This window comes from Notolabrus celidotus, chromosome 13 (assembly GCF_009762535.1).
Source record: "Notolabrus celidotus isolate fNotCel1 chromosome 13, fNotCel1.pri, whole genome shotgun sequence".
Classification (NCBI taxonomy): Eukaryota; Metazoa; Chordata; class Actinopteri; order Labriformes; family Labridae; genus Notolabrus; species Notolabrus celidotus.
In genome coordinates, this window is record NC_048284.1 from 15,055,980 (window position 1) to 15,308,340 (window position 252,361).

At 39.8% G+C, this 252,361-nt stretch overlaps 12 protein-coding genes and 1 non-coding gene across 32 annotated transcripts; 6 read left to right on the forward strand and 7 right to left on the reverse strand.

Annotated features, from left to right (window-relative positions):
- Positions 1 to 14,012: 14,012 nt before the first annotated feature.
- trnae-cuc lies at positions 14,013 to 14,084 on the reverse strand. The gene has a single exon. It is a non-coding gene; the product is annotated as a tRNA-Glu (tRNA).
- Positions 14,085 to 14,182: 98 nt separating this feature from the next.
- On the forward strand, positions 14,183 to 35,650 carry LOC117824171 (nuclear receptor coactivator 7). Of its 5 annotated transcripts, none has more exons than XM_034699576.1 (17): positions 14,183 to 14,379; positions 15,344 to 15,537; positions 20,827 to 20,984; positions 23,399 to 23,469; positions 23,598 to 23,705; positions 23,791 to 23,892; positions 26,010 to 26,129; positions 26,460 to 26,644; positions 28,377 to 28,531; positions 28,773 to 29,366; positions 29,464 to 29,635; positions 31,315 to 31,462; positions 31,600 to 31,725; positions 31,841 to 31,993; positions 33,535 to 33,630; positions 33,717 to 33,790; positions 33,901 to 35,650. In XM_034699576.1, the coding sequence occupies exons 2-17, from the start codon at positions 15,500 to 15,502 to the stop codon at positions 34,034 to 34,036; spliced, it is 2,436 nt and encodes an 811-aa protein (XP_034555467.1). In that variant the 5' UTR covers positions 14,183 to 14,379; positions 15,344 to 15,499; the 3' UTR covers positions 34,037 to 35,650. The 5 variants fall into 5 exon arrangements, with proteins under 5 accessions (XP_034555467.1, XP_034555468.1, XP_034555469.1 ...); XM_034699577.1 differs by having other exon boundaries at positions 14,351 to 14,607; XM_034699578.1 differs by lacking the exon at positions 14,183 to 14,379 and adding an exon at positions 14,529 to 14,549.
- A 1,424-nt stretch (positions 35,651 to 37,074) lies between these two features.
- On the forward strand, positions 37,075 to 39,415 carry LOC117824257 (histidine triad nucleotide-binding protein 3-like). The gene is made up of 5 exons (XM_034699704.1): positions 37,075 to 37,247; positions 38,250 to 38,367; positions 38,531 to 38,600; positions 38,757 to 38,883; positions 38,974 to 39,415. Exons 1-5 carry the CDS (start codon positions 37,155 to 37,157, stop codon positions 39,094 to 39,096), a joined length of 531 nt encoding a protein of 176 aa, XP_034555595.1. The 5' UTR covers positions 37,075 to 37,154; the 3' UTR covers positions 39,097 to 39,415.
- A 2,223-nt stretch (positions 39,416 to 41,638) lies between these two features.
- On the forward strand, positions 41,639 to 46,117 carry LOC117823689 (histidine triad nucleotide-binding protein 3-like). The gene is made up of 5 exons (XM_034698917.1): positions 41,639 to 41,854; positions 41,933 to 42,050; positions 45,213 to 45,282; positions 45,369 to 45,495; positions 45,666 to 46,117. The coding sequence occupies exons 1-5, from the start codon at positions 41,768 to 41,770 to the stop codon at positions 45,711 to 45,713; spliced, it is 450 nt and encodes a 149-aa protein (XP_034554808.1). The 5' UTR covers positions 41,639 to 41,767; the 3' UTR covers positions 45,714 to 46,117.
- Positions 46,118 to 49,001: 2,884 nt separating this feature from the next.
- Positions 49,002 to 90,601, reverse strand: ppp1r13bb (protein phosphatase 1, regulatory subunit 13Bb). Of its 4 annotated transcripts, none has more exons than XM_034698828.1 (18): positions 90,203 to 90,601; positions 89,799 to 89,970; positions 76,747 to 76,894; positions 73,616 to 73,735; positions 72,389 to 72,459; positions 63,855 to 63,956; positions 62,670 to 62,844; positions 62,285 to 62,484; positions 62,007 to 62,171; positions 61,571 to 61,763; positions 56,598 to 56,722; positions 55,979 to 56,432; positions 54,998 to 55,779; positions 54,773 to 54,910; positions 54,546 to 54,679; positions 53,805 to 53,971; positions 53,492 to 53,691; positions 49,002 to 51,754 (listed from the first exon to the last, which is right to left on the reverse strand). In XM_034698828.1, the coding sequence occupies exons 2-18, from the start codon at positions 89,805 to 89,807 to the stop codon at positions 51,713 to 51,715; spliced, it is 3,225 nt and encodes a 1,074-aa protein (XP_034554719.1). In that variant the 5' UTR covers positions 89,808 to 89,970; positions 90,203 to 90,601; the 3' UTR covers positions 49,002 to 51,712. The 4 variants fall into 4 exon arrangements, with proteins under 4 accessions (XP_034554719.1, XP_034554721.1, XP_034554720.1 ...); XM_034698830.1 differs by having other exon boundaries at positions 62,031 to 62,171; positions 90,203 to 90,579; XM_034698829.1 differs by having other exon boundaries at positions 62,031 to 62,171; positions 62,670 to 62,847; positions 90,203 to 90,579.
- A 4,809-nt stretch (positions 90,602 to 95,410) lies between these two features.
- On the forward strand, positions 95,411 to 156,479 carry LOC117823602 (disheveled-associated activator of morphogenesis 1-like). Of its 5 annotated transcripts, none has more exons than XM_034698831.1 (26): positions 95,411 to 95,565; positions 130,640 to 130,932; positions 135,440 to 135,529; positions 142,140 to 142,211; positions 142,832 to 142,926; positions 143,340 to 143,673; positions 143,793 to 143,903; positions 144,020 to 144,123; positions 144,343 to 144,409; positions 144,510 to 144,627; positions 145,618 to 145,756; positions 145,956 to 146,014; positions 146,120 to 146,307; positions 147,490 to 147,801; positions 147,885 to 147,992; positions 148,706 to 148,735; positions 148,997 to 149,094; positions 149,180 to 149,264; positions 150,657 to 150,763; positions 151,469 to 151,557; positions 151,757 to 151,925; positions 152,061 to 152,168; positions 152,991 to 153,051; positions 153,182 to 153,313; positions 154,446 to 154,616; positions 155,073 to 156,479. In XM_034698831.1, exons 2-26 carry the CDS (start codon positions 130,744 to 130,746, stop codon positions 155,283 to 155,285), a joined length of 3,249 nt encoding a protein of 1,082 aa, XP_034554722.1. In that variant the 5' UTR covers positions 95,411 to 95,565; positions 130,640 to 130,743; the 3' UTR covers positions 155,286 to 156,479. The 5 variants fall into 5 exon arrangements, with proteins under 5 accessions (XP_034554722.1, XP_034554725.1, XP_034554723.1 ...); XM_034698832.1 differs by lacking the exon at positions 95,411 to 95,565 and adding an exon at positions 116,691 to 117,085; XM_034698833.1 differs by lacking the exon at positions 95,411 to 95,565 and adding an exon at positions 124,324 to 124,421.
- Positions 156,480 to 158,564: 2,085 nt separating this feature from the next.
- LOC117824180 (trans-L-3-hydroxyproline dehydratase) lies at positions 158,565 to 162,657 on the reverse strand. Of its 2 annotated transcripts, none has more exons than XM_034699594.1 (6): positions 162,549 to 162,657; positions 160,419 to 160,901; positions 160,179 to 160,348; positions 159,751 to 159,873; positions 159,409 to 159,546; positions 158,565 to 158,904 (listed from the first exon to the last, which is right to left on the reverse strand). In XM_034699594.1, exons 2-6 carry the CDS (start codon positions 160,894 to 160,896, stop codon positions 158,779 to 158,781), a joined length of 1,035 nt encoding a protein of 344 aa, XP_034555485.1. In that variant the 5' UTR covers positions 160,897 to 160,901; positions 162,549 to 162,657; the 3' UTR covers positions 158,565 to 158,778. The 2 variants fall into 2 exon arrangements, with proteins under 2 accessions (XP_034555485.1, XP_034555484.1); XM_034699593.1 differs by lacking the exon at positions 162,549 to 162,657 and adding an exon at positions 162,192 to 162,504.
- Positions 162,658 to 163,959: 1,302 nt separating this feature from the next.
- Positions 163,960 to 183,388, reverse strand: LOC117823720 (potassium voltage-gated channel subfamily H member 5-like). 3 transcript variants are annotated; one of them, XR_004633482.1, is made up of 13 exons: positions 183,223 to 183,335; positions 181,564 to 181,687; positions 181,270 to 181,376; positions 180,233 to 180,361; positions 179,420 to 179,538; positions 178,813 to 179,205; positions 178,606 to 178,698; positions 177,675 to 178,104; positions 172,880 to 173,079; positions 172,100 to 172,352; positions 170,370 to 170,566; positions 165,098 to 166,268; positions 163,960 to 164,782 (listed from the first exon to the last, which is right to left on the reverse strand). XR_004633482.1 is itself a non-coding variant. In XM_034698949.1 (12 exons), exons 1-12 carry the CDS (start codon positions 183,293 to 183,295, stop codon positions 165,213 to 165,215), a joined length of 3,174 nt encoding a protein of 1,057 aa, XP_034554840.1. In that variant the 5' UTR covers positions 183,296 to 183,388; the 3' UTR covers positions 163,960 to 165,212. The 3 variants fall into 3 exon arrangements, 2 of the variants coding, with proteins under 2 accessions (XP_034554840.1, XP_034554841.1); XM_034698949.1 differs by having other exon boundaries at positions 163,960 to 166,268; positions 183,223 to 183,388; XM_034698950.1 differs by having other exon boundaries at positions 163,960 to 166,268; positions 179,420 to 179,535; positions 183,223 to 183,378.
- A 3,319-nt stretch (positions 183,389 to 186,707) lies between these two features.
- On the forward strand, positions 186,708 to 195,898 carry LOC117824236 (sphingosine-1-phosphate phosphatase 1-like). Of its 2 annotated transcripts, XM_034699680.1 has the most exons (4): positions 186,708 to 186,883; positions 186,965 to 187,775; positions 192,890 to 192,979; positions 194,574 to 195,898. In XM_034699680.1, exons 2-4 carry the CDS (start codon positions 187,092 to 187,094, stop codon positions 195,123 to 195,125), a joined length of 1,326 nt encoding a protein of 441 aa, XP_034555571.1. In that variant the 5' UTR covers positions 186,708 to 186,883; positions 186,965 to 187,091; the 3' UTR covers positions 195,126 to 195,898. The 2 variants fall into 2 exon arrangements, with proteins under 2 accessions (XP_034555571.1, XP_034555570.1); XM_034699679.1 differs by having other exon boundaries at positions 186,708 to 187,775.
- A 3,634-nt stretch (positions 195,899 to 199,532) lies between these two features.
- Positions 199,533 to 212,282, forward strand: abcd4 (ATP-binding cassette, sub-family D (ALD), member 4). 3 transcript variants are annotated; one of them, XM_034699325.1, is made up of 20 exons: positions 199,533 to 199,620; positions 199,754 to 199,931; positions 201,326 to 201,444; positions 202,237 to 202,364; positions 203,901 to 204,040; positions 204,197 to 204,313; positions 206,076 to 206,201; positions 206,587 to 206,637; positions 206,810 to 206,904; positions 207,002 to 207,123; positions 208,604 to 208,695; positions 208,800 to 208,889; positions 209,065 to 209,270; positions 209,689 to 209,780; positions 209,924 to 209,960; positions 210,960 to 211,009; positions 211,142 to 211,194; positions 211,286 to 211,362; positions 211,496 to 211,611; positions 211,907 to 212,282. In XM_034699325.1, the coding sequence occupies exons 2-20, from the start codon at positions 199,891 to 199,893 to the stop codon at positions 212,000 to 212,002; spliced, it is 1,848 nt and encodes a 615-aa protein (XP_034555216.1). In that variant the 5' UTR covers positions 199,533 to 199,620; positions 199,754 to 199,890; the 3' UTR covers positions 212,003 to 212,282. The 3 variants fall into 3 exon arrangements, with proteins under 3 accessions (XP_034555216.1, XP_034555217.1, XP_034555215.1); XM_034699326.1 differs by having other exon boundaries at positions 199,535 to 199,620; positions 199,757 to 199,931; XM_034699324.1 differs by having other exon boundaries at positions 199,557 to 199,931.
- Positions 212,254 to 226,438, reverse strand: LOC117824001 (acetyl-coenzyme A synthetase 2-like, mitochondrial). Of its 3 annotated transcripts, none has more exons than XM_034699322.1 (15): positions 226,323 to 226,438; positions 225,921 to 226,183; positions 223,905 to 224,001; positions 223,628 to 223,827; positions 221,677 to 221,852; positions 221,061 to 221,213; positions 220,805 to 220,952; positions 219,744 to 219,881; positions 218,916 to 219,008; positions 214,977 to 215,089; positions 214,346 to 214,472; positions 214,088 to 214,215; positions 213,141 to 213,204; positions 212,903 to 213,024; positions 212,254 to 212,802 (listed from the first exon to the last, which is right to left on the reverse strand). In XM_034699322.1, exons 2-15 carry the CDS (start codon positions 226,117 to 226,119, stop codon positions 212,629 to 212,631), a joined length of 1,932 nt encoding a protein of 643 aa, XP_034555213.1. In that variant the 5' UTR covers positions 226,120 to 226,183; positions 226,323 to 226,438; the 3' UTR covers positions 212,254 to 212,628. The 3 variants fall into 3 exon arrangements, with proteins under 3 accessions (XP_034555213.1, XP_034555214.1, XP_034555212.1); XM_034699323.1 differs by having other exon boundaries at positions 226,338 to 226,354; XM_034699321.1 differs by having other exon boundaries at positions 225,921 to 226,390.
- A 905-nt stretch (positions 226,439 to 227,343) lies between these two features.
- Positions 227,344 to 233,106, reverse strand: LOC117824004 (visual system homeobox 2-like). Its single transcript, XM_034699327.1, has 5 exons — positions 232,602 to 233,106; positions 231,884 to 231,974; positions 231,145 to 231,268; positions 229,085 to 229,265; positions 227,344 to 228,227 (listed from the first exon to the last, which is right to left on the reverse strand). Exons 1-5 carry the CDS (start codon positions 233,029 to 233,031, stop codon positions 227,866 to 227,868), a joined length of 1,188 nt encoding a protein of 395 aa, XP_034555218.1. The 5' UTR covers positions 233,032 to 233,106; the 3' UTR covers positions 227,344 to 227,865.
- A 3,493-nt stretch (positions 233,107 to 236,599) lies between these two features.
- On the reverse strand, positions 236,600 to 239,921 carry LOC117824239. Its single transcript, XM_034699683.1, has 7 exons — positions 239,430 to 239,921; positions 238,424 to 238,871; positions 237,823 to 238,288; positions 237,613 to 237,718; positions 237,191 to 237,432; positions 236,924 to 237,082; positions 236,600 to 236,810 (listed from the first exon to the last, which is right to left on the reverse strand). Exons 1-7 carry the CDS (start codon positions 239,472 to 239,474, stop codon positions 236,681 to 236,683), a joined length of 1,596 nt encoding a protein of 531 aa, XP_034555574.1. The 5' UTR covers positions 239,475 to 239,921; the 3' UTR covers positions 236,600 to 236,680.
- Between the last annotated feature and the right edge of the window lie 12,440 nt (positions 239,922 to 252,361).

Genomic DNA, 252,361 nt, shown 5'->3' on the forward strand with positions numbered 1-252,361 from the left:
CTTCTCCGTTTGGAAAGCTACTCCACACAAATATTACTTTGACGCTTGTATGATAATATTTTAATTTCCCCTCCTGATTGTGGCTAGCTCTAATGCTAGCTCTAAGACTGAGAAATATCCAAAGTAAGTTCTATGGCTGAGGATCTATAGTCAGGTGAGTGCTGGGCAGGCGCTCTTAGATGCTAAATCCTCCACTGTGTGTGTGTGTGTGTGTGTGTGTGTGTGTGTGTGTGTATGTGTGTGTGTGTGTGTGTGTGTGTGTGTGTGTGTGTGTGTGTGTGTGCAGGTTGGTACGTGTGTGAGCTAAAGCAAGTGCATTTTAGCAGTGATCACTCAGGGATCCCAGGACCTCTCCCTGTGATAAGCTGTGGCCAAAGTCCACAGGCCAGTGAAGGCCTGAAGAGCAAATAGGGAATACGCACACTCTGTTTAATACGCTGATGTATGAGGTGAAGGCGCTGTGATGTGGCAGCCAGAGGGAAAGCTGTTTGTTTGTTTGTGGAGGGGCAAGTCAGGGGTAAGACTCAGGTTAAGTAAAGGTGAGGTGACATCATGAAAACAATAGATTTCTGGTGTCTCTAAAGGGTTCATCCAGAGTTCATGCAATAAAGGTTAAAGAGATGCCAGTGCAAGTGAACTGGTGGAAGAAGATGTCAAGTGTGAGGGAGAGGGGAAAAGAGTTTGGGGTTTTTTTTGCACTTGATTTTTCCAAATAACACCAATGTGACATATAGCAAGGTAATCCACTCATAAAATAACAAATACAAAGCATGTCTGCAGTGGGAATTTGTACATTAGCTACCTTAAAACAACAGCTAATTCTAGCATTCAAACAGTAACTTCTGACAAGAAATTAGTTATAGTTATCCATGTAACAACATGTTTGATAACCCATTAACTGTTATCAAAAAACAATTACTGTAAGCATTCAACTACTTCCTAGCTAAAATTACTGTTTGCTTGGAAATAGCCAAATCCAAAAACTACCTGATGACATTAAACAATGAGATAGAAAAGGTAGAAACGTATACATTTGAGAACTCGCTAGCAATCAGTGGTCGACAGTAACTAAGTAAATTTACTTGAGTACTGTACTTTACTTGAGTATTATTTTTGGGGGGGAACTTATTACTTTTACTCCACTATACATTGAAAGACAATTATTGAACTTTTAACTCCACTATATTTCTATCAATACTCTAGTTACTCACTACTTTGCTTTAAAGTCAGCTCATGAATATTCCTCTCTTTTCTGAAATCTGATCCCTAAGACAGTAAAATGTGTTTGTGTAGTTCTGTTTGTCTCAGTGGTTTAGTCATACCTGTATACCGTGCGTCTCCACGGTTGAACATGGAGCAAACACAGAGCAAATTTCACTCAGATCAGGCAGTTCATTTAGAGGTGGTAATGATGGCTATAATTCTCCACATGAGCACCCACGGTCATATCTTCAGCCCGTGTTAGAGATTTTTGAAATGAAGAATGATACGTATCGTTTGAAATGTTCTCCCTGTTTCCCACTCTGCCCAAACATACAAAAATTCACTGTCCAACCTGAGAAAGTGTGTTGAGCTACGTAACATTTGTTTAATTCCAGATGAACATTTCAAACTAAGTTGTCTGTGCTTGGAGAAACTTAGTTTCTGTTTTTATTCCATGGTATAGTTTTTAGAGATTTCAAATAATGGTTTCTAAATAAACATGATGTAACTGAATGTACTCCTATGTATTCTTTACTGCATTTATGTATTGTGAAAATACAACATTTTGAGATATTTAAAAAAAAGTACTTTGAATACTTAAGTATTTTTAAAAGCAAGTACTTCCGTACTTTAACTCAAGTAATATTGTATTGTATTGGAGTAATATTTGACCAGGAGGATCTATACTTTGACTTAAGTAATGAAGCTGTTTACTTTGTCCACCACTGCTGATTGTATCTAATAGGTTTTCAGATATGTTGATTTAACTTGAAATACTGTCCAATGTCCTTTCAGCTTTTTTTAATGTTAATTCAGGAAATGATGAAATGACAGCAGATAACCTAAGTTTACACAACTTTCAACCTCACATACATCACTATGTCACAAAAACAGCATTCAAGTTTCTCGCACTGAGCTAAGAGTCGGAGGAAAATGTCAGCTAAGTGAATATGGTGCATGTCAAAAACTCTCTGCTGCCAGTCAAAGGGAGGCTACTCTCTCTCTCAACACTGTGAGAGAAAACAAAAACACAATGAGGAAGCCAGAGGAGAAAAGGTGCCTCAATCCAGGGATGGTGACAGCGCTCATGTCTGATAACAGCTGGAATATGTCTGTTTGGACAAAGTAAGGAAGGGCAGAGGAGGAGAAAAGTTTCACAAATTCGGTTAAGTCAGTAAAACCTGAAAAACAGAGGGAATGTTGGAGAGGAGGAGAAGAGAGGAGATGCCACCAGACAGGAGGAGCAGTGGAAAACAAAAGAGGCTCCACACTCTGCTCTGTCTTATCTGTCTGAGGGTCTTATCCACCGCTGGCTCTGTTAGTGTAACCCCATTCCCTCCCTGCCTGCCGCTCTCCTTCCACCTCATCCCTCCATCTCCAGTCCCCCCCCCTCCTCCTCCTTCCTCCCTCCCCTCCCCACCATCCTCCACTGCTTGCTGCGGATCCCCTTTATCTGTCCAAGGCTGACGTCAGGGGGGCCCGGTGGTGCTGGGGGGCCGGAGACGGAGGCTGATAGTGCGGCAGAGGCTGCCTCCACACAGGCTGTGGGAACCAGGGACCCAGCCCACCTCGACCCAGTGGCCCCACACGTCCACCACGAAAACACACACGTGCATAGGAATGCGATTAATTCATGGTGGTACAAAACTTTTTGTGAATTTAAGGAAGTTGGCTACCTGTGTAGAGTGTCTACAATCAAAATCTAGCAGATTTGCATTGACAACAGTATTTGTTTAACTCAAAATAATTTAATTTGGCTCCTTTTTAGGCAAATTCAATTGAATAACTATTAAATACATCAGTTTGCTCAGTGTTTTTGCCTTGCTATAGGGTGACTCATAACCAGAGTATTTCTAAAGTCTTGGCCCTGACAATGACAAACTTTGCACATCTATAAAAAGTAGAGCAAATGCACATCTAAATGTGGAGAAAAGTATGTGCCTTTGTGCTCACATGTCACTTCCTCTAAAATAAACAGAAGAGCCTTGACACAGAAGAAATAAATTGTCCAGTTAATGATCTGCTTCTTATCAGAATTCCCAACTGCTGGACATCTCATCTTCTCAACCACTTCTAAAACACAACTTCTGGAATCAAATGTGTCCCCAGGCAGCAACATAACTATAAGTTATTCCCTCCCTAATTTCTGTCTCAAAGTTTAAGGAGTGACGAACTGCAAAAAGTGCATTTTCAGCTCTTACTCTTAAGCCATCTTCTCTGTGAGCAGGCTGCATTTCATCCTGATAAATCTAAATGTGCCAGATTTTATGTGGAGAAAGAAACTGTCGCCCAGGTAGAAGATAAAACTGAGGTGGAATGACACTCATGAGTCCATGTATCTCCACAGAAGACAGAGCGGATGCAGTGTAGGTGACAGATTATGATGTCAGAGTTTGTTTAAGCAGTGAGATGTGAATTCAGCAGAGAAAATCAGGGAATAAATTCTGTGAGAACAGGTTAAGGAGGCACTTAGCCCTGAGTGGGAGAATGGCTATTGTCATGCCAAAATAGCTTTGAAAGATGTATGTGTAAATGTCTGAACGTGTGAGTGTGTATGAGTGTGTGTGTGTGTGTGTGTGTGTGTGTGAGTGTGTGTGTGTGTGTGTGTGTGTGTGTGTGTGTGTGTGTGTGTGTGTGTGTGTGTGTGTGTGAGTGTTTTTCAGGTCAACAGGTGCAAGTTTGACCAGAGGGAGTAAGCAGAGCGTGGAAGGCTGCAGATGAAGTTGGCAAGTTTCACACCATTAGTTGCAGGTGCTGCACTCCCATAATGTGCAAACACACACACACAGATCTCATGTCATCTAAACCTCATTAATTAACATCCCTCAGTATCAGCACATCAGCTTAAACCTCCAAACTCATCTCTGCTCTGCTGTTAAACTCTGGTTTGACTCATTTACAGTAACAGGAGTGTATTGAAGCATCAATCTGCCAGTTGTACACACATTTATTTCCACATCTTCCTACGTGTGTCTCAGATGTTTTTTCGGAGATGGATCTGTCGGATGGGAGTGGAGACACACTTATCAGTGTGTTGTCCTGGATAAGCCCGAGAAGATTTGTAACTGTTGCACACTGTGTGTGTATACGTGTCTCTCTCTCTTTTACTCTGACCTCCTCTCGGTCGAGCGAGTAGGAGGAAGAAAAGAGTGGCCTTGACTGAGCGAGAGGAGGGGTGAGATGTGAACTAGGAATCGGTGAAAGAAGGAGGCCGTTGTTTCTGGATTGCTTTATTCGTCTCCTCCACCTCTCGCTGTCATTTTCTTTCACTCTTTGTCAGACACACACTCCCTAAATTTCAGCAGTGGCTGTGGTGTCCTTGGGTGTAAAGAGCTTTAAAATTTGTGAGAGATTTGGAGGAGAGGTGAGTGGGTGAGCACGAGGGAAGAGGTGAACTTCAGGTGCATTGTAAAAAAGTTTGAATGCATGGGAAAATAATGAGGTGCTGCAAATATGACGCTTAACGGAGATTCCTTGCTACTAATATAGATGTGGCAGCATATTATAGCTTGGACTGTGTTCACACTGCTCTCATAGAGCAGCTCTGTCGAGGCCATTTTTTTTGGATCCATTTGATTCGGTGGGGTTTCTTTTGCAATTCATATGCAATCAAATGTGTATGATTGCATATGAAGCAACTTTTAAAAAGATATTTGGATAATGAATCAAATTTCTCAACTGCAGGTGAAATTAATGGGTGATAACATCCAAATGCTCTGCCTGTTGTTGAGCTGAATTTTGTGAGCGTTATCAACATTAAATAAGTCTGTGTCGGTCAGTCATGATCACAGTCATACTTTGGCAACCTCTATCAGAACAGCCAAGACATTTTGGATTGACATTTAAAAAAATGTGGATTAACAAGAAAACCCAACTTTGAAAACGTTTTAAATGTAAGATATAGTATTATATTAATGCATGGTTTTGATAACCAATAAAGAGATTACAAGTTTTAGTTACTGTTTGGCAGTTTTGCTCCAAAACTCAGTCAGAATAATCAGTATTGTTCTTGAATCTATTGTGTGTTGTTGGATATTGACACAGTAGAAATATTCATTTTACAGCCTAACTTCTGGTGTCAATGGCTTATTACTTTTAATCATGCTCACTTAAAAGGGAGATGCAATTCTGAAGAACTCTAGGGCTGTGGTGAGTTCACTGACAGATTGTAACTGTTTGTCAGGAGGCTACAGGCCCAGTTAACAAGACTGGTCAAAAGGTTTTGTCAGCATTTGTCAAAAAACCTCCACTTTGACCAAAACCAGCACTGTACTGTACTGTAGTATCTGTGCCAGCACCATTGCCCTCAGTCAATACATTCTGGTCTTATTGACAAGTGACCACTTAGCTCCTCTTGTATAATACTTCAGTGCATGAATCAAGTATAAGTAGCATTTCTAGTGCAGCTTCAATATAGTTATATTAGCTGACATGCATGTGCTAAACCAGGGGTTCCCAAAGTGTGGGTCGGGACCCCCTAGGGGCTCGCGAGACACAAATGGGGGGTCGTGAGATGTCTTCCAGAATATATATTTTCTAAAGTTATCTAAAAATATGTATTATTATTATTATTATTATTATTATTATTATTATTATTATTATTATTATTATTATTATTATTTATTTTAGTTTATTTACCTTGTTTTCTTATGTTTATCTTCCTTTTTGTTTGTACTTTTAATTATGATTATTCATTTATTATCATTATTGTTTGTATTTTTTTTCTTTTTTTCTTCTCTTTGTTGGTTTTGTATTACTTATATATAATTTGTTAACTTGTGGTGAACAAAGAAATACTGAAAAAATGCAATAAAAAAGTTTAATTTATCTAAAAATAGTAAATTTTACCCATTATTGTAAAAAATATTGTCAAAAATAGTAGCTAAGCTTGAAATAAAACCTTGAAAATAGAAATGTAATGAGTTTTCTGCCTTTCTTTTTGCCAGATGACTCCTAAGTTTAGGGTTAGTGAACCGTTAATCATCAAAAGCATCAGGACCAGTAGGTTAATTCATAACGGCACAGGAAACACAGCCACATGTTCATATAGGTAGGGTAATTTTCTGCAGACCAGCTAAATAAAGCCACATTAAATCACTTCAAGGGGCAGGGGGGTCACAAGTCTTTGGCACCTATATTTTGGGGGTCACGGGCCGAAAAGTTTGGGAACCCCTGTGCTAAACCACGCCTGCAGTCAATAACTAGTGAGTTCATTCTCAGTTTGAAGTAAAAAGCAACATGGGTGGCCACAACAGCCTTAATTGAAGCTAACTTATACACACTATTTGTCCAGAAGTAACTCAAAATATAAATACTGATCAGAATATTTAAATAACATAAGAATCAGGTTGATTGTCAAGGGATTTGTCTTGGTGTTTTGGTGCAAAATAATGCTAAGAACACACATAAAGAATGCACGCTCAGGAAAATATGACAAACTGACTTATCTCTGACTAATTTGGGACTCAGCCATTGTGCCTTCTCTTTTCTTGTCTTCGTCCAAGGCTAGGTTCATCCACACTCCACACACCATATTTGGATTGTCAGTCCAAGAAGTTGCAAGATAACAAAAAATAGAAAAACACTGGGGAGTCCTCATGTTTGGTCTTTTAACAATACTCAAGCTACAAAGGCTTCTGTAACTCTTATTTATGGTTAAAAAGACCAACCTTTAGACACTGTCTGTCAATGAGTCACACAATGTAAGAGTTATTTTGATTACGTTGCATTTTATAATCATTTAATAGTTTTCCCACCGACAGAGTATCATCTCCACTCTCTTGGTAGTCCGACTTGCTGTCTGTCTGGGTTCCCCCCTCTCTGCCCTGTGGGTGACATGATAAGCACAGGCCTCATTAGTCTTTTTAATTGGTCCAGAACAGTTGCAGTGAGCCAGTTTGAGGTCTGGCCACATGCCAGGCTAAAGTAAACCAGCTCAAAAGAAGCTCTGCTTAGGCCAAGCAACAGATCCCAGAGTGAAGAGCGACGAGCCTGAAGAAAAAGGTTCAAGCTGAGACTGACACAATACAGGAAATTCATTTGTGTTTGATAAAAAAGTGGGAGGCTAAAGTATGGTCACTTAAATGCTGCAATAAAAATTAAACCTTTGTCATTGTTCAATTTAAATAATTACACAAGGACTCCATTTCTTGACACATCTACTCCCTCAGCTTTATATCTTTTTGGACGTTTCTGATGCCAAATTGTTAAACGTTTTCATCGCAGTAATGAAAGATATTTTCATTTGCATCCATGTGTATAAAACAGATCATCTTCTAAACATGACCTTTGACCTTTCATTGGATATGTTTCTTTCTACATATTTGTTTAATTTGTTCAAGATAAATTCTGAGTTGAAATTTCAAATTAGCCTTTTATGCTTCTATTAGGAATTTATTTATCTACTTTTTGCTTATTTTTGATTTCCTGGTACCGTGCATAGATGATAGTGTGTGCACAAGCATGCATGTGTGTGTGTGTGTGCACCCCGGCGTCTATAGCTTGCAGAGAATCCATCAAAGCTTATCATTATAAGTAAACATGACAGAGTGGACAAAATGTATTGTGCGCCGCCAGACCTGCTATCTAACCGCAAGCCATATCTGTGATGATGGACTGATGTGGCGCTGGCTTGGACTTACCAGAGTCTGAGTGTGAGAGTGGGAGTGTGTGTGTGTATGAGCGTAGACATACTCACATACACAAGAACGCACACATCAAACGGTGTACACATGTGGACACTCAGACACAGTAAGAGCACACACTCAAGTTACCTTTAACACAGCTCTTATATCTTCTGCCTCTCAAAGGAATACACCGTTTACAGTACATGAAAAGTTCACTTATCGCACAGTCATAAATGAGAAGGCATGGTCTTAATTCATATAGGTATTTATAGCTGTGATTTATTGGCTGGTGTTTGCAGGGGTTCATAGTTTTACCTATGAGTGGAGGGGAAACTCCTCTGAAAGTGATGGTTACTGCTCAGGACAAGCCTCTTTTTTATGGCAGATGAGATCAGAGGAGAGTTAAGGAGTTGCTGAGGGAGATTTATTAGCGATGTTAGCTAATAGTTCATAATCTGTACTTGTTATCATGCTTTCCTTAAGTGTCAGAAAAGTGACCTCTGTGTGTGTAGGTGAACTCTGCTGTGTCAAGTAAGTCAGAATCTAACTTGGAAATGAATACAGACTCCAACGCTATAAAGCTTTTTGTGAGTTTTCTTGCAGTGTGTGCGTGTGTGTTTGTGTGCGTTGAGGTCAGCCTGTGTTCCTCTACTTGTTACAACACCACTGATAAGCAGAGTAAACAACAGCGCACTGTTTGCTCCCCTACCATGGTCATGTGATCAAAAACACTAATGACAGAGGTTGATTTAGTGCTTATGTCCATCTTTTTCCTACACTGTCTTCTCAATCCTTGAAGTGTGGCTCCTGCACTGTCTGGACATTCTAGACATTTAGCTTTAAGAATGAAACCCTGACTTAGATAACCTTTCTCCCTGCGGTGCAGTTCCTGGGTCAAAGGTCATGGCTGCAGTGCTTCAGCTGACTTGGCAGATTGACAGTGGGTGTAGTGGCACTGGACGGTATACAGTATAGGGCTGCCGTGTCTCCATCACTTTCATTCCCCTTTCTCTGTTTGATTAATGGTGGAGTGAGGGACCTCATGGTAACCCAGAAGGTGGTCTTTAAGTCACTCTGAACACACCCCCCTCCAGACCACCAAGGAAGAGGTAATGAGTCACCATCAAATCTTGACTATTATAGCTTGTAACTCATCTGACAGTCTAAAAGCTTACTTTAGTTTCTAAAAGTTAAACCCACTCCTATAACAAACCACAAAGCACAGATATGTAAAGTTTTTATACAACGTCCTCCTGATTTAATGGTAACTCCTGCTTTGTTTAGTTCAAGTAATAAACTATGTTAGGTTTCACCATTTGATAGGAATATTCTGGCGTTTTTGGACCTAAGGTTATCTGCCTTTTTGTAAATAGTTAGATGAAGATTAGCACCTGCAGGAGCTGAGATCAAACCTCCAGCATTTTTTTCCAATTTTCTTTTAATTATTTATTTGGTCAAGTTGCAAAAAAAGGTACCAGTGCTTTGGGTTTCAGTTTTGCTTGCTGCTTCTCTCAGTGCGATAACAAGCTGGATACTGGTAATTAGCCTACAATATTTATTGAGATTGTAATCCTAATGATGTTAAAAACTGTAAATTTACCATTCAAAAACATTACAGTAAAAAATGTCTTGGCTCGAAGACTTCATTTTTCAAGCTGACTGTCAGGGAAAATCTTGGTTTGCCACTCTGAGCTACACTTTTTAGCTAACATAAGTATTAGCTAGCTTAAGTATGATTAGTAAATTATGTTTTGTTCAGTGTAATTTAACTTCCCGGTTCACATCAGTAGTGAACATTTTAATTAAGTGTTATTGCAAAAATAACATACATCCAGAGAGCCAAAGAACATGTTTTTGAAAAAATGGTGGAAACCCTTCATTGATTATGTTAAAAAACAATCCAACACTGCAGTCCCAAAATCCATGTAGAAATGCAGATTCTCCCATTTTGTCTTAATATATGCCAACTGACCTTGATTTTATTTATTTCAAATTGAAGCTTTGTTCATTCTATTTTTTTTTATTTTTCTTTCATTTTTGTTCAGTTCTTATTGTCTTGTTTGTCCATTTGTTAGACCTTGAGATATAGCCATACAGCTGTGAACGTGGAAAAAGATTAATAATAAAGCTGTATTTTTGTGGTTATAAACTTGAATAAAAACACTCTGGCAAAAAAAAAAAGAAAAAGAAAAAAGTTTTATTCCAGATGTATTTACTATATCCCATGAGGGGATGAGGTTGCTAATGCTAATGTAGTGACTCCTGGCAGCTAGCCTACTAGTCTGTATAAATACTAGAATTGTACCCTATAAAAATATAACACCAACAAACCATTCCTTAACCCCAAAATAATTCATATTATTGAGAAAAGTAGGGTAAGAGAGTGATAGTCGAGGTTTGTATTATATTGTAATTTACTAAGTACAGTTTTTAGTTCCTGTGATTCTTTTAAGGCTCAACAGCTGCCAACTAATATTGGAAGTTAGGTTAGAGCAGGGGTTCCAAAACTTTTCAGTCCGCGACCCCCAAAATATAGGTGCCAAAGTCTTGTGACCCCCACTGTCCCTCAAAGTGATTTAATGTGGCTTCATTTAGCTGGTCTGCAGAAAATTAGCCTACCTATATGAGCATGTGGCTGTGTTTCCTGTGCCTTTATGAATTAACCTACTGCTACTGATGCTTTTGATAATTAACTGTTCACTAACCTTAAACTTAGGAGTCATCTATCAAATAGAAAGGCAGAAATATCATTACATTTTCTATTTTCAAGGTTTTATTTCAAGTTTAGCTACTATTTTTGTCAATATTTTTTACTATAATGGGTAAAATTTACTACTTTTAGATAACTTAAACTATATATATTTCAGTATTTCTTTGTTCACCACAAGTTAAAAAATTATATATAAGTAATACAAGAGAAGAACAAATTAATAAATACAAAAAAATACAAACATAAAAATGATAATAAAGGAATAATCATAATTAAAAGTACAAACAAAAAGGAAGATAAACAAAATGTCAGATCAATAATCTCATCATAAAATGTGTTGTTAGATAAGAATGCGAAAAAACGAATTCTAAATTGATGAATTAATTGAACAATAAAATGTAGAGTAAGCCAAACACAAGTTTTAACAAAATGTCAAACATTGTTTTCTTTAGCCATGCTATCATTTCATGTTTGTGACTTTTTATGTAAAAGTATAATATCTTTATTTCAACCTCAATGCTAAAGCTTGTGAGCCTGTTAACAATATTGGCTGTTGAGGTTTGTAAGTGAGAGTGTCTATCCTGATTTATTGTTACGACATATTGCTGTGAAGTATTTCTTGTCTTAATTGGTTTATTGCCCAACTATCAGTCAGGGTCTAACATCTTCACATAAACACACCGATAATACCACAAGACTCTCTGAAATACAGCTGCATTTTTTCCACAGGTTTTCTTCATTATAATGAATTATGACTCCAACACCTCCTATCAGTTATCATTTGTGTGACATATCCTTTGTCAGTGTTTAGGTTTTGAAGCTTCTTGCTGCCATGGTGTACTTGAAGTTATCAGTGGTTGTAGTCTAAGCTTGGAGTGTATGACGTCCGAGCAAAATGATTTTAAATCTCTCCAAGGCCTTTGCTGGGTCAGACCTTTGTGACTGCTCAATCTTAACATATATATGTGAGATTTTATCTTTAGTTTTTACTGACTTTAAAAAACAAGGATCTGAATAAAATGGGAGATTTGAGTTGCTGTTATTTTCAATGTGATTATATCAACGACCTACTTGGAAACCAGTCACAACTGAAAAGCGGATATATAACAGAAACAAAAGTTGTATACCTTGTTTTGCAAATGAAGATACACAGTGTCCTGTACATATTTCCTCCTCATCTTTTCCCCTCATCCTGGCAACATAGATTACTCTTTGTGTGAGTGTGTGTTAGTGTTCTAAAGAAACCAAATACCTTTGTCTAGCTTACTGACACAACAAAGGCACTGTAATGCTAGCAGATGTCTGTGTGCTAAGGCTGGACAGTGCCATAAAAGTTCTAATATCAGGCCCAAAATGAGACGATGTATACTGCATGCTGTACATTATAGGAAGACAATATGTTTGAAGGGCTTGAAGGCTATTATTAGAGCCCTGTCTGAGAGTCACATCTTGAAAACATTACTCAGTGAAGAGCCAAAGTTTACTGTTGCTTGTCCTTTGGTGCTTCCAATTCTGCTAAATGCCTCCTCTGTCTGCCTTTATATGATTTCCTTTTCTGTCTTTGTTATTTCCAAAACCAGTTCTAGGATTCCAGGAAGGCAGAAAATCAAGTCTGACTTTATACTAGACTTTGAGAAACATTAGAAATTAAGGGAGCAAAGAGCTGAGACAGTTTAGAGGCAAGTTGAGTCTGTCACATTACTTGGTCACATGAAAGTTTTGAAGGTACTGAAGTGAGACGATGATACCCAGATCCATTGGTCCCTGCCAACACAAACCCTGCTCCCAACCAAACAGTCCCCCACAATCCTTTGCTCTACGCAGGGTAGGGAGATGAGGAGGAGGAGGAGGGGTTGGAAAGGGGTTGAAGAGAGTCTGAACAGGACGGAGGAGGGACACACCGGCGCCATGGCGATCCCTAAGACAACTTATCTCCTCTCTCACAATGATAGCGCCTGTCAAAATAGCTGCCAAGATACATAGCCGGCCAGGAACTGGTTAACTCCTACCTTGTCCAATCAGAAGGCCGCAGCCGGGGTCTCAGTCTTTCCCCACCTAGGAGGGCTTTGTGGGACACAAGTTCCACAAACACACATTATCTCTGTCTCCTTGCTTTCTGTCTCAAACAGGCTCAGTTTAAATATTCCTAAGATGTAATGGTATAGGTTCTTTAAAAACACACTGCCTGTACATCTAACTTATATTTGATTAATTAAGGAAATATTTGGTACTTTCTTATTTTTAATTTATATGTTTGATCTACAGATTATACAAAAAATGCTGCAGACACATATTTGAACCTCCATTTCCCTGGTTTTCTCAGGTAAAATGTTAGAAGTATGACTCTACTCCTCCAATAGGGGCTTCTCTTAATGTTAATACTCTTTCTATTTTTACTATTAAGCTCAAATAAATCATATGCTTTTTCATATATTGGATTATAAAAGATTATACTTTTTAAGTACAACATCCTGAAAGTATGATCTTTGTTATATCAAAGAAAGCATGACCTCTTGTAGATTCTCCAGACCTCCTGTTTTTCATGCCATTTGTTGTCAACTGTCGCCACCTAGTGGCACAGTTAAAATGCAACTCAAGCATTTGTCTGGAGATTGAAGAAAGACTGAAAGACAGAAAGAAAGAAAGAAAGAAAGAAAGAAAGAAAGAAAGAAAGAAAGAAAGAAAGAAAGAAAGAAAGAAAGAAAGGGGCTGATGAGTGGCTTACATGATGGTAAAAAGGCCAAATGTTATTATTATACACTGTTTTTTCCATTCAAAATTAGCTATTATCAAATGAAAGGCATGGAGCTCAAAAGTAGATTTTTCAGTCAACAATGTTAAACTCCACAAACCTCTGTGCAATATCTGTCCCATCACTGTGCAATACACTGGGCAATATCCTTACCACTTCAATGTCCTTGTGTTACTTTCATTCTAAGCTAGATAGCCTATTCTAAATTATTCTGTGCTTCTGTACTTACTTTATTGCTATTTTCATTTTATTAGTTTTTACATCTGATTTTATTCTATAAATATTCTGATATTCTTACTTATAAGATCTGATTCGACTGAATCCCTGGTAATCTTGATTTGTCTGCCTGTGTTCTGTTAGTCTTGAGATTGTCTGCCTGTGTTCTGTTAGTCTTAATAGTCTTGATTTTGTCTGCCTGTGTTTTGTTAGTCTTAATAGTCTTGATTTTGTCTGCCTGTGTTTTGTTAGTCTTGATTTTGTCTGCCTGTGTTTTGTTTTGTAATTGTCTACATATGATTTGTAGCTGTGAGGTTTTTACGTCTTACTGTGTCTGTGTTGTGCAGGTATCTGCCTTGTGACTAGGGATGAAATTTAGCATCTGTGCCAAGTCCGGTGCATCTACATTGATGCGCAATGCAATAATGTTGATTAATGTGCATTGTCCCAACTCAATAAACAAATAAATGAAAAATGAATAAACTAACTCCAGAAAAAAGCGTAGTTCCCTGACCGGGAATCGAACCCGGGCCGCGGCGGTGAGAGCGCCGAATCCTAACCACTAGACCACCAGGGAGCCGTGCAAATTGAGTGAGTGTATATGAATTTGTATTATAATAATTAACTGGAATAATGAATTAGTAGTTACCTGGACAGTAGGTTTAAATCTTAACCATTAGTCAAATAGTTTAGCTTGCTAACCTAGCTATTTGAAGCTAGAGTTGTAGCTACCGTGAGTAAGCAAAATTTATAGTAATGGGAACAGATACTGAGCTGGTGCATGTTTATACAGCGAACATGACACCAGAGGGCGTAGCTCAGGGAGGCTTCATTTTGATTTTCACATTTAGCTGCTTGAGGATGCACGGGAGGTATGTGTGCTATTCCAGCTACCTGTTTTTGGATCATGCGTTTAAATGCGTATCTGCACCTTCTCTGTATTTGGTGTAAGCATTACGTTGAACTGTATGGACACGCATAGGTCATTTCCAGACAACGTGCTCTCGCCTTGACCAGATGATAGTCTTCACTTCTCCACCAGGTTGCTATTGTCCTGTAAACAAAGTGGCTAGCGCGGTTAGCATCAGCTGTTGAGCCAAGTGAGAGCCTGGACCTTGTTCGCTGTGTGTGTGTTTGTGTGTGTTTGCTTAACCCTGCTTGAGCACTGACGGATTTACATAAGCTTAAGTGGATATCTGCATTATGTTGTTTTTGTGTTGTTGTTAGTGCTGTACCCCCCAAAAGGGTCTCGTCACTGATCCGGTTCATAGAGGAATTCACTCTGAGCAAGCTGCTACAGACGGAAGAATGTAGCTAGGTGGGGTAAAGATACTTGGGGTAAATTAGCCTTTCTGCTGAGGTTAATCTTTTGCCTGTTATACAACACATCCAGGTAACACGTGGGTACGTCTAGGTAGCATTATGTTACTTATTTATGTTGTGTGACGTTTGCAATTGTTAATTTCGTTTCCTCATAATCCTGTAATGTTATAGCTAGAGATTGGTGCAGCCATGGTGGTCTGATTTTTTTACAAGAATTTGATTTCCAAACTGATTCTGCTAATAATAGACATTCTGTTGAGATGAAGCATAATTATGTAATATAAATGTTTACTGTAGCTACACAGCTGGGGTCCATCCACTTAGGCAGAGTGCTGCATTTTTTCCATCCTGTTGGTCAGCCATTGTGAGCTGAGTGGCCTGGCATGCTTATGGGATGCTTTCATCGCAATCCACTTAGGCTTCTCCATCAGTTATTGGGATTTTTTGAAGTGAGTGTTGTTGAGTGAGGAGGCATCCTGCTAATCCATCCTCGCGTCTTTATTTCCTCTGCAGGACAAGAGAGAGGTGTGAGAGCACAGTGTGAGAGGAGGTCTTCCCCCCCAAAGAAGTGTCTGCTGGATTGGACACACTGAGTGGGTGGGTGTGTAAAAAGGGTGGATGTTTTGTATGGATGCACTTGACTGCATGCAGAATTAGCAGCCAGGCCTGATGGAAAAGAGGGACAGAAAGCCAGGATATTTTGCAAGGTAAGAGACTGTTTTTCTTTTCAATTTGTGTGCATTGTATTTAGGATGTTGTCTCGCAGTAGACCAGATACTGAGCTGCAATATAATCATGATTTTATCTGCAGAAGGCTGTGCAACAAGAGACACAATTCAATTCAATTTCAATTCAATTTGCTTTATTGGCATGAACAAAGACATGTTATTGCCAAAGCACATAAATTCATACACATACATTACATATATATCCCACAGCTCACCACATATGCACTCTATCCTTTGGAGAAAAGGAAATTAAGCTTACTAAAGAAAATGCAAAAAAAGGGGAAGAACCCTCAAAAACCAGAGGACAGATTCCTTTTCTTAAATAGGAGGTCATATAAAGTGCAGAGTGTGCAAAATGCACAAAAAGGCATCAATAATAAATTTCAAATGTAAAGACACACCGCAAAGAAACAACATGTTTAAGAATGCGCACAGAATTTGCATCAGAGAACATGATGAGCTACTTCTAGTTGCTGTGCAATCAGAAAATATATTTGCTTAGTAATTCTGCATGTTGTTGAGATAAAGAGATTGTTTTACTACTTTTGTTTGAATCAGTCTATTTCACTCGGGAAAGCCGGAGGCTGAAGTCCAAATATGATTAAATAGGCTCTACTCAGAGCGCTAATTGTACGCATTGGCACAGCAGCTTTTCCATTGCGTTGAACAGTCATTTGTAGATTGACGTGCTGCCGTCAAGGTGCACCAGGTTATTATTTATTCCTGCACGGATCAGCACCTTTAAGTCACCCATGTCTTAAGCTGCACCCAGCTGATACTGCCCCACATAATCCCCCTCATGCGTCAGAGTTCTTGCAATAATTGACCCTCAGGAATCACGTCGATTTAAAAATTGGATTTGCAGCATTGGGAAACATGATAACAGGAAGTGTGTGGAAAGAAGTTTGTCACAGCTACCGCGCTTCGACTGCAGGTCCCGAACAGAGATCAGCTCTGCTTGTTTGACATGTGCTGCACTGTGACATGAATCAGACAAATATTCAAACACGATGAAGAGGTGTAGAGCTGTGTTATGAGGCTTGAAAGTGTCTGAAAAGTACTGACCTTTTTCCACCCCCAGACTTGGTGTAACATAAGCATGATGTTTTAGCATGAAAAACAGTAACATAGTGTGTTTGCAATGTGTAAAGCCTTAGAATAAGTAAACATTACCTAATAAATCTCATAACACCTTATGTCCTGCAGTAGAATTTGTAACCTGAAAAACTGGAGTTGTTTAGCAAGGCTTTGTGATAAATGTCTTGAGGTAATGCAGTGCAGCCTAATGGGCTTTATTGTTTCTTATTATGTCTCAGGTTACTTGTTCAGGCTCTCCTTGCAGCCTGGTACAAACTAGCAATTTGTCTTGTTTCAATAATTGAATTGGCCGATGTTGGAAATGTCAAATTACAGAGAAAAATTATTACCTTGGCAGTACGTGAAATGTTAAAAGGATTCATGCTTTGGCTTTCAGTCGAGGTGGAGAAGTGTTTGCCTGAAAAACTGTGGGAGACAGTGAGAGGCCAAAAGACAAAAAAAAACACAATGAAAAAGGTGCGAGATGACAACTCATCAAATCTCTTCAACTGCAGAGACCAAGAGCTATATTGTGTCCAGGAAGGAAAACCAGCCTTATCTTCCAACACAGCTACTGCTATAACATGTAGCCCTCCTGCTAGATCCACCATATGCTGCACACTTCCTGACAAATAGAGCAAAGGCCACTGTGGACAATCACAAGTGCAGCACAGTGACAATAACAAGTATTAATCCATTATGGAACTTTTCATGTTGTATTCTGTTACGACAGTGAAACCAGGACATGTACGTATAACCCTTTAAAGCTCAGAAACAAGAAAAGATACTTTCTCTGTTGTCATTTAAACATGTACAATCAAAAGTAAGCGTAAGTATCCAATCTCACAACATGCCTAAACACAATATGTTGCTATAAATGCTGAGTACATGAAGGCTAGGAGAGTGCTTTTAAGATGAATATCTGGTTAAACCAAGCGGCAACCTCCGGTCTAAAAATATGATTCGATGCGGAAGTGCTAAAAACTGCAGTTCATCGAGGATCCGCTTGAGGCTGGCTCTGGAAGAACCGGAAACCACATACACACCAATTCAAAAAAGACGATCTTTACAACAGAAATAAACATGTTTACAGCCTGGTACAAAAGACGAGCGTAGTCTGGATAGCTCATTTCTCGATCGGCACACACTGTAGGGGGGGTGAATTTTTTTCTAACGCGGCAATTTTGAATATATTTAGATTACGAGTCTTCCAATGAGAGGCACAGCTGACTTGATTGACAGGCGGGAACACTGTAGCCGTTGGCTAGGAGGCTCAAAGCCCGTCTCTTTACGTCACACTGGCTCCACAGCAGCACTATGGCCGCCGCCGCCAATTGGCCTCAAAACAGCGCTTCAGAAACAGATGGGTGACATCACGGATCCTACGTCCATATTTTATAAAGTCTATGGTTTCAACCAATGGCCAGTCAGTTTCAAATTCAAAGGCACTGAATGCACAGTTACTACAGATTCGGCTTAAACATTGAAATAATTTAACCTCAACCAAGAGACTCAACGCAACTCTGAATGAGAGCACAGAGACACTAAGTAACTGATGCCACAGTGATTTTAGCAGCAGTCATAGCCTCAAATGGTTCTTGTCAAAACTGACACATCGTCCTGGCTGATGTTTGATTCACGGTCTCCCACAGGGTTTCTGACAAAGTGGGAGAAGGTTTGACGGTCAGATAAAACTTTTTTCGTCTGTGCGTGCCCTTTGATGAAAGCTCAACAATTTCTAAACAAACAGGTCTCATAATAGACATCATGGCACCTGGTGGTGGTAGCATCATGCAATGGTTGATGTCTGTGTGCTTAAAAATGATCGTTACAATATAATACACTTGGCACATCACATACAATAACAATATAACACCAACGCATATGTAAACAAACATAATAAAAAGGCTGAATCAGTTTAGAGATAACAAAAACACGTTTTAGGTCAGAGTTTGGATGTCGATCCAATATGGAATTTGTGACATGACCTGTAAAAGGTTTGTCTGCTTTACTTTGCTCAAGAGAAAGGAGATCCATAAAGAGGGAAGGGTTATCCAAGAGAAGTTTTTGCAACACTGGGAAGAGAATAGAAAAGACTTTATTGATATTCATTAGCTCAATTGATGTTCTGTGTTGAGCCGGTTTGAGTTGAAACCTAAGTGTTTTATTATCTGTAGAGTGTGAACACTTTATACAGAGCAGAAAGACGTGCTACTTAGATGTGCAAAAGCAGAACTGTTGAAACCATTGATTGTTAATGAAGACAGAAAACACCTCAGTGTTCCAGAAACCAGTTCATACAAAATTACCCATTTTCTCTTGTATATTTGAACCGTTTGGAACGCATTTGTAGAAAAAAAAAAGATTATGTAAGTATTTCAATTAAGAATATTTTGACTGCAATTGGTTCCACACCCCTGATCAACCTCTTCCAACAATGGCTCACCAGTTACATTTTTCCCAAGCTGAATCTGTTGTTAGCTTTGTGAAAGCTGAACTTAGCCAAGTCTTTTAAGTGGAAAAACATGTTAGCATGCAGAACGTCTCTAAAGCGCTGCCCTCTCGGTTATTTCACTTGGAATGAATGGATGCACTGGTTATGAACTGAAGGTTAGAGAGAGAGAAGAAGGCCTCAGATAGTCAGAAGGATAGAGAGTGAAACAAACAGTGCTGCTTCTGAAAATTCCTGAGTTCACTACCAGATGTGTGCGGCACCACTTGAAGAGGGCAGGGCCTGAACCCTGTCTGTCTGCAGCTTTATCGACCCGCTCTAACCCTTCCATTAAGACACTTGAACACGCCGAACACTTCTCTCCTTCCTTTTCTTTCTTCTTACTCAGCGCAGGGCTGAGCCGGCCAACTCTCCCTCGATCGCTCACAGCTCATGATAAATCACTTTGCTCTTATCTTTTCTTAACATACTTGTACCCACACTTTGGATTTCAGCGGGGCTCACGGAGCGAGCATTATCCTTAAGTGCACTACTAACCCGTGGTTCCGCTGCACTGCAGTGTCCCCCCCTTAATGAACCCCAACAGGGCCTGGAGACGCCGTTACATCACTCCCTCTCCTATCAATGATTAAAGAGGGGGAGAGGACGGGCTGAGCGGAAAACAGAGCTGACGCAGCACAGAGAGAGAGAGAGAAAAGTTTAGACTCAACTTTACAGCAGCTGGACAAAAGACCTGAGCTCACTACTGCAGCTCGGCTGCCTGGGCTTACTTATCATTTTAATACATCAAAGAACTTCATCACATCTCTGTTCAGACTCCTAAAGCATTAAGTTTTTAGCTGAGGATATAGATTGATGTTTAAGTGGCTAACATCAAGTCCTTAGAAGGAGTTTGAGTATAGACCTGTGGCCCTGACCTGGAGCAAAAACAGATCTTCAGGATTGAGTTGATTGGCCTGTGTAGGAACCCTAGACTGTATAAATAATGGACGTAGTATCCGTGACGTCACCCATCTGTTCCTGAGCGCTGTTTTTAAACGAATCGACGGCGGCAGCCATATTGGAAATGCGGAACTCAACCAGGCAGAGTGTGGCGTAAAGAGGCAGAGTTTGAGCCTCCTAGCCAATAGCCATGTGTCAAGCCAGTCATGTCCTTATTTGGGCAAAAACTCATAATCTTAATATCTTCTGAACCGCTGCGTCAGAAAAAAATTCACCCCTGTACAGTGTGTGCCGATAGAGAAATTAGCTTCGTAGGGCCAAGCTGTTTTTTGAACCAGGCTGTAAACATGTTTATTAATGCTGCAAAGATCGTCTTTTTTGGATTGGTGTCTATGTGGTTTCCGGTGTTTCTGCAGCCAGCCTCAAGAGGATTCTCGATGAATTGTAGTTTGTAACACTTGCACATGGGCTTCATAGTTTGAGACCGGAGGTTGCCGCCTTGTAGGATCTCCTGCTGTCTTCTTTAAAGCACCTGTAAGGATTTTTAACTGGTTATACAAACGGGCTAGAATGAATAGTAATGCCTCTTTATAGTATACTAAAGCAAACCAGATCAGAATAAGGAAGATTGATTATTTCTACACAGCAGAATACAACGTCCAAATAGTTGAGCTCTGTACATAACAAAGATTGATCCTAATGTGGAGGAGTTGACTCTTTCTTGAAAGAATACATGCATGTTGTGTCACTGCATCAGTCAGAGGTGACCATGTCCATCTCCTCTGCTCTCCGTACAGGCTGAAGAGGCGGAGACAGCTCAAGCAGAACCAATCAGAGAAGAATGTGAATGAGCAGAGCCCCGTGATCATCTCCTGTCCAGACAGCCCGAATGACAGTGACCCCAACAGGAAGTTGGACCCACAGAAAATAACAGCAAAGCCTCCTGCTGGCTCAGGTGAGACATGCATTAACCCTTACAGAACATTAGCAACATGTGTTTTTAGAGCTCTTGGTGAGTTATGGGGATGTTCCTGTTCAGGTGACTAAACAAATAATCGTCCCATGCTTGTACGCGCTAGAATTACGCGTAGGTTAAAACATTTATTTATTTTTTGTTAATGTAGGCTTGAAATGCCTGGTCTGTGTTGTGTCTGAGCTGTAGCGCAGCCACCTGCCACTAGCCAGGGCTGTAGCTCTGGTTAATGGCGACTACCACAATGCTACAAAGCTCTGCAGTCAGGATGTAAACAAGCACAGTGGCAACACGTAGCGAAGTTAAGTTTGGCAGCATTTTTACACAGAATTGAGATAAAGTTATATGTAGGCTGAGTAACTCAACCAGCGCAATTTGCAACCAGCAAAGCATGTGGACGTTGATTTGCAGGGAGGACTGGAGAATGGTCACCCTAGATCTGCTAACGTTAGCCACCCTCAGTCAACCAGTTCAACACAGACTGTATAAATAATGGACGTAGTATCTGTGATGTCACCCATCTGTTCCTGAGTGCTGTTTTGAAGCCAATCGACGGAGGCAGCCATATTGAAAATGTGAAACTCAACCAGGCATAGTGTGACGTAAAGAGGCGTAGTTTGAGCCTCCTAGTCAACAGCTATGTGTTCCCGCCTGTCAGTCAAATCAGTCATGTCCTTATTTGGGCAAAAACTCCTACTCGTAATATCTTCCGAACCGTCGCGTTAGAAAAAAATTCACCCCCTGTACAGTGTGTGCTGATAGAGAAATTAGCTACGTAGACTGAAGCCGTTTTTTGAACCAGGCTGTAAACATGTTTATTAATGCTGCAAAGATCATCTTTTTTTAATTGGTGTCTCTGTGGTTTCCGGTATTTCTGCAGCCAGCCTCAAGCGGATTCTCGATGAATTGCAGTTTATAACACTTCTGCATGAGCTTCATAGTTTGAGACCGGAGGTTGCCGCTTGGTTCAACACCATCTTTCTGCAGACTTTGTGATCATGTGTTTAGCGTTGTTAAATGAATTGCACTCAGACTGTTTTATGAGTTCAGCCTGTGCCAACTTGAGGGATTGTTGCTTTATCATTAATTTAAAAGTGTGTTTTGGTTAGCAGAGGAGTTGGGATGTCAGTACTGCACAGATGCTTTACTTTCTTGCTGGATGTGTTTTTTTGTCTTCACTTTTGTGCAAGGGCAGGATGTGGAAACACATTGACCATCATTATATACAGTCTGTTTAAAAAATAACAACATATCTTTATCTGAAAGCAGAACTCTACAGCAGGTACTTCAGTTGAAACCTCCCTTGTCCTAAGGCTACCACAGAGGTGTTCAGACTTGTGTTGTTCTCTTTTTGTCCATGTTTAGGCGATCAATATGTCGACTATGTGTAACTGGTGTCTGTCATTGTGTAGTTCAGTCCCTTCCCCCTGTATCTCTGTTGGACTTGCAACATAAATGTCCTTCGTATTGGGAGCAGCCTCAGCAGTTTTACAGGAAGTTGCATAACCTTCATCCTGACTTATTGTACAGTTGATGGGGACATTTAAGTCGTTGTACTCACAAAGTTGGGCGGTAGTAAGAGTACTTTCTTGTGCATTTTTATTGAATTTTGCATGCATCTTATCTTACCTGAAATTATTACTGCACCCTGGAGGGATGTGCAGTTAGACACAGTTTTCTTCTGCCTTGTGTGTATGTTTATTTTTTTGTTGTTCATGTGAAGAGTGATACCTGACTTTTGTCATGTGTGCAGTACGTCAGCCAGCTGTGTAAACTCTGTAACTCTGCTACAGCCCTGCAGGCCTCCACATGATGTATGACGCTCTGCAGCTTAATGCACTTTGGCTTGAAGGCTCTGGAAAGCCATAGCCTGTAGTTGGTCATAGCATGTCACCAGACCCAGCTCAGTATAAATTCTGCATTGTAAAAAGTGACAGTGTTGTGTCTTTGATGCGGCCGGAGTCTGCTTGTCTAATGCTTAGTCATGCCCTCCGTTTCCACGGAGGAGTCCAGCGTAATTACGCAGCTGGGGAATGGTAGGCTAATGGCTCCTGTGTTCTTGGCAAGAAGAAAGTGCTGACTGTGGACCTTGTGCACGACAAGGGTCAGATTGTTTGTGTGCTTTATGATGACTGCTTCAGCATGTGTAGAACAGTGTTTAAGGCTTGATAATGACAGGGGAATAAACTAGCTCTGGTACTGACTCTAAAGGGAATTACATGCAGGATATTTAGAGAGTCTTTAGAGGGCTTTTATTTTTAGTTTACTGATTATTGTAGTGTCATAGCTGCAGTTGAATATTAGAAATATATCTTAAAGTGATGTAAAAGCTTGAGATAAGCAGCCAGAGAGTCGTTGTGAGATGAAGTTGCCTCATTCTTCTCATTTTCTTGTAGATGATGGCTGTAAAAGTAACAATCAGGCAAAGAGGGAGAAGAAGAGGCCACCAGGGACCGTGGAGTTCACCGTGAGTAAACTACAGCTTTAATACATTTAAACAGCCTTACAGACTTATTAGCAGACGTTTTGTAGTTTGCATTTTGTTGAAATACTTTAGCGACACTTTTCACAGAGTAGTTTCTTTATCTATAACAGGTGGGACCTGATGATTCCCTCAACAGCATCGCACTCAAGTTCAACATCACCCCAAACAAACTGGTCCAGCTCAACAAGCTTTTCTCTCGCAGTGTTTACACCGGTCAGGTGAGGCGCTCAACACGAACACAAACATCTGCCTCAGTGTTCATGTGCCTGACTCATCACTGCTTGTTTTTCTTTATTGAAACAGAAACTGTTTGTTCCTGACGCCAGCCAGTCAGAAACTGACCTGAAACCTCAGAGTTCAGCTGATACTTCTCTCACGAATGGTTTGTCAGAGAAAGCATCACATGTAAGTATGAAAGGGTTCCTTGTGTTGCTTGGGCTTCATGGTATTTCAAAGGAGTTGACAGGAAGCCATGTAGGGACAAATTTCACTAAAGTGTCACGAACACAAACGTGACTAATATTACTGAAAACACAAATATCACTACAAACACAAAAATGTTAATCAGCCTAGTGTCTCAGGTTTTATTATAAGGGCTGGTTTTTTTCTTCCTTGCTTTATGTATTAACTGTGAGGCAAAACTGTATAAGTTAAAAGTTTGTGTTATTCCTTCCAAATTTAAATTCTGCTTCCTCTCTCGATGGATTACAAATAAAGTTCACTGCAGGAGTGGGTAGTTTTGACTGTTGGCAGAAATGTTGCCATTCAAAGTACATTTTTATCTACCAGACTCTAGAAGTCAGGTGAAACAGTCACTGACCTAAAATCAAAATGAGAACTGAAGCTTTAAGCTGTTAAGTCAGGACCCCTCTAGTCAAAATGCTCAGATATTTGCATGCAATAAGTTATATTTGGCGGTATAGCTTTGTTCTGGGAGCTCCCTGCCTTTCCACCTGCTTACTTGGAATGCAAAAGCCTGAGGCGGGGAGAGCACATCTCACTCTCTTTTATGTGCACTCATGTTTTTAACTTGGACCTGAGAAACAACATGTTCCACCTCATCTGACAGTACGTGTTGGCATGACGATAAACAACCTTGAATCATTTTCACAATTCAAATCAAATCCCGATTTTTGGTTCATGAACTTTTTCAAGAAAACTGGATTGAACTCAAAATTTAAATAACCATAATTTTATTTCAATTCTCAGATATGGACAGTTGCTATATATTTTTTTTCTCTTATATTTATTTGTAAACAAAGTAATCCTTTTTCATTTTTAAGGTGTGTTGTAACTCAAATAAAACCACTGCACACTTTTTAAGTACCTTTCAAAAATACTAAAAATGACCGCACAAAAATACCTTGTTGGAAAATTTAGGAACAATTATAGAGAAATGGAAAACTGAACGATTCCCAAATGAAAGTATTAAATATTAAAACAAATAAGGTAAATCTCTTTAAATTAGGGATGTAAATTTCAAGTATTCTCCTTGATTGATCTTTGGAAATGTTAACGATCAATTATCGATTAATCATTAAAAAAACGTAAAAGTCTTTCATGTCAAAAATAATGACAAATGCGTTTTTTTCCCTTGATCAAATTTTCCTTCACGACACAGTGTATATAACTGACAGTATTAAACAGCTAAGGATCATATTGAGGTGTTCAAAATGTTAAACATGCTGAATATCAACATGTGGAGCAGGCTCATAATCTCCGTGGACGCACGTTATAGAGTGAAGACTGTGGATATACTGCAACAGGACAACTGAACAGGATCATATTTTGGACTCAGTGTTCTGTCTACTCGTTCTGTATTGAGAAAAAGAAGCATGTGAACGCGGTCAGGTGTCAGCCGGGAGGGAAACCGGGTCAGAATCAGTCTGGCGGCGGAGAAAAAAAAGCGCTTGTGGAGACCTGTCACTCAGCCGCAGTCCCCAGCTGAGCGTCTCCGCTGTGTGCAGTCAGCTGATTCACATCAAAACAGACTTTAAACTTAAAACACCTCCACTCAACGAGTGACGAGAGAGCAGCGCAAGAGACTTAATGATGTTGGACAAGCGGAGTATAATGCAGACAGCTCCTTCTACTGTTTAAAAATAATATCCCACTACAAATGATGTTGAATCGATTTTAATCCACCCTTATTTGTATCGATTTTTTACCGATTTGCGATATATCGTTACATCCCTGTTGAAAAGCCAAGGCAGGGAGATCATCAGCAAAGACCATCAGTGACACTGGTGAATCAGACACAGCATAAAAGGAAGAGTTGAGGTGGAGGTGGGTTTAAGAGTGGTTTCCAAGGGGGGCAGCGAGTGAAAGCAGGCTGAAGCAGTTTAAATAGAATTGGTGGATAGATGTTGATAGGGGGCTGGTGTTAAGATCAGCTGGAGTTCAGTGGGCCGAGATTGAGTTCATGGCCTCCCCCAGAGAACTAGCACTGTGCTCAATTTGATACTGTTCAAAATAAGATTTCTAAACACAGGCACCACTCTGAATTCTCCTTTCTTTTTCAGGATGGCATGTCAAACGGCACGTCAGCCATCCGGCGTGAGCTCTCTCCCAACTCTGAGGACGAGAGCCCGGCAACGGTTAAATTCATCAAGATGAGCTGCAAATATTTCACTGATGGCATGGTGAGACGCCTGGAAAATATGATGTTACAACTATTTTGGTTTTCAGTTTATTGCATTTAATTGTATTGAGTAGAAATACAAAATGTCGTGCGTATAGATTATGAGCAGGGTGAGCAGGACCTGAAGCAAAGTGAAGAGGTCATGTCTCACTCTGAAGTTATTCCAATTTGCATAACCACTTGCTCACCATATATTATCTTTTACCTAGATCTTGGACCATCCTTATTCTACCCATCCATTAACAATCCACCTTGTTATATTGGTAATAGGTGTACTTTGCTCATTCACACTACATGTCTGCATCTCACCATGTTTGTTTTTATGTCACAGGGCGTGGTTGGAGGCGTTCTGATCGTCACACCGAACAACATCATGTTCGACCCCCACAAGTCCGACCCCTTAGTCATCGAGCACGGTTGCGAGGAGTACGGCTTGATCTGCCCCATGGAGGAGGTGGTGTCTGTGGCGCTGTACGACGACGTGTCACGCATGAAGCTCAAAGATGCTCTGCCGTCGTAAGAGAACAAGACCGTCTTTTTTTAGCTTTCTTCCTTTCTCTCTTTTTCCAACTGTTCCTCTTACAGCTCTGATTCCCTCATTCCTCTTCCACCAGTTTCTAATGTTTTTTTCTTGTCATGAAGAAAACAGTTTGTAGGGGAGAACGGGGTTGGTTGTCACACTTTTTACTGTTTTGATGATTGCTCATCATCAAAACATCTTTCAATAGTCATTCCTACATTAAATTGAAGCTTACAGTGTTGGCTTGAAATGTGTATCCCTCTCATTTTCCAACTCATTGTAACAAAGAGGCAATTAACTATCAAAGACACATTGTGACAACCAACCCCATCATGGGGATGGTTGTCACACACTATGGGGTTGGTTGTCACAATGGTATTTCAATGGGAAAAATATTTTATGAAGCCAAGAAGGCAGAACTAAATTTGAAAGTTTAGTCTTGTCAGTTGCACTGACAAGTGATAGGTCTACATAACTTAATGCATTTTAACATAAAATGAGCAAGGAACATGAACAGGAAACACATCTTTAGGCCAGCCTATATGTAGGGGCCATAATGTTGATTTTCTATCTTATTCGTTAACCATGATTATTTCCTTTTTTTTATTGCTTACTTCATTTCCGGTTTGGGGTTCATGGGTGTGGTTTACCGTTTATCTACCTGTTCAGTTGGGGGTGGGGCACACACATAGAGGGTGAGTGGGGTTGAGTATTTTTTGTTGACCGCCACCGTCATCGTCATCGTCATTTTCATTGTTTGTTTCGAACCTTTTTTGATATTGATTTATTTTGAGTGTTTGATAATAAATAGTAAACATACTTTGAACTTTGATTTTGATTTAATGGCAAGACGCGTCGCAAGCACAACCCCATTTAGTCTCTGCGGCACCTTACAAGCTGAGCCGCTTCACTATATAACAACATAAAGAACAAAACAAATAGGCCTAACAATAACGGCCTACTCAACTAGACTACATGCAGTCACTGTCTGAGTTACAGTGATGGCAAATGTAGGGTCTGCGCACTCCAACTAATTTCACCATGCCTGATTTTGCCAACATAGGGGTTGGTTGTTACATGTGACAACCAACCCCAAAGAGAATGTGACGACCAACCCCAACTGGAAATTTTTGCTAGCATCAAGGCTAACAACCATCTAACAACTAGTTAGCTAGCTAATACAAATCTAAACTATAGCTTACCCCTCACACTTTGTAAGGGTAACACTTGTTTTGTTATAAACCCATCGTTTAAAGGCCTAGAAGAAAAATACTGAGGAGCTGAATATTTACAATTTGACATGAAAAACACAAAAAGTCCTTAAGTTCCGCTGTCTTACTCCAGAGAAGACTATGTAGGTGAGCTCTGATCCTAATTCTGGAAATGTCCATACCCCAATTTGAGAGACAATGCCCTCTGGTGGCGAGATATAATGAGTGTGCCAACCAACCCGTGTGACAACCAACCCCATTCTCCCCTATTGCTGATGTCTCAGACCTCTGCTACATCTACTTGTTCTAGTTTTGTCTTTTTCTTTAAACCTTTATAATTTGTTCTTTGTTAATTCTTATAATTTGATTCATTCATCATCATAAATGTTAAGTTTTTATACATTTTTGTGGTCATTTATAATTTCTGTTGGTCCTTTTCTTTGTTTTTGTTTTTCCTTTTCCATTTTCATCCTGGTTTGTGGTGCCGTATGTGTGGGGCCCCCCTGTGACCCCACAGAGATCTACCCCAGGATTTGTGTCCTGTGTACAGGCCCGGCGAGTGGGAGCAACTGCCGTCAGAGCGAGATCTGAACCCCTTCAGCCGCTATGAAGCTCTTGATAAGAAGCGGCTGATCGTTTTGGACGACATCGAATCGACCCTTTCAGACACTGGTAACATCCTTCAATCCAGTGTTGACTCGTGCAGCGCATAATCTTCATCTTTGCAATTGTTTAGGTCTCTTTTTGTTGTATTTATCTATCTTTGGGTGTTTTCTTTTACCACATACATATTTTTTTTATGTCTGAGGCCTCTCACACATCTCACTATTCTCTCCAGTTTTGAAGACCAAAAAAGTATGATTTCCTTGATTACTTTTTAATAAGAATATGTTGTTTTATCTCCCTTTTTCAGGGAGCACAGAGGGGGAGCAGACAGAGAAATCTCCATCAGATGAAGGATTCACAGACTTGGAGCCCACTGTGAACGGCAGCACTATGGACTCAGACGGGACGTTCCCAAAAACCTCCCACACTGTCAACAGAGACCCACAGGAACTGGGACCGAGCGGCTCAGACCAGGCAGACTTTCGTGAGAAGCCAATGCTATGTCAAACTAAAGGGAAGCTGGATGAAGAAGAGGACGAGGGCTTAGCTCAAAACAGCTCTGTGGAGGAAGGAGAGTTGATACAATCCTCTTTAGAGACTGAAGAACAGGGCGACTCAAATGATAAACCCAAAATCCAAGCGGGAGCTGAAACCAAAGATGTAAAACCTAAAGGGACAGAAGAGCTGCTAAATGATGCACATGATGATCTAATCAACACACCAGTGGACCAAAACAGGAAGTCCAGTCTGGGAGAGCCACGTGGGAACTCCAGCCTGAAGAGACAAAGCCCAGAGAGACAAGCAGGAGGCGCTGCACTCAGCGATGAGGAGAGACGGAAGAAGAACTACGAGGCAGAAGTGAAATCATGGCTGCTTGAGAGGATGCAGGCACCAATAGAAGGCATGACTTATATAGTAGACCTTAAACCTGACTGTTCTGATACAACACACTTTATTATTGTGACTGCATACTGACTAAACTCTCTCTTCCTCTTCAGACATGCTCCTCTCATCTGAAGAGAAGAGTAAAAATCCACCGATGTTCCTCTGCTTCAAAGTGGGAAAGCCAATGAGGAAGTCCTTTGCCTCTGGGATGACCTCTAGTCCTGCCCACTCATTTGGGGGGCGGGGCAAACAGCCAGAGTACTGGTTTGCTGTGCCACAGGAAAGGTAGGAGAATGACTTGCAATTCCACCAATAAACACCTGAGTAGTTTTTATCATTATGACAAAGACATAAATCTAGAAAGGGTTTATTCTTGCATGCATCAAAGTTAACTTTTTAAGACACTGAAATGATTTGACATGCTTTTATATCAACTCTGTTAGACTACTGTAACAGCCTTTTTACCTGTCTTAATCAAATATCCCTCGACAGACTGCAGATAGTACAGAACTCAGCTGCCAGGCTTTTATCTAGAACCAGGAAATACAACCACATCACGCCTGTTTGAGCTTCTCTACATTGGCTGCCAGTACGTTTTAGAGTTGTTTTTAAGATTTTATTGGTTACTTTTAAAGCTCTGCACGGTCTCGGCCCTGGTTTGGTTTTATCTCTGACCTTTTAACACCATACACTCCAGTGTGCAATCTGCAATCCTCGAGCAAAGAGCTATTGTCAGTCCCAAAAACTTGTCTTAAAACAAGGGGGGATAGGGCTTTTTCAGTCCGGACCCTACAGCTGTGGAACGAACTGCCGGAGGAAATTAGGTTGGCGGACTCTGTGCTCTCGTTTAAATCATTGCTCAAAACATACTTTTATCTGAGAGCATTTCCTGATTTTATTTGATCAAGGTGTCTTGCACAGGGTCCTGCTTTTATTTTGCTTTTATTTTGCTTTTATTTGGTTTTCACTTTGTTTTTATGATTTCATGTTCTTTTAATAGTGATGACATTTGCACTGACTGTATGGCTTTCTAAAATGCTCTTTATTTTGCACATGTCCTTGTGGCATTGTAAAGCACTTTGTAACATAGTTTTTGAAAAGTGCTCTATAAATAAAGATTATTATTATTATATTATTAACAATGTGCCTTTAAAGCTGCTGTGAGGAACTTTTGTTTTGTATCGATTCTGGCGCCCCCTTGTGGACAAAGTGATACCTCTTATCTCTTGTCCTATACATGCAAAAGTAGTGTTTTCAACAAAAACCTCATCCTGTTGTTTTTTAACAGTCAACTTTTTTCAGGCAATGTGATTATTTTCCATGAAAACAGTCGAATAAAGGCTGTTTCTGAAGCGAGATGTCAATCAGCTGGTCTGACACCTACCCCCTCAGGGCGGTTTCAGGCATTAAAAATGACAACAGAGAAGGTGTCAGTGTTGTTGCTGATGATGCTGCTATTGAAGGTCATAAAGAGGCATCAGTATCATTTTCAGTCTGTTTCTCAGCCAGTTCAAAACTCCTCACAGGGCCTTTAACTAGTTGAATTTGCAATATTTTTGATGTGGATTATGGCTGTTCTAGTAGAATGCAAGAGCACAAAGGCGTTGTAACGGTGTTGTTGCAGACTTGCAATATGAAAAGGGCCTATTTCTGCTGCAGTTATTTACCCGTTATCACACGAAACAGAGTAAATTCAGTAAATGGATGCATGTCTGTCAAGAGCTTCCTCATTTTAGGACTTTTATAGCTGATTTAAGATTCAGAAAAAAAGAAGAAAAATCATTGTTGCTCACATTTTCACATCAAAATGTACTTATTAGGAAAAAAAAACTGTCAACAAATACAATCTACTGACCAGGGTTCTCTGCAGGCTGAGTTTCGAGCAGCAGTTTTTACTGAACCTCAATTCTGTTTCTACAAGGAAGTAATACAACACGTTCGGTGTGTTTCTGTATGTGTTCCAGGGTGGACAATCTATATGGATTTTTCGTCCAGTGGTCTCCGGATGTTTACGGGAAGGAGGCTCGAGAGCAGGGCTTCGTTGTTGTGGAGAAAGATGAGCTGGACATGATTGACAACTTCTTCAGTGACCCTGCTTCTTGTAGCTGGGAGGTGAGCTTAACCATGAATAATAATGTATGTTTCTTGACTTCACCTTGAGACCTTTAACACTAAAGCAACCTTTTTTTTTAAAGAGGATAGCCTGTGGGCATGAGCAGTGAAGCTTTGTGTCTTTGATTTCTCTTCAGATTATAACCATTGATGAGGCAAAGCGCAGGCAGAGCTTCGGCAGCTATGATGCAGACTTGTCTGTAGAGGCTCTGCCCATACTCAGCGACACCAGTGATCTGCTGCAGGACACACACATTGAAAAGGTAACTTTGAACTTAATCATGTGACTTACTAACAGGAAAATAGCTCTCAGAATAGTCAAAGAAAAATTGTCCAAAAAATATATTTTGACAACCATATCCTGTTTTTGCCCTCCAGCTTGCCTGTCGCCTGCCAGCCCGTGTGCAGGGCTACCCCTGGAGGCTGGCCTACAGCACTGTGAGACACGGGACTAGCATAAAGACTCTGTACAGGAGTTTGGCAGACGTGGACAGTCCTGTGCTGCTGGTCATCAAAGACATGGATAACCAGGTAGACACCATATGGGAGGTCTTATAGTCAGGCATAAATCCTCAACCAGGGAAGTTCCTGAGCAACTTATTTCCCCATGCTTGAACTGAAATGTAACTCTCTACTAACCAATGAGGTAAACGTAAGAAAACAATTAGAAAATAGTCACAGTTTAGCATTTTAATCAACACGGCTAAACGGGATCACAGTCAACGGATAGCAGAGCTAGCACCTCAAGCCTTCAGTTCTCCTCCACAGTGTATTGTCCACATCCCTGTACTGGTTACACAATGCTCCCTTCAAGTGGTTCTAAACCAGTTTATTCAGACCTACATACAACTTTATCTCCACTGTTTTGATCTTGACAGTGGAGATAAATAATATGTAATTCGTCATCTGTTGTTGTTAACATTCAGGTAGTAGAGCATCGTAGCATTATGGCAGTAGCCATTGACCAAGCTCCAGCGGTTATTGGCTTTGCTAAAAAAAAATATGGACGTAGTATCCATGACGTCCCCCATCTGTTCCTGAGCTCTGTTTTGAAGGCAATCAACGGCGGCAGCCATATTGGAAATGTGGAACTCAACCAGAGAGAGTGTGACGTAAAGAGGTGGAGTTTGAGCCTCCTAGCCAACAGCTATGTGTTCCCATCTGGGAGTCAAGTCAGTTATGTCCTTATTTTGGCAAAAACTCGTAATCTTAATATCTTCTGAACCGTCGCGTTAGAAAAAAATTCACCCCCCGTACAGTGTGTGCGGATAGAGAAATTAGCTACATAGAGCCAAGCCGTTTTTTGAACCAGGCTGTAAACATGTTTATTAATGCTGAAAAGATTATCTTTTTTGAATTGGTGTGTATGTGGTTTCTGGTGTTCCTACAGCCAGCCTCAAGTGGATTCTCGATGAACTGCAGTTTATAACACTTCTGCATTGGCTTCATAGTTTGAGACCGGAGGTTGCCGCTTGGTTTGAACGACAAGTCATCTGGCAACACTGTTTAATCATTTAGTGGACTAAACGTGCACGCCCAAATCCATGACCAACTGAAAATGGCTCCACAACAAAGCTTTTTATTGACCTGATGAATTCATGTTGCTTAGCTGACATCACACAGAGCTGGTTGTAGACGAGAATCACAGCCAAGCAGACTTTGACCTGCAGTGAAAGAAGTGGTTGTTCATAACAATGTGAAAGAGCCTTGTCTACACTTTGCACAATTCATAAAGAAGGTTTCTTCAAGTTGCTTGATCGATTGCAACATCAGAGATCACCCTTTAACATCTTTATTCTCATAACTCCTAAATCAGCTGGCTCTGTTTTCTCCTGGACAGCTCACCTTGGTCTTAAAGGCCTTAATCCGTATTTTATCACTCGGACAGCATAATCCAGGCACACTTAAGTCCCTCCCAGAGCTAAACCATGTTTTTTTAAGTCTTAGGTAACAACTTTAAAAAATTCACATGGGTTTTTTTCAGTAGGGGCATGAATGTTTTGAACCTGCTTTTAATCTGTTCCTGGTTAACGACCTCACTGTTGGGAGATTAAATTTGTCTCTGCCTGCAGATCTTTGGAGCCTTCTCAACTCATCCATTCAGAGTGAGCGAACACTGTTACGGGACAGGAGAGACATTCCTCTACAGCTTCTGTCCTGAGATTAAGGTTTGTTGTGTTTTATTATTATAAGAGCTCAGGAGGAGTTTGTAGCTTTATTACTGACCTCTTCACTCTCTCTTTTTTTTTTCCAGGTGTACCGCTGGACGGGGGAGAATTCTTACTTTGTGAAAGGAAACATTGACTCTCTTCAGCTGGGAGGAGGAGGGTTAGTAGATTTGCCAGCTAAACTGCAAGTAAGAAGCTTGTTATGTGTTTTGTGCACCTTTTTTCTAATTTTGCCCCCCTCCCTCCCTCCCTTCCTCCTCTCTCATGCAGCGGTCAGCTTGGTCTGTGGCTGGACGCTGAGCTGTACCGAGGCACCACCACCAAATGCGCCACCTTCAACAACCAGCCGCTCTCAACCCAGCAGGACTTCAACATCCACAGCTTGGAGGTCTGGACCTTCGAGTAGCTTCATCTGCTCCAGCTACTTCTGCATTCACCCTCCACTCCAAACCCTCAGACAACCACTCACACTGAGTCTATTACGCACCACATGGAGGCTAACCTAACTAACCCACAATGGCACTAAAAGTTCTGCGAGATGAGACAGAAACGTTGACTGAAAAACAAAGTGGAGAGTCCTTCGTGGCCTGTTTTTGGAGGTGGGTTTATCCTGCAGGTAGGTTTACCAGTTTGTCACTGGTTTATCCCTCCTGTGTGAAGAAATGATGTAGCTCTCAGTTCATTGGCTGCCTTAGACATCCGACAACACCTCCAGCTTTCCCAGCATGCAGACTGCCTTACCACCAAAAAGCTTATGAGGGGAGAAAGAGGAAAAAGGCTGCTAATTATACCCCCCAAGAGGAGCTAATTTTGAGTGTGTGTGAAAGAAGAAGCTGTAGGGGATTAGGTGCAGTAATAATGGCTGATGTAATGAGTATGTTTGGGAATGTACAAGACTGTGTACCGGAGAAGTCTGGAGTGGTATTTTTAATTATGAGGAATTTTTTTAACTCGAAGAAGGTGGAATTTGTAAGGGAGATTTTTTGGATCCTCCACCGTCAGATGAAGTGCAGGAAATGTTTCAAATTGTTTACAACGAGGGCATCACACCTCTCGCGAAGGCTGTCTTGTTCTCTTATGTTGATTTTTTTTTTATGAGAAATTTCATTGCATTCCCTCACATTAAACAATCACATTCCCCTCGTACAATCCAAAATAAGTTTTAAAGCCAGGAAACATTTGCAATGACCAAATATGTTTTAAAATCGTATTTGTTGTGAGTTTGTCATATTTTATAGAATATTTTAGATGTTTTATTTTTGCATTTATTTTTTACATTGTTTTTACAGAGAATGCTCAGTTTGTTCTGTTTTTAAATGGTTTTACTTTTATTGAAATGTGTTGAACATTTCTTTTCTTATCAGACCCAACAAGCACTAGAATTAACCGCCGTCAGTATTGAATTCAGATGTCGGTCGCTAAATTTACCGCTTTAGATTTCTTTTGTGTTTGTAGTTCAGAGTGAGAGCCGGTAGAAGTCTGACATGAAGTCATTTTGCACTACAGGATCAATTGATGATAAAAGCTGTGCAGCGACCCTGTGTATTGAAGCATTTCTTCAATGTAAAAATTGTTACTGAATGTTTAATCACCACTACAGGAGGTCAAAGGTCGGCCTCTGTTTCACTTAAACACAGGGAATAAAGGGATTGTCTGTTTTTGCATTCATGCCACTAACTAAAATTCCACATCGACTAACATGAAAAGAAATGTTAATTTATGTCCTTCTTGAATGTGACACAGGCTTGTAGTGCATGAATGTGCAACACTGCAAATGTATCACACCACTGTTATAAAACCGGCCATACAATCTCTTCACTAACGCCAGTTATCGCTTCATGTGAAAATGAGCTGTGTCGTGTCTGTAGCTGTTCAGTGTTGTAACTGTGAATGCTTCCTGAGTATTATTTCATGTGAATCCAAACTGCTGGTCTGTGACATCACTAAATATCTATTTATTGTGTTGTTATTGCAACCACATGTAAACCTAAATAAATGTTATATATACACATACACATTATAATGGCTCATCTTTATATGTCTCTTTACATTTATGACAAGATCACATTAAAGCCCCAGTAAGGAATTTTCTGTCTGTGTGGATTTGGGTGCCCCTATGTGGATAAAGTGATACCTCTTATCTCTTGGTATATTTGGTCCTGCATATGAGTAAGAAGTGTTTTCTGCCCCCCCAAAAATCCTCCTACTTCTTTCTAACAGTTACATATGTAACGGTAAAGCTCGGGACGGACAACCGTAGTTTACTTATTGTATGTTTTATTTTGAAATTCCACAGTGGAGGTCTGTGTCGTAGTAAAGCTTTTGGGTTTACCTACCTACCTGCTACTCGGTTTCACAAATTGAATTAACAATACTCTACATAGCAATACAACAACAAATTTTACACATAGACTGTATAAATAATGGACGTAGTATCTGCGATGTCACCCATCCGCATCACTCACCAAGAAGGCACGTCAGTGCCTCTACTTTCTTCGCAAGCTGAGGAAAGCTAGAGCCCCTGCCCCCATCATGCACACCTTCTACAGAGGCACCATCCAGAGCATTCTCACCAGCAGCATCACTGTGTGGTACGGGGCCTGCACTGCGTCCTGCTGAATGACCCTCCAGCACACCGTGAGAACAGCTGAGAAGATTGTTGGTGCCTCTCTCCCCTCCCTCCATGACATTTACTCTTCCCGCCTCACCCGAAAAGCCCTGCGCATAGCAGGCGACCCCTCCCACCCGTCTCACAGCCTCTTCAGCCTGTTGCCATCAGGAAGGAGATTACGCAGTCTCTGGGCCAGAACCAGCAGACTGAGGGACAGTTTTATCCACCTTTACCTTTTTCATTATTATAATCGATCTGTTCTTTTGCTGTAAACATTACACACTCTGTGTCAGGTGAAAGGGTAACCTGTGTGTTTGGTGTGTTTGCAGCAGGTTTCAGTCCTTAAAGAATATAATCTTCAGACCCACTATGAGACTCCTCATGGCAAAAAATACAACAGCTGTTTTTGTAGAAAGATAGTTCATTAAATGCGAACATTTTCAGAATGTACTTGTACTTTTTTGCACTAAAACAAAGGGAAACATTTGGATTTTTCATTATTTATAGGTTATTATGTTATGATTTTGATGCTCCGGCCCACATCAGATCAACTTGGGCTGTTTATGGCCCCTTAACTGAAATGAGTTTGACGCCCCTGGTGTAGATGTTGTGCTGCATTTATTGAACAGTTCAAATGACGAACAAGCTGATACCTGTTAAGCAACTTCCAGCCAAATCCTTTAAATGTAATGGCATGTGTTCAAAATGTTAAAAAAAAGCATTACCCCTTAATTACAGTAGGTGGTTACTGTAGAGCGTGCATTTATAATGGCATGGAGTGATCAGTCTTCACGTATATAGACGATCTTTGGGACATTTACCGGCAGTGACTTCACTTCTTGGAAACAACATAGATTGTATAAAATAGGGAAACAGTGGGAAGACACACAGGTTGTTGAAAACTTTAAAACACATGGCGAGGAACAAGCCAGAGGAAATAGTTGAAACTTGTATTTTCTGCCTGATCGCCCACGGTAAAGATGAAGAAGCTGAAGTCATGAAGAAGGTAACACCCTTTAAACTAAACTGTGGCTTTAACAGGGATCAGGAAGGAGAATACATCTGTTTACTTCTGGTTTTGTGATACTTCCTTAGTTGGATAAACTAAAGGAGTCTACTTATACTTATCACTTAAGAAAAAAATACTTTAAAAAAAAAATGCTTTCATTTTATCTATCCTGATTATTTGAAATATTATTTAATACCTTTAACTTCAAGTTACTCATGAAGAAGTTCAGATTGTTTTCTTTTGACAGTACCATGTGCAGCCAAGGCAGTTGGTAAAAAAGCTTTTATGTTTCAGGAGCCTTCCGACTGGAATAATTAACCTTTAAATATTCGTTCTATATTTTCTTTTCCCTTATTTAAAAATTATTTGTTTTCTCATCTCTAAACAAACTGTTTATGTTTCCAGTGAAGCCCTCACTGTTCCTCTTCCTCCTTTACTTATTTATTCATTTATTTTTTATGATTGTTATGATTATTATTATTATTATTATTATTATTATTATTATTATTATTATTATTATTATGTGCGTGTTTAATCAATGCTCCTTTAGTTTATTTAATTTTGTTTTATTTTTCTCTTGTCGATTTTACCTTGTTTAAGGTTGTACCAACCCCTGTTTTGTTGTTGTTGTTGTTGTTGTCTAACTGTGTTTTTTGTTCGTTTGTTTGTTTTTGTTTTGAAGGATTCATGTTTCTTGTATATTTTGTAGTGTACTGTTTTCTATTTGTCATTGTCTGTCTGGGACCCCCTCTAAAACGAGATGGCACATCTCAAGGTGTTTATCCCAATAGATACATTTCTTCAAATAAATAAATCACTTATAATCTGGATGTTTTTCAAAGTAGACCTACTGTACATTAAAAATGTGTACACTTAGCATGGCATTAAACATAACAAGACACCATTGTGACATATTTATTACACATCAGTTCAAATACATGCTGACTTCACTGTCCTAAAATGTGTGTGTTAATTTGGACTCTCTTTCCCCTCCATCAGAACAAAGAGCTGGTGTGTTTCAGAGACATTGACCCTGCAGCTCCTCACCATTACCTGGTTATACCCAAACAGCACATAAACAGCTGTCACTCTCTTCACAAGGGACACATTGGCCTCGGTCAGTTAAAGTGGATCAGTACAAATTGATATTAGTATGTGTGTTGTAAATACGGTTTAATAACGTCATATTTAGGCCCCCTCGTGATGCCTGGATGTGGAAGGATTTTTAAAGTTATCCTCTCAGGTGTACACAGAGGAATAATGCTTCATGTCTCCCACAGTTAAACGTATGGCTGAGATGGGGAAAGAGGTCCTACAAGATCAAGGGTTCACTGATGCAAAGGACATAAGGTAGGAAAACACTTGTTAGAAAATAATATCGTACCGGTATCGGATGGTTTACTTGATAGAAACAGTGGGTACAAAATATTGATGGACGTCCCTTGGATGCACTGTGTTTTGTTTATCAATGTGCATAATATAGCATTTCTGTGTTTTCCTCCACAGAATGGGGTTCCACCAACCTCCATACACGTCAGTGAATCACCTCCACCTCCATGTGCTCGCACCCGCTAACCAAATCTCAATGTACTATGAGTATAAATTCATTCCAGAGACCGACAATTTTCTCACTGTAAGTTATGAAAATAAAAAATGTCCTTTTATGTGATACATCTACAAACTTTCTATCTTTTAGTCTAAATTACTTTTCTTGTCTCTGCAGGACGAGTATCTCACTAAGTTTCTAAAAAACTGTAGTTCCACCAGTCAGTCGTCTGGGATGCTGTGTTGTCTTTTTGGGCTAGAAACTCAAGACAAAAAGCAGGAGAGAAACAAACCTACCTGAGGAGACTGAACTGGGAGGAGCCATGTGTAGAGGAAGCTGTGTGTAAGAGTGGAATGTACGAAGCAGGAACTGACGACTATTAACTGTGATGTGAAAAAATGATTCGGCACATATGTAAACTGTGGATGAATTGAGCGTTTGTGTTCATTAATGTATAGACAGTTTAAGAATTGATTTATATTGTTATGGAAACTGATGGTTCCTTATACAAACTGACATTGACTGACACATGAATGGTGATCTTGTAACAAGGTGACAATTTGTCTGATACCAGGCTAATTAAAATATATTTATGAAGATTAAATTATCTTTCCCAGAATGAGTCGTGTGTTTTTATCTTCATTATTACAGCCTGTCCTGGACAAGAGGAAGACAGGTATCATTCTGATTTCTGTCCATTAGATATAAAGCTGGAGCCAGCAGGCAGTTAGCTAGGCTCATCACTGAGACAAGCACCTGCTATCACATTTTAATGTCAATGCTTATATCCTTAACTCTGTTTAAATACCTTGGTACACAAACAGTAAGTATTTTGAAGCTTAATAAACGTCTCATTGGTTTTTGAGAGAAGTCACGTTGACCACAATCCTTGAACTAGGCTTTAAACTTTCTTTTAAGGCAGACACCCTCTCTACCTTTAAGAGTAGGCTTCAAACATTCCTTTTTTGATGAAGCTTATAGTTAGGTCTGGCTCAGGCTTGGAGCAGCTCTTAGTTATGCTGCTATAGGCTTAGACTGCCAGTGGGATCCTGTCTTTCCCTCAGTCTCTCCTCTGTCTGCCTGTCACTTACTTTAACTCTTCCTGTCCTACTAAAGTTACTAACCATAGACCTTTCTGGAGTCCCTGAGCTCCCTTGTCCCGTAGGTTCCTCTGAGTTGCTGTCATAGACGGCCTGCTGCTGTGGATGTGCCAGACTCAATCTGTTACAACTACTACTATCTGTCTCACCACTATCATCTCTCTCTCTCTCTTCACCTCTCTCTATCTCTCTTTCAAACCTTAACAATGTCTCAGCAGATGTCTGTCTAACATGAGTCTGGTTCTGCTCGAGGTTTCTGCCTGTTAAAGCTGCTGTTGGTAGTCGTGACATAAACATCAGTTTGGAGAGAGATTCTGAATGTCAACATTTCCCCTGCCCACCAGATTTCCCCCTACTTCTCGTGCTTATTCTATGCCGGCTTCCCAGTCAATCAGGACAACCTAGTAGGGGCTGCCACTCGACAAATCAGGACAGAGGGTCGAAGAGTAGCTCTGATTGGTTTGTGGTAACAGGAACGAAGGGGAATAATAACATTGCTTGATACAAAGGCATTGATAAAAACAGAGATTTGGCCAAAATCTCAAATTACTTTAATTACTGATGAGTACTGATTAGTATTATGACTTTTTTTCCAAACCCAGCAGAAAAAAAGAGGGTTTTTTAGCCCCATTCCTACCAGTTGCATCTTTAAAGGGAGTTTGTCCTTGCTGCTGTTTGTTAATAATATAACATTACCAGGAACTTTAGACATTTACGCCCCCTGTTGGCAAAGCGGTGAGTCATCTTTCTCTGTTATCTTATCCTGTACAAAGGTAGTATTTTCCATTTTCTTTGCAAGAAAAGAAATAAATATTTTGGGGCTTTTTTAATATATATGTTATTCCATGTAACAACAACAAGATATAAAGAGATAGGCTCACACCCAGACCATATACTAATCTGGTTTGTTTTTAATCACGCAGTTCCAGTAGAGATGTGATGTTTGTGGACGAGTCGGTCTTTTGAACAGCTCTTTTAAGTGAACCGATTCGCAGTTGCGAGCCATTCAGTTTGGAGCCGTTTTTATATGCAGATTGCCCACGCTGCCTTCATGTGTCTCCTGCGTGCCCCATGAGTTTTTTGTTCACACTTATTGTCTACACTTTGTTATTGTTTACATTGTTTTGATGTGGATTTGAGTCAAGGAGCTGAGCTCCTGTTTGTAAAGTAGTTCAGGTGTAGAAACACCAGGTGGGATAGTAACAATGTTGCATTCACATTTTTATGATGTCCTCATTTTTATTCTAGTTGTATTTATATATTTATATACATATATATTTATTCTTATTTATTATTTTGTATTTTTTCTTTATTGTTAAAATGTTCTTGTGTGTAAATTTTACAGTAAAGTTGTTTTGCATGGAAGTTATCTGTAGCCTGCGTAGTTTTTATAGTACCACAAAGTTTTTTAGGTGAGGGAAAATTCAAAATAGTGATCTCACTGTCGAAGCATGGGGATATGGCACCATCTTGAGGAATGTTTACAATGCCAAATGAAATTATAATCAATATTTCAGAATAATTCCCACCAATAGAGTATATATATTGGTGGGATGTGTAAGTTTGAATTATTATGATCCAAATCTTATCTTATAACTTCTACCAGTGATTGTTTCCTTGATAAAAACGAGTTACCCCTGGTTGACTTCTAGAAAATAAATAAATATAACAATGAGCCAAAGAGCCAGACTATTGAACGGCTATTTGAAAGGAACGGCTCCTCAACATCCGGTTCCCTTCAAAGAGCCACAAATCCCATCTCGAAGTTCCAGTAAATGACTCCCCTCCACGAACACGCCCAGACATGTTAGATGTCCGGCTCCACCTCACAGTGACGACCTCATACTGGACCCACAAGGTTCAAAACACAGATGGAGACTCAGGACTCCTCTGGGAGCGAGGACTGTCCTTTCTGCGAAATAGTGAACGCCACTGTTGACACGGAAGTCCTGCTCAGCGTAAGTACCGATTGTTAAAGCGACATCACCTGGGTGATAAATCGAGCTTGTTCCTTTCATTTGTCTGTGACATTACAGGATGAGAAGCTGCTCTGTTTCCGTGACACTACACCTGGAGCCACACATCATTACCTCGTTATTCCCAGGACACATATCGACTACTGCAAAGCTCTCAAAGCGGACGACATTCCTCTAGGTGAGGGACTTTAACCACGACATGTGTTCTGTTTCTAAGTTTTACAGGAAGAAATCACTTCTGTTTTAATTCATTGAGTCAGCTGTCCTTGATTGATTATTGGAAAAAGTCACGTTGTGGGAGGACACAACCAAGTCAATAACCTATGCTGGAATAAACTGAACACTATTTGACATCAGTACAGAAAAAAACACTGCTCCATTTATAACACATTAAAGCTCCTGTGAGGTGTTTTAGCTGTTTATGAAACATACTGAAATTCATATTGATGCCTCTTTATTAGCTATAAAAGAAAATAAGACCATCATGATAAAGATCAGACATTTCAGTGTAATTGTTTTTAACACCTGAAACTGTTGCCACAGGGTAGGTGTTTACAGAAACAGCTTTTTTATTAATTTTCCAATTCAAATATTATTCATAATTAATACATTTGACTGTTTAAGATGAGGCTTAATAGTCTGCTGTTTTAATTATTTTTAACTCTTCAATTTGTATTATCTAACTCCTAATTTGTATTTATATTTTTAGTTATTTTATTTATCTTAGACTTTTATCTTTACCTTTTTTATGACTAACTAGTTATCAAATCAAATCAAGCCTTATTGTCATTTTGTTCATACCACTTTAAAAACAAAACGAAAGAGTGTTTCCAGGAGATCATTTTGTAAAATATAGTAATAAAGATATATGGCAATATAAATAAAGTATAAAAATATATATTAAAACATATGTTAAAACACAGCATTCATCCACACTCATTCATCAAAAAGTTTAAGTGCAGTGGGCAGTGTAATAAATAAGTATACAGCAGTGTATTAATGGTCATTTATGTTTTATTCACTTATTTCTTAACTATTTCCCTTTGTTGTTCAATTACATACATTTTATTGCAATCGGTGTGCATTATTCTCCACTTCTAAATCCTTTTCTATTTTATGTTTAGTCATTATAAACTAGATTTTTTTTTTCAATCGCTGTAAAGCACTGAATTGCATTTGATTTGAATGAAAGGTGCTCTATAAATAAAGCTTATTTGATTCAGACTTAATAACAATAATAATAATAACACATTTTATTTAAAAGAGCCTTTCTCAACGCTCAAGGTCACTTTACTGAAAGATTAAAACACAATAAATAAAACAACACAATAAAATAAATAAAAAACACAACTAGAGTAAACGACAAGCAGAGTAACACCAAGTTCAAATGAAGCAGAGAAATTAGACAGAGAATGCGGATTTGAACAGATGGGTTTTGAGTTTTGATTTGAAAAGGGGTAGTGAGTCAGAGTTTTCGAATGTCTGGTGGGAGTAAGTTCCAGGGTTTGGGAGCAGAGCGACTGAAAGCTCTTCTCCCCATGGTGCTGAGACAGGCAGAGGGCACAGAGAAGTGGAGGGAGGAGGACGACCTGAGGGAGCAAGAGGGGGAACAATATTCTCCACACACATACAGAAGTACATCAACAAAGAGAAAAGAGGTACCACTTTGTCCACAAGGGGGCACCAAAACAGACAACAAAAGTTTCTTACAGGAGCTTTAATATTTTTTATGATAAAATGTACATTTTTCAAAATCAATAAATTATTCAGTTTTGATTGGTACAGTGCCATATCAAAATACAGGTTTTCAGACGACAAGGAGGAGGATTAGACCAGGGGTTCTCAAACTTTTTAGTCCACAACCCCTAAACAGTCCCAAAGACTTGTGACCCCCATTGTACTGAGGTGGTTAAGTGTTGCCCACAGCTGCGAACAAGAACTAGCAGGCCAATCCAAAAACCTTCATATTTCCATGTTTTTTAATAAAGGCTGGAAGCAGAAAAATCCTCTGGTCATGGGGCAACAAATTAAAGAAGAAAATGTATGAGGTTTTCTATTTGCAAGGTTTTATCTCAAATTCAGTGAGATTTTTTTTGCAGATATTTTTACAACAGTGCAATTTTTTTTAAATAGACCCCACATTAATTCACCAATATGTAAGTGTTTGGCATCAGCGGTGAAGAAAACTTTGTCTTATCAGGGAGAAAATACAGATCAGAACCAGACTCATTGATGAGTAGCCATTAGTGATGTGTCGGTCGCGAACGATCCAGCTCTAAGAGCCGGCTCATTGAAGTGAACGACGGGAGCCGGCTCCGAACTGGGAGCCGTTTTTCAAAAAATTCTCGTCTTTTTCTGTTAAAGCCTCATGTGATTGGTCAAGACATATGGTGGCATCTTGACCAATCACGTGTCTACATTGAGCAGAATGGGGAGGGGAGGGGTGACAGACACACAGCACAGTGAGCACACCAACAGGAGGGAGACGAGAGGGAGAACGCGCACGACAGAGAGAGAACGCACTAGAAAGGTGAGAAAACGAGTGACTGCAGGAAACAGTAAACTTTAGACACATTGAAACGACATAGACTCTTATAAGGCATAGTGTAGACTGTGTAAGGTGAAAGTGTCATCAATCAGGGTCCACAAAAAACCTGCAAAGGCACATTAGAACTGTCTGTGAAGGTTCTCACTCATCCAGGTCATAGTATTAGAACTGTTTATCCATCAGTGCAATAAGTGAAGAATAAAGACAGTGAAGGGAACCTGCTGTTCATGAAGGTGTTTCAAAGTTTATAAATAATGTACATGCAATTAGAGATTGGACCTTGTTGTCCAATTGTGATGGGTCTTGTTTTTGTACTTCATAATACATTTTTATAGAACTCTGCTCCGTGTTGAATATATAAATAAAGCCTAATGAATAATAAACATTTGATATAATTTATGTTTTTAAATGAGTTACTCATTTAACATATAATTTTGCATTATTTTAGGTCATACATTAATTTAAACATGAAAAAATCTGAGGAGCCACTCAGGAGCCGAAAGAGCCGGCTCTTTGTAGTGAGCCGATCCAAAAGAACCGGCTCTCTAAAAAGAGACGGAATTCCCATCACTATTAGCCATGTGCCACGGCCAGATAAGAGTCATGGGTGATAGTGTTGAATTAGCTGCATCAGAATAAGTCTTGTATTCTATTTTGTACATTTTAAAGGATCCAAATAACTGCAGATTTAAAGCAGCTTTAAGATGTTTGTTGTTTCAGAGTTAATGCTAGTAGAAAAACTTGAGTCTCGCTGTACTTTTCTTACTGATGGGAACGTGTTTCTTTTAACAGTGGAGAGGATGGTTCAAATGGGACGGCAAGTACTGGAGAAGAATAAAGTCAGCTGCCTTGATGATGTGAGGTACAGTGAGTCCAGTTCCTCCGATGCTTCTCCTCTGAAGTCTTAATTGAGTCATTTTCACTACTTTTGTGTTTTAACGATTTCAGGATGGGGTTTCATATACCTCCCTTCTCGTCCGTCCCCCACCTTCACCTCCACGTTTTGGCTCCTGCCAGTAAGATGGAACCAAAGTCACAGCTTCGCTACGGACCACTGTCACACTGGTTCATCACGGTGAGTGGGACTGGGTGGGCTGCAGAAAATAAATAGTTGAACTCCAATTTTAGCAGCGAAATGAGCTTTTTATACCAGTGCTTTATTTTATTACCATTTCAAACTTTGATATTGTTGAACCTCAATAATGTTATTGTAGTTTCTAAATCCTTTTTTCTGCTATGTTGCAGGTAGATAAAGTGCTGACTCAGCTGAAAACTCGCGGCAGGGTCAAATGATGAGTTTCCCCTCCAAAAAGTGGGAAAGAATGTTGTTTTTATTTAACCTGGATTCACCAAATGTCATGTTGTGTAGCTGAGTCATGAATGAGAAGAGAATGACATTTTTTTTGCACAAGCTTTTGAATTTAAGAAAGCTTTAAGGAAGCTTTAAAACGAATGAAACGCACAGTATATATTGATACTGTTTGATCATATTTAAGAAAGAATACACTTTATAGAATATTTTCTGTCAGGATAATTGCACTGTTGATTGTTCAGAAGGTGTAGATGAAGTAGATCAAATTAAACTGCTGCTGTTATCACTCTTGAGATATCTGATGCACTGGGGTACAAACTGTCATTAAATATTTATACAAACATGTGTATGATACAATAAAAGATCTTAATAAGCTCAAAATACATCAGGTCCTTGGTATTTCTCTATTTACCTTCCCATTTACAGGCAACAATATATCCTAATGTATGTTTTGTTTTTCTGCCAGTAGAAGTAGTATTGCACTAAAATGCCTCACTAGAGCTCTGCTTTTGGCCCATGACAGCATGAAGTCTCTTTCTCTAGCATGTTGTAAAAAGTCCCTAAAACAGTACTAAAACCAGAAATGGTGTGTCAGGACACATCCCTTACTTAGTCAAGAAACAGAGAATTGTTTCAAAGAATAACTCCCCACAATAATATTGCGAATTCACCAGAAAGTGAGGATGCCATAAAGTCCTAAAGACCATAATAAAGTGTGAGAAAAGTCCCCGCTTTGCTAGGAAAACAAGAAAGTATGTGTCCGACATGTGCCAACCATTGTTTGCATATAGAATGGACAACGTGCCCTTATTTTTGCCTATTGTGAAATGTGAAGCCATAAAAACGCCTTCATAGGTGCTGATGTCACACTCTTTCCACCAACCAAAACACATTTAACTTACTGATATGACATCCAAGATCCCTCAGGTGGGTACAATCCACAGCAGAACAGATTCATGTGTTGATTTAAAACAGACAGTGGCTTTTGTGTCCGTTATGTTTTCTCTCCCCACTCCTCCTCTGCTCTGCTAGAACGCTGCAGGAGCCTGCATTTGTCAGCAAAGCTATCAATCAATCACCTTATTAAAATCAAATAACTGGGCATGAGCTTAGCCTAAAGGTTGAGTTGCGTGCCCATGTAGTGGGTGGACCGGGTACGAATCCAGCCTGCGGCCTCACATGCGGCATGACACTCCCCCACTCCCTCCCAGTTCCTGACACTATTCACTGTCCTCTCCTCTATAAAAATAAAATAAATGTGTAAAAGCCCATAAAAAAAAAAAATAATCGAATAACTAATTCAAAGTTAAATGCACTATGAGGAGTTTTTCACCAGCTGAGAAACAGACTGAAACCAACACTGATGCCTCTTTATGACCTTCGAAAGCAAACAAAACTGTAAACAACAGCATTGATACCTTCTCTGTTGTCATTTTTAATGCCTTAAACCATTCAATGGGGGTAGGTGTCAGACCACATGATTGACATTTGGCTTTAGAAACACCCTTTTTTGGCTGTTTTCATGGCAAATTATCACATTGAGTGATAAATCTGGCTGTTAAAAGACAGCAGGGTGAGGTTTTTGTTAAAAACACTACTTTTGAATGTACAGAACAAGAGATAAGAGGTATCACTTTGTCCACAATGGGGCGCCAAAATTGATATAAATCAAAAGTTCCTCACAGCAGCTTTAACTTGTCTGAAAAATAAAACTTGAATAAAAAACAGCAAAATAATAAACAACTATAACGACAGAAACGTTAAGAGAAATGTATTTGACGTGTATTTTAATTTTATAATTTGAGCCATGTTGCATCTGTTAGCAAGAGGGAGGCGGGAGCATATGACCTATACTGCAGCCCGTCACTAGTGGGAGCCCTAAATCTTTCGGCTTCAGTGAACACTTCATTATAATATACAGTCTATCTAAAAACTGAAAACATATTTATTTTCTCAAGTGTCTGAATGATATGATGACTGATGTGACTGGTTGCATGTGCAGCAACACTTGCTGTTTGTTTGATTGCTGCGTCTGATGTATGTTGGGTGTATCTATAGGTGCATTTCGACCAAGAGTTCCAGGGTCTTTTAGCCCCCAGAACTACTTTCCCTGGAACTAAAAGGTTCCTGTGCCCCCAGCGTTGTCTGCATTTCAACTGTGGGCTGAAGTCCCGGGTAGATTGTGCAAATCAGGCCAGTGACGTATGGAGAAAAACATTTCTATTAAATAATATTTTGAAATCTTAATAAAAAACTAAACTAGTATGCATTCCCAGGGACTCCCTCTGTGTTTCAACAACTGTGTAAACTCCACAAACATCGTTATGTTCAACTAGCCAACTGTCCCTCTCTACTTTCAAAAGACAGCTAAAGACCCAGCTCTTTAGGAAGCGCTATGCACTTAGCTAGACTGTTCTCCACTGTTGTCCCCAGTGGCAGATCGTGTCTTCCAGCTCCAGTTGACTCGCACTGTCCTGCTCTACTCTGGGAATCTGTGTTCAGCTCTTGAGTGACCCAGCACTTGGTACTTTGGTATTTTGCATTGCCTTTACACTGCTTGGCAGTACCTGCACCCAAATGGACTTGAAGCACTTTTTTACCCGTACTGATCTTGTTTCCTCTTGTCTAGAGTTTTGCTTGTGTTGTTCTTGTTCTCGTATGTACATCGCTTTGGATAAAAGCGTCTGCTAAATGACATTGTAACATTGTAACATTGTAACCAGAAGTCCCAAGACCTTTGAAAAGTACTACCCCCAAAGCAGGGGCTTTTCAGGGGGGAGATACCCCTATACCAAATTTAGACCCTGGTTCCTCCGGTTGAAACACACGTAGTTCAGGGGTAGTCCCTAGTTCCAGGGTAAAGTTTCTGCAGTCGAAATACGCCTTATTATTGTTTTTTTCTATGTTTTTATTTATCTATTTCTTTTTAATTTTTTTATGTTTGTAATTCTCCATGTAAAGCACATTGAGTTTACATGTAATGAAATGTGCTTTATCAATAAAATTGCTTTTGCTATGGTCCCAACTTGGTCATTGGTGAAAATAATATACTGTATGAAAAGATACATGACATGAAAGCTGCCTTAAAGTGAAGCGAAAGGGTGTGGAGCTCCCTCTGGTGACTGGCTGCAGCATAGGTCATACAGCCAGATGTTAACTGACAACCATTGCATTTTTTAAACATGTGCTTTGGAAAGCAGAAAGAGAACAATAGTCTTCACAATACTTTTACAAATACTCAGTGATTTGAATTAGAACACTGAAAGTGATTATTCATGCCAGAGCTTCTGTTTTATTGTTCACATTTACAGAATTGAATTTGTGAATACAGCGTTTATACAGAAAGCGCACTTGTCCAGACAGCAAACAGACATAAACCATCTCCTCACTATGTACAGGTTAAGCCATGATAAAGCCTTGGCCACAAGCACACTCAGCATAACACTCAGTCACTCAGGGTTCAGAATAAGATAAGGGTCTCTAGATGTTAAACAATGTGACAGATAACACATGTATCAGTGTTTCTGGGATGGTGTATACCTGAAAAGGGGGGGGCAGCCGAGGGAAGAAAACAGGACATAACCAGGATTGTCTGAAGCGAATCGGAACAGTTGCATTTCAGACTGTCTCTTCATATTTGAATTAAACATGCTAATGGCTTTCTTTTTGAATGTTTGGACAGTTTCTGCTTGGTTGAATGCTCAAATGAAGTGGTATTGAGTGAAACTAGACATATGATCACTGGTTTACCAGTGTGAGCAGCACCATGTTGGTCCTGAGATTACAGGTTCGGGTGAAAAGAACTTCAACGTCTGATGACCTGAAACCTACTCTGGAGCTAACAGGGAAAAAAACAAAAGGTTATTAAAGATGTTAGTTTCCTTTAATATGTTGCAGTTCATCACTTTATGTAGATACTGCTTGCAGGTCTTCTGGTTGTGAAGCTTAATACTAACAAAAAAAAATCATGAACAGTTACATCAGAAAAATAATATAGTAAGGTTAATATAAATTAAAATATATTATACATGTTGAAAAAAAGACATCATAAAGAACGTAGAAAAACTGAACGCACCATAAAGAACTGACATCTTTCTGTTTTTGTGTGGAGGTGATTTTTCCAGCTACTGTGGAATAAAAATAAAATAAAACAACTGTTTTCTAATTATCACTTATTGAAATTCTTAGGGTAAGAGATGTTAACCTTTGGGCACTCTCTACAGATGTTGGAAATAACACGCTATTTGAATTTGGCAACTTTGTTTTTTGGTAAAGCAAAAATACTGCCGGTTAAACATTTCCACGACTGTATCCTGTGGAAACTGCAGCGTAAGAGATGTTCATTTCGGGAATAATCAGAGCAGCAGACATAGTTTCAACAGCAGAGAGAAAACTTGACTGTCTGAAGCTTTACTTAAAAATATAGTAGGAGGTTAAAGATGATCACATGGTAAATCTGCAACCAGATTCTGAACAGTCGACTGGTTTTAGGAACAAATCTTGCAGCTATATTCTCAATCTGTATTCCTCTCTACTTAAACATGTTGGATTTGTTGCCTGTGCTCCGTGTAGTTAATACTGAGGACTTTCTGTCTTCCTGATATTAATTTTCTGCTACATTGGAATCCTTAGGACTTCAGACCAGCTCTGGAGACTTGTTAGTCCCTATTGATAACAGCTCATCAATTGGTTTTCCACATCCTTAACAGTAGTGCAAGCCACTGGGAGTGTTAAAAATCTTCAGTGTTAATTCGATATTCCTCTTTGGTGGTTAGACTACAAGCGTTATCAAGCAGAGCAGATCTTTTTCTTGCATTAGTGGATCAAATTGGCTTAATACATTTTATACAATAATGGGCTGTGTCCACTTTGGCGTTTTTTTGTGCTGGGAGCGCCACGACATCAATCTCAAAGTGCTTCTCACCAGTGTTTACTGTTAATACGATATGAAAGATGTCCCGCGGCATGTCCGCCTCCCTAAGTAGTGATGTAAGGTCTGTTTTAAAATGCTCTGTGTCCTTCACTTTGCTTTAATTCGATGGCATTTCAACAAGAAACTGTAAAAACGATTGATAGAAATCGTGTCATAGCATTAGTAGCAGCTCTAAACTTGGAAATTGAACAAAAAACAAGTGTGATAACTTTTCTCTTTCGTGTACGGACCTTCCTCATTGTTGTTGACAAAGTTGCTATCAGAAGTCCCGCCCCTTCTTGATTCTGATTGGTCCGTGATCAAGAAGTCAGCATGGAGTTCCAAAAGTTGAACCGTTTCTACGCTGAGGACAGCGAGCACTAGAAATGTGAATCACCTTTGGTTTTTGAATAGAAAATAGGCTCTGCTAGCGCAAAAAAAACGGCGTTGGTGGACACGGCACCTAACTGTTAGAACATTTGACTGAGAGAAATCAACATATTCTCACCCTCTGAGAGGATTGTATTAGTCACAGTATAGTGACATGTGAACCAGTGCCAACAAAGAACTCGTTAGAAGGATCACTGAAGAAGTGTGAACACTGAAAGAAATGCTGAGTCAAAGGTTAGTGTTTTATTCTTCAAGTTGAAGTCTGATACAGAGCTCACACTTAAACGGGGGTCAAAATAAACGTGGGACAATGATAGAGCAAGAAGTTAAAAGGAGTGTGAGTCAGAGGAAGGGCATCAAGATGGAGAGTAGTTAAAGAGGTTTTTCGCTTTTGGAGTGCTTATTTTTGCTTGTGTGTGTTTGTGTGTGTGTGTGTGTGTGTGTGTGTGTGTGTGTGTGTGTGTGTGTGTGTGTGTGTGTCTACATGTGTGGAGATGTTAATATGTGTGTCAAGACTTCAGTGCTTCAGAGAAAAGGATTGTGTGAGAAGCACAGGGAAAGGGAAGGGGGGGGGGAGTTATGGCCATGGGGAGAAGATCGAGCACCAGGCTCTTTTGTTCTCAGCTCTTCATTTTGTCACTAGTCCAGCTGTTAGCCAGAGGCCAGCCGAGTGACACACTACGCCAGGGAGCGCTGGCGAGGCTTGATCCTTGGATACAGCTGAAAGAAGAAAAAAAAGAGAAGAGGAGAATTATAAAGGATGTCAAATTTAACACAAGTATATTTTTCAGGACCTCTAAATCTTTGTTAATTTCAAGTGTGGTCTCTGTAGTCATTTCATGGGCATCAATCATTGTGCAGCACTGGGACGCTTCCTGTCAACAGTGCACAGGTCAGAACTGATAAACATAAAGGTGACATTGCTGTCTCTCCTCAGCTCTCTAACTGTCTCCAAAAATACACCAATGTAAACTATTTGTCTTTATTAGATACTAAAATAACCTAAAAGGCAGCATTTTGAGTCACCAATGTATAAACTGTGACAGAAGGCGGAGCAGAGACACACACAGCAGGCAGGAGGAAGTGCGACATCAGCAGAAAACAAACCAACAATATTCGGCAGCTTACTGCAGATTCGTGTGGAAGTGTGGACATGTGTTCTTTATTATTATTATTATTATTATTATTATTATTTATTAATCAATCAATCTTTATTTATATAGCGCCATATCACAAAAAAATATTATCTCAAGACGCTTTACAAACAGAACAGATCATACTCTATATTGTATTATTAACAAACACCCAAGAGCGGTAACAATTGTGAACTTCCTGAGTGAATGGTCTGGTTCTGTGGTCCCCCTGACTCCTGCTATGTGCCTACTTGGGGATAGATCCCAAATACCAACTATATCGAAAAGAACATTTTCTGTTATTCATGGTGGGCCTGGTTAAGGCTTCAAGAGTTACTCTAAGACATTGGAAAACAGCTGTGTCTCCTAATCTGAGGGAATGGATGGATGCAACGGTAGAGACGGCGTCCTATGAGTCTATGCTCTGCAGACTGAAGGGCAACATAGAGGACAGAATATTCAAAAACTGATAAAATCACTGGAACCAGAGATTAAATGCATTATTCTTTTATTTAATGGACTGGATTTCTTCTATTTGGATTTCTTTTTATAAGTGATACATTTGTTTTGATTGTCTAATCTCATTTTTTGTATAACATGTCAGAGTATGTCCACACCAAAACAAGACTCAGTCTTTGAAAACACCCTGTACTTGTTTATATGTTTCTTAAAAATTCAATAAAACATTTAAACGAAAAAACAAAAAACAAAGACCCAACATAAAGACAGGATAAGATCCAGTCCCCTCTTACAGACAGGACAGGAGTCTGATCTCATCTTATTCCACCATGAGCAGAGCACTTTGCAGCATTTAGCAAATTACAGCAGCAAGGACAAACTTCCTTTAACAGGCAGAAACCTCGAAGAGAACCAGACTCATGTTAGACAGCCATCTGCCTTGACTGCCTTTAGAGTGTAACTGCTATGAAACATCTTCTACTTTTCAGATTGGAATTTTTTTTTCTAAACTGGCCCGCTCTTTATTAAATCTGTTAAATCTGCTCTCTCTCTCTCTCTCTCTCTCTCTCTCTCTCTCTCTCTCTCTCTCTCTCTCTCTCTCTCTCTCTCTCTCTCTCTCTCTCTCTCTCTCTCTCTCTCTCTCTCTCTCTCTCTCTCTCTCTCTCTCTCTCTCCCTCTCCCTCTCCCTCTCCCTCCTTCATTAGCTAACAGCAGCTTCAAGTTGAAAATATGAGTACAAATCTTTTTTCTTAAAATTTGGAGCTTTTTGATACAATTGAAAGTAAAAATAACAGAGATTGTATTGTTTTAAAGTAAGTGGTACTGAAAAGTATCTAAGTATCTGTAAATTGTAATAAGTAGTTACCCCCAGCAGGTTACGGGGCACATAGCCCTCGCTGTCCTCCAGTCGTGCCCACCACCATTCTGTTTCGCTGTCGTCCTGCCGTCGCAGAATAGTGATGGCGTCCCCCTCGCTGAAGGGTAACTCGTCTTGATTCTGAGCTTTGTAGTCCCACAGAGCATACACTGTGCCTTTGTTCATCACGCCCAACTTCTCCTGGACGCCTACGCAACAGAATCCAGAACAGAAAACCATAAGCCAAATTGCTTCTTAGTACAAAGGCCTTTGGGGAAGTTTAAGATCCCAGTTTGTACCAGCCACACTGACTGCTTCTCACCGTATAGAAACTGGGAACACTGGATGTAGCCTTCTTCCATTTCCTCGCATTTATCTGCAGCAGTCTCCACATCGCTAATGGTGCTTGCGAAGATGGCGGCCCCTGACTCAACCAGCAACTTGCAGAGATGAACACTGTTGCATGAGGCGGCACAATGAAGCGGGGTCCTGTGCGAGAGTGAACAAAATCAGGAAAACAATACACAACAGTTAAAGGAAGACAGCAGATCATGTTGAATCAAATGGCTCGTTTCCACCAAGCGGCCTGGTATGGATCAGTACAGTTTGGTACGGGTCGGATCGGTAACGCCTGATCCTGTTTGTGTTTCCACAGCCAACCGTACTCTACTTGGTGGGCGGCGTGTAAGCCGGATGCCGATAGCCGCGTCAGCTACGTAATAGCGTGATGTCATGGCAGCGCGACACAGTGTACCCTGCTAATAAATGCAACGAAGAAGAAAAACGCGAGGAAAGTCTGCAGCTCCGCGGTCGACCATGGAACGCTGTTTCTTGACGCCATTTTCCAAACAAAAAAAGTTATCTTCCCGAAGTCCACTGGAGATTTAAACATGGCGGGGTTATGTGTTGTTCTTTAGTAAAGATTCTTTCGACCAATCAACGGACTGCAGTGTTTCTAGCTCCAACATCTGGGGTCGGATCGGTATGTCTGGCCGCTTGGTGGAAACGGGGCTAAAGTGAATGACACTAATTTAACATTTTTGTGATCATCTTCCAGACTCACCATCCGTCACTATCTGCAGCATTGACATTCACGCCAAAGTCCAGCAGGAACTTGACTATGTGGTGATGTCCTGCACACACGGCATTGTGCAGCGGGGTAATGCCCTCGTCATTTGGAGTGCTAGGGTTCTCCACCTGAGGAAAAAAAAGACCCAGATGAAAAGATGAGCGCCTGTCCAACATGATAACAAAGAATCATCTTAGCGTTGGCATGGAGTCAAACTGTACCTCATAGATGATCCTCTGAACCAGGTCAAACTCTCCCTCCAAGGAGGCATCAAGCAGGAGGGCCAGAGGGTTGAACTTCACCCTGAAACTGTGGCCGGTGCGCTCAGAGTTTGGCTTCTTCAGGTTTGTGCGTTTCTCCTGTAATGATAAAGAGGGAGCATTAGATAGAACTGAATAAACAAACTCTTGAATGCAATAATAAGTGTCTGTATGTGCGCCCATCACCAGGTGTTGTGAGGCTGATGTGCCGCTCTCTTCTGGAGTTGTGACCTCTGGCACCGGGCTGGGAAGTAATGCCTCGGAGCTCCCCATATTGTTGTTGTTGTCATCCTCAGGTGCCTCTGCTTCATCGGGATCTTCCATCCCTTCCTGGGGCGAGGGTGGCGGCTCATTGTCGTTGGCGTCAGTTGAAGGAGTCTGAGCGTCAGAGCCTAGCTCGTCCTCCCCTGGAGGTGGTGGTAACGGCGTGTCAGAGGGGAGATTGCCATTGTCTGTATCAGCCACGGAGTCTCCGCCCACATAACCAGGAGGGTGAGTGGGCTGATAAAACGGCGTTCCGTTCCCTGCACCGTTACCTCCTGAGCCACTGACTCCATTTCCTTCGATGCCTCCTGCGAGTGTGTTGAATCTCTGGTAAAGAAGTTTCTGGATGTTGGGTCCGCTGGGGCCCTCTGGCTCTGTGATGGAGCTGCGCTTCTTGAGCGGTCTGGGAGCGTTGGCCAGCTTTTTGCGGAGCACCTCGAGGTCAGCGTCACTTTGGTAGCGCAGTGGGGAGTGCACCATGGGCGTAAGCTTAGTAGGACTGAGGGGCCGGGGGATGTTCTCTACACTGGGAGGAGGCGCCAAGGGCTCCGGATGCTGGAAGAACTCGTGATCATCAAACTCTCCGTCCAAAGTGTCCTCGCCACAGGGTGGGCCTTGGAGCAGCGGGAAGGCGCCTCCTGCCTGGGCGAAAGGCAGGGGCGAGGGGGGTGTGGAGCTGGGGGGGAGGACAGGTTTCCCATATACTAGAGACAAAAAGACAGGGATGTAGTCGTTTGGTAGTTGGTACAGTTGGAGGGAAAAAGAGACAATGCACAGTACATTACACAGTTGTGATTAAAATAATTCAAGATTGAACAATCATAATAACCCATTCTATTTATTTAGAGTAATTTAAAAGAAGCCCTCACATACTGGACCTATGTCTTCAAACTCAACACTTACATGCTTTGAGTGCAGGCTTGAGTGGCTGGCTCTTTGGCGCTGCCTGCTGGAGATACATGTGATAGATGGAGCTGGAGTTCATGGTCGGTGGGCCCTTTCGGGGCGACTGAGGCCGTGAGCCTCTGTCTGGGATGAAGGGGCGCACTGCCACAGCTGGCGGAGGATCCAGTCGCTCACTTAGACCGGGTGGGAATAGCGGTAAATTAGGCTGGAAGGTGGGGCTAGGTGGCACTGAGATTCTCTGCTGGATCTGCTGAGAGGATGAGCCCGTTGAAGGCGGGATACGGGGCCAAGCGGGAGCCGGCGGGTTCGGGAGCGGACGAGGGACAGGTGGCACATCCTTGCGGCGCTCCAAGGAGCTGGCTGAGTGTGCAGAAGTGAGGTGGGAGCCGTAAGGGGGCGGCTGAGGCTTGGATAAGGCAGGGGAGGACACGGCCAATTTGGGGTCTAGCACCTGCGATAAATCACATCAAAAACATTCACCTTTAGGAACTGGATCCTGCCAGGAGAAATATGACTTCGGTGGGTTTAATCTGAACTCACCTAAGTCACACACTCACATTAAATTAGTAGATCAATGGTTCTAAATGGAAAGTGTATTTACAGAAAGAGAACTCACCTTTTCTGCACCTTGAGTAACGGGGGAGCCTGAGGGAGGGCTCTTATCACTCCCTGAGTCTCGTCTTTCAGGAGGCTTTAAAGATGTGCTGGTTTTTCCTACAGTAGGCCAGCCAGTATCATTAGCTGTGGTACCAAAAAGGGCAAAGTGAGTGTGTTGCAAAGGAGAAAGGAGAGCCACAGATGGAGGTGGTATGGAAAGTCTGTTTCACAAGTCAGGGAAACAACAAAGCATGTCCACCAGAGCTAGGTCTAAAAGGTAACAGCTTGTCATTTTTCACATTTGTAATGTCACTTTGTGTAGTTAGCCCATAGACTGTATATGGAAATGTACCCCATAAGTGTTCACTGACTGTGAAGCCAAAAAATGTAGCACTCCCCCTGCTGACTGGATGGAGTATGATCCATGTTAACAGAGGGTAGAGGCTGATATTTTTTCGGGAATCCCACAGATGCGGGATGGGAGTCAAATTTGCTATTAATCCGGTGATTGGGACGGTACAGGCTAAAAAGTTAAAGGGCGCAGACAGGAGCGGGAAGGTCTCGAGGGACTGTTTTTAAAGTCTCACTTGTGACAGCAAGAAGTTGTCTTGGTTTATTGTGTGTAAACTCTAAACATTAGCTCACATTGGACACACCTGCACCACCAGGTAATGTGGGAATCTCTCCTGCTCTCCAGTTTAGATTGGAATTTCTCCTTTTTTTCCTCCAGTGCATTAAATCTCCTTTCCTCTGTAAACTCCAGCTTATAAAGGTGTCCACGTGTGTCCGCAGTAAACGGCATGCCATTGTCTCAGACAGATTCGCTCATTGTTAAGTTTAGTTGTATTTTTGTCACTATGAAGCTGCAGACCTGAACAGCTGATCAGTGTGCTGCAGGCAGAGGAGCACATCAGTGTTTGAAAGTGAAAGTGCTGAATGAAATCACAAGTGGAGTGCTCGGGTCTTTTCCAAAACTCAGGTACAGTATGTGAAATGGTAATGCCTTTATGCACTTTTGTTCGTTGAGGTATGTATTGCCTAAAGAATAAAAGAAGAAGACAAAAAAAAGGGAGCGGTACAGGAGCGGGAGTCATTCTGGATGGGAGCGAGATGGGAGTGGGAGTCATTTTACCGGGATTGGGACTGGACAAGATTTTTTTCTGTGGGAGTGGGATGGGACAAGAGTGAAAATCCACTCCGTGTCACTCTAACAGAGGGATCAGGGGCCAGACTATAAAATGAAAATACGTTATAGTTAGTTCTTGTCACGCTGAATCATGTCCAAGTGTTTATTATTTCTGAGAAGTTAAGTTTCAATCTGTTATTTAATTTGAAAAAGAGTGAATGTGACATCATGATTGACAGCTCTGTTGACCTACGCAGGCTCCTGCAGTGTTCTGTACCAGATTAGCAGAGCAGAGGAGGAAAAGGGAGAGACAGTAGCGCAGTATGTCAGCACTCATGGAGGCAGGTTTCTGGCTTTAAAACTCACAATGGGCGGAAATGAAGTGACGCTGTCCGTTCTATATACAGTCAATGGGTGAGTCACACAGAGTGGAATAGCAGTGCTGGTGTTTAAAGGCCATGATTCTGTGTAACATTGTACACACACAGAATGTATTGCTGTACCATTTTGACCTAGGATTGGTATCAAATGGAAGGTTCAGGACTTTGAGGGGAAAAATCCTATTAACCATAAAAGTAAAATACATTTAGACACAGTTTTTGGACGCTGAAACATCAAACCAATTACCTAAAAATCCCTTCCTTGGTGGTACAGCTTTTACAGAGTAGTAAAAAGCAGCTTGTACCATTCAAATACACAAATCAAAAAAGACTTTGAGCAAAATTTCAATGAGCATTTCTTTAGAGTGCTCTTAAAATAGACTTTACAAGTCTTCAAATTCATTCTGTTGGAAATCAATCGGGTTAAAAAGCATCAATCACATCCAAACATTTTTTCTTCCTTTACAAGGAGTTTTCTGACTTTTTTTCTTTCAGTTTCATTTATCATAAACACAGCAGACTATACTGAAGTGTTTGAAGATGTGCTGTTGATCAATAGGACAAAAATCCTGAGCCTTCATGTCACAGCAGTGATGGCAATGAATGAATCTGCATTAGTAGTCCTCTACGGCAGGGGTTCCCAAAGTGGGGGTCCATGCCCCCCTGGGGGGTCGCAAGACACAAATAGGGGGTCGTGAGATGTCTTCCAGAATGATTTTTTATTATTATTTATCTAAAAATATTTATTATTTATTTTTGTTTATTTACCTTGTTTTCTCATGTTTATCTTCCCTTTTGTTTGAACTGTTAATTAATATTATTTCTTTATTATTAGTATTATTATTTTTGTTTTTATTTTTATTTTTTTCTTCTCTTTGTTGGTTTTGTGTTACTAATATATAATTTGTTAACTTGTGGTGGACAAAGAAATACAAAAAAAAATGTAATAAAAAAGTTGAATGACATAAGTGATCTAAAAATAGTAAATTTTACCCATTATAGTAAAACATATCAACAGAAATAGTAGCTAAACTTGATATAAAACCTTGAAAATGTAATGAGTTTTCTGCCTTTCTTTGTTGCCAGATGACTCCTAAGTTTAGGGTTAGTGAACAGTTAATTATCAAAAGCATCAGTAGCAGTAGGTTAATTCACAAAGGCACAGGAAACACAGCCACATGCTCAAATAGGAAGTGTAATTTTCTGCAGACCAGCTAAATGAAGCCACATTAAATCACTTTGAGGGACAGTGGGGGTCGCAAGTCTTTGGCATCTATATTTTGGGGGTCACAGGCTGAAAAGTTTGGGAACCCCTGATCTACGGTGTAATTCCTTTGCAATGGGTAAATAGTATCTAAACTGCTGTTTAGTAAAAGAGGTAAGAAATGCCACTAATTTCACAACTGTTTGATCTCAGGACTTAATAGAGCGGTAATGAAATAAACAGTGCGTGCACCTTTTGACAGCGAGGATAGGGTGAGAAGAAAAGAAAGAGAGGTAGAAACGGACAACACAACAAAACAAAAGTAACAGCTGTGGTATCATTCTACGCAAGTTTGTTTGGATCAGTGATGATTAATAAATCTGCAGTGTGGTGATCAACTTGTTACAGACCCAAAAAAGTCACAGAAGCACGCTATGACATTTCCAGTTTTGAGTAACCTTACATTTTTTATAAATATAGAGTTGATGTTAATGCAGCTTACTTAACCAAGATAAGTCTAAGCCAGGACAAGTAAGCTCTCACTGTAGAGGAAACAGCTTTGTATGGATCTTCACAGTACATGTTTATTTGCTCATGCATGTTAATAGTTCAAATGAACCCTCACAGCCTGGTTTGTTGTGAGAACAGTGTGTGAAGGGTAAAGTAAGACAGGCCTAAGATGTTATGAAATTAGAACAAAGCCAAAGTATACTGGACTGTTTCATGTGTAAAAAAAGTATGAGGCACTTCACTCATTGAACCTTCTCAAGTGTATAAACACACACAGGGATCAGCAGTGCTTTCAGATACGGGTAAGAGAGCGACATTCCTGCAGATGGCAGTAAAGAGAGTTTGAAGATGGCTACTCTGACGTCATCAGCCAATCCGTAGAGGAAACACTTGAAATGAAGTGTCAATAAGTGCAAGAAAAAGGCTCAATGCTGTTCTGGCAAGAGAGCGAGTGACATCAGACATAATTGCTTCCATTAGTCAGTGATTGTTTGAGGTAGCCAACAGAGATGCTCAGCTGCTCCTCAGACTCCCCAGCTGGGCCTGTAAGCTTTAATCTGCCAGCGGGAGAGAAATCAGCCTAGTTTTTTTTTGAAGAGTAGAGTGCTAGGAGCTGGAGATGTGACCGGGCAGAGCATGATTTTGTTTTTTTTTAATAGGAGAGAGTGTGCATGCTGATGATACTGTGCTCATATGAGTAGAGAAGGTTCAGGAAGTGCCACCCCTGTGCTATAGAAGCACTGTGCACTCACGGGACGTGCCGTCAGAGCCAGTGGAGGCTCCGGTGCCCGGGTGTGATTCTGGAAGGGACGGGGGTACCGGGTCCACAACGATGTCTAAATCAGACACCTTCCAAGGGCCGGGAGGCTTTCGCACGCCGTCTGCCCCCCCCCCATACACCCACGCCCAGTGAAAACAGAGACATAACAAAGAAAGAACAGTACAGACACATGAGAGAGAAGGAGGAGGGGGAAAGGACGGAGAACACAGGATACATGACACAGGAAGAGAGGAAGGTAAATCTCAGAAATCATGTCCAGGTGGAAGATAAACGGGGAGGGAAGGAAGGAAGGAAGGAAGGAAGAAAGGAAAGGAAGGAAGGAAGGCAGGAAGGAAGGAAGGAAGGAAAGAACGAAGAGGAAGGAAGGAAGGAAGGAAGGAAGGAAGGAAAGAACGAAGGAAAGAACGAACGAACGAACGAACGAACGAACGAACGAACGAACGAACGAACGAACGAACGAACGAACGAACAGTACAGACACATGAGAGAGAAGGAGAAGGGGAAAAGGACGGAGAACACAGGATATGCACGACACAGGAATAGAGGAAGGTTAGAGAGGAAGGGACATCTCAGAAATCATGTCCAGGTGAAGATAAATGGAGAAGGAAGGAAGGAAGGAAGGAAGGAAGGAAGGAAGGAAGGAAGGAAGGAAGGAAGAGTAACAGTTGGGGCCCAGGAGGGAATTCAGTCACAAGCTTTTCATGCAAGATGTGTTAAATGTGTAGCGGTGTGAGACTGCTGCTGCTGGGACTGCAGGTATCCAAGCTGCTCTGTAGCTGAACAGTTCTCATCTGTCTGTCTATTTTGTCTCACTCTGCATGTTTCTCTTTGTTAATGCAGTTAAGTCACGTAATGGGTTCAAATTTCTATCTGAGTCAGCCTCAACATATCACCTGGTATCCACTCTTACAGAGGTGATTCATTTGTTGTATTCACTGTAAACAAACAACAACAAAAAAAAACAGAGACATAGAATTAGGTTTCAACAAACCTGACTTGGTGCGGCCGTGGTTTGCTTGGTTATTGACGCCTAGAGTCTGAGGTTTTAGTGGATCGGGTGGAAGGGTGTACCCTCCCTCCTGTCGGCCACCCACTGGGACCTGAATGTACGGCCCAACAGCTGCAACGCGACCCAGAGTGCCAGGAGCCGGCTGGGGAGACGGAGGCCCGTTGGCTCTGTTCAGCTATAAGAGGAGAAAGCCAGAGAAAGTTTCCCATGTTAAATGTGCCGACAGCGGAAAAACACTTTAGACTGGACTTAACGGGACATAAACAAAACTTTTGTCCACAACATTTCTAGATTTTGGATTACAATGAACATCTGCCGTGTCTGGACTGATGCAGCCTTGAGACGGGAGACTTCTGTCTGAAGCATTTGAACAAAAACAGTCTGAAGGAGGAGATGTTTTAAGCGCTCTTAGTCTTACAGGAAGGTTCTCTTTTTGACGTGCCTCAGCTTTTTTCTTGTAGAGGCGGTCCCGCAGCTCACTTATGCGCTTGTCCATCAGCGTCACTTCCATGTTGCGCTTGTTAAGGAGCTCCTTCTGTTGCTGCAGCTTGCTGTTCTGCTCCTGGTTCAACTTGTTCCGGATCTGTAGGGGATAAACGCCAAATTAGACACACGGATACAACTGTAACCGTAGAGAGGGGGAAACAAAGAGTCTCTTTAAGCATTCACAACACGTTGCACATATTTCTGTAGTACCTGTAGCTCCTGGTAGAGTTTGCGGAGCTCCAGGGCTGCAGCGCCGGTGACTTGGCCGCCTAGGGTAGTCTGAATGCCGTTGAGTTTTCCCCTCCGCAGGTCTTCCAGCTGCAGACTGAGCTGCTCCACCCTCAGCACTGCAGACTGCAGCTCAGCCTGCTTCTCTTGGAACAGGCCGCTAACTTGCTCAATCTCTGCCGCTGGATGAAAGAAATGAAGAAATCCCATCAGCTCATTCATTATCTACATGCAGGGGGACTTCTTTAAAAGCACAAATCTGCTACATGAAACATTTATTCTGCCTTCCTGATCTCAAGGTATGATAGAGGCGTTCTTTTCCCTGTCTCAAGAAATAAAAACATTTGAGTGGATAAACTTTACATACACAGGTTGCCATTGATGACCTTGCTGTAGTCCACCTGGCCTCTCATCGCCCTGATCTTCTTGAGTTTTGCCTCCTGGCTGTCCACGCGCTCCTTCAGCCTCTGCAGCTTCTCGCTCTCTGAGACGGTTTGGTGCTGACGCCGCTCTTGCTGCTTCAGGTAACGCAAACGTTGCTCCTTCAGTGATTGAAATATAAGAAGGAAACAGTAAACATCCAGCAATAGTCTCAATGCAAACATAACGTGGGATTTTCTTACAAGTGTAATTTATAATCAGCGAGGCAACATCTCAAAGCTTACGTATAACTCAAAGGCAGACATCCCTGGGCTGAATCTCTTTACTGTATGCTCTTAATGAAATGCTGTGCTGTGTCAAGACAGTCAGAAAGCTGAAGAAAGGGTCAGATGACTACATCTCTCCATCCAACTGAGAACTGCTCCAGTTAAAGTCCTAAAATAGGAAATGACAGGCCCAGGTTTCCAAATGGCTGCAGGGCTTTCAGAGGGCCTACTTTATAGACGCCACCAAAAAGCCAATAAATAGTGATTTTATCTGCCGGTCTACAGCGGGGTTTTCATCCTGCATGACTGATCAGCGCACCACAGGCACGGCGGTCAGACTAAGTTACTGTCCTGAAAAGCCACTGAGACTCACCAAGCGACTCACTGTGGTGTGTGGAGTTTTTTTTCCACCACAGTCTTACTGCCTCTAATTCATGGACACTTCTTATAAGCTGCTCTGACAAAGGCTGTTTTCTCAGTGTTAAAAAATCATGAATAAATTACAGGCTTGAGTAACACTGTGATGTTTGTCCTCGGATTTCTCTAAAGACTTAACCATAAGTATTGTCCAGGCAGGACAATACCAGTGCTGTGACTCACACTGCCTCCAATTTTATTTGTTACATAACTGTTTGCCCCTTTCTGTGGTCATGACGGGACGTCTTTGGATGAAGTATCACCACAGCAGTAAACAGAGAGGTCGCAGGCTGTGTCCTGTTGAAGCCAAGCAACTAAGAACCAGTCTGTGCCTGCGGAATCAAACTACATGACACATGTACGACTTGCCTTCAACCTTCCTGATCCCAAAACTAAACTAGCATCCCGTGTTTGGTCAGACTTCTGTGTTGAGTTAAAGACTTGAGATGATTCAAAGTGACATGAAATAATAAAAGACAAAGCGCTACCTTTGCAACGAGCATCTGCTGCTGAGCCTCGATTTGCTGCTGCTGCCGGGTGGCCATCTCCTGTAGCTCTGACAGCGTGAGCTCCACACGCTGATTCCCCACCTACACACAAATATACACAAGAGCTGGTCAACACACAGAGATCCAATCACAGCGTTCTTGGTGTTGAAACGCACTGACATTATTTTAGATTGATGATACATAAGGATGCAATATTTTAAACTACGTAGGCCTTCTCTACGATTCTCAGAGGGAGATGAAATGTAGACATAACGGGAGGTCAGATCTTTCTGAACTGAATGCTCAAGGCTTCAGGATGCATGACCTCACATTTATTCTTCGCCCTGTGAGAGCTTCTTTAAGTATAGTGACACACTTACAGAGCTACATGACTCCTCCTTCAGCCAAAACAAATTCATTCAGCAGCTGAGTTAAATCTGTGAGGCGAGCGGTTAAATAGATCTTACTCAGACCTAAACACATGTAAATGGTAGTTTAAGGAGCTTTATTATGCAAGCCTGTGTTGAGTCGTGTTTTGTTGAAGCTTAATGACATGTTATCAAAGCATGAGCATACGGCACATAGTGAAGGTACATGGTACATTTTTTGTTGTAACTGCAACTTTGAGACGAATACACAAGCCGACGAGTGCAGAGACAAACAGACACAGAAAGTAGAGATACTTAGAAAGAATGCAATGTGCCAAAATGAGTTTTAAAAAAGTCTGATTTGAGCTGTTTTTAAAATAACTTTGCGATTTACAAACATGTTTGAGGCTCTAATGAATTATCAGCGCGGTTTTCAGCTACCACTGATGGAGCAGAGAGTAGAGTAGAGAAGGTTTAGTGAATGTGTCCCTGTATAGTTTGTATTAAAATGAGGTTTTCCAGTGAATTGATATTTTAAAAACATTACCATTAACATTTAAAGCTTTACTGATTTACTTCATGGTTTTGTAAGAGAATCAGATTTAGGCCTTAACTGATGATTACTATTGACCAGAATATTAGAGGATATTTTCCCCTTGAAATCAAGCGGCAACCTGACGTCTAAAAATACAAGTCCAATGCGGAATTGCTAAAAACGGCAGTTGATCGAGGATCTGCCAATTCAACAAAGACGATCTTTACAGCAGAAATAAACATGTTTACAGCCTGGTACAAAAGATGAGTGTAGTCTGGATAGCTCATTTCTTGATCGGCACATACTGCAGGGGGGGTAAATTTTTTTCTAACGCAGCAATTTTAAAGATATTTAGATTATGAGTCTTCCAATGAGAGGCACAGCTGACTTGATTGACAGGCGGGAACACTGTAGCTGTTGGCTAGGAGGCTCAAAGCCTGTCTCTTTACGTCACAATCGCTTGACAGCAGCACTAAACAGATGGGTGACGTCACGGATACTACGTCCATATCTTTTACAGTCTTGAAATACATCTAAAAAAGTAGCATGCTCTTGTATTCAAGGTTTAGCCACCACTCACAGCTTTGGTGCAGGGCGATTAAAGGTGGAGAGACAGAGTGATTGTACCTGGCTCAAACAGGCTCAAAAGTTGGACAAGTAAACCAACCTCTGGGGCAGAGTCATGATACCAGGTTTAAGATGATGTTTATAAATGCAGCAGAGACATGGTGTCATGGGGTGTCATGTGCGAAGATGACAAGCACATAAATAGCAGCTTAAAATGAGATTGTTACCTAAAAATGTATGTCCATTACTAGACCTGTCATCCATCCCACAGACTGCAGGCTATTTCATCATATTTGTAACAATAACAAAGCAATGGAAACTGTGCACTTCAGTTTTCTTAAGCCCAGTGTGATGTCTTCAAATGGCTTGTTTTGCTCAAACAGTAGTATTGGTGCTTAGGGTTGCGAAATTCCAGGAATTTTCAAAGTTGGAAACTTTCCATGGAAATTAACGGGAAGTTATGGGAATTAACGGTAATAAACCAGGAATTTAATAAATTGTAGGTTGGCTCTAAATAGGGAACTTAAATATAGTTGGGGAAATTATATTTTAGCATAATCCTGACTAAAACAACCAGATTTCAAGTACAGTTGAATATCAATGCTATTCCTCAATCACATGCACATAGCACACTGCTTACTGCACGGCTATTGAGACCACACCCCCTACATGCACTGTGCATTCCTCCATCACATGCACAGATGATTTCTAGAATCCTGCAGAGGCTTGAGATGCTTGAGGGAAGATGCTTTTTTATTTGCATGTCGAATGGAACTTTTTGGACAGAGAGGGGCTCTTTTCATTTAACATTTTAAATGGGACTTTGTTGGGATTCAATTTTTGTTAATTTGTAAATGGGTTGGGGGGGTGAGTAATATTTAACTCAGCATTCATGTTTTTGTTCTTCAATGAAAGAATTGATTGTTCAATAAAATATTTAACACTTGATAAAGTTCTACTTACAAATAAATCTGTTTTAATTGTATTATTTTGGATGGATGTCTGCTTATAACAAAACAAATATTTATGCTTGGATATGATACCTTTCCATTAAATTACCCTCAATTCCCAGTTAATTCCCATAAAAAGTTTCCAATTTAGAATTTTTCCAAAATTCCCCAGCTTAACTTCCCATGGAAATTTACCGAAAAATGTTCCACCCCTTTGCAACCCTATTCTTGCTACATCGATGTAGCGCTGAATAGTATTGAGAGTTAAAGAAAATGTTAAGAGTTGAAACTAAAGATTTTAGTGCAAAGATCTGATGGTTAATGCTGCAATAAGTTGCTAGAGTCAAACACAGGACATCCAAGGTATCAAATACCTCCAACTTTGCCAGCACTACTTTGAATGTCTGACAAACGACACTTTGGAGATCTGTCTGTCACCAGACAACATGTATGACACTGGACCTACTGGCACTTTGAAGCTAATTTTATCCAGTTAACTACTTTGGACTTTGCTTATCACTGCTGCCAGGCTGAAACCTCATATCTCAAAAACTACAGTTTTCAGGAAATAAAAAAAAATTCATTTTTTCTACAACACGAAAACAGCCACAAGCTTTTTTTAATGCTTTTCATTGGTGGGGATTTGCAATGCTCACTGACAGGCATGAAGAGTGACCAAAACCAGTAATTTTTTAAATAATAAATAATTAAATATGGAGATACAAGGTTTCTACCAGACAGCAGAATTATATTCAAAGCTCTACTGTAATTTATGCTGTTAACTGTTCCTCATGTTTGATTGCTTTGCTTAGATGAATTGTAATTCACAATGTAGACGATTCAAATCCACATTCAGAACCTGAAGTAACAGAAAATAAAATATGTGTCACCTTCAATATATTTCAAATAGTTTTTCCCCCTCAGCCAAAAATCCTCATCTATGTGTTTATTTCAGAGCTCATAGAAAAAGTGAAAAAAATACTTTTCTGCTGAATTTCACAAAAACAGCTGCTACAGTGTTTACCCTGGGAAACTTCTATGAGCGGTACTGACATGCACAAGTGCTCCCAGACTTTGCCTTTAGGAAGAGTGTTCAAAGAGTGAGGAGAAGGAAGATGATAGTGGAAACGTCACAGTGTTTTTGTACGACTGTAGACTGAAAGAGAATGTAGAATATTGGTACAGACAGAGGAGCTGTTTTCAATGTGGCAAGGAGAGCAGGGTGCTTAGGAAGAATGACAGCGTTAAAAGAAGATTCGACAAGGGTTGATTAAAGTTTGTTTGATATGATCCTTTGAACACTACAAACATTAAAATCCGGGGTCCTTATCAAGGAGACTTCTGAGTGGGGCACTGGTGGCCTAGCAGTCTAAGCGCCCCACATATAGAGGCTATAGTCCTGGTCGCAGAAGTCGCCGGTTCGACTCCCTGCCAGTAGACCATTTGCTGCATGTCTTCCCCCACTCTCTAATCCCCACGTTGTCTGTATCTCTTCAGCTGTCCTGTAAATAAAGGCAAAAAAGCCCTAAAATATACCTTTAAAAAAAAGGAGACTTCTGAGTGTTCATAATGGCATTCAGGAATTCTAGTTTTAGAGAAATATGCTTCTTACTTACAGAACATTCCAAAGTCAAGAATTCCTACGTGTTGGAGTGGGATAGAACCTGTTCTTTAATAATTACCATGAGTCAACAACCATGATTTTTCACTTCTAATTTGATTGAATGCTATGTCTTCAGTCCTCAAACCTCTGTATCCTGATGTGACAGCCCTTACTCTTTAAATCTTTAACCTAGGCTGATAGCTAGGTAGAAAACTGAGGAGGTTTCCTCCCCCCCTCAGATGCAATTAAAGCTTCTAAATTATTGAAGCTAAAATTGAAAGCCTGTCTTTTCTTGTCCGTCAAAGCACGCGAGCAAACCAGTGATACATGACGGAAGACAGCCAATAGGATTCTTCCTATCTTTAAATATTCAGTAAAGGTAGGACAGGCACTTAGGATCTTTTCTTCCACAATGATGCCTCAGGTGAAACAAACATGGCATGCAAAAGACAAAAATACCGTGTGGACAGCTCGTACTTGATTAGAAGAGGCAGACACTTCTGTGAGTCATCTTGTCTGAATAAAACATGCCTGCTTTTGGAAATAATTGGACTTTTATGGTATTGTGAGGAGAGGCAACAAGAGTATAAATGTCATGCATCATCTTGTCTCTGAAAACACTTTGTGTGTTCGGACACACACCTGGCATGTAAAACATAAGAATGTGTGGGAAGACTTAAGAGGGGGTTTGACTCGACTACAGTGTGGATGAGATGAGGAGCGTGGGGGAAGCCACTGGCAGCACACGCACGCACGCACACACGCGCACGCGCACACACACACACACACACACACACACACACACACACACACACACACACACACACACACACACACACACACACACACACACACACACACACACACCAGTACGCTCAGATGCACTCAGGCAACCCTGCATCAGTGACAATTCACCCAAGGGAGAAAGTAGACACACACACCCTCAGACAGCGATGGAGAGGGAGCTGAAGAAACACCCGACTGAGCAGAGGAGGAGGAGGAGCAGCCACGTTACCACATTACTTCCTCCAACAAATGTGAAGATTTCTACTGAGAGAGATGGAGCGCAATCCAGGATTACTGCTGAGATAACTAGATTATTAGAGCTGGGATTTTGCAAATATATGGCTGTAATAAACCACATTTTTCATTATTGATTAACGTGTTGAATCTTTTTAGTTATTCAATTTGTGAAGGACAAATCAGACATCGATTGCAAAAAAACCTTCACATTTGGGTTCCCTCTCTGACATTTGAGAAGCTGCAGAACCAGAGAATGTTTCATATTTAATAAATCAATAAATCTCTGAAATGATAAATTGAAAATCATAACCATCGCAGAATATTTATTCACTCAACTTCTTTCAGCTCTTGGAAATTGAGAGAAGTTTTGATACTGCATGCAAGCTATCATCACTGCTTGTGATATTAAAAAAAAATTGAACATATCCGTGATCACTGTAGCGTTCCCTTGAGGCTCCTCTGCTCTTTACGAGGCCACGTCCCTCTCTCAGAGGATGATCAGCTCTACTGCCTGGTGGAGAGAAAGCCCAGAGGGGGTTTGGGCAGCAGCCCGTGGAAAAGCCAAAGCAATGATCCTCTTAGGGGCGGTTATATCATCCAGCAGGCTGACTGATATAATCCTCTAAATCAGATATTAGGAAGGAACTCAAACACAAATGAGCCTCAGCACTTTGGAGGTTAAACAGTGATGTTCGTGCAGCTGATGATCTTCTTTCAACACCGAGGATTACCTTTCTACTGATCCATACCTGGTTTCTATATGCATTAAAGCGTGAGAAGATACCTTCTCAACAGGAACACACTGACAAATTCAGAATGGCTTCTGGGTGCTCCTACTCCTCAATATTTTTAAAACAAAAACCCCCTCCATCTAGTGCTGCGCAGGACTGTTCCCTCCACCATTAAGGTTAAATTAGCTACGATTCCTTGACCACAACACTTTCCTATTGTGAAATCTGGGACAGATGGTCAGAGAGAGAGAAAGGATGCAATGCCAGAGGCTGCTTTTATCAGAGTCATTCACATCTCCGAGCACACTCGCTTCCTAAAGCTAGAGCTGAGCATGCACAACAATGGGTTCTTCTCATGGGGAAATATTGGTGGTGGTTGAAAAATGGGCCAGTCCTGCAACACAAGGGCATGTCATGTTGTTCATGTTAAGAGTCCTTATACATGCACTGATGCTGAGACTTTTACTCAACACAAGACTGGAGTTTGGGCATAACTGTGCACACAAAAAATGAAATAAAATATAAATAAAAATACAAATACAAATAAACAAAATAAAATGTTTAAAAAAAAATACAAATTAAATAAAATGTCAAAAAAATAATTAAATATGAAATTTAACACAAAAATAATAAAAATATAAAAATAAAAATAAAAAGCCATCTTACAGTGAAAACATGACTCAACGTTTTCCTGAATTTTCATTACCTTTGGACCCCTGTTGAAGATCAGCTGAAATCACAGGATGAATGATGCCTCTAATTAAAACTCACTCAGAAGACAGACATCATCACACCGTATGTAAGTCTTGTCTGTTGTAAGCTACTCAGACTTCAAGTTGAACTGAATTAAAAAGACACATTCTTGCTGGAACATACAATGTGTTTTTACTCATGTACACATCTGGTTAATTTGGCACAACAGCTGTCTAGTCAGGCTCTAAAAATAGTCCATTACATCACAACAGTTACAGGGTAGCGCACAGTGTGCTGTGTTAGCAACCCATTGCTGTAAGTTTTGATAGTCGGCCTTTTTGCCACCAACACAACTTCAAACATGAAAGGCTGTCAGCTAATGCTAGCTAGCATGAAAGAGTGTGACAATGGTCCTGAAAGAATAAAAGACTTGGAGGATTCAGTGATAAAGTCTGGTTGGCTTCTATTCTCAAAGAGTCTTGAGAGTCTTCTCAAGCTCACCAGTATTAGCCTAGATTGCTAGCATCCAATTGCCAGATGACTTAAAGCAACACTGTGCAGCATGTGTTGCTATTTTCTGTGACTTGGCACTCCAAATAGTTCTTTGCTGTAGAAAATATAATTTAGGGGGCAAAAACGTATTTGTCCTTGTTTTTGACATAAGAATAATCACGTTTTTTTATTGATTAATCAATAATTGATCGTTAACATTTCCAAAATACGATCACAGGAAATACTTAAAAATGTACATCCCTAAATTAAACCTCAGTAACCTCAATCACTGCTCCCTCATATTTCCTCCGCATTAATGGGAGAAAAATTGACTGGTTACTAGGGCTGGGCGATAAAACGATAATGATAATTATTGTGATATTATTTTTCTCAATATAAATACCATATGTATTAATGTATGTATTCAATAACAAATGTTCAATAAAACATTGATATATTTTAACCTGTAATAACACCCCTACTACTGAAAATGGAGTGTGTCTTAAATGCTAGTTCCCACCCAACATTAGACAGAAGAAGAAGACTGCATTGAACAGCCAATCATGTCGCAGGGTAAGAGGTAGGCAGGGCTTAAAGATGTTTGAAGCAAAATGTAAACAGCTGAAACAAGCCACAGAGACACTGAAGAAAACTCAAAACCGACCAGCTCAAAGCAGAGTGAAAACATACTCGACAAGAAAGCCCACTAAACTTCGTTAGTTAAGATATATTGGCTATTTACTAGACCACTAAATCCCAGATAGAACCTTACAAACCGACTGATTTCTTCAACTTTCACTCAGGAGGAAAAAAATCTGCCTTTAAAACGATATGAAAGAATAATTTGATATTTATCGTGATAATTATCTATATCTACTGAAATGAAAAATGTTATCATGATTACAGCTTTTTCAATATTGCCCAGCTCTACTGGCTACAGCAAAAGTTTGACTGTAGACCACAAAGCTGTGTCACTGAAAGTGAAACCTCATGGAAGATCACACCGACTCATCCCAAGTGGGATAATGCAAGAACAGGCGATCGAGTTCCCCGTTTAAAGTCCTCCTGCAATACCATGTAGATGATGATCTGTTAAGATGTTGTTATAAGGTCAACAGGTGGAAAATGCTGCTTTACATCACAATAGAAACTCGCAGACGTAAATGTTGTATTCGGAAACCTGGCTAACATGGCCCAGAAAAAAGACTCTTCACAGAGTAAAACTCAGACAGACAGGTTTCATGAGGTTTGAATTTGAAACTTTTCCTTAGCTAATTGCATGTTTTGGATTTTGTCTTTATTTGTTCTCTTTTTTGACTCTCCATACAAAGGCACAGTCTTTCTTCTACAGCTAACAAAGGGGTTAGTTATGGCCTTTGTACTTGATTTGCTCTGCTCTTCATGTATTTAAAGAAAGTATATATAGGGTTGTGGCACTTTGTGTAACACACTTATATATAACTCTCATTATAGCCCTAATCTATGCGTGACAGAAGGCCCTGAATTCAAGTAACCAATAGCAAAGGCAATTTCTATTTTAACATCATTGAGATAATGCTAATTAAGTCTTACCCCGTTCTCATTGTGCTTCTCTCCAGTGTTTCCACTTCTGCGGCTCGTCTGATCCTGAGACTGCTGACTCCCTGCAAAAAGAAACAGTCACCATCACAAAGCAGAGACGAGCAAGCGCGCGCGCACACACAACTGCAGATTCAGAGGCTACAACCATTGTCAGGGAGAGTTTGAGAATCCGCCGACATGATTGCCCATGACAGAGGGATTTAAGAAGTGGGACGAGCACTGCTGACCTCAGCCACCTAACTCAAACTTTTTCAGAAGAAATGCTTGACGTGAGGAGGAGTGTGAATTATTCAAATCTTCAAAGGAAATGATGGAAAACAGGACAATTCTGCTGTACGTCTAAAACGTACTGGATATCTGGATGTCACCTTTGCTCTAACAACTCTTTACTCTGTCTTTAATCTGACACAGATCAGCATCACAGCACATAGATTGCTTTTCTGCCACGTTATCTTGGTTGTGTGATTCACGTAGAGGCAGATTTAAGCCTTGGATCTGCCTCACCAAGCATCAATCAAATTTTGGTTTTCCATCCATGATCTCTGTAAACAGATTCCCCATATCATACATTAACAAATCTGTAGTCAAAGGCCAGAAGATTGGATGTCAGAAGCATACTGCTTTCAGTTGCAAGTAGCGTTTTCCTTTAATGTTTCAAGGGTCTTCAGATATATGCAGGGAAATAGTCCATGTAAGGATTAAAAGTGTGATGCATCAGCTGTAATGCCATCCTAGAACCCATCAGCTACCATCTGACAACAACTTGGCTTTTCATTTATCACTCTTCTGCAAGCATCTGCATGAAGTGCAGCTAACAATAAAGTCTCTCCACTCTGACTCCATTGTCTCTCTTAAAGCTCCGTATTGGACTGTGAAAAATGACTGTTGCACAGATAAGATAGACTTGGCCTTAACATACCTTCATGGCCTATCAATATAACCCCCGGCTACGAAAACTCCCAGAGGGTGGTTGATGAGTTGCAAGATCCTAAATAGTCTTTTAAGCTCTTAATGCAAAAAAGATACCACATCACAAAATGCGCTAACAGAAAAGCAAGAGAGCAAACATTCCCAAAAGACTACAGGTACCAGGTGATGGAGGGTGAGAGAGACTCGACTGACACTGGTGTCCAAAGCTGAGCAGCCAGCCAGAACAGGCGTCAGAAGCTTCTGGACAACCCTTGGCTACAGTCAAAGGAGAACATGACCAACACTCACCTTGATCACTGCTCTCAGTTGGCGAGTCTTCATGACGGAGGAAGAACTTCACTTCTTGTTTCCGAGGTCCCCATTTCTGCAGATGTTCGTACATCATGTGTTCGAAGGGGATCGCTCGCTCTACGGAGACAGAAAAGCGATGAGTCAAATTTTGTCTTTTGGAAACCACAGACTGAATGTACCGACTCATCTTCTATCTGAGAGTGAGATTGAAAACCACTATCAAATCAGGCTGTTGGATATGACGCTACAATTAGCAACTAGAAGCAATCCTGGCTGTGTAAAAAAAAATAAACATTTGCTGACCATCATCCCTGATGCTCGCCTATTGACTAAAGGCAGGTACACACAACAGGATAATCAGGCTGAGTTCTGTCCCGATATCCCTCTTACGATCAAAGCCAATCAAGATGCGAGCTGACTGAGCTGAATGACGGAAGAGGAAGTAAAAACAAACAAAAACATGACGCTGGTGAAAACAAAAGTCTCTTGGACCTCCGAAATACGCCATCTCCATGACTTTTCCATAATCATTTTTCTTTTTTGTGTGTGTTTTCGGAAAGTAAGAGGCCGAAAACAATCATCATTGCTTCTTCCTGTTCGTTCGCCATGTTTGTTTACACCGAAGTCACGTTTTACTACGCAAGATTTGGAATATTGAGCGTGAAGAACCTGATACTCTGGTGAAGAATTGGTTAGTGTGTTGTGTGCTTTGAGTGCACCCCACACACTATAAGATCACTAGAGAGAGATCTTGTGCGATCTGTCTTTTGTTTTCATCAAGTGTGTGGTCTCTAAATGTGTGAAGGTTTGAAGAATCCTGTGATGTGTGCCAGGCTTAAGTTAAGATCTTGTTTCTTTTATCAGTTTATGATTCCTAACTGTAGAAAATACAGTTTGTGGTTCTTAAAAGGGCTTGTGTGACTTTTTCTCGATTTGGCTAGCTGTCTCTTCATTTGCTGTCTTTGTGATCACCTGGCTTCACCTTCATATTTAACACATTTAAAAAAAAAAATACATTCAATCTAAAACTTAATTGAATTTTTTTTTAAAAGAAGATAAAATTGCAATCATAAATTAATAAAAATAAAAAAATAAACTAATAATAAATAAATAATTAAATAAACATACAGAAAACAGCATATTTTTAAATGTAGAAAAACACAATTATTACCATGACCATTACATGACAAAAGTTCTTATTCTCCTGTCATAATAAATACAATGTATTTATTATAGTGCTTAATCTGCCATAACCAACCATAATCACTCCATTTCAAACTTTTACTACTGAAACATTTTTAATACTGCCTGTAATTACTACTATTTAATCCATTTGTAACATTTGTATATATCTAAAGTCCATTTGTAACATTGTATATTTCTAAATTGTATTCTATCCTTAGTCATCTATCTTTATTTTTACTTGTTTTATTTTACTAATTGGAACTTTTTCCTTGATTGTACTTATGTCTGGGTTGCTGCAACAACTGGGGATCAATAAAGTAATATCTTATCCTGTCTTATCTTGTCTATAACAGTTTTTAGTTCACACATGTCTGTGTGAGTGTGTGTGAGTTTGGTGTTCATGTTTGGTCAACTACAGTAATCAAAAACAATCAAACAACATCAGAGAATAGTAGATTAAACTATGATCCCAGCTCCTTCATGCCATCATCTTTTTATGTCTTGGCAGTATGAAGTGATGATCTACAAAAAAATAAAAGGGGTCCCTCAGACTGATGGATAACAATGTGACTGAGTGCCAAAACAATGTTTCAGCAGTTCAAGAGGCTGTCAATCAAAGGGACACCGATAAACAAAGACGAATAGACAAAGACAGAGAGGTTTTCAGGAGGTTCAAGGGGTAGACAGCTGCATTGTGAGGCAGCAGACGAGCATGGTTGCATAACATAGGTTAATAAAGCCCAGGGCTGGGATGTTGTTTCCAACAGGGGAGTGGCCCCTCAGTGAAAAATGCTGATAACACCGGGTATGTCAGCACGACTCTGGTGATGAGAGCAAATCGTTTGGACCCAGTGGAATCTGCTGTGACAGTGATGTGGACTGTACCAGCACATAACCTGCTTTTTCTGACCCACAAATCTGTACTTTAGGGGAATTATTCCAGGATAAAAATAGAGAATTGTAAAGGGAGTATGAACTAATGCTTTCCTTTTCTTTGAGTTTGTGAATTTTTGCTATATTTCAAGGCTTTCCCAAGATTGTTCATTGAGGAAGTTTTTTATTTTTACATCATCAGGGAAGACTTAAGGCAACTTCTTTATAAAAGTAGATTATTGCGCCGGTAGGGGAAGCATCAAGGCAAAATTCCACAAGATCCGTCTCCGGTCCGGAACGCAACGGATCAGATACGCAAGACTTCTATTTTTGCCGGATGGCGGAGCACAAGGCATCAGTTCAGCACAGAGCAGATGGAGCGGGACAGGAAGTCAGGCACCAAAACAAAATCAAAACATTTGCTTAATTTTCAGAATAAAACACTCTTTGTTATATTTAGATTGTTTTTAACTTAACTATGATAATGAAGAGGCGCTGGTGGCCTAGCGGTCTAAGCGCCCCACATACAGAGGCTACAGTCCTCGTCGCAGGGGTCGCCGGTTCAATTCCCTGCCACGACCATTTCCTGCATGTCTTTCCCTGCTCTCTACTCCCCACATTTCCTGTCTCTCTTCAGTTGTCCTATCAAATAAAGGCAAAACACCCCCAAAAAAATAACTTAAAAAAAAACCTTTGATAACAAAATGTCATTTAGAGTGGAGGCAGGTCTGGAGTTAACAGGTCAGAGGTTTTCAGAGGCTGATAAAGACAACATGGATTAGGAGAGGAGGAGGAGAATCCTTGATTCAGTGATTGCCATGGGAAAACCTCGGTCACCTGACTCCAGCTGTCCGGCGATCCTGCTCCGTGCTGCGTTCTGAAAACGAAACTGGTGTGTGTTGACGGACGAAAGCGCACGGAGCCGGACCGCAGTGAATTGGAGACGGACCGGACACGGATCTGGGGGAAGTCCCATGTCAGGCTCAGTGATAATGGATTACGTTCCCTTTGCACTTGCTGTTCTTCCACTTTAACCTGTTCTTCCTGCATACCCAAAACGAGCAGCTTACCGTTTCCTCTCCAGACTTCAGCGAGGTGGCAGCCGCTCTCGCCTGGCTCTTTGCAGAACTCGACGACATCGCGGCACGTCGTCTCGGGAGTGATGGGCACCTCAGTCAAAGCCTGCTCCCCGTCACTGAGGTACACCGTCAGGATCATCTGAGAGGGAGGGAGGAAAAAAACAGTCAGGAGGAGGCTCACACAGGAGAAAGGGAAAGGAGTTTTACGATCCCATCAACAGGGAATAAAATAGAAAGAAACACACATGAATAAATATCTTGAAAAAACAGACAACCATTCATACCCACAGAAATAAAGAGGGTACTTCATGAAAACTTGCCAGAGTGCTGACACTATGTTTTACAGTCGACTGGCTGAGCTTGGTAGTTTTTGGGCTGCAGGTGGACTCATGCCTGTGCCTGCCACATTTCTGTTTACTTTGATAAATTACAGCCTGCCATAGCTTGAAGAGGTACAGTTCAGGCAGAGGGATCTGACATAGCAGTAAACAAGCCTCTACACGCTTCTGTCTGTACTTATATAACAGTGAGAGATGTAAAAGTAGAGATCACACACACCCTGGTTCTACAATCTACATTCAATTTAACCCTCAGAATGTTCTTCCAGGTCGGAGATTGAAGACAAACAATAGCGTGAGGTCTGAATTGAACCCACATGCAGCATCTTGAAACAATCACCTAAGAGTTCAGAGGGCTCCAAGTCCTCCTTTGTACAACATTTCCTGTCCAACACAAACTTGGCAAGCTGAGCTGAGGAAGCAAAGTCAAGTATTTAAACTTTGGACTGATCCATACTCCACTTTCTTTATACTTTCAGTGTGACAAAAAAGGTCCAAATGATTCATCGCACCATAAGACAGCTGATTGATAGAAAGCTGACAAAAAACTGGGGTTGATATGTACCGATGTTTCACGCACAAATGTCTATATATCAGTTGTGCTGCATCCATTTAATGCTGGCATGCTAGTATACCTGAATACTGAATCAGAGTAAAGGGTTATTATTGGGCAGCGAGTCACCTGATCTGTTTTTATAGTCATATGTAAAGAAAATAATGACCGTGTGGGAGTGTTATACTGTCTAAGAGAAAGATCAGCTACATGATACAGCTTGTGAGACATGTTCCAGTGACATATCAAGAGGAAGGTGTCAGGGCGTAAAATTAACTTTTTACCTCATCTGCCATTGGCTAGTGACCTCCAAAAATTCACCAGCCAAATAAAAAAAATCATGCCTGACTTGATTTAAAATAATTACCATACGCTTTTTTTATGAAAATCAAACTTAAGCACCCCTTAAAGAATACAGTTATGTACAGATTAAATTAGATTATTGCTATTTTATTAGGTTATACTTCATTTCAAGGTGACTGCAGCATCATCATGTATTAGAATTATTAAAAAGTGCTGTCGGTCTGTTCCTCTACTTGATCGTCTCCTGCTTCTTTGTTTATCCTTTTTGTTGGTGGTGGCTTCACGCAGGGAATGTGTCGCCACATCTTCCCTCGAAACGCTCTTCCAGCCGTGCTTCTTCAAGCAAAGTAGTAGCTGACGTCACGCTGTTCCCGACGTACCAAAATCACAACACAAGTATGGCACGCGGCAAGAGTCAAAATAGCCTGACAGTCGGCAGAAATGGGCGAAAGTATGAAAACAAAACCTCACATGCAATACAAAATTTTCCATCGGCCACTGGCGGGTGTGTGTTTTTGTTGTACACGCCAAACTAATTTTTTACCCGCCATTGGCGGTTGCGGTTAATTTTACGCCCTGGAAGGACAATACCCAATCCCAATCAAAAGCAATTCAAGCAAAAGATGTAGGGGGAAAGTCAACATCAACGTGCTCAACAATTCCATTTTTTCGGCTCTGAAGTGACTTGTAGGCAAAAAAGATGGGGAGTTGTTCCAGTAGATTGCTTCAACCAACAGCCACGAAACTAACTGTGATGACTGCAACATAATTCTTTAGGGAAAATGCACCTGATTACAGTACACCCTCTAAAAGGTTCTTGTTGTCACCTTCAGGCTCTGATTGTTAGTCTAAGTGTCTGACAACTTTAAAGCAAGGATCCTTGCAGAGATGGTTCTGTTTAGTGAAGAGTGAGATGATTTGTTTTTTATAGGGGCTGGTGGCCTAGCGGTCTAAGAGCCTCATGTACAGAGGCTATAGTCCTCGTCGCAGAAGTCGCCGATTCGATTTCCAGCCGCAACCATTTGCTGCATGTCTTCCCCTACTCTCTACTCCCCATGTTTCCTGTTTTCAGCAGTCCTATCAATAAAAGCAAAAAACACCCAAAAGATATACAACTTAAAAAATAAATAAATAAATACACTACATAAAGTTAATATATTAAATACATAAAGTCTCATTATAAAAACAGACCAAAATAATTATAATGCTAAAAAGTAGTGTTGTAGTCAAGAACACATTAACAGAGACCAAGACATGTCCGAGACCAGAGTGCACCGAAACCAAAACAAGACGAAGACATTTAGGCATTGAGACTGAGTCAAGACCAAGACCAGGGCAGGGCAAGACCGAGCCAAGACCAAGACCATATATCAATGAAAAATCCTCCTGATGAGAGTTAACAAAATCAAAGACTTCTATTTGTTTTATTTAAGTTAACTTTGAATACTATTGACAACAACAAACAAGGTTTGGTTTTGTCTTTGTTGCCTTTCTTTTGACGTGCTGTGAGAGACTTTTGACTCAAGTTTCATTTTTTTCTCACAGTAATGACAGGGACACAGAGTGCATCAGTGGTGGACTCGACCGGTCTTGATATAAAATACAGAGTCCGCCCAGTCCCAGACCTAAAATAAGCGGCATCGAGACCAAGACCGGTCTCGAGTACCACGACACTACTAAAAAGATCAATAACCTAACAGGCTATTGGTTACATTTTTGTTTTGTGTTGTTATGAAAAAATAGAAAATAGATCTGATTAAGGATGTTTTAATGGCTCATTGGGACAGGCGCTGCGAGTTAGCTTAGGCTATAGATGCTATAGTGAAAGGCATTGGTTTGCATCTTATAAAAATAAACATTGAAATAATTAAGGTTTGGCCAATATAAGGAATTATAGTATTATACTGTAACTAAAACTTGGTAATAATGTTGGCAGTAATTGTCAAATCCTAAATAACTCTAAAATCAGATTCTTTAAGAGTCAAAAACACAGATGTTGGAACCATCTACTAACACATATGAAGGCTTTAGAGCCCAAAATGGCAATACATCTTTTATGTTTAATCATTGATAAATTAAATATTTTGGCTCAACTTATTTTCAGTGTGAAGTTCTTAAACATCAATTCGGGCTTAGGTAACTTCTACTCATCATTCTTACTTTCAATGGTAACCAAAACACAAGATCGGTATGTATGTACAGTAATTGTGAACATTACTTTACTGGAGCTTATACTTTGTCTGCTTACATGAACATGTTTGCTGTTTGTTGACAGACTCCAATATCAAAACAAATGATACAAACACAAACACCAATCCATGTGCAATGTTAATCCTGAGAGAGGAAAGCTGGAAGAAGAACAAACAACCCAGATCATCTAAACTGATGTAACACATCAGCGAGGATTCAATCGTTGCTAAATATTCACTTCACCAGCTGTAACTCATATACTTTAAGTTTAAGTTGCACGATTTGGATCTGAGGTATCATTTCAATTTTTCATAACTCGTTTTTTTGGTAAAAAAATGCTGCTGACATTACTCCACATCTTGGTTAAAAACAAAACAAAGAGAGGATAAGAGGAGCCGAGGATTATGGCCACTCGACTGTATTGCTCACACACACATAGATGTTTTTTTCCTTTAACAAAAAGGGAAAGTCATGCCCTCAGCCCCTTTTCAGTGAAATCATGTACAAATGTATTCCATCTACCTCCTTTGAACCAGCCAACTCTAGCTTTTGTGCTATTGTAATTCCTGTTTTGGAGATAGCAACAAGCTGAATATTTGTGTATGTTTTCGCAGCACATCTTCCTGATGTGTTTTCCCTGTGCTATGGCAGGCAGACTAGTATTGTTTCCTGTGGCACAGAGCACTTTAGGAGATGGGGTGTGCCTTCCTGTTTCATGTGACAGGCCTCACTTTTCTGTGTCATGCCTACGGAGAAAGAGGGACTGTGAATCGTTCACAAGTAGAAAGAGCAAAAAAATATTGTGTCAATGATGGAGCCAAGAGTTTGGAGGAATGCTCAAAACAAAGCAAAAAAACACAGAAAAGAGAAGCCTGAATTGTTTTCCCTTGGTTAATCAGCTGATTTTTTAACGCAGAATTTTTTACCCTGAATTTGTGAACATTGAAAAATAAAAGTGGCCATTCTGGGAGCTACTAGTGACAAGAGGGCTGTATATCTTGATACTATTTTGGCTAAAAACGTATTGTGAGATTATGGAAGTCTGATGCTGTGCCTTCATTTGAGATGTGGCTGAGAGAGCTGGGCGAAACCCTACATATGGAAAAGCTTTTCCACTTTATTGTTTTGAAATACTGAAGTTGTATTTTAGTTCCAACTCGGCTAAAATGTGAATTTTTATTATAACAAAGATATCGATATTAAGAGTTGAAATATCTATATCATATTGGAGGTCAAAGTATTGCGATATATTGCTGTATCGATATTTATTCACACCTCTAGTGTTCTCCCAGTTTTACTCTGTCATTTAATGACTTCAATTTTCTTAATATTTATTTTTACCTTCCAACATGAGTCTTGATTTTACATCCTTTTTTTGCTGCCCATTATTATGTACAAAATCCGCTAAATAATGTTAATTATTATTACTATGATTGAATGTTCTTTTAGGCCGCTGTTATGTTATTGTAAGAAAATGGAAAAATATGATTGCATCTATTTGTCAATGTGGAGTGTATACAATGATATTGTGCAATAAAAATATTCTTTAAAAAAAAATTAAAAAGTGAAAAATACTTGTTGAAAATGTGAAATCAGATACATAATTTAAATGCAAAAAAATTTCAATGCATAGTGTAGTGCTTTTAGCTATTTACATTTTATAATTGTGTTGGTCGTTTTGATGTAAATGTATTCCTGTTGTTTTATAGTAGTTATGTATTATTGTGTAGCTGTTTAAAATATGTACTTTTTGTTTTTAACAGAAGCATCGCCTCTGTCTCCTGCCCAGGGACTACAAATGTACATTAGCTGGTAGCTAACTCTGGTACAACTAAATGGCTGTACACTGTCCCTGTTGAAATAAACAAATAAATAAATAAAATAATTCAGTGCTAGGAATTCAAAGGCTTAAAAGATTCTAAATCTGATGTGACTGATTCACTTCCATACTGAACCCTTGTGTTTTAGTCAATTGTTTTTAAACTCACTGAATGTTCAGCATTTGGTTGAATATGCAAGAGTGAGTGACATAAATCTTGTTGCAGGAGCACTTTAAATGAAAAGGATCCCCATCATATGGCTCTCTGTCTTGCAAGAGCAGTTACATTTTGACATATTGCTCTCAAAGATAAACAAAATAATTACAACAGAGATTCAAAACCTATTCGCAGGCAGACGATGCAGTAACCACGGTGTAATGGCTTGCATCAATTAATGCACAAGCTGCATTTCAGGTATTTAACACATGCATCATTTAGTAGGTAATTCAATGTTAGTGTGGCCTCAGGGTGCACTCATCGTGCAGCAATAACTGTAACAAATAAGAGCTTTCTACTGTCATTAAATATCTAAGTTTAGACACTGAGCTACCTACACATTATTACTCCGGGAGTTTCTGCGAGACACAGTGACTCATGCATTGTAATAACTGTGTGATTCATTGACATTTTCTGCAGCAGTGTGACTGACACGATAAGATCACTTGGGAGCGTCTGCGACTTTACTCAGCTTATTATGAGCCTCATATTTTGGTCAATTCAGACGCCGTGCATGTATAATGAAATGGCAGCAGAGCAAGAGGCAGCAGGGTTATTTTTAGGTTGATGCTCTCCTTCACGCTGTCCGTCTATAACTTTCTGTTGTTTCCAGATGGACCAAAATGTCCGATAGAAAAGTAATAAATGCTGCTTTGGGGAGAGCTAATGTGAAAGAGGGAAGAGGGTTGGGAAAGAAATTGTAATCTTGAGACTAGTTGCGGCCACACTTTACTGATGGATAATTACTTTTCTTATCCCAAGGGTATTCTGAGGTGCGACCAGCTGTATAATATGATACAGCAGAGTACAGGAAGAAAATAGTGATCGACGTTAGAAGGCCCAGTGAGGACAGCAACAGCATCAGTTTGAATATAAGTAAGCACAATGGTAGTATTGTGATCTGTTCTGGTGGAAGGGTTGTTTGTTCTCAGTTAAATACTTGTTCTAAGACACTGTAGAATATAAGAAGCACAAAGTGGGATCATTAAATGTTGTAAACCGATGAAACAGCTAGGGATGCACGATATTATCGGCACATTATCGGTATTGGCTGATATTGGCTTTAAAATGAATGGCCAACACGCCGATATCCGCCAATATAATTAACCGATGAAATAATGGGCTGCTGCACACATGTTGGGCTCATGTTTTAAGTTAAATTTAAATCTAAGCAGTAGTCTGTAAGGTAGAGGTGTGAAAAAATATCGATACAGCAATATTGCGATACTTTGACCTCCAATATGATATCGATATTTCAACTCTTAATATCGATATTTTTGTTATCATAAAAATTCACATTTTAGCCGAGTTGGAACTAAAATACAACTTCAGTATTTCAAAACAATAAAGTGGAATAGTTGTTTAGAATCAAATGGTTTTGACTTAATTTGTCCTTTTAATTTTGAGTAATATTGTGTGATTTACACATATACCATCCCTACTTTTTCTTAGTTTACTGTGTAGAATATCACAATATATCACAATGTTGTGATATCGTGATATATCGTAATACTATCGTATCGTGACCTTAGTATCGTGATGCGTATCGTGAGGTTCTTGGCAATACTCACCCTTACTGTAAGGTACATGTAGCTGACTAATTTAGGCACATTGACTATCAAAGAGTAAACCATTTTATTTAATACGTGTTTAGTTTACTTACTATGTCAAATGTGAAATTGGCCAAATTTTCATCCAAGTTTTAAGTAGGATGTATGTTTTTGTATGAATTTTGTTTGAAAGCAATTGTCATAAATAAATATGCAGTATTAAGCATTTTTCTTATTTTGCACAAGAAAAGAATATTACATAACAAATGTGATAAGAGTATCACCATAATACTGTACACTAATTCCAATACAGAAGAGAATTGATGATCTCTGCAATTAAATATCGGTAAAAAATATCGGTAATTGGCTAAATGAGTTGTAAAATATCGGCATATCAGATATCGGCAGAAAAATCCAATATTGTGCATCCCTAGAAACAGCTCATCTTCAACATGAAAGACTGACCCACATGCTGAAAGTCTTTTGGAAAGACAGAATAATAACCACACATATAATCAGACGACAAACTTGGGCCTAATGTAAGCTACACACAACTGTGAATACTCAAACATACAACCTCACATGAGTAGACATCATGTAGAAAACAGAAAACTACAGTGATCCAGCCGACTGACCACTGGAGGAATACCAACCGCCCTCACTAAGTTGCGTCTGCCCATGTTCCTGGCTCTTTTGACCGCCCTCCGTTTCCTCCTGTTCTCCTTCTTTGGTGGCCGATGGTGCTCCTTCGCCCAAATGGGGTTTTCCTTGGAGAGGCTAACGAGGCCACGCAACACTATAGTCACAAACCTCTTCATCCTAACACTGCCACTTTTCCAGACATGAGACTTGATTGTTATGCCATCCCGAGCAGACCTCTGAAACCGACAGCGTTGCTCGCATTGGAAAGAGTGCTGCAGAGGAGACTTGGGAGGAAAAAACACTCAGTGTGTGTGTGTCTGTGTGTGTGCGTGTGTGTGTGTGATTGAGAGAGGGAGGGGGGGAGAGAGAGAGAGCTAAGAAAGAAACAAACAGTAAGTGAAAGAGAGAGGACAAGAGAGAGCTGAAGGGGCTGGTGGGTGAAAGAGGGTGCAGACAAGTCCGCCTTTTAAAAATTGTCCCTTGGCTGTGCCGGCATCTGCAACACTAATGATTTGCTACTGCTGCTGATGAACAGTCATAATGGTATTAGAATGAGTGATAGAGAAGGGAGGCCACAGCTCTGAGGTCAGCCTCAGAATACACAGTGATCTCCTTATATTGTGTGAAGGATGTACATGAACAGCAATGTACAGTAGCCCCTTTCAAACTGATACATAAGGCATTGTTTGGGGATGTTTGGGGATTTCACTTCTGAGGTCAAAGTAGGGAGGCCTAACAGATCTCCAGCAGTGGGATACGGTTCTTCTCAATATTGCTGTCGCTCATTTACTCGCACAGTTAAGAAGAGATGAAAGCTACCTGGCAGTGCTCTAAACTATAGCAGTTTTATACTATCTCTAACATTTATGATGAAACTCTTCCAATGGATCCAGAGATTTGTTTGTTAGGCAACTTTGCTAATATTAATTTTAAAGATAGCTATGCTCTCAAGCTTATGCATCGTCTTAAAATGGAAATCAAATGTTGACATTCCTATTGGACTCTGGCTCTCTGAGATTAATAAATGGGTTCTGCTAGAGAAAATAAGTTACAGCCTGAGAAATAGGACTAAAACATTTTATAAGATATGGCAACCCTATCTGGACTATATGGAAAACCTGCCATCTCACATGATGGACTGTGCCATTGTATAACACATTTGCATTGAGAATGTCTTGAATATGACCTTTGGTCCGTGTACCTTCCGTTCATTCTACCTCCAATTCTGAAAAGCAAATCAGAAAACAAAAGAAAATGCATTGTTTTCTTTTTTCAATATATGTAGCAGATTTTAAAACAAACAAACAAAAGCAGTTTTCCATTAAAATGTAGCAATAAAATTGGATTTTGTGTTGTTATCCTATTATAGTTTTTTTTATTCCTTGATAAACATGAAGAATCAAATCTATGTTAATCCAAAATGCAAATATGCAAGGATATCTGTATGATTAGTTCGGTAAAGTTAGAAAGATATTCACAGATTCGACCCAACTTCACCTTGTAATTTTGTTTGTTTGTTTTCTAATCTGCTACATATATTGAAAAAAGAAAAATGCCTGTTCTATTGTTTTCCGATGTGCGTTTCAGAATTGGAGATAGAATGAATGGAAGGTACACGGACCACCTTTGAGGTGAAGATTCATTTTCGTCTCTCATCTATTTTTGTAACTTTTTGTTTTTCTATTTTCTATTTTCTTTATTTTGGAACTACCTACTGTCCGTATTTATTCTGTAGTATTAACTTGTCTCATACAGTAGGCTCCCTTCTCTTCTTTTTTCTCTCCATTATATATGAAGAGTTAATTTGCAAAAACAGATAACTCACTTTTAAAAATGTTTCAAAAAACATATTTTTTCTATTACTAGCTTTAGGTACTATCAATCAATTGAAGTTGGGTGGCTTTTACTAAGTCAAAATGACAATAATTAGCTGTATCTTAAAAATCTAACTTTCTTAAAAAATTATATTAAAAGGAAATATGTTTTTTGAAAATGTATAAAAAGGGAGATATCTGTTTGTGCAAATTAACTATTCATATGTCTATTTTCTTTTTGTGTTTAAATCTGAGAAGCAAAATAAAATATAAAAAAAAAAAAAAAGAAGAGATGAAAGGAAAGAAAAGAAGACAGGCTTAACCACACAAATCTCCAAGACACTGCAAAAATACTAAGCAATACTTCAACTCCCACTCACGTTAAAATGCATTGAACAACATAATAATCCAAACAAACACATTCCTGAATGTTTGGAACAACTGTATTATGATCAGTGTTTGGCACAATTTATAATCTGGCCTGAAACAGCTAAAGCCAAAAAAAATATTTTACTTGGGCACGACATGATAATAATGTGTAATCTAGATATTTCGTGCAGACAGATAATGCCAAACACTGCCTGTCTCCCTGTTAAAATGCCACTGAACCATATGGAGGGAGGTTGGGGTAATTGAGTGACAATCTAAGCAAAACAACCGACCAGCCAGTGTGTCTAAAAACAATTTAATATGATATCATTTCTTGCCATACATGCGTATATGCGATAATCTTTCCTGTAGCTGGTGTGCACATCTATTTGAGGTTTAAGATGAAATTCTAAAAAAGATGTTCTCTGATATTAAGCTGGATATAATCCAACTTACAACTCTTGAGACTCTGCTCTTACAGACTAATCTAGCCCGGCTTATATGTCAAGCAGCTCTAAAGAACAAAAAAATTATAATTCACATTTCTATCTGGAAACGTCCCTGCTTTCATTTTTAAAAGACGAAGACAAATACTGGACAGAATGATGTGAAGTTACACTTTACCAAGAGTTGAAAAAAGGACTGATGACTGATGTGCTCGAAAGGAAAGCTTTAAAAGTCCAGTCAATAATGTACACTTCTTCAGCCAATCAGAAGAGAGACCTTGCCGTCCCTCACAGGTGGAAGATGCTCAATGCATCAAAACATTACAGTGAATCTGTGCAAAACATCTGACGGACAAACTCATGTCTCTTTGGTGGTTTTACTGTTCAACAATGAGTGCCTTATGATAGAGCTCTTCTGTCTTTTTGTGGTGTTACTCCAAACCTCCAAAACGGATCAAAGCGACAACGAGAATCAGTGTTTACGTTTCCTGTAAGTCATGCTGTGCCCGGCTCCACTGTGTGAGATTAATTCCGCTTGACAATCTACTCAGCTCAAAAGTTCCCCTTAACAACAGAGCATTAGTCGACGCAGCCACACAGACCTAGATCTGCCAAGGTCTCATTGGCCGCTGGAGTCACGCGAGAGCTGAGTGCAGGGCCGCTGCCGCTCTGCTCGACTGGCTCTTTGACTCTGATAGCCTTTTGGTGCCACAGGGTACAAACGTCCACGGAAGCTCCCATCGCAGTCGATCCTGCCAAAGCTGCAGCGAATACGGAGCTAATTCTCTGTAACTGTGTATCCATGAGTCCTTAGCAGCCTCTCTGAGCTTGTATCGCAAAGCTGTTTCAAATGGTGACAAGCAAACTTACAGTGTTACTGTGAGGCAATATTTATAACCAACGCAAACACTTGGACAGACAACAAGGCCAAAACAGAATCTCTACCGTCAATGATGACACTTTACTGAACCCACTGTAAACTTATCCCACATCAGAGTTCATGTTCCCCTCCCTGAAGGGTGAAATAGGCTGACTGTTTTACCCCACAATCCATTGCTGCATTCTCAGCACTAAAGATAACAAAAGAGGTCCCAACAAAGCTAAACTGCAAAAGGGTTCAGGTATGCTATTCTTTACAACACAGTGTTTCTTGAACAATAACATCAGAGTTTACATTGCAACATTAGAAAACAAAGATTTATCATGTTTTTAGAGAAAGTAAAGGTTATGTAGGTATCATTATATGCACAGTAGTGTAAGTCTACTTGTTCTTTAACATCTCCTTCAGAGACATCAAGCTTTGGTACAAACTGTGTAATGTAAGGATTGATTTCTATCTTGTATCTACTGTGTATGCTTCATTTGTTACTGCCCCTTATCTGTTTTTGACATGCTATTTCTTTTACTTTTGTTTACAGGGTTCTCCTCAAAACAGGGATTTTGATTTAAAGGAAGCTCCTGGTTAAATAAATGTCCAAAACAATACATTTATAACCAATTAATTCAACCTTTCCCTGGATAAGTTGTGTAAGTGACTGACTGGTGTAAGTTCATGGAAGTGTTAAATAAAACAATGTCCATTACAAGTGAAGCAACTATGGCAAGCAGGAGCTACATTACAACCAATACAAAGCAACTTTTGGTTTTCTATAACATCTAGTATGAGACTTTGACACCCTTTAGGCAAATGTTTAGGGACACTAAATTCATTACAAGGCTGATATTCCTCTTATGTTTCAGTTATTTTGAACATGAATGATCTAAATCCTACTGCCACTGATAAACGCAGATGTAAAGTACAAGAGATAAAGCTGTTCTAGATAAGGGTAAGCTTTTGTCAATGTCAACATGATCAGTCATCAATATTGCTTGAACTCCCAACTTTAGAAGCTGTAGAAGATTAACCTGTAATCCTTATGACTATTGCATAAACACATAGACGTTTCTAGATGATTTTTGGGGGGTGCTGAAGCACATCTAAATTGAATCCCAGTACCCCTAAAATTTGAAGTTTCAAAACCATACAATACTTGGTTGAAACATAATATTGTAACAACAAAAATACAGCAGCTCTGCCGCGTTTTACATGTTGTGCATTGCATTTCAAATGAAAGTCCAAAAAATAACTCCAATGTCAATTTTGGGTATTTTTGGTACTCACTATAGGGGCTGGATTACTCTAGAAACATACATACTGTTTATTATATTTTATTGTATTTTATATTTAAATTCTAGATATTTAAAAGCTAGAAGAGAGAAACAGCATCTCGTTTTTCCTGTATGTCTCGTATATACAGTGAAAATTGACAACAAAAACCTTTGAATCTTTTGAATCTTGAATCTTTTGAATGTATATGTTGAGGAGCTGCTGCTGCTCTTTCCCCAGAAATTAGGGTTACCATATGTAAGGTTACATTTCTCTTTTGCTGTGGCTCAGCATTTAAATAACTTGTTTCAGATTTGATGGTTTAGTCACAGACTTTCCCCAAAAGTGTTATACGTTTCTTTCACAAATGTGGGAATTAAATTGCATTAACATGTAGAAAACCATGAAATGTATCTCTCTGGGTGCTCAGCCTAAACATCCGATCCTAGAATCGCCCCTTCATAAACATAAAAGACAATATACCCCAGAGAAACAACATACTCCTCGTGTAGAGAGCATGAAAAGTGATAGTTTGCACATTGCATAGATTGTATTGTGTGTAAAAGTCAGCAGTCTCAAGATGATCCTCACAGACATAAAAAAGAGAGCCAGTAACATCTGGTTTGGTTAGAATAGCAAAGGCTGGGTGAACTTACCGGCATCATTTTGGCAGCTCTTGCAGGTCAGAACTGGGGGTGCATCAGCAAGTTAACTCACGGCTCACCCACTTGTCCTCGATGTCACCGCCGTGGAGTTAACCGAGACCCACCTTGCAAGTTATGAGCTCTGGTTACTCCAATGTGACAACCAACTGGGCCTCAGTGCTCTCTGTAACATAGTGAAAGTGGAATTCCTGTAAATGCTACAATACTGCACATTGATCGGCAGTTGACAACCAGTAACCCCCGATGTGATGATCTGATTTAAATGGCCCAGGCGTGGCTCTGTGCAGCTGCTGCTACAAACAAGCCGATGGTTAGCAAGTGAGTTAGCTCGAAAAAGCAACCCCAAAAAACAAGTCGAAACAAGTCACAGGCAATGACACGCTGATCAAACTCACCAATGTCAGAGACGATTCATTATTCCAGGGAGTAAATCTTTGCTCCGTTACTGTCGAAGGCACGTAGCTAACCGGACCAGCTGTCAACCAGCCAGCTAACGTGCAGTGTTAGCTGTGTTAGCTGGTTTCAGAGGCGGCTAAAGGACGGTGTGCAGTGCGGTTTCTCTGCTCTCGATGCTCCTTTGGCTTGCATTGGCTGCACATCGGCACACGCTAAGGATGGAGTGTGTTTTAAACGAACAAATGCGAATACGTATCCATTGAAAACGGTTAAGTCGTTTCTTTACGACCGCAGTGAATCATCGTTAGCAAGCTAGCAGTGCTAGTTGACGAAAATACAAATAGCTGGAATCCAGTTGTTGACGGTGTGAGGGGCGGGGCCTGTGGGGGCGGGGCTACACCGCAGGAGAGTCACGTCAACGTAGAATGTCAGGAATGTAACGTCACTAATCATAGTACCAGTTTACCAACCACAGGCTTTAATTTTAGCTTTCCCAAACGAGCAAGACTGGTTAGAAATCATTAAAGTGTTGAAAGTCATTAAGCAAATATTTATGTATTATACACAGTGGTGGACAAAGTACACAGCTTCATTACTGAAGTCAAAGTGTAGATACTCCAGGTCAAATATTACTCCAATACAAGTGAAAGCTGCTCTGTCAAATTATTTCTGAAGAACTTGCTTTTAAAAATACTTAATTATTCTAAGTACTTCTTAGAAAATCTCAAAAACGTTGTATTTTCAAAACACACAAGTACAGTCAAGAGTAAATATGAGTACATTCTGTTACATTGTGTTTATTTAACCATTACTTGAAATCTCTACAAACTATACCATGGAATAAAAACAGACACTAAGTTATTCCAAGCACAGACAACTTAGTTTAAAATCTTCATCTGTAATGAAACAAATGTTACGTGGCTCAACACACTTTCTCAGGTTGGACTGTGAATTTTTGTATGTTTGGGCAGAATGGGAAACAGGGAGAACTTTTCAAATAATACGTATCATTCTTCATTTCAAAAACCTTTAACACGGGCTGAAGATATGACCATGGGTGCTTAAGTGGAGAATTATAGCCATCATTACCACCTCTAATGAACTGCCTGATCTGAGTGAAATTTGCTCTGTTGGCTCCACGTTCAACCGTGGACGCACAATATACAGGTACGACTAAACAACTGAGACAAACAGAACTACACAAACACATTTTACTGTCTTAGGGATCAGATTTCAGAAAAGAGAAGGAAATTCATGAGCTGACTTCAAAGCAAAAGTAGAGAGTGACTAGAGCATTGATAGAAATGTAGTGGAGTATAAAAGTAGAATAATTGTCATCTGAATGTAGTGGATTAAAAGTAATAAGTTTCCCTCAAAAAATAATACTCAAGTAAAGCACACATACTCAAAAAATGTACTTAAGTACAGTACTCAAGTAAATTTACTCTGTTACTCTCCACCACTGATAATACATAGTATTAACTAACGTTGTTAAACTGGGCAGGCGTTACTGATGCCTTGCAGATGCCCTATGTATCCATTATCGGACACGTAGCAAGTCTGAATGCGTCCTTGGTATTGACTTTGAGAGCCAGTGTGCTGTCACTGTACTTTGCTGCACTATGGTGACTTTAAGGTAGTTTCTCCCTATCATTTGAAACCACAATGAGAACCTCTGTATAGCCCAAATATGTGTAAAACCACAAGGAATTTGGCAAGACTCCCAATGTAGACTACACTTGCACAGAAATTGATGTGAAGGAAAATAAAAAATATATCACAGCATACCAAATCGCATCAATACACAGGAACTTTGTATTCCATGCTCTGTGGGGAAATATGGGAACATTTCCCCTGTTGTGGAGATGCAAGTGCCAGCCCCTGAGATAGAGTTTGTTTTTGATAAAGTTATCAATAATCAAACATTTCAATTGCATTTAATTTCAAGGTTTCATTTATACAGCTAGTCAATGTGACTAAAGTAATTATCTTCTCTTTGGAATCAGTTAAAACATCCCATCCTTCCAGCTTGTAAAAAAAATTATGCAGCTGCGAGAATCATGTTCTATAATTTTATTTCATATTTTTTACCACCAAGTTATAAACCGAACCTTTCCTCTGTCTGATCCTCAGATGGGTGTCTCCTTGATGTTTAAAGTTCTAAACTGCTACATAAAACTACAGAGTCTTAGCATTCAGGGACTAGGCCTTGGATTTGCCTGCCTTGGAAGATCTGAAATGTAAAATCCCAGTCTTCTATTAAATCATTAAAACTGCTTCCATTCATTTTATTTGGGCTTATAGGATAGTGTATCTTTATAGGTTTCATGTATCATCTTCTCACTATTCTAAATGTGAAAGTTTTATATGTCAAGCATTCTTTAACTATGTTTTGAAAGTGATTTAGATCAATTATAACAATGAAGAGACTTGAGAACAGAGATGTTTTATTTCCAGTATTTTTTATAAACTAGAATTAGACACGATCAGACACATGTATTAACAGTCCTGATACTACAGCATGTCTGTTTGATATAATTCAGACATTTTTGTTGCTGATGTCAATTGATCGTGTCCCATTGATTTTCTGGACTGATATCCTTCATGTTGGCTTGTTTACCCAATACCTACTTAGATGATAAAGAATATAGCATACGTCATACATACCTCAAGTGACTTGAATCTCCAATGAAAGCATCTCATAAATATAAACTTGCTAATTTTTCCTCCATTTGATTTATATTGTTTCTATACTTTAAATGAGAAATGGGCCCTTACACCAGCTGTTCCATCTTGGTGTAGATGCACCTCCAAAACTTGGTTTACTGAATTTTCTACATTTTTTAGATATTTTTTTTAAAGTTTTGCTGTTAAAAAGGAGTAAACATAAATATATTCAGTGTACCAACCTATTGGCCCACTTTCTGCAGAGTACCTTTGTACCACTAGAGGGCGCTAAATTACCATCCGTGAACACTAACATCAACATCTTTGAAGTGATAGTCTAGTCAGTCACATTTTTATCTATGTTAGTTATTTTTGCCCACAACCACTGGCAGGGGAGATTCATAAGGTATTTTTTTTCATATTACCATTATCAGAAACTCTTTTTGATAAAATTCAAGCAACATCTGCTTCCTGCACCAAATCTTGTCCATGGAATTATCATACAGATAGGTCAAACAATCTCATTTTGTTTTACTTATTCAACAGTGTAGCAGTGGCTGTTTTGTTGTTTGTATTTTTTGTAAATGTGCATAATTTTCATTTACTACTAATATGTTTCTATTTATTGAGAATAAATGTGTCCTGTTTATTTCCTCTTGGGTTTAAACCCTCTGAACTACAATTGTATGTTTTATTTGGTTAATGTGTGTTCATTTGTCCTTAGCCTGATAGTACTCTGGTTTTCAAGTATTCCTGGCCTTCCACAGCTCTGGAAAAGATCCCAGTTCAGGTTGAATCTCATATCTGATTGGGTCTGTCTCTAATAATACAATAAGAGGTCCAAGCTGGAGTCTTCAGTCCACCTGCCGTCCACATATAGAGCCCAACAACTCCATTCCGAGCTGCCTTAACATCCTATAGAACACTATTACTGTGCTTTCAAAGCAGATTCTGAGTCCATCTGCATTCTCTTATGTTGCAACTACAATATTGTGCATCCCTGTACCAAGCTCCAGGCAAGTAAACCAAGTTGTTTCCTCTACTTATGCTCCTCATAGCTATGATGGTGCCTTTAGCTATTGTAACCGTGTCACTTAACAAGTATTATGGTGAAAGCCTCTGGACCTTAACCCCAAGGTCCATAAGCATGAGCTTTACTCAACCTCAAGTTTGATCCGATGTTTGCTGAATGTGCTTTTGTTCACTTTGCACAAGTAAACAAAAGTGGGTTCTGGCTATAGAGGACATGGCAGCTCTGGAGATGGATTGTGAAGACATTGGGGCTAATAGTGTGTGAGGGAGGAGGAGTCAGAGGTGTATCAATAAAATGGGCTCTATTGACTTGGACATTACTGTTTTATGAAGCTTTATTGCGATGGTTTCTCTGTTCAATCCAGTTTAATGACATACTAAACTCTTTTATATCAGCCTGCAGAGGACTTATCTTTCACATCATCAGGGTTTCCTATAAACACGGCCCTTTGGCTGGAAATTTAAACATTTCTAGCCCATCAATTTATGATGTTTCGAGTCAGAGTTTCTGTTAACTTAATTTAGGTAAATTTGTGGCTAAAAGCAAAATTGCAGATAATGCAAGTCTTCTCAATTGATGATTGGTTTTAGAACTTGTACAGGCGGCCTTATTCATAAAACGTGTGCAAGATACATTTGTAGAATAGTTTGTTTTCATGCAGAGCCGTGCACACATTTATTTGTTTAGTCCCCGTTGGATTAACCTAAAATAACTGTATTGTGCAACAAACACAAATTGCAAGCAGGTTGGGTAGAATTAACAGCCCCCACTGTATTGTTATTTTCTGATCATTTGCATGAGGCTTGAGTCATGCCGAAGTGTATCGGACATAATTTAAATCTTTATAAGATAAGATAAGATAAGACATTACTTTATTGATCCCCGGGGGGAAATTCCGTTGTTGCAGCAACCCAGACATAAGTACAATCAAGAAAAAGTTCCAATTAGTAAAACAAAAGAGGTCAAAATAAAAAAAGATAAATAAAAATAGAATATAATTTAGATACATACAATGTTACAAATGGAATTTAGATAAATACAAATGTTACAAACGGTTTAAATAGTAGTAATTACAGGCAGTATTAAAAATGATTCAGTCGTGACAGGTTTACATGGTGTGATTATGGTTGGTTATGACAGATTAAGCAATATAATAAATAAATATGGGTATATAATATGACTGTAAGTTGTAGTAAACAATAAATAATGTAATATAATATAATATAGCAAAGATACTTATATAATATAATGTAATATGCATCATAATGTCATCAGCAGTCAGAGAGACAGTACAGTAGTGACAACATAACAACGCTTAACATTATTTTTCAGTGTCTGTGTTTTCGAAGAGCAGGAGAGTATGTTGATTACGTTCAATTTAAACATAACACAGGTATTTCTATGGTTCCCATGCATGAAGAACATTGCTAACTTCCTTTTACACTACAATATCCATGTAGCATTAACAAAGGATAGCGCATGCGCATTGACTGCTAGAGTAAAGCGATGACATCACGCGCCGCCCTGACCAACCACTCTATGGTTGAATCACCTCTGTGCCGTCTGGATTCTGTTGTGTGCGGCTTTTCTCCAGCTTTACTTCTCTGTTTGCCTGGTGAACTTGTGGACATAGATAACCAGAAACATGTTGAACGTGACGAGGTAAGAACACTGTCGTTTGAACAAAACTCTCACCTCAGCGGCTGAAACAATACCCGCGTGCATCGCTGCACCGGGCCGTCTGGTTGCCTTGTTGGTGGTGACCTCCGTACCGGTGTGGCCAGTTAATACAACAGCCGTCATTAACGACAGCTGTGGTCCGGTTCTGTTTAGGTTTAGGAAGCTGTTTAGGTGTCTTTTGTTAAATTCCTCTTGCTGTTTGATACAATGTAGCCTGGCGTTTAGCCTGCATGAGTAATAAGACCGGCTTCGAGTAACATTTGCATATAATAGTTTTTGTTTTGTTTGACTTCGGTGCAGCTAACCTGTTCAACACAGAAACCGCCCCTCCAACAAGGCTTGCAATCTTAGCTTAACCCTCCTGTTATTTTCGTTTCTCAGGAACAGCAATAATGTTCCTGGGTCAATTTGACCCGAGGAATATCTAATTAACCATTTAAATCAATATTTTGTGCAATGGTGTTCTTTAACTGTCACAGATCATGGTTCAAAGAGGATAAATCACTCATTTTTTATGAGAATTAATGTACAAACTTTTTCTAATGTACATTGGAAAGCCCTAAATATAAATACAATAGTTTTACATGACATAGATTTTTGTTTATTTTATTTTCCTTTTTTTTAAACTTTTTTTTTAACTGAACTCAACTCTTTACTTTATTTATATAGCACCTTTCATACATAAAAACATGCTGCCCAAAGTGCTTCACAGAATAACAGAGAGACAGAAAACAACAGCAATGGTAAAATTATAAAAGGCAGGATTATAAATAAAATACTTTAAAATAAAATAAAATCAATACATTAAAATTAATAAAATAAGTAAAAGTGGAAAGAAAAGTTAAAAATAAGGTAGTGTTAACAAGGTCAGGTGAATACAAGAAATAAATAGATAAATACATAATTAAATAAGATAAATATTTGTTAAAGCAATGATTCAGATAATAATGGTTAAAATAAAAATAAAAATAATATGAAATAATTATGAAGTGATGTTGATGAATAAACACGAGACACTTCTTCTGTCACATGCTGCCCAGATTTTTATGCTGTATTTAGCTGGTTGGAATGCATATATTGCCTAAAACGGAAGGAACCTCTGAATGCCTCCAGCCTCTCATCCACTGTGACGTTAGGGCCTGGGTTATAGAGTAGTGGAAGTTGCTCTACCCACTTGTCCCTCACTGTCCCCATGGCTGCCAGCTTGTCTCTATTTGATCCCAGCTCCTGCAGATATGTCAAATATGTGAAATGAACCATTTTCATTTTATAATTTGATTAAGCTAACTAAGACAAGCAGAAGAAGTTTCATACAGAAGAAATACTTCAAAAATAACAATTTTTGGAGGATTTTTGACCTTTTGAAATGGGTCAATTTGACCCGCAACATAACAGGAGGGTTAAACTAACCAGAAACAAAATATGACTGTCTTTGCTCAGGGTCCATTTAAACCCTAAATTTAAACCTCCTTAAGGTGTCCCTGGAAAGCGATAAACACTTGAAAAGCCATTACACTCACAGCCTAGATGTGGTTCGTGTCACTCTTCCGATCCATAAACATCTCTGAGATTTACGTTAAGAAGGATGTATTTACTTCCAAGGAGTCTAAGCTCCTGGTACTGACATATTGCATAATGTTTAGAGATGGACAGCACAGTGTAAACATAGATATGGATGAAGAAGACTGCAGCGTTGGGCATGGTTGGGATAATGTTTGTCCCTTTTATTTTTGGTGGGCCTCATTAATGCTGAATTTATCTGGCTGCCCTAAACACCTATTATGGTACAGTCTGTGTTGAAGTTATTATATCACATTAAGACTTGGAGGATTAAACATTTTGCATATTACCAAAACTGTGATATATCCCTGCCATTGCTGTTCTGCAATGTATATAGGCCTGTATCAAAATTGCAGCAACAGTAGGCTGATATTTCATGATATATCTGCAAGGTTGATTACAATTGTGTTATTGTTATCAGGAAAACTGCCACAAATGATTGATAGTCTTTAACTTTAAGGATTTCTGTGTGAGTTGAATTTTCATCTGAGCAGTAAAACTGTAAGAACCAATTTTTCCCATAACCTACAACAAAATCTTTTGTTTAAATCATTTTATTTGGTTTTGAAACAGATTTCTTGTCATGTAAAATCCCATTCTCATCCATAATTAAATTATAGAATTAATCTACAGTTGACTGGCCTTCATAAAAGGGCCATGTTACCCCCTGATCAGAAGGACTGGACTCTGGAGCTTTCCCACACGTAATAGCTCATCTGTCCTCAGTTAGTATTCACTTGCACCATGTTATGGACTGATACAACACACTTGTGAAAACCGTGTTACAGGTCAGTCAGAGAGCACAACACTGAGATAATCACAGGATACTCGTTCTTGTGGTCGGCTTTTACCCAGCTGGGCTCTTATCAGAAAGGACTTGCATTCCCAAGAATTAAAATGCTCTAAATCATTGAGGGGCCTGTATGTGCTTGTAATGGGCCCTCGCCTTGTGAGAGGGCTTACTGCTGTGGTTTGTGCTGCTGACATGTTTTTACTGTAAACACTGGGAGAAGCCTTACATGATGTACCACGCTGTTATTTTGTCCACAGTGTTAATGCTCAGACAGGGAGTTGGCTGGATACAGATCAGTACCGACAGGCCCTGACATTTGCATTGCATGTCTTGTTTTTTTGCTGATGAATTGTCTGTTTTGTTGCTGCATTGCATTTTGAGATGTTTGTGCTGAATATCTGTCAGCATAAATTAACAATCATAGTCTGGAAATAAGGAAATGGACCTATCAGAGATGTACTAGTGTTTGTTTACGTACACTACAGATTTGCAATCAGTGGTCTGTATAGCCCAATTAATACATAACACCATTTAATGCTGTTTATAATGACAAATAACCCTGTGATTTACCATCAGTACCTTCATTTGCATACATGTTGCTTGTATACTAAGGGTGAAACCTAACACGAACAAACCTCAGGTAACCTTATTTGACTTTTGGCTTCAAGTCCTCATTATGTCTTCTGGCCTGACAGATGAGCAAACAGAACAGGCATTGCATGTACCTGGATAAGCTTGTTAGTTCAGCATATTAGCTGCTGTTAGCAGCTGTGCCAGGCAGCTTCATGGCTTTACTTCCTTTACACAAGCACAGCCTTCAGGCTACAGCAACTACCGCCTGGCTTTGCTGGCACCGGGGCATTTGTTGATGTTTCACACGATCTCCCTGTTGGCACAGTCTGTGCTGCCACTGGAAAAAAAAAGGTCTAAAACCATGTCGGCCTCGAGGGTTGTGATTTGCTTTCAGCACACATCAGTTAGGTTAGGTGTATGAGCGTCTTCGTGTTCACTTACTAACATCATGATATGTCAGTGATAGATAACATGCTAGTTGTTGAGGTGCCAATGCCAGTACAGTAAATGTGTGCCTATGCTGCTTGAGATGCAGTTTTTGGGTATGAGCCAAGCGGCAACCTCCAGTCTCAAACTATGAAGCCCATGCTGAAGTGTTATAAACTGCAATTCTGGTTGAGTTCAGCATTTCCAATATGACTGCCTCCGGCGTTTGGCCTCAAACAGCTTTCAGGAACAGATGGGTGATGTCATAGATACTACTTCCATTATTTATACAGTCTATGGTATGAGCTAGTTCACCTGTCAATGCATGATCTGATAGCATCATTTATTAACCCCTGCAATATGTTTTAATCTTCAAGAAGAGTAACTTATGCAGCATAAATGTAGGTTATATGGCTGCCTGGAGCAAATAAGTGTGAGAGGCTAACACACTATAAGGTTAGCAAACAAGCAAATGATCCATCCAGTAACATTTTATGGCTGTAATTTGTTTAAGATGATTTAAAGCTCCTGTGTTGGACGTCTGGTTTGTGTTGATTTTGGCGCCCCCGTGGACAAAGCTGTAAAGTATCTCTTATTTCTTTGCTGATCTTGTCTTTTATATAGGTAGCATTTTTTTTCTCCTTTTCAATATATTTTAGTGGTGATAATAGCAAAATTTCAGGAGCAGGGCCACACCTCAACCTTGCCTCTTCCGTTTTCCCATAAATTAAAACCTGACCATTTCCTCCTTTCTCACTCTCGTTTCTGCATTTAAGAATAAATAAAGATTTCACAATACACAAAAACCCACAAAGAAAAAAACACATAATGCTCCCACAGAAAAAAATTATCAAAACAAAACAAAACAAAACAGAGCAGAACAAGACAAAACAAAATTAAAAAAGGACACATTTTTCTTACAGTGTTAGTACATGCAGCAATCACAACCTGGAAAATGTATACATGTAGCATTTTAATGTGATACATTTGATACCCCTATACTTATAACTCTTACCCATTCTTCTTTCAGATAAGTTGCTATTGGTGACCAGTCTGTTACAAAAACTTCAAGAGTGTCTTTGAGAACATGTGATAATCTCTAATGGTAAAATAGACATGAGTTTTTATGTCAGGAGACTCTTCATCCAACCATTTCTGAAGAATAGTAAGCTGTGCCGCATAAAGAGCAATTCTAAGAATTTATCTGTGTCTTCGTTGATAGGTTGAATCTAATCCAAATACAAATTAAATGGGTTTAAAGCAACATCAGTTTTAAATATTTTCTTAATTTCCATTTGGACAGATTGCCAAAAAACCTTTAACTTTAGGACAAGACCACACTTTTTAAAATAATCTCATATTGCCTACTTGGACAGTTAAACGTATCATCAATAATCTTTGCTTTGTATGATGTAAACAAGCTGTTTCAACAGCATAGAGTAAATCACCTCGACTGGCACTCACCCTCCTCCAGTTATACCACACATTTAAAATATCTAAAGGACAGAGATAGTTTGAAGCTAACGCTCTTGTTTGCTGTGGCAGGTCATATAGAGGCATAGATATTGATTTCAGTCTGCTTAAAACCAGATGAGCTTTAAACTAAGCGGCAACCTCCGGCTGTGATAATTGTAGCCAATGCGGAAGTGTTAAAAACTACAGTGACTTCAGCATTTCCAATATGGCTTCTGCCGATGATTGGCTTCAAGACAGCATCAGAAACCATGTTCATGTTTAATATCCTGGTTTTCCAACTCTCTTTGGCAGACAGGACATCAGGTGAGGCTGCAAGCCGACCAACTTGGTTAGCTCACTTTGTATCTGAGTGCTTAACTCTGCAACATGTATATTTGTTTGACACAGTGGTATCAGAGGGTCTGTCCATCCTTCCAACTCAACTCTAGAGAATGAGATTGGTATTTAAGATGGGAGGTTATCCCTTCTCACTGATAGGTCAACAGAAGTGAACAGAGTCTTCTGCTCGGAGCGAGGCACCAACTTCAAAGTCTATAAACCGCAGGGGGGTATTGTACCTGGTGCTCTTTTGCCTGCCAGCACACATAAACTCTCTTGGGGAACTGGGTTAATGAACTGAGTGTTAAGTTTCACTGGACTGCCAGTGCAGCGGGGGGGGATCGGCCTCCTCTGATGGCTCACATTAAGCTCCACAGAGTGAAAGAGTAAACGACAGCACCAACAACGGGGGGGAGGTATGGACTCATTATTCTTTCAATGGTGGAAGTCATTTAGGAGTGGTGGAGACACAGCTGAGCCCCTTAGACCGCCATATGTCCACACGGTTTCCGGATGTTGATGTGGTGTTAATGCACAGAGGCAGGTGTTGAATCTCAGCTCTCTGGTGACTGTTTCCCCGCTGAGACCAAGGAAAATCTGCATCCTTATTTAAAGATGCCTTTTTTTTTCCATCCTGCTACTGGTTGAAATGTTTCTCATCAACAAGATATTTGTTAATACCTGAAAATTCTTAGTAAACCTTCGAATAATGCAAGCTACTGTAATGTGTATGATATGTTACAGTCAGTAGTTAAAGGTTTCTGGCAGGATTAAGTCACAAATCCAGTTGCGCTCCATGGTTTCTTGACTCATGTTAAATATTGACTCATGAAGCATGTGTCACATTTGAATTCCCTTTCTTTACTCTCTCCACACTTATAGACTTATAGAATAAGACAGAACTCTTTTATAACAGTATACAACATTAGTTATGTACAGTCTGTGTCTCTGTCTTGGCATTTATACCACAGTGTTTGTACCTTTTTTAATGTTCCTATATCTTAATATATCACATATGATCACATACTCCATGTTAAGGCTTCAATTATTATTGTTTTATTTACATAAAGTCAAAAAACATTTCCAGTGTCCTTTCCAAAATCTTTATCCTTTTGATTTTGAAGCTGGAACAAGAGAATGTTTGGTATTGTTGCATAAAATAATGATTTCAGCAGTAACTGTTCCTCAAAACAATTAAAGTTTTTATATTTTCTGGTGCTTTAACAAACTTTCTTTCTTAGTAATGAGCTTCAGGAGCAGAGTGGTCTCTCAAAAATGTCTTCTATGTTGTCTTTCCTTTGACTCCTCTTACAATCGATGCCCTCGGTTTAATAAAGTATATCATAGTTGGAGCAGCCATATGTAGTCAGATGAACAGCTTGATAAAGTGGCCTTCAGTTGCTTTCGTCCCTGCTGGCCCTGCAGACTTTCACTCTCTGTGTCATCTTGTCGATCTTGCAGGATAAACTGTGCGGACCTGCGGGACTCTTGTCGGCCCGCCACCACAATAGGCCAGTATGACTGTTTGAATGTGGCTTTCTTTGCGCAGTGTGCTTCACTTGGGCCAAACAATAGCTTCATTTAGCATCCCTTCTCTGCCGAGGTCTGCTCCGTCACCATAGCATCGCTGCTGCTCTGCCACACCCTGCCCCCCAGTCTGGCCCCGGCTTTGCACTTGTCCTCACTATCAAGACAGCTGGGGGCCTTGGCAGCCATTGTTGGTCACACCCAAGACCCTTCCCCACATTTTGTGAATTGTTGTTTGGGAGGGAGAGTAGGAATTTGTCTCAGCTTGTTGTGCTCTTTATTTACACCTTAAAAAGACGTATTAGATAACCCATTCAAACCCGTAACCTTGAGCTTGATTTGAGACTGCTCAACGTTGTTTAAGAGAGAGAAAAACAAACGTTGCAGCTTTGTATTTCAATGCAAAGTTGAGAACAATCTGTCGTCTGATGCACTTCTTTGAAAACATTTTCCTTTAACCATTACAATGCCAGCATCTCTTCGACACATTTACAAGAGCAGGAGAGTTTACATACCCTCCCAACCAACGGCTCCAAACTGCTTGTCCCCTCCCAAGACCACTGACTCTTGACCTCCCTATTGTTCAGTGGTGAAAGGGCAGTGCACCCTGTTTCCAGCTCAACCACTCAGTGGTGGCAGATTTTTAATTAATGGGCTTTAAGCTGACAGCCCTCAGGCCTCTTGGTGAGGAATGGATCCTTCATGGCACACCATTCTCTCTTTACCCGTTTTTATTAGCAATAAAAATGCATCACGGCTCCTAGATGATGTGAGCAGGGTCTGTAACAAAACCAGTGGGACAAACTCACAATCACTGCAGATGTTCTGCACTGTCACCATTTTTCTTTTGCATTAGTTAATACGATTATATAATAATACGATCCTGATGTCACTCTTAGAGTTAAGGATAAATCCCAACCGGTTTCAACTTCAAGAGCTCCTCCAGAGAAACAAGCTTGGATCTGCAGAGTTCTGGTTCTATAAGTAGAACTAGGTGACCTCTGAAGTTATATTTTGGGTCAATCGGAGCTTGCTGCAGCTGTACTCCTGAGAGCACAGAGCAAAGCTGTGCTACTTCTGATGATTGCTCAGATAGTTTCATTGGTGAGACTGATTAAACAGGTGATGACTTTATCATCAGAGCTCTATTATGTGTATGAAGTATCAAGTCATGCATATTGTATTACAATTATCTCCTACTTTTGTATCAGTAAAGCATCTCAGTGTTCATCGTCCTTTTTAATAATATATAATAATTGTAATAATATGATTAATGTTTTTTTTTTCTGTAGACAGTACAGAAATAAACTAGTTTTAGGGAAAGACCACATCTAGACAACTCCGGCAAGGAATTTATGAGAAGCTGCTGTTACGGCCAAATTCCAACCAAGCGGCAACCTCTGGTCTAAAAATGGGTCCAATGCGGAAGTGCTAAAAACTGCAGTTCATCAAGGATCCACTTGAGGCTGGCTCCGGAAGTACCAGCAACCACATACACACCAATTCAAAAAAGACGATCTTTACAGCAGAAATAAACATGTTTACAGCCTGGTACAAAAGACGAGTGTAGTCTGGATAACTCATTTCTTGATCGGCACACACTGTACGGGGGTGAATATTTTTCTATTGCGGCAATTTCAAAGATATTGAGATTACGAGTCTTCCAATGAGAGGCACAGCTGACTTGATTGACAGGTGAGAAAACTGTAGTTGTTGGCTAGGAGGCTCAAAGCCCGCCTCTTTACATCACAATTGCTCGACAGCAGCAATATGGCTGCCGCCGCCGCTTTGCCTCAAAACAGCGCTTCAGAAACAGATGGGTGACGTCACGGATACTACGTCCGTATTTTATACAGTCTATCATTCCAACAGATCCGCGTCTGGTCCATCTCCAAATTGTCACGGCACCAAACTGGATAGGTTTCTATTCTAGTCAATGTGCTAACTTTCACTGGCTCCAATCCATTGCAATCTGGCTGCGGCTCCGATCCAGCAGGTCAGATCCCCCAGATCAAATACATAAGACTTCTATTTTTGCCAGATTTCGGAGCATCATCTCAACAGATCAGGTTGAGTGGGACAGGAAGTTTGGAACCTAAACTGATTAAACGTTCGGGTTATTTTTCACAATAAAACACTTTGTGATATCGCTAGATAGTATTTCACTTAACTACGACAACAAACCGTAGTAACGGACAGGTCAGAGGTTTTCAGAGGCCAATAAAGACGACGTGGATGAGGAGAGGAGGAGGATAATCGTTGATTCAGTGATTACAGCGGGAATACCTTGGTCACATGACTCCAGCTGTCTAGTGGTTCTGCGCAGCCGTTGCGCCGTTGGGTGTTGATGGACCAGAGAGGACGGAGCCGGATGGTGGTGGAAGTCAGACGTTACTGTGATGCAACTTTAATTATTGATGATCTTAGCATTATTTAGAGTTTTCAGTCACAACATTATTCACTACAATCGGCAGCATTATATGGTGAAATATTGACTACATCTGCCACATGTGATAAAGCATGTTATAATCGTATAATAATTGCAATTGACATTGTTATCAAAAGTACAGCTACATAGGAATGAGTGATTAAAGTAGAAAATCAGAGAACGGCTTGCATTCAAACGTGCAGATCTTTTATGGATTTCTTTGTAATGAGTGACATCTCCTCTGAACACCTTGAACACTGGACAACGCATTGTCCTTACTCACTGTTAGCTGCAGAGGTGAACCAACATCTGTGTAAAGAGGACAACACTGTGTGTGTGTGAGAAGCCAACGCTATTTGTGTACACCCCACACCCCAACAAAGCCAATCCTGTTTGATATCCCTCCAGATAGCAATAGAAGGGTGTTCTGTGGTTAAATGTAGAAGAAGAAAGCTGCCAGCACAAAGGTGGAGCTCTAAATGCCACTGTTACCGCAATTCTGCATCAAAAGGGGTTGTATTACCTGGATGAGTGCCTGTTGTCTGAGGTCACTTCATTGTTTAAGGTCGTAATAGTTTGTCTCATGATAGAGGCTGGAACTTTTACTCACTGACTTGGTGTTTTGTTTCTAATTGAACTATTTTAATAACTTTATCTTTTCAGCTCATGTATTTTTTTAATTCAGAGCATTGCTTTGCTTTCATGACTCAAGAGCAGTGTTGAGTGTTGTTGATAAAGTTGTTAAGTCAATGTTCTCAACTCAACTCTTTAATCTTTATTTGTATAGCACCTTTCATAAATAAAAACATGCAGCCCAAAGTGCTTCAGAGAATAACAGAGAGACAGAAAACATCAGCAATGGTAAAATTATCAAAGGCATGATTATAAGTAAAATACTTAAAAATAAAATCAATACAGTCAAATTAATAAAATAAGATAAATATATGTTAAAGCAATGATTAAAATAATAATAATAATGTAGTCCGGGGCTAAAAATGAATTACTCCAAATTAAAAGCTAGATTAAAAAGGTAAGTCTTAAGTCTACTTTTAAAAATACCCAGAGAGCTTGCCGTCCTAATGTCCAGAGGCAGAGAGTTCCAAAGCTTAGGGGCGTAAAAACAGAAAGCTCTCTGGCCTGTGCTTGTGTGAGACACACGAGGAACATTTAAAAGGGAAGCATTTGAGGACCAGAGAGTTCCTCTTGCTAAATTTAGAAAATTGAAGCAAACCTCAGATTATCATGACTATAAGCATCAAAATGAATCACCACCAGCCATGCAGCAGTTCAAACAAAGGGAGCCTGTAGGTCCTGTCCTGCATGTGTGTGTGTGTGTGTTGTGTGGGGGGAGTCCCATAACCGATGGGGATGTTAGTTTGGAAGGATTGGTGGGGGGTTTTATGGGCCAAGTGGGATTCATGTTTCAATCCCTACTCGCCTCTTTTCCCTTTGTCTTGGTCTCATCATTAATGTTAATTCCCAAAGCAGATATGCTGGAAATGAGAATTTTGTATGAGTTTGCATTTCAAGTGGCTCAGTGAGCCGTCTGTCTAATTTATTTTTATGTGATGTTCTTGAGGGAGGGGCATCAGCTGGTTGAATGCCAGCATTCTCTGTGACAGCACGTTGGGTGGAGTCATCAATTCAGGCTGTTACTTGTAGTTGTGGTAATTACAGTTCAATCACTAGAAGCTGACGCATGTTTAACATTTAGAGGGAACCATATCTTGCCAACAATTGCTATTGCATAGCTGATATAACAGCCTGTGACCTTTAAACATTATAAATCATAGTAAATACTTAATGTCATTTCGTATTAATTCACATTTATAGACAAGAATAATCTTAAAACATGGGAAAGATGACTGTGGAAGTATTCAGGAGTTTTTCAGGGGGCAGGTTTCTTCATCATTTCTGACTGCATTACACATCCTGTTATATTGATTTTGTAGTAGGTTTTTGCCAACACGTTCCTCCCTCAGACCCAAACCAAAGCATGTGTGACAGACCTTTAAACAGCCGACAGATATCAGATGCAGCAGCAGACTGTGCCAGAGTGCGGCATGCTTTACCCCTCTCTTTATATGCCGCCCCACCCTGCAGGGAGCACGCTCAAGTTCTGACAAGTTTTGGAGCAAAAGAGCAAAGACAGAAAAAAATATGTTTGGGTGGCAGATCTCTAATCATTTGCATGATACGTGGAGACAGATGCACATTTGTTTGCCAGTGTCTCTGTTGTGTTGTTTACATACCTCCTAAACTGCGATGTCAATGGTATTCTTAACCCGGTAATGAAATTTAGCCTTAACTGAATTGGCCCCTCTTGAGCCGATAATGTCTGTCATGCACATCCTTATTGAATTTGTAGAATTTGTGATTGTTGCAAAAAGCACCTTTTGTTTCTTTGTTGGTTTTGGACTCCGCCTGGTTGTAGACTGAAACTTCTCAGTCTATCTTGATTCAGTATTTCAACAAGTAGGGTTTCTACTTCTATGACCACAGTAGCCAGCTTCTTCCCTTCACAGACAGGTGATGGCCTTGTTTCCTCAGGCAGGGTTGGAGGCTGCCACATCCACCAGGTTCCCACAGTATAATATATCTATGATAACATTACTACAGAAAAGCCGTCAAAACAGCCGTGCAGACGGACTAAACCAGCTGCATCAATAGCTAAATGTTCCTCAGGAGTGATTGTGTTACAGCTTTTAGTGGCTACTACTGTTCACTGCCATATTTCTCTCTTCTCTCACAGTTATGTAACTTGTTCCACTTTGACCTGTATTGTGATTTTGAGATGATCCAATAGAACAACTAGTTTTTCTTCCAGTGCAAACTGAAGAGTATTTTTGGGCTGTTTTTTTTAGAAAAATAATCGGTGTGAACCAAAATAGCTCCTCAACAAACAGTCAGTGTTTTGAAATCGGAGTGTCCTGAACACAGTGTTGCTTGTGCTTTGCGCGGTTGATAACTGAGACACTTCAGGGCAGAGCCTGTCAGGTCCACCATGTTAAACAGCAGGTGTCCTTGTTAACATCCCCAAACATCCTCTTTCTGCTGTTTGTGTTTTGGGTTCAGTTTTCATCTCACTGCTTTATTCCCACATTAACTAAACATTTTTTACCCAAACTTTATCTTCACCTTTCCTGCCAGCCCCCTCAAATTTCTGCCTGCATGTACTTCCCTCGTGTATTGTTTATTCTATAAAAAAAAAAACCTGTCGTCAAAGTGCCAGATTCTGCTTCTCCAGCCTGGATATCTTTCAAATATTACACAGGGACTACTGCAGCGTACTTTTCACATCCTGCCCCCTTGTGACAAGGAAAAAAAAAAACAATAGGCGTTTTTCGACCGCAGGAACTTTACCCTTGAACTAGGGACTTTACCCCTGAACTACATGCATTTCGAATGGAGGAACCAGGGTGTAAATTTAGTTCAGGGGTAGTTAATCTCCCCCCTGAAAAGCCCTGCTTTGGGGGTAGTATTTTTCAAAGGTCCTGGGACATTCGGTTGAATGTAATGTGTTTGTGGAGTTAACACAGTTGTTGAAACACAGAGGGAGTTCCTGTGAATGCATACTAGTTTAGTTTTTTATTAAGATTTCAAAATATTATTAAATATATTTTTTTTCTCCATATGTCACTGGCCTGATTTGCACAATCTACCCGGGACTTCAGCCCGCGGTCGAAACACGGACAACAATGGGGGCACAGGAACCTTTTAGTTCTGGGGAAAGTAGTTCTGGGGGCTAAAAGACCCCGGAACTCTTTGTCGAAATGCACCTAATGTTCTGAAAATTTCAGGGGTATGCTGTCCTGAAAATCTCTTGAAACCTCCAGGAGTGCAAACATGAACAGGGCTACGGTTGAGGCCTCCCTGCACATTTCCCTAGCTTTGGCCTGTCTGGTCCCAGGTTGTTTTTCTCCACTGAGATTATGACAGACTCAGAGATAAGCAGCTTGTAACTTAGCCATGCAGCCATGCAAGATGGCCATGCACTCTATATCTGGCAGCTTTGTTCCACCTCAGACCTTGCCTGTGTCAGTCCCTAAGTTATGCATCTGGCTGGCCATGAGCCAGTCTCACATCCATGTTGGCATTCAGGACCTCCTCAGACCTTTTCACATGGATTTTGTCTGGTGAACTAATTACCCGGGCATCTGTGTCTGACATTAACTAATAGCCACACGGGGCTTTGATGCTGTATTTGCCTTCATTGCAGACTGGATACGGATTGGATTAAGTTGGATTAGCATTACTCTGTTTGTTTATATTTATGCTACCTTTAATGTGATACTTATTGCACCCTGACTCCTCCTTCCTCCTCTTTTATCTCTCCGTTAGAGACCGTAATCAGTGATTTCCCAGTGCAGTGCTGTTGGCCTACATCTGGAGGGATCAACAAGTTAAGCCAGAGCCTTTCAACTCTAAAATTGTGTCAATCCGTTACAAGCACGTTCACCGCAGCTGCAGCCCTTCACCTCCTAATATTTCTGCAGCACGACCTCCTGCCTCATCCGGGAGGATCTTTTATCTTTGCTGCCTTGAATCCCTCAGGGTTTTTGGTGAACAAAAAAAGACAGAGTACAGTTAAAAGGAAATCTTAAGACGTTGACATGAGGAATTGCTGTCTAAGAGGTGATATCTAGTTGAGAAATAGCCATGTTCCTTCAATGATAAGCAAAGGAAATACTTAAACACTGCAAGTATGATTTTGAAAGTTTGTTCAAGCTCTCATCCAAATGCAATCAGACCCTGATAGACTTAAAGTTTACATATTTTTTAGGGATGCACCGAAATGAAAATTCTTGGCTGAAACCGAAAACCGAAAATGAGGAAACCAAGGTCGAAAGCCGAAAACACCGAAATAAATTATTATGCCAATTATTAGTAGGAAGTAGGCCATACATTTTCTGTTTGTGTTGCACAGGTATTTTCTAGGCCATTTATTATCAGACACTTGAAGCTAGTTTGTATAGCAGTTTGAACACTGGGTTAAAAGAGCTCAAAGTTATAGACAGAAATGTCAAAAATGTTACAACTGTCCCCGGTCTCCCCTACTATTGCATTTATGGCTCTGACTGTGTACTAACCTCCCTAAAAGCAAGGATCTCATTGAACATATCAGACAACGAGGGTGCATGCCCCTCATCTGGTTCAGAGAGACGAGTCCTTTTTTCTGTGCGCTGTTCTCCTTCTCCTGCGCTGTGCGCTTCTCCGTCTCCAAGCTGGGTTCTCCACATCCATCGCAGCCTGGATCATTTCTTGTGCGCGCTGCTTCATTCCCACATCCAAGTAATGATCTTTATAACGCGGATCAAGTACAGTCGCGATGAAGTGCAGAGGATCTGAATAGATCTCAGTGAAACGTGCTGACAGACTCTAAGAGTGAACTTTTCATTGTTTTCACTCCGTGGTCCATCTCAACCTCTTTGTTTAGAAGACGCTTTAGTGCTGCAATTAAAGGAAGAACGGATGCAGACATGTTGGCCCTGATCCAGACAAGCGCTTACTGGCCGTGGTTTTTGATTGCGTCATCACAACATCCTGTTTCGGCTGTGTTTCGGTAATAAAAGTATTTCGGCCGAAAACCGAAAATGCACTTTTTGGCCATTTCCGAAAATATTCAGTGGCTGAATTTTCGGTGCATCCCTGATATTTTTACATCGTAGAGGATCCAATGCTTTTAATTTTCTTCACCTGATCTAAATCTATCCAATTAATGGACAACAGGAAGTAGAGGCCTGCTGTTTATGTGAGATAAAAGGCCATGTGGGCACACCAGTAATGATACTAATACTCTCTCCTCTAGCTGTTTCCTCACAGACACTGCTCCCTTTTTCAACATCTAAACCCTCATGTTTTGTAACTTTCCCCTGGCTTCTTTATTTTGCCATATTCCAAATAAGTAGATCCAGAAAGTCGCATGTCCCTTCTGGGTTAGCTCTTTCTATTACAGGGGGGGTAATTACAAGCTTTCCCGAGGGTGGGTAGAGACCAGAAGGACCCTTTCTAATCCTAGCATGGCATTTAATTTGTGATAGTTAGGGTCTCCTGCAAGGGAAGGGCTGCATGGGTGGAATTTATGGATACTGCCCCACCCTGCATGAAACATATGTACGGTGTAGCCCTGTTTCCTTCCACCACATGATACGAGCCATAATATAACGTTCCCCCTTCACACATTCCTTCACAGCAGTCGGAGAAATGTTTTTCTATCTTTTATTATTTCAAGGCTGTCGGTAATGGTTCTGCTGAGAAAGTATTTATCATTAGCGTGCAGTCTTTCTGTTCGTTTTCACCACAATTTCACACTGCTTTCACAAAGCTTCTCTAAAAGGCTTGCTGAAGACCTTGATGTGTTTCGCACTGTTAGTTCCTGTCCCTATGTTTCACTCATTGACCAACATATCACGCAAGTCCTTGTATTTCCTCCCGAAGCAGAGAAACTTGGTCAGCTAGCTTGTAATCACAGCTGACCTTCTCAGGGTCGGCGACACTCTGCAACCAATCGGATTTCCACGCCTCCTGGTATCACTGTTAATGTACTGCAAACTGATTTCCAAGCGTCAGAAGCTTTTAACCTCATTTCTGTCTGTTAAACACAGTGTCCTAAAAGCAATCTTTGGATACTATCAGATAGGTTAATAGGTCACGGTGAGCTTTTGAGTGTAAAAATAGGAACTATTAGGGCATCTAACGAGTTCCTCAAAGCCCTGAAAACTGTCCTTTATTTACATTTGATGCATTTCATTCTTTGTTGTTGAACCGAGTTTTCCCTATGGGCCTAATAGCTACATTAACACATGACACTCAGTGATAAAAACAGAAACAAAACAACAAAGATGTATTTTACTGGCTGTTGAAAATCAGAAAGAAAAAGGTCAAGTTGTGTTTATCAGTCCTGACATGCTTTATAATTAACAGAAAAGTGACGTCAAGAGAGGAAAGGTTCAAACAGACATTGCTTTTTAGGCTAAGAGTAGTAGGGAATGTTTTGCAGCTTAAAATCAACCTCTTCTATTCAAAAAGATATGCAAACGTTCAGCCTGGTGCTGAAATAAAAAAAGGTGGTCGTATGTCAAGTTGCTGTGGTTTGCATGGTCCTAAAGTAGATGATTGTGTGTTGTAAAAATAAGTTTGGTCCTGACAGCAGTTACCTTACAATCTGCATCTTTACTTATGCTTCCTTTATGCATAAAGACACGATTTAATGACATACAGACGTTGAACAATACATCCACTTCAGTCCATACATTACTTAAAGTTCCCCTCCCATCTCTGCTCAGCTCTTCCTGATGCAGTCGTCTGTCCCTGCAAAAAATATAATTATTGTTTCTAACAACTCACACAATCTTTGTCTTTATCTGAAAGCCTCCAGGAAACATGCAGCAATTTGGACGAAACGCATGCAGAGTATAGACAGAAGGCTCCGTCCATGTTCAGACTTAGAGGTTGCAGACAGACACATGGAGGTTAGAAAAAAAAACTTTAAAAAGTTCTCAGCTTTAAATCTTTGTGTTTAAGAAACACTTTGCAGCACACAAATAAGAGACACTAGAGCTGGGCGATATTGAAAATGTGTTATCACAGTAACATTTTTCATATCAGTCGATATCAATAATTATCACGATTTGAGCTGCTGTGTTTATAGTTCTCTTCATGTCGCCGTCGTTTACATTCTGCTCCAATGGTCTTTAAGCCCTGCCTACCTCTTACCCTGCAACATGATTGGCTGTCCAATGCAGTCTTCTTCATCTGTCTAATGTTGGGTGGCAAATTGCGTTTAAGGCACATTAGCGCCCCCTTCCTTTTCAGTGGTTAGAGGGTGTTGTTACAGGTTTAAATATATCACATTTTTATTGAACATTTGATGTATTTGTATTGAGAAAAATGATATCACGATAATATCGTTAGCGAATTAACGCCGAACCCTAATGGTGCGTTCACACCAAACGCGAACGATCGCACGAATATGGATACGCGAATGATTTGTGTTTACTCGCGCTACTCGCGGGAATGACTCGCTCAATTTGCGCGAATGACTCGCTCAGTTTGCGCGAATGACTCGCTTAATTCGCGTGTACAAATCGCGTGTAAACGAGTGCCAAGACACGAATGTACGCGAGAGGGAGGGGGGCTCCCACGCCACAGCTGTCTGTTGTCATCAAACAGAAGACAGTGGAGGCTGGCTTGACTTTCGTTTCAGAAGTGGAGGCTGGCTTGACCGCAGTAACAAGGTTGAGCTCGCGGACATTGAATGGGGAAGCCGGTTATACTAAAGTGGGCAGAGATAACTTCCTACTACTACAACCAATAGCTGACAGACAAAGTTTTTCACAACTCACCACATAATCCTCCTCCCTCTCTGTCCTCACAGTCAGCTCCTGTTTATTCCTCATCCCATAAGAACAGGTAGAGTCACAGAGTTTGGGGAAGCTGCACGGTGATAGAATCAAAGTGTCCCATATATTCCAGATGAGGGAATCCCCGTTGGAATCTCCAGTGGTCCATGCGTCACACAACACGCGTCACCGGGGGATCTGCACGACGATTGGCTATCGCGCCGCGATTCAGTCGCTTGAGTTCAGATATTTCAACTCTCGCGCGTCGTTCGCGCGAATGATGCGCGTCGTTCGCGCGTCGCCAGACCTCTACTCGCGTCTACTCACGCCTCTGCATTGACTTTACATGTACTTCGTTCGCGCGAATGATTCTATTCGCGTTTGGTGTGAACGCACCATAAGAGACACAATCCCTTTTCTAATGAATTCCTGGTCCTGACAATGTCTGGATTTTCCCTTCCACATGACTCACTCAGCAGGAGATTGTTAGTCAGGGTGCCAGGGTAGTCGTCCTTAATGCTGACTGATTCTGGGTTAACACAGCTCTACAACGAGTGTAAGGATATGTTTGTGGTACAAATAGAGGCCTGAAAAATTGTTCAGGAAATTGTGCCAAGCTTATAGTTTGAAGTAACAAAAGCCAGCATAACATCAGGGATGTCATCACATTGTCTACTTGATTCTGTGGATGTTCCAGGTGGACTTTTGTGTTCGCCCATCCCCGCTTCTGGATATTTTCTGGAGCAGTGCATGTGTGAAAGGAGCTACAGTAAGCTCTGTCTTCTGAAACCTGCAAGTCCGACTGTGATCTAAATTGGCACAGACACTTCTCTCAATGACCATGCCTCTGCTGTGTAAATGTCACATCCACAGTGTCCCCCATGCCCCCGGAGGTCACCAAAACACCCGTCCCTGCTGTTATTGACACAGATCATCCATCCCACCAGAACAGAAGCCCTCCGTGAGAACGGGACCTGTCTGTTGTTCCAGCTGCATGACATTCTTTTTAGAGGCAGCTACCCAGGACCGTACGGCTTCCACTGTTATCCACTCATGACTGCACCGGCGCGGCTCGCTACTGATGTCTGGAACAGCAGTCCTGTAGAGATAAACAGTTTCTTGGATCAAACTGCTGGTACAGTTTCAAATGTGGACATTTCAAATCCAAGCAGAGTCTCAAAGACTTTGGAGATTGTATTATGTCAGCTCATATGGCATGTGGCTTGAAAGTGGTTGAGAGTTCTTACAGCTGCAGGCATCTTGAGCAAGTTGGGATACCAAGTAGCAATGATCAGCAGCTTTTAAAAGCTGTACCAAATCACATAAAGTGACCTAATATACTTACACAGAGCAAGTTATGGAGACTGTTGGTTTGTTTTTCTTCAAGTAATAAAGTGAGGTATCAAACCCACTACTGAAGTCTCCTGATTGCTGTCACACAGCTGTTGAACCGTGCTGTAAGGTTTGATTAGTGACTTCCTCTTAGCTGGAGAGTGTCTGATTCCAGGCTTTTTTCGGCAGGTAGTGTAAATCTGTAGTTCAGTTACAGCGCATGTATTACAGCCTTTCCGTCTTGTAACATGCTGATTGGACAACGCCGCGCTGAATTACAAAATCTACAACAAAAGCGTTATGACGTCTCGCTGTGATTACCGTCAGAGTCCGTGCTTGACTCACCTCCATTGAGAGAGAAGTTAATGACAGATAGATGACATGTTTTGTCGACACCTGCATAGAGACCTGCAGGGCCTGAATCAGGTAAATAACTTCTGTTCTCCTATGAGAACATGTCTGATTTTCACAAAGGGTGGATCAAGTAATAATTAGTTTGGACGCCGTGGCCTAAAGCAATTCCTCAAAGTTGAATCAAAACCTGATTAACTCAGACTTTTGAGTTCATCAGCTTAGCTTACCAATAACACAAAAATGAAAGTTTAACCTTTAAGATTTAAGAAATTATTTGAACAATGTTAGTTTAGATATGTTTTACAAGCTGTTACTTTCACTGTGTCTTCACCATAGACTGTATAAAATATGGATGTATTATCCGTGACGTCACCCATCTGTTTCTGAAGCGCTGTTTTGAGGCCAATCGTTGGCGGCAGCCATATTGCTGCTTTTGAGCGATGTGGTTTCTGTTACTTCCGGGGCCAGCCTCAAGTGGACACTCGATGAACTGCAGTTTTTAGCACTTCTGCATTGGACTCGTATTTTTAGACCGGAGGTTGCTGCTTGGTCTTGACCCTCCAATGCCAAACAATTGTATCAGTATTGAAGAAAAATATAGATTTGTATTAAATAAGACCATATTTCCAAAAGCAGTATGTTTGAAACTATATTTAAAAACTATGAAAATACCCTTTTTATTTCATTTAGGAAGTCATGGTGTTCTGAAGTGAATAATTTCCTAGTCGTTTAAATGGATATTTGAATTTATGTTAACTGACTAGTCTAAGAAAAGGTACGAAAAAGTGTTTATAAGCCAATTTTACTTGAAACAGCCTACATACAACTATATCTCTATTTTCTTGATCACAATGCGAGGCGCCATCTATCATCTGTGTTTGCTTACACCCAGGTAGTAGAGCATTACAGCGGTTAATAGCAGTAGCTTGTAACTAGAGCTCAAGCTCCAGCTAGTGGCGGGTGACTGTGCAACAGCTCAGACACAACATGAGATTGGCATTTTGGGCATACAGTAATGAAAAATGTAAATATTTTATTTAACCACACAGTAAATCTGGTGCTGACTTGCAATTGTGTAGTCAACCAACACGCTCATTCCAATTAGGATTTCAGTTTAGTGACATATTGAAGAGATAAGAAGAACACCAAGTCTGTTGATGTCCAACCACAGAAGCATTGTCAAAGTTGTATAATTTCACTTTCTGCCAAGACTTGCTCACATATGTTACTTGGAAAAACTCAAAGGACAAAGAAGGACCTGATCTGAAAGCAGTGGAATCATTTATTAGATTATTACAGTACAAGTTCAGTCTTGTGTAATCTTGCAGAAAAAAAGCCCCAAATTCTATGAAGCTGTAGCATTATTCATAGAAAAACAAAGATTCTTCTCACATTTACTTCACTTTAGTGGTGATTCAGTTCGAAACATATCACTATGTTGCAATGCAGGAATGTTTACGGTTGCTGGATATTGCAAGTCAGTAATTAGCTCTGATGCAGGAGAGATGTGTGTGCTGTAAATCATGCGGGAGTGTCTGGGATTGTTTAGATTAAAATCCTCTGGATATTTTATCAGTTGTCTCTGCACTGCCAGACTGTTTGGATGAATGTATGCAGTGTTTGCAGTTGTATATGCTGAGAATATGTTATTTTTACACACATGGATGTAAAGAAGCAGTATGTAGGAAGTAGCTAAACTAGTCAGATTTCTCTGGTCTCTTCTCACTTTCAATGCCACCCACCCTACACCTACATTAACACCACACACGTTTTACACCTCCGCTTTGTTTCCCTCCCGCAGCTCTCCAAACAAACCCCAAACAAGTAACTTATCCAGAGCCAGTGCAAAAGGGGGGAGGGGGGTTGAGCTGGGCGGCGGCCACGGCTCGGCTGCATCCTATTAAGACAGGGAGTGTTGAAAAGGGGTGTGGTCTGGAGCCAGTAACATCTGTGCCTGTCCCCTCTGCCCCCACAGCATTCTGCAGAGAAAGGCAGAGAGAGAGAGGGAGGTTAGGGTGGGAGTGGATTCGCCGAGGAGAAGTTCTCGCCGGCCAGCTGGCTGTTTGCAGACGGCAGCTCATGCTATATGGCGAGTCTATCCCCTTTTTTGCAACAGTGCCGTAAGAGAAAAACAGTCTCTATCTAACTGGGACTTTCCTCCCGGTCGACTTTGACAGCCTCTGGGATTTGAAGTGCTTATTAGAGGACTGTGAACCTGCGTGGATTACATACCTTCTCGCAGGAAATGCTCCGCTGCGTATGCTCAAGCATCATCGTTTCTGTCGACAGTGCAGAAAGCAGGACACTGCAGTGAGTTGAGGATTTAAAGGGAATGCTCAGAGCACCACAGAGACGGTCTCACTTCTGGACGGGGTAAGCTGAGCTCAATGAATCCGCCTGTTTCACCCTGTAATCAAATGAGTGCAGGGAAAAAGGGAGTGAGGGAGCAGAAGCCGGCTATCTGCTGTTTGGAATGTGTGTGTGTGTGTGTGGACTGCATGTGACCGGTAGATAGTCAGAGGCTATCAGTGTATGTCTTTGTGTGTGTGTGTTAGGGGAGCTTCTGGTTTGCTTTATCACTCCCCAGGATGCATGCTGGACTCCCTGCACAGAGACGTAGGTGACTCTGTCATGTCTGTCTAATTGGGAGGTGTCAGTGTGGAAAACGGTGATGCTATAGTAACCGGGTGGGGGGGAGGGGAGGATGACAGGGTGATCCGATCGTGCCCCAGGGCTGATTTGGTGGTGAGAGAGTTGTCCTGTGTACACAGGGAATGCCCCGTAATGACAAGGCTGCTCTGTAGATAGGGTGAGGTGGTGGTAGAAATATGTGCAGACAGACTACAGGCTGATACCTCCCACCGGCTCCTCTCAGCGGTTTGGCAAACGCAGCCCCATTATCAGTGTCAAGTGAGCGTGAGAGACAGAGGATGGCATACTTTTTTCCATCAGGGGGGCGGGGTGCAGATATTCAAGTCCACGAAAAGGAAAGTCACCTTGAGCAGACAGGTGTCATTTCCTGTCACTGCCCATCCTCCTCAGGTTGCACTCTCGCTTCCTCAGCTTCTCTCAAGAGGCCATATATACGTCACATCGATCGCAACCACCATACACATGGGTGTCTCGGCTAGTCTTAGTCACTCTGCAGGATTTCATGCTACCTCTGAGGGACGGCAGGCTTGATGTTACCCTGTAATCCCTCTAATGGTTTTGTTCTTTGCTTTTGTCCGCTGAATTAGAGAGACAATCCTATTTTCTCCCCTATAAACATCCAGAGCAGATTAAAAAGGAGGGTTAATGTGCGGTGGAAGGGGCTTACATTAAATCACCCACCCACCCAGCTTGCACCCGTCACCCACTGCTCCGGTTACCATAGCAACTGAGGAAGAGGTAGGGATTTTTTTAAAGGACAGGCTGCAGCTCAGGGTAAACTAGAAGAGATTACAGCGCTCTCTTCCCCCCTTTATCGATGAGAGGTTTCACTCTCACATTTAAATTTGAGACTAATATTAGACCTTGCACAGTGGTGGTGCACTTAATGTTAACTTTGCAGGTCGATACAAGGCTGTCTGTTCTTAATCGTAGTGTAAGTTTGGAGTCTATAGCTTACATCTTTGCACATGAGAGGTAGATTCTCACGTGTTCTTTCTGGATACTTAACAGTTTCTCTTTATTGATCCAAATGTCATGTTTCTCAACCCGATGAAACGAGCTGACGTCCTCTCATCATCATATTAGTATGTACTCAGTGAAAGTACTACCAAAATCTTTATTCATAGAAATGAATTTCAACCATGTATAAATCTAATAATAACATTTAAACCAAACATCCATGACATAAGCTCATTTTTAACCAGCTTACAACATTTTTTGCCTAACACTCCACCCATTTATCTCGCACTTAAGCTCACTATTTTAACCACTCAGCCCATACGCTCTGATATTAGCATCAATTATCTAGAACTTTTAACGCACCATTTGACCGTGACTGTAAGCTGACGATTTTCATCATTTTCTCAATGTTTAGCTAACTTTTCCAACCATTTTATCGTTTTTTTTAAAAACTGTTTCAATCATTTATTCAAGACAATTGGAAAGTGGTTACAAACCATTTGTCCATAGCTTTAGGCTAACTTTAAAAGACATTTTTCCATGAATTTTAGCTACCCATTTCAACTCTTTCCTCAATACTTATAGCTAAGCCTTTGATTTATTAATCCAGGACCTAAAGCTTATTATTTTCACCCTTTGGCCTTGGCTTTTACCTCCATTCATTTGAACCAGCTATTTCATCTTTTAAATCAACCTTTTTTTATACTGGAGAGATCATTGAGGGGCAACCCTCATTTCCAATAATATCAAGTCATTTACAGTGACATTTAAAAAAACAACAAACAAATAACAATGCATCAAGAGTATCAAAAGTCATCAAATAGGACATTTTTTTGGTTTGGATATAAAAACAATTAAAAGATCAAATAAAATATTACAAATAAAAGGAGGTGTTGGGGGTTGACTATAGAAGCATTAAAATAGGAAGGGTCGGTGGTTAAAATTATACAATAAATAGTAGTTTTATAGATAAAAAGATTCCAATGGATATTGCGTCTTTCATGGCGAGAGGGCCAGCCAACCTTATTGTACAGAATGCACCATTGTGCATCTTTTATCCCTGATGTTTAACTACCTATGTCAGATATTTACCCATGACTACTAATAGGTATTCTTATTTCTACTTACCATAACAAATGATGTCAATATGTATCTGTTAATCTTTTATTAATTAGCCTACAGTTGACTTTCTTATTTCGCAGTCCAGTTCTTAATGATTAGCAGGGTATGCTGTCATATTTGAAATATAATGGATTTTAAAAAGAGTAGTCTTACTGACAACAGGGCTAAGTCCCTGCTCTCATAATAAATGAAAATGTCTGAATCCTAAAGTCTTTAAGATAATACACAGTATTATCCTACCATCTGCCCCCTGTATGATGCTGTTTGGCTCTGAAGCCAGCACAGTGAAGTTATTAGGAGATGCACAAACATGGATTCAAATCAGAGTTTAAAAACCCCTGCTGAATATACAACCCAAACTTGAACCTACATGCAAATACATCTTTAAAAAGTCCAGCTGCTGTTGTCAATGTCAACATCTGAGCTCTGAGTTCAACCCTGGCCCTTTTCACATTTTTCACAATAATGAAGTGTCATGAAAACAGCCACTCGTGTGTTGCGTGCTATTTTTAAACCAAACTACTCTTTTTCACTGTTCTGGAACGCAGCCAACAAACGAGACCCCGTCGAAGAAAAGCTGAAAAACCTGGCCTGGATATTGTCTCATGTTTGAGTCGCTTCCCTCTTTGCCCCGAGTCTAACCTCCACTTGAAGGGTTGACCCGGGAAAGAATGCTAAGATGTTAAGAGTGGGGGGTTGCAGAGTGTGTCTGCAGAACAAGTTTGACAACCTCGCCTGCAGGAAGAGCAGCAGCTTTTAACCTGCTTTTTAATCTCTGTCCTCCCCACATGTCATCCGCACACTCCCCAACTCTAAATGCACATATTTTGGGCTTTGTGCTATTTTTCATTCATACAAGCATTACAGGGGGATACCAGTGAAACACTCTATGACAAGTGGGACAGTTTACTGGTGTCTGTCTGTCTGATGCAATTAATACAGCAATATATCATTGTCCTGATTCTTACAATAGTTATCATACCGATATTTTAATTTTAAAATGAAACCTTTTATATAAAGACATTGTCCTTTGATTTGACTCACAGCATCACTACTTTATAATTGAGATATTGGCATCAATCCTACACTATACCTTTAAGGAGTACTTTGTGTACTTCAGTTTATATATATATCTTGATTTATCATGAGATTAATGCCACAATTTACTGGGGTTTTTCTCAGAATCGCTGTCATCATAACATTATTGTTATCATGTACCATGTATCGTGGGTATCATGAGTTACCGTGCTAACCACTACTCTCAAAAAAGTTTTACTTTGCAATCTAATCCATGATTAGAAGTAATGACCAAGCGGCAACCTCCGGTCTAAAAACTGCAGTTCATCGAGGATCCGCTTGAGGCTGGCTCAGGAAGTACCAGAAACCACATACACACCAATTCAAAAAAAGCTGATCTTTACAGCAGAAATAAACATGTTTACAGCCTGGTACAAAAGACAAGTGTAGTCTGGATAGCTCATTTCTTGATCGGCACACACTGTACGGGGGGTGAATTTTTTTCTAACGCGACAATTTCGAAGATATTGAGATTAAGAGTCTTCCAATGAGAGGCACAGCTGACTTGATTGACAGGTGGGAACACTGTAGCTAGGAGACTCAAAGCCCGCCTCTTTACGTCACAATTGCTGCCGACGATTGGCCTCAAAACAGCGCTTCAGAAACAGATGGGTGACGTCATGGATATTTCATCCATACATTATACTGCCTATGGTAATGACATGACCATTAGATTCTTCTCATTTAGTTATGTTGTGCTCCTGTAAGCTGAAGCAGTCATTGTGAAACAAACCCATTGTAGTTCTGCCAGTAAAAAGAACAATCTCCAGGCTTTGAGATCATTGTGGACTCTGCTGATGCGAAGAAAACAAATGAGATTCATCAGTGATTTAATTATTTTCGTTAACTGTCATCTCTTTATCAACACCGCTAATGGCCTAGGCTTGATGTAGACACAGCAACTTTCACAGTTTTTATCTTCTGACCAGCTTCTGTATCTCTAGACTCTTATTCGACTCATCACAGAGTTCCTGTGACAATGTCTCCAGACCAAACCTGTGAAGGCCAGCAGTCTGTGTAATGAGGCAGGATGTGGAAAATAATTAGATTACCTCTCTGTGACACAGATAATAGAGTCTAAGCTGCTCCCAGTAGAAGAGAGAGCAGTGTCTGTGCTGGTAAACGAGTACAGGAAGATTGAAAAAAAAAAACTTTTTGGGATAAATGGCTTTGATTGTAACCCGGTTGGTACAATGATATGCAACTTCAAACATTAGTCATTGTTTTGGCTGTCATTCGAACTTATCATGCAAAGTATAATGTATATTCAACAGGTAGTTATGCAAATTAGAATCTGTGATTGAATTGAGTGTTATGATTAGTGTAGGAGCAATGAAGGATTCGAGTGTTTATTGTATCTTATTTTTGAGGTTGAGGATACTTTATTGTTTGTATATTTTTGTTGTTTGTTTACGATATGGTTTATTGTGGGGTCAGTTAATTAGTTTATTTACAGGTCATATGTTAGGGGCGGGGATATGCTGTTCATTTAGGCCATCTGGTTTCTTTTGATGGAGGTAGAGAGAGAGGGGGTGAGCTGGGTTTCCGTACTTTTTATTGACCGCTTATTTTTCGCTTATTATTGCTTGTTTTCATGCACTTTATCATGAGTTGATTATCCTTTTTCGTTAATAAAAGGTTAAACTTACTTTTTGTACATTAGGGATTTTTGCTTTAAGAGCGTCAGACACTAACTAGGCACAACCTCAGCCTCGCAGCAGCTTTTGGCTCTTCGTAGTCGCTACAATGAGTGTGATCAGGATATCCCTAATGTCACTTTTGCTATTTAGAATTACCACTGTTGTTGTTTGACCAATCAGAATCAGGTATTTTAATACAGCTGTGTAATAATTACAGGTTAATACATGAAACAGCCATGCTAGTATTAGAGGTGTGAAAAAATATCGATACAGCAATATATCGCGATACTTTGACCTCCAATATGATATAGATATTTCAACTCTTAATATCGCTATTTTTGTAATAATAAATATTCACATTTTAGCCGAGTTGGAACAAAAATACAACTTCAGTATTTCAAAAACAATCAAGTAGAAAAGTTGTTTTCAATCAAATAGTTTTGACTTAATTTGTCTTTTCAATTTTGAGTAATATTGTGTGATTTACATATACACCATCCCTACTTTTTCTTAGTTTACTGTGTAGACTATCGCAATATATCACAATATTGTCATATCGTGATACTATCCTATTGTTACCCAAGTTTCATGATATGTATCTTATCATGAGGTTCTTGGCAATACTCACCCCTAGCTAGTATTGGGTTAGCAAAGATGCTTTGTATCAAATGTACCCACTTCAGTGCCACACAATCATATGTCATCATAAAAACTAACGAAACCAAAAGAATCTAATTACAATTCAACAGTCCAAGCCTACAGTCACTCTGTCATAATCCACTCCCACTACCTCAAAGTCCAACAAGAGGTGAACTTTTTCAACCCGTGGAACTGCAGCCAAGTGTGTGAGCCTTCTTAAGAAATGCTCTCTTGTCTGTGTCTGTGCTGTTTTCTCTTTGCTCTCTCTGTGTCCCTTTATGTAAATATCTGTAATCTGAGAGCCATGTGACATTAATGCTCCAGAGGCAAAGCCTTTGTCATATCTTGACAAACAATCTTCTAACATAAATTCACGTGATCACATGATCATCAAAGCTGAACAGCTCTGCGACTGTAACGCTGCTGCCTTCAGACTAAGGACTGTTTTGACGGCCCTCAGTTGTCTGACTGGAAGTGATTGATTTTAATCTTCTCTAGACCAGACAGTCAGCATTTCTGCCACGGCCCAGTTTTGTCTGACGCGTGTCCAAGTCTGACTGAAGCTTAACGTCGAAATAATTTCCAAATATTTTATTATTATACATCACTAGATCAGATCATTTAATTGAGCTATGAGCAAAAAAAAAAAATTAAAAATGTCATGTTTTCATCTTTTGGAACAAAAGCTTGGCAAATTCAGGATTTACAACTGTGTAAATGAAGAGGGATTGTGTTGCTACTATCAAGCACTTTGTGGTTTGGTCAAAACAGATTTGAGTTTCACAGATTTAGCAACCGCTCTGTGTCCAAACATTGATTGATTTTCGGCCGGGCAGCCCTGAGCTCAGGCTGTGTATTTTGAAAGGACTACCACCAGCCTTCACTGTGGGACTCCTGAGCCTTTTGTTTGCAGCTGTCCAAATTGATCCAAAATAAATTACAATGTGTGGTGCTAAACAGAGATGGGGGTTTCCCTAAATTCCCAAAAAACCTCTGAAAAGAAGCAAAATTTAATCTCCAAACCACAAACTGAGTCTCCGGTGGCTTCTTTTCTAATAGAAACACACTCAGAGCCCAGTGATTCTCAGAGTTTTATCAGTGTGAGAAACATTTGAGTTCAATGTACTTGCATTGCGTAAAACACAGCCTTTGATGATGAGTTGCCTTGCGTTTAAAATACTACAGTCTGATCCTCCCCAAATCCCCAAATCAGAAAAGAAGATTAAACTTAGTGCACCAAATGTCTCTCTGGTCAGCCTAAAACACATCTGGAGCTCAACTCTTTGCAAACCAAGCCCTCAGTCGACCACAGGAACATGTTTTCATTTAAAAATGTCCCCATTTCTACAAAACCTTTCAAAACGCCACATGTTAGGGTGTGTGTTTTGGTAGCTGTGGTTTTGTCAGGTTGATTTAGGCGGATGATAATAAAAGCAGCATGGCACTTTATTGATTCCATTTCCTGTGACAAATGTTGTTTTCTTGTGTTCTCTCCACAGTCAGGTCAGGTACAGGAAGCCTGGCGTTGCTCAGGGACATTTCCAAAAGGTAGATTATGCTAATTATAGTACTTGAGCCCAGGAGAGACATACTGAAGCTCCTTTTTGGAACAATGCAAGGTGAGGCAACCCTGCTGCCTGATACAAGGTTCTTTATTTTCTAATTTAAGGGGTAATGATCATAGACTGTATAAAATATGGACGTAGTATCCGTGACATCACCCATCTGTTTCTGAAGCGCTGTTTTGAGGCCAATCGTCTGCGCCAGACATATTGCTGCTGTCGAGTGATTGTGACATAAAGAGGCGGGCTTTGAGCCTCCTAGCAAACAGCTACAGTGTTCCCGCCTGTCAATCAAGTCAGCTGTGCCTCTCATTGGAAGACTCGTAATCTGAATATCTTCCAAATTGCGGCGTTAGAAAAAAATTCACCCCCCGTACAGTGTGTGCCGATCGACAACTGAGCTATCCAGACTACTCTTGTCTTAAGTACCAGGCTGTAAACATGTTTATTTCTGCTGTAAAGATCGGCTTTTTGAATTGGTGTGTATGTGGTTGCTGGTACTTCCGGAGCCAGCCTCAAGCAGATCCTCGATGAACTGCAGTTTATAACACTTCCGCATGGGCTTCATAGTTTGAGACCGGAGGTTGCCGCTTGGTAATGATGCACATAATCTCATAATCAGTGTTCCCGTGGAGCTAAAAACATCAAGCTTTTTGTGTTAAGTCATGTTTTGGACTACAATCCTGAGGTGCACGATACAGGCAGACATAGATACAAGAAATTAAAAGTCAACCTCTGCACCAGAAACAGCTGAGAGATGCCAGCTGGTGCAGAAGAAGGTATTTCACACATCTGTTTTCAATACACCACTGTCCACTGTGTTCCTCCTCCAAGGTTGCATTCCTCCTCTAAGTGAGGCACAGTTCAGCTTATTAGCAACAACTCTCTGTTGACCTCTAAGTGTTTGTAGATAAAACACAAAGCCTCTGTTTGTGACAGCAATTATTTTGATGTCAGTTAACAGTCTCTGTTTTTTTAGCTGCTTTATTTTACATGTTGCAAAGGTGTTCCAGTATTCAGTAGCTTTTATTACCTTAAGTCTTTGATATCATGGCCCACATGTCTAAGTAGGGCTGCTGTGACAGCCTGTTTTTGAACCACATGGCTACCTCTGCAAGGGATGACACCATTAGTTTGAGCAGATTGTAACATTATTTAATGTACATTGTTTCATGTCAGTGCATCAATGGCATGCCGATCTGAAAGTAAGCTTGGATAGCGGATGAGGCGAAAGGTTTGAGTGGAATGGACAGAATGAAATAGGTAAAAAGAAAAAAAAGAGGCCTCAGCAAAGCTGGAAAAAGACAGCTGGGTGAAAAGTTTCAGCTCACCCTTCAATTTATCATCTCTGCTCTCCGTTCCCCTCTGCACATGTTCAGTAACGTGAGTGTATCTCTTTGTTTAACTTAAGATGCTCCTGTCTTTTCTCCGGCTGACCTGACAGTACTCTCTTCAGGTTTAACGGAGAGCTCCTCCCGGGGAAGGCTCCGTGCACGAGCTCTCCCTCACTTTGCAAATACAAGGATCGCTTTTTACAGTCTGGACCGGCGCCAGGTCATCCGCCAAACCACATGGTCCCGAAAACAACAAGGCTATCCAAGGATAGAAATCTCCCACAGACAAAGAGAAGAGTGTTTGTGCAAATATATGAGGGCGGGTTTAATTATGGCATGTTTTTAAAAGACGGAGTACTAAAGAAGCGGCTTTGTGCTTTAATCAACAGCGTACAAAAGTTATGATGTTTCTCTACTACAGCACAGAAATGGTTATGGCTGTGAGGAAAGTTCACACCACATCATCATTAACCTCTTGTGTTAACATTTCAAACTCCTAACCTCTCATTCTGCTTGGACAGCTGGGGTCAGTGGAGCTAAACTTGATTTGAGATTTTGAGTGATATGTGCCCCCCCCCCCAATTGCAGGTGAGGGAGGAAGGTGTTGTGAAATGTGCTGCTCAGGGTCACAAATCTCACCTGGCTATGAGAGGAATGTCCTCCTGTCCTAACAGGCCTCTGTTATGTTGGGAACCTTGACCGTCTGACAGAAAACCTCCTGAGGCCAATGTCGGAGCACTCGGGTTTCGCAGGTTAACTATTACACAAAGTCTGAGCAGTGACATGGTCTGATTGTTCAGACCTTAGGCGCCCTTCTCTGCACCCTCCCCACATGGCCAAGTTGTGGCATATCAGCCGGATTCTGTACCTGGACAGGGACCGGTGCTATCCCACTCAATGCAAAGTTTACAGCTTGGTTTAGCGAATGGAAAAGATGAGACGCTTTGTGGACTAATATGGTCAAAGAGGGCTTTGAATTGCTTCTCCCCTTCATGCTAGAATAGATGGTGAGCGTGAAGGAGAGCAGCTGCTGCAGAGGCCTCTGGTAGTCTGTTTAGAAAAGTCAAGGATGTGTCAAAATAAATATACTATTCAGTGTGTTAGTAAGAGTTAGCTGCTGTGTACTTTATCCCACGTATGGTCACGTATGACCCTGTCTTTGAGCATACTGTCAGCTCCTGCACACATGCTGCTGGTACATCTACTGTCTTTACTGAGAAAACGAAAATAATCCAAGGAATCTGATCTGACAAAATAAAACTGTTAATGTCTTTAAAACATTTCAAATCTAAAGTGTTTTTCAAATGTCCAATATAACCTCGCCTCATGAACTGGCCTGCCTGCTCACCTGATCTCAACCCGACTGAGAACTTGTGGTAAATAATAATGGAGATAATTTACAGTAATGGCAAGAAATACAGCTCAAAAGAGCATATTTGGAAAACCATACAAGGTACAGCTCACAGTGTCAGCAGAGAAGTCATCAGAAACCTCACTAAATCAGTTTACCAGTGACCTCTGACCCTCACTGGAAGAAAAGGAGGTTATATTGGACATTTGAGAAACACTTTAGATTTGAAATGTTTCAAAGACATTAAAAGTTTTATTTTGTATACAAATGTAAAGAAAACTGTTGTTTTTGTTGAAGTTTGAATATAGTTGTAGTAAATATTATTATTTTCAATCAATAGAACGTTTAAAATGGTGCCTAGTTTTTAATTTTCACAAATGATATGCTCTTATCACCAACTTGCATAATGATTTGGCACACTCATTTCTGCAGATTCTGCATTTATTTAAAAATACAGCCAAAAAGCATCATTTTAACCACACAGTTCAAGAAATATATTCACTATCTGACTTCTTGACAAATTTGAAAACAACTGTTGACAGTTTTTAAGATATTCACAAAAATGCAACTTGCATAATAATTTGGAACACGATGATATCCCTCCAACAATCCAGCATGTGCTCCTAATATGTAAAGTTTATTTGCTGGATAGAGGACACAGACAAAGAAACCTAAAAGGACCTGCGGTTTTCGACTACAGTAATGTACGTGACCTGACCCGGTCAAAGTAGCCTCCATCACACTTCATAGAGTCGATTCTGTCAGGGTGGAACCTCTGACTTAAAGGGGAAACACTGGGAAAGGTCACAAGGCTTTGGTTATGTTCACTGAGCTGCTGGTCACCAAAAAAAAACAGATGTCCAGAAATTCCTGCAGGTCAGCGCAGCCTCTGTGATTATGATACTTGGCCTCACAGCGTTCCACACCACAGGGAGGAAGACCGTCAGGCTGTTTCTGTGACAAGCTGACGGCTGTGTCCTCGCAGATATCTGGACACAACATCTTTATTTGCCAGACCTCAAAGAGATCTTGTGCACTTAATTTCATTATTCTTGCTCTGAGTCGAGCCAGCAGACTTAAGAGATCTCCCTGCCAGCTGTCCCCTCTCTCACTCTGTCTGTCTGTTTGTTCACATTAGAAATCAAACTTCATGTTTTCTGCAGCCAGAGTCCAGGTTTGACTTGTCAAAGACTCTTACCCTTTATTTCTGTTTTTTTAATTTATTTAGCAATGTAGCAAACTGTCACTTTTAATTTGTTTATTTACATCATCCATGACTGACTTCTTTAAAATGTCAGCCAGTCCTCTGGTTTGTTTATTATGACCTTGATCTCCTATATAGTGGTCTTGTGTGCTCATCTTCGGCTTGGGGGGATTTTTGATTTCTAGAAACAAAACTGATGTATGTGATGTATGACATGCTGTGTACGACCACAGATGACATAGTTATAAGCTTCGAGCGACTTGTGTGCCTTGTTTTTCTCCAGTGTAGAGACTAGTCCCCCCCCCTCAGGATACGTTACCACCATAGACTGTACAAATACTGGACGTAGTATCTGTGACGTCACCCATCTGTTCCTGAGAGCTGTTTTGAAGCAAATCGATAGCAGCCATATTGGAAATGCGGAACTCAACCAGGCATAATGTGACGTGAAATCGAATCAGTAACTTTTTAGCCAAAAATTCAACCAGTGTGACTGTGAAATAAATACCTTGACACTGGACAGTCCTAGATTCCTGTTGTTTCTGATAAGGGAATCAGGAATCAGTTATTTATGGATATAAACAAACAAGTAAACAACAGAGTTTTGAGGTGCCTGGACGGCCGGCGTTGTGTGAAATCCCATGGCGCCTTAGTAGGTGGTTGGATAGATTTGTTGTGTTGCCGTGGTACTTTACTTGACCTTTATATATCCTACAAACAGCAAACGACTTATTTAGAACATCTCCGTCTTTGCAAAAGCCAAAGTGTTTCCACACACTGGACCGCAATGGTGGCTTGATAATTTCTTGCTTGCTGGCTTCTCCTCTGCCATCCGCTATGCTGTTTTGTTGTCTGCTGGCGCGTGGTGATGATGTCACAGACAGGCAGCCTCAATTCAGTAACGTTTAAAGTCTTTATCATTAAAAGTGCAAAAGAACCACATCCATATAAAGTCTGCCGTGCTTAAATCCAATGTGTTATTTCCTGTACACAATTGATTTATTACCTTTTAAAACAATGTTGGATCGATATGTTGTGCGGAACGCCAACTTGCCGAGCACAGATCATTGTACTCGGATCATAGGAATATAAATTGATGCATCGATGTATTAGATGAATCGTTACACCCCTAGCTATAATGCTAACATGCTTACAGTGACCCTGCTTATGCTTGTGTTTAGCATGAGTAATGTGTACAATGTTTACCATCTAAGTGTGGTATGTTAGCACGCTAACATTTTCTCATAAGCTCTGAACACAAAGACACAGCTGTGGATGATTGGACGATGTTTAAAAGCAGCATGTTGGGTGATTTCTTTTTTATTGTAAAGGTGCATCACTCAAACTGTGAAAGCAAAACTCACGGTGGCACAATCAGAGGACTTAAAATGTTGGGATGCATCATCTGAGGACCATGAAAGCTGTCCCCAAGTTTCACAGCAATCAGTTCAAAATGTTATATTGTCGTACATTAAGTTTTCTGCTGTCATGGCTTCAATCTACCTCAAAGTAAGTGTTCGGAAGTCTCCTATGAGCATGTTTTGAGGCACACTGGATCTGCACCTGGTGGGATAAGACTCCCTGTAATGTGCTCAACCCTGCTCATCAATGCTGTTCATTTTTGACAGCTGATCTCTGCTGTGTATTTTTATCTGCAATAAATAGTCAGGCCGATGAGGCAACAGCCTGCACACATATCCTACATTGCTGGTAAAAACTGCAGCTGCTACAAACCAAATGTGTAATCATGTGTTCTTAGTCAGAGAGTCGTGCCAGGAGAGTTCAGAGATGATTATCGGGATGATTGAAGCAGCGTATGTTTGGGTTTGACGTCGACTCCGTGTTATAAATCTCACCTGTCAATTGAAACGACACAGGCACGCTTCATAATGACTTTACAAGAAGACCTGTTTTTGCTCTTTACGCACCGTTACTGAGACGGTCCTCACCAACACTCCACACACCTCTCACTGTGGTCATTGTAAACACACCCCTCTAATCATTGCTCACAGGGGCTGCAGAGGAAAACTGATGCTAAGTAGGAAAGTAAAGGAGATGAAAAGGCTTGAATGCACCAATCCTGGCTAATTATGGTCTCTATTTCAAACATCACACCCCCACAGTGACATACTGTGTAATTGATTCTCACTTTGCTTTAACTAAAACAGGGTTGGGTCTTAAATGTTGACAACACCAAGCCTTGATAAGGATTTTGTTGTGGTTTCTAAGATTGTTTCTGTGCAGCTTTGAATTTGTCTAGGAGAACTGGAAGTAAAAAGTTAACTTTCATTTCTTGATATACTCACAGATCGTATCATCTTCTGTCTGTGCATTCAGACTGAGTTTTATCTTGAATACTCAGCATCACTCCTCTCTACATTCACAGTAATCTCTGACGGAGGCCAAACTCTGAGGTGGAGGAGGCCGTAAAGAAGCCGTGGAGGAGCCTCCAACCCTCATAACCTGACCAGGCCGGTGCATCGGACAGCCATGGCTCCTCGGAAACGTGGCGGCGGCAGCCGGGGTGGCGGCCTCTCCTTCATCTTCTGCTGTTTTAACAGCAACGATCATCCGGAGATCACCTACAGGCTGCGGGAGGACTTCGCCCTGCAGGCCATGGAGCCGGCACTGCCGATGCCAGGATACGATGAGCTGGACGGCATGTTCTCCGAGCTGGTGGTAAGACTGCATTCTGCTTTGTCCTCTCGAGGAGACTTAGAGCAGATGTTACTTGAAAAGGAGCCTTTAATTCATGTTTCAGTACAATTTCAAATATTCCTATAAATAACTACTCTGAGAATTTCTATATTTTTCTAAATGCCAGGTTAAAACCTTCAATCTTGGATTTTACTCACATCTTAAACTGTTTAGTTTTGTACCTTAATCTGCCTTTACAGAGGAACTGCAGTTTTTGGCACTTAACATTTTTGGGGGTTCCACCTTCTTTCAAAATTGTTAGTGACACTCACAGCTGTGGTGTATTTACATGTAATATTTCTGATCATAACAAAATGACCCTTTAATGTGAGTGACCCCTTACAACTCACATATCTAAGCTCCAAAAACTGCTGTAGTATGTTAACCCTCTGTGGCCCCTGACAACCCATGAGCTTTTTTTAGGTATTTCTGTGTGCAGTCATTCAAAGAAAAGCTTATAAGTTTAAATATCACTTCATCATTGGACAGCTGAAGAGACAGGAAACGTTGAGAATAGAGAGTGGGGGAAGACATCTAGGAAACAGTCAAGGCCGGGAGACGAACCACCGACCTCAGCGACAAGGACTATAGCCTCTGTATGTGAGGCGCTTAGACCACTAGGCCACCAGCGCCCCGTCAACCCACCTTTAAACTGTCCTACTATTTTAAATATAAATGCAGCACAAAATATGTATACATCCACGACTGAAAATAGTCCCCTTCAAATGTGCTGCTTAGTTCTTCTGAGGTAATGTTTGGAAAACATCACAGTCCTCAGTTCTTTAAGGGTATGACTTAGCCATCTTTAAAAAAACAAAAAACATATATTTGTGAGCCATTTCAAAGACTTCCAATGGTTGGGTTTGGGGCTGAGTGCCACATATTAGGAGGTTACATATAGAACAATGTGAGCCTTGTTACATTAAACGCTTGTGAAACAGTTTTCTGTTTTTCTGGCTCCAAACTTTGCAGCTGTGAGACAGATCAGATAGAAATGATATCTGTCCAACATAGAAATGATTTTGAGATAAAATCACAGTTCTATCTTGTCTTGTAGTCTTCTTGATTACTCTGCATCCCTCCCTAGACGTCTTTCTAAAACTTTGAGCTGGTCTTGACCCTATTCTTAGTACGTATACACAATCTTTATTTTTTATAGTGATCTATAATTCAATGTTTCTGGATATCTAAAGCACCATGCTTTATGAATAATGCACATTACAGGAGTCTGCAATACTGATCTGATGGTTTATTTCTTCAATTTGCATGAAAATAATTTATATATATATTTGTTTTTTAATGCATGTTTAAAACCCAGCAGGCTCAGATGTTTTACTATTTCATTTAACTCTCTTAATGTCTCAAATGTAGTATTTTTAACCTCAATGAAAGCATTCACAAACAGGCCGTCACTTCCTCCCACTTTACACTATCTTGTGTGTAACGGGGCCACGCTGCCATTCTTTCTCTGTCTTATTGTCACTACTAATTTGTCGTGCCCTCCTCCCTCTCCTGCCCCATTTTCCTGTCCCGTGGTTGCCACAGTAATCTGAGCATGACATTTTTGCACATCAATGGACCTCATTCAGGAACTCTTAGTGTCTCAGCCTCCTCCATCTGCTAATTGCTTGTTTTTGTCCACCGCCCTTTATGAAGACATAATTGAGTGAGTTGAGTGTGACGACAAGGAGTCTTTCAGTTGCTCTGTTTACCGAAAGAAAAACAAAAAAAACAGCCACGTGCTTTTCTGTTCGCGCAGTCTGAGCCACCATGTGCGTGTATAATCGGAACAAGCCTGCTGGAAAAAAAAGTTGGGGCGAAAAGTTGAGGCCACCTGCTCTGTTACGATCAATTACATCTGACCTTTGACCTCCAGATTCATTTTAAGAACTTCCTATAAACATGTTTGTTTCGGATTAGAAAAGAAGCTTAACTTGGACATACGGCTTCTGTCATTCACCATCAAAAAACATGGAGACGAAATCTATTACAGCAAAAAGCATACAAGATACACTTTATGATCTAAGAGATCAATAAAACATACAGCTCAATAAGCTTCCTTTTTCCAGTTCAGTTACTCACTATGTAGGCCTAATTTATCAGACCAATCAATAGTCCACACTGCCTTTTTAGGACATTAGAGCAGTGCACAAATTGATCCATGGGGCTTGATGGATACTGCAAAAACCTCCCAGAAGACCTTTTCCTTAGTAAGTAGTCGGTGTTAAAAAGTATATCATACATTTTTTACTTCATCTCCATTTGTTACTAAAATAGCACCTGCTTTAAAGCTGGGGTTGGTAGTCATGGAAAACTAGCATGAGTTTGAATCATAGACTGTATAAAATATGGACGTAGTATCTGTGATGTCACCCATCTGTTCCTGAGAGCTGTTTTGAAGCAAATCGACGGCAGCAGCCATATTGGAAATGCGGAACTCAACCAGGCAGAGTGTGACGTAGTGTGAGCCTCCTAGCCAATAGCTATGTGTTCCCGACCGGGAGTCACGTCGGTCATGTCCTTATTTGGGTAAAACTGATAATCTTAATATCTTCTGAACCGTCACGTTAGAAAAAAATTCACCCCCAGTACAGTGTGTGCCATTAGGGAGATTGGCTTCATAGGGCCAAGCCGTTTTTTGAACCAGGCTGTAAACATGGTTATTAATGCGACAAAGATTGTCTTATTCCCATTCATGTCTATGTGGTTTCCGGTGTTTCTGCAGCCAGCCTCAAGCGGATTTTCGATGTATTGCAGTTTATAGCACTTCCGCATGGGCTTCATCGTTTGAGACAGGAGGTTGCCGCTTGAGTTTGAATGTAGCATTTCCTCAGGACTCCGTCTAACACCTCCCCCCTCCCCTCGGAGCTCCTCCAAAACGACGCCCCTGTTACCATATGATGGTGACTGATTCAAAACCGGTCCTCACCAAAACATTATCATAGTGAAAGTTAAAAACACAAACAAACATGGCTATTGTTAGTACTCATAACTGTCATGCTAGCATTATCCAGTTGTACTGGTGACATGATATCAGGAGAAAAGTTATAATACATATAATACTGTAACAGCTCTACTGTTTGTTAAACGTGTTCAGTGTAGATGCTCTTAATTCCTACAGTGTTGACAGTTAGTGAAGGCATCAGGAGAGGTGTAGAGTGTGCGAGCAAGAGAGAGGAGAGACAAGAGGAGAAGTTCTTCACTCATTCAAACATTGATTGTTGCTTTGTTGGTTGACGTGATCACAGCCGACAGTGACCGGTTATTAAAGCTCAACGTGTTCACGAACCGGCTCGTTATCACTACAGCTTCCGGACGGACCCTACAGCACATATACATTTTCTGTAGGACTTACTAAATGTCATTAATTCTTTTGCTTGTCAGAGCCCCCGTGGTGAGAGCTTTTTAGACTCTGATCCGGACTACAGTCCTGAGCAAAGCACCTCATTGGGTCAGAGGGGACAGGCCTGAGGTCGAGCAAGAGGGGCAGTAAATAGAGTCAGGGGAAGCAGAGGCAGGAGATGGGGAATGAACGCCAGGGAAATGTATGCGCAGGAGGCGGGCAGAACGGCAGGACGGGATTTGATTTGTTTAAAAAATTGGACCTTAAAGGCGGTGATTGGTGGGTGTTTCCCCAGGTTTACTCCGGCTGTAGATAGCAGCTCTTTTCACTCCTTTTTAAGAACACATTATGTATTGATTGCCATCGGGACATAAAGATCATTTTAACCAGTATAACAAAAAGTGTATCTAAATCTGACTACCAACCCCAGCTTTAAGCTAAACTGCTTTAAAGACTTCCCTGTGATTTCAACCACTTGTTTACTTATTTAAGTGTGATACAACACATGAAACCAATCATTATCCGCACAGATCATACTTTAATTCTACCCCAAACTGGTCTGAATATGCAACGATAACAAGCACTGGTGTTCACTTTTTATATTCCTCACATGTTCAGCTGAAACAGAACTGCTCCAAGAACGCTGAAACGCTCTGCGGTATTTACTCCAGCACTTCCCAGCAGCACCCTTTGTGTGCCTCTGTGAAATATTGGTCATATGTTTTGGACCCATGTTGTCTCCAGATGTTTGTTACCACATGTCAGGCAGACAGGCCACTCCTTATCTTCCTCCCTCCATTACTAACACGTCCAAAGTCTGCGAGACATGTGATCTGATTCACAGTCCTGTTGGATTTACGACAGGAGCAGGGTGCTGATATGAAGAGATTTAGCACAAACAAATTCTGAATGAAGAGCAGAGCTGTGATGCAACTTCCTAGTGCACATGGTTTTGTTTTGAAAACACAGAATTGATTTATATGTGGTTATCTACATTTGCAGCGTTGATGGTTGATAGCTCATGCAGCTTGTTATGGGAATGATGATCTCCTCTGTGCAGTCACCAATGAAAGATTGTGTGGAAACTGTAGTTCCTCCTCGCCGGCATTTTCTAACCTTGTCTATTTTTTCCCCCTCTCTCTGCAGGATGAGCTCGACCTCTCCGAGAAACACAGGGAGGCCATGTTCGCTCTGCCCGCAGAGAAGAAATGGCAGATCTACTGCAGCAAAAAGAAGGTACTAAGACTCTCACTGTGAATTATGTCAAACCTCACATCAGCCTCCACACGCTCGCTGCCAACAGGACTGGCTGCTCATCCCGAGCTGCCAAGTTCGTGCGATCTCTCCCCTGTGATTTGTTGATACCTGAAGCTGTGCACTTTCAAGAGCCGTACCTCAGTATCTCTCCTCACAACAGGCTCGAGCATGTGAGCGGTCGTCTGAGTACAGTATCAGAGGAATGTGGGTGATTATTTTTTCATTCTGGATGTCAGGTGTGTCAACCACAAATGAAATGAAAAATAGACGCACGTTAAAATTCAGGACATAATACCGAATGATCCATAACGCCTGAAGCAAACGATGTCGGTCTTTCTCCCAGGGTTTGTAATAAGTCCTGCAAGTCTGGGAAGGAAAAACAAGGATTAGAATTTGGATGTACTCCTCAATAAAGATAGATTTTCAGCAATGATGGGTGTAGCAATTGTAAGATTTGTTTTTGTCTCTTGCATTTCCTAAATGGACTAGATCTAGGTTGATTTAGATGTTATCATTACGGCTTTGAGATTCTGAGATCCCTGGTTCAAGGCACCTTGAAATTCTCAGTAGTGATAATAGTGCTCAAATTCTACTCTGTAAAAGGTGCAAATCCCCATTTGACTGAATGTTGGGATTAGGTAAGTTTATTCTATTGATTGGCCATCACAGTATAAGGTGGCATACTTCAAAAGGCTGATTGTAAAAGGAAAAAGACAGAGAAAGAATGACAAGGGGATAATTAGAGATGCACCGAAAATTCGGCCACCGAAAATGTCCCAAAAGTGCATATTCGGTTTTCTGCTGAAATACTTTTATCACCGAAACAACACAGCCGAAACAGAATGTTGTGATGATGCAAGCAAAAACTGTGGCCAGTACGCGCTTGTCTGGATAAGAGCCAACATGTCTGCATCCGTTATTCCTTTAACTGCAGCACTAAAGCGTCTTCTAAGCAAAGAGGTTGAGACGGACCATGGAGTGAAAACAATGAAAAGTACGCTCTTAGAGTCTGTCAGCACACGTTTCACTGAAATCTATTTGGATCCTCTGCACTTCATCGTGACTGTACTTGATCCGCGTTATAAAGATCATTACTTGGATGTGGGAATAAAGCAGCACACACGAGAAATGATCCAGGCCTCTATACAGAACGAAGAAAAAAGGACTCGTCTCTGAACCAGATGAGGGTCATGCACCCTCGTTGTCTGATATGTTCAATGAGATCATTGATTTTAGTGAGGTTAGCACACAGGCAGAGCCATAAATGCAACGCTAGGGGAGACCGGGGACAGCTGTAACATTTTTGACATTTCTGTCTATAACTTTGAGCTCTTTTAACCCAGTGTGTTCAAACTGCTATACAAACTAGCTTCAAGTGTCTGATAATAAATGGCCTAGAACATGCCTGTGCAACACAAACAGAAAATGCATGGCTTAATCTCAAATCCATGGTGTGAAATGTTACAACTGTCCCGGTCTCCCAACTAATAATTGGCATAAGAATTTATTTCGGTGTTTCGGTTTTTTGGTTTTGGCCAAGAAATCGGTGCATCCCTATTTGCCATCACAGTATAAGGTGGCATACTGTAAAAGGCTGATTGTAAATGGAAGGAGACAGAGAAAGAATGACAAGGGGATAATAATCTGACTAGAAAATGAACTCAAGCAACCCACAGTTCGCTGCTCAAACCCCATAGACCATAAGAAATTCCCAGAGAAATGATGCAACATGCTTTTGTCATCATATATGCAAAAATCTTTCTCCCCAGAAAACCATCAGGAGAAACTCTCCCTCTTATGCACTTGACCTGAGGTTCCTCTGTTATTCTAAACTGGGTCGTGAGTGGTTTTTTTCACAGCTGATCCTTTCCACTATGATCCCATCTATGCTACTCCTCCTGGTTCCGTATTTTTTTTATGCAACTGTTCTTTTTAAGAGCATGTTGTGAAATGTTGACATGTTAAGGCCTCTGCACCGGACCTCCCACACCTCCTGGTATTATTGGTATCAACAGAACTTTGGCTAAAGAGATGCAGAGCTCTCAAAGCTCGCTCCTCTGCAGATCAGAGAGGAACGTTTTTGAAACACACTGAACGTTTACACGCAGTCGATGAACATTTTAGAAAAGCTTTGGCATTCATCGGTATATAGAAGAGTGTGTAATGTGGTAAACAAATTCTACTGTCGAACATAGTGCACAAAACGCAGCTAACGTTTCAAGCAGAGCACTCCAACACAACAAGGAGTAGTCTTGTGTTTATTTTCAGTGACTGTCACGTTCCTTATTAAAACACCAAAACGTCCGTGCTGCCTGATCAGGAACCTGTGAGGAGGATTCATTTACATGAATGTTACACAAGGTGGATTTAAAAATAGTCATGTGTAGAGGGAGTGTAACAATTAGAACATCCACTGACACAGAAGAGAGTGTTCAGAGTTATAAAATACTCCTTGTGACCTGCGAGCTCCAAGTCTGATTGTTTTATCCTCCTTGATAGAATAACAGGTAGGCTTTCTCTGGAGTCATGTCTTTTCTGATAACACACCTGTCATATTAAGGCGTCTATGTAGCCACAACATACTAACATAGTCCTCTGTGGCCGAGTCACATTTCATTATGCCTTCTCTCTGTGATAAAAGGACTGTCAGCTGCTCCTCCTCTCCCTCCTCCACATGCAGGAAAACTCAACCGTCAGCACTCAGCTTGGCGGATGCTTTGCTGATATTTGTGTAGGATATTCTGTTCTGACTAACATGAAGACTGGCTTTACAAGTGTTTCCATCTTTTCCCACATCAGGTTGAGAACTAGAGGTCAGGAGTGTGTGGGTTTAGAGCGCCGAATGTATAAAACATGGACTCTTGTGGAGTCTCAGCGGTGTCAGCCAGTGGTTTCTGAAGAGGCATTATGAAGCGATGAAGTGATGGTGGTTGCCATATTGGAAATGCTGACTCCAGCTAACCTCTGATTGCTCTGGAAACTGACAGAGGAGGAGTTGATTATGCAGCCTTGATGTGATCAGAATGAATGAGAGAATTCTCCCCTTTCATGAATAAAGGAACAGGGCAAAGAGATGAAAACCAATTTTGAAGCAGGCATGTTTAATTCTGCTCTAAAATGGGCTTTTTAATATGAGACCCTATCAAGGGTCCTTGGCTTTTGTAGCCTGCCTCAAGTGGATGCTCGAGGAACTGCAGTTTTTTGCATTTACGTGTATTTGCTTTTCTTTTAATCAACAAGGATTGCCGCTTGGTGTGATAGAGGCACAGCTGGCATGTCAGTGTGCAGCACAGGCTAGCAACTCAGCTGCAGAAAGGCATCTCAGGTACAGAATATTTGCTGGTTTGATAAAAGAAATCTTGAGTCCCAAATTTCATACTTGAAAAAATTTTTTTGTTATGGTAAATGATAAATTCACTCGTACTTATATAGTGCTTTTCTAGCCTTTCTGACCACTTAAAACCGCTTTTACACCTTTTATACTACTAGTCACATTCACCCATTCACTCACTGACGGTCGAGGCTGTTACAGTAGGGACCATCAGCTAATCTCATTTGTTCACATTCACACACCTCTGAACAACAGAGGGAGCAATTCGGGGTTCAGAGTCTTGCTCAAGGACACTTCGGCATGTGACTGCCGGAGCTGAGATCGAACCGCCAACCATACGATTGGTAAACGACCGACTCTACCCACTGAGCCACAGCCGCCCCCGTTATCAGTCAAGAGAGTAAATAGAAAGTTGTTAATGGGGTGTCAAATAATCATGGTATAACAGAATTCAGTCTCACTAAAGGAACAGTTCAACATTTTGGAAAGTCAGTGAATGAGAATATTCCTAAGAATCCGATAAGAGGATCTTGTATCAAGGCTTGGGGTAATACTCACTGTGCCAATAAATAGTCCTGCATATTACTCCCAGTGAAGCTGTATCTCAACTCTTACTCTACATTTGTGTATAAATTAAACAAGATAGAGTGTTATGATTAATGAGCTTTGGTTGTGCTGTTAGGTGGACTTTGTTGCCATTGGGACGGAGCCAGGCTAGCTGTTTTCCTCCTGCTTGCAGTCTTCAGGCTTAGCTAACTGGGTTAGCTTTAAGAGAAAGCTTCCAAGCATATTTTCTAAGGTGCTTAACTATTCCTGTAAAGATTTGTGTGGTCAGTGATGTATTTTCAGGGTGAATGTAGAAATATACCTATGTGTGTTTATATAATGTATTATGAGTCAATAGAAATGACAGAGGCCCACAAAGCTACAAACAAGCCACGATGGATTTGACTGACAACTGATTTTATGTGTTGTTGATGCACTTCTGGTTTAATCTGGCTTCATGCAGTGTCCACTGGCTGACATTAACAAGGCAAATGCTGGTGAGGAGATGAAAACAGCTCAGTGCATGCTCTTGTTTCTGCTATGTCCCAATTAATGACCTCATTTGAAGCTCCCTCATAAGTTCTAAGAAAGTTATTTTGCCACTGTTCGGCCTCAGAGGCTCATTTCTGTTTGAGAAGGTAGAGGAGGTTTTAGATGAGTCCCAATCTTTACGCCGCATCGACCTGCAGGAGGAGGGCGGAAAGGAGAGACATCAATATTGCTGACTCGGCAGCAGGCTCTGGCCCCATCCCAGACAGATACAACTCATGAGGGAAAGAGTGTGTGTGGAGCAGTGAGGCAAAGGAAGCAGTCGGTTGTCCAAAGCAAACAGGAAGGCTTCACTTCACAGGTGCAGCTTTTGTGTGTGTGCGGGAGGAGGGCTTGGGCTGATAAGGAGGAATGTGGGGTTATTATCAGGGTTGCCAGGAGCAAAATACAATAATATTATACTGTGAAATTAAAATCCATATTCCAATTTCAACAAAAACTGTCATCTCTAATGAAGCAGCACAGTAAATGTCCAAACTGAATGGCAAAAATGGACCGTATGCACCAAGTTAAAAAGACAGAAACTTTGGCTTCATAAAGACATGAACCGGCATGATCACATCAGTAGTACCGTTGTGATTTGTTGCTCTCAGATTCCAGACAAGGTTTCAGTGTGGGTCATCGTGGAATTAGTTGTTCTGATTGAAACGATGTTCTAATTACTGTCCTCACTCATTGTTGTCGTTCATCTGGCTGCTCAGGTCATTATCAGGGCACTGTCAGCCCACGTCAGGCAGGCCAGGAGGAGATAAGTCAGTCAAAGCCAGAGCTGTTTGGTTTGGCCTGGCACTGGCACTGATGAAATCACGCTGCAGAGAATCAATCTTCTTCCTCCTTCTGGTCAGCTCTCTTTTAGGCTTTATCATCTGCCAGGAAGCAGATTTACCGACTCGGTTGTTAGCAGAGATTTTGGAATTGGGTTTCAGATTTCATCCAGAAAAAAAATCCTTTAAGTTTTGAGAGTTACAGAGCTGTAACTTAACTTCTCTTTCATGTTCTTGTACGCCTAAAAACTGAGATTAATTCCTGTTTCCAATTGAGTCTTTGATCTTTACTTTGTCAAATGTGGGAAGAAACAGACTTCCAGGAATACACCCCTAAATTTCCTCTCCCATCACGACCCTAAATAAACCAGGAAAATCTCAGTGTTTGAAGATTGCTGGCCTCTGTTCTGAAAAATGAGTTCCTTAAGATGCTACAGTAAGTGGTCCCACCTCTGCTCCACTAATGGACTGAACTTCTTCCAGCACCCGCCCGGCCAGACTGGCACAGATCTAGAGTGGAACAGCAGGATCAGACCTTCCTGTCACTGCACGATCCTTGCAGACCAGCCAAGGCCTGCAGTTTCTGCCCCGAGCAGCCAAGTCTCTGCCGGCCATTTTATTAACTGACGCCCAATTAGTTTCTGATGGTCACAGCTCGCTTGTGCTTAATGGAGCGGGGGTTAAAATGAAAGCTGGGGGGGCTTTTCTGTGCAAGCCAAGTTTATGGTCAAGTCATTTTCTCCTCAGTGTTTCCCCTTGAGTTACACAATTCAATCACCTCGGAAATGTCCTCCAGTTTTTTCTTTTACTTTTAATACAAACGTGCCTGTCAGGCCATTAATCTCAGCATAAGCCAGAGAATGACCCCAATCCACAGTTTTAACATTCATTTGCTAATCTCTCATGATTTTCTCAAGCAGCTGGGCTCTCTTTTTTTTCAGTACTTCTCACCACCTCCTCAAACTCAGCCATGGTGAAACAGACCGGAGATCTGTGTCGCCCTACTTTGGAGTTCTTGCTCCATTTTTGTCTCGTAGCTATTTATGCCTTGAGTCCCTAATCCACGTGTGTTTGTCCATGTTTGTGTGTTTTAAGGTTATCAATCTGGAAACCGAAAACATAAAGTTTTCCATTTGTTTTTTAACTTTTAATGCATTCAAACATGAGGTACAGTCATGCATCAACTTTTCACCTCCATGTGACTCTAAAATGTTCATTTCAAGACCATGTTCTTACCTAACATGTTCCAATAATCCATGTAAAATCTTCATAAGCCAAGGATAAGCCCGTCATTAGCTAATCTCATATTCCCTGCACCACTATGTGAAGTTCTTTGCAAAGAAAACCTACAAAGTGTTACAAAGCATCACTAACACTCTTTTTTTTCTCTGTTTTTCAGGAACAAGAAGAAAATAAAAGTGCAACTAGTTGGCCTGAATACTACATTGATCAGCTCAATTCAATGGCAGCTGTAAGTCCTAACTCAAACCTTGTTTTCCTTTTGTTTTAAAATGAAAACTGTCATAAAGTAGTCTCTGAAGAAAGACCACATCTCTGTTGCTGCTCTGATTTTGTATTTCAAACTCAGGGCCTGAAAAGAAAGTTACTTTAAACTGAATGAAACGAGTAGAAGTGAGCCAAGAAGCCTGTCAACACTAATGATAAGTGTCAATAAAGCTGCAGTGAGGAATGTTTGGCTGGTCATGAAACAGACTGACATTTATATTGTTGCCACTTTATAAGCTGCAAAAGCAAATGATATGAATGTTTATTTGTTAATCATATCGTTAATGCCTGAAACGTCCGCCGCAGGGTGAGTGTCAGACAGAGTCAGTCACAGCCCACTGCAGAAACTGCTTTTTTATACATGTTCCACTGCAAATACACAAAGTGAGTTATGTGTTTAACTGTGAAAGGAAACGGGATACATTTCCTACTTATGTCAAGGACAAATCGTCCAAAAGATGAGATGTAGCACTTTATCCACAGGGGGCGCCAAAATGAACATAAATTAAGAAATGAGCTTCATGTTTTATGTTAAATTGTGTCCCAGAATCAGATCTTTATTATGTGCCATCTCTATTCCACCAGAGAACAACGCTCCTCGCTCTGGAGAAAGAGGATGAGGAAGAGAGGAACAAAACCATCGAGAGCTTGAAGACCGCTCTGAGAACTCAACCTATGAGGTAGACTGAAACCTCATTCCGCACAGTTTCATCTTCTTATCTTCTCCCTGTCCCTGCGGTTAAATGCCACCTATTTTCCTCTTGTTCTCCCTCCTCTAACCTCGTCTGTCAGTCATTTCAGTCGCTCTCAACTTTATGTAAATGCGTCCTTTCAGAATAAAAGCAGCTTCATAGGGCATTGCTGTGTCATTAAAAGTGTTCCTTGACTTGAATTTACAATCAGGGGTATCTGACTCAGACAAACATTTACTAAGCTAACATTTAGCTATGAAGCATTTCATACTATAGTTTTACTGCAGCAAATGTATGCATTATAAGTATTATATTTCCAGTTAAAAGGAAGTAATATCAGAAACATTTCAATAAATCTGTCCCTAAACTAAATTGATCTCCTCTTGCTTGCCCTCTTTCAGGTTCGTAACACGTTTCATCGACCTGGACGGCCTCACATGCATCCTTAACTTCCTGAAGAGTATGGACTACGAGACCACCGAATCGCAGATCCACACATCTCTGATCGGCTGCATCAAAGCTCTCATGAACAACTCACAGGGCCGTGCCCACGTCCTCTCGCACACTGAGAGTATCAACATCATCGCTCAGAGCCTGGCCACAGAGAACATCAAGACCAAGGTGGCCGTGCTGGAGATCATGGGTGCTGTGTGTCTCGTCCCTGGTGGACACAAAAAGATCCTGGAGGCCATGCTGCACTACCAACGCTTTGCCTGCGAGAGGACGAGATTTCAGGTGGGGGGGGAGTCCAGAACAAAGCTGTGATTTTAAATCTTGTGCAGGTAGACATAGTCAGTAAAAAGCAACGTTGTGTAAAGATGTTTTAACACCTGTAATGACCTGTCATCCCTCAGACTCTTATAAACGACCTGGACCGGAGTACAGGGCGATACAGGGATGAGGTGAACCTTAAAACGGCCATCATGTCCTTTATTAATGCGGTGCTGAGTCAGGGGGCTGGAGAGGTGAGTTTTCTGCATTGGAGCTTACTTTCACTCCACAAGGTCACTCAGAAGACTTGGAAAAACATTGTTTGCACTTTATTTATGCTAACAAACTTCTTCTGTTTTTCCAAATGTAGACAAGCGTGGAGTTTCGTATCCATCTCCGATACGAGTTTCTCATGTTGGGGATCCAGCCTGTGATCGATAAGCTGCGTTCTCATGAAAACTCCACATTAGACAGGTGAGATGCAACAAAATGAGACACCTTCTACATTCAAAAAGCAGCTGGAGCTTGGACAGTGGGCCAGCTAATGTGTGTTAATCAGATAAAAGACACAAAATTAAAGAGATAAGAGAATAATTTGGTCACAAAGTTTGAGCAAGGAAACCTCTTTAGTGGTTGTTATTAAAAAAAGAGCGTATATTTTTCTGCCTCTTTAATTCCCTCTCTCCTTCTCAGACATTTAGACTACTTTGAGATGCTGCGGAACGAGGACGAGCTGGCTTTGTCAAAACGTTTTGAGTCGGTAAGTCAGAAGAGATAGCTTGTTGACGTTAGTCTCCATGAGTTTTGAACAGTTAATGCTCACAAAGATGTCGTTTCACCATTTCATTTTTTTCTTTCAGGTACATATAGACACAAAGAGTGCCAGCCAAGTTTTTGATCTCATACGCAAGAAGATGAACCACACTGATGCATACCCGCACTTTATGTCTGTCCTGCATCACTGTCTCCTCATGCCACGTGAGTCCATTTCTGTTCTGCAAACTATAGAGCTCATTTGCTTTTCATACTCCTTTGTGCTGTAAAGTGGGATTGAACGATGTTAGTAGATAAAAATGATCCTGCGCTACAATAAGGCTCAAAGCAAGGTAAGAGTAATCCTTCCACAAAATAGTCAGTCATCTGAACATCCTGGTTTCTCGCCAGAAAGATAAGGCTGTTGACTTTGTCCTGAATGGTCTGCCAGAAATTGGATAAGCACATTCCCAGCCTGACTGTGAAAGCCCTACATGCTCAAAGCAAGAGGCTGTTGTTAGCCAACATAAAATGCAGCGCCTGATCGGAGTTAGCCAGCTTTCCCACGTTGTGTCACCTGAAAATAAAGAGCCTCAATACTCCTCCAGTAACCTTCTTGTTTGAGGCTCTCCTACTTCTCTGAGAAAGAGTTCCTCAGTTATTCTTTGAACCCACTGACAGTGTGATTTACACTTCCGACAGATATACGAGTGTTACATCTGGAGATAAGACTAATAGAGTGTGGGCTGGTGAGAAAGAGGAGTAGAAATAAAAGTGATGATGCATTTAACATAATGCAAATAAGTGTTCAGTAAGGGATCATGCACATAGCCCTTTTGTTCAATCTGTTGGGATTCTACTTTGCAGGACAAGTTGAGATTAGATTGAACATTTAAATTCAGTCAAGTTCAAATGTTAGCCTGCGTATTTGTTGTAGATCAATCAATCAATCAATCAGACTTTATTTATAAAGTGCTTTTCATACAATGGCATTGTAACACAAAGTGCTGTACATAAAAGCTCTCACTGGCTCATATGATAAAAGCAAGAATCAGAATCAAGAATTTAACACAGCTTAATAATAAAGAGTAATGAAAGGATACTGTCTGATAGTAACAGTCTTTTAATGTTAATGTTGCTAATGAGAATATTAACCTCAATCACTTTGTTTAACAAATAAGACTAATCAACCTCTCGGTCTCCCTCTGTCCTCAGATAAGAGGAGCGGTAACACGGTGCAGTACTGGCTGCTGTTGGACCGCATTGTCCAGCAGATGGTCTTGCAGAACGACAAAGGCCATGACCCCGACGTCACACCACTGGAGAACTTTAACGTGAAGAACGTCGTCCGGATGTGAGTCTCCCGATTATTCCCCCTACACACACACTGACACATGAACGAATGCATGGAACAGATTACACAGCTGTCAGATTGAAGGATGTGTTCGTATTTCCTGTAAGTTACCAAGGCCATGTGCTCAACAGTGTTTCTAAGAAAACCGAGTCATTCATGTTGAAGCTGTAGTGGATTATATGTGTGTCTCTCTCTGCAGGCTGGTCAATGAGAATGAGGTCAAACAGTGGAAAGAGCAGGCAGAGAAAATGAGGAAAGGTTTGTATGACTGAATTACTCACCCTCAATGAGTAGTACATTAAAGTCGGTGGCCAAATTGTATTAAGTGTTAACGAGGTGTATCCCTTTGTCTTCTCAACACAGAGCACCATGAGTTGCAGCAGAAGTTTGATAAAAAGGAACGTGAATGTGATGCAAAGACACAAGAGAAGGAGGATATGATGCAGACGCTTAACAAGATGAAAGAGAAGCTGGAGAAGGAAAGCACAGAGCACAAGAATGTCAAACAGCAAGTGGCCGAACTCACAGTCCGACTGCACGAACTCAGCACAGTACGTTGTTTCTCTATATACCAACCGTGACATTAAACCTTGTTGACTGTTGAACAGAGCAACCGCAGAGTTCATGAGGCAACTAATTCAACCCCTTTAAAATTCTTTACATGTTACAACTGCAAGTTGAAATATATTCTCTGCGGTTTAAATGTAACAAACTATCATTTTGATAAGAAGAAACAGATCATAGATGGTACTGAAAATTAGAAGAAGAAAGTTATGCAAAGCTCTGACTGCTTTGTTAATCAAACGATAAATAAGGAAATAAGTTTAATTGAATTTCCGTTTGTAACACTCACAAATGTGGAAAAAACAGGAGTTTGAATACTTATGCATGGCACTGTAAAAAGCAAATCTACGAAGCAATTCTTTTTTTTACTTTATTTTTATTGAATTTTACAATGATTGGAAAACAAGGCACAGACAAACAGAAATACAGTTCTGTACAACAACAACAACAACAACAGGGTCAATAGATTTTGTTGGTGTTATTTACATAACTAGAGGAGATGAGCCTAGCACAGGATTAATTTCCTTCCTTTTGTAAATGTTTCTTCCTTATGGCTATACAGTCAACATCAACAGAGTATATGTACACATATACACACACGCACACACATCCATGCAACCACAACAACAGACATTTTCTTAATTTTTTTACAGGTTTTTCTGTTGATAAGTCAGTGCGTTAAAGTGAGTCAGCCATTTGTTCCAGTAACAAACAAACGTGTCCATACGTAGGTTCAGTGAAAAAGTTAGCTTTTCCATGTTATGTATTTCCGCCATGATTCTGATCCAATCCTCCTTTGTCGGGGGGCTCTTTAGTTAGCCAATATACGAAGCAATTTAAGGCTGTCACCTCCGTGTGTATAAATCTGCTTCTTCATTTGTTGATTGCATCAGTAGTAAAACTTAGGCACAGTTATGCAGAGCAATTTGAGTGCAGTATGTTAGATTTAAAGTCCTAAAATATTCAAAATACACACACATTAATATATACTAAGTCATATGTTACAAAAAAGGTAGAACACATTAATTGTTTCATTATTTGATAAAAATGCATTTAATTCCTATGTAGATACTCTGTTGATTTTGACCCTTTTAAAAGTATCTCCCTGCCCTGTGTGATCTGCAAAGTGTTCAACCCTCCCCTGCTTCTTTCCTCCTCCTCTCCTCCAGCAGCGACAAGCAGCCGTTGTTCCCGGAGGCCCTCCCCTGCCCCCGGGTCCTCCAGGTGGTCCCGTGCCCCCTCCACCCATGCCAGGCATGAGAGGCATGGTCCCACCTCCCCCGCCGCCACCTGGGGGCATGATGCCTCCTCCGCCTCCCCCACCCCCTCCCCCTGGTGGTCCTCCACCTCCTCCTGGACGCCCACCCATCGGAGGCATCCCTCCCCCTCCAGGAGCACCTCTCGGGCCCTCTCTGATGCAGAAGAACATTCCCCAGCCAGCCAACCCGCTGAAGTCTTTCAACTGGGCCAAACTAGCTGAGGTGAGAACAGGCAAAAGTCTTGAATGTATTGATCAGTTTTGTGTTACAATTTTTAAAAACAAGTTTTCTTCTCGCCTGCTCAGAATAAACTGGAAGGTACTGTGTGGATGGAGGTGGATGATGCCAAGGTTTTCAAAATACTGGATCTGGAGGACATTGAGAAGACCTTCTCTGCCTATCAGAGACAGCAGGTACTGAGGAGGCGTGGCTGACTCCACTATTAAGTCGCCCTCTGGTACCAGATTGGGGTGGGGGGAAGGGATTGATGGGGCGGGAGGGTGGCTGAGGATGCAGCTTGCTTTCATTTTACTAAATTTGAAGGAAAGGGGGAGGCACTGCTGTTAGATTTGGGAGTCAAATGATGCAAAACTTTCATGCCTGAGCCATCTTGAACATCTTTTAATCCAATGCTGTTTTATGCCATTACTGTTAATTTGCAATATGTGATTGAAGATGCATGAGTGAGCTGCTCAGAGTTGACTATTTTCACTGTAGAGCTTCTTTTAGTGACTGTTTTTCATGATCAGTAGCATGTGTTGTCAAGGCTTGTTCCAGCTAAAAGCAGCAAAGCATGTCCAACAGGCATAATGAGATGTACAAAATGATTGATTCATTAGATGTTTGTAACTCTACTAAATTTAGTTTACACAGAAACATGACGAATCTAAATGTAGACTCACCTGACAGATGTCTGATGTGCACAGCATGCAACATGCACGCTCAAACTGATCAAATGAACACCCACTCATGTCCCACTGCCGCTCACTTCATTACTGACGGATCCAAGTGCTGAATGAGCTTTTTGATTCATGTTGCTGTTTGTTTTTATGGGCTGCAATCACATAACTGCTTTACTTATTCTAATGAGTGCTTACATCTTCCCTGCTTCTTGCCTGCGTTTTAGGACTTCTTTATGATCAATAACAGCAAACAGGTGAGTGCTCCTACAGAAGACACACAGTCTAACAAAGTTGCTTCTCATGAATTAAATCAGACTTTCTGTTTACGTTAGACGGCATGACAGATTAAAAACCTTCAGTCCAGAGTTGTGTTTCCTGACTTGCATGTTTGCGTGACTGTTTTTTACTCTTCAATGATAATTTAGGATATGAGTCATCTACATATTTGTGTGTCTGTTAGTAGCCTTAAGTTATACCAGTGTTGCTCTCTGACTTCTCCACCTCTCTGCTCACAGAAAGAGGCAGACGACGACACGCTGGGCTCTAAAAAAGTCAAAGAACTCTCCGTCATTGATGGCAGGCGAGCTCAAAACTGCAACATCCTTCTTTCGCGGTGAGTTTAATGCAGCGTCTGAAACTCTGCTGATGTTTCAGCTTATGATGAATTTTAAATGTGACTCATGTTCCGTGTGCTGCAGGCTGAAGCTCTCAAATGAGGAGATGAAGAGAGCCATCCTCACCATGGACGAACAGGAGGATCTCCCGAAGGACATGCTGGAGCAGGTAGGGTCACATGGTCTCCATTCATGCAGCGTGTTTACATGCACCAGATTACAGTTTGTCAGTAAGCTGATTTCTTAAAAGTCACGTCAACCAGAGACCTTGTCACGCCTTGTAAGGGTGGTGGAGGATTTGAGGGGGCTGAAATCTCTTGTTTAGATGTGAAGAGAAAAGAAAGTATTTTTGAAAGCTTGACAAAATGGAGTGCTACATCATAATATTTGAATCAAAAAGTGAGCCTTACACCTGAGGCCAATCACCTGCACGAGCAGCTCATTTGCGTCATGGAACCTCTTATTTTTGTATTCCATTACCAATACACACAGGTTACAGCAGCCACACAGCACACATGAGCAGTGCTGCTCAGACACAGGTAGAGGTCGGCAGTTTTACCAAAGAGAATACTTGAAACTTGAAACTTAAAATCAGACAGTGTAGGGAGATTAGGAAGCAATGAAGTGCACTTAAAAGGGAAACCTGATGTTCTCTGAGCGAGTAAACCCTCATAGTGCTAATGTGCTTTTATTGAAGAGACTGGAAGTTTGCCTCTATTATTAAAATGAAGTAACATTTTTCAATAACAACACTTTATCAGGCCACTATGTGCTCGGTGACACACATTGTGCCATAGGTCTGACATGACCATGTCTTTTTTTTTTTATAAATCTCTTTATTTGTAAATCTCTTTATTTGGGACACAATCAGAGCAAAATACAGTGATGTCAGTTCAAAAATACAATGTCCGTCTTTTTTGTTTCCCCTAACAAAACAATGAACATTGTCTCTGCATTCAAAGAAAATTATAATCAATCAGTTTCCTTCTGCAAAATTATCAGATACACTGTTTTAAAGAAAGTAGTAACCAAATAGATAAATGGTAATGGAACTGATGTAATAAAACAAACAAAAATTAAATAAATAAATAAATTAAATTTATTAAATAAAATGAAAACACTCATTATACATTATCCTGTGTATTACTCAGCTAACAACTAAATATACAAACAAGTTGACCCTAAGTATTGATTTAAATGTGTTTTTTGATACAGTTAATAACTAATAAGATAAGCAGTTTGAAAGATATAATCCCTCAGATTTTATGGTTGATGATACCTCCATGTGTGGGTATTTCATACCCAACATTTTATTCATGTTAGAGTCCTAACATTAGCCTGCTTTACTGTTATAACTCATTTTAAACTCAAACAGGCAGAGGTGAAATGTGCAGGACTCCTTTCTGTGGATCGATTTGATGTTATGGTTGTCCCTCTTGCTATTCAGAAGTAATCACCGCTGTTGTGGGGTTTTGACCAATCAGCCTGATGATATGTAAGAAAGCCAGGAATAGTTCATTATCATGTTTAGTTAATCAAATCTTTGTTTCTGCCTCATCAGCTGCTGAAGTTCGTCCCTGAGAAAAGCGATGTGGATCTTTTGGAGGAGCACAAACATGAGTTGGACCGCATGGCCAAACCTGACCGCTTCTTCTACGAGATGAGCAGGTACTTCATCGGGTTTCTTCTTATCTGTCGCCTCATGGTGCTCTGCAGATCACATCTGCTCACCAACAATACACATTGTTCCTCTTATTGAAGCCAGACAAAATGACACATTAGCTTCTATTGAGTCAGGAACAACACTTGACTGTGTGCATCGTTACTTCTTAACATGTTGTTGAATAGAGAGAGTCAGTAGTGTTGTAGTCCTTCAAGGTAAAAGGAACAAAAGACCATGTCGTGACTGGGCCCCTTTGCTTTAATGCATCCATACAATAAACACAGCACACATCAAGCTAAGCTTATTAACTTACATCACTGCAGACAGCAGAGTACAGACACCTCAGTGCCAGTGACACAGAATGACTGTGTTGTTTTAGTTTCATGATTTACCGACCCGTGCTGTTCCCTCAGAGTTTCCTCAGAGTACAGAGCGGACTGGAGGACAGATGTCACTGTGGCTTTCATTAGCCACAGAGTCAATCCTTTATAAGCTGAAATAAAAAACACTGCCAAAAATAAGCTTCAGAGCCTCAACTCAAACTTTGAATGTCCCAATGAGCGAGCACAAAGGAGGCTGGCTTTATTTCACCAAAGCACAATGTCGATGTTTATGGCTTTTGTCTATAGTTGTGGATTTCCCTGTTTATGATTCTTATTTCTGGGCTATTTTCATTCCTCTCTGACACGCTTTTTCCATCTCCTGTCCAGAATAAACCACTACCAGCAGAGGCTGCAGTCTCTGTACTTTAAAAAGAAGTTTGCTGAGAGGATAGCAGAGCTCAAACCCAAAGTAGAAGGTGGGAGAAATCACAAACATGTTTTTCCTTTCTTTTTTTTTTAATAAAGAAGAAAGAGTTTTCTTTTCTTTTGTCAACATGATTCAATTTCAAATGTTTTATTATTTGATTTCCCAGCTATCTAATTCTAAAAATAACACAGTGAAGCACCTCTCAATGACCTAAAAACATGACTCTTCTTTATGTTGGTGTGTCTCAGCTCTGACAAAAGCATCCAAGGATATTTTACACAGCAAAAACCTGAAGCAGCTGCTGGAGGTGGTGCTGGCCTTTGGGAACTTCATGAACAAGGGTCAGAGAGGGAACGCTTACGGCTTCAAGATGTCTTCACTCAACAAAATCGCTGACACCAAATCCAGTATTGACAAGTAAGAACACTTTTTAATAGTGTGACGTACATCAAAGTCACATCTGGCACAAGATATTTGATAAATCTCAAACATCATGAGGTCATTTATATCTGAGCCTGCCTCCTTAAAGCAATTGTGTCTTCTTGTTTGCAGAAACATCACTCTCCTGCACTACCTGATCACCATCCTGGAGAAAAAATACCCCAAAGTCCTGTTGTTCCAGGAGGACCTGCAGAGCATCTCTGACGCAGCCAAAGTCAAGTATGAGAACCTGCAGCCTGACTTACCCACCACCTGTTTGCTTCCAATTCACTCTTTGTATTTATATTCAACCACTTGTCTCGTTTTGCAGTGGTGGACAGTAACAAAGTAAATTTACTTGAGTACTGAACTTAAGGACTTTTTCTGAGTATCTGTACTTTACTTGAGTATTATTTTTGGGGGATACTTATTACTTTTACTCCACTACATTCAGAAGACAATTATTGTACTTTTTACTCCACTACATTTCTATCAATGCTCTAGTTACTCACTACTTTAGCTTTGAAGTCAGCTAATGAATTTCCATGTCCATATCTTCAGCCCGTGTTAGAGGTTTTTGAAATGAAGAATGATACGTACCGTTTGAAATGTTCTCCCTGTTTCCCACTCTGCCCAAATATACAAACATTCATAGTCCAACCTGAGAAAGCGTGTTGAGCTACATAACATTTGTTTCATTCCAGATGAACATTTTAAACTAAGTTGTCTGTGCTTGGAGTAACTTAGTTTCTGTTTTTATTCCATGGTATAGTTTTAAGAGATTTGAAGTAATGGTTTCTAAATAAACATAATGTAACAGAATGTACTCCTATGTATTCTTGACTGCCATCATGCTTTGGGAAAATACAACGTTTTGAGATATTCAAAGAAATAATTTGAATACTTCAGTATTTTTAAAAGCAAGTTCTTCAGTACTTTAACTCAAGTAATAATCTGACAGAGCAACTTTCACTTGTATTGGAGTAATATTTGACCTGGAGTATCTATACTTTGACTTAAGTAATGAAGCTGTGTACTTTGTCCACCACTGTCGTTTTGTAGCATGACTGAGCTGGAGAAAGATATCAACAACCTGCGAAGCGGCTTGAAAAGCGTGGAGAGTGTGAGTAACACGATCTATGACATAATACATGACATAACACTGAATCACTGCTGCTGTCATACTATATTTACTGCTTCACTGCCGTAGCTCTCCTTTCATGTTTCTCTTCCTGGATCAATGTCACTCACAGGAGCTGGATTTCCAAAAGAAGAGACCGCAGGAGCTGGGTGATAAGTTTGTGTCTGTTGTGAGTCAGTTCATCACCGTGGCCAGCTTCAGCTTCTCCGACGTGGAGGACTCTCTCACCGAGGCTAAGGAGCTGGTAAGTCTTCGCTGCTGCAGCTGCACCCACGACTGTTTCAACCCAGAGAGAGCCACTGTCGCTTTCTGTACACACACAGCTCATTTCCTTTCCGCGCAGCTGTTTCTACACTCCACGTTGACCTCATCAGCGTCCTTTAGAGGAAAGCTAACAGCGGGAGTGAAGTGTTTCAGCTTCCTGCTGCAGCAGCGCCGGCGCTTTATTGGTCGGCCTGCGCGCTGCCATGTGTGCAGGTCAAAAGAGAAAGCAGGAACAGAGTGTCGGGTATCATTTTACACTGTCATGTCTGACCCAACTTTTCATTTTGTGAAAGTTTTAATAGAGAAGAATAAATAGTTCAAAGCAAATTACTTTGCAGCGTTTCTGAGGGACAGTTTGAGTGATTTGTCACCTTGACACCCAAAAGTTGAATTTATTCATCTGTCCACACTTGTACAGGAGCAGAAGATTGTTTTTCTTTGTGCATTCTTTTTGTGTTGTTTTGACCCAATTGCTTAGCTGCCCACATGGCAACCTTTAGTTTCTGTGAATCATTGACTTACAGTGTCCTGCTGTTAAATATTTGAAAGTGCGTGCAGTGATCCTCTGTAGAGAACATGCTAACCCTGTGAACAGCTCCTTGGTTGGGGCCCAAGTGCGCACAATAAATAGCAGAAGAAGACCAAGATATTAAAAACAGTGTCCTTAGTGTATTGAATGTCGAGAGGAATTAATCATTTGAATGCAGTTCGAACACCAAAAAATGTAGTTCTGAATTGGCTGTGTTAAAGGCACCTGATGGAGTCAGCATGTGATGTAAAGAGCAGAAGGTCTATATTCTCAGCATGATGTCACATCTGGATGTCCTCCACTTTAATGTACTGTGAAAATCCTCCACAAACACGTTGTCTTAATTTGGGCCCTGGCTCCAGTCTCTGGCCTCGGCTGTAATCAGTAGCCGGTCAGATCTGGGTTAACACAGGCTTCAAAGCCTGAACACTGGTACCCTGTTCTTATTTCAAAGGGGGCGAGACCTAATGAGTCTCCTGTAAAACAGTCATAGAGTGAGTAAAACATGGCCTGACTGTGTCCTGCTGTAAATCTAATCCACTGTTCCCCTCCATGTGTGCCCCCTTTCTCTGTGCTCCCGCAGTTCCTCCGGGCAGTAAAGCACTTTGGCGAGGATGCCAGTAAGATGCAGCCAGATGAGTTCTTTGGCATCTTTGACCAGTTCCTGCAGTCGTTCGCTGAAGCTCAGCAGGAGAACGAGAACATGCGGAAACGCAAAGAGGAAGAGGAGCGCAGGGCCAAGATGGAAGCGCAGGTATGTGGTCATTCCCTGTTTTCATAAAGAAACACAGATGTTATTAAAAATGTTCAAATACTGGTCATTAAAAGGCTCAAAGATTTTAATTCAATTACAATATTGTGATTTAAAATATACTCCAGTACGGGGCGCTGATGGCCTAGCGGTCTAAGCGCCCAACAAACAGAGGCTACAGTCCTCATCTCAGGGGTCGCCGGTTCGATTCCCGGCTGTTGGCTGACCAATTCCTGCATTTCTTCCCCCATTCTCTACTCCCCACATTTCCTGTCTCTCTTCAGCTGTCCTATCATATAAAGGCAAAAAGGCCAAAAAATATATATATAAAGGATAAGAGAGCTGTATCAATCTTTGCCTCTGTCTCTTGGCAAGAAAAGGATTATCTAATTATTTGATCCTAACATCAAGTAAAGGATTATATTTTTGTATCCAACGTTTTCCTTCCTGTGTCTCCAGCTCAAAGAGCAGAGGGAGAAAGAGCGAAAGGCCCGCAAAGCGAAAGCAAACGGGGAAGACGACGGCGGCGAGTTTGACGACCTGGTGTCAGCGCTGCGGTCGGGCGAGGTCTTCGATAAGGACCTGTCCAAGATGAAACGCAACCGCAAGCGCTTCAACAACCAGTCCACAGACTCAAACAGAGAGCGACCAATCACAAAGCTCAACTTCTAAGCTGGGCTGAGATCACCATCCTTATTCCCTTCTCTCCCTTCTGCTCATCACACGTTTCCCTCTGGGTCAGATTGACATGCACATTCCTCTGCACCTCCCTCCATTCCCACCCAGCTCAGCTTCAGGGGTGCAGCGCCACACACAGCGCAACATGTTCAGACTCTTCATCCTCTGAGATTTTTGTGATGTTTATCCGAGCAGAAGCCAAAAGTTGTTATCAGTGACCAAACAGGAGGATTAGTTTGGTCAGATGAAATGTTTCGTACAGTAGCAGGATGATGTTTTCCCCCCCGTTGGAGAATTTTTTCTTCCTACGTGTGAGAGATGTTTGATAGGAACCATTCTGTGCTGGGGTTTTTTTGTACGTCAGAATCTATGCACAAGATAAAATGTGCAGCTCACAGACTCCTCCAGGGCTTGATCCAAACAGGAAGATGATTCCATAAAAAACACAAGGGGCCATTTTGTACGGACTGATGTCATAGATTGAGACAGGCTGCTGAATTGTCCTCCAGATCATTTTTGAAGAATCTGAACTTCCTGCTGCAGTCGAGACCTTCAAAGGACTGGAACTCAACTTTGTTAGACAGGAGTGGTTTCGTCTGCGAGCGACGCAGCTAAGGAGCAGAGTTTTTCTTTCTTTATTTCATTATTGAGGTGCAGCTGTTCTATATCTGATCACTGTATGTTTTATTTGAATTGTGTTCCCATTAAGAGCTGGCCTTAACTCTGTGGGTTTTAATTGTTGAGTAGGTACTCTTAAAGGCCTGGGCCTAACTTGCAATTTCTCAACAAGTGTGTACACTCATGTCATAGATGACATATATCTATATATATAAGGATGCGTGCTTGTTTCACATGCACATATAAATCCATAATGACTATGCTAAATGCCATTAAAACCCATACCCTATCAATGCAATACACCTGTTTCTCCGCTCTGAAGGAAGTGCCCTCCTTCAAGTTTTTATTCAATAGATCAACTCTGTTTCCCTTCACTGGCTGGATTCACACTGCAAACAAAAACACGTCCATGTGTGATGTCTTCATTCTTTTAGAGAACATCACACATGGACGTGTTTCAGCTGTGTCAATCCATCCAGTGTTGAACACTTCCATTGGACTTTTGTAATTTAAAATATTGCCTTCCATTGTACAATGACCTGATGAGAATAAATGGGAGAAAAGCAGTCATTTTATTTTTACTTGTATGTTTTTAATACTTGTTTCAGCTGCAGAAGAGAATGTGTCACTGCTGGGATTCTACAAAGCAACAAGTAGGCATCACACTTACAGCTGTCAGTCTCTTTGCTCCACCTAGTGGTCAGTAACTACTACTGGATGCAGTACTTGACTAAAGTCCCAAATCCCAAAAAGTAATATGTGACAGTACAGTCTGCAAATGTTGACATTAAGTTTTATAATATACATATCTAATAGAATTAATATTAACTTCTCTTTTGTTTAATGATTAGAAAATATTCTAAAAAATGGGGCTTTTATTTTGAAAGAAAGAAAAAGCTGATTAGAGGTGGTATAAAATATTGAGACAATATTGTTTCATCTTGATTCACAACAGTTATTGTATCACTGGTGCCAAATATTATATTTAATATAAAATGTGCTCTAAACATGTTTCCTTTCCAGTTCGATTCATCGACTCACTTCATGAATCCTCACACTTCATCTTTCAAAGGTAAAGTATCTTTAATTTACAGATGCTGTCGTGTATTGTTATAAAAGTCTTGCCATTTATTAATTATCGCACAGAATAGCTGCATCATAAATATAGTCACTATTGTGGATGGTGTCAGGTATATCATGAGTTGCCCAGATTCCCACTCACAAAGCTGATGATTGTTGAACATCTCGGACACTCAGTGATATGTTACAATGTCATTTAGCAGACGCTTTTATCCAAAGCGACGTACATACGAGAACAAGAACAACACAAGCAAAGATCTAGACAAGAGGAAACAAGATCAGTACGGGTAACAAAGTGCTTCAAGTCCATTTGGGTGCAGGTACTGCCAAGCAGTGTAAAGGCAATGCACTAAAGTAAATAAGGTTTTTTTATTTTTTTGTTAAATAAGGAACATCTAAAATGAAGCAACCAAACCATTTAAGACCTTCCATTATCTTCATCAACAATGAACTTGTCATAAAATAATTAAAATAATGACCAAAGTACCAAGTGCTGGGTCACTCCAGAGCTGAACACAGATTCCCAGAGTAGAGCAGGACAGTGCGAGTCAACTGTAGCTGGAAGACATGATCTGCCACTGGGGACAACAGTGGAGAACAGTCTAGCTAAGTGCATAGTGCTTCCTAAAGAGCTGGGTCTTTAGCTGTCTTTTGAAAGTAGAGAGGGACTCTGCAGATCGAATGGAGTTGGCCAATTAATTCCACCATTTAGGGGCAACAGAAGAGAAGAGTGGAGCTAGTGATTTTGAGGCCATATATCCTAGAAGCACTAGGCGCTTTTCAGAGGCTGAGCGTAGCGGGCGAGAAGGGGTGTAGACCTTGATGAGGGGTCCCAGGTAAACTGGAGCAGTTTTGGTGACTGTTTTGTAAGTCATGATTAGAGTTTTGTATCTGATGCGAGCTGCAACTGGAAGCCAGTGTAGTGAGATGAGCAGGGGAGTGACATGAGCTGTCTTAGGCTGGTTGAAGACCAGACGTGCTGCTGCGTTCTGGATCATTTGCAGAGGTTTAACCGTGCATGCAGGGAGGCCTGCCAGTAGAGAGTTGCAGTAGTCAATGCGTGACATTACAAGAGCCTGAACCAAAAACTGTGTTGCGTGCTCTGTCAGGTAGGGTCTGATCCTCTTGATGTTATAGAGGGAAAAACGGCAGGACCGAGCAATCGAGGCAACATGAACCTTGAAGGTTAGCTGGATCATGACACCCAGATTTCGGGCAGACTTAGTGGGCATGAGGTTTTGAGATCCAAACTGGATATTGATATGTGGGTCTACAGTGGGACTGGCTAGAATGATAATAAGCTCAGTCTTGGACAGGTTGAGCTGTAGGTGACGTTCCCTCATTAATTTAGAAATGTCAGCAAGGCAGGATGAGATCCGAGCTGAGACAGTTGTGTCGTCAGGTGGAAAAGACAGGAACAGCTGTGTAACATCTGCATAGCAGTGATAGGACACAATTTTAAATCCGTCACATCGCAGTAGACAACCTGAAAACATTTTCTTCACCCGTCTAATGTTTCAAAGTTTTATTGTACAAATGAATGATGGATGGCACACACAATGAAATGAACACATATTTACTTTTACTACTCAGGTTTATTATGACCCCAAACTCCAACTTGAGAGATGCACTGTTATCTTGTCTGTGTGTGTGTGTGTGTGTGTGTGTGTGTGTGTGTGTGTGTGTGTGTGTGTGTGTGTGTGTGTGTGTGTGTGTGTGTGTGTGTGTGTGTGTGTGTGTGTGTGTGTGTGTGTGTGTGTGTGTGTGTGTGTTCTGATGTAGATGAGGCTCATTTCAGTAAGAAACCGTGTGTCAGTTTATCCTCAGGCTCCTGCACGAAGCGTGAAACTCCTGTGTAAAATGCTCTGCCGGCAACTTCCACAACTACAGCCTTGAAGTCTCCACACTTTGTTTCCTAAACAGAAGCATAAAAGTTCAGGCATTATTTTCTTCAAGCAATCAAGCGATCAAATGTTTCTTTCACTTCAACTTCAGCACTAATGTTAACTTTTGTCTATTTATGTATGATATTAGATTATTTTTCAGACTGCACAGCTTTTAAAAGATGATAAAAGACACCAAAGTAATGCTAAACTACAAAAATCATGCAAAAAAAAAAACCCAGATAAATGTACAAAGTGACGAAGAGGGATAGAAATACTGCAAAATAATGCAAACCAGTCACAAAAGGATGAGGAAGGACAACAAAGATTTGCAAAGGGACGACAAAAAAAACTAAAATGACTAAAAACAGCTGCAAATAAAAACTACAATCAAGGAAAAGAGACCCATAACAGTACTGTGAGACAGCAGTATTCAAACACTTAGGAGCTGTACTGGGAATAAGAGTTCTTTACTGGTTTTACAAACACACAAACACACACTTAGTCTGTCACACACAAGAAGGAAGCTTTGGTACCTCTACAGCTCTCCCGGTGAACTGGGATCCAGTGGCTCCACTCTGAAACGTCCTGGTCTGATTCAGCTGGATCAGACCTTTGTGATACTGAAGAGCCACTCGAGCCGTAACACCAGAACCAGTGGGGCTCCGGTCCACCTGAGAACACAGTCAAGACAGTTACAGATCAGAAGAAACACAAGAGAGCTCCTCTGGTGACATTTAATAAAGATACAGTTATGTGCAGCCACATGATGATGATCCCTTGGCCTCATGTTACTCCTCTTGTGACCATGCATCATTTTTTCCATCAGAGGGGCTCCGTACTAGATTTACAAGGGGTTATTTTCTATCTCAAGATACCTGTGCTTCTGCAAACACGCATATATTTGCAGTGGGATCAGAGGAGTAATCATCTTTGCCATCTGTAAGGATGGTGCCATAGAGGAAGGCTAGGTCAGCACTGGTAGGGTGATGCAACTTCACCTGTAAAAGAAAGAAAAGGTCCAATTAAAAGTCTTTTACTACAAGAAATTAATCGAAATGTATATGGACACGCTCTTTGTGTTCCTATTGTCTTTCTATAGTCCTTCCCGTGAGATCTGAGGTAATTTTAGCTGCACATTGATGCACATTGTTTCTCATGTGACATTGTTATTGGCTATAGGTGCAATGTTTGGCTGTCTCGCTGATGTCAGGAGAATAATCGCAGAAAACCTACAAATCCAAATCATTGCAACCCATCAATAGAGAGCAATCATTGAACTCAGGTTACAACCTCATCTTCTTACTTGGTGTTTGACAGCATTCGTCACTGCAGTGGCTGCATCCACCAGATCTCGAGTCCTGGACTTGTTCACATCGAGTCCAAACCTCTGGGCGTCTACAAAGGCGTAGTAAGCTCCTCCATAGCTGATGTCCACCACCACATCTCGAAACCCTTCCACAGTCACTGTGACATCTGGTGAAAAGTAGTTGGGTCAAGTCCTGCGGTTTGTAAGAACAGCTGAAATCAGTCTGCCATGTCCTACCTGTGGCGAATGCAAACGCAGGCACACTGAGGAACCTCACTCCTCCTGTTTTACCACCAGAGTATTCCACGAAAGCCTTCACCAGCCCACAGGGGCAGTGGATGTTCACCTGCGTCTCTGGGGACTGTGGTTCTTTCACCAGTTTGTAGTCCACAGCAAAGCGTCCTAGTGCGATGACGGCGTGTCCACACATGGTGCTGTACCCCTCATTGTGCATGAAGAGGACCCCCAGATCAGCATCAGGCAGCTCGCTGTCCACGATCAGAGCTCCGTACATGTCGTAGTGACCCCGCGGCTCAAACATCAGCACCTTCCTCAGGTGGTCCAGATGTTCCCGGACGTAACGCCGCTTGGAGAGCACGCTGTCACCTTTGATCTCTGGGTAGCCGCTGAGGATGATCCGTAAAGGTTCTCCTCCAGTGTGCATGTCGACCACAGAGAGCGCGTCTCCTTCATGGGGAGGAAGCTGCATATCCATCGCTGCTGTAATTAAAAAAACAAAACAAAGCTTTCCAAAATAAACTGACTTATAATTGTAGATAATACACGACTGACAGGTGAGTCAATGAACTACACCTTTAAACTTAGAGCCCAATGTAACAACCCTGCTATAAATCATACCTGATGAAGGTTGTAGTCTTCACTCTTGTTCATTTGATAAACACACAACAGAAACACAAACCTGTCTTCATTCCAAAGTCTGACCCAGAGACTCAGCCCCGATATGAAACCCTAATCAACAATATTAAATCAATCAATCCTTTAATCTTTATTTGTGTAGTGCCAAATCACAACAAACGTTATCTCAAGACACTTTTACAAACATAGCAGGTCTAGACCATAATCTATGTTTAATTATTAACAGAGACCAAACATCAAGACAGGGTAAGACTCAGTTTTAGGTCTTACCCCATCTTAATCCACCATGAGCATTGCACCTTGCAGTATTTACCTAGTTACAGTATTCAGTACATCTGTCTCCCAAGTGGTGCATACATCTCAATTTATGCTAAATGAAATTACAATAATTTGTTAACACATAGTATTGAGTGTTTTTATTTTATTTTATTTCATTATTTTTTAAATTAAGATGACTAATCATTTGAATCACAGAATGTACTGATGTATTTAGACCCTTGCACACTAAATAAAATAAAATTACATTAAAAAACACAAATGAAACTAATTGAACCTTTTTTGGGCTCCCATGAGAATTGCAGTCTTTGCCTGGTTGATGAATATTTGAGAGTGAAGTTAAAATTTGTAGCCTGTCACAAAAAGACATGCTTGAATTTTCATTGCAAAGGCTTTAACATTTAATATTTTCTATACAACTCTTTTTAAAAAAGTAATTAATAACAACATAAATCAGGGGGATAATACCTGAACTATAACTAACTTAGTCTCTATTTTCTTATTTTAATTTTGTATTATTTGTATTATTATTTTTATCATTGTTATTATTATTATTATTATTATTATTATTATTTTCCCCTATGTCTTGCCATTGTTTTATTTCTGCTTCTTTCTTGTTTTTCAATCACTGTAAAGCACTTTAGTTTGCATTTGATTTGTATGAAAGGTGCTTTATAAATAAAGCTTAATTGATTGATATGTAATTAATTAATTAATTAATATACGCTTTAGTCTCTTTTCTCATTAACTAAAGACAATATTTATGTATTATTAGATTACACCACAGAGCAACATGATTTTAACAATGTTATAATGATATTGTCACATTATAAACAAAGCCATTAAATCACTACTTACATGTTTGTAGCATAATTCAAACAGCTAGTGCAAAGTCGAAACAGATGTCATTCTAAAACCTACTGGACTTTGCACAGGACTAAAAATGAAGCTACCTACACAACAGCCCCTTCGATATAAAAGAAAATGTGTTCAATAATTCGATCAAATCAAAAGTTACTTAAACTTGAAATGTAATGACGAAAGCTTCTATTTTTCATAAAGTGTTATATCAAGTTTGTTGGTCTTCTGCAGGAATGAACTGCAGACGAACAAAGAATATCAGGTCTGAATAAATGTCTAAAGTGAAGTGCTGCAAACAACACAGCTGAGTAAATAATCCGCATGCATGCACAGCAGTACTGTTTTGATACTTACCTGGATTACTTTCTCACTCTCCCAAACTTTTGCAGCCGCCTGTACTGTTTTGATTTCTCCTGCGCATGCGTGTCTCTGTTTGCAGAGACACTACACCGACACACTCGCTCCACCTTGTGTTCTGGAGGGCTAACATCAACCTTTATTTATACACATGCGCTTTAACATTTCATTTACTGTAAATCAGTGGTGTCCAAACTTTTTTGAAAGAGGGCCACATTTGATGTTGTCAGCATACCTCAGGGCCATTCTCTCTTACTGAGACATACTAATCATAAAAGTTATATATGAAATCTCTATTTAATAGTATTTTACATTTTTTTCCTCAATAAATCAGTAACTAGGTAGTCCTCAGTTCTCCACAAGCCACGTAAACATTAGCAAACTATACCTTCTTCTGGAGGAAAATGTTTTTTATTAGGTTCGGGCAATGTGGAAAAATATTGTCTCATTATTTTTTCTATGGCAGGATCACTATCTGGATTTCATCACACTTCTAGTTCATGTTGTTTTTAAGACTTTTCTGACCAGCAGACAACATTTTAAGAACTAAATAATTATTTTCCTGAGTTCTGAACTATTTTTCTGCACAAACTTTTGCCTTTTCTGCACAATTTAATAATTTTGATCTTGTCTTGTGTCCTCTTTAGTGTCATCTGAACATTTAGTGTTCATCAAGAACATTTTCACATCACGATAAAAACATTCATTTGAAAACCTGTCAACTTTAGAGTTCTTGTGTTTCTTCTTTATTGCCGTCTTGCAGAATATCCAGAGCTTTGGCTTTAGACAAGTCCATATGAAGCTTTTTCAGATGTTTCTGGATTGACTTTAGTTTTGTTTTTGCACTTGAAAGGAACTGCAAATCTACAGATGATTCAGAATGTGATTAATATCTGTGCTATAAATAACACGTTTTAAGATGGAAGCTTGGGGCCATAATTAAATGGACCTAGGACCACGATTGGCCCCTGGGCCGTACTTTGGACATGCCTGCTGTAAATGCTCTCATTTTTTCCTCAATTCCTTGAAAGTCTACATTTATAGAGGTTAAGTCATTCTTTTACATTTAAATGGAGAAATGTTTAATTATTCTAAAAAATGTTATCTCTACAGTAGCCCTGAGATTTAACTCAGACAGGGGAAACAGTCTGACGCATGCTATAGCCTGCTCCCTCCCCATGTTCCTGGTCTGTTATTGAAGTAGTGAATGAAACAATTCATAAACGAGAAATTACTGAAAGAAGTTAAGTTTAATTCAGAGTTTTAAATGATTTCTACTTTAGAGGAAACAATAATCAAACATTTAATTTTCCTGATAATGAATCAGCTTTGCAGTTAATACCTTATAAATATTCTTTAATGCTTCTTTTGATGCTAACAGTATCAGAGGACACAACACAAAAGGAAGTAAACGGGCATCAGTTATTATTATTAATTTCACTGTTGACATTATCCCTGAATGCATGCAAAATCATTGATTGTACATATGTGATATAAAAGAGATCATCATCAGCCACATGCTCATATCTGTGCAGGCCGTACACACTCATGGTCACACAGAAAACAAGGAAGCATCAAGAAGTTAATTTAAGGTATTTGTCATCTAGAAACTGAACATATTTAGAGTTGCATAGCTTTAGTGTAACATTTAACATTTTCTACAAATGGTGAAAATAACTCACAGCATTGTTTATATTCAAACTTGGGGTGAATGTACCTGAGCAAGAGGTGACTTTACATGAAAGGGGAACAAGAAGTTTGCAGCAGTTACCTGTTCAATTTCTCACATGTTGTCGGCGGTAAATAAATCTTTGAACGATTCAATACAAATTTATAGAAGATCCATGTCTAGATTTGCATTCCTATTCCTATTTCACATGCATAAGAAAAACGCTCAAAGTTCCCAAACAGGTCATAAAATGATAGCACAGAGAAGCAACAAATTCAGTCCAAAGTACACAAAAAATATCTTAAAGTTCCATCATTTTGCTTCTGTATGTTTCTATTTTTCCTTTTTGTTCTGTGGAAAATTAAAAGAAGGGTTAAATACCTGGAGTTGAACACATACCATCAATAAAACTCAGACTGAGGCTTTGATATTTTAAGGCACATGTCATTACCTGACAATTAATGACTCCAGAGGTGGTTCACTGTCTCTAAAGTGATCTGTAAATGAGTGATTCTGAAAGTTGTGCCAAAACTTCAATTCAACATCAAGAACCAGGAGTAACCTGAAAATGACAGAAAGAAAGACAAAGTATATGTTTTTTTAAAGACTGTAGATTAGATTTAGCTCCTCTCTTTTCACTAATCGTCCCGTCAGGCTGAGAAGCCTTCATCAGAGTATCATTCATGAGATAAGAAGAGCTACAGGTGTTTGTAACTCTTTAAAAAGAACCTATTCATTACTCTTCTAAAGGATTGTTTCATAATGCTCCTGTTCCTTTTTGTCTTTCTCATTTGCATTGGAAGGAGAACAAAGTCCTTCATAAGTAAACTGTAAACCTGCAAGAATGAGCCCTGGGTTTTTGTTGTGCTAAGCTTACATGAAAGGGATTTCTGCATGCAGTCAAGTGTTTAATGCAAGTAACTTCTTTGGCAGTCCTGCAGGTCATGCAAACTGGTGCTTCTATAAATCAGTCTTTAAAGAGGTCAGGAAATTCAAAAAGGTCCATCATCTTTTTTGGAGGAAGCAGAGACCGAGTCTTGATTTTTCACTCTGGCCTTCGGGGACGATGTCGGCGGCAGCGACAGTCTTCTTTTAACCGACAGCAGCCTGAGGACCTCGCTCACCTGAGACTCGAGCACCGACAGGCGGCCGCTCAGGATCTGAATGTCTGCTTTCAGCTCCAGCTTGGCGTCGTGCAGGATGGTGTGAAGGAGGGCTTGTTCGGGGGCCGGCTGAAGGAAAGATTGTTTGAGGGAGTCAACCCCGAGACTGAGCCCAAATGGGTTTTTCTCCATGGGGCTCTTTTCCATCGGGCTTCTTTCAAATGAGCTTCTTGAATCTCCAGCTCGGTCGATGCGCAGATCGCTCTTTGTGATGCCGCTGTCACATGAGTCTGTTTTGTGCAGGGCGCTTGTTTCTTCACCTCCTTCTCCGGCACTGTTTCCTCCCTCTTTGCCCCCTGTTTCTCCACCTTCCTCTGAATCCTGGATCTTGCAGGCTGCCTCTAATTGTTCAGAGGATCCCTTTGGCCACTCTTCCTCTTTCTTAGGCTGCTTCTCAGGCTCCACAGCAGGAGGCAGTGGTGCAGCAGAAGCTGCATTTCTAAATTTTGCCCAACCTCGAGAACCTCTGCCACTTGTAACACCGCCTGCAGCTCCCTCTCCACCTACACCGCTGCTCCTCACAGGGCGGGACACCTGATTCTCCGCACACGGCCTAGATTTAGACTCCCCTGCCTCCTCTGTGCAGCTCTGCTCTGACTTCTCAGTGTGCACGAATGCTAGTGGAGGTGCAGCCAGGCCTCCTTTGCTGGGTGAATTATTCTGCACGGCTTGCGGCTGGCAGGACACAGCTTTTGGGTTTGAGTCCACCTGCACACAGTTATTGTCACAGTAAGCGTTGATTTCCCCTGGTGTCTGACCGTCTCTCTGCTGTCTGAACCTCTGGAACAGCTTGCGAACTGGGTGGTCGTCAGGGATGGAGAGGGTCACCTCAGTTCTCTGGCGCTCTTGTTCCCTCTTCACATCTGCAATCTTTCTGAAGATGATCTGAAAGAGGGAGAACCTATGCATGAGAACAGTAACGAGGGATATAAACACCAAGGCCACATTTAAATCACAGTATAGGAGCTCTGTAGAGCGAACATCTATAATGCAGCTTTATATAAAAGATTAGCAGCTAGACCTGCTATGCATGTATGAAATATTAAAGACTTGAAAGCTGGAATGCACAAGGGAAACTGTTAATGGAGCGATAATGGAGGCCATAAGTGTCTCTGAATTGTCTAAGAATGAAAACTAAGAAAAACTTTACACAGCTTATCGACATCTCTTTTATGTTTATTGCTCAGGAACAGTAACAAATCATTTTCACATATTAAACAGCTGAATACAAAGTGCTTCTGCAGTCCTTTAGGCAGTTATATCTATGTCTAAACCCTCCTGCTTGAATTTTTTTAAGCTATAATAGCTGCCAGGGGTTAAGATATATATTTCTTTCAAGTATTATATCTACATTTAACTCATCTATGATTAAAAAGATGAACTAAGTAGGTGTAAAAGTGGAAGAGAAAGCTCTATAATTGGAGGGTCTTCTCCTGATCCAATTTGGCTGAGGTGCCTTCACTCAACACAGTCCATATCTGCAACATCTTTCACACTGTCATGAAGAATACAATCAGTTTCATGGAATCAGCTGCAGACTGTGGGAAAAAAAACCTGAAACCAAAAAGAAAGGTTCCAAAGTTTTGCCATATAAAACATTAATAATTATTATTATTAGACATTTATTTTAGCAGGTAAAATGTTTGAGAACCAGTTCTCATTTAAAAACATGACCTGACCAAGAGGCGCCAACAGGAACCCATACACACACATAGACATATAAACACAAAAGGATCAGTGTGGTTCTGAGGGGTAATGAGAGGCACTTCATTGACTTGTGGTCTCCTGTGTTCAGTTATTTACCTAAAGAGATGACTCAACTTCTGATGAGGGGACAAAATGACATAAAGTGGCCAAACCTGCAGAGAGCTAATCAATAAGCATCCTCCTTTTTCTTTTACTTTTTTTTTATTGAGTCTCTAATGTCGGTATAGCTTAGCTGGCTTTGCCTTTTTTTTGTATCAGGTATTATATTTGCTTGTACTTGTTATGTGAAAACGTATTACCATGGCAATATGCAACCTGTGGGGGGGGGGTGGTCTGGCAGCTGGGTTTTCCTTATTTGGAATGCACAGTATGATATGGTGGCAGTATGTTATTTTGTTTTATTTATGTATTTTATTTTATATATATATATATTTTTTCTCTTCTTCCTTCTCTTCTCTTTCTAATGTAAATGTCTTTACATAATCCACTCTTAATGTTTTACTTCAAATGTGTAATGTGGTTTGAAAGCAAGATATATGATTTGATTTAATTCTATGCTGTTTGTGGAAAAACAATAAAACTCTGTTTAAAAAACAAAAAAAACATAACATAAACATAAAATGGAACAAAAGTGAACAAGTTAGAAGCAATGTGCTTGAGGTGTAAGAAAAGTTTGTGTGTGTATATAAGTATGCATGTAAGTAGTGGTCTGAAGTGATCAGCAGGAGCAACAGTAGACTACAATCTGTTGGAGTTTAAGTTTGAAGGTTGTGAGTGGAGTCAAAGTTGAGAGTTTTAGGGCGTTTGTAAGTTGTTCCAGTTGTTAGCTGCTGCAAAATGAAAGGAATTATGGCTGAAAACAGTAGAAGTACTGGAGATGATGAACTTGATGTATTCACTGGACCTATTGCGATATGAGGCTTGGGTGACGTGAAGAAAAGAGGACAGGTAGGGAGGTGTCTTGCCCAGGATTGACTTGTATACAAAATGAAGCCAGTGATGAAGTCGCCGGGTATGAAGGGAGGGCCACCTCACCAATTTATAGAGATCACAGTGGTGAGTGTGGAAGTGTGCATTAGTGGCAAAGCGGGTAGCTGAGTGATAAAGAGTGTTCAGTTTCTTGAGTGTGGTACTTGATCAAAAATGAACTTCTTTTTGGTGTACATTTTAGATGCAAACTTCACCACCTGCAGGTTAACTGAACACATAACTATAAAGATGATGGAGAGTGAATATTAAAACTGCACTTTCTAACACTGCTCAAATGAATAATAGATGGTTTTATTTTCATTGAATATATTTAAGTACATGCTATAAATCTTTCAACATGTCGCCATAGTTTGAAATACTTTAGATTTAGAGCGGTTGTTCTTCCATTGTTTCATCTCAGTATGATTATATAAGACTTCTCAGAGTGGAGCTGCAGCTATATGATTACTTAAAGCATTCTGCAACCATGTTTCTGCTATGGTATGTCAGGGTTGTTTTTCTATATATAGAGACATTATATTCCATGAATGTATGTCTATATAATTCCTCCATAAAAGTGCATAATTTAAGCCATAATATGTCCAAGTTTTCAAACAAGCTACTCTGGACAAAGAGTAGAGCAATCCACATGTGCCAGACTGACTATCAAGGGAATACTTATAATCAATAATGTATGTAGTTTTCATCCCATAGGCTCAATGTAAAGAGATATATGAGCAGCATGCTATGAAGACTGGAAACAATTCATCTTAGAGTCACACTGGGGTTTATATATGTACAGCCTGGAGAAGCTCAATTCATTATGAATTAGAAGCCTGTTAAAATTATCTACTTTTTCAAACAAACTCTTTTTGAAATTACCTTGAGCAGAATAATTCATATGTATTTACACATCAGTCATTTAAGTAGAGCAGATGCTGGGATGGCACTTCCAGCAAGGCTCAAATAGATAAAAATAACCTTGAAGTCATGGACATGATGTTAATATCACACTGTCTGATACAATCATGTATAGTGTCATGCTTTGGTCAGTTCTAAGTTTTCTTTTTGTGATTTTTGGTTATTTTAGTTTCAGTTCAGATTTATTTAGTTTTCTGTGCTTTTTGTTTCATATGTTGGGGTTATATTCCAGTTATTTCCTGGGTTTGGTTTTTATGTTTGTGTATTGTGTACAGTCTAATGTTTCCTGTTATATTTTGAAGTTTTTGCCCCCTGTGTATCTGGTTTAGTTTTACTTCCTGTCCTTGTGTTTCCCTCCAGTTTGATTGCACCCTCTTTAGTTCAGTTAGGCAAGTCACATTTAAATTGTTTATTGTAGCAGCAAATACATGTTCATGTTTGGCACCCAGGCTCCGGCCTCATCACTCCCTGTACATAAGTTTACATGCAGACATTGAGTGATGAGCAAAACATACTGAATACCCCCCGGAGCCTGCAGGTGGATGCTGGGGTGGCGGTGGGGATGAAAGAAAATTCAGCAATAGGCATGCAGGCAGCAGAGGATTGGATGATGGTTATGAGAGTGGGACATGTGATGTGTATAGCAGCGCAGCTCGAGTTGCCTGCCTGAACTAGCTTGCAGGCTTTGCTCCATTTCCGCCTGTGTCTCATTGTCTCACCTGTGTCTGATTGCCCCGGTCAGTCTGTGTTTCCTACCTTGTGTCAGTTCATCATTACCTGCAAAACTTCCCTTTGACCCCCTGTGAAATTAGATTTCTAAAGTAAGTTTTGTTTTTCTCTTTGTTTTTTTGTTCTTTTGTTATTAAATCTTTAATGTGAGTCAACACTTTGGCTCCTCCTCTTTTACGTATAATATGTATCAGCTCGTATGTTCAAGTTTCACAATTTTAACACCAAGTGAAATACTGAACTCAGGAGTTAAAGATTTTTACGTTTGCACCCAGGGAAGTGTCCTGGTGGTGGCCATGGGGTGGCCTGGGCCTCCACTAAAATCTGAGCAGCCACCCCAAAAAGTAGGCGGGGCTTAAATTCAAACCATCTTATTGGTGTTCGTTGCAACAGGCTGCTAGTAGCTTTTAAAGCATTTAGATGGATGCAAATCTAGACAAATGCCTTTTCTCGTACTTTTCGGCCTGACTTTTGGAGACAAGTCTTCCTTTGGTGCCCTTGAAGAATAAAGTGGGGTTGATTTATGTTGCCACTCTCTTTCATTATATATCAAATTGGAAAAAATGTAAACACAGCAATATAACATCCAAGTCAAACCTTGATGTCCATTCTTTCTTCAGAGCTTATATCATCCTTAATGAGTTTAAGAGTTCTTTTTACCCGTTTTCGTAGATTGCAGGTGAGGATGAGGTTGCGGGAGAAAGTGTTGGCGAAAGCAGTGTAGAATTCCAGCACCCTCATCAGAGCGTCCCTCTTGATGACGTGCAGGTCGCAGTAAGTCAGAGCCCGAACATTTGCACAAGACCGAGCCATCGTAGTCTCTTTCCAGAACACATCTCCGAACACATCACCTTTTCCTGCATGGAGCGATAAAGATTATCACTTTGCAAATAACAGGTTAAAGGTGTTTTAATGTATTCTTGAGTTGGCCAATTCATTATATTAAGAAGCTCAAATTCCATCATAATGTCACACTGCTGTATTCTATGTTGTAAGTAATGTCATTTATCAAGTTGTAATGGAATAATATAAATCATTATCATTTCATTGCTGGTCAACTAAAAGACAGTTGATAGTAAATTTCAGGAGGGACATCATCAGGCTATTTTTAAAGCTAAAACAATATATTTGACTACCCCAGTAGACAATAGTTAACCTGCAACTTTTATCTAAAATAACCACAAGCTAGGAAGTGGATAAAAGCTAATATCACCTTTGAAATGTGTTGTATCAGGAAAGGTTGTAATTCAAAGGTATCAGTAATGTTAGCATGCACTGTAAGTGTTGTATGCTAATACTAGCTGGTGTCTGATGCAGAATTATCAAAATATGACTTTTTTCTACAAAGTACATTTTTTTTTGCCTTTTCTTTCATATCGTCGAACAATTTCAAAGTTACTGTTAACATTAAGCCATTTTCAAGCTAACAGTTGCATGAGGAAGAGACTTGGGTGCACATTTGCACTATCTGCTGTTTCTAGGGTTGCCAACTGTCCCGTATTCGCCGGGACATCCCGTATATTGGGCTAAATTGGTTTGTTTCATACAGGACCTTAATTGTCCCGTATATTGACTATTAACTCTTGTAAATACAGCAGACTGCACTCTACAGATCCTAGATCAGATAAAACGGCAGTGGCAGATCATGTGCCTGTCATCCATCACTGGCCCCCTCACACATATCAGTTGTATACAGCGCAAATGCGCCGATTCCTGCATCAAAGTATGGAGAGGATTTTCTCTCTGATGGCCATTAAATGGTCAGACTCAAGAAACAGATGCAGCACAGAGCTGATCAAAAATGAACTTCAAATATCTGTAAACTGTGACTTGTCATGTAAGGACTTCTCTCTGTGCAAAAGGACAAAAGACTGCTTGAGTCAGTCAAGAGCAGCAAAAAGTGTCTATGGAAAAAGTAAATTTGTTCAGTCATACTCCTCTTTTGCATTTAATTTTTCTTTTGCCTGTTTTTTGATGTACAGAGCCAATTTGTGGTTTCTTTGAGGTTTAGTCATATAAGGTCACATAATGATACAGTAAGGATTAAAGGGAATATAAACACTTTCTGCATTTCCAGTTGAATCAGATTTTGTATATACGCTGAGTTCACACATCATGCTCACACCACCATGGCACCGTGCACCTGTCCCTTATTTAGTAGTGAGAAAGTTGGCAACCCTCACTGTTTCATGTGGCTAATGGGTCATCAATAATGTTTTCCTTTTAAATATTTTGATTATCAATTGTTGTTTTACTTGTTCATAAGTCAAAATTATAAAAGTAAGACTGATAGAGCCCTGAAATACAGCAGGTATAAAATGGTAACCGTATTTGAGCTTGAACGTGACGTCAGTGATAAAAGGCCGCTAAGTGACTATGCTGATGATTACCTAGTATTGCGGTAACCTCATCATCCTGAATGACCTCGAGTGAGCCGGACACCACGAAGCAGAGTGTGTCGACACTCTCTCCGATGTGGAAGATGAGGTCTCCAGGTGCACAGTGTGTGGTCTGAAACTCGACTGCCAGGGAGCGCAGACAGCCATCACTGGCCAAACGGAACGCAGGGTGATCATTGAACACTTGCCTGTTGAGGTGGACGCAGATGTCTGCACGCATGTCTTTGGGACAAATGGCGAGAACCTGAGAGAGATGGTGAGACATCCAAGTTTATCATTTAATCTCATCAGCAGTGATAACTTTGTTTGAGAAAAGTTCAGTCAAGGCAAAACATTTATTTTCTTACATTAATGAAAAATGCTTCAGTTCTTTAAAACTGCCTTATTGGGGCCGGATTACAACATTTTAATTTAAAAAATGTGGAGGGACCAAGAAAATGTTTAAGGCAAGAAATTACAGCAGCAAGACAAGTAATTTCTGGTGTTCACAGAGGGTAAACCTCGTTTCAAAAAGCTGAATACATGGCCCTATTTGGGTAGGGTGACTCAACCAACACAGGTTATAAAGCCTTTGTTATAGAGATACATCAGTGGACACCTGCCTTCCTTAGAGTGCCTTGTGCTAATGAATTACTAGTGATGGAATTTTAGCTGTATTCTGTTGTGTTGACCAGAAACACCATAAATAGATACACTGTGATAATTCTATGAGGATATTTTTGTCAATTATTATTGTGTGAACAGGCGTTTGTTTTGGACCCTCAGCAATACCTTATCTGTGTCGATGCCCCTGGACATGGCCCAGGTTGACACAATAAAGTCCATGACTCGCTCACTCAGACCTCTGGGAACCTGATAAAGCTTCAGGAAGTCGCGCACGTTGTTCAACATCTCATGGTAGCGGTTTGTGTTGGTGTACATCTGCTGGAAGATTGTGGTGACGTTTCCAAAGATGGTGGCATACAGCAGCGCTAAAACAATAGATGGGAAAGAATGAAGAACAGTGAGGGGACGTTTAATTTGGTGAAACATTTGGTTAAGAAAGAGGTCTGAAATGATTTCAGGCTTTTGCTAAAATACAAAAATAATTTAGGTCATTTAAAAAAAATTTGTGATATTGAATGGATTACACACATAGTTAAAGGTTTAATAAATGGCTGGAATTACATTAAATTTGTATAAAAAATGATATTTTAACTTTCATACCTTTATTTATAAAATAAGGTGTTTTTAAGGTTTAACTTAAAGCATAATTCTGTTATTTTTGCAACAATTTTAAAGAGTTTTCTCCTTAAAATTCCCCTCAAACATAGCGTAGCTTCTATTTTAAGTGCCCATTTATTACAGTTAAATTAACCCTGATTTGTTTCCTCAAAACCCTCTCAGTATAACCTATAATACATCATTCATTAAAGGGTTTGTGAATTCAATAAAAAAGGAATTTGTTTTGTATTTTTAAAGGGGCTTAATGTTCGTAAGGTTGTGCTTAATGTTGGAGACCATGTGATTTAAACTGGTTATGAGTTACACAAATTAATCTTCATTTTGACACAATTGTTGCATATTTAATAATTCTGTTATAACATTTTATAAAGTTTACAATAGGGTTCTTCTCTTAACAAACACTAAGTGGTGGATTGAACCTTTATAATGTAATTTATAATTTAAATATTCTTTAGTATGAGAAGTGTGCTGCTGCGCTGCAGTGACCTCAAAGAGTCAGTCGGCATCTCTTATCAGAGGTTAGCCACTCAAGAGGAAAGAGTTGTCTCCAGTTGATACAACAGGATCTCAGAGGTTAGGATACATAACTAACGCCACAGCTCATTGTCCTTTTACTACATTGGAGCCTACAGGCAAACTCTCCCATTGTCCTATTCCTCTCGCATAATTAAACCCCCGTATCTGTAGCAGGAGATTTATGGGCTGTAATGGAAGGCGACACTTCAGTGTGACTGAGTGATCTTCGTGATGGAAACACCACCAGAGTACTGGGTGTTTACTTTTGGAAGTACAGACCTTGAAGCGAGGCTGTCAGTTTGGGTTTCCCTCACTGTTTTTATTGCATCACTTTACATGCTGTTTCAGAGGAGTGCGGTAAAGGTCAGCGCATTAGGGCCGATCGTGACAGAGGAACTGTAAAGCAAAGGCTGACAGTGGAGGCAGTGACACTAAAGGTGAAGCTATTACTGTAACAGCAGTGTGAAGGCAAAAAAAAGAAACACTTGCGTAAAAATAGATCTTTCTATTTTTATATAGAGGTTCAATGTCATTCAAATTAGGTTGGATTGCCTTTTTATAACATTTCCCATCATTAGAGTTATTTTTAAATTGAATACACTGATTTTTATGAATAGGCAGACTTTAATATTGACCACTTTAAAGATCAGAAGTACTTTTACTGCGCAGCTAAAAATATAACTTAAAAGACTAATGGAGACTACACAGTCCATTACTCTGCATTGAATGCACATTAACTGTGAATTTAATAATAACTCAAAACACATAATGTCATTTGAAAATATGTAATGAATATGATGTGAATTTAGACTATGTCAGTGTACGACACAGGAGTCACTTTAGATTTATTTTCATATTGTTTAAACAATAAACATTTTTGGAGATTTTCAAAAGCTTTTTTTGCTGTTCAAAAAAACAATGCTTTTCTTACAGAGATATGTGATGCCCAACCTTCATACGGACCCTCACGGAGCGGGCTGTGACAGCCACAGACCATGTCACTTTTTATTATGGCCGAAGCCAAAGAGTCCTTAACTCTGCACAGGGGCTCAAATGGTCAGGCTGCAGCCAAATGAGAGATACACAGAGTCAAGACAGCCTGTGAATTACTTTGTAATGTAAATAATAATACAGTTTTCTGGATTAGTTTGAAATGTGACAATTTTTAAAAAAGGCTTGCAGTGGCAGGGGCTGAAAACAAACTAATTAACAATATATCAATCTCTTTTTTTCCATGCACATTATCCCTGGTGAATAAACAAAGTTAATTTGCATCATGGTTAAAACACTGGGGGAGCCTCAGCTCTGAACACTTGCTCCGTTCTCACAATTCATACTTAATTTTAGAAAAAGTTTGTATCTCAAAAGAGATATTCCTTTCCCTTCCTTTTTTTTTCATCCCCTTTGGTCTTAGAGCTATTTTACTTATTGATTACTCTTATTATAATATATTGCCACATCACTACTCTTATTGATTGCTAATATTATTATCTTTCTTTCTTTTTTGTTCTCTGTTTTTTTTTTTGCTTTTTATTTATTTATTTCTTATTTTTTTTGTTTTGTTTTGTTTTGTTTGGTTGTTTTATTTTATTTTTCTTGTTTCTGTTTAGTTTTGGGTTCTTTTGTTCCCCCTCTCTTCTCTTCTGCTTTCTCTCTCTTCACAAGTGTATAAATGTGTCCTTCCATGTTTTGTAATGTTTGTACTTGCTAGTATGTCTGTATCGACTACATGTATATACACTAATTGGTGAATATAAAAAAAAAATCCTGGTAGATTAAAGGTTAAACAGATAAAATCAGCATAGTTAAAGGCAGTTCTGGCTGAAGCTTTAAAAAAGATGTACAAGGAGGAAGGTCCTGCGGCCACAGATTCATTACTTCCTGCCGCAACTAAAAAAAAGACAATGTGAGCATGTAGAGTATAACAGGCTTGTCACATGGACATTGAGAGAAAAGCAAAGAGCACATGATGTCTGATAAGCCTTAGAAAAGTCACCTTGTACACAGGACACAAATTAGCATGTGGTATTGAAATTATAGATATGTTTTGTAAGATTTATCTGATTTATTGTGTTTTTATCTGCACTTGATACCTGAAATGTTTCTGTGCTTTAGGAATTCATGTACTGTCACTTGTTCACATATACAGTATATACTGTATGCTCTTATCTGAGGGCATGTGTCTTTATGTGATCTATATGATGAAACTGTCCCATTATCATTGAAGAGGCCCGCATCCATTGTCTCACCTATAACCATTGACTGTTGTAAGAACCAGCTATGTGTTGATCTCTGTGAGCTTCTGTGCAGATCCTCTAAACCTGTACAACATCTCCTCCATATGCTGCTTTACTGGCCACTGGCAAGGAACCAGGCATACTGTGCAGCACGTTAGCGTGTCTTGAATCTCATGCAAGTAAACGCATCCAGATTGTTACAGCTCCTGCAAGGTTGCACTGGCATGTTATGATGCATGACTGAAATGAAGCAGCATCAAAGCATGCTTGTTTCCTGCAGAGTGTTTAAGAGAATAAAGGGGACTTAACTGTACAGCTAGTGTTCTACTAGCATATGTCTATTACAAATATATGTTGTCATGGCATGCTCATATTCAACCAAAAGATATGAACAGGTGTAAAATCTCCAAGTCCTGTAAGTCCAGTATGTACACTGTTTTATTGAGAGCTAACGATTTACACTTTACATTCTCTAGTATTACTTGTATTCAGCAGAATTTGGTACATTAACGTAGCTTTAATGTTTTATTAACAACATCTCACTGTCTTAGCATTAGCTTGACACAAACAACAGCTAGAATAGCTACCACAGTTTAAACCATGGGCTGTGTGAAATAAGTACATGTAGTCTAAGTAAAGTCACCCATTAATATACAGCTGGTCTGAAGCCTCAAGTTCATTTTAGACATTTAGCCGTCTTGTTTTTATGAGCAAGATGTGATCAAATGTGGACAAGAGGGTAGATTTGAATTGCTACATCTCTATCCTGTCAGTCACAGTTAGCTGTGCCTGAAAGTGTATCCTCCTTAATCATCAGTTCACCCCTAAATTGGACAATATTTGCGAAAATCCCATTACGTTGTTTTCATAAAGGCTTAAACTATTTTAGACTGATTTCTCACGTAAAATGTTAACTGAAGTCATACATCAAGGGAAAGCAGGATTAATTTATCATCTGTTTTCATTTGTTTGCAACCTGTGCACTTGCCTCTTGCTGGTCATTGGTTAAACCAGGTTTTGAAGGTCACTATTTCAAGTTAGGGGAGTATGCACAATCATAACATTTACACATGACATTATTGTCCTGTTTTATTCAGTGCTGATTTCATGCTGGAAAAACACTGACCCAAGAGGGGAGCTGCTGTTCTTCTGCCCTCTGCTCAGATTTATTTTGACTGTCAAGGTCATACAGTTTATCCACCGAGGAAGAAAAACAGTGGTCACTTTGATTAGAATTGTATTTGACAAGCTTGACAAATTCTCAAATGGACATTTAGAAATTTTGGATTTTGTTGGAACTATGCGCTGAAGAATACTGGAAAAATTGAAGGCCTTGTGATTACTGGAGCCTGTTTGAATATGTAGAGTTAGTGCTTTTCTGCATTAGATAGCCACATGACTTAATGGACTTAATCTTAATTTACTGCTGCATTAACAACCACATATATCAGGATATGCAATAATGAAATAAAATAAAAGCAAATCAAAATGAAGCAATGTCTACATTTGTTCAGAAGATCTGAAACACATCTTTTAGATTTAAAAGCTTTGTAATAAATAGTTAGTACTGTAGTGGATGATATACTTACAGCCAACCATCATCATTGCAACAGAGAAAATCTTCTCTCCGTCTGTGGCCGGAGCGATGTTTCCAAAGCCGATGGTGGTGAGACTGGTCATGGTGAAGTAGAGAGAGGAGATGTACAGTGTGTCTTTGTTGGGACCACCCTCCCACTGCCCAGTCCCGCTGGCATTGTAGCGGTACGGAGTACCGATACTGAGGGCCAGCTGGTAGAGCCAGCTGTCCGTCTTTATGGTGTTGGTGGTCTCATCTATGACCTCGTAGTCCCCGATGCTGTACCAGATGCACGCCAGCCAGTGAGCTACCAGGCCAAAGACACACACAAGAAGAACCAGGACGGCTGCTCCGTACTCCAGGTAGTGGTCCAACTTGCGGGCCACACGGCCGAGGCGGAGCAGGCGGATCACCTTGAGGGAGCTGAACAGGCTGCTGATACCCTGGAGGGAGAGGATGTAAGTCAGACTTAATGTACTTTCAGGGGGAAATGAGGGGTCAAAATTGATTTGCTAATTATTGATGATCTAAAAATAATTCAAGTCACAGAATTCTGATTTTTACTGATGAATATTTAAGTTTGCTTTTTTGTTTTCTCTTATATTAAACTGAATGATTTGGAATTCTGCTACACCTCCTGACTCATCAACTAGTCTGTTACTTTGTCTGAGTACTGTTTCAGTGTTGGACAGGTAGCATACAGGTTTTATTAATAATCTTGCTGAAAGCTGCAGCTGGCTGCCGGCTATCAGGATGAGAATGAATCAACTAAATCTGTGGATCGTAAAACCAAAACACAAGGCTGAGAGATGTTCCATTTCTTCAAAAAGCTACTCTGGATGATAATTTCTTGAGTTTGTCACAAGATGTGACTCCTTTAATATTTGATGGAGTAATTTGATCTAAAAAATGATCACAGCAGCTGTAAACAAGGCTTTCCTTACTGGGAGCACAGAGTCCTCTGTCCGTGTAATATTTCTGTGGAAGTTTGAAGACTCCCGGATGTGATGTCCTCGAGTCCCAGTTGTGATGACATCCTTTGTGGAAACAGTGAGTCAGATATGTTTAGATATTTATCCACATCATAAATACCTGAGCCAGAGTTGAAAAGGTGTCTCAAATTCGACATGTGTTAAAGTTAATTCACCCACCTCATCTACATTTTCAAAGGTGTTGATGATATCATAGGGCAGACAGGATAGCAGGTCAATGACAAACCATGTCTTCAGATAATTCATCCGTATCAGCCTGGCGTCTGAAATCACCTCCCCATTGGGACCTACAAACGTGGTGTGGAAGTTTAGCACGATGTCGATCAGAAAGATGACGTCCACCACGCTGTCAAGCACAAGCCACGCCAGGTTATTCTGCCTGGTCTTGAAGGAGACGTTGTAGGGCACCATGATGGCTGTGTAGAAGGTGAGGATGAGGATGACCCAGTCCCAGGTGGTTTTGAAGGTGCAGTAGTGGAGGATGATGTGGGGAGGTGTTTTGGGGGCCTCCTGTTTGTACTGAGGGAGGATGTCCGATCCCAGTTGGAGAGCCTATCAGTGAGGGGGAGTATTTATTATCATGAGTACAGAATCAGAGAAAGAGCATCAAAGTCCACAAGACAATTCTCTTCCAGGATTAAAAGTGTAAAACAGGCCCCTCAACACCTCATGCTATTGATTGGACCTTCCAAAAAACTGTTCTATTAATTAATAGAAACAAATACGCAAAAACAAGCCCTTATTCTAAAACCTGGACTCAGCTCACCTCAGCCAATCTGGAGGGCTTGTGGGTGACCTCAGTCTGGCTCAGTGGAGCTAACTGCTGCACCATGGTACGGTTGTTGGTCAGTGCACGGGTCAGCCTGGCGAACTTTGTCCATCCTGCTTTGAGGCAAAAAGTCTGATGTTATGCACACAGCAAGTTTTTACACAAAATGTTACATTTGTTAATCCACCCAGCCCCCAAAAATGCTGAAAAAATACCCCAAAAAATGTATCTGTGCTAAAACACAACAAACACAACAAGGCCTATACCTCAGAAAATTAAATAGAATATCTTGTGTATAGAGTAGGACTTACTTGTGTTTAAATATTTCTTTGTACATCAAGAAGATATCTCTTCTTGTCGCTCCTCCGTGTATAATCAGTGTTTTCATACATTCACCCTCCCCGTGTGGCCTGAGTGTCCTTTGTTTCTGCTTGATGTATATAAAAGCCTTTGTGGCACACAAAATCCCTCCAGGACATGGCACGGCTCAAGCCCAAGGAGACCAGTGTTCACTGACCCGCGCACACAACACCTGGACTGTTGTATGGTACATACCAGGAAACAATCATCCGTTACGTCACAGCCACTCATGTGTGCTTCAGACTTTTGGCTGCCCTCCCTGCTCTGTTTGGTAAAAATTGAGCTAAAAATAGCTCGGACTAAATCAAGACTTTCCCTTGCCAATCATCTGATCTGAACATAATGTCTGTGTGGAACAAGTAAAGAGGATGAACTCCAAACAGTTTGAGAAATTAAATGCAGGCAGGTTGGAACCATCTGCTCTGGATACAAGAGTATGATCTGTCTCACCTCTTGTTGACTCGTCTTCAATGGGCTGTTTGAAGAGTGTGATGTCTCTGAAGGTGCAGAGGAAAAGCACCACCTTGTCGTTTTCGTTTCTGATCGGAGCGACCTGCATGTAAAGCCATATCGGGGCTCCTGTAGGACAAATAGGATTCATGTTTCATGATATAACTACAACTACAGCCAGAAACCTTGGAGTAGTCCTAGACTCAGACCTTACTTTCAGCAGCCACATTAAGACAATTACAAAGTCACCCTACTATCACCTTAAGAATATTTCAAGGATTAAAGGATTTATGTCTCAGCAGGATGCAGAAAAACTCGTCCATGCATTTGTCTTTAGCAGACTGGACTACTGTAACGGAGTCTTTACAGGACTCCCTAAAAAGTCCATAAGACGACTGCAGCTCATACAGAATGCTGCTGCTCGAGTCCTAACAAGGACCAAAGAAGTAGACTACATCACTCCAGTTCTTAGATCTCTAAACTGGCTTCCTGTCTGTGAATAGACTTTAAAATCCTGCTGATGGTTTATAAAGCACTGAATGGTTTAGGCCCAAAATATATTGCTGATCTGCTACTACTTTATGAACCATCTCGACCTCTGAGGTCATCAGCTTTCAGTCCCAAGAGTCAGAAGGAAACATGGTGAAGCAGGGTTTAGTCATTATGCACCACATATCAGGAACACACTCCCTGAAAGCTGTAGGTCCGCTCAAACTCTCACCTCTTTTAAATCAAAGACTAAGACTTTTTTATTTGCCACTGCCTTCCTATCTTAGCTTATTCTAACTCACTTTAAATGCAAATTTTAATGTAATTTTTAATATATTTCTAATTTTTTTTTTTTTATTATATTTGTCATTTTAATTGTGTTCTTTTATGCTTGTCTGAATGTTTCCAATGCTTTTAATCTTTTAATGTAAAGCACATTGAGTTGCCCTCATGTATGAAATGTGCTATACAAATAAAGTTGCCTTGCCTTACAAACCCACAGTTAATCATGCATTTCATATATCTGACACAATATATCTGATACTCACTGTTCTTTGTATAGAGCAGCACCTCATAGAAGTTGGACTCATAGTTATCAAAGTTCCTTCTGATATTATCAATAGACTTCTTATCTGTCAGGTCACCATACATGAAACTGCAAAATAATAAGGGGGGATTAGAAAAAGAAATACAAAAAACTTTGAACATGGATGAAATGAAGCATAGTATCAATCAAACAATAATCCCTGTCACAGATCATCAGCGCCATTACACATTTCTTAAATTATGATTTACTGCATCCTCATAGTTAACCCCTCATCACACAATGATATATATCTTACTTGCAGGTGCTGCTCTTGTGCATGACTTCAGATCTGTGGTATCCTGATAGTTTACAGAATCCATCATTGCTGTAAACCACCGGCCAGTTCACAATCTGAGCATTCCCCAACAGGAAACTGGTTTCTGCAACAACAACAAAAAAGTAAAATAAAATCAAGGTACAACACACTAACACAAACCAGCAGACTGCAGCACCTGTGGATCAGATATTTGGGTGTCATTCCAAGTCAGAAGATCTTACAGTCATCACACCTGTAGTTGTAAGGATACCTTGTATATGCCATTCATTTTTTATTTGTGTAGACTGGCATCATAAATGTGCATCTCTGTATGTAAATCTGCCCCTGCAATCCCCCCCTCACTTTGAAGCTAAATGTACCACTTGAAGCATTCTCCTAATAACAATGTATGGTAGGAACAAAATCATTAATATTTAAAGCAGCTGTAACAGAGGAAATCAGACGAGTCACTGGGCAGAAACGGTTGTTGATAAAATGTTTATGTTCCAGTCTTGATGTAAATCAAATATTGATAAAGAGAAGCAAAGTTATCCAGCTATACAACAGCTAAGAAGGAGCTTTATCTTTAACTTAATTGCGTGGAAGTCAGATGAGTTTATGTTCTAATTAATAATTATTCAGTCTTTATTTTCTGTGATTCATGCATCATAAAGACTGAATTTCACATAATGGTCACTCACTTTATTTATTTGATTGAGGTGAGAAATTAAGCAGTAAATTCATGTTGCATTATCTCATATATGCCTGATAGTGTGTCTGACATCAAACAATTCATCTGTGCTTGTAATGACAGCCTTGAATCTCACAAACACTTGGAAACTGCTGCTTTGCATGCAGACCGTTTTATCATGAATAAACTGCTGAACCATGTTTCTGAAAAATGAACAAGTACTAAAGAAATGCAACTGAAAAAAAAATCACAACTTATTTTAGATATGGACCTACAAGGGATTTTTAAAAAGCATAGAATGAATCAGCATCACCATAAATACACATTTGTTAATAATTGTAGCTAACCTTTCAGAGACTGTTCTTTTATGTATTTTCTCTCTGTTTATGTTCACATGAATGTTGACATGTTGGAAGATTCATAAGTCAAATGTACTCTACACTGTAACAATAAAAGCATATAGAGCACATCTGCAGCACTTATGATTAAAATATTAACAGTTTTTGACTATAATCAGCAACATCAACACATGCTCTGTGCTGTATTGTTATTCAATTATTAATTGTTTTGTTTTCATCATGCATATTAAAGTGCTTGGCTGACATATATTTCATATAATTAGGTATACATGAAGGCTCTGTTCCTATAGATTACTTGATTTTTTTTCTTTTTCTTTTTAAATTCAATATGTCTTCAGGAGTATGATAAGAGGAGCTGATTTTGGTGTGTAAATCCAAGAATATGAAAATGATAATTCGCATTATATTGCATTGTTTGGTAGTTAAAAAATATGAAAGAAAAGTAAACATTGCATGCAAGTGTCACTTTATGCTGCTTTAAATTTGATAAAGCATATGACAGTAGAGTTTTGCTTCAGCATTTCGTGCAGTCTGTGCTGTGTGGTATTATGATTGACAAGCTATATCATCATCCTTTAATTCTTGTCTCTCTTTTAGAGTAAAACTCACCGCTGGAGCGCCGGACGATATTTTCCAGAAAAGTGTTTTGCGGAGCCACCAGTCCTCTTTTGCCCCCATGCATTCTGAGGGTTCAGGACGATCACTCAGTGCTCGTGCTGATGTTGATAACTACACTCCTTTACTGAGCTTTCTGTCCGAGCCGGACTGGGCTCACAAGAGTCTAGTTTGCAACTTTGTAGAGGTACTTCCGGGCTGACATTATCAAAATAAAGGATTCTATCTAAGGGGGGTATTTTTCGTGGTCTAAATAGAAACTGCAGACTGTATAATTTGGAGTGTGACATTAATATAAATTATTATACACGATCTGTTTTTGTCAAAGCGCATTTACAGACTTGTCAGACACAAAATACATACTTTTATTCATTTTGAATCTTTAAAAGTAACAAGGGTTTACATAATGCTTTGACATACAGGCAAATGACAGACTACACACAATCAAAAAACACACAAACACCTAAAGAGAAAAGATAGTCCTTTATTCGTCCCACAACGGGGAAATTTAAAGTGTTACAGTAGCAAAGTAGGTAGTGTCAAAACAGTATAAAGTAAACAAGAGCATATATAGTAATTATTAAAAAGTTATTAGCAATTAAAATTAAAGAAGTAAAAATAAGCATATCTTACGACGTATATACACAACTGAATAAGTCAATTTATAGATATTTACAAAACAAGTGACGTGGTAAAAACTGTGCACAGACTTGTAGCATAGGTATAAAACAATGTACAGAACTGAGAAGATGAGTAGAAAAAACGTATTGCACATGTAAGAAGAGAGGGATGAGTGATTATTTCACGTTAATAAATAAATATATAAATAGATGCTTAGATGCTCAGACAAAATACAAGAAAAATAGAACTAAAAATATGAACAGATACAAAGATAAGAGCTAAGGCAACAACATGAATTTGGAACAATAAGCTGAGAGATTAAAGAAATTAAAAATACAGTTATAAGCATATAAAATATAAGCATACATAGAATAAATATAAGGGTATGAAGCAATAAAAAAGAGACAGAAACAGTCAAAATTAAACAGGTAGTGAATTTAACAAAAGGAAGTGTATGCATTTAAGTAAGATAACAGCAGAATAAAGGTAGTTAAAAGACACTGGAACAATCAAAGATATAAAAGCTATATTGTATTATATACTCACAGCAGACTCTTTTTATCTAAATCAAAGTTGCTTTTATTTTGAATGATCGCTCAACTATTTCCGGTGTTTATGTTGTGAAATTGTCTCGAAATTGTCACCCCAGTGAGAAATAAGAGTCATTTGTTTATCCGTTTTATTTTGAACTTAAGTTGTATGCTGGCTTCATATACGGGCATTGAATTTGTACGCATTCAATATCCACATATGTAAAGTTGTTGTACGTCTTTTTTTCCTTTTGATTATGTTTAAATGTGAACATCACACATCAAGTCTTGCATCTTCCTACTGGCATCAATGGAGGCAAAAAATGAATTCACTTTTTGAAAAATACCTCAAAGAAATTAATAAGTTATACGGGACAAATGAGAGTTGTTTTTATTGACTTTAGATGTCTCTGTTGGGTTATTTTATACACCCTTCATATTTATTGTAGAAACATTTCAAGATTTTCATTCTGTGTAACACTTAATTTTTAATACACGTCCCATAACGACTTTACAAGTTGAATATCTGCTCGGTTTAAACAATATACTGCACTGCAACAACACTGTTGCACAAAGGTTAAATTAGCTCCACTTTGATCGGCAACATCATCACAATAGCTGAGTGGAGAAATACTATTTTTATTTCGGTTATCAAATTTTGCTATCATATGCTGCTTGTACTGTTGAACTGAAACAACATAAAAGCTTGTCGTCTTTGCACTGAGTATACTGTACAACTCCAGCTAGCAGGGAATGTTCCCACTACATTGGCTTATATTCCCTATGAGTTCTGATAATGTTGCAAGACACGGTTCTGAGTGTAGCATTCAAAGAAGATCTTAAGGATGTTATCGATTTGAATAATGTTCCTTTTTTGTTATCTTTTAATGAAAAAAGAACATTTTGTCTTTAATGTTCACAGGATGTTTTGATAATATTCTTTGGGTAACAGACAAGGTTTTGGGTTTAATATTCAAAGAACATCTTAAAGATGTTTATCGGTTTAAAAATGTTCCTTTTGAACATTTGAACATTTTGTCTTTAACATTCACAGGATGTTTTGATAATGTTCTTTAGGGAAAAGATTCTTGAATGTTTTCTATAAAATGTTCCTATAATATCTCTTCATAACAAAGAAGCAATTTTCTCAAAGCAACATGTAAAGAATGTTTTCAGGATGTTTCTGATGCCTCAAATCACAAAATGTTTTATTTTAGAATATTCTGGTGATATTTAATTAGAACAAAGGTAGAATGTTTTATCTTTAACATTCAAAGGATGTTCTGATAACATTCTTTGAGTCACAGATTATACCTTCATAAGTAACAAAGTAAATTTACTTGAGTACAGTACTTAAGTACATTTTTTAAGTATCTGTACTTTACTTGAGTATAATTTTTGGGGGAACTTATTACTTTGACTCCACTACATTCAGAAGACAATTATTGTACTTTGTACTCCACTACATTTTTATCAATGCACTAGTCACTCACTACTTTTGCTTTGAAGTCAGCTCATGAATTTCCTTCTCTTTTCTGATATCTGATCCCTAAGACAGTAAAATGTGTTTGTGTAGTTCTGTTTGTCTCAGTGGTTTAGTCGTACCTGTATATCGTGCGACTCCACGGTTGCACATGGAACAAACACAGAGCAAATTTTACTCAGATTCAGTGATGATGGCTATAATTCTCCACCTGAGCACACATGTCCATATCTTCAGCCTGTTTTAGAGGTTTTTGAAATGAAGAATGATACGTATCATTTGAAATGTTCCCCCTGTTTCCCATTCTGCCCAAACATACAAAAATTCACTGTCCAACCTGAGAAAGCGTGTTGAGCTACGTAACATTTGTTTCATTCCAGATTAACATCTCAAACTAAGTTGTCTGTGCTTGGAGTAATATAGTTTCTGTTTTTATTCCATGGTATAGTGTTTAGAGATTTCAAGTAATGGTTTCTAAATTTACATAGTGTAACAGAATGTACTCCTGTATGTATTCTTGACTGCACTTATGAAAATACAACATTTTGAGATATTCTAAAAAGTACTTTGAATACTTAAGTATTTTTAAAAGCAAGTACTTCAGTACTTGAACTCAAGTAATAATTTGACAGAGCAACTTTCACTTGTAATGAACTAATATTTGACATGGAGGATCTATGACTTAAGTAATGAAGCTGTGTACTTTGTCCACCACTGGATATGGTGCATACAGTAGGCTACAACTTCCCTCCCTCTGATGTGATTTTGCATTGTTTTACCTCGTGTGATGTGACACCCCTCCAGCAGGGGGCAGCACTTCATCATTCTGACCCTTGAGCGACTAACATTGCGTTCCAGGAAGAAGAAGTCAACGCTTAGAGGAGGAAGAGGATTGAAAACAGGAATAACGGCCTGACGCAGTTAGGCTGAGGTTATATGTTTGAGGATATACCTTAAAGTAATGGTTAACTGTAGCGGACTTTGGATGCTGCGGTCTGAAGTATCCACGCCGGTGTACAAGGTCTGTGTTTTAGATACAGACAGCAGGTAGTCGAGTCTGCTGTTAGATTCAATCACTGTTGTTTTATCCTGTTATTATTAGGAGACATGCAGCGGCCGCCGAGCTCCTCTTATCTCTGAACTCGATGATCATGAACTCTTTCTCCACGACAGGAAGCTGCAGTGTTTTATAACCATAGACTGGATTTAATTAACGGTTATTCTGAGTAATGGCGACCGACTTTGTGAAGACTTTTGTGCGGGTGTGTAAAAATCTACAAGACCCCTGCCATGTAGCGAGGTTTCAACAGTTATGCGGCGTTCAAGGGACGTTTCCTGATAAAGCCACCAAGCCGGACAGTGGACGCTCGGAGCCGGACTACCCCGGGTTGAGGAAGAGGGTCCAAAGCTCTGACGCCAGTGTTGGTAATGGAGCAGCCGGGGACGCGACCTCAGCGCAGGTCAACGGGATGCAGGGGGACAACACCTCTCGGCCCGATGGTCCATCAGAGGCAGCTAATGCCGACCCAGACACCACCAGAGCCAAACCCCTCCGGAGGAACTCCCTCACAGGTGATGTGGGTCAAGAGTTCCTGATCCACAACAAGTTGCTCTTCTACCTGTTCACGTTCGGGACTGAACTGGGCAACGAGATGTTCTTCATCATCTTCTTCCCCTATCTCTTCTGGAACATCGATGCCCTGGTCAGCAGGAGACTCATCGTGGTCTGGGCCTGGAACCTGTTCGTGGGACAGTCCACCAAGGACATGATCCGCTGGTCCCGGCCGGCTTCCCCTCCTGTGGTGAAGGTGGAGGTCTTCTACAACTCCGAGTACAGCATGCCGTCCACACACGCCATGACAGGGACAGCCATACCTTTCTGTCTCTTCATGTTGACGTATGGGCGCTGGGAGGTGAGACACGTCTCTTTGAACACAATGTAACAATGCAGATAATTATAAGGTCCACATAAAGGAATGTATAGCTTGAGTGCAGACAGACATGAGGCTTGTTAACCCACATGACAAAGGAGTCAAATGCTTCTGGGCGCCATACTCCAGATTGTCAGGGTCTATATACTCCAGACTGACAGGGTCTCCATACTCCAGACTGTCAGGGTCTCCATACTCCTAACTGTCAGGGTCTCCATACTCCAGACTGTCAGGGTCTCCATACTCCAGACTGTCAGGGTCTATATACTCCAGACTGACAGGGTCTCCATACTCCAGACTGTCAGGGTCTCCATACTCCAAACTGTCAGGGTCTCCATACTCCAGACTGTCAGGGTCTCCATAGGCACCAGATGAGCTGTTTGGACCTTTGAGTTAATGTTGCTTGATAAAATGGAAATTGATCACTATGCCCTTTCTTCAAAGCCTGAACTAATAATCACTTGATGAGCTAACCAAGAGTGATACTGATAATTTGCCTATATATTGAAAGCTCCTGTGAGGAGTCTTTATCTGCCTACAGAACTCAAGTCAACTCCACTTTATTTATATAGCACCTTTCATACATAAAAACATTCTGCTTCACAGAATAACAGAGAGACAGACAACAACAGCAATAGTAAAATTATAAAAGGCAGGATTAACAATGAAATACTTAGAAATAAAATACATTCAATACAATAAATTAATAGAATAAGTAATAGTGGAAAGAAAAGTTAAAAATAAGGTAGCATTAACAAGATCAGAAGAATACAAGAAATAAATACATAAATAAATAATTAAATAAGATGAATAAATGTTAAAGAAATGATTCAAATAATAATAATTCAAATAATAATAAAATAATAATGCAGTCCAGGGCTTTAAATAAATTACTCCAAATTAAAAGCTAGATTAAAAAGGTAAGTCTTAAGTTTTTGTTTAAAAACACCCAGAAAGCTTGCCGTTTTCATGTCCAGAGGCAGAGAGTTCCAAAGATTTATATAAGGCATTATGTAATTTTTCATAAGAAAATGCTACTTCCACATGAAATACAAAATCAACTAGAGATGAAATGCACTGCTTTGTCTACAAGGGGAACCAAAATTACCACAAACTAAGCGAATAAGTGACATCATTGTCTTTGGGTTTTGTTCCTGGTCAGACAAAAAACATGCTATTTAAGCTTTTTGAGCACTTCTGCTCTTAACTCCTCTAAAATGCGTCGTATTTTTATAATAACTTTTAATTTTTATTTATCTGGCACCTTTAAAAACTTTGGTTTACATAGTGTTTGACATACAGCAGGGCATGCATCAGATTAAAGCACAAGAAACCAACAGCAAAAAGTGCCTGAACAATTCAACTCAAACATCAAGAACACAAAGAGAACCCAAACAACGATTTTACCCGTCATCACAACAACCCAACAATATGAACTGAGACCAAAGGGAGCAAGAAATCGAGACGATTAAAGCAATGAAAGGAAAGAAACAAGAAAAAAGCTGTAAAAAGGAATAAAGCAACAGGGAGTAAAAGTAATAAGGTGAACTAAAAGCAATACAGAAATATAATCAACAATAAAGACAAATCCTTAAAAGATGAAGGAGAAATGAAAGAAATTAACTAAATAGATGAATGAATCTTGTTACTCTGAGCTTAGAAAGTCTTTAAGTTTCCTCCACAATCGCCCTTTTTGTCCTCTCTCGAAGGCAAATATCTTAAAGTGTAGCCCTGTATTGAAACTGTTTATTGACTTAGTTTATTTATTTAATATTTTTCAGGGAAGTGTTCCGGCTGACCCAAGCTGTACTTAAAACAAATCGGATGCACACACTGCACACACAGAGTGGGAGGAACGAGGGGTAAAATGGGGCCCCCGATGGTGTTAATCCAGCTCTGAGCCTGTGTACAGTGTGGTGCTAGAAATGTGTTACTTGGTGCAACCTAATACATATTACTCCTTCTTATCGTTGCATCAAATATCAGTGTTCTAGCCCTGATCCACGAGATATTCACATGATGTTTTTATATCAAAAGAGGAAGTTTGCACAAAAGATCTCTGATGGCAACGGTGGCGGTAAAAAGCACACATGGTATTCTCTCTGTACCATTAATTTAGTGGGTCAGTCAGAAAAAGCATAAACTGTCTTCAGATCACTTTGAGTCCTTGAACTTGCAGCTCCTCAGCTCCATGCGACACAAAACATTGCTGTCCCAACATACTTTACACAACCTAACAGGGTGTGTCAGAGAGGTGAAGAGTGCAGAGTTAGAATCGTGTTTTAAGATAAACAAAAACTTGCCGTTCTGCATTGTGAAAGAGAGGGAAGGGAAGAGAAAGTCTGTGTCTCAGTTAGTGCAGATTAAGAAAGTAAGACAAATGAGGAAAGGGGAGCACTCATTATCCTGGGACTTGGTGTTTAATTCTGGTTAGGATCAAAAAGAGATGAGTTTTGCTTCATAGAGGGGTTAATAAAGGTTAAAGATAGGTGTAGTATCACTAAGAAATCATAGATAGGACAGGTCACTGAGCTCAAAGCAATGAGACGTGTTCCCGAGCTGATATTGCTGTTATACGGTTTGGATTTTACTCCAGCACGGCCGTGCGAAGAGATAAAGGATGTAGAGCAGTAGTAAGACCAGATTATATGGCAACATAATGATATGATAATACAGTAGACAAAAAAAATGCCATATAAAAATAGTAAGCAGTCCATGACTCACTTTACAACACATATAAATTCAGGCTTATTCAAGTTCAGGTTAACAATGTAAAAACTTTCACCAAGGCAGGAGTCTGCAAAGGAAAGGTGTGTGGGAAGGGCGTTACATGTAAAGAAAGAGCTTTATATTTTGTAGACATTTATAAGGTTTTGTCTTAAGTAGTGAACCCAAATGGATTGATGAAAGGCTGAATTTGAATTTAGGTTTGACGAGCAGATTCAGGTTGACATTAAAGACTGTTAAATCCTTTCCCCAAGTGTCCAATCTCTCCAGAAACAGAAGCCCTTATAGTATTTTCAAAGTGCTGCATTAATGGCACACAGTGCATTCCTTTCCTCTGTCACACCCTGTGTGTATCCTGTGTTTCAGGATTTTTCTTGTACTCTTTTAGTTAAGTCAGCCTCTGCCTGCTTCCTGTGCTCTCTGTACACTGCAAAAAAGGGTAGCTTAAATATAGGGTAAAAAAACTTAGTTCAAGGTGAAAAATTCTTAAAAGTAGTGAAATTATCTGTCCATGCAGCAGGTTCATTTTATGATAAGAAATCTTAAAATGAGATTGTTAAATTTAGGAATAAGCAGGCTCTGAAAAGTATTGAAAAGAGTTGAAATAAGTAGAATATGCTGATTTTTAGCTCAAACTGCTTGAAAATGAACTTCCTACAGCACAGTTATAAGTGAAATATACCGAATATAAGCAAAGGGAATCTCATTCATTTATTTTGTGTACTTAATTTGAGTAAATTAAGGCCTGGGGACAAGAAAAACAACACCAATTTAAGTAAAAATGACTCACTATTAGAAAACTATGATTACGCTGTTTCTTGATATAAACTGGCTCATCTTAAAATAAACCCTAATCCATCCTAACACTAAAACTAAAATCTTTAAACCAGTTCTTATTCTTAGAATATACCTCTTAAATGTTTCTACAGAAACCACAACAGCAACCTGGATTACTGGCAACGTTTAATAAATGTAGGATTAACAACATATAACATCAAGAACAGTATTACACGTTGCTCAGGGTTGATGCATACTTTATTTCAAACAGTCTTTAGAGCAAAACCAAAACAATATATATATTACCATTTTGCACAGCAGAAAAATTTGCAACCAATAAGATACAAGCTGAATTGTGTCTTGAATAGATGCCTTATGTGTTATTCTTAATGCTGTGTATGTTTTTTTTTAAATAACCTGGTGCAATTTTATCCGTGCAATAACTTACCTATCCATTTATAAGATAGAGGTGTACATAGTGTGTATATATCTGTAAAAGTTGCCATATTCTATTTTATTCTATTTTATTCTATTCTATTTTACCTTTATCATTGCTATTATTATTGTTATTGTATTTTTTAACTATGTTAGTACATTGTTGTATTCCCCTGTCCCGTGTTGTGAGCTGCTGTAACAAAAGAATTTTCCCCAATGGGGGACCAATAATAAAGTATATCTTACCGTATATATCTTGTATATCTTAAATCAAGCAACTTGAAGTCGTTTCTCAATCTTGGAAAAAGTTTTGTGAGACAACCAATGTAGCTTATTTTCATTCACTCAATTTAAGATTCCCAGACTAACTGAGACAAAAAAGACATAATCAATTTAAGATTCAGCCATACATACAAAGATTAACAACAAGTAAATAACTTTAAAAACAAGGTCATTCATCTAACATGTCTCAATCCAAGAATTCAAATCCTTGCAAGTGCCGAATTATTTGCAGTGTACATCTTCAAAAAGAAGGAATGCATTAATCCCATTTCTCAAAAACAAAGTATACTTCAACCAAAAGCCGAGCACTATGCTGAGGAGGCTTATGTTTACACGTTACGCACATTACAAACTTCTTATACTACACAAAGACTGTGAGACTGCACATGGGCGGTTGTCTGCATGAACTTCACAGAAGTTCACGTTCAGAAGTTCAGAAGCCACGTTCACAGAATTCAAGGAAAGAGAAACGTTTCACAGAAGGAGGTTACTGAAGGTAAGATAAGCAGAGGGAACATTCAAATCGTTGGGTCAGTCGTGTTATAAAGATTAGCTGGGCCAGTGTTTTACCACAGGGACGGTAATGAAGATCAGTTGGTCACCATGTGGGTCATTGTGAAACGTGTTGCAGATATTCTCTGATGAAGACATCTGTGGTTTGGTTAAAAATCAAACCACTTAAAGAGTTTCTATGACATTTTTTTTCACATTATCATATTTCTGGTTAAAAGTTTTGCTTGAATCCATTTAAAGAACAATACATATAGATCAGCAAAGAGACCAGGGGTGCTGCTGTATCCACCATAATGAGCACAATCTGAAAATACCTCACAGGAGCTTTAACATGATGTCTTTTTGCTCTCTTTCATCCCTAGTACTCCTTCCTCTTTGGCTTGTCTGTGGCTCTCAGTTGGAGCATCCTGGTCTGTGTGAGCAGAGTCTACATGGGGATGCATTCTATTCTGGTGAGTATGAGATGAAACACATGAAATATAACTCATCCCTGATGGAGATGAGAATTATCTTGAGAATAATCCCTGAGGAGACTTGTGAATAACAGATGAAAAAAGAACACTTTAGGATACCTGTGCATCGTGTGCATGTGGAACATGTGCATTTCTGTAAGTGGACTTATCACACACACAGGAGCTTTTAATATATGATTTGTGGAAATGTTCTCAGTGATAGACCCAATAAACATATCACAGCCAGTAGATAAGGTTCCATTAGATTCGGTGGCTAGGCAACTGGTGATAGCAGATCATGTTTATGTTGTACGAATACCTCAAAAGTGATGCCGATGTTTCCATCAGCAGCGTATCTGATTCCACAGGAGATAAAAGGACTGTATAAGTTATTTATACCTTTATGAAGAGATAGGAGAGTGGATAAGTGGTTGGAAAATTTTAGGAATGAAATGCTGTCATTCTTCAAGGGCAGTGAATCTGCTTCAAGGACTGTAGCCTCTGTGTACATGAGGCTAAACCAAGCTAAACTGCCCCCATATGACTCTAGCTTTAATGAAATGTCTCGATATCAGGGCTGCCTTTTTGTTTATTTGATGCAGGAGTGCTGGAGTAATAAAGGCCAAAAGAGTCCAGACCTTGTTTGAATTTCTTGCAGGATGTTAATTAATGACTATAACCCATAGACTGCATAAAATATGACCGTAGGATCCGTTACCTCACCCATCTGTTTCTGAAGCGCTGTTTTGAGGCCAAACGTCGGCGGAAGCCATATTGCTGCTGTTGAGCCAGTGTGACTTAAAGAGGTGGGCTTTGAGCCTCCTAGCCAACAGCTACAGTGTTCCCGCAGTCAGCTGTGCCTCTCATTGGAAGACTCGTAATCTCAATATCTTCAAAATTGCTGTGTTAGAAAAAAATCCACCCCCCTCACAGTTTGAGCTGATCGAGAAATGAGCTATCCAGACTACACTCGTCTTTTGTACCAGGCTGTAAACATGTTTATTTCTGCTGTAAAGATCGTCTTTTTTGAATTGGTGTGTAGGTGGTTTCCGGTACTTCCGGAGCCAGCCTCAAGCGGATCCTCGATGAACTGCAGTTTTTAACACATCCGCATCGGACTCATATTTTTAGACTGGAGGTTGCCGCTTGTTGTAACCCTCAATTTACACAGGATGCGCAGCGTTGCGTTATGGCTGCACCTTATATACGCAGGCACGAGGATCCCATGCAACATCTGCCAATTTCAAAATAAAACACCATATACCGACTCTCAACTATTTAAAGATCGTTTAGATCAGAAATACTGCTGTTATTTGCGGTTATAGATGTAAGCTACAAACAGCCGCTTATCTGTGATCCAGGTCAACTACAACAGGATTTTAAGATGACAACTGTGTCAGAAGGTAACAGGGCAACAGAATTATTCATATTAACAGAAGTCTGCCATTGAAAGATGTTTAGTAGTGACTTATAAATACAATTGTCCAAGCTGTGGTAATGCCAAGGGAATGCGTAAATATGACTATAACTTGTCAAAATTGCTTCTCACCCTGCATCTTTATGGATTGAAATAACTTGTGTTTCTATATTGCAGGAGGTGATCACTGGCTTCCTCTACACCCTTCTTATTCTAGCCTTCTTCTACCCAATTCTGGACAAGATCGACAACTTCTACATGATGGACCGCTTTGCTCCTCTTGTGATCATTATGTCACATGTCAGTCTGGGACTTGTGGCCTTCTCTCTGGATTCCTGGAGCACCTCTCGGGGCGACACAGCTCAGGCTCTGGGTACCGGGGCAGGAGCCGCTTTGGCCACTCATGCGAACTATCAGCTAGGGCTGCTTCTGGATCCACCGCTGTCCTCACTTCCTCTAACTCTACCATCACTCAGCGTCAGCATGGTAGCCCTCTCCCTGCTGCGCTTCTTCATCGGAGTCGCTGTCATCCTCGTTACCAGGATGGTTATGAAAGCGGTGACTATTCCTTTTTTGTGCCGACTCTTCGGGCTGCCGACAGATGACGTGAGACAGGCTAGGCAGCACATGAAAGTCGAGTTGCCCTACCGTTACATCGTCTACAGTGTTGTTGGTTTCAGTTGTGTCAGTGTGGTGCCTCTCATCTTTAAGATACTGAACCTTGCCTGAGTGTTTCGTGCAAACTGTCATTTACTGCTGACATGTTCACCTACATGATGAAGGCAAACAGCACTTACAGAAACATGCTGCTTGAAACTGAAATACAGGATAGTATGGTGATATTCTATAGTTTGTAATGTTGTCAGTATTCCTCTGTGCCATAAACGTGGTTTAAAATGTATTTTAAAAAACAAACCACGTGGTCTTATTGGATGACATACTCCATCATGAAGAGAATGGGTAATGTAGTTTTTTTCTGAGTTTAACCCTCATACACCATTCTCATTAAATACAACACAATTAAATCTGCAGCTGAAACTAGCCCCCCCTAAAAACAGTATTTATTTCTTTCAGTGTTAACTTGGAAACTACCAAGAGAGTAATTTAGACTTTTTAAATAATGAAGTATTTATTTGTGACCCTTTTAAAAACATTTTTAGTCTTCATTAGTAACCAACGGGTTCAGGGTGGGAGCCCAAGACTGAAGGGATTCAGAAAGTATTAATAGACTGATCAAAGTATTGATTTTTTTACTGTTTGTATTGTGTGTTGATGAAAACAACAATATAGAACATCACCAACCTTATCCTTAAACATCCATCTGATGGCAACACCTTATAGTGTTAACTGGAACTTCAGAAATACAGAATCTATCAGTTGTGCTGTAACGATGCTTGCATTCATTATTGAGGAATATATTGCACATTTCTGTCATTTGATGAAGAAATTTCATATTTTATTGGAGGATTAGACGCTCTAAGAATAAACCAAACTATGAGTCAGAGGTGTGTGAATCTACTTTTAATTTGTTGCTGTTCTTCAATCAAGTCAGCCTGATAGCATTGAGATACTGGAAGTATTTTATCTCTCAGGCGTCAGGGTAATTATGTGCTCTTTATTTAAAAATGAAGATTTCTCCTCGCTCTTTGAGAGGGACCAAGGTTTGAGCACAGTTATTTACATGATCATAGTAAGAACTCTCATCGCCTCTTTTTTGTACTTTTTCTTTGTGCTTGTTTAAAAAACATTTGCATTCTTCATCCTAATGTAATTGAAGTACACTTGAATAATCATTTGAATGCATTAAATCAAAATAGTATATATTTTTAATGAAGTATTTTGCCATATCTATTAACAAGAGCTGAGCTGTTCTGGAAAAACCTAAATTTATACCATTCAGAATTGGTTGCTAAGAGTTCAATCAAGAGATATTTCTACTGCCCTCCAGAGTATAAAAGGTGTCTTCATTGTTTCTTATTTGCTGTTGTATTTTTCCAATAATGCTTTACTCTCATGTCCATTTCAGAAAACTAATGCCTAAGCATTTATACTCGTATCATCATCCAGCACTGATGGAAAATGTAAAGGTTTATTATTACCATCCATTCTCCCATCTATTTCCTTTTTTATGCAAGGACTGTATGTTATGGAAAAATATATATACGGACAATAAAATATTACAACATGGAATCAAAACAAACATTTTCATACATTTAAAAAAAAAAATCATAATTAGGTGTCTGTCTTACAAAGAAAAGTATAGAGTGGGCTGTTCAATCAGTAAGTCTGGGATTATGGTCCAGTGTGTGTTCTACTTTTGGATACTTTGATCATAGATTACATGTTATCTGCTGCTGCTTTGCTGCCATGAGATTTTCTGTAGGTTTGAAAATAACCTTTGATCTGTCGCCAAGAAATCAGTAGTTACATACAAAAGAAGAAGGTAATGTGTTTGAAATAAGACTTGTAAAGATGACAAAAGGGAAAAAACATAAAACTTCCAATTTTTCCTTATTTACTTTTTAAGGTAAAAAACAATGTAAATAGTGAAAGAAGACACAGCGGAGGCAGTGTGGGGTCACATTGGGTTCATGCTTAACCTTTGAGCTATTTAGATAAGGTTTTAGGTCTTTATCTGGTTTGTAACCCACACGCACATTCAGCCTGATCACATCTCTTGTCCTTGCTGTCCTTACAAACTGAACTTTGTGTGATGGCTGGATTTGATATCCTAATCTAAAGAATTTACAGAGGTCAGCACAAGACAGGTCTCTGCCCTGGCAACATTTACCTTCATACATAACTAAAGGGATAATGCATAGTGAGAGTCAGTTTCATCGCTCACTTGAACCTTAACCGGGTCTCAGCCTAAAGGTCTTCCTTCACCATGACCCACTTTACAGAACCAACAACCTTCTCACAATGAGGTGGCAGCAGTGCTAACTACAATGCTACTTTACAGTACTTTTTAGGGTGCATTTAGTTTTCATTACATTTTAGTATTTCAACAGTGTGGTCCACACTCCATTGGCTCCACACTCATTATCCCAGATGGGATTTGACCCCAGTTCCAGCCTGCTAGGAGGCCGCAGTGCTAACCACTGCACCAATGTGCCACCTTTCAAGTCTTACCTTGTTAAGTTAAGTTTCTTGCCAGTACATTACAGCAATTTCAAACATGTGGTTCACACTCTAATAGAAGGAAACAAGATCATCATGGCGTCTTACAGGGACACCCTGGCAAAGACTTAGACCCAAACGCTTGTTGTTAGGCAGCCGACCTTTTTTTTTTTTTTTTTAAATAAGTGGTAGTAATTCAAAGTGGGATCCATAATGGAAGGAAGCCAGAACATTTTGGCTCCACTTAAATGGTTCTAACAGGATTTAAGGTGCGGCAGCAGTGCTTACCCACAGTGCTATTATGCCATCTTGCTGCCATACCTAAGGTCTTTCTATTTCCTGTACACAATGGCAGTTTCATAGAATCCACTCTGGACAAGAAGCAATAAGAAGCTTGAAATTTGTATATGTCCACACAGGAAGGCTGCAACTTACATTTAAACCCAAAACCAGCTTGCCATGAGGCAACATTGGTAGCCATTGCAGCCTTTCAATGTTAACTTGCTTAGGTTAATTTACTCACCAGTACATTATGAAGATTCAAGTGTGGGTGTAGTACAGAGGTGACAAGTAACTGTGGCGCAGCCTACGCTTTTGTCCTTACTGCCATTTTTTCCCCTTACATTACTTTTACTTTTATACTTTAAGTAGTTTTGAAACCAGTGCTTTTACACTTTAACTTGAGTAAAAAGCTTGAGTTGATACTTCAACCTCTACAGAAGTCTTTTTAAACCCTATCTATACTTCTACCTAAGTAATGAATGTGAATACTTTTGACACTTCTGGTGTAATAGGAAGCCCAAACATTCTGGCCCCACATGGGAAGGCCCTTACAGGGATTTGAACCCCGATCCAGCCTGCTGTGAGGCAGCAGTGCTAACCCCTGCATTTTAGTACCTTAATTTCAAAAGCTAGGTCTAAACTCTAGTTTGAGAACCTGTTCATGCGTATAAGTACTCATTTATATCATGGTTATTTAAAACTTGAGTCAACACTTTATTGGAGGAAGCCAATCTTGAGCACCAGGGGGACACGATGCTCCAGCATCAATCACTGGCTCATTCAAAGAAGATATAGTCAGATTGATTCTTTTGTACAACCATTTTGCACACTTAGCAGGAGTGAGAGGGGACAGTTTACAGATTTTATTCAGATGAAGAGTTCAGAACCATGTTATTCAGTAAAATGTACTTTACTTTATGTTTATGTTTGTTAATGTTTATTTATTTGCACAATCAAAAGAAAATACACACAAAAAATAGCAAAGATGAATAATATAATGTGCAGGAAGAGGCAGAAAACTCAGAGAGCTTATTGAAGCCTCCACCCAAATAGTGTTCTAATGTCAAAAATGAATAAAAAAAATACTAAATTGACACATAAAGACAATAGTTGATAATAAAATAAATAACATAAGAATATACAAAATTAACAATGAATATAAATACAGTTATTACATCAACAGAATTCAAAAGTACAAAATATGAATATGATGTGTATGGACACCTACTTCTGACAGTTATGAACATAAACCAGTCTATGTTTCCATTTCAGGCCCATTGAAAATCAGGGACAGTGTGCCTTTTTTCCTTTGACACCCATGAATTCAGGTTGGCTAAAAATGATCTACAAAACTATACTTAGAGAGTGGCAAGAAAAAAAATCAATAGTGTTTTATTTACTTCAATGTGGGTCATTGTTTCTTTAAGAACTTTTTTTTTCGAGCAACATTTTCAAGCTTTTCCAATGCCATGTTGAGCATTCCCAAGTCACCTACGCAGTGAGTCCATGCCACCTACTGTTTGGCTGTGAGTACACTTGTTTCCCATGTCCCAGCTAAATCAAGGAGCAGTCACTTCATACCAAAACTAGACATCTTTTTTTAGCTAGATCTTAGCGCTTTTCTGGTATAAACTCATGCATGGACATTTCCAAGCGTACATTTTAGCTGACGTCAAGGTTTATGAGTAATTATCTTTGTTAAAAAAGGAAATTAACATTTTATTTTGAAAAATCTGAAAACATGAAACCGGATATCCGGGTATTTTACGTGTACCAAAACATTGAACGCAGCTGTACTCGTGAATGCGGATGAGTTTGCAAGGTAAAGGTGTACGTGACGAAGCTAAAGTTTGTTAAAATATTGGTGAAAACATTTGACAGAGAAAGTTACAATGAGAGGCTTTGCACTGAATCAGTTTGTGGACATTAGTTCGTCTTTTCTTGCTCACCTTCAGTAGCTGTCAGCGGGGGTTCTCCTCAACACGTCTGATTGTTTCACGTTTGAACTGCTAGTAAAAAAAAAGTGTTAAAAGTGAAGACAAGGTGTCATCAAGGAAACAAAAACCATCAGGGTCCTCTGCTGCTGGTGCAGATGCCTCGTTTGGAAAAGTCAAATGGCAGAGGGACAAAAAGGTAAGATACGAGATAGAGTTATTCCTCTGACACTTTATCTAAACTGAGTATTAGCGCTGAGATTTTTTAATAGGAGCTCATCTGCACAGACAACATACCATGCACAATGAAAGATGAGACACTTATATTTGTAGATTACACTGTTATGCATCCACCAATCAGCCATAATGTTATGACCACTGACAGGTGAAGTGAATATCAATGATTATCATTATTCAGCGGGTGAGCAGCAAATTAATCTCCCAAGCTGATGTGTTTGTTTTTTGTTTTTAATTGTATTTTTATTTGGAAAGGGTTAGCAATACAAAATATACAACACTTCAATACTTGCATTCATCCTTTTCCAGACTTTCATATGCGTATGCATAGAGAGAAATAGTATGTCCAGGTAGCCACTCAGTCCTGAAATGTTTCTGTCCTCCATCTTTCTAGGTGAATGCATCCATTTAAACTCTTGACATTTAAACACATACATATACATTAATCCTCACTTCTTCAGTCAGTAATCAACACTAATTTTTCTGCATACATCCCTTACACAAACCATCAGATATATAACTATTTACATAAGAACTAGGGGAGCTTGCTTTTATGTTTTATTCTCTAAGGAAGGGGAGGGTTAATACCTTGTTGGTGGAGTCATACAAAATATGCTCGCACTGGGGTTATAATTAAATTGAATCCACTTGTTCCAAATTTGATAAAAATTGTCATTTTGGATCCTCAGAGGGTAAGTCAACTTCTCCATTTTAAATATTTCCAAAATTATTCTGGTGATTGATTTTTTTTACCGGCTGCTAAAAGCACTTGCAGCAGTTTTGTATCACTCCTCTTTTTCAGACACAGTTGATGTGTTTGTAGCAGAAAAAGTGGAGACTATTGCAAGGATCAAATAATGATGGCAAAACAACAGGGTCAGAGCATCCCCAAAATACCGTAATACCCTACAATGGACTCATGAGCACCAGAACTGGACCGTGGCGCAATGCAAGAAGGTGGCCTGGGGGGGAACACACAGCACAGCAGTGTTGACTTAGCCCTAATTCTCTGCTCAGTCCACTATCTGAGGGATATGCTGGACAAACAAGTACAGTCCATGGAGACCCCACCTTGCAAATTCCAGGATTTTAAGGATCTGCTGCTAAGATACCTCAGCACACCTTTAGATGTCTAGTGGAGTCTCCAGGTCAGGGCTGATGAGAGGGGCGCCTACTCAAGATTATGCAGGTGGTCATAATGTTATGGCTGATATTTGTTTGAGTGTGTGACAGTGTGGAGATGTCATTTCTTTTCATTCTGCTTTTCATTTTTGCACTCTTTTCTGTCTCTCTGTCTTTTTATGTCCTACTAATTCTTCTTCTTCTTCTGCTTCTTCTTCTTCTTCTTCTCTGCAGACCAAAGTTAGACTGGAAGTTTGTTCAGAGGCTATGCAGCATCCAGAAGGTCCTCTTCCCATCATGGACCAGTCAAAGTGCTCTGATGTTTGGGACACTGCTTGCTGTCACTCTGACAGGTAACCACTGTTATTGCTTCTAAAGCTCTTTATGTAAGAAGAGAAGTATTGAACAAAAAGGGGAAATGACGTGTTATTAAAATGTCAACTAGCTGTTATACTTTAACCCTCCTGTTACGTTCGTTTCTCTGGAACAGCAATAATGTTCCTGGGTCAACTTGACCTGGGGCATATTCAATTATCAAAAAGTGTCAGAACCCCAAAAAATCTCAATACACATTTTTTTTTAAATCTAATATTTAGCACCATTTAAATCAATATGTAGTGCATTGGTGTACTTTAATTCACACAGATCATGGGTCAATGAGGACAATTCACTCTTTTTTCATTAAAATGAATGTTAAAAACTTTTTCAATATACAATGGAAAGCCCTAAATATAAATACAATAGTTTTACATGACATATATTTTTGTTTATTTTATTTTACATTTTGATTTTTTTTTTTTATTAAGTGATGTTGATAAATTAACACAACACCTCTTCTCTCACATGCTGCCCAGATTTTTATGATGAAATAGACTTTTAAAGGGGTCAGTTTGACCTGCAACATAACAGGAGGGTTAAGTGAAATGTGAATGTCTCTCTGATGGAGTCTCATCACGAGACACAGTACCTTTTGTGGCATTGTAAAACAACCCGTCAGTTGGAATAAGACTGCAGAGTATGTTTTTTTTTTACTGTTGACCTTTAGCATTAAGAGTTGCCTAATTTTCAAATGTTGCTTTTATGAGTCCTGTTTGAGCTCTTTCCCAACAGTTTGCTAACACATCTCTTTTTTTCCCCGCCAACAGAGCAGCTGATTATTTACCAAGTGGGTGTCCTCCCCAGCTTCTTCTACGAGGTTCTAGGGGACAAAGATTACACAGGCTTCAGGAATCTGGTGGGCACTGCTATGGTGCTCATTCTGGTCAACTCCACTGTAAGTTGAAGGAGTTGTGCAGGATGGCAGACAATTGTAGCAAAAGTAAAGTGGAAGTACCGTAAGAGTTCCCCTCCAGTGGACACCATAATCACAGCTTTACTGTACATGAGCTTTATCTTTTTGACTGTTCTGACACTTCTAACATTTGCAACATCAGCTGTCCACCACTCACCTCTGCTGCAGTCTGCAACCTCAGTGCAATGATAATCTTATCAGTACTTTCACTTTGAAATTCCACACTCTCAGCAGCTTTTTGTTTGACCCAAATGCCTTTCAATCAGTGATTCAAATGAGATTAGCTAATATAATGTTTCTCTTTATGTGAGACTAAATACAACTTCACAAAATATTTTAACAGAAGCTCCAGGGAATTTGACTCCACATGTATTATCTATCCTATGCCAACATATTGGGGGAAAACTGCTGTAGATAATGATATGACTTTTTCTGTTTAAGTGTAAACTGTTTGCTTTGTAACTTAGCCCTCATTAACTGAGCACATTTTAATTACCAGTTTGATGGTACATGCGTAGAAACTTCACTAGCTGTTTTAGGCAAACAGTTTAATGATGAATATACACTACCAGTCAAAGTCTGGAAACACCTTCTCATTCAAGGGTTTGTATTTATTTTAATTATTTGAAACACTGTACATTAATACTGAAGACATCACAACTATGAAAGAACATATATGGAATTATTTAATTAACAAAAAAATGTTAAACATACCAGAATATGTTTTATATTTTAGATTCTGTAAAGTAGCCCACTTTTTTTCATGACAGCTTTGCACACTCTTGGTATTCTCTCAGTCTGCTTCATGAAGTGGTCTCCTGGAATGGTTTCTAACATGAGCCTTGTCAAGAGTTCATTTGTAGAATGACTTGTCTTCTTAATGTGTTTGAGACCATCAGTTGTGTTGTTCAGAGGTAGGGTTAGTACACAATGGATAGCCCTATTTGACTACTGTTGTAATCCATATTATGGTAAAACCAGATTATTTCATAGTTTTGATGTCTTCAGTATTAATCTACAATGTCAAAAATAATTAAAACAAATAAAAAACATTGAACGAGAAGGTGTGTTCAAACTTTTGACTGGTAGTGTAGCTTATAAACTTATTCAAAAACTGTTTTCCTCGTTGTTTTCAATTTTATTTCCCAGCACCGTCCTAGAAAGAAACGAAGATGTGTCCTCAAGCTTAATAAAAAATCATGTTGTTGATTCCTAAGTTTTATTTTAAGACATTGATTGACTGTAGCAGCTTTATGAGGTCAGGACAGCCTGACATGTTCATGTTCAGCCTGCACATTCTTGACCTGATACTTGGATATCGACTCTGAAAACCTCCAGACTCTTAGCTCTGTGTTTAGTTCATGATAAATGTGAACGTGCAGTTTAAATGACCAGATCTCTTTCCACATAGAAGGAATTCTTTGATAATTCCTGTAATCTACTTTCACTTTTTGTATACTAATAGTCTCTCCCTATGTTACATTTCCCTCTCTCTGTTTTCCTCTCTTTCTCACACAGTTGAAAAGTGTGGACCAGTACATTTGTAATCAGATGTATCTGAGCTGGAGGAAGACGCTTACTGAGAGTCTCCATACAGCCTACTTTCAGGGCCGGGTCTATTACACACTTAATGTGCTCCGAGAGGACGTAGACAACCCGTAAGTTTTAATGTTTACTTTGTTGTATTTTCTGTTGCTTTTTTAAGACACAACTTTCATTTCAGATCCTTTAAATTTATTTGTGTAACAAAAATCTATAACCTGGAAGGTTTTTAATTGTTGTGAGTTTTTTTTGTTTTTACGTCTATCTTACAGAGACCAAAGAATCAGTCAGGATGCAGAGAGGTTGTGCAAGCAGATGAGCACCATGGCCAGTCGTTTGATTGTGTCACCCTTCACACTGGCTTACTACACCTATCACTGCTTCTACAGGTGGGATACAAGAGTACTACAGCAACAGGTGTTGCTCTGAAATAAAGAAAATGTATATTACATTTTAGTGCCTCCTGAGTTAGTCTAAGTGTCGCCTGACCCAAACTTGTGCTCTGTTCTGGTGCCAAATGTAACAACATTTTTGCTTCTGAGAGGCTCATGCTCACCATAAAGACCAAGAAAAAGTATAGACAGTTTACAGGACTTTTCTGATTTAAATTGAAAATATGTTCAAACAAACATTGTGAATGAACTGAACTTGACTTTGTTAATGCCTTAAGGCGTCTCTTATACAAAGTTGTTGTACCTGTTGCAGCAATCGCTGACAGACGCCTGGCCATGACCCTGTACTGAATGTCATTCCCCACTCTCCACTCTCCACATTTCTTGTCTCTCTTCAGCTTTCCTTTCTCAGAAAGACAAAAGGGCTCAAAAAATAACTTTAACTTAATGTATACCTGTAATACCAGCACAAATCCCTAAGTTCTTTGCATAGAAATGCAGACATAAAATTAAAACCAACTTTTGGCAACACTTGACATTTTTACTAGGCTCAAAAGTTAAAGCAGAAACAGGAATAACATGTTCAAAATAAAAATTAAAAAATCCCTTGAAAAGAAGTTTGGCTGTTTAAAACAGTAATACAAACTGTGACACATTTTATTTTATTTTTTATTAGGCTCAGCCAACACAACACTAAACAACAATGCAACCATTAGAGGCAGATCTCATGGACACACATATTTCATAAACAAAAATAGTCTATACTCCAAAAGAGAAAAGTAGAAATACAAAAAGTTAAATAAATAAAGAATAACAAATAAAAAAATAAAAAAGAATCAATTAAATAAGTAAAATCAAATCAAAATAAATGAAAAGTTAAATAAATAGAAATAATCATACAAAAATGATAATTGCAAAATAATAGAAATTACAAATATTTTAAATTGCTTTAAAATTGAATTCAGGTTAAGAGGATAGTCTTTTATTTCCTTTAGCAAAGATAACTTTTCATATTGATATCTAGAGGCAAGCTATCCCATAGTAGTCTAAGGGTATTAACCCTCCTGTTATGTTGCGGGACAAATTGACCCTTTTTAAAGTCTATTTTAGGCAATATATGCCTTCCAAACCAGCTAAATGCAGCATAAAAATCTGGGCAGCATGTGACAGAAGAGGTGTCGTGTTAATTTATCAACATCATTTCATAAAAAAAATGTTTAAATTAAAATTTAAAAAAAAAATAAACAAAATTTTTGTCATGCAAAACTGTTGTATTTATATTTAGGGCTTTCCAGTGTACATTAAAAAAAGTTTTACATGAATTTTTAATGAAAAACGAGTGAGTTATCATCATATTATCATGGTTTATGAGAATTAAAACCCCAATCCACCAATCTTGATTTAAATGGTTAGTAATGGAGTTAAAAATTAGATTAAAAAAATGCTTAATGGGATTTTTTGGGGTTCTGATACTTTTGGATAATTGAATATGTTACCGGTCAAATTGACCCAGGAACGTTATTGTTGTTCCAGAGAAACGAACATAACAGGAGGGTTAATGAAAGTTACAATCCCTGTATTTTTTTGGACTGATGTAGCCCTGTCTTAATTTAAATGGAGAGTAACTTTTATTTCACTGAATATTATTATTTGAGGGCTTCAAGGATATTGTTGTATTCAAATTAATCCATATTACAGTGTAGGCACTTCATTTTGTTTTTAAAAAGAGGGATCTAAATAAAGTTGTCTTGCTTTGCAGCACCGGCTGGATCGGTCCTGTCAGCATCTTCGGCTACTTTGTGGTCGGGACCATCTCCAATAAAATCCTGATGGGGCCAATTGTGTCCACTCTGTTTGAGCAAGAAAAGTTAGAAGGAGATTTCAGGTGAGTTCAAATGTAAGTGTGTGAACTGACAAACCCAGCTGTCTGTGTCACTCAGAGTATATGAGTATGTGCTCATGGACAAGCAGAGTTGGATTTAATTAGAGAGGTTGGGTGTTGATACACTTTTATCGAGTGTTCATTGTAAAAGAAATCACTCATTTTGTTAAGAGGAAGTTTCTTTGCACTTTGGCCCAGAGCTTTTCGCCTTTCAGGAAATAACACAGGATATGCGTCCGTTGCAAAAGAGGAATAGTAATGTGTTCCAACCGTCACAAGTGGTTTTATTAAGATGCAGCATTAACTGAAGAAAAATGTGTGTGGAGTAACAATTTTTTTGCTTAAATGTAAGAAATGATAATTCAAGATCATGTTTTTCCATCTCCAGGTTCAAGCACATGCAGATTCGTGTCAATGCAGAGTCTGCAGCTTTTTTCAGGTGAGGGGATAACATGATTTTTTCAAATTCATGTGTCGATTTTTCTGTCTCATTTGCACACGCAACGCTTGATGCCATAACTGGAATGAAAACATAAACTTTTCCTGGAAGTCTGAACATTCATTGCCGTAAACTTACACAAAATATGTACTCAATGCACTTTTGTTTTTAGAGCTGGAAAAATTGAGCACATGAGGACCAACAGCAGACTACAGGCCCTGCTGCAAACTCAAAAGAGTCTAATAAACAAAGAGCTCTGGCTCTATAGTAAGAAGATCCTACACACTAGCACTTTCTCACACATATACTTTAATACTTGGTTTCAGTAAACACATAGTTGACCCTCTTACCTCTCCTCTCTCAGTTGGGGTGAACACCTTTGACTACCTTGGAGGTTTTCTCAGCTACATAATAATTGCCATTCCTATCTTTACGGGACTCTATGATGGTCTCACTCCTGGAGAGCTCAGTGCACTCGTCAGTAAGGTAGGAAAATATGTCTTTATTTTTTAATCAAAATGTTTTTTGTTGTTTTTTTAAAAATCTTTGTAGAGTACGGTCTTTACCTGTTTTTGTGTGTCTTGAGAAAACATTTGTTTTGAATTGGCGCTAAAGATTGATTGTTTTTATAGAAGTGTGAGCATTTCAAAGTCCCAACTTTCCTGGTCGAGACTTTGCATTTTCAAAAAAAAACTCAGAAAAAATTAAACAAAATGAAAATGATCACAATGCTAATAGGCAGGAATCAATCAATCAATCTCTATTTATATAGTACCTTATTACAAATCAAATGCAACCCAAAGTGCTTTACAGCGATTGAAAAACAAGAAAGAAGCAGAAATAAAACAATGGCAAGACATATTAGGGGAAAATATTATTATTATTATTATTATTATTATTATTATTATTATTATTATTATTATTATTATTATTATTATTAATATTATTATAAATAATAATAATAATAATAATAATAATAATACAAATTAAAAATAAGAATAACATTAAATCAAATATAGACTAAGGCACACCAAAAATAAAATGTGTAATTCAAATAAGTTAAAGCATCAAAATTAAGAATACAAATAGTTAAAATAAATAGATTTAAAAAGGGTAAGGATAAGAGTTGAAAATAAAACTAAGGCTAAAAATATAAATTAAACTGAGTAGATAAAAATAAATAAATGAATGAATAAATACATAAAAATAGAATAAAATAACAGTTAAAATTACTAAAATAATGAAGCAACATTTAAATCAATATTACAGTAAAATGTAAGTAATAAAATTGTTAAACTCTACATAAAAGCTAGACTGAATAAATACGTTTTTAGTTTTTGTTTAAAAGTCTCAATATCTCTGTCATGATCATATCGGTCTGAAAATAGAACAACCCCCCCCCTCCTCCCTCTTTTTGTGCTCGCCAACTTCAGACATTACCCTGTGAGTCACGATATGCACGCCTAAGTCATTGGGGCAAACTCACTTTACAGAAAGGTGGCACCATCCACTTTTATCAACAGACATTGTCTTTTAAATGTCTTGACCCTGATTACAAAAGGATCCCAGTTTTGTCCAGATGAACTGTATGTCAAGAAAATAAAACCTGTCTTATATTCAGGTCAAAGCTTAAAGAGAGTACACTTTTTCACTACAAGAAGGAATAAATGTATCAGATAAATATTGTACCCTGAAGAGAATTGCTAGTATGGAGTTAACCACTAGGTGGCAGCAGATACTTTCCCTCAATGAAACCCTTTGCTTTCATGGACACCAAGGTTCAGTGTGCAAGAAATAACTCAAAGTCAAAAATGTATTAACATGGTTTCCTTTGTGGGTTTTTATGCTGATATTTAGGGTGACCCGTTGTTAATGCCTTTTTGTTCTATGTTAAAACACTTAATATGATCATTCTGTCTCTTCTGAACATTTCCCTCTGCTTCTCCCTTTCCTTATTCATACTCAGAATGCCTTCGTCTGCATCTACTTGATCAATGGCTTCACCCAGTTAATAGACCTGTCTACCACTCTGTCAGATGTGGCCGGATACACCCACAGGTATCACATCGCATACTTAAATCCTGTACTTGGAGGATTAGATGGTGGCAGCGGCATCTGAGCTGAACCTGTGTGTGTTGGTGTGTGTTATGCGTTGTGGTCAGGATTGGGGAGCTCAGGGAGGTGATGGAGGACATCCTACACAAGCAGTGTGACTATGACCCGGCTTCAGGGGAATGCTATGACTTTGACAGGTTTGACAATTTTATTGCTGTCTTTTGCTGCAAAACAAAGAAGTAGAAAGATTTTTGAGTATCAGAAGTGGATAAAAATAGACACTTTCAAGAAATAAGAACATCAAAAATGAATAGCGGGTATTTGAAATAGCGCCTCTTGACTTCTGCATGGTATTTCTCTTTCTCCACACAGTGATTTCAATGTCCATGCAGGCCCCGCGGACACCGCCTTCATCCTGGATCATCTTTCATACAAATCTCCTTACTCAGACCAGCTGCTGGTAGAGGATCTGAGTCTGAAAATCAGCCAGGGAACACATCTGCTGGTGGTGGGGAACACAGGGACTGGCAAGACGTCCCTGCTGAGGGTCCTCAACCGACTCTGGGAGGCACACAGCGGTGAGAGAGCAACAACACTGACAAACACGCTACATGAATTTAAACCAGGGAAGTGAGTCAAGAGAGGTCAGGACAATTTCGTATGAAGGACTTGGTGGATCTTGTGAAAGAACTTCATGTTGCAAAGGCGTCTCTTGGGAGAAATAACACCACAGAAATATGTCCCAAAATAGTCGATAGATATGACGTGAGCAGAGGATACAAGAGCTCCTACTTCAAGTAGCAGCTCTTAACACTCCAGAGTCTGTATTCATGGATAGACAGGAAAGACATGTGTATGTGATCTTCTTTGTTTTTTGTACAGATTTTCTTAAGAAAATAGCAGAGAGTAGACCTGGGTTTTTTTTTCAGATAAATAAGTAAAAAAGTATTTCACACCAGTGCAAACATTAACAGCATTATCATTCTGTCTTGTCAGGTTTTGTTCAGATGACCACATGTTTTGGACCAAGAGGAACCCTCTTCCTGCCTCAGAAACCTTATCTGACTGACGGTACACTGCGGGAACAGGTCGCTATCTCGTCCTTGAAGGGTTTTTTTCACCTTTTCTCTTTAGAGCCTGTAACTGGTCACATGATTATAAATCTGTAAAGGTACAACTCTTGGTGCTGATTTGATTGAACAAAGATTAAGTAGAACTTTCTTTTACACAGGTGATCTACCCGCTGAAGGATATTTACCCTGCATCAGGTATCACATTTCACTCTGAACTGTAAAAAACAAAAACCATTGGTGTAAACTTCAAACACTCATACTTATAAATATATATAAGGTAAAATGTCATGACAAGAATTTTTTTTATGTTGTTTGGACGTTCAAATGGAATAATTTTAAGATGTTAAATTACAACTAAAATGGAAACCACAACTAATTTCATATAACAATAATGCCATTGATTTAATAGATCTGTATGTAAAGGAGATAGATGTATCTGTGCTTCTTCTAGTTTTACATCATTCTAAACTTTTCTTTTTTCTTCTGGCTTTGATCTTAAATCCTTGTGGAGTCTTGGGCTACCTTCACACTGCAAGGCTTCATGCTCAATTCCGATTTTTTGGTCAGATCTGATTTTTTGTTTGCCTGTTCACATTACCATCTATAATGTGACCTGTATCCGATACCAGTGTGAACTGTTTGCGGCTGCGAACTACCCCGCAAGCGCAAAAGAACAGTAACAATGACGTCACATGCAGCTGTTTCACAAACGTAAACATGGAGGAAGTCAGCATTTTCGCCTTTGTTACAAAGTTTTTGTGCAGTGCAACGTTTGCTTGTATGGAAGTGTCACCCCATATATTTATAAGGTCCAAGACCTCGCTGTCCCTCCATTGACTTGCTCCATCGTTGCTATCCTCCATTTTTGCAAGGCTAACGCTGCGCAGAATTGTGATGTGTGTCGCTATAAAGTGATGTGAAAGTATCAAATGCGCATCAAATCCGCCTTGGCCGCTCACACTGAGGTCACATTGAAAAAAATCAGATCTGTATCTGATTCAGGACCACATATGAAAGTGGTCTAAATCTGATTTGAAAAAATCCGATTTGGGCCAGATTTGAGTGTTCACACTGCCTCTAAAAAATCTGACCTGGTCACTTGACCCAAAAAATTGGGTTTGGGCCACTTTTGCCTGCAGTGTGAACATAGCCTTTGAAATAAATCACTACATAATGAGAGTGTACTTTTTTCAGGGTCAGTGGATGACGACAGAATCATACAGTTCCTGGAACTAGCTGGTGTGGTGGGTGATTTTATTCTACAATCCATCCATCTAAATTGTCATTATGTTTCTTTTAATTGTTTACCCACTTTAGAAAAAAAATGTATTATTTTAATTTTCTAACATTTTATAAAACCTTTATCTGTGCTCCAGTCCAGCATCCTGAAGCGCACTGGTGGGCTGGATGAAAAGGTGGACTGGAACTGGTAAGATTAGTGCATGAGGAAAAATGAAAGATGTTAATTTTGTGTTTCTTGGCAGTGAAGATTGAGACTGAATTTTGTTTTTTCTCTGCAGGTATGATGTCCTGTCCCCGGGTGAAATGCAGCGTCTCTGCTTTGCACGGCTTTTCTATTTGCAGCCCAAATACGCAGGTGTGTTGCTCTCAACGCCTAACTTTAGCATTTTTGCACCTTTTCATTTTGTTCTCGGTGTTACATCTCACCCAGAAAAGACCTTTGTTCAATTTGTGGGTTTTGACTCAGTGATTGTTATCTTTTGCTCCAGTTCTGGACGAAGCCACCAGCGCTCTGACAGAGGATGCAGAGGCACAGCTCTACCGCACCTGTAAACAGCTGGGCATGACTTTGATCAGTCTGGGACACCGAAGCAGCCTGGAGAAGGTACATTGAAGGGATGACTGTGTCAGAGTAGGACAGTTTGTAACAAGATATAAAACATTTTGAGCTAAGGGAACTGTTGAAGAAAGGGATAAAAATATTTTCACTGAACTTTTGGACATACATTTGTAAAATTAAGCCATGTTATTAATCCCCTCTAAAGTCCAACTTTTGCTTATTTTTTCCTCCATGATTACTGAGGTTCAGTATTTTGGTTTCCTTAGGCTCCCTCCTTTTACATCGCCTTCAAATCTTTATGAAGTTAAAATTATGAACTGTATCTTTCTGTTTCTCTCAGTATCATGATGTCCAGTTGAAACTATGCGGAGGAGGCCAGTGGGAGTTGACCAAGTTAAAAGGAAATGTTGGGAACCAACAAGAAGAAGACAAGTGATGGCAGAGACATCGCTTTGAAGTCCTGGATACACTAGGACAGAAAACACTCCAGTTTCTCCATCACTAAAAACTTGTTTCCAAGGTATTTTACAACCCAGTTACTGCAGTGGGGCTGACCAACTAAAGGTATTAATGTTATAAAACATTTGCACCAGTTTGCCTGGAGTGGGTGAGAGTGCCACAGTATTACAAAGAAGATGATGGATTTAAGGACGATTGTGTGTCAGGAGAAAGAGCTCAACCAGAATGTTCAGAACATAAAGACTTTTCCAAATCAATGGTTTGGTTTATTTCATCATCACAGTATGTTTACCCTTCCAAACAACAAATCATAAAAGATAAGACATTGCTCGTGTTAATAATCATTACATCGGGAATACTACTTCACATTTTGAAACACAGTGAAACCACAATTCTTCAGCGTGCAGACTCCATCTTTAATTCTGCACACTGTTAAAAGAAGTAGTTTACTTCATTTTATAAAAAATAATATGTACAATACAATAAAAATATAAGGCCAGTAAACTATTTTTGTACAAAGGCAGAAGTCTAGTGATATAAAAAGAGAATAATGTTTAATGTGGTGTTTCTGATATGAAGAAAAGGTTTTCAGAAAACCTGACGTCACGGTTGTTGTTGGCTACAGAGCTCACGGTGACCCTGGATGATCTCTTGAACAGCTGCAGGATCATCCAGCGTGCTGAGGTCACCCAACCCGTTTAAGTCCCGCTCCACCACTTTGCGCAACACTCTGCGCATGATCTTGCCTGAGCGTGTCTTGGGAAGACGCTGCACAAGCTGTGACGATCACCAACAAGGACAACAAAAAAAGTCAAACTACAATTTCAAGTCAGCATTTTTCATTTTTGTTTTTAAGTTAGTGAGACAGAAGAAGTACCTGGATGTAGTCTGGACAGGCATACTTAGCAATCCTTTTAGACACCATGTCGTTCAGCTCTTTTGACAAGTCTGCTTCTTGAACATCCGCTACCTTTTTCAATACCACAAAGGCGTAAACACCTGACAACACGAGGAGAGACATTTAATCTACTGTGATTTGATCATCACAAACAACTACAATGATGTGAGAAGCACATTTTTTACATCTCACTTAAAAAAACACATCTACTGCTCACCTTCTCCCTTGATGTCGTGTGAGTATCCTATAACTGCTGACTCAGCCACTGCAGAGCATTGATTCTGTAAAATAATCACAAACATGACTATCTGCACATTATCAGAGACAGATTTCAATAGTTGAGTTTTTGAAAAAAGTGTGATGAATCTAGTAAACAGTGCTCAATTTTACTTTCAAATATAATTTCTAATCATTATTCTATCACACACAAGTGAAGCACTGAGATTTGTTTTGCCTCTATTGAAAGAATTAAATTCTAAAGTTCATGGAGAATATTGTTTCCACATTATGTGGAAGTAGTTTCATTTTTAGAAAATCAAAAAAGGAGTAAAGACAAAAAAAAGTCAAGGTCAACCCAACAAATAGAGTAAATTAATAGTCTCCATGAGGCTTTTCTATCTCAAACATAGACTGTATAAAATATGGATGTATTATCCGTGACGTCACCCATCTGTTCCTGAGCGCTGTTTTGAAGCAAACTGACGGCGGCAGCCATATTGGAAATGCGGAACTCAACCAGGCAGAGTGTGACGTAAAGGGGAGGAGTTTGAGCCTCTTAGCCAACAGCTATTTATTCCCATCCGGGAGTCAAGTCAGTCATGTCCTTATTTGGGCAAAAACTCGCAATCTTAATATCTTCTGAACCGTCACGTTAGAAAAAAATTCACCCTCCGTACAGTGTGTGCCGATAGAGAGATTAGCTACGTAGAGCCAAGCCGTTTTTTGAACCAGGCTGTAAACATGTTTATTAATGCTGAAAAGATCGTCTTTTTTGAATTGGTGTCTATGTGGTTTCCGGTGTTGTCTGCAGCCAGCCTCAAGCGGATTCTCGATGAACTGCATTTTATAACACTTCCACATGGGCTTCATAGTTTGAGACCGGAGGTTGCTGCTTCATCTCAAAGCAACGATAACAACATTTTATAAGTTACTGAATGATCTCACCACCACATCCTCAATCTCTGCTGTCCCAATCCTGTGACCGCTCACGTTGATGACATCATCCAGGCGGCCTGTGATCTGATAATACCCCTCCTTAGAGCGATAGGCGCCATCACCAGTAAAGAAGTAACCTGTGTGGGCAGAGATAGAAAAATCAATAACACAAGAAAGTAGCAATCCATTTTCATAAATCTTCAGTGAAAAAAAATAATTTGAGAGAAACAATAAAAACTGTTTCTTATTGAACACATTGTACTCTACCCGGATAAGGCTGGCAGTAGGTCTCAATGAATCTCTGGTGGTTGTTATGAATTGTTCGAGCCATACCAGGCCAAGGCTGAGCGATACACAGAGCTCCAGATGTATGGTTGGATGTCAGCACATTACTCTGAAGATAATCAAGAAAAACAGCCAAAATGTTTATTAAAGGCTACATTTTTTAAAAAATTTTGGTGTATCTGATACTTTTTGGGGGGCATGATACTTCCAACAGTGATATCGGGAATTGTTATAAAAAGAAAAAATACTAATTTTACAGTTACAGTCCCACAGTAAATCTGTTGTATATTTTAAAATACTAAACCCTTTATGTGGGCTTTTGTGTCTGTTTTTGTTGAGAGAGAGAGAGAGAGGAAGAGAGATCAGCCCAGAGAGCCCCACTCCAACTGTCTGCACAATCTGTGCTTTTCAAAAGCCACAGCAGTAGCACGCAGTCTTTTGACAGATTTTTATTGGGGAGTTTGGCACACACACAGAGTGGGAGTGATGGGTGGGAGCAGGTTTGGTATCAAAAGTGACACAGCTGGTGACTATTTCCATAATCCTAATCCGACCCTCTCTTTGGGCTGTTCCCAGCCATACAAACGCACACACAGAGGGAAGAGCCCCATACCTCAGTGTCCATGAGCACGGGCTTAATGCCAAAGAAAGGTCTCATAGCCATGCCTGGAATGATCTCTGCGTCTGGCTCTGATGGCCTCGGGGTGATACAGATGCCACCTGTCTCTGAAAACACAAAGCGAAACAAGGTAGATTTGAAAAAGTGATCTGTGTCTGTATTTCTATCATTGTCATTAAAAAGTGACTGAAAAATGAAGAGAAAGCAGATGAATTATAAATAACTGAGCCAACTATCTAAGCCCTTCTCATTGCTACAGATGTAGATTATGGAATTACAGCCATACTAAGTACATTAAATAAAATTAGGTTTGCCTGGACCTCAGAGACCCGGGTAATCTGTCGGCTGGTGTTGGTGGTAATGGTGCTGAGGGGACTCGTTCTAAAGTAGGACACAGCAGATGATCCCACAATAGAATTAGCAACTGGCATCCTGTTCAAATCAACTAAACCGTGAGACTTCTGGACTAAACCCCTTAATAATCATTGAAACTGTTCATCTGAGCGTGACATTTTACAGGAAAAGGTTCAACATTTTGGAAAACTGCTAATTTATTCTTGTGCAGAAGTTTAATGATAATATTGTTTTAACTTTCAAACACACAGGTAGAAACTCTTAGCCTTGCTAGCTTCTTGCTACAGTTTTTTCACTTCTAGATATAGCCAGGTTAGCTCTCTCCTGTTTCAAGCTAACCTTTTAAGGAGGGGTGCTAATTTTCACATCCTAGCCATGGCAAAAAATCATCGCATTTCCACAAATGTCGAAATGTCTTTGTAAAAGCTCAGATGAGGAACTTTCAGTTTGGGTTGTTTTTTGGCACCCCCTGTTGACAAAGCAGTTCTTCATATCTCTAAAGCCACGTTTCCACCAAGCGGTTCAGTTCGATTCGTCTCGGTACGGCACGCATTTTCTGGCGTTTCCATTGACTAAAACCGGAACAGGTCCCCAAATTACTGAGCCGTACCATCCCACTTTTTGGTACCCTTCTGTTGGGGTGCCAGACATACTGATCCGACCCTAGAAGGTGGAGCTAGAAACACTGCAGTCCGTTGATTGGTGAAAAGAATCTTCACTTCCACTGCGACAGCGGTAATAAAGAACAACACATAACCCCGCCATGTTTAAATCTCTGGTGGACTTCAGTAAGAGATAACTTTTTTTGTTTGGAAAATGGCGTCAAGAACAGCTTTCCATGGTTGGATGCGGAGGTGCAGACTGTCCTCGCGTTTTTCTTCTTTGTAGCATTTATTAGCGGGGTACACTGTGTCGCGCTGCCATGACGTCACGCTATTACGTAGCTGACGCGGCTATCATCCGGCTTACACGCCGTCCATCAAGTAGGGCGCGGTTGGCTGTGGAAACGCAAACAGGATCAGGTGTTACCGATCCGACCCGCACCAAACTGTATTGATCCACACCAGACCGCTTGGTGGAAACGAGCCATAAGTGTATTTGGCCTGTAAATGTGAAAGTAGTGTTTCACAAAAAATCTCATCCTGCTCTGTTTTTACACTTCGTTGTATCGCTCTTCATAAATCATTATCAAGGAAAATGCAAAAAAAGGCTGTTTCAGTAGCATTCAGTTATTAATTTCAGCTGACACCTAGCAATTTTAGACATCACAAACACCGAAATAAAAATGTTCCTTTTTTTGCCAATGAAGTTTGCCTTTCCAGCCCCTGCCCTCCTGCATCCTCTCCCTTCTGTAGTCCTTTATGATCCAACATGGAGGCTGTTTGCCAAGAGCAGATCAGAATTTAATTTCCTCCCTAAACAGGCTACTCTATTCCAGATCCACCAAATGGCATTTATGAATAATGCCACTTAGTCCTAATTAAAAACACCGGTCCAGGGAAATAACATAATAATTTAATCCTTTTTAGTGGAGTAGGGTATTTGGGTCATATCTGTGTCTGTAATTCTCAGGCTCATGATGATCTGATGCAAAATTGTTATTATTTCTGTTAATTAACACATCTTTGCTCCAGTTGGTCATTACTCAATCTAATTATGAAGCACAGAGGATCAAAACACAAAGTCAGACACCAAATGCTACCATGAAATGTTTTAGTAGAGTAATAATAGCTATTTTACAATGATATAAGCAGTTAAAGAAGGCTGAGGGACTATTGTACTCTAGGTTTCTGATGTCACACACATACTAAAACTACTACAATTGTACAGAGAATGATAAGGACTGGCACTTTTCCACTGTAATTGAAGCATACAGCAAAAAGTTTCCATTTCACTCTGTTATCTCTCATGCAACTCATTGGAGAGGCCACAGAATATCACTATAACTATGTACTTAGTTTTACAAATCATATATTAAAAAAGAGAAAGCGTTTGTATTTTATGTTTCTTAAGATTCACATTTTCTCTGTGTTTGAAAAGAGGTCAGGTCAGGTTAGGAACAGCACCACAGACACTTATCTTAGTTAACAGACTGTAATCATTCTGTGACACAGTTTTTTTTGGCAGCTTCACTACCCTACATCATGAAGGTGCTTGTATTTCCTGTTAAGATGTTTTATTTAAACAGTTTAATGTTGACATTCGGCTGTAGATAACGCCTGGTGTTTTCTGTGCTGCTGCTTCTACTGCACGAGAAAAACATCTGTTTTTATTCAGAAGTCCACAGGGGATATAAACCCACCCTTTGTTTAAAGCTTGTGTGTGCTATTGTGCACGTGTACACTATATCTACACACCACAGCACTGTACTGTTGTCTATGTGTATGCACATGATCGTGTTGTTATGCAACACTGCTAATGTTGGAAGAAAGGACAGAGCGGACTGCTTTTTTGGGCCTGCTGACGTGGCTGTGCTCAAGAGGAGTTTGTGAACTTTATGGAGGGAGTATTACTCAAATGCTACTGTGAGACTAACATTGTGAAAGATAAAGCAAGTCACATTTTAGGTGGACACATCATGAGAAAGTAACACTACTGTAAGCTGTACACAAACTTCAATCTCGCACGCAGCAAAGGCAAAACTATGTTAAAGTAAACACATGGATGAGTATACACGCCAAAACCAAAACTGCCTCTGGCAGCTGGAGTAGATACTCATGAACATGCATACATGCTTTGGGCCAAAACAACCTTCAGCCTGTTTTTATTGACCACTAGTTGTTAGCCTTAAGTACGGTGGCTCTGAGAGCTCCCAGCACTGCAACTTAGGAAAACACATGCAAAAAGACTAAACACAAGCAAATTAAGAAAACATCTTCAAAAATTTGACAACACATGCGCAGCATTTAGAAAACGCGCTGCAAAGACCACAACACAACACATTAGAAAAAAACACTGCAAATTGAGTGCAACACAATGGAAGTGTTTCCAGAGGACACTTAAAAGTGATGCACACGTCTGGACACTCTTGTTGTTAAGGCGGATTTTGAGTCACAGCGTGGTTAAGGTTCTCTTACCGTCAGTGGTGTTGGAAAATGAGATAAAAAAGTAAGTGTTTTTGATTTATTTTAACATTGTCCGGATGTGTGCATCAATTTTAAGTGTCCTCTGGAAACACTTCCGTTGTGTTGCGGTCTATTTGCAGCGTGTTTTTCTTGTGTGTTGTGTTGTGGTTGCAGTGCTGTGAGCTCTCAGGGCCACCGTACTTTAACAAGCGATTAAAGGTTTGACTTTGTTATGATTTATCATGGCCACCCAGGCATCCAGTCGTTCCTGTAGTTTTTCTCACATTTTTGGGAACTGTGATGATTTTTTTTTATGAGGCCCCAAATCCCTGGCGGTTCCCCTGCTTACAGCACCATTACCTGGTCTTTTGTAATGTCCCATCATTTGTTCATGAATAAATGCTAACAAAACTAATATTTCTAATGCAGCGCTAATTAGTAAATGTTAGCATGCTCATATGCTAACTTAACACCAGTTTAAGCACAAAGCACCACTGTGTCCATTCACAGTTACCAGTTTGCCACCAGGTGTCCACCACAGGGCAGCGTCCGTCCCCGACCACTCGGTGATACCACTCCCATGCCTCAGTGTTGATGGGCTCCCCCACTGCATACACAAAAAGACATCTTAAATCACAGCACAGAATGAACTCACATATTGTTCTTGTGTTTATGTTTTCTAAATGTTTGCCAGGACTCATGGCAAAATGAAGAAGATAGGCTAATGTTCTCTATGTGAAGTATTGTGTTTCACACGTACGTATGCATGTCTCAGGGGAACAGGTGTGTCCATGTGCGTGTGTGCGTGTGTGTATTTCCCTGGTATGCTTGACTTTGTAGTGCCTATGGATCCCTTAGCGGCATTTAAATACCAGACAGGCTTGACTTTAATAACACTTTAGATGTATTTTACAGTGTGTGTACTTAGAGGACAGAGATTATTCTGGGGACAGTCTGTGTGTACGCTGCTGCATGTGTATGTGAATCTATTGTATCTGATTTACTAGCTAGATTAGGATACAAATTTTGAATGCCAGCTTAAACTACTTTTTAGTTTTAAATCATTCCAAGAAAAACATACCCTCTCATCTTGTTCCTGTTTTCCATAATTACAAACAATTCATATTTAGCTTCAGCACCCGTCTCAACCCATCCTATGAATGATTTTGGAGCCCTTTTAAAGGGCAGGAGTTTTAACTTTCAGCTTTAAATAAAGCTATGTAGATGGAGGTAACATTGGGTAACTATGGTGTTGCAAGGTCATAAAAAGTCATTGTCATTTCCTGATGAGCTTGCAACACAAACATAATTGTGGAGTATGTATGTGTCATATTTGGCATACCAGAGCCAAGAGTTTTGAGGGTGGAGCGGTCGTATTTTTGCACCCACTCATCTCCGTATTTGAGCAGCAGGCGGATCGCTGTGGGAGCTCCATAAAACTGGTTTATCTTCAGTCTCTGAACCATCTCCCAGTACCGTCCTGTGAGCAACAAAAAACATGAGCAAATCAGCATCATGGCCGAAACAGATTCATTATCACGTACAGTAATAATCAGGAACCTAACAAGGGAGTAGGAAACCAGAGCCCAAATTTAACTGCTGTGAGAACTGAAGACTGCAATCAAAGAGGTTTCAACCTGTGTCTGTGTTTATCCTTAACAGTTTATCCCTGACAATAACAAGGTGTGTGTGTGTATGTGTGTGCTGCTTCCTGTGTGTACTTGTGTTCTAATTTTAGTGTGGAAGGTATGACCAAGTTCAAGTTCAACTGTAAACGGTTATTCATAGATAAAAGCCACAACATGCAGAGCTCTAGTCAGAAGGACAAAAATACTTGAAAGGTACTCCTGCCAACACCTACAATTTTATGAAAGAGTACAACACAAAGACTTATGGGTGGAAATGAAAACTATGCACTTAAAGCTCCAGTGAGAAGTTTTTAACTAGTTATGAAACAGACTGAAGTTAACCGTGATGACTCTTTATGACCTTCAAAAGCTCATCAAAGATAATTAGCAAAAAGAGTGACATTTTCTATTCTGTGATTTTGTTAATGCCTGTAACCACTGTAAGGTGGGTAGGAGTAAGATGAGACGATTTACACCACAATAAAAAAGAAAAACTTCAACTTTTTCCACAGCAAATATTTAGTTAGTGAAAACGAAGCAGTGTATTGTTTTTTGTCAGAAAATAGGATTTACACGTGCAGCAGATAGGATCAGCAAAGAGATATCACTTTGTCCACAGGGGGCGCCAAAATCAATGCAAACAGAAAAGTCCTCACAGAAACATTAAAATGAAAATACAATACATTACAGCTCAAGGAATATATTTTTCTAATGTAGGAACGATGAATTGGGGGAAAAAAGTCTGAATCAGTCATAAATTTGCTGGTGTTGATACCTGGGTTGGGGTAAATGGGAGTGCCCTCGAACAGAACAGTGGTTGCCCCGTTTGCAAGCGGCCCGTAAACGCTGTAACTGTGTCCAGTTATCCACCCGATGTCTGCCACACATCCGAACACATCACCATCATGGTAGCTGAAGACATACTGGTGACAATGGAGGGGATTAAATATCACTTTTCAAAGTATCTTCAGACAAGAAGATAAAAGTTATGTTATTAGTATTCTTTAGAGAAAAGTGTCCACCCTGTTTACCCGGTGTGTAAGTGCGGCATACAGCAGGTATCCAGCCTGAGTGTGGACGAGTCCTTTGGGCTTCCCTGTGCTGCCTGATGTGTAGAGCAGGAACAAGACGTCCTCACTGTCCATAACAGCTGGCTCACATACCACGTCTTCCTTCCTCATTTCCTGTACAACACGGTGAGTTTTCATTATTCTCTGTTAAAATCACATGTTGTGACAGCAGCATGGTAATTTTGTTTATTTATTTTACCTTTATTTTACCAGGTAAAAAATGTTTGAGAACCAGTTCTCATTTACAAACATGACCTGGCCAAGAGGAGCCAACGGGAACAGATACACACAAATAGACGTATAAACATAAAATAGAACAAAAGTGAACAAGTAACAAGCAATGTGTGCGAGGTGTAAAAAAGTATGTGTATATATATAAGTATGCATGTAAGTAAAGTCAGAAGTGATCAGCAGGCGCAAATGGAACCACAAAAGTTAAGCTGAATGAAAAACTGGATTTATATAATTTGCAAAGCTAAGCTTCATTTTGTGAATCTTATTTGTCCACGTTGCAGCTGCTGTCCTTCATTGTTAGCATCAAATGTTAATCAAACTGTAATTGTCTGTTCTCGCTCACCTCCTCCATGTCGACATCTCTAGCTGTCATTGTGACCGGGTTCTCTGTTCTCATGGCAACAAACACCTGTTGCACCATTGGGCAATTCTCGACAGCCGTATCCACCGTCTTCTTCAGCTCGATGATCTTCCCCCCTCTGACTCCCTGGTTGACTGTGATGACGGTGCTCGACTTTGCTGAAAATGTGAGGTTTACAAATATCAGACTGCTGAGGTGGGTATTTGTTTATTTTGCCACTTTCACTCCCTGCATTTGATTTCAATTTCAAACCTAAAAAATAAGTTTAAGGAGATGAAGTGTCATAATCTCCAATCCAGGAAATCAGATAAGCGACAGGTATTTCTGCCACTTAGAGCAGCAATGTGAAGTGATCAGTGATTATTTTACCTAAAGTTTGCTGTTGGTTGGATGTATACAAACACTTCTCTACTTTGACTCTGATTTTGGTCACTATCAACTCATGAGGGAAAAATCAGGCTCTTTTGTTGCTAAATGCTACACTTTGTTCACCAGCTAGTCAATAACTTTGTAGTTTGATGTCTGGCAGGTTAGATTTTGCTGGTTTTTGAGCTGATTATTGCTGCTGTGAAATTGTTACAAGAAACTGAACCAAGACAGTGGTTGCGTCTCAAAGCTCTTAACTTTAGTCTCCTCTCTCCTTGGCCGAACCAGAAGTAGTTATTAACTCGCTATTTTAAGTTGCATCCCAAAGCTCTTAACTCTGCTGGAGGAGAGAGGAGAGAGGACGGAGGAGACTGATCGGAGGAGGGATAATCGAGGAGACACGAGAGCAGGCTTCACAGAAGTCTTTTCTCTGACAGACACACCCCCTTAACAAATAGCTCTGATTGGACGCTGCAGCGGCTCGGACTTCTCTGAAACTTAACATCAGCTGAGTTGAATAATAGAGACGGACCTTAAAACAGTCACTAAGGGTGCCCTGAAACAGATCATAAACATACGTCGGTTTCCAAACAGTCTGTATGTGATGAGCTGAGATTAAAAAGTGTTTGATGTGAGATTTAAGAACAAAATACTGAACATAAAACCATAATAACAGGATCACTCCTTAGTTTTATATCTGATTGCTTATTTCAGATTCACTGTCTAATGAAATAGAGTCATAACATGTTATAGATAGAATAGATATATTCATAATCAGTTATTCCTCCTGTTAGTTTCCCCGTTTGTTCTCGTTTTCTTCATGAAGAGAAGTGTGACAGTAAGGTTTGTCTGTTAGTAAAAGCACTTGTTATATTTCCTGTCAAGTTAATAACGTTTCATATAAGGCTGATCATTAATGAGCACGGGGTTTGAAAAGAGTTGCATAATTTATATTATCCCTTAAAGTAATAAATAATTTAATAATGAGGCATTTTAAAGGTATATTGATCGGTAATGCTTCAGGACAGAATAAACAGAGAGCATATTCTCTTCTTCTGCAGGTGTTTGTTAAACAGGTAAAGCACAGAGACAGAGCTCTGTTACTGTTTATATTTATCATAGTTATTACAGTGAACATGTCTACAGACACAAACAGCTGTTAAAGCCGTCATCACTAACCGACGTCGCTTCACGTGACGCTCCGGAGGAGAGGACATCTAATTTCTCTTAATACAAATCTCCTCGTTTCCTCTCTACCCTCATTTAATTTCCTTGCATCTCTGGTGGGCGGGACTAAGACATAAGTGAACTACGCGAGGATGGAAGATAAGAGCTATGAGACGCACCCAGTGAGTTGAGGACAGTGGAACCAAAACATTGAGCTTACTCATAGTTTTTTTTTTCCCCTTCCCTTTTCATCACTTGTGATAATAGTGGCTACCCCCCCCCCCCCCCTCCCCACACACACAATTACTTTAATTACTGTTATTAAAAACATATATGTAAATGTTGCTGTAAAATACGTAAAGTAGTTTTAAAGCCATGTTTTCTCCATAATCCTTCTCACCATCTCTGATTCGCTCTGCAAGGGCCTCGGCGCTGAATCCTGCAAACACAACATTGTGAGCTGCACCAATACGGGCACAGGCCAACATGGACGCCACAGCCAGCGGGCAGGGAGGCATGTAGATGGTGACACAGTCCCCCTTCTTCACACCATACCGTCTCAACAGGTTTCCCAGGCGACATGTCATCTCCAGTAACTGACTGTGAAGGGACATCAGTGAAATTAACTTAATAAGACAAAAGAGGATAAACCCAAACACTTCATACAACCCACTGACCTGTAGGTGATCTTGACCTCTGACCCTGGTTCATCTCTCTCCCAGATCAGAGCCACCCTTTCAGGACCAGTGTGCACGTGACGGTCCAGGCAGTTCACTAAATGTCGTGCCAAGAAACACACAGAAAATTAGACTTACTTCCTGTACCTGTACTAGAATTAACCTCTGATACTACCAGTATCAGCAACATAAAGCTAGTCAACGCACTGATCCAACGCTTAATTAATTCACACCCAAAGGTTTTAAGTTAGTTATCATGTGAAGATAATAAAACTACAACAGTCCAGTGCTATCATGGAGTGAATTGTTAGCCAAATCCAGAAAAACGTCATATTTTGTGTAGGCCAATACTATAGGTATCAATATTAATATCTTTAACAAAAGTAAAAAAGTAAAAAAGTTGTATTGGAACATCTCTCAGTCTCTAACTTATCCCAACACAGTACATTCCTCTGAATGTTATGGTCCAACTCCCTGTAAAATATGTTTGTTATAGATGTAATTTAGTTTTATATTTAATATCTATTATAGAGTTTGTACATATCCTTTTATTACATTATTACTGTTTATTTATTTCACTGTGAATGTACTTTTGCTTCAGTAACCTGCTGCTGTAACAACAAAATTTCCCAGCTTAGGATCCTCTAACTGTGTCCCTTGCATGTGGCGTTTAGGGTATTACCTTTAGACACAGAAGGGTGACTTTGAATGATGATGCCTTAGCTGTATGTGGACTTGTTTACTTGAAGAGCTTCTCACAAGGTAGTATGAAAAAAGGTCTACTAATACTGAGTATGTGTATTTCAACAACCAAATCTATCTCTTTAAACCCAATTACTCCTATGCAGTGGTGGACAAAGTACACAGCTTCATTACTAAAGTCAAAGTATAGATCCTCCAGGTCAAATATTACTCCAATACAAGTGAAAGTTGCTCTGTTAAATTATTACTTGAGTTAAAGTACTGAAGTACTTGCTTTTAAAAATAATTAAGTATTCAAAGTACTTTTTAAAATATCTCAAAACTTTGTATTTTCACAAAGCATGATGGCAGTCAAGAATACATAGGAGTACATTCAGTAACATCATGTTTATTTAGAAACCATTACTTGAAATCTCTAAAACTATACCATGGAATAAAAACAGAAACTAAGTTATTCCAAGCACAGACAACTTAGTTTGAAATGTTCATCTGGAATTAAACAAATGTTAAGTAGCTCAACACGCTTTCTCAGGTTGGACAGTGAATGTTTGTATGTTTGGGCAGAATGGGAAACAGGGAGAACATTTTAAACGATACGTATCATTCTTCATTTTAAAAACCTGTAACACGAGCTGAAGATATGGACATGGGAGCTCAGGTGGAGAATTATATCCATCATTACCACCTCTAAATGAACTGCCTGATCAGAGTGAAATCTGCTCTATGTTGGCTCCTTGTTCAATCGTGGAGACGCACGATATACAGGTATGACCAAACACATTTTACTGTCTTAGGGATCAGATTTCAGAAAAGAGAAGGAAATTCATGAGCTGACTTCAAAGTAAAAGTAGTGATTAATTAACTAGAGCATTGATAGAAATTTAGTGGAGTAAAAAGTACAATAATTGTATTCTGAATGTAGTGGAGTAAAAGTAATAAGTATCCCCCCAAAAATAATACTCAAGTAAAGTACAGATACTCAAAAAATGTCTTTAAGTACAGTACTCAAGTAAACTTACTCTGTTACTGTCCACCACTGCCGTTGAAGTATTTTTGCTTTAGTAACCTGCTGCTGTAACAACAGAATTTCCCAGTTTAGGATCCTCTAACTGTGTCCCTTGCATGGTGCGTTCAGGGTATTACCTTTAGACACAGAAGGGTGACTTTGAATGATGATGCCTTAGCTGTATATGGACTTGTTTACTTGAAGAGCTTCTCACAAGGTAGTATGAAAAAGGTCTACTAATACAGAGTCTGTGTATTTCAACAACCAAATCTATTTCTTTAAACCCAATTACTCCTGTGTTATCTTACCAGACACGTTTAGCTTCCCTCCCTCAAACCACTTGATCCTCCCTCGGCTCAGGTCACAGTCCTGCACCGAGCTGAAAGGTTTGATCCAGCTCAGTCTCTGACGTCCCACAGCGGCCCAGAAGCTCTCGGTGTCGGAGACCGAGAAGTCCTGCAGAGCCGTGCGGTCTGATACGCCTTCAAAGCCGGCAGCCTCCGGCATGAACGCCGTTACGTTACACCTCCTCCGACCCCAAACCTGGAAGCAAGTCTTAAAGGCCCTGCGACTGAAAAAAGGAACGACGCATTTTGAGGTGCATCCACCAGGCAGCCACATCATGATAGCGACAGCGAGTTCTAACCGAGAGTGTATTGGGAAAGCATGTTCTTAAAGAAAATACAGGGATTATGCAATTTCAAAGTTACCCTGTTTGACTTTACCGGAGAGGAGAAGTTGGAAACTCCGGAGAGGCAGGACTGGAGGAGTGATACGTCAAAGGGCGGTGCACAACTCATTTCTTGGCAGAGCTGCTGTCAGATTGAGATATCAGCTGCCAAAGAAGAGAGAAAGGTGCTTCTGTTCCCCACACATTACCCTGTTGTTTCAAGATTTATATTTTGACCATTTGAAAAGAAAACACTGGGACAGGGCCTGTTTTTCCTCCGAATGATTTCCTAGTATATAAAAACAAAGGTTCTTAATTTGTGAATCTAACTTTCACTTTCCATCGTTTCAAGTTTCAGGTTTTGTCTCTTTGGCGACACCTGTGGTGATGCGCGGTAATTACAGGACTGTTATGTGACAGCATGGACAAAATCCAATGTCGAAAAAATAATCAAAAAATTAATTAACTTGTCTTTATTTATTTTCAATTCTTGTACCTACTTTCTCTCTTTGACCAACTGGTGCTGGTGATTTTTCCTTGGTATTTCAAGCTTAACAACAAGCAAGCTTAATAATAGTAATAGTATATTTATATTTATTTATATGTAATACCTTCAGTCAGGGCATTATGACCTTTTCTCCAAACCCAGCAGAAAAAAAAGTAACTTTTTTTTACACCATGCCTACCAACAGCAGCTTTAAACTAGCTATGATGTCATGAAATCCTGCTCCCAAGTCGAGATCATACCATCTATAGCACAGTTAATTAAACTCAGATTTAAAGTGAGCATCAAAGTGCATACAAATGTACAAAAAAAGGTTGTTTGGAAGTAATTAGTAAATCATTTGTGGATGGCATTGGATTCATGTGTTTAAATTAACTATAGATGTAGTCAGTCTTGATTCTGTTTGTTTTGTTTGCTTGTGTCTCTCATTAAGAGGCATCAGTATTAATTTCACTCAGTTTCATACCCAACCAAAAATCACCACACAGGAACTTTAACATAAAAAAAGCCAAACAATTCTCTAACATAAGAGTAGTTTAAATATCAGTCACTTTTAATGAGGCTACAGTTACATTTATACAGAGACAAATAGTTAATATGAACTGTACATTATAATACAGCATCTGCTATGGGTCTATTTTCAGTATGTACATCATAAAAGCTGCGACAGCGGAAAAACACAACAAAGATTGAGGCTTGGAAACATTTCACAAGGCTTTTCAGTTACAATGGTGAAATTACAGGGGGGGGAGGGGGGTATAGGTCAAAGTTGTCTCCTCTTAGCACCTCTCGAGCAGGTAGGGAGGAGTCATTTTGATACTCATGAGTCCTCCAAACATCTTAATCCATATGGTTGGGTAAAGTAGCTGCCATGTCACAGATCTGTGGAGGTTGACAACCTGTTTTTACGATAAAATAATACAATATTTGATCTGCAGGTTCGAAGAATTTCATCAGGCTGTCTTCACGTGTGCCAAGCTTCAACTCAACCACTGAAACAAGATGTCTGCCTCTGTGAAATGTTCACAAACTCCTCTCTGCAGGTATTTCTTCCATCTGTATCCTGCAGTGCTCTCTTTCAGTCCCTCTTCTTCACCTCCTCTGTGTCCCTTTCCGTCCCCTTGTCCTCAGCCTCCTCTTTGTGTTCTCCCTGACTGTTTGTTCTGTCAGAAACTGTCCCGAGCATCTTGGCACTGTGCTCCTGCGCCTTCGCTCGCAGCACGGCGATACTGTTCTCCCTCAGCTCCTCTTTAGAAATCTGTGAGTCTTTCATCTGTTCCTCCGTCTCTTCCTCCATCACATTGTCCTCTGGTTTGTCCTCTACTGCTGCTGCTGCTGCTGCTGCTGCTGCTGCTGCTGCTGCTGCTGCTGAATGAGGTGAAGGTGGTGTGAGGCTGCAGGGTTTTCCAGGAGAAGTTTCCACTGACTTCTTGTGCATACCTGAAGAGAGAAGAAAAATCACAATGAGGACTTGTTTTGATGATTTGTTGTTGTATTTGAGAAATCAGAGTAAAACACCAATTTGATGCTGAAATAAAGTGCATAAGAGAATGAAGATAAAGGTGATAGATGGATGGGACCTCTTATTCAATTAGTCCCCTAATTGATTTAAACCAATCAATTGACATGAGGCGAGAGAGGAGATTTAGACTAATCTGTCCTGATTAAGTAGGATTATCACTGTATCGACTGCTCCCTCTTTATTGACATGCTGACACTTTTATTGGCTCCTAACATCCGCCAGGTTCAGTCCCACCTCCTGATGGAAGAGTTCACATAAATCCCAGTTTTAAAGACACAAAACCTACAACGTACAATATAATATTTGATGCTTTAGCCTAAATATGGCAAGATAGTAGATACAAGGATTCAAGGGTCTACATGGCAGTCAATTCTACCACCAGTAGTTATTTAGCTGTGCTCCATCACTTATTGGCTACAGTATGAATAGATGTCTTACAGGGTGAGGAGGAGGAGGATTTGCAATTAGTTTTACCAACAGAGTTCACAATTTTATGATACACTTTTCTTTTTTACAGTGAGCTTCTTCTGTATTCACACTGCCATAGGGGCTACATGTGTTACTTTAACATTCAAAATGCTCTATTAAAGGTTCCCAGAGAGTCACATCAGTGAGGCAGCAGGCCGGAAACCAGGACCTCAAAACTGAAGAGGCTAAATGTAACACAGCCTACATAATTTTTATATATGTGTGTTTCTCAATGTGCCATGTGAAGAAACCAGTTTGAAAATTGTCCTAATGAATGCAACATGTATTTTTTTAAACAACAGTTTACCTAGTAACCACGGGGCGTAGGAGTCGGTGACACCCTCCTTGGCTGACTTGAGGATGGACTCTGGCAGTGGGATGGAGTGGCGTACCATCGCTCCGTACAGGCCGTACTCTGCCATGACACTGCTGCGACCCCAACACTTCTCTCTCTTCCTCCACTTAGCTCTTCGGTTCTGAAACCACACCTGGAAACACAAAGGTCAGATGAGGATTAGATTTGACTTGAGCTTTAAAAACATTTATGAAAGATTGTCTATAGTCACGTCTATGAACATTTCACTGTGCCGTCTGCAGCTTTATATGGATGTCTGCACTTCACTTTTCAGGATGGTTGCTGTTCTCAGTGGACGCTTTAGATCTGTTTTTTTTAAATACTAGATTCAAATTTAGGTGTGATTTGGAAATTGAAAGTTCCCAGTTAATCTCTTTAGTGCATGAGGACACACATCCTTAACAAATACTTAGTTTGTCATGGTCAGATTTGCATTGATTGTCAAAAATCTGCAATGAGGGAGAAAATCTAGATATTCTTTAAGATGCTTGGAAAGTTAAAATGTTTAAGTGAAAAACAACCCATATAAGTCAAATTAGAGAACCTTTATGTGTCTAAACACGTGTAGGGAATATTGCTTATATATTTTAAAACAAATATGAAATAATCCAGTTTTGTAATCTAATAAAGCTCCCCTAACTCATTCAGTGGGTTTGGTTTATGTAAGAATCTTTATTTTTTCGGACCAAGACGTAACAGAGAAACGATGACATCTACTGGCGGCTTCAACAGACAAACAGAAAGAAAGAGGTGAGGATGAAGACTGTTTTTAGATCCTTTTTTTCTCCATCAGTTTGACTGAAATGTATATACTTCTTCATGCAAATACAGTATAGGTGGGTTAGAGACTTAATTAAGTTTCCTGCACAAAGTAGGTTTGTAACACAACAAGTGTGGTTTTTAATGTTCGTGTTTTATTGCTCATTCCTTCAGTTATAGAAAATGATGTGTGCGTGTGTGTGTGTGTGTGTGTGTGTGTGTGTGTGTGTGTGTGTGTGTGTGTGTGTGCGTGCGCGCATTATTCTCCTTCTGGCTCCTTGAGCTCCTAAATTGATTTTCAGCAGGCCAGAAACTGTAATAGCCTCAGCCATCACATGAATATGGATGAGGAGGAACACAGGGAAAAAAATGAGCATCCTAAAATGGCCGAGGAGGCAGGATGAGATTCTGAGTGTGTGTGCCTGTGTGTGTGCGTGCGTCTATACCCCAGATCTGGAATTAAAAACGATCAAAAGCCGAGCCTGGAAAGCTATTCAGGTAGATCTGATGATAACCTCCATCTCATAAAAAGATGAGTCTCGGATAAGCAATCATGCTTTCTGACAGCAACAGTGTGAGTGTGCATGGCAGTGTGTGTGTGTCTTCACTTATGTGTGTGTGTAAAGTGCTTCCTGAGAGAGGTGACCCCTGGGGCGAGGAGGCTGATTGAAAAATAAGTTAATTTCAGGGACCGATCAATGGGAGACAGGCGCTCAAATATCACGGGAAATTAAAAGGCTCAGAGCAGCAGGCAGAGCTCTGTGCTCGGCCGCTGACCTGCGCTCATTAATTTCTGTGTAGTTATCGTTTCATTTCAGGGCTGCAGAGCGACTCTATAGCAGGGAAGGAGGTGAAAAGTTCTCCACAATTAACTAATTACTCTGAGAGGGTGAATTGGCTGCTAATGTGAGAGCAGAGAGCAGTGAGAGGATGATGATGGAGCGTCTGACTGTCTGAATACTTTGGTTTTTATGACAAAAATCTCCATTATCTGTCAGAACTTTAATTTGTGGCATGTGCTGTGATTGCAAATCATTTTTAACTTCAGATAATGTTAAAGAATATTTCTGATTTTATTTATTCTTTTAAAGGAGAAAAACTTTTTTTAGGGACTTCTTTTTTTTGTAGTATTTCCCCCTCTCTGAAAGCATCCTGACGACAGCATCTTCAGAATGAAAAATTTACATGACTATTGAATAACAACATTTATTTCTCTGAACGTCAGAAACACATGTGACTGCACACCTACACACCTGTATTCTGTCCTCTGGTAGCTCAGTTTTCATGGAGAGCATCTCTCGGGCGTACACGTCTGGATAGTGAGCTTCATTAAAAGCTTTCTCCAGCTCCTCCAGCTGATAGGAGGTGAAAATGGTTCTGCAGAAAAAATAAAAAGCATGTCAAAAAAACAAAAAACAAAACGCTTTTCTGAACAGAATTAATCCATATTTACAAATTTGTTCAAATTTGATTAATGTTTGATTTTTCATGCATCAGATTTGTTAAAAAAAAGAAGAAGGTATTTTTCAAATTGGTAATTTTCATTTTTTCTTTAGTCTAAAATATAAATGCAAAGAGGACACTCAATGTTACTTATTATAAATTATTCATTATAGCTTAATAAGGGTAAAGAGAAAAATATAGTGGATGTGCTTTTTTTCCTCAGGCATGTTCTTCATCATTTCATGCAAAAAATGGTATCAACATTTTCACATACAGGCCGAATTGATTTTAAGTGGTCAGTAGGCTTCAAGAATATCTCAATGAGCCAATATTACACTGAGGGAATTTAGGCTAAGAAACATACATTCATATTATGATCCTTGTTAATACAGGAACTGAATTGTGATTTTCTTTATTTCATCTAACGACAACAAACTAAAGTTGCCTTCTTACTGAAGGCCTACCTGATTTGAAATATCTGAACTTTACAGTGTACAAAAACCATAAATAATACATTATTCAATTATATTCTTTATTGTTTTTTTTTACCTGTGTCTCCTCTTCTTTCTCTTCTTGCTCTGACTCAGGGAGGACTTGGAGAACTTCTGATCACAGGAGGACGGACTCATGTCGTCCGAATCTGACACAGACACAGAAACGAGAACAAGTAAGGTACAAGTGTATTTTGGGGGAATAATGAATTATATGTCATAATATAATTCGATGAAATAAATGGTGAAAGGAAAAAGAAAGCAAAATGCCGTGCTGCAAGATTAATATCACTGCGTGTTGACTTTTCAGCGCGAATTTTATCCCAGTGGGCTAGGCCCTATTTAAAAAATGTTAATAACAATATCAGCATGATAAATAATAAAATGAAACTGTCCTTATAATCTCACTAACAGGCTGCTGCTGCTGCTAATAACAAAAGTTCGTATTACATGCGTAAAATGATGACGTTCAGCAAGGCCTCTTTCCATATTTTCTTATACGTGGTCAACTTCCCCAATTTAATTGTTTTATAAAGATTTTAAAATTTAAAAGAACAATGGATCAACTTTTTTGAAGGTTTTAAACTGATATATTTTTTACAGGCCGATGTTACACTTGCACTTTTTTCTACAGCATTCACAAAATAAGAAAGCCTACTTTTCCATTTCACTAAAATCATGAGCTATATCCTAAATGTGTGCTAACTTCTGTATAATTAAACATTAAACCCACAGGAGTGTGCATTCCTGCAGTGTGTGATTAATGTGACACTCACCGGAGCTGTTGGAGTGCTGTGTCTCCATCTGTACGTCCATGTGCGCCGTCCTGTGCAGCGGCTGCAGGTGCACATTTTGCGCCTCTGACAGCACCTCCAAAAACGCAGGCTGGCTGTAAAACGAATGTATTCCCTCCGGTCCCAGCAAACCCATCCCAACTCCGATACCCCCGTGTCCGAGCGCCGACCTGGCAGCCAACATGTGCGCCCTGTGCGGCAGAGCTTCGAGTGGTCTTCTCGGGGCCGCCGGCGGCTCCTTGTTGAGGCCGAGCAGCTCCTGGATCCCGAAGCCGGTCCGCCGGTGCACCACGGGGGCCATCTTCCACCCCGGGACCAGCTGCTGGGAGCCCGTGTGGTTAACGCCGGTGTGCGAGGCTGTTTTTTGTTTGTTCTCAGAGTCTGAAAACACAATTCCCTCTTTCCCTGTCATGGCGGTAAGTTTCCACTCTTTCTTTTCTACTCCCTTCAAAAAATATGAACCAGAGTCCCAGGAGAAACCTTGAGGTGCTCCTTCTTTCTCTCTCTGTCCGCCTCTCTGCGCAGCTTTTATTCGAGAGGCAACAGGCGGCAGCCAATCAGAAGAGGGCACAGGCTCCACACTTGAGTTAACATCAGCCGTGACTGCTTCATTACAGCACACAACACACTCTGACTGTAACATGAGACAAAACACTCGAATATTTGACTTTGGAAACGACATGTCTGAGGATGAAAATGCTTTATTTACTATTCTACAAGTAGCCTTTTAATTATAAGGTTGTATTTTTCTCCAAGCATAAGACATAGAATACAAATAGAACAGTAGGCCTATCTTTTTCAACAGGACACGTTAAAATGTCGATTTATAGACTAATTCAAAAACACCTTTTTTTCCATAAGACGAAGTTGTTGTTTTGCTTCAGATTTGGCTCATAAAAATGTGTAGCCTATACAAAATCAACTTAAAGCTCTTATTGTCATTGCCTCTCTCCATGTTTTAGATGATTTGACCTGGATAAAATCAGCTTGATAAGCCTTTAAACTCCAAATTTTACTATGTGAGGAGCAAGCTGAAAGAACAGTAAAGATGGATGTTATTAGACAGTCTGCAGCATTTTTCAACACACCGCATTTAGTCTGTAATAAAGTGTTATTCCAGGAGATTTAAATTTACATTTTTAAAGGACAAAAAATATATATTAAAAGCAGTATTTTATTAAAGATCATGATCTTTAATATGAGACATGAGCCTTGACACGAGCCTTGCAAGGCTCATGTCCTCCTTTTCAAAATAACGTTTCAACCATTTAAATATGAACGTGTTCAAAACAACTTTCATTGTGTACCTATGGGTCTAATTATGATAGAAAAATATAGGCTATGAAACCTAACTTTTTTTAAAGTAAGAAATAATCTTATTCACAACTCAGCTTTCTGTGTTTAAACATTTCTTCAACCAATTAAAATGAACAATTCCAAAACATGTGTAGGCCTAATTCAAGCAAAATTAGGTGTAAAAAAAAGAAGAGAAGAAAATCACCAACTCACATAAACGAGTTTGTCTATCAGTAAATGAATTATTAGGACAACAAATTGATTGCTCTGTTACTCTCGTCCCATTAAATTGGGATTTACATATTCAAATGAGGTTCTAACGTGTGGTCTTTGGTGGCAATCTGCGCATCTGTTGATTGGTTATTAAGCGTTTTTTATTCTTTAACGGGGCACGTGATCGCGGGTAGGCCTACAATATCCATGCTCGAGGTATTTAGGGCACAACAGGGTAGCAATTAAATATGATACAAACCCACGAGCACGAGCATACAAATGCCAACGCTTTATTCCACATAAGATGTATGCACCTCCGGGTATATTTTCTCTCTTCTGTTCGTTTTGTATGTGGTCTGGTCTGGTAGAACAGTCTGTTTTATTTGTTCCTGCGCATTAATCTGATCTAAAAAGTAAAAGCACAGACATTAAGGACGTCAGATGTGAAAATACTCTCATTTCGCCCCTCGGTTTGCAAAAACCTAATCCTCTCTAATCAGCTATTATTCAATTATTGCGCAGTTTCACTCGTTCGGGGATAATTTGCGGCACACTTTGGACATCTGGACGGATAATTGCGCAGAGGAAAGTGGACGATGAGTGGACGCGCGCGGTGGATGCGGACAGATACGATCTTCTTCATCAATAGGACAAGTGGGGATGAATAATAAAGTAAAAGGTGTTCCCCTGGGACTATTTGACAGCCGAGCGTCATGCTGTCAGTGACGGTCAAACCCATAACAGATTTAATGTGTGTAATCTGAGATGTGATCAGGAGATGTGTTTCATCAGGGTCGAGTCAATTATTATCAGCTGGATGTTCCTTTGTGTATCACTGATGCTGGAAGAGAGACTACAGGCCTCAATATTGTAAATATGGTATATCTAATACCAAAGAAGAAGAGTGAGACATTTTTGTGGTTGTTTTGGGGTATATCTTGCTCAGATTTGCTGTCCTCTGTGACAGCTAAAATCAAATCCTGCTGTCAGAAATACTCTTAACAAATTATATGAAATTATTGGCAATACAAGGCCTTAATGAAATGAAAAAAGGAGAAATATATGAATAAATAGGCCCAGATGATAGTGAGAGACTGCAGAATGAGGCGGCTTAAGTTACCTTGAGCATCTCATGAAAGGCTAGATGAATGCACATATAGATCAATGCCTCACCAGAAGCTATGCTGATGAGGTTTCATGAGACACTGCACACGTGCCAGTGATGTCCATAAAGCCCATCCTTCCTCTTCAATGAGGACGCAGCCAGAATACACACATCTGTGCATCATGTCTCACTGCCTATAGTTTGAACACACAGTACCTTGACTTTTCTTTGTTTTATTACCAAAACACAAAATCTAAACTCAGTGCAGAGAAAAAAGAAGCTTTGGTATAAATCAAAATATGAAAACTAAGAGAAGATTAGAAGAAACGGAATTAGTTATTCCAATTCTGTTAATAGGCCTATCTTTATTTCCAGCATGAATTAAGAACTATTTTCATTCATTCAAGGCATAAGAATTAAAAAAATGTTAAGTAATGAAAATATAAAAATACTGGATATTCTTGGTTGCTTGGACAGTGAGAGTGACATAAAAACAAAAACAGAAATGTAGACAACCTTTTTGTTTGTAAAGACAAATTGAAAAAAGGAGAAAAAATATAACCTTCTTTCAAATGAAATAACTGTTAAAAAACAAAGATGTGTCCTTTTTTTCTGGTGACTTGCTCTGCTTTTAGAATAGACTTTAACAAATTACTACAAATTCCTCCTAAAGCTCCAGTGAGGAGTTTATAGCTGGCAATGAAACAAAAAGAGATTAATTCTAACTCCTCTTTATGACCTGTCAGTCCTAGTGAATGACTGCAGACTGCTGAAACACCCTTTTTTAACATTCTCAACAGCAAAGGGTTTCAATGAGTGATGCAATGGAGAGTCAAAATAAAGCGGGATGAGATTTTTTGTAAAAACAAAAAATTACCTGCAAGTTTTGCTTTTTTAAAGAAATAAGACCAGTTAAAAACCTTTTCCCGGACATCTGACATCTATATTTAACCACACTGAGACATAAAACAAATGTCCAAAAAGAGAAATGTCCATTTTAAAACAATTAAAAGATGTACAGCAATAGGCGCTGACTTAGCCTAATGGTTAAGTTATATATATACAGTACAGTATAAAGTGGGCAGCCAGGGTTTGAATCCAGCCTGCGGCCCCTTTCCTGCATGTCATCCCCCCACTCTCCCAGTTTCTTGCTCTATCCACTGTCCTCTCTATAAATAAGGTATAAAAGCTCCAAAATTATAACTTCAAATAAAAGATGAACAGCAATATTATGATATGGTTCCTTGATAGGGACTGGCTTATCTTTAGATGCAGCCTCATGATGCTCCTTAAGAAACATGAAGTTTTTGGCACTTCATGTTCACCAAAGCACATTCCTGTAAGCTCAGTCAAACAACGACAAATCTGAATTTTAAATTTATTTATTTTTATTGAGAATGACAAAAGCAACCACCACCACCATGCTGCCCTGCTACCCAGTCCTAATTTACGCCATCCTCATATTCTTCAGGTGCTTCTCCACAAAGGATTTATCCTTGTCTGAGACGAGGAATTTCCACTGATCCATGAAGATCTTCTCAAACTTGAGCTCCTGGAATATGGCGAGTCCGTGGGCCCTGCAGATACAAGATTCTCAGTTAGTACTTTAGAGCATCAACACAAAACCAAAGAACATCAGATCAGTCAGTTTAAAATTTTGTGAATTAAATGCATGGCTTGATTTACTCACCTGACTTTGCTTGAAGAGTCCACAGCCATTTTGTTGACAGCATCCACAAAGCGCCGGATGAAGGTCTTCCCTGATGTCAGGATGCCTTCTGTTCCCATTATGTCAGCCATTAGTCGAATGTGCTGAGCGGTTCCTTCTCGTACTGCAAGGCACAGGTGGCTGAAAAGGACCAAAACAGACAAAGTCAGTCCCTTAGATTCACTTCATAACATTTCTAATGCTACCAATAAGCTAATTAATTTGTTCTGATTGTCACTGGAGACTTACCTCAACCCTGTGTACAGCAGAGCGTTCAACACTGGAGCTGGGTTGCAGTTACGCACCAGGGCCTCTAGGGCTATGTTGGTCTGCTGCTGAATAAAGGCATTTGCAGTAGACTTTGCAATCTTCAGCAGCAGGGCATTACCAATCTTCTCCGCCTGAACATTCATATCCTTGTGCAGGTACACAAACAAATAAACCATGGTGTCTATCGCCACAGCAGCCACTGACGAGCGCAGATTTTGAATCTAGTGAGGGAGAAAGAAACATCATCAGTCAGTTGTTGCCTTTACAGACGTGCAGGAAAAGGATAATTAAATAGCACATGAATATAAAGCATGGATTGTATAGATGGTCAACATGATAGCTCCCCATAAGTGAAGCCAAAACATACAGTCAATGGTACAAAGAAATAAATAACTTCTTACTTCTTCTGTCACGGCGTAAGACACTTCGTGTAATTTGGTCTTCAGTACATCTGGATGGTGCTGGGCCAGTGCTTGCACCAGCTTTAATCCTTCTGTCCTCTTCTCCCTGTGTGTGATAGACGACAGTTATTGAACTGTTATTAATTATTAAACAAAGAGATGCAGCTACTGTAATAACAAAGAGTGTGAGTTGAAGTCTCGAAGGCTTACCAGTCTTCATTTCTCATCAGTTTAAAGCAGAGAGACAAACTATCCAAAGGCCTAGGCAGCGGCTTCAACTCCTCCAGGTTCTTGTAATCTGTTGTCTCGGGTTTGGAGGATGTCTTTCCTCCAGCAACAGTCCTCTGAGGGGGATTAGGCATGCAACGATTTTTTCTTGTCCTGTTGGTTTGAGCAGGTGTTTTAGGGGGAGTTTGTTTGTAGGATGCTGAGGTTGTCTCTGGTGGGGTAGGAGCGGGTCGAAGGGGCTCCATTTTCCTTTTGATTGTCTTTGATGGAGCCGGTTTTGGAGGAGGGGCTGGATGGATAGGTACCAAAGAATCTTTCCTTCTTGGAGCTGTTGGGGGGTGAGGTACGCTGGCACCAAAGTTTTGGTGTAGGTGCTGCAGTCCTTTCCAAAATTTCTCCACCTGTCCCTCAGCGGTCTGGAGTCTGTATCCTCCAGCAACGTTTTTTTCTGTTGAATACAAGATTGAGATATTTAAATATCTGCATTGTGAAGTAGTTAAGGACAATATATCAACACTTTGAATTCTAAGATAAAACATTGGCCTTCTCAAAAGGACTCAGTAATTGGAGTACAAGAACTTACCTGCTACGTTGGAGTTTATCTGCATCACTGGGAGACGGGACACTCTCCTCCTGGGTCGTGGATTTACTGGAGGAGGGGCAAAAGGCCTGTGAGGGGCAAACGCCTTAGCTAGCCACGTCGGGTCCCACTGTTGATCTGGAGTTGTGATCAGTGGGATTTCTCTCAGCTCAGTGGGAGTGCTAGCATCGAACCTCAGGGTATCGTCACTGGAGGCTGACATTGTCATCTGTCTAGGGATAATTGCAGGTTGTGGTAAAGGGGCCGGGGAGCCTTGCAGGTTCTGCCGTCTAAGTCTTTCTAAAACAGCATTGTTCCGAGATTTGTCTGCCGCACACAGTGTGTCTATATGATTTAGCAGAGCATCCCTGTGACCCTGCTCTGAGTCCACAGTCCTGGACTGACTTGAGAAGAAACCACGGCTGTTCTGTCTAGGGTGTCTCTCCTCATTCTGTATCAAAAAATATGAAAATAAAGAGGTCAGTTGAGATTCAGTAACACCTTGGAGCGGTTTTTGACTTAAGTTTCAGTTTGCTTAGCTCACTTAATTACTACCTCTGAATACAGATGTATGACTTAAAGAAAGCGGCATGTTAATTTCTCAGAAAACTTCCACCTTATTTTAAACTACAGCTGTGTTCACATATGGATTAAACTCCAGAAAAATGTCCTGAAATGTTCAGGGTTGGGCTGCATACTACATTGTTTCAAATTAGATTATCTCTGTTTTGACAAACCTTTGGTTGTTTTTTTTACACTGGCAATATCCAAACATTATGCATTTAACTTAAAAATAAATCATAACTATTGAGAGTTTAATTTTTGGTCCAGCTTTTGAGTCCCAGCTCTAATGTGAAACTCTTTACCTTTAACACTTTGACCAGTTTTATCTCTGCATAAATCCTGGGGTTACAGCGTTCTTCAGAGTTAACAGAGGCTCTGTAATCTTCTCATAAAATATTTGTATATTAACATAGAGAGTTAGATGAAAACATTTTGTTTAACTTACGTTATTTTGAGCAGTGGTTTCTGTCCTGTCCATCTTTGCAAACATGGCTTTAACTGTTCTTTCACAAAGTCGTACTGACGAGTAAAATCTCAGGTATGATAAGTGAACCAGGTCTGAGTGAGTCTGAATCTGGTCTGAGTGAGTCTGAAGCTACGTAGTAAACCCAAACCCTACAGTATGGAATATTACGTGTCACAAACCCCATCAGCATCACAGTGCAGGAAAGCCCAGCAAAGTGTGATGCAAAATTCTGAATCAAACCAGTTCAAGAATTTGAATGTATACAAGTATATAATATGTACAGTATCGTCTTTTAAAAGTGCTTTTTATCCTTTTACCATAATCTTTTGCAGTATCATAGCAAATGTCTGTTCCTATATATGACTGTTGATATGTTTTCATTTTCCTGCTTTCATTGTTGTGGATTTGTTGCTTATGGAAAGCACTTTGTAATCTTTCTTTTAAAAAAAGGTGCCTTACAAAGCAATCCAAACGCACCTTTTTCCTCAAGGCCTTTCCCTGTTACATATCCCCACCTACCCCCCAGACCCCCTACCTGACCCTGTGAAGCGACCTTTGGTTTCTTGAAAGGCGCTTTATAAATATCAGTTATTATTTTACAAGTACATAATAATAATACACAGAACATACAGTTAATTTCCTCTGAAGCTCAAGAGCTTTAATAACACCGTATTACTGTTTTCCATGTTGTTTACAGAATAAACTTTTGTGCCAAGTAATACAGTTTCACCACATCTTCATTAATCAGCAACTAAAAAAAAACTAGACACCAAAAATCTGAAGGGGGATCAGTCCATATTTAAAGTTAAAACAGCCTACTTGATAATAACCCATTAGCTGAGTAAATGTTAGCATTCAGCCTCTTGCTAGCTAGTAATTCCATTAGCGAGGATGCAGCTGAAAAAAATGCCGACCCATTTCCAAGCATAGGTCGACATTTATTAATCTGAACATGGGCAGATCTCAGTCCATGTACGCAAGTTTTCATGTCAGTGTGGAGCACGGTGCAAAGTAAATCTGTCTGTGGCGGAGAATTAGCACTAAAGTACAGTGCACTTTCAGACAGATATACAGAGGAACACAGATTAATATTTAGATCATTAAATTAAATATTCTGTGGGCGATCCCGGCTGAACTGTGAATAATTATGGGCGTGATATTTAAATAACAATTTTTTTCAGCCACCACATTTATCAAGACCCAATCATTCGTACGCTGGGATTGGTCAGATACAAATGTTTCATAAATCACACGTGTGTCCTGTCTTAAGACCAATTCTGTGCTCAGATCTCCACCTGTTGCTATCAGTGCACTAGTTACTCACTACTTTTGCTTTGAAGTCAGCTGATGAAATTTATTTTCTGAAATCAGATCCCGTAAGACCGTAAACTGTTCGTGTGCTTGTGTTTGGTTTGTCTTAATGGTGTAGCCGTAGCTCGATTGAGCTTAGCGGCCAAGAAGGATGATGATTCTCTACCTGAGCACCTCGACCATATTTTAAACCCACGTTCGAGGTTTTTGGAATAAAGAATGATTCGTACTGTTGTAAATCTCTGATCTGTTTTCCACACAAACTTCATCACAGCCTACAAAACATCACCATCTAACCTAAGAAAGCACGTGGAGGTCTGTAGCTAACACGCTTGTTTTATTCCAGATGGACATTTGAAATTGGTGGTATAAATGACTGCAAATATACTTTGTGTAGGACATCATTTGCGCCTCTACATCACCGTGCGGTAGATCATCCTCTCTGCGGTAGATCATCCTCTCGTAATGGTGCGTTCACACCAAACACGAAGAGGGACAGCTGACTTGATTGACCGGTGGAAACACTGTAGCTGTTGGCTAGGAGGCTCAAAGCCCACCTCTTTACCTCACACTAGCTTGACAGAAGTTGGGTTGAGTTCAGCATTTCCAATATGGCTCCCGCCGATGATTGTCATTAAAACAGCGCTTCAGAAACAGATGGGTGATGTCACTGATACAATGTCCGTTAATTATACAGTCCATGGTCAGAACTCTGCAATACTCTTCCTAAATACTTGTAAGTGTTATAAACTGCAGTTCATCGAGAATCCGCTTGAGGTTGGCTGCAGAAACACTGGAAACCACATACACACCAATTCAAAGAAGACGATCATTACAGCATTAATAAACATGTTTACAGCCTGGTTCAAAAAACAGCTTGGCTCTACGTAGCTAATCTCTCTATCAGCACACACTGTACGGGGGGTGAATTTTTTTCTAACGTGACAGTTCAGAAGATATTAAGATTACAAGTTTTTGCCCAAATAAGGACATGACTAATTTGACTCCCGGTCAGAAACACATAGCTGTTGGCCAGAAGGCTCACACTACGCCCCTTTACGTCACACTCTGCCTGGTTGATTCCCGCATTTCCAATATGGCTGCCGCCAACGATTGGCTTCAAAACAGCGCTCAGGAACAGATGGGTGACGTCACGGATACTACGTCCATTATTTATACAGTCTATGGTCCTGCTACATTTTCAGCTTTAATTGTGTACAGGGAACTATGGCGACTCCAAGCATAATATTTTAAGTTGGAGCTGAACTTTTTTTTACAACTCATAACCTGAACAATTGTAATACAACAGCAAAACTGTTGTCATGTCATGAATATGAAAAATGCTGCTGCACAGAAATTGAAACCCTGATAATACTACAAATTTAAAAGATGGATATGACCAAAACCCAGTTGAATCTTCTCATCTCACACCTACTCTGTCCGCATAAAACTACATTTATTGTTCAATCCATTTTACAGGCTTTTTGTCCGACAGTGTACACTTCTGGAATTTATCGAATAACTAGAACACAATCAAAAAATTCACAATAACGAGCAGCTGCATTAGTGTTCACTTTGCAGGCTCAGATGCTTCAGAGACACAGTGAGTTTTTTAAAAAGTCTAAATTGATGCCATACTGACTTAAATCAATGGAAGGGAGTAACTAATGAAATTAATATATCATCAAAAATAACAGATCATTGAACATATAACTTATTGAATTTTTCATATTCACAAACTTCATCCATTGAGGAAAAACAATATTTAAGTTTATAACAGTCTGGTTCACTGATGAGTTTGTGAACCAGCTCTCTCTCTGTTTGATACATCTTTTCCTGCTCTTTGTCTGGGGCTCCAGAAATGTTTCTTCTAATCTAGCTAATTGCGGTTTCCCAGAGCTTGGCATTTTAGAAGACGAGCTGGGTCACCAAACAGCCGTTGATCAAAACATCCTATTAAGGTGTGGAAACAAAAGGCTCTCACAATCCTAACAATGTGCCGCTGGTGATTCAACAGTTTGCTCTGTGGGCACAAAGCATTAATTAGGGCAATAACTTCATGCTACTGCCGTTCTATAGTCTCCATTTCTGTATGAGTGCATCTTTTTATGCTCTGAAGTTTGTCGGGGGACTCTGACTTGCCGAGTGTGCCACATTCCCGTGATCCATGTGCAGATGAGGAAAATACTGATGCAGACGTGGGAGAGGGGCCCCCAAACACCAAAACTTTCTTCACAAAATAATAAACCTCATTGTGGTCGCTCATAACGAGAATTGACATAATTACTCGGGCCCATTTCTTGTCTAATTAGCACACTGCCACAGCGGACAGGGACTAGCAGTTTGGCAGGAGAAGGGAATCGGACAGGCATGGCAGTAGCACACAAAAAGGGCCTCTGGTTTCAATGTAATTAGGTGAGACAATGCCACTGACTGTTTTGAGCAATGGCAGCGGCTCAGAGCTGGGGGCAAGCGGACTCCCCGAGACCCTAATAAGCCCCTAATTGTCTTTTTTTTTCACATGGCAGCACCAGCAGACATGAAGACTGCCTATTCGTGGTCTCCTGCAGAGCGCGTAGTCCTCGTCCCGCAGAAAGGGAGGAAATTTGAGTTGACTCACACAGGACCTTCACTGTTGGGCTGTCAAACTCCAGACAACTTCTTTTAACCTCCTGTGACAGCGTCCCAAACCTGGAGAACTGCCAACATGTTGAAAAGAGAGACGCAGGAGCAGCTAGGTTTTTTTTCAAGTGCATCAAAATGACTTAGATTTACCTCTATATCTGTGCACTATAAATTTGGATACATGTAGTGAATGTAGTTAAACTTCCCAGGCTGTGCAGTCCTTATGTATTAACAAGCTCTATTGTTCCCAAGAAATTGTATTTAATTGGCTGTTGCTGAGGTATGGCAGGGAACCTAATTAAAATCATTTTTATCTTGAAATAATTAATGTTTAAGCTCCTGTCTGGAGTTTGTCGCTGGTAATAAAACAAACCACAATCAATACTGTTACCTCTATAACATAAGAAAGCAAATGAGACTATCAGCATTAGGAGTGGGTGTTTGTGTGGAGTTATTTTTTATGCCTGAAACTGCGGCCACAGGGCACATGTCAGAAGAAGTGAGCACATGGTGGAAACAGAATTTTGTTCATATTTTCCATGGTAAGTATTCTTCATCGCTGTTATGTATGACTGTCATTTTTGGAGATTTCTTGTTTAAAAACAACTTACGATTACACATGTACAGGACAGAACGGGCAAATAGATAAGATGTGCTGCTTTATCTACAGGGGGCGCCATAATCAATACAAACCAAATACAAAGTTTCTCACAGGACCTTTCAAGGCACTGTGAAGTTTTGAACTCATAGTGATGCCTCCTGATGACCTACAATGAGATTATCATCAATAAGATAAATATTTCTTCAAACCGAATTTCAGCTCCTGTGTTCCGGTCAGATTTTCTGCACAGTCATAATTATATATATATATATTATTCAGAGTCACAACATCAGTGGGGGATTTAAGTGGGGTGAAACACAATATTTATACATTAATATACTACACTAGAGAGTCAGGTAATTTTATTCAAAGTTCAAAGTTTTCTTTATTGTCAAATAAACTACAGTATGCACCAGACATACCGAGGATTTGATATTACGTTTCTCTCTAAGGCCATAGCAACGACAACAACAGATAAACATAGGAAAGCTAGAAAAAGATAAGAAGTAATTTAATAAAAATAATAAAATACAGTTTAAAACATTGCAAAAAATTTGCTATAGTGCAATTTAAAATCAAAGTGAGTGTGCGTTTCAGTCCTGAGGATGACAGACCTATTCTACTGTATGTAAAACAACAAAGATTAGTGTCATTGTCAAAGACATAACACGGTATTGTTAACTTGTTTTTTGTTGTTTAAATGCTGTGTCAGCCGTCTGGTGAAACATTCAACATGTCTGTGATTTATTTCAGATCATTTGTTTTCCTTCAAAGCATAAGTTGAATGTTTAAAATAGTATTTCCTGTACAATAATATTATCCACCTCATTAACTCTGATTAACTTTCTTTTTCTTGCAGCTTATGAAAACCTTAAACCTTTGGAAGCTGGGCTCTACAGGCTGCATGTCAATACTTCAGGATGAGCCTTTTTAACCAAACACACTCACACTCTCACACACACACACACACACACACACACACACACACACACACACACACACACACACACACACACACACACACACACACAGACTGGTGCATATGTTTAAGGCCACTTCTAATAGCAGGTGGTACCCTTTAGGCCCAATATTTCATAATTCCTTCTGTCCAACCTCCCCTGCAGTAAAGGCCTCCCTGCTCAAAGGAACGTCAATTCGATGTGCCCTCACTCCTTTAATTAGCTGTCAATTAGTGCAAATGAATCAACTCTTCGCCTAATTAAGCAATGCCACCAGGCAGCTCCCATATACAGGCCATTGTGTGAGCAGCATGAGAAAACCACAGCTAGCAAACTCACTTTGGATCACAAGTGCAATTTAACGATCACACTGACACACTGTGTTCATGGAGCTGAGTGTGTGCGTGTCTGTGTCTGTATGAGTGAAGTCACACACTTTATGCTACAGCAATCAAGCAATGCAAGCTGATTGCTATTTTGTTTTTTATGCGCTGTGAGCCAAGTGAAAGTTTTTGTTTTGTGCAAAACAAGTAAACATGCAAGACATTAGTCCAATAACCCGATTAGCTGTTTTTAGCTCACTTAAACAATTATAAAGACGCACATACACACAAATAAAAGCACACTCTTGATATGACTTATCATTTTTTCAATATGGCTTTAAAATATTTGTACCATACAACTCCTTAGGTTCTGTTTTTTTATTGTTTGATTCAAATTAGTGCTTTCCAAATTTAACACAAGTTTGTCATGCACTGTGACTTGACAAAATATTGAACTCAAAGCTACTGCCATGTTGGATCATTTCAATAAAACAAAATATTTTCGGTGATGTAATGGAGTGTCAGAGAATGGAAACAATTTGTTGTTAGATTTTTCTGGTAACTCACTTTCCATTCAATTCTCAATTTCTTAAGCATGTCTGATTAATGATGACCAAAGGAAAGGGATCACACTTCAAATTTATGCTCAACCTTTTTTGTGGTTTTGGGATGAATACTCTTTATCTTCCTGTATGTTTTACTTTATACTAGCAGCTTTAGTCTCCAGAATTGTATTATGATTTTTATTATTTATTGTGATGCAGTCCACATGTAATTTGCAGTCAGAGTGGAAAAGTAATCTAACTGAACATCTGTTCACTTCTATCTCAAGACAAAAGTCTGCACTCTACTCTGAACAACTCTTCTTAAGACTCATTTTATTATAGATTTTACTGAATATTATATTTGTATGACCTTTGATAGAATTCAGGTCATCATCAGCATATTGATGCTTACAATGTATAACAGAGGACATTGAATTGTATCCTCACTTAGATACTTAACACATATTTCTGCCTTATTACTGACTTGGATTCCACCCATCCATTATCATTATATCACCCACTATATCCTGTATACCACTTAGTCTGTTTGTGGTTAAAGGGTGCTAAAATTGAACAATGTCAGGTTTTGACCTTAAACTTATTCCAGGATTTAACCTTAAAAAATATCAGGTTATGACGTCAAACCAACATCAGGTTTCGGAGTCACATTCGTGTCTGCTTTTCATGGTGAACCAACATCAGGTTTAAAACTAAACTGATTTCAGTTTACAATGTCACCTGGATTTCAGGTTATGATGTCAAACCAATTGAGATCAAACCAACCTCAGGTTATGATTTCAAACCAATTCAGGTTTTGAAGTCAAACCGTTGCAAGTGTTAATGCCACCCTAATATCAGGTTATAACAACACCAATGGCAGGTTTTGACATCAAACCAATAACAGGTTTTGAGGTCACTTCCACGTCAGGTTTTTGTTTTTTTGAACTTTTTATTTATATATTTTTTTACAATTGACACACAACAAGCACACATACAGGGGATGTATTCCCTTTACACTTAATCTTTACATATCATTAATGAGACAATTTCCCATAACTAAAATCTTTGTCACTACATTCTTATCTTTTTCACAATATACATTCATTGGTTATAATGTACATTACACAAGTGCATTTAGGGTAAAACTGAGCTGAAATCAATAAATCAAATCAAATAAATAAAATTCAAGTGGTGACTAGAGCTCAGGCATCGCCTGTATCGCTGGTGCCGATGTACTGAGAAACCTGTTTGTCTTCAGCTGTAACCTTGCTGTGATTTTCTCCATTATAAGGACAGCTTTAACTCTGCCTCAACGTCAGGTTTTTATTTTAAACCATCATCAAGTTTTGACGACACCCCAATGTCAGGCTTTGACACGAACCAACGTCAGGTTTTTACATTAAACCATCATCAAGTTTTGGCGTCTCCCCAATGGTAGGTTTTGAGTCGCAATCTCTTGTTTGGAAACAGATGTCAATAGATTTTTAATGGCCTTTTCTAAACAGAAACATGTTTACGACCTGGTGTAGTGATTTTGGTCTGAAGAGCTAATTTCTTTATCTGTAAAAACTGCACTGGGGTAACATCTTTGTATTTTAATTATTAGTAATAATAATGATAATGATAATGATAATATTATTAATAATACATTTTATTTATAAAGCGCTTTAAAAGTTTCTGTAAAACACTTGACAAAAAAAAATAATTATACAATAGAAAAGCAAAGGAAAGCAAAGCAAAAAACAAAAAACAAAAACAAAAACAAAAACAGAAACAGAAACAAACAAAAAGAAACAAACAAAAAAAAATCAATCAATTATAGGTTAAAAGCCTTTCTAAATAGGTGGGTTTTGAGCCTAGATTTGAAGTGGGTGAGTGAGGGAGAGGGTCTGAGGTGTTGGGGGAGAGAGTTCCAGAGAGTGGGGGCAGTGACAGAGAAAGCCCTGTCCCCCCAGGTTCGGTTTAAGACTGGAGAGACTAGAGACTAGAGTGATGCATATGTTTGTATAATTCAGGGCATGGAGAGTTGACTTACAGGTAAGTGCATAGTTGTTTTGTTTTTTTATAGTTGTTTTCAAGGAGGCTTATGGCCTGCCTCAGCTCCCCCTCTTTGTGGACATTTTTCCTCCACCTTACAGCTGATAACATTGGAAATGGCAAAGAGGTATTTCCAATGTTATGAAAAGTAAGGTGGAGGACAAATTCCCAACAGGACGATTGCCACTGACTGGTTTCATAAAATCACTTCAAAAACCAATGGGTACCTTATCTGAGACTATGTCCATGTTTCATATAGTCTATGCTCAATACACACAGCCTTCATTTTTCAACATAGGAGCAGAATAAAATGCCTGTCTGATCTTTATATCGATGGGGCTTTGTCTACTGTGACAAAATGAAAGGTCCTCATTGTTCCCCTTATGCAAAATAAATCTGCATTATTTTATGTTGATTAGTGGATCACACAATTCTTTCCTTAATACTTAAAAAGTAACAAACTTAGTTGATTACAGACCTGTACAATAAAATATAGAGGTCCAAAGGCTTGTTTATTAGTATGACTCGTAGTTCTTAGCCTGAGGTCTGAAATGTGCTGGTTCTGGCTGTAATTTTTGTTGGCCTGGAAGTCATCCAAGTCAGTATATTGAGTTTAAAAGTATCCCAGATGAAAAATGATCCACTGTATGTATTTTACACTGAAGAGCACTACTACATTCCCTACAGGTTGCATTTAGCCCCAAACACTTGGCTCTATTAGTGTACGTGCGTGCTGCTGTACATTTTTATACAAATGCAGTGATGTATGGAGGCTTTGTGCTCATGAAGAGGCAAACTCATTTCCAGTTACGTGTACTGTTCAGCCATTTTGCCTCCATCCCTCCCTCTATGCAGCAGCCACTCAGGCCATTACAGGCTGTAATTGTTATTTAATAGATTAAACATTCATCCTTCCTGTGAAAACCCCTCAGGGCCTGATGACAGCCTCACCATGTTCACACAGCTAAACACCCCCAACACACACTCCTACAGACGCTCATCTGACGGTAGTGTTTGTGCTTAAAATTCAATTACCCACTTATTGATAGCTCTCTGGGGTGCTAAAGGAGTTGACACGGTGCCGGTGGAGGTGTGGATGATTTCCCAGGAGACCTCGGTCTCCTCTGCACATCTCCAGCTGGATCTATTTCATGGCTTTACTCATCAGCAGCAGCAGACGCAGATGGAGCAGAAGCAGTCGTCATACACCTGCACACACCAGCGCACGCAGACACAGACATCACACACACATGCACACACTCACATAAAAAAGACAAGCGATTTATTATTGTTCACTCTAAAGGTGTAGGTTACACTGCTAGTCAAGATAAAAATATTTGTACAATGATAGAATACAATTCATTTAAAAACAAAAATATCCAATAAAATTAACTGGTTTGGCCTCGTCATTAAATCACACACCCAAGACAGACAGTCCCTGAAGCGACAGTCCTTTATCACATGGTATTTACCCACTCTCTCCCCCTGATTACTGCTCTATCACCTGTCTTATCCTCTCAAATAAGGGCAGAAAAGCCCACAACTTAGATTTTAAAAATTAACTTAAGTGACATTGAATCAATTCATTGTTATACAAGTAATCAAACCCACAAAATGATGACATTAAAAAACTCAACATTTTTTGTTCATTCAAAATCCAATGTTATTTTCATCAAACTTAAAGGACATGTTCAAACAGCTGATCAAAACTTCTGCTTTATTACCATTCTTTCATATCATAAACTGATCTCTTGACCCGTTTAAGTTCCACTATTTTTAATGAAGAATTTATTAATATAAAGGTTGCATTTTAAATAGCAAAAAGTGATTTTCTGAAAAAACTACTGTTGTAAAATCAAAAAACTGAGAAAATCTTCTGCATGTCTATCCATCTTGAAAATAAACTTTACCAGATTTATGTAAAGGCATCCTCTAGATATGATGACTACTTTCATTTTATTTAATTACATTTTAGAAAACATTTATAGTACAATACAATACATAAACACATAAACATTTACAGGGGCATTTCTAGTATGCGAGTCCTCCCTCTTTGTCATTTCTAAACAGTTCAGTTATTTGTTGTTCTCACTTTCTGTGTATGTGGTCCATTTCCTCCAGTTCTTGTCGTGGGTATGTCCTCTGAGCTTTATTTGGTACATCAGCTTTTCCATTACATAGATATCCTGTATGATTTCGAACCAGTGCTCTTTCTTTGGGGGTTCCGCTTTGTACCAGTTTCTGGTGATAGCTTTTTTACTGGCTATGAGTAAAATTTTAATCAGATACCTGTCCTTTCCTTGAACAGTCTCTTCAATGTTTCCCAAGTTCATGACAACACAACTGTTTGGAATCTCCTAACCTGTAATGACCTTTATAAGACTACTTTCAATTTAGCACCTGGTTATATTAAATACTTGATTCTGATTGGATGAAACCCCATAATAACTGATTATTTCTCAAAAGCAAAAATGACACTAGGGCAACCTGATCACACGCGTCATATCAAATTGATCTTCAAAAGAAATCTGGCATATTTCACGTCTGCTTGTTGACGCTGTTGCAGAAACTTAAGCATACATTAGTATTCTAAAATGGTAGACTTTGTTAGCTTTCATCTCAGGCTGGTCTTGAGATCTGGGAAATAATGACAGTTACCAGGCACAGATATGAGAGCAGTCCGAGGAGCTACTGGGACCCAGCAAAATTTTAAACCAGCACTTGTTATCTGTCACCCTTTCACTTTACACTTAAAGCCACAGGTAGCGGACCCACAGGTTAGCCACGCGTCTTGAAGTCCCCTGAGGCCTCATGAGGCCCCATGGGAACACTTGGCTTGCCGCTGGCCTCGTTCCTCGCTAATTACAGCACTCATCTCTGCTCTCCCACGAGACACCGCCGCTCTGATGACAACACGCTGCACAGCTTGGAGCGCTGCATCACCGGGTAACAGCTGGGGCTGCCGGCTGCACGTCAATACTCTGGGGAGATAAAAGGAATAATGATGCTGTGTGCGTATGTTGGGGGAGGTGACATCGAGATAAACTCATTCACACCATACAGGAAACTTTTTTTTTATCTGCTGTGTACTCCTTAACTCCGCTATATTCATTGACACTTTGCAAAGTTTAATCTTTTGAATCTGATTCCTCATTGAACAGTTTTTTTGTCGGATACACAGATCACCAAAAAAACTGTCATCACTTGTATATCACTGGTTGCTCAAAACATGGAAATATTCATATAAATGTACATGGAAGTAGTTCCAGAGCCATTTGTGCTGTGGAGTAAAATGAATGATTAAATAAACATAAAATGATAACCTATTTTGGCTTATTAAACAATAGGCTGTATAAAAAGATAATCAACATGACAGCTATCCAAGAGTAAAATAAAAAAAGGTTTTCTTTTATTTAGAGCTCCCTCTACTGACTGGCTTCTGTACAGGTCATAAAGGCTGCCTCTTTTTCGTTACCATGAGTGTCTACTTCAAAATGACAAAAAAAGCTGTTACTCTACATACTACAGAGATCTTTCTGGTTTAATTGATGAGTAAGTGGAAGGGAGAGGCTTGATGTCAAAACCCCTGCTGCACCAACCAATCCCTATTGTGCAGACTTAAGGGGCATTTCGACCAGAAGAACTTTACCCTGGAACTAAGTGCGTTTCGACTGGTGGAACTAGGGTCTGAATTTAGTTCAGGGGTAGATAATCTCCCCCCTAAAAAGACCCTGCTAGGGGGGTAGTACTTTTCCAAAAGCCTCGGGGCTTTTGGGGGGCAGGGCCTGCAATGCTGAACGTGTCTGATTGGTAGCTCAACCGTAGTGTTTTTATTCCGCCTGCCATCCACAATAACATCACACACATCTGTGATTTTAAAGCTGTGTTGAAACGTCTTTGCTACTCGCACTTATCTCCTCTCACGTGTTGATTCAGTGAATCCATCTGTGATGAAATATAGCACCATCTGAAACAGCGCAAGCTGAGTCTCTTCCATGCTAACAGGTTAACTGTTGTGATACCTGCTGGTCTGTCTTCTTCTATGGTGTCATCTGTGATGAATGGCATTCGTCTTTGATTTACTGCCCTCTACTGGTCTGGTGGGGTAGTGCATTTACTTATTTTTTCTCCATACGTTACTGGCCTGACTTGCACAATCTACCCCGGGTTCGGCCCCACGGTCGAAATGCAGACAACAATGGGGGGCACAGAACCTTTTAGTTCAGGGTAAAGTAGTTCTGTGAGCTAAAAGACCCTGGAACTCTTGGTCGAAATGCACCTTCAGGCTCCAAACATGCAATATGCTATCATTCATTGAAAGGTATTTTTTTGGCTTCACTTTTGTTCAATGGGAGGAAGTGGAGACATTTGTCTATCTTTATGGCCAGTGTATTACACCAACATGCTGATATTCAGTGCGACAACACTCTTTCGAATGTTTAATCATATAATCCATAATTAGAAAGTAAAGATGAATCTTGTTGTCCTTCATGTGACAGGGTCAGACTAA

Coding starts and splice junctions, on each gene's coding strand:
- LOC117824171 (XM_034699576.1), top strand. CDS start 15,500: ATGGAAAAGAGGGACAGAAAGCCAGGATATTTTGCAAG. Junction 23,470..23,597: donor CAGGGACCGTGGAGTTCACC/GTGAGTAAACTA, acceptor TATCTATAACAG/GTGGGACCTGATGATTCCCT. Junction 31,726..31,840: donor AGGACACACACATTGAAAAG/GTAACTTTGAAC, acceptor TTTGCCCTCCAG/CTTGCCTGTCGCCTGCCAGC.
- LOC117824257 (XM_034699704.1), top strand. CDS start 37,155: ATGGCGAGGAACAAGCCAGAGGAAATAGTTGAAACTTGTATTTTCTGC. Junction 38,601..38,756: donor ACTGATGCAAAGGACATAAG/GTAGGAAAACAC, acceptor TTTCCTCCACAG/AATGGGGTTCCACCAACCTC. Junction 38,884..38,973: donor AGACCGACAATTTTCTCACT/GTAAGTTATGAA, acceptor TTGTCTCTGCAG/GACGAGTATCTCACTAAGTT.
- LOC117823689 (XM_034698917.1), top strand. CDS start 41,768: ATGGAGACTCAGGACTCCTCTGGGAGCGAGGACTGTCCTTTCTGCGAA. Junction 41,855..41,932: donor ACACGGAAGTCCTGCTCAGC/GTAAGTACCGAT, acceptor GTGACATTACAG/GATGAGAAGCTGCTCTGTTT. Junction 45,496..45,665: donor TGTCACACTGGTTCATCACG/GTGAGTGGGACT, acceptor GCTATGTTGCAG/GTAGATAAAGTGCTGACTCA.
- ppp1r13bb (XM_034698827.1), bottom strand. Junction 62,848..63,854: donor AGCAGATGCTCGTTGCAAAG/GTAGCGCTTTGT, acceptor TTTCAATCACTG/AAGGAGCAACGTTTGCGTTA. Junction 62,172..62,284: donor AACTCTACCAGGAGCTACAG/GTACTACAGAAA, acceptor TATCCCCTACAG/ATCCGGAACAAGTTGAACCA.
- LOC117823602 (XM_034698831.1), top strand. CDS start 130,744: ATGGCTCCTCGGAAACGTGGCGGCGGCAGCCGGGGTGGCGGCCTCTCC. Junction 144,628..145,617: donor TCACTGTCTCCTCATGCCAC/GTGAGTCCATTT, acceptor CTCTGTCCTCAG/ATAAGAGGAGCGGTAACACG. Junction 153,314..154,445: donor TCACCGAGGCTAAGGAGCTG/GTAAGTCTTCGC, acceptor GTGCTCCCGCAG/TTCCTCCGGGCAGTAAAGCA.
- LOC117824180 (XM_034699593.1), bottom strand. Junction 160,349..160,418: donor TGCGTTTGCATTCGCCACAG/GTAGGACATGGC, acceptor ACTTTTCACCAG/ATGTCACAGTGACTGTGGAA. Junction 159,547..159,750: donor GCGTGTTTGCAGAAGCACAG/GTATCTTGAGAT, acceptor CTGTGTTCTCAG/GTGGACCGGAGCCCCACTGG.
- LOC117823720 (XM_034698949.1), bottom strand. CDS start 183,295: ATGCATGGGGGCAAAAGAGGACTGGTGGCTCCGCAAAACACTTTTCTG. Junction 181,377..181,563: donor CACAAGAGCAGCACCTGCAA/GTAAGATATATA, acceptor ATTATTTTGCAG/TTTCATGTATGGTGACCTGA. Junction 172,353..172,879: donor GGGGCATCGACACAGATAAG/GTATTGCTGAGG, acceptor CATCTCTCTCAG/GTTCTCGCCATTTGTCCCAA.
- LOC117824236 (XM_034699679.1), top strand. CDS start 187,092: ATGGCGACCGACTTTGTGAAGACTTTTGTGCGGGTGTGTAAAAATCTA. Junction 187,776..192,889: donor TGACGTATGGGCGCTGGGAG/GTGAGACACGTC, acceptor TTTCATCCCTAG/TACTCCTTCCTCTTTGGCTT. Junction 192,980..194,573: donor TGGGGATGCATTCTATTCTG/GTGAGTATGAGA, acceptor TCTATATTGCAG/GAGGTGATCACTGGCTTCCT.
- abcd4 (XM_034699325.1), top strand. CDS start 199,891: ATGCCTCGTTTGGAAAAGTCAAATGGCAGAGGGACAAAAAG. Junction 209,271..209,688: donor ACTCTGGGAGGCACACAGCG/GTGAGAGAGCAA, acceptor CTGTCTTGTCAG/GTTTTGTTCAGATGACCACA. Junction 211,612..211,906: donor ACCGAAGCAGCCTGGAGAAG/GTACATTGAAGG, acceptor TGTTTCTCTCAG/TATCATGATGTCCAGTTGAA.
- LOC117824001 (XM_034699321.1), bottom strand. CDS start 226,236: ATGATGTGGCTGCCTGGTGGATGCACCTCAAAATGCGTCGTTCCTTTT. Junction 220,953..221,060: donor ATGCCGCACTTACACACCGG/GTAAACAGGGTG, acceptor CATTGTCACCAG/TATGTCTTCAGCTACCATGA. Junction 219,882..220,804: donor TCCCATTTACCCCAACCCAG/GTATCAACACCA, acceptor TGTTGCTCACAG/GACGGTACTGGGAGATGGTT.
- LOC117824004 (XM_034699327.1), bottom strand. CDS start 233,031: ATGACAGGGAAAGAGGGAATTGTGTTTTCAGACTCTGAGAACAAACAA. Junction 231,269..231,883: donor AGAAAGAAGAGGAGACACAG/GTAAAAAAAAAC, acceptor TTTTTTCTGCAG/AACCATTTTCACCTCCTATC. Junction 228,228..229,084: donor CTACGCCCCGTGGTTACTAG/GTAAACTGTTGT, acceptor TTCTCTCTTCAG/GTATGCACAAGAAGTCAGTG.
- LOC117824239 (XM_034699683.1), bottom strand. CDS start 239,474: ATGTTTGCAAAGATGGACAGGACAGAAACCACTGCTCAAAATAAC. Junction 237,433..237,612: donor CTTACGCCGTGACAGAAGAA/GTAAGAAGTTAT, acceptor CTCCCTCACTAG/ATTCAAAATCTGCGCTCGTC. Junction 237,083..237,190: donor CTGCTGTACACAGGGTTGAG/GTAAGTCTCCAG, acceptor GGTCCTTTTCAG/CCACCTGTGCCTTGCAGTAC.